The 288358-nt window shown below is 44.0% G+C and overlaps 1 protein-coding gene and 1 long non-coding RNA gene across 3 annotated transcripts; one reads left to right on the forward strand and one right to left on the reverse strand.

The window, feature by feature from the left end:
- Window positions 1-55784: 55784 nt before the first annotated feature.
- On the reverse strand, window positions 55785-90503 carry LOC141110688 (uncharacterized). The gene is made up of 3 exons (XR_012236317.1): window positions 90302-90503; window positions 86905-86967; window positions 55785-56007 (listed from the first exon to the last, which is right to left on the reverse strand). It is a non-coding gene; the product is annotated as an uncharacterized lncRNA (long non-coding RNA).
- Window positions 90504-96115: 5612 nt separating this feature from the next.
- RIC8A (RIC8 guanine nucleotide exchange factor A) lies at window positions 96116-212408 on the forward strand. Of its 2 annotated transcripts, XM_073602186.1 has the most exons (12): window positions 96116-96334; window positions 145015-145062; window positions 147597-147614; window positions 166693-166785; window positions 167260-167874; window positions 186848-186942; window positions 191602-191752; window positions 193154-193249; window positions 193380-193524; window positions 195182-195326; window positions 198950-199069; window positions 208804-212408. In XM_073602186.1, the coding sequence occupies exons 1-12, from the start codon at window positions 96251-96253 to the stop codon at window positions 208922-208924; spliced, it is 1731 nt and encodes a 576-aa protein (XP_073458287.1). In that variant the 5' UTR covers window positions 96116-96250; the 3' UTR covers window positions 208925-212408. The 2 variants fall into 2 exon arrangements, with proteins under 2 accessions (XP_073458287.1, XP_073458288.1); XM_073602187.1 differs by lacking the exons at window positions 147597-147614; window positions 166693-166785 and having other exon boundaries at window positions 96120-96334.
- Window positions 212409-288358: the final 75950 nt, after the last annotated feature.

The following is a 288358-nucleotide window of genomic DNA, read 5'->3' on the forward strand; positions in this document are numbered from 1 at the left end:
TGGCCTGTGACATGGTGTTACAAAGTTGGTAAGGTTGAATAAAGAAACTAGTCCATCCAGTTCAACCTGTGTGTATATTTTTATGTCACTACCACTTTCAAAATCCCTGTATATTTTGTTCACTAAGAAACACATCTAAAAATGTTTTGTTTTTAATCACTTCCCGACAGTGCTATAGCCAAAAGATGGCCACAGTGCGGTCTTCCAGTTCCGGGAGGGCATGTATGGAAATCCTCACAGATTCGCACCCCGCACGCCCCCTGGGTCGTGCATCCGGTACACTCTGTGATCGCGGTAAAGGCCCAATCACAGCGCCCTCTTACCATGTGATCAGCTGTGTTCAATATATTGAAGTGGTTAATTAATCTAAACTCTCTGCTGACACCACCAACTGTATAAGTGAGTTCCACATTCTTTCCGCTCTAATGCCGCGTACACAGGGTCAGATTTTCCGATGGGAAATGTTTGATGGGAGCTTGTTGTCGGAAGTTCCAACCATGTGTAGGCTCCATCAGACATTTTCCATTGGAATTTCCGACAAACAAAATTTGAGATCTGGATCTCAAATTTTCCGACAACAAAATCCGTTGTCGTAAATTCGGATCGTGTGTACACAATTCCGACGCACAAAGTTCCACGCATGCTTGGAATCAAGCAGAAGAGCCGCACTGGCTATTGAATTTCATTTTTCTGGGCTCGTCGTACGTATTGTACGTCACCGCATTCTTGACGTTCGGAATTTCCGTCAAGATTTGTGTGACCGTGTGTATGCAAGACAAGTTTGAGCCAACATCTGTCGGAAAAAAACATGGATTTTGTTGTCGGAATGTGTGATCGTGTGTACAGTAAAGAGCCCCTTATGCAGTTTAAGATTGACCCACTTCTTGTCCAACTTCATTGTGTGGCCTTGTGTCTTCTTTAAAGAGGTAAGATTAAATAGTTTCCTTCGAATAATACAATCCCTATTTAAAGATCTGAATATTGTAATCATATCACCCCTTAAGCGTCTCTTCTCCAGGCAGAATAAGTTTTTAGTCGCTCCTCATAACTGAGGTCCTCCAGCTCCCTTATTAGTTGCTTTGCCCCTCTTTGGATTATATCAAGTGCAAGGAAGTCCTTCCTAAGTATTAACTGTAAAATGGCTTACTTCACGTTGTCTTCCATATTCTAAAAACATGCAATATATTAGGTTAGACCGTTAGAAGCATACTTTTAAACTTCAGCTGACCTTTAATCCCTGATCAGGGAATCATGTTATAAAAACTGTGGTGGAAATCAAAAATACCTTTTGAAATGACAACGCATTGGGTTTTGATTGCTCTCCACTAAAATTCTGATCCTTTGATCATTCAAAACAATTGAAAGAGCATATTAGAGATTGATGCAGACTGTTCAATTCCTTGTGATATTTATTGTAAGCTGTTGGACAGCTTAAAAAGCTTTCAAAGCTTTCAAAACTTATGGAAAGCTTCCAAAACTGGCAAGTATATGGTCAGCATAATGAAGCACTAATGTGGTGAACTAGATATGAGTATGGGAAATTAGAATTAATATCAAAGTAAAATATTGAAGGGCCAAATCACTCCAGTATTAGAGGGCTGCAGAAAGATGACCTGTGCTATTATGTATACATTTAAAAGGTTAAGGTAAAGGGTTAAACTTCAGAGATTGCTGTGGAGCTGTGGAGTTCTACGTTCTACCACTGTTCCTATACCGTCGGTCGATAATGAGTCTTGCGATTATTAAAAAGAAAAAATTTAGAAACATTTTTGTCTTTACACACCATCCTGAAATTCTGCCTGACTTCTATCCCAGAAATATTAAAATAGAACTCCAGTCAATTTTTTTTTAATTTTTGAAAAGCGTAGGTAAGGCTGAAACCTCTGTCAGGTTGCCTTTAATTTCCCAAACAGGGACATACAGTAATAAATGCTTTCTTTTCTAGAGTACAGAAGAAAGGATAAATGTTGGTGGCCTCTGCATCTGCCATTTACCATCCAACATCCTTATCCATGTTGCCCACTTTGCCCAATCTTACAGAATAGGGATCAAAACGGATACCACCAAAGTGATGACTATCGATGGGTCACAGGCCTTTGTTCACCTCAAAGGAATCAAATCGAGCAAATATATTTAAGTACCTGGGAGCATTGGTGCTAGAGAAGGTGGCATCCAAAACCACAGAAGTTCACAGCAACATTGGCCAGGCAACAGTAGTGTTCACCTTGTTCAAATAGTGCCCTTGGAAGAAGTCTAACATCTCCACCAAGACCAAAATTTGCCTCTTCCAAAGACTGATCCAGTTAGTCCTTCTGTAGAGATCGGAAACATGGACTCCACTCAGACTTGACATGGATAAGCTTGAGGTCTTCTAAATATGATGCCTATTGAGGCACCATCTCTATTAAAATAATTAGATCGAAAGGAATTTTTTCTCATGCCCATGATGGAGGTGAAAAAATATGTTACGGGATATATGTGTCACAATAAAGGTCTAATACACAAAACAGATAAAATTCAAACTCTTTATTACAAAGGTTTAAAAGACAATGGTAAAATGTGTATAATTCACATCATCATAGGCCATATCAACAACTGTTATCTAAACTGTACAATCAACATGTAGTAAAGGCGTGCTGGATCAACGCATTTCACATACTTTGCTTCCTCAGGATCCACACCTATGTACAAAAAAAAGGGCTCTCTCAACATATATCGCTAAAACATACAAGGTAGAAGAAAAGGAAGACCCAAAGTTCCACAACACTTCACATATGTCTAAACGTGCCTATCCAGAAGCCAATGTACAGTGCCTTGAAAAAGTATTCATACCCCTTGAAATTTTCCACATTTTGTCATGTAACAACCAAAAGCGTAAATGTATTTTATTGGGATTTTATGTGATAGACTAGGGATATGTAATTAGTGGACCTCCAGCTGTTGCAAAACTACAAATCCCATCATGCCTCTGCCTCTGGGTGTCGTGCTTGTGGCTGTCAGAGTCTTGCTATGCCTCATGGGACTTGTAGTTCTGCAACAGCTGGAGGTCCGCTAATTGCATATCCCTGTGATAGACCAACACAAAGTGGCACATAATTGTGAAGTGAAAGGAAAATGATAAATGATTTTTAAATGTTTTCACAAATAAATATCTGAAAAGTGTGAAATCTAGTGAAACCAATTGCCTTCAGAGGTCACCTAATTAGTAAATAGAGTCCACCTGTGTGTAATTTAATCTCAGTATGAATCTGTATGAATCTGGTCCCCGTGATAAAGTCACATGTGCGGTGACGAAACGCATCAGGGGAGGGGCTTGTGACATTATTGCCTTGTCCTAGGAAGCATACAATCACCCAGGAGGGCAGCAGGGCCGAGGACTTGCCGATGATTCTGTGACCCCAGGGACTGATCTGTATATGCCTAAGTTCATCACCTGTATGCCCCAGGACTAGTGCATTCTTAAAGGGGTTGTAAGCCCTCATGTTTTTTCACCTTTATGCATCCTATGCATTAAGGTAAAAAAACTTTTGTCACTGAGCAGCCCCCCAGCCCCCCCATTTTACTCACCTGAGCCCATTTGTTCCCACGCTGGAGATGCGCACACTTTCTCTGGCCGGGGTCTTGACTCTTGATTGGATAGATTGATAGCAGAGCAGCCATTAGCTCCTGCTGCGGTTAATCAAATCCCATGACGCAGGGGGCGGGGCCAAGTCCGGCTTTCTGTGTCTATGGACGCAAAAGCTGGACTCGGAGCGCGCCCGCATGGGACACCCCAAGGAGAACGCTTCTCCTAGGTGGCTTCGCGATGCGGGGAGGAGCTACTAGCGCTGCCGGGGGGCCCCAGAAGAGGACGATCGGGGCCACTCTGTGCAAGACGAACTGCACAATGGAGGTAAGTATGACATGTCTGTTATTTAACCCCTTCTTGACCAGCTGCCACAGTTGTACTGTGGCAGGTTGGCTCCCCTGGGCGAAACGACGTTACCTTACATCGGTTCGCCTTTCGAACACTAGGGGGCGCATGCGGCTCGTCGCCGGAGCCGATGTGAGTGCACAGTAGGCACGATGACCACCGGGCACCCGTGATAGATTGTGACAGAGCGAGAACCAGGATCTGTGTGTGTAATGGGAGAGGAGAGGGGAGAGGAGACAGATCGTGTGTTCATACTAAGTATGAACACCGATCTCTCTCTCCTCCTAGTCAGTCCCATTCCCCCTACAGTTAGAACACACACTAGTGAACACAGTTAGCCCCTTGATCGCCAGCTAGTGTTAACCCCTTCTCTGCCAGTGACATTTATACAGTAATCCGTGCATTTTTATAGCACTGATCGCTGTATACTTGTCACTGGTCCCAAAAATGTGTCAAAAGTGTCCAATCTGTCTGCCGCAATATCGCAGTCCTGATAAAAATCGCTGATCACCACCATTACTAGTTAAAAAAAAATAATAATAAAAATGCCATAAATCTATCCCCTATTTTGTAGATGCTATAGCTTTTGCTGAAACCAATCAATATATGCTTATTGCGATTTTTTTTTACCAAAAATATGTAGAAGAAAAAAAAATGTTTTTTTTTTCATTTAAATTGGGATATTTATTATAGCAAAAAGTAAAAGATATTGGGGGTTATTTACGAAAGGCAAATCCACTTTGCACTGCAAGTGCACTTGGAAGTGCAGTCGCTGTAAATCTGAGGGGAAGATCTGAAATGAGGGAAAGCTCTGCTGATTTTATCATCCAAAATGCTGTTTTTTATTTTCCTTGCATGTCCCCCTCAGATCTACAGCGACTGCACTTCCAAGTGCACTTGTAGTGCAAAGTGGAGTTGCCTTTCAAAAATAACCACCATTGCGTTTTTTTCAAAATTGTCACTCTTCTTTTGTTTATAGCGCAAAAAATAAAAACCGCAGAGGTGATCAAATACCACCAAAAGAAAGCTTTATTTCTGGGGAAAAAAGGACGTGAATTTTGTTTGGGTACAGTGTCGCACGACCACGCAATTGTCAATTAAAGTGACGCAGTGCCGTATCTCAAAAAAAATGCTCTGGTCATTATGGGGGTAAAACCTTCCGGGGCTGAAGTGGTTAAATACCTTTAAAAGAAAGCTCTATTTGTGTGAAAAAAAATGATAAAAATGTTGTTTGGGTATAGTGTTGCATGACCGCGCAATTGTCATTCAAAGTGCGACAGTGCTGAAAGCTGAAAATGGGCAGGAAGAGGGTATAAGTGCCCAGTAGGCAAGTGGTTAAAGCCTAAGCCATTTATTAAAAACATTGTCTAAAATTTTGCAGGATTCTTTGCAGTTTGTCCAGTGTGAGTCCATGGATATCTCAACTGGTGGTAACCAGCTTAGGAACGGGAGGGTTTCAAAACACTCTCTATAGGAGGTTTACTGAATACAGGATTCCAAAGGATTTATATTTTTATACTTCTGCATCTATTTCATAACGCTCTTCCTGATTGAGCAATATTCTATTATCTTACCTCTGATGCAAGATCTATGACTTGCTGTTTGCTGACATCCATTTTTGCTTTCATCCTAAAGCTGAACTATACAGTCTGATTTTGTTTAGAACTTTTTTATTAGATCAGCCAAATTAAACAGGTGCTATGTTTTATGAGGACGTAGCTCACAAGATATTAATGGAATGGATTGTTTTTATAGGCTCTACATAGCTGTTAAATTGTTCTGATCTAACAGGTCAAACCTAAGTAAAATCTAATTGTGTGTGGCCACTTGTGTATTGTCTCCCAGATGGAACATCAACAGACCCATGACACCATGGTTGTAGTTTTGTCTTTATTTCTCCAGAAGCAATCTTTTGTGAGCTATTCCAGGCTGAAGAATCTTAGTTTTTTTAGGTTGAATATTTCTCCGGAATCAGCGTCTAACATCTGTACGTCTGTCACATCAATTGTCCATATACTGTATACTTGCATTTTTACTTGGCTAAAACAGTCCACTAGCAGATTCCAAATGGTAGCCCATTGAATTTGATTGTTTCCTTGGGTATAGTAAAAGTACACAGTATTGATGAATGATCTTTTATATTGGCCTGCGTGCTTCCATCTCTCTCATATGGTATAATAGTGCATTGTTTACACTCAATTTGCTTTACAGTAAAAAACGCTCTCAGATTGCCTTGTAAAAGTAAAGCTCTAGACAAAACTTCTGTTAGAACCTCTTACAGGTTTTTGTTGGTTTTTCTTCACTGTTTTCTACAACTTTATACCATAGGGACACAACAGGGAGTAGGGAAATCTCACCGAGGACAAAGACAGCAGTAAAACATGACAGTTCCAACCCTTCTGTACTCTACTTTTCTTTATCTTTAGAGCGGAGTTCCACACATTTTTTGAACTCCTCCATCTCCTTAGCTCATCCTTTTCTGTACTCTACTTTTCTTTATCTTTAATTCCTACCTACTTGGGGAGTGGATTCTCTCTGAATTGGAGATCACAAAGAGTGAGTTTGGTTCTACTTTTCTACTTTCTACTTTTTTTTGGGGGGATGTCTCTACCAGCTTTGCACATCTAAAGAGTGAAAGTTTTGCCCATTCTTCTTTGCAAAATAGCTCAAGTTCTGTCAGATTGAATGGAGAGTGTCTGTGAACAGCAATTTTCTAGTCAAAGTCTTGCCACAGATTCTCAATTGGATTTAGGTCTGGAGTGGACTTTGACTGGGCCATTCTAACAAATAAATATGCTTTGATCGAAACATTCCATTGTAGCTCTGGCTGTATATTTAGGGTTGTTGTTTTGCTGGAAGGTGAACCTCCGCCCCAGTCTCAAGTCTTTTGTAGACTCTAACAGGTTTTCTTCTAATATTGCCCTGTATTTGGCTCCATTCACTTTCCCATCAACTCTGACCAGCTTCCCTGTCCCTGCTTAAGAAAAGCATCCCCACAACATGATGCTGCCACCACCATGTTTCATGGTGGGGCACACCATCCCCACCATGAAGGGTGATGTGCAGTGTCAGTTTTCCACCACACATAGTGTTTAGCTTTTAGGTCAAAAAGTTCAATCCACATGTTTGCTGTGTCCCCCACATGACTTCTCGTAAACTGCAAACGGGACTTCTTATGGCTTTCTTTCAACAATGGTCTTCTTCCATAAAGGCCAGATTTGTGGAGTGCACGACTAATAGTTGTCCTGTGGACAGATTCTCCCACCTGAGCTGTGGATCTCGGCAGCTCCTACAGGGTTACCAAGCAGCCTCTTGGCTGCTTCTCTGATTAATGCTCTCCTTGCCCGGCCTGTCAGTTTAGGTTGACGGCCATGTCTTGGGAGGTTTGCAGTTGTACCATAGTCTTTCCATTTTCAGAAGATGGATTGAACAATGCTCCGTGAGATGTTCAAAGCTCGGGGTTTTTTTTTTATAACCTTACCCTGCTTTAAACTTCTCCACAACTTTATTCCTGACCTGTCTGGTGTGTTCCTTGGCCTTCATGATGCTGTTTGTTCACTAAGGTTCTCTAACAAACCTCCGAGGGCTTCACAGAACAGACAGCTGTTCTGTGAAGCCATCAGAGGTTTGTTAGAGAACCTTATGAATACAGATTCATGAATGGAAGGTACTTCTGCGCTACCAATATTGAATAATTGTGTGATTAAATATTTAAGGTTGCTGCTAGACACCAACTGTTATTAACAGGAAAAGTGAAAAAATGTAAAAAAAGATGAAGTGCTACCTTAATACCACACATATATAATGTTTACCTAGCAATATAAACAATAAGAGCACAACAGTGGCCCCTAGTGGAAGTAATAAATATGACACTTATAACTTTAAATAAACAAAACAACAAAAGTCCATATGATAAGTGCAATCTTCTTATGAACAGGTGCAATCCGCAAGGTATCCAACATAGAATAGATGGCAAGTAAGTGACAAACCCCAAGTGGACCCTCCACCAGTCACACTATGCTCTCACCTCCCAGAATGGCCCCCAATTTTGCCTAGTAGCACTTTCCCCTCTTGGGGTCACAATCCGAGATTACTTTTTAAACTCCCACCTATAAGACAACTTACTCCCCAATCGCCAGGTAGGAATTAAAGATAAAGAAAAGTAGAGTACAGAAGGGTTGGAACTGTCATGTTTCACTGCGTCTTTGTCCTCTGTGAGATTTCCCTACTCCCTGTTGTGTCCCTATGGTACAAATTGGTAGAAAACAGTGAAGAAAAACCAACAAAAACCTGAAAGAGGTTCTATCAGAAGTTTTGTCTAGAGCTTTACTTTTACAAGGCAATCTGAGAGAGGTTTTTACTGTAAAGCAAATTGAGTGTAAACAATGCACTATTATACCATATGAGAGAGATGGAAGCACGCAGGCCAATATAAAAGATCATTCATCAATACTGTGTACTTTTACTATACCCAAGGAAAGAATCAAGTTCAATGAGCTACCATTTGGAATCTGCTGGTGGACTGTTTTAGCCAAATAAAAATGCAGGTATACACTCCCAATTTTGCGAACTTATCTGGAAAAAAGGTAGAGCCTGCATCGGCCTAACAACACTACAATTTGGCAAGGACGGGGGGGCCTGGTGGTACCACACTCTAAGATGTACTTTTTAGCATCACAGCTACAACAGCTTGCAGGATGGGATCTACATGATTCAGATGACCCTATTGTGCAGCTGGTGTCTCGCACCAATCCCATATTAACAGCTGGCTCCCATTTGGAGATGGGTCTGCCGGGTATCCCTTCGTCCTCCCCAACAGCAATACTACTCCAGAAGGTTTGGAAGGCAGTTAAAAGTGCACTAACCATAGATGGTCCAATGGAGTTTACTCCCATCTGGAACAATCCCAACTACACTAAGCTATCCAAACTACAGGGCTTCTCCCTCTGATCAAAAATAGGGATATGGTTCTTCACACAATTATATGATGGTAATGTACTCAAATCATTTGAAAACGTATGCAGGGAATTCTCTCTAACACGGAAACAATTCTACCAATACCTCCAACTCAGGCATGCGTTACAAACCCAGACACGGACTGTCAGTTTAAATATCACTAAATCTTTTCTGATACAGGAGGTCCTACAAACTAACTGTCAGGAAAGTCCTGTCAGTATCAGACGCCCTGTACGGGCAGTCACACGCATGCGCGCGCGCACCAGGCGGGCTATTTAAACTGATCTGTCACATGAGAATCTTGCTGTCTGCTTTACAGCGTTACGTGTGCACTTCCTGAGAACACTTCCTGTTTCCTGTACCAGACCCGGCTTGTTCCTGATTATCCTAGCTGTCTGCCTGCATCCGACCCCGGCTTGTCTGACCACTCTTCTGCCTGACCCTTTGGCTCATCTACAGTCCGCTGGCTATCGATCCAGCTTGTCTGACCTTCCAGTCTGCTGCACCAGTGTTCCAGTCTGCTGTCCTGTGTGTTCCAGCCTGCTATCCAGTTCCAGTCTGCTGTGTGGTTCCAGTCTGCTGCACCAGTGTTCCAGTCTGCTGTCCTGTGTGTTCCAGCCTGCTATCCAGTTCCAGTCTGCTGTGTGGTTCCAGTCTGCTGCACCAGTGTTCCAGTCTGCTGTCCTGTGTGTTCCAGCCTGCTATCCAGTTCCAGTCTGCTGTGTGGTTCCAGTCTGCTGCACCAGTGTTCCAGTCTGCTGTCCTGTGTGTCCCAGCCTGCTATCCAGTTCCAGTCTGCTGCACCAGTGTTCCAGTCTACCTACCAGATCAGCTTAATCTCCACTGCACAGTGTTTCCAGAGTTCCAGACCTACCTCCTGCTGTTGATCCTGCCAGGCACTCGTGCCACTCCTGACTCTTGTGCTTCCTGTATACCCTACCAGGGTCCTAGAGTCGGAGCCGCAAGAGAGGCCATCCCCTGCAAGTCGGGCTCGTCCACAAGGTACGTGACAGTAGCAGACAGCCATGACCGAGCCCGAGCAGGGAGCCTCTCCTATGGAAGAACTTTGTATGCACCTGGCCGGCCTTACACAGGCTGTTAAGAGTCTCCAGGAAGGATATACACGTCTGGAAGTACGGGTCCAAGTACTGTCTGGTCCCACTGAGACCCAGAGATCTTCTCTGCCATCTACCTCTGCTAGCAGTACTACTTCCCCTACAGTAGTGATGCTGCCCCCTGAACCAAGGGTTCCCACTCCTGAAAAGTTTTCTGGAGAACGAAGTAAATTCAGGGCATTCCGGAATGCATGCGAACTGTACTTCGCCCTTCAACCTCGCACCTTCTCGCTTGAAGCCACAAAAGTAGGTTTTGTGATCTCACTACTCCTGGGTGACCCCCAAACATGGGCTCACCGCCTTCTGGAACTGAAAGCCGAGGTGTTGACCAATTTAACCACCTTCTTTGATGCAATGGCCCAGCTATATGAGGACTCACAGCTTTCTGCAACCGCAGAAGCCGCCCTGCACACCCTTCAACAAGGGCATAGGGCAGTAGAGGACTACGTTGCGGAATTCCGCCGATGGAGTGCAGACACGGACTGGAATGACGCTGCCCTCCGCTACCAGTTCCGTATGGGACTTTCCGACCCTCTAAAAGATGAACTGGCCTGAGTGGGAATTCCTCTGACTCTGGATGCCTTGATTAATCTTGCCATACAGATCGACCGACGGTTGAGGGAGCGAAGAGCAGAAAGAGGTGCTGGGCCTACTCGCCCAACCTGGATGTTGCCTAGGGTCCCCAGCTATACCCATCCTGCATCCACCTCTGGTCCTGCTGTTTCACCTGATACCTCTGAGCCCATGCAACTTGGAGTCCTCCGCCCATCTCTCACGACGGAGGAACGCCAACGTCGCCGAGCTAACAACCTGTGCCTGTACTGCGGGGAACCCGGACACTATGTCAGGAACTGTCCTAACAAACTCCGTAAGTGCCTGTCTGTCTCCTCTGGTAATGTGACTGCTTGGCCTAAGACTTCCGCTCACTTGACTCTTTCTATATCTTTGCAGCTCCCAGGAAAGACTTTACAGGTTCCCGCTATCATTGATTCCGGGGCTTGCAGCTGCTTCTTGGACTCATCCTTTGCAGCTAAACACCAGATCCCACTGCGTTACAAGGCCCATGGACTCTCTATTCATCTGGCCGACGGGTCTGCAATAAAATCTGGGCCGGTTATACAAGAATCCGCTCCCCTTCCAGTCACCATCTTCAACTTGCACCAAGAACTGCTTCACCTGGACATCATCACTTCTCCTTTATTTCCTATTATTCTTGGCATGCCGTGGCTACAAGCCCATAACCCTGCTATCAACTGGGTCACAGGAGAAATTACGTTTTCCTCTCAGTACTGTCAACAGTTCTGCACTTTGAAGGACTCTGGTGAATCCCCTGCTCTGTTATGTCTCAACACTGATTCTGAGTTATTCCAGGCGGTCCCCAAGGTCTATCATGACTTTTTAGATGTCTTTAGTAAAAAAGGGGCTGAAACCCTTCCTCCTCATCGGGCTTACGATTGTCCCATCGAGCTCCTTCCCGGAGCCGAAGTTCCCTTTGGCAGGATATTTCCTTTGACCGAGCTGGAGCAAGGAGCACTAAAAGCATACATCGGCGAGAACCTAGAAAAGGGTTTCATCCGGCCCTCTACATCCCAGCAGGTGCAGGCATCTTTTTTGTTGAAAAAAAGGATCACTCTCTTCGTCCTTGTATAGACTACCGCGAACTCAATAAAATAACTGTTAAAAATCGGTACCCTCTCCCCTTGGTACCAGAATTATTCCAGAGACTGGGGACTGCTACTATTTTCACCAAATTAGATCTCCGAGGGGCTTACAACCTAGTTCGCATCAGAAAAGGGGATGAGTGGAAGACAGCTTTCCGCACTCGCTTCGGGCACTTTGAATACATGGTGATGCCCTTTGGACTATGTAACGCCCCTGCAACTTTTCAGTACTTCATAAATGATGTTTTCCGGGACTATTTGGATCTATTCGTCATAGTCTACTTAGATGACATTCTCATCTTTTCTTCTTCCCTGGAATCCCATCGCAGACATGTTAAATGTGTTTTAGCTCGACTCCGGCTACATGGCTTGTACGCTAAGGCTGAAAAGTGCGAGTTCGAGCAAGAGAGTATTCCATTCTTGGGGCTAATTATCTCCGTGGAAGGGATCAAGATGGATCCCCATAAGGTTGCTGCAATTCTTGACTGGCCAGCCCCTACTGACAAGAAAGGAGTCCAACGTTTCATTGGCTTTGCCAACTTCTATAGAAAATTAATTAAGGGGTTCTCAGCCATCATTGAGCCCATCACTCAATTGACCAAACAAGGGGTGCGTTTTCATTGGTCGCCCGAAGCTCAATCCGCCTTTGAATCTCTCAAAAGACTGTTCACCTCTGCTGCTGTTTTGAAACATCCCGATTCCTCTTTACCATTTGTCCTGGAAGTGGACGCTTCTGAGAGTGCTGTTGGTGCGATTCTTTCCCAGCGACAAGGGACCAAAGCTCTGTTATACCCTGTAGCCTTCTTTTCTCGCAAACTATCATCCGCAAAAAGGAATTATGATGTAGGAGATCGGGAACTACTGGCCATAAAATCCGCTCTGGAAGAGTGGCGGTATCTTTTGGAAGGAGCTGCTCATCCTATTCTGATCTACACAGATCACAAAAACCTGGAATATCTTAAATCCGCAAAGAGGTTGAGACCGCGACAAGCCAGGTGGGCCTTGTTCTTTTCCAGGTTCTCCTTCCACGTGACCTATCGGCCAGGCTCCAAGAATATAAAACCTGACGCTTTGTCTAGGATGTTCCACAAGCCTCAAGAAACCTCACCTCCAGATACGATCCTTTCTCCTGGAAATTTTTTCCTGTTGCAAGAAGACCTACTTTCCCGGATTAAGCAAGCTTCAGTAGGGTTGGTACCTGCTATGAGAACAAAACTACAAGAAAAGGATGGTCTGCTCTGGTTCGGGAGTAAGATCTTTGTACCTGAAGGCCTACGGGTCACAATTTTAGAACTTTGTCATGATCACGCACTAGCAGGACATTTTGGTGTTACCAAGATGGCTGATCTTGTCCTGCGCACCTTCTGGTGGCCCCAAGTGCCTAAGGACTGTAAGAAGTATGTGGAATCCAGTACCATCTGTGCTCGGAATAAAGTCAGTAGAACCAGGGCCTGGGGATTACTGAAACCTCTACCTGTCCCAGGCAGGCCATGGAAGATGCTGTCTATTGACTTCATTGTCGAGTTGCCTCCGGCTGAAGGGCACACTGCCATCTTTGTGGTGGTAGATCGGTTATCTAAAATGGCTCATTTCATTCCAATGAAGGGTACCCCCTCTGCTCCTGAAACCGCACAAACGTTCATTAGAGAAGTGATTAAACTCCATGGAATTCCGGCTAATATCATTTCTGACCGAGGAGTACAATTCACTTCCCGATTCTGGAGAGCCTTGTGTAAAGCCCTAGGAATTGCACTATCATTTTCCACCGCCTATCACCCCCAGACGAATGGCCAAACGGAGAGGACCAACCAGACTCTCGAGCAATATCTTCGTTGTTTCTCTTCCTTTTCTCAAGATGATTGGTTCTCGTTGCTCCCCTTGGCTGAATTCGCCTATAATAATGCTGTCCATTCTGCCACAAAGCAAAGTCCGTTTTTTGCCAATTACGGGTTTCACCCTACCTTTTTGCCCAGCTCCATTCCTGAAAGTTCCGTACCAGCAGTCCAGGAAACAATACATTTTTTCTCTGTCAATAACCAAATATTACAGGAAACCATGACGAAGTCCCAAGAACGTAACAAGGTAACTTTCGACAGGAAAAGACGTGGGGAATTGCTACTCGAACCAGGTGATCTTGTATGGTTATCCACTGTAAACCTGAAACTGACTTGTCCCTCCAAGAAGTTGGGTCCTTTTCCTGTAAAAAGGAAAATAAATGAAGTAGCTTTTGAATTGGAACTCCCGGACTCACTCAGAATTCATCCTGTTTTTCACGTTTCCCTTTTGAAATCTTTTGTCTCCAATCCTTTTCCTGAACGAAATCTGAATCCTCCAGATCCTGTAATAGTGGACGGTGAGGAGGAATTTGAAATTGAAGCCATCCTTGACTGCAGGAAAAGGAACAATCAAGCCCAATTCCTGATCAAGTGGAAAGGGTATGGCCCGGAAGAGAACTCGTGGGAGCCTGAGGAGAACATCCATGCTAAAAGCTTAGTTCAATCCTTTAAGAGAACCCATCCTGAGAAATGGGCCCGGTTGGGCATCCGGAGGCTGCCCCTTGGGGGGGGGGGCAATGTCAGGAAAGTCCTGTCAGTATCAGACGCCCTGTGCGGGCAGTCGCACGCATGTGCGCGTGCACCAGGCGGGCTATTTAAACTGATCTGTCACATGAGAATCTTGCTGTCTGCTCTACAGCGTTACGTGTGCACTTCCTGAGAACACTTCCTGTTTCCTGTACCAGACCCGGCTTGTTCCTGATTATCCTAGCTGTCTGCCTGCATCTGATCCCGGCTTGTCTCCGACCATCCCTGCTTTCTGCCTGCATCCGACCCCGGCTTGTCTGACCACTCTTCTGCCTGACCCTTTGGCTCATCTACAGTCCGCCTGGCTATCGATCCGGCTTGTCTGACCTTCCAGTCTGCTGCACCAGTGTTCCAGTCTGCTGTCCTGTGTGTTCCAGCCTGCTATCCAGTTCCAGTCTGCTGTGTAGTTCCAGTCTGCTGCACCAGTGTTCCAGTCTGCTGTCCTGTGTGTTCCAGCCTCCTATCCAGTTCCAGTCTGCTGTGTGGTTCCAGTCTGCTGCACCAGTGTTCCAGTCTGCTGTCCTGTGTGTTCCAGCCTGCTATCCAGTTCCAGTCTGCTGTGTGGTTCCAGTCTGCTGCACCAGTGTTCCAGTCTGCTGTCCTGTGTGTCCTAGCCTGCTATCCAGTTCCAGTCTGCTGTGTGGTTCCAGTCTGCTGCACCAGTGTTCCAGTCTGCTGTCCTGTGTGTCCCAGCCTGCTATCCAGTTCCAGTCTGCTGCACCAGTGTTCCAGTCTACCTACCAGATCAGCTTAATCTCCACTGCACAGTGTTTCCAGAGTTCCAGACCTACCTCCTGCTGTTGATCCTGCCAGGCACTCGTGCCACTCCTGACTCTTGTGCTTCCTGTATACCCTACCAGGGCCCTAGAGACGGAGCCGCAAGAGAGGCCATCCCCTGCAAGTCGGGCTCGTCCACAAGGTACGTGACACTAACAACTGCAAGGGTGTTAGATCACGAGCCTATTCTACTTTAGTATCCGTAATTCAAAATCCTGCCCTACTTAAATGTAGAACGCACTGGTCCATGGACGTGGGAGACATAGACGGTGACCAGTGGGACATGGCCCTGGAATCAATAACGGTGGTGTCAGTCTCGGCATCTCATAAACTCTCACAATTGTTTATACTTCATAGGTCATATCTTACACCCATACAACTATATGAATGGGGCAGAAGAGATACCCCCCTATGCCCTAAATGTACCATTCACAGGAGAGATTTTATACACATGATATGGCGCTGCCCGAAGCTTACTAGATATTGGACAGAGGTCACACAGACTGTATACGCTGTAGCACGAACACCCATACCATGCACGTCACTGGTGTGCCTCCTGGGATCAGTTGATGCTGAAATGTATCCAAAAGGCATCTATATAATGGTAACTAGACTATTATACCTGGCCAGGAAACTCATAGCACGTTACTGGCTTGCGACTAATGTGCCTACAAAGGCCCAGTGGATCGCATATGTCAATTCCCTCCTCCTTAGGGAACAGTTGGCATACCGACACCGAAATGCTCCAAAATATTTGACCTTATATGGCAGAACTGGTTGGACAACCCCAACCTTGCTCCACCCCAGCTAATAATGGATAGACTGTTACGGTTATAGACCCTAATGTTGTTGATAGGACCTCCTTCTGAGCTGGAGGCCTCTCCTATAACGCATACGCTGTGCAGATGGTAACTCGTAGTAAAAAGGCCTATAGACAAGCCTGGAGGAAGGAGCCTATTCCTTATAATATTCTGTTTTACTTTATTTTATTTTTCTATTGTTTTAAGGTTTTTTTTTTTGTTTTTTTAGTTTTGTTTGTTTTAAGTTCTACGAAAAACAAGATTATATGTGCCTAATACTAGGTAACTGCATCATATGTACGTACATGTTGATTTTGTGTACAATTCAACTGTGGGGGAATATGTTTACCCCCTTATTGTAACTCACTTACCCATTATTCTTGTCAATAAAAAAAGTTTTGATTACAAAAAAAAAAAATGCAGGTAAACAGTATATGGACAATTGATGTGACAGGCGTACAGATGTTAGACTTGCTTAGATGCTAATACGGAGAAATATTCAACCTAAAACAACAAAGATTCTTCAACCTGGAATAGCTCACAAAAGATTACAAAAGCTTCTGGAGAAATAAAGACAAAACTACAACCACGGTGTCATGGGTCTGTTGATGTTCCATCTGGGAGACAAAATACAAGTGGCCACACACAATTAGATTTTACTTAGGTTTGACCTGTTAGATCAGAAAAAAATTAACAGCTATGTAGAGCCTATAAAAACAATTCATTCCATTAATATCTTGTGAGCTACATCCTCATAAAACATAGCACCTGTTTAATTTGGCTGATCTAATAAATAAAGTTCTAAACAAAACCAGACTGTATAGTTCAGCTTTAGGATGAAAGCAAAAATGGATGTCAGCAAACAGCAAGTCATAGATCTTGCATCAGAGGTAAGATAATAGAATATTGCTCAATCAAGAGCGTTATGAAATAGATGCAGAAGTATATAAATAAAATTATAAATCCTTTGGAATCCTGTATTCAGTAAACCTCCTATAGAGAGTGTTCTGAAACCCTCCCATTCCTAAGCTGGTTACCACCAGTTGAGATATCCATGGACTCACACTGGACAAACTGCAAAGAATCCTGCAAAATTTTAGACAATATTTTTAATAGATGGCTTAGGCTTTAACCACTTGCCTACTGGGCACTTATACCCCCTTCCTGCCCATTTCCAGCTTTCAGCACTGTCGCACTTTGAATGACAATTGCGCGCTTATGCAACACTATACCCAAACAACATTTTTATCATTTTTTTTTCACATAAATAGAGCTTTCTTTTAAAGTTATTTAACCACTTCAGCTCCCTTAATGACCAGAGCATTTTTGCGTCGCTTTAACTGACAATTGCGTGGTCATGCACTTTACCCAAACAAAATTGACGTCCTTTTTTTCCCATAAATAGAGCTTTTTTTTGGTGGTATTTGATCACCTCTGCGGTTTTTGTTTTTTGCACTATAAACAAAAAAAGAGTGACAATTTTGAAAAAAAAAAAACGATTTTGTTTACTTTCTGCTATAATACATATCCCAAAAAAAGATATTAAAAAAATAATTTATTCATCAGTTTAGGCCGATATATATATTCTTCTACGTACTTTTGGTTAAAAAAAAAAATTGCAATAGACGTATATTGATTGGTTTGCGCAAAAGTTATCGCGTCTATAAACTATGGGATCGATTTAGGGACTTTTATTTTTATTTATTGTTTTTACTGGTAATGGCAGCGATCTGCGACATTGCGGCGGACAAATCTGACCCCAAATTACACTTTTTTGGGGACCAGTGACATTATTACATCGATCAGTGCTATAAAAATGCACTGATCAATGTAAAAATGACACTGGCAGGGAAGGGGCTAACACTAGGAGGCGATCAAGGGGTTAAGTGTGTTCCCTCAGTGTATTCTACCTGTAGGGGGGATGAGCTTACTAAAACATGACAGAGATCACTGCTCCCGATCACAGGGAGCAGTAGATCCCTGTCATGTCACCAGGCAGAATGGGGAAATTCCTTGTTTACATAGGCAGTTCCCCATTCTGCCTCTCCTCGCCCCAATTGCGAGCCGCTGGCGGACATCGGGGCTGCGGGACCCGCGGGCACGCTCCCGCAGCACGTCAGTTTGCGAAGGAGAGCCATTCTGCTGACGTATATCGGCGGGAGCCATTCGGCAAGTGGTTAATCACCACAGGGTTTTTTTTTTTTTTTGCTAAATAAATGAATAAAGGCTGAAAATTTTGAAAAGAAAAAAATGTTTTCATAGTTTGTTATAAAATTTCGGTAACGTTTCTCCTTCATTGATGTGCGCTGATGAGGCTGCACTGATGGGCACTGATGAGGCAGCACTGATATGCTGCACTGATAGGCAGTGATGAGGCAGCATTGGTGGGCACTAATGAGGAGGCACTAATGAGGCTGCACTGATAGGTGCCACTAATCGGCACTGATAGACGGCACTGGTAGGCGACACTGATGGGCACTGAAGTGGACAGCAAAGAAAAATTGCCGATCCAGGTGAGAGAATGAATAGTGTCTCCTTACACGGGTGCAAGCCCTGGCTAGCCTGCCATAGAAGACTGAATGAAGTAAGAAATTGGCTGCACACCGACGTGATTGAAGTCCATTTATTGAATATTCCATGCAAACAATGACACACACCACGGTTGCAGAGGCCAGAACAGAGGTGGACTAGTTTCACACAGCTACACTGTGCTTACTCATCACCATGGGCACTGATAGGTGACACTGATTGGCAGCATTGATGGGCACTGATTGTCAGCACTGGTGTGCACACATTGACTATACAAAGAAAAAGGTGAGAATCACCAAATTGAGGGGTAAGCAACTCACTGACTCTCTAGTATGGTGCGGTATATGCCTAAGAGGCTACAGAAAAAGAAAAAAAAGACAGGTGTATAGTTCAGACTGTTAAAAAGTAGGCAGTGATTTACCAAGCAGTGTAGTGTACACAGATGGGTAGCACTGGTGGGCACTGTTGGGACTGCACTGATAATCAGGACACTGATTTTTTTTTTTTTGGGGGGGGGGGGGCAGCATTTCATTCTTGGACCCAGGCAGCACAATGTCTTGGGCCAGCCCTGTTCCTCTCCATGCTGTGAGGCCGCTCCGATCGGGCACCATCTACAGTGGAGGAACCAGACTGCACCTGCCTACAAGCTCTACTTTAAAAGTGCAGTTTAGTTATGGCAATACCTGTAGGGTCCCGTGGAAGCTGGAAATCACTGTAGTAGGCACTGCTACTACAGTGATCTCAACTAGATTTTGGGTCCTGTGCTGGGCTTACGTGCTGCTTACTGAATTCCAGGGGGTTGGCATGGGCACCACAGGTGCCTATCAGAGAATACTTAGCATTTTCTCAATGAATGCATAGTGTTCTCTGATTGGACGAGGTGAATATGGTAATTCCACCACCCCACTTCTCCATCTCAGAGAACACTTTACATCAATTGAGTGTTCCCTGAATTGTACCCGTTCCCAGCGAGTGACCTTCTGTGTTCACAATACAGCAAGGCAGCCGCTTGGCATGGGACTCGGAAGCTAGCGGAGGTCACTGTAGTAGTGATCCTTAAATTTTTTTGTTTTACTAAAGCAGACAAAAAAATTGATAGTCTACAGCAGCCTTTTTGAACCAGGGTGCCCTGAGGTTTCTTCAGGGGTGCCTTGGCAAAATGCCTAACAATTGCCCAAAAATTGTATACAGCTGGCGTGTGTATGAAGCCTGCCTTTTCACTTACCTTTTCACTAAGTTTCAGGTTTTCATTATGCACCATTACAACCTTCTAGCTGCCGACATTCTTACAACCAATAGCATCATCAGTTGATAAGGAGGATGTCAGTCCCCTGCATAGCATCCTTGTTTGACCCTCCTCTGCCCCTCTCCACCAGCATTGGGGTCACATTAGCTGAGTGATAAAGAAAAACTGAGGGAGAAGAGAAAATTCGGAATACTAGTCAGTACCAGTTTGCAAAAATGTATTTGCTTTGGAAGAATAAATCACCTCTAACGTTGGATGTCCTACTTGGACTTGTGGATGTTGCTGCATTATGTTAAACTATTGGAATAGTTTTTACACTTTAGAATGGGGTGCCTTGAGACTGTCCATGATTTCTGGGTGCATTGACTGAAAAAAGGTTAAGAAACACTGGTCTACAGTGATATACAGTATGAGCCTTAACACAGCTGCTGCTCAAATCTAGGGCTGTGGCTTCCTGTATTCCAGATAATAATCATTAATAATGAGAGTCATAATTGAATAACAAATAGTTGTCATCACATTCCCACTCATTTATCTCCTGGTAATTCTATTTGCAAAGGGTGACAAACTCAAGAGAATCAACAGGTGGACATACAGACATTAGGGTATCGATCCACTTTACCTTATCTACAAAGCCATGCTTCATTAGCAAGCGACCGCCATAACGTAATGGCACAGTCACGGCATTTATGACTAATATAGAAGCAATGGACCACTAAGCAACGCAAATTAAAGAATTGGCCTTTATCTTGTAGGAACCATAGGGAGCTGAAGGTATAAATAGTGAGATGTAGAATGCCTCCCTGACACTACCACCATCCTCTTTTCAGACATCACTGGAGTCTCAGGATAGAACTACAGCACTTAAAGAGTAAGTACAAATGCACTAAGTCTACTATGGTCAGGATACAAGTTCTAATTATTAGGAAAGAGTATTATTAGAATTTTGAGTTATTATTGTGGAGTTTACCTTAGTTTTTCATATGGCTATGACATTGCTAAAAGCTCAGTCTTCTATATATTTGTTATTGTTTTAAATGTACGGGATTGGTCAATAGAAGGAGCACTCTGTGGCTCAGTTACCCTTGTATCAGCAATATTGGGAGTTGTATTACCACAATCCATCTCAGTTGGAAGAGAAGGGATCACAATGTAAAGAGTAGTGTGTATATTTGTGATTGCTGAGATTGAATATCATAGCACTGACTAGGTACAGGGCCAGTCAGATTGGCTCTGTACACAGTACATAGTACAATGTACACAGGGCTGTCCGATAAGAGCATTGTACTCAGCTATTAATGGGTATACTGGCTACCAGTGGGTTATTTCTGCATTGGGGGTTTATAATGGGCACTGCAGAAATAACCATCCACCGATCCACCAAAAGGGATTAATCTATTTTACATACAATATACAGTATCTAAGAAACAATGAAAAGACTGGATATTTATTAGATTGTTCAGGAGCCATTTAATATTAGGTATAGAAATATCCCCCAAAGTATTTGCAATTTCAGTTCAGGCACTCTTGGGAGCCAGGCTTTTCTGCCAGCCAGTATGGCTAAGCCAGTGACCCCGCTTCTATATTTCTGTAAAATCTTTCATCAGGGCATTTAGAGCAAATAATTGAGACAACTAATTTTGCCTGAAATTGTCCAGACCTGCTATTTGAATGAAATCCTGGACATAATAATCAGGTTTCTTTTATTATATGATCAAGGGAAAAATAATGCAAAGCAAAGTTTAATAAACCGTAGAAAAATATTGCATATTTGGAAGTATTATTATATGTACTGTACATACATTATATATTTATAAGCACAAGAGTTGTGGTAGCTATACAATATATATATATTTATTTATTTATTTATAGATACAAATTTTCCTAATTAAGACCACTGTCACGCTCACAGCGCGGCCGCGTCAGTGGTAAAACGTCCCTAGTTTTAGCGGCGCTTTACCATTGTTTTAGCGGCGCTTTTCGGATGCTAGCGGGGCATTTTTGACCCTCGCTAGTGGCTAAAGAAAGGGTTAAATGCACCCGCAAAGTGCCACTGCCGAATCGCTTTGCGATTCATTTCAATGGACAGGGGCGGTGGAGCCCAAGGGCTTTCACACTGGAGCGGTGTGCTGGCAGGGCGGTAATAAAAGTCCTGCTAGCAGCATCTTTGGAGCGGTGAAGGAGCGGTGTGTATACCGCTCCTCCACCGCTCCTGCCCATTGAAATCAATGGGCAGCGCGGCTATACCGCCGGCAAAGCTCTGCTGCAGAGGTGCTTTTTCGGGTGGTTTTAAATCTTTTTCAGCCGCTAGCGGGGGTTAAAAGCTCCCCGCTAGCAGCCGAATACCTCCGCGAATACGGCGATAAAGTGCCGCTAAAAACAGCGGTGCTTTACCGCCGACGCCGCCCCCGCCCCAGTGTGAGAGGGGTCTTACGGATCTGAATGCAGTGCATGTTTACGCACGTGTGTGAATGGCTCCATTGAAAACAATGCAACTGTGTTCAGATCCATAATTTAAAAAACACTTGTATATGTGTTTTTTATGCCCATGTGACTGAAGCCTAACAGTATGAATTTCGCTTGCTCAGAAAAGAAATGAGAAAAATTTCATCCTTCCCCTTCATTTTTTTGTCACTACGGTCAAAAAAGATTAAAGACTTGTCTATACTAAACAATGGAAAATTGAATGACCATTCTGAAAACTAACATTTCTGAACACAATTTTAACAATGTATGACCAGCTTTAACATTTATGATAAAATATAAGCTGCACACACATTGAGTGATACAATGCCAAATCTTTTAGTCTAGGTATACACATGGAAAAATGTCCACTGATATCTGTGAAAAGTAGCTTTCTTAGATAAAGGAGACTTGTATTTTAATGCTCAAATGTATTTCTCCTTTTATGTGGAACATTGGTGATGAGGTTGATATGTTGCTTTATGTCTCCTCAGAATTATGTTTTTGACAGTGGTTTTCAGAGCTTTGGCCATCCTTGTCATCTTCCTTCAGCTGTCATGTTCTTCTTCTCTTCCTGTCCGGTAAGTTGATGCCTAGAAAACGGTCTAATTTTAAGTTAGGTGCACATGGGCCTGGAGGTCCTCCTACATCTGTGTAGACATTCTGGCATCTCTAACAGAAGTGTTAACCCTTCTTCCCCTTTTCTCCATCCAAATCTAGAAAAGTTTTGGCTGGAGATCCATTTTACAATATCTTTGGGGGGGGGGGGGGGGGTTTAGTGAATGGGCCTGCAGCACTAGGTGCTGATTTAAAAATCAGTGTGGTGATCCAGATGGATCTTTTTGCTAAGTTTTGTATGCAGTGAAAAAACATAAGCATTTGTGTATGTTCATCATATTCCTGTTGAGAACATCTGTCCTTAAAGTAGAACTATAGGCAAAACTTTTTTTTTTTTTCATTTTGGATAGAGTGGGGGGGGGGGGGGGGGGTTATAACCCCTGTCAATTTTTTATTCGTCATCTCATTGCAGGGATTTCCCTTCACTTGCTGTCCCATAGCCAAACAGGAAGTGAGAGGAAATCTCTGCAAATTAAGGGAATTTATTGGGGATCCCCAGGTTACCAGAACTAGTGTCCCCATTGGAGGATTTCCCATTTATTCATTTTCTGGGGACAACCCAAAATTTGGGATTTTCTTTTACTTTCACTTTCAATGATTTCACTTTCAATGGTTTTCTCCTTTGACAGACAGCACACTTGTCCAATGCCAGGGCATGTGTGCTGTCTATCATAGGTAGGAACCGTCCAGGAGGTGGGACTTGTTTGATGGTCCGGCAAATCAAATTAAAGTTGGCACAGCGGGAGACGCCAGCCTGACACCCCCCCCCCCAGTTTGTGGCACCTGGGGCAGACTGCCCCCCCCCCCGCCTCAGCACCCGCCCAGGATCTGTGTGAAGATCTGGCCATTTTTGGCAGAACACTGGCTCTTTTCTCCTCTCTGATCCCCTGCACACATGAGGCTGCATTCCTGGGCACAGGTGAGGCTGCATTGCTGGGCACAGTTGAAGCTGCATTCCTAGGCACTGGTGAAGCTGCATTCCTAGGCACTGGTGAAGCTGCATAGATGGGCACTGGTCAGGCTGCATAGATGGGCACTGGTCAGGCTGCATAGATGGACACACCTGAGCCTTGCATTCTTTATGTAACGCACTCCTGAACTCTGCACTCTGTTTTTCTCTGTCTTATCTTCATAACATTTGGCAGCCATATCAAAAAATTCTAAGCAGTATCTTTTTTTTAATCTTTATTTATGGACGAAATGTTAGAAATAACCTTTACAGTATATGATACAATCATTCCATAAACACATACCACATGCACTGCATATCATTTGAGGAGAATATGCTTATAAAATAGTTTACCATTTGCCAATAAAAAAAATGTCCCCGGATTTCATTTTAAAAATCTGGTCACCTTATCTTAATCCTCTTGTATTTTATTGTACTGTAACTGTATTGTCTCCCTTTTATATTGTAAAGCGCTGCGTAAACTGTTGGCGCTATATAAATCCTGTATAATAGAAATAATAATAAAGCCTGTGTTTTAAAATAAAACCAGCACAAGGGACAATACTTACATTCAATGAGAAGTGTCCCTTGTGCTGGTGGCTGCTGTTTTGGTTAAAATCCAAAGTTCTTGGCTCCCTTCCCCATACCCCCACAGCTGTGATCTTCCAGTGCTGCAGGAGTTAATAGAGACGAAAGACCTGTTATGAGCACTCATTAGTGCTGGCTATACTTACCTTTTCCATCCCCTCCCCTATTCACAGAGGCTGTACTATAGCTTCCATTAATAAAAAGCAATCCATGAATGGAGGAGAAGGACCTTCCCTTCATTTGCCCGTCCTCCATTCATAGAGTGCTTTTCATTGATGGAAGCATTAGTACAGTTTCTATGAATGGGGAGGGCGGAGGCAGGCATAGTCAAGGGGATTTATTAACCCCCTGCAGCACAGCTGAGGGTGTAGGGGGCTGGAGAGCAGAGGACTTTGAATTTCAACTAAAACAGCAGCCACCAGCACCAGGGACACATCTCATTGAAGGTAAGTATTGACCCTTGTGCTGGTTTGAAAAAAAATATTTTTATTAAACTTTAGGCTTTATGTTAGGTTCACATTATTGCAAACTGCATTCTGCATGTGGGAAGCAGTGGCGGGTGGTGTTTTTTTTGGGTGGGGGGCAAACAACCACCCTCCCAGCCGGTGTTACACCCCGCTTCGTCGGGTCACCCGCACATCCCCCCCCCCCCCCCGTCTCCTTCTCCCGTGCGTCTTCTCCCTCCTCCTAGGAGTCCAATAGGACTCCTCTAGAGATGAACACATGGAGACAGGCCTGTGAGACGTTAATTTGGGGCCCTTGCCATATCCTTCGAGCCATGTTGTAAGCAGTCTAAGTACGCCAGCTGGATTTCTCATATCAGGACGGAATACAGGCTGTTTTTGCTTGCCTTGCGATGGAAGTCTGGAGTCCTTACTACATCCTTCTAGCCATGCTGCATGCAGTCTAAGCACACCATCTGGATTTTCCATACCAGGACGAGATACAGACTGTTTTTTGCTTGCCTTGTGGTAAGCGCAATATTTGTGTGGTGGCAGATCACTGTATGCGGTGTCTCTTTCATCCTTACCACTGAGTTTGGTTGTGTTTACTCAAGGGTCTCTTTCGGACTGATTTTGGATAATCACTTCACATAATGATTTCCATCCATTACATATGGACACTAATTTTTTATTCATAGATATATGTATGGACTTATGCATTTTTTATTTTTCAATGTTTTGCACACACATATGTATTTTCTAACGGAAGTTTTCAAGATTACTTCACGTGTTTCATCAATATTTAGCGCGGTTATTTCTTTTTTCTGTTTGATATTTTGGTGCACATCTCACTGTTTAACTGCTGCTTTTGGGGGGTTCAATATTTAGTGGTAGCGCAGTATATATCTTTTTGTTTTTATGTTTCTTCCAATAGGATCGCCTGTACTTTCAGCCAATCGTGTGACGGGTCTCACGACCCGCTTCTGATTTGCTGGGAGGAGGATCAGTGTGAGAATAGGGAATATTCATTCGCTATTTTCACACAACTGGGTGGGCTCAGAGCGCAGTGCTCTGCTCCCTGAGTCCACCCTTTTTGTGAAGCTTACTAGAGCCTCTGGCTCTAATCACGTGCTTAAAAAAAACAAACCCCCATTGGAATCCATGCATCCGACACCCTGAATGTAGATTAGGAGGCTGGATGCATAAATAGGGAGAGGGTGGCGCCCGTGCGCCCCCTATGGACCGGTCGCCACTGGTGGGAAGCCAATTCATTTCAATGGGCTGCCCTACCTACAGAAACGCAGGGAAAGAAATCCCTGACCATTTTTATTAAATTGTGTGGCACCTGTCAGTTTGGCATGGGAAAGCGTTACGTGGGGGGCGCCAGTAAGAATTATCATGAAACTAGCCGTAATGTCACCGCAATAATACTCAGGTTGCCCCAACTATTCTGCTACTGCAGGGATCTGGCTCCGGCTGAGGATCTGGCTGTGCTGGCTGGCAGGAATTTCTAGGTGACAAAAGTGGATGTGCAAAATTTCAAATCCTAGAGCAATTAATATTGTCCTAGGATTTGAAATCCTTACTGTAAGTTTAACTGTAAATACATTTGTTTGCTGCTTTGAGTGAGGCAAAATAAAATATTTACAACCTGACTCCAAATTGCTCAATCGTGTTATCATCTCTTACAAGTTTATTCATTAAAACAGTACAAAGGGCAACAATGACATGCAGATGTATTCATATTACCATTAATTATACAGTACAACACCTGCACTTTACAGCTACATCAGTGCCTGTTTCCAAAATTGAATGCCCTATTGCACTCAAATATATTACATATACTTATATGTAATTTGCTTTTCTATATATATATACTTGGGAGGACACCAGCCAATATGTTTTCAGGAGTGTGGAGGAAGCCCTTTACAAAGAGGAACATACAGACTCCAAGCGGATAGTTTCCCAGGTAGGGTTTAGAGATAAATATATTTTATTATTATTTTTACATCCAAAAGTAAAGTAAACAGTACCAGGTATACCCTCGAAGTTCAGAGTTATGACATGGGTATGTTACCTCAAAACACATTTTAGCTATAATATTCAAATGAGCAATAAAAAATATAAACGAGAATATTCCGTAGCACTTCGGTAGGTAGGCATGTCATATAAGAAGGCCAAAAGAGAATAAAAAAAGAATAGTAGTCATATGTTAAGAGAACAGTAGGGAGCGAAAAAGAAAAAACAGGAAAAGGAAAGAAAATGAAGGAGGAAAGAAGCATCCCCAAAGAAGTCCGGGGAAGAAGGAGAGAAAGAGAGGGAGGAGTCTTGAGCGTTCCACGTGACCATGCAGGTATATAGTCATTATAGGGGACAAAATGAGAAAAAATATTATTTTTTAAAACAGGGCTTCAAGGGCATTGAAAGTGGAGAAATCTTTCCAGATACACCATAACATTTTAGAGAGCTCCACATAAAGGAGGAAGGATTCTGTTTATGTGTATCTTCAAGTGAGGCGATCGTAGAGAGCAGGCGAGCAATATCCACAGCACGGGCTTTCTTTAACCGAGAAACATGTTTTATAAAAACACAGCGGATAACACACTTCAAGGCCTCCCACTGCGTCAGGGGGGTGGTGACGTCAGATTTATGATCCAGAACAAAGTTCCAAATAGCGAGTTTGACCTCAGCGACACATGGGGAGTCCCTGAGTAGGTTATCATTTAAGCGCCAGGAGAAGCCCCCAAGTGATTTGGGCATATGGTCTAGTGTAAGGTGTACCGGGGCATGGTCCGACCAAAGGAAGGTACCAATGGATAACTGAATGAGGACATCTAGGAGGGATTGGGACACAAAAAAATAATCAAGACGGCTGTAGGAATTATGAACGACTGAATAATAACTGTAGTCCCTTTCCAGGGGATGTTGTGTGCGCCAGACATCTAATACTCGTGCAGAGTGTAGAAGGGATTTAATATGCGTCAAGGCTGAATGAGCAGTAGAAGACTTACCGGAGGATGTGTCCACAGATGGGGAAAGGGCCACGTTGAAGTCACCACCCAGGATGACGCAGGGACCTCCAAAGGAGATCAATCTGTCAAGGACCGCAGACAGGAAACGACCCTGTTCTTGGTTAGGACTGAAGACATTAGCCATTGTGAAAATAGGAGATTGATATTTTAATTTGAGGAAAATATATTGTCCTTTGGGGTCTATGAGGGAGTCTAGAACTCCTGGGTGGAAGGACTTATGGAAGGCTATAGACGCCCCCCTTGATTTAGCCTGTGGGTTGATGCTATGATGCCAGGAGTGATAGAAGCGATTATTTATAGTTGGAGTGCTATCAGTGCAGAAATGGGTCTCTTGGAGCAGCAACATTTTGGACTGGGTTTTATGGAAGTGATACAAAATTTGACTCCTCTTCTCAGGTGTATTAAAGCCTTGACAGTTAAAGGAGGAGAAAGTAATAAAATCAAAGACCGCCGTGGCACATGGAAGAGGGGTAAGCAGTTATCCTAAAGTGGGGTCCCATAGCAGAATAGATAGTTGGGTCACAAGAAAGCTCAAGAAAATCTGGAAGCAGGAGGAAGGTAGTGGTAAAGGAGAAAAAAGGGAAAAAGAACAGAGACTCGAGAGGAGGTGGCCCTCATCCACAGCATAAGGAAAAATAGCCTGTGAGCATGGTAGAAAAGTAGCCCACCGGGCACGCAAACGGGATAGGCCACTAGTTGGCATTATAACACTTAAATGGAAAAAACAAAATAACAAAAATCACATAACTGTAGAAACATAGTCCAGTGCAGATTCCTGCACCTGAAGGGCCTGGGGCGGGTAACAGGGAAGGCACACGATCCATCCCTGGGCCCATCACTCTACGGGACAATAATTGAAAAACTAGAAACATTAAGGATTACCTCAAGGATAAAAAAAAATCAAAAAAGAACAAAAAAGAAAACCAACTCAGGACGGTTATAGTATACAATCATATTGCAAGCGACCAGGTAAACCCAGTCGATGTGGTAGTATAGCATGTCAGGGCACTTTAGGGGTATCATAATCAGTTCCAGGTAGGTTTTAAACCCAGCACCCAGAGCGGCAAGGCAAGGGGGCAACCACTTAGTGACCACACTATTCTATATACCCAGTTGGATTTCGGATGTGACTATACGGTCAGTTTTTACCCTATGATAACTGCGCAGTACTTGTCGTGCTTTTCCTTTAAAAAAAAGTTAATTTCTATTACATTTTTAAAATTACATTTAAATTTTCGTAGTTAAACCTTATTGTATACTTTACATTTTCATTACCCTTATATTTATATGCATTCTGCATTCTATAAACAGGAATAAAAGACATGTGGATGGCATGTTTACCAGTGAGTTCAGCCGGGCTAGAGGGTCAGCAGCCATCCGAAAGATCATAAACTCTGCCCTGCAAGGAAAAAGGTAAGAACAAATCCAGTAAGATCTTCATTAACAGTAAGACATCTGACTATATTACCATACACCTAGGGACCATAGGGACACCTATCAGCAAAAGTATGCAGGCATAGGGCACACCCCTTGCCACGCCCCCTTAAAGGAGAATTGTACAAAAAAAAGATTGGTTAAACCCACAAGTGCTTTTTTTACCACTAATATTCCTTTATATTGGCTTTTGGAATTTACAAATGCAGCAATTTAGGAATCAGATGAAAGTTTTAGCGCTGGAAAAACATTTTTTGATAGAAAAAAAAGTGCATTTTATATAAGTCTATATAGATCAGACCAAAATGAGGGACAAATAAGGAGGAATAAGGGACAGAGGGACATTGCTCCAAATCAGGGACAGTCCCTCGAAATCAGGGACAGTTGGGAGCTATGTATTAAAAGGCTACCATTATTGACTTCCCTCTGAAAATACTAAAGGTTTCCTTTAGGGCTGGTTCACACCAGCAGCTACATTCACAAGACATTTCATTCATCCTAATTCACAGCAGTGAGTTGTGATACGCTCTGCTGCATCACATCGCATTCATCAGAAAAAAAGTAGTGCCTGTCCTTTTGTTTTGTTTCAAATGCCGCTTTAAGCACTGACATACCTGACAGGCCATACAGGAGACAAGGAATTTTGTCTTTTTTTACAGTGGAAAAGCTGCCCAACACAGTCCTACTGCACTTGGTGTGATCAGGCCCTCACATAGGCGATGGGGGGGGGGGGGGGGGGGGGGGGCGGTGTTTAGTTATCTGTAATCAAAGGTGGCTAAACGCCTCTTCTGGGCACAGCTGCACTCTGTTATGGCCGCATGCAAACTGGCTGATTAGCCATGACCAGTTTGTGTGTGGCCAGAAACCCAGCAGAAAGGCCGAGCCTGAATGCACAGTGTTTGTGGTCAGGGTTGGTCGGAGGACTTAATTGCATGAGCAGTTACATGCAAATGTAAATACAAATAATCTGATTGTTGCTGGTGGCGCCCACTGGCCACCCATGTGAATGTAACCTTAATGCCTCCAACACTGCAGAACAAGCTTAGTAGAATATGACTGACTACCGTATTCAGAGAGTAGTGGGTAATGATTCATACTCTGGTCTAAGGTTATCAGTGGTGTAACCCAAGGTTCAGTATTGGGACCCTTACTTTTTAATACCTTTATAAATGATATAGGGTCTGGGTCTGGGATTAAAAGTACCATTTCAGTCTCTGCAGATGACTCCAAGGTATGCAGTGGAATAACGTCCTTACAGGATGTCTCCAACTTACAAGCCAACCTCAATGCACTGTTTATTTGGGCGACTATGTGGCAGATGAGGTTTAATGTTGAGAAATGTAAAGTTATGCACTTGGGGGTGAAGAATATACATGCATCATACATACTAGGGGGAGTACAACTGGGGGAATCCATAGTGGAGAAGGATCTGGGGGTTTTGGTAGATCATAAGCTTAATAATAGCATGCAATGCCAAGCAGCGGATTTCAAAGCAAGCAAAGTCCTTTCTTGTATTGTAGGTATGGACTCCAGAGAGAGAGATGTCATCTTGCCCCTAAACAAATCATTAGTAAGACCTCATCTGGAATATGCAGTTCAGTTTTGGGCACCGGTTCTCAAAAAGGAACTGGAGAACGTGCAGAGAAGGGCAACCAAACTGATAAGAGGCATGGAGGAGCTCAGCTATAAGGAAAGATTAGAGAAACTGAATTTGTTCTCTCTTGAGAAGAGGAGATTAAGCGGGGATATGATCAACATATGATTAACATGTACAAATACATAAGGGGTCCATACAGTGAACTTGGTGTTGAGTTATTCAATTTAAGGTCATCACAGAGGACAAGGGGGCACTCTTTATGTCTGGAGGAAAAGAGATTTAATCTCCAAATACCAAAAGGTTTCTTCACAGTAAGAGCTGTGAAAATATGGAATGGACTCCCTTAAGAGGTGGTTCTGGCTAGCTCAGTAGATTTAAAAAGGCCTGGATTCTTTCCTTAACCACTTCAGCCCCGGAAGGATTTACCCCCTTCCTGACCAGAGCACTTTTTACAATTCGGCACTGCGTCGCTTTAACTGCTAATTGCGCGGTCATGCAATGCTCTACCCAAACGAAATTTGCGTCCTTTTCTTCCCACAAATAGAGCTTTCTTTTGATGGTATTTGATCACCTCTGCCGTTTTTATTTTTTGCGCTATAAACGAAAAAAGACTGAAAATTTTGAAAAAAAATGATATTTTCTACTTTTTGTTATAAAAAAAATCCAATAAACTAAATTTTAGTCATACATTTAGGCCAAAATGTATTCGGCCACATGTCTTTGGTAAAAAAAATGTCAATAAGCGTATATTTATTGGTTTGCGCAAAAGTTATAGCGTCTACAAACTAGGGTACATTTTCTGGAATTTACACAGCTTTTAGTTTATGACTGCCTATGTCATTTCTTGAGGTGCTAAAATGGCAGGGCAGTACAAACCCCCCCCAAATGACCCCATTTTGGAAAGTAGACACCCCAAGGAAATTGCTGAGAGGCATGTTGAACCCATTGAATATTTATTTTTTTTGTCCCAAGTGATTGAATAATGACAAAAAAAAAAAAAAAAAAAAAAATTTACAAAAAGTTGTCACTAAATGATATATTGCTCACATAGGCCATGGGCATATGTGGAATTGCACCCCAAAATACATTCAGCTGCTTCTCCTGAGTACGGGGATACCACATGTGTGGCACTTTTTGGGAGCCTAGCCGCGTACGGGGCCCCGAAAACCCAGCACCACCTTCAGGATTTCTAAGGGCATACATTTTTGATTTCACTCCTCACTACCTATCACAGTTTTGAAGGCCATAAAATGCCAAGATGGCACAACCCCCCCCAAATGACCCCATTTTGGAAAGTAGACACCCCAAGCTATTTGCTGAGAGGCATGGTGAGTATTTTGCAGCTCTCATTTGTTTTTGAAAATGAAGAAAGACCAGAAAAAAAATTTTTTTTTTTTCTTTTTTCAATTTTCAAAACCTTGTGACAAAAAGTGAGGTCTGCAAAATACTCACTATACCTCTCAGCAAATAGCTTGGGGTGTCTACTTTCCAAAATGGGGTCATTTGGGGGGGTTTTGTGCCACCTGGGCTTTCCATGGCCTCCGAAACTGTGATAGGCAGTGAAGAGTGAAATCAAAAATTTACGGCCTTAGAAAGCCTGAAGGCGGTGCTTGGTTTTCGGGGTCCCGTACGCGGCTAGGCTCCCAAAAAGTCTCACACATGTGGTATCCCCGTACTCAGGAGAAGCAACAGAATTTATTTTGGGGTGTAATTTCACAAATCCCCATGGCGTGTTTGAGCAATATAACATTTAGTGACAACTTTGTGCAAAAAAAAAAAAAAATTTGTCTCTTTCCCGCAACTTGTGTCACAATATAAAATATTCCATGGACTCGACATGCCTCTCAGCAAATAGCTTGGGGTGTCTACTTTCCAAAATGGGGTCATTTGGGGGGGTTTGAACTGTCCTGGCATTTTATGCACAACATTTAGAAGCTTACGTCACACATCACCCACTCTTCTAACCACTTGAAGACAAAGCCCTTTCTGACACTTTTTGATTACATGAAAAAATTATTTTTTTTTGCAAGAAAATTACTTTGAACCCCCAAACATTATATATTATTTTAAAGCAAATGCCCTACAGATTAAAATGGTGGGTGTTTCATTTTTTTTTTTCACACAGTAATTGCGCAGCGATTTTTCAAACGCATTTTTTGTGGAAAAAACACACTTTTTTAAATTTTAATGCACTAAAACACACTATATTGCCCAAATGTTTGATGAAATAAAAAAGATGATCTTAGGCCGAGTACAAGGATACCAAACATGACATGCTTTACAATTGCGCACAAACGTGCAGTGGCAACAAAATTAATACATTTTTAAAAGCCTTTAAAAGCCTTTACAGGTTACCACTTTAGATTTACAGAGGAGGTCTACTGCTAAAATTACTGCCCTCGATCTGACCTTCGCGGTGATACCTCACATGCATGGTGCAATTGCTGTTTACATTTGACGCCAGACCGACGCTTGCGTTCGCCTTAGCGCGAGAGCAGGGGGGACAGGGGTGCTTTTTTTTTTTTTTTTTTTTTTTCTTTATTATTTTTTTGCTTTTTTATCTTATTTTTAAACTGTTCCTTTCATATTTTTTTTTAAATCATTTTTATTGTTATCTCAGGGAATGTAAATATCCCCTATGATAGCAATAGGTAGTGACAGGTACTCTTTTTTGAAAAAATTGGGGTCTATTAGACCCTAGATTTCTCCTCTGCCCTCAAAGCATCTGACCACACCAAGATCGGTGTGATAAAATGCTTTCCCAATTTCCCAATGGCGCTGTTTACATCCGGCGAAATCTAAGTCCTAAAATGCTCGTAGCTTCCGGTTTCTTAGGCCATAGAGATGTTTGGAGCCACTCTGGTCTCTGATCAGCTCTATGGTCAGCTGGCTGAATCACCGGCTGCATTCTCAGGTTCCCTGTTGAGACAGGAGAGCCAGAGAAAAACACGGAAGACGGTGGGGGGGGGGGGGGCATTCCCTCCCACTGCTTGTAAAAGCAGTCTAGAGGCTAATTAGCCACGAGGATTGCTTTTACATGAAAGCCGACCGCTGGCTGAAAAGAATGATACCAAGATGATACCTAAACCTGCAGGCATCATTCTGGTATAACCACTCAAAGTCGTGAATGGCGTACCTGAAGACAAAAAAATGGTTAACAATAAAGCACAGTAAACGGTAAAGTATAAAAAATTGCATACCTGAAAAGCAAACATGATAAAACATAATAACAATAAAACATTGCAGAATAGAATACAGTAAAAAAGAGCAGAACACCAGAGAGAGAATAGAGAGAGAGAGAACAATAAAACGACAACTATTTTTTTTTATTTTTGTTTGTGTTTTTTTTTTTTTTTTTACACTTTTTTTTTGTAACTGTAACTTTTATAACTGTAACCGGTTCCAGGTTCGGGTCTCTCAAAATGCGATGGCATCTTGGGAGACCCTGTGAAAGTGTGTCCTAGTCTGTGCAATGCTGTACCCTACGCTAATACTCAACTAGTGAATGGTAGCGTTCAAAACATTCACCAATGCAAAGACCAGGATTATCAGGACAGGAGGGACAATAATAGCGGGTGTCACGTCTATATACGCGCTTGCTGCAGACACATCTTTTTTGGGGGGGTTCATTGGGTAGGGGTACTCGGGAGGACATATAAATGCCTCTCATGCAGCCGACTGCATTTGGTTGGGGATGTGAATGGGGGAAATACGGGCGCTGCAGAAGTGGTGGGTTCCCAATTAGGATTGGCGAATGCAGCAGGAAGGGCATTATGGGCACGACGGGCCTGTGTTTGTCTTTTTGGTGGCAGCGGGACACTACTTGTGCTTGCCACCTCACCAGCTTGAACTGCACTTATGGGACTCGCCACGTCACCAAGTGTTACTGCAGTGCTGGTATGACTACGACTGGGGTGTACTAGGCCGCTGGCGCTTGCCAGTTCACCAAAACGCTACAAAAAAAAGTGACAGTGATCGATCGATACTGCACTTGGGTGGGCTGGGCTGGGCCGGGCGGAGGGGCAAAACGCAGGTGCTAGCAGGTATCTGGGCTGATCCCACTAACACTGCGTTTTTGGGAACCCTAAACTGCTGGGGATGCTAGTATAGATCTGATCGGATCAGATATTGATCCGATCAGATACTATACCACTAAGGGAGGTGTACGGTGCGTGCGTGGGTGTTAGTGGTACTGGCGCTAATCTGACGCTGCTTGGGGCTGGTGCTTGCCAGTTCACCAAAATGCTACCAAAAAAACTGTTAGCGATCGCAGGGATCAGGCCTGACTCTGCGAACGCTGCAGTTATGCGTTTAGTGTTTTGTAAGTGACAGTGATCGATCGATACTGCACTTGGGTGGGCTGGGCGGAGGGGCAAAACGCAGGTGCTAGCAGGTATCTGGGCTGATCCCGCTAACACTGCGTTTTTGGGAACCCTAAACTGCTGGGGACGCTAGTATAGATCTGATCGGATCAGATATTGATGTGTTCAGATACTATACCACTAAGGGAGGTGTACGGTGCGTGTACGGTGCGTGCGTAGGTGTTCGCGGTACTGGCGCTAATCTGACGCTGCCTGGGGCGACGCATATCACCGCCGGGCGATCAGGGGGCTAAACCTTTATTCAGTAATAAACGGCGGGTGCCCTGACACTAAAAAAAATAAACAAACTAACCAGCGTCACCCGTAACAGTTATACGGTGATCAGTGGTGAAAGGGTTAACTAGGGGGCAATCAAGGGGTTAAAACATTTATTAGGTAGTATATGGGGGTCCCTGTCGCTATAAAACGCTGACAGCGAACCTAAATATTTACGTTCCTAACTAGCGTCACCAGCGACACTAATACAGCGATCAGAAAAATGATCGCTTAGCGACACTGGTGACAGGGGGTGATCAAGGGGTTAAAACTTTATTAGGGGGGGTTAGGGGGGTACCCTAGACCTACAGGGGGGTAATACTAACTGTCCTACCACTGCTAACTGTCACAAACTGACACCATGCAGTAATCAGGAAAAAAACAAAACAAAACAAAAAAACCTGCTTGCTGTCAGTTTGTGACAGGGGGGGGGGGTGATTGGGGGGGGATCGGGGGGCGATCGGGGGGGGATCGGGGGTGTTTAGTGTGCCTGGCATGTTCTACTGTGTTGTGTGTGTGTTGGTGCACTTACATGTCTTCTCTCCTCGGTGCTGGAACGGAAACTGGCCAGCCGAGGAGAGATGACATCACATCCTCTGCCTCTGTGTACTATACAGAGGCAGGGGATGTTTCTCATTGGCTGGGAGCGATCGCGAGGGGGGGGCCACGATCGGATGGTCTCCCCCTCGTCTCTCAACTCTCCCAGCCAAACGCCGACCGCCGATGGCACCGGGGGGGGGTCCGATCGGACCCCCCGCCCGCGGGAAGGCAATCACGTACCAGGTACGTGATTTTGCCTGCCCGTGCCGCTCTGCTCACGTATATATGCGTGAGGCGGTCGGCAAGTGGTTAATATACATAATATACCTGGATACTAACATTTAGAGGTAAAGTTGATCCAGGAAAAATCTGACTGCCTCTCGGAGGATCAGGAAGGAATCATTTCCCCTGCTGTAGCAAATTGGATCATGCTTTGCTGGGGTTTTTCGCCTTCCTCTGGATCAACTGTGGGTATAGGATTGTGTATATGTGATTATATGTGTAGCCATGCCAATGTAGGGGTTGCTGAATGTAGTGGTTCACCTGTCACCCTGCCCAGGCAGACATCCATCTCTCAGTCACTCATAGACCAGTCCATAGCTTTGTGTTTTTTTTTGTTTTTATATGAGGGGATTAAACTTGGATGGGAAATTGGGAAATATGGGATGCCCAGGAATATTCAGTGCAAACTTGCTTGGGACTTCTATATACACTCCAGTATATACACTCCAACTCTCTCTCCAGCACAAACACTTGCTGTAGACTGTTACTCCTCCAGACTGGCTAGCACCACATGGGTAGGCCTGACAGTGGCGGCTCCTACTGGCGGCGGCAGCGGCCGGGTTGCGGGCTCCTACGGGCGGGTTGCGGGCTCCTATGGGCGGTGGCTCCTGTGTCCTCTCTCCATCACTGCAGCCAAGTGGCTCCTCCCTCCTCCTCCTCCTAGGTGTCCAATAGGATCGCCTGTCCTTTCAGCCAATCGGATGACCGGTGTCAAAACCCGCTTCCCGATTTGCCGGGAGGAGGATCAGTGTTACAACAGTGAATATTAATTCGCTGTTGTAACACATCTGGGTGGGCTTGGAGCTCACACTCTTTGTGACCCGAGCTCACCCTATATTGAAGCCTATTAGAGCCTCTGGCTCTAATTGGTGCTTCAAAAAAACATCCCCTCTGCATTGGAATCCATGCACCTGACCGTGTCCTGAAAGAGGCCGGATGCATGGATAGGGGAGGTGGCGATGGACGGGGGGCGGCGCTGGGTGCTCTTGGATGCTGAGGCCTGACACTACTTCAACCAGGCTTCAATGAACTGCCTTTTGCAGGCATGGACCTCGGGCCCCTGTGGTGTAGAAATAGTTCAGGTGCTAGTTGTCCTCTATTCAGCTACTACTCCCAGATAGCTCTCTTCAGGCCCTGCCAATCAGCCTGGCTGCAGAGACCTCTTTTCACTGCCCTTCCCACAGTCCTCTCTTATGGTTCTGCACCCATCTCAAGCTGCAATCTCCCAGTTCTCTCAGGCGTGCCTCCCCATTCCTTCAGACTGTGCTTACTCACCAGCCCTCCCGGCTGCGACCAATAGTCCTCCCTGGAGACTATTAGAAGTGTTCTCTCCCACTGTCCTCTATTTGCTCTTTCATGTGCCTCTCCTTCCAGGATCTTGTCACTCCTCCTGGATGCACCCAAGCCCAGCCCAGGGTCACTCCACCGGACTGGGGAGCCCCCCGTGGGCCCCGACAGCCTCCACACACTCTCACTCCAGCTCTTCCACACGAAAACTGCTCCCCAGCTGGGCTGACCCCAGGTATTTAAGGAGGCCTGCCCCCTGCCAATCCAAATTTGGGACTGGTCAAGGCTTCTTAGAATACCACAGGCAGCTCCACCTCTGCCTGTGAGTAACCAGCTGCTGCCCAGAGCCACTCCCAGCCAAGAATTAAAACAAACAGGCCTAGCCACCATCTAGGCCTGCCTAAATTTTCCTACGCTGTCAGAAAATCCTCACTCTAGCACCTCCCTAACTAGAGGGTGCTACAAATGATTTTTTTTTTTTTTAATTGTTTGAACGAGATGGACTTGTGTCTTTTTCAAGCTGACTAACTATGCAACTATATCTACTATTAGCTATCCCTATAGAGATGGTTGCAGTGTAGATGTGGCAAGTGATGTAACCTTGGCCCATGCTACCTTAGAACAGGGTCAAGCAATTTGAGCAGGGATTGTAAAGGGTTAGTTACCAAAGGGGCATCTGTAGATAAAAACAAACTGTGTAGCTTTGACCAAAGTTGAATTGCTATAGGTGTAGGCCATTTTTATACCTTATGAAGCCTGACCTAAAAACTTAAAGGACATTGTTAGGATGTTGCTAAGTGAGGCCCAGTCATTACTGCCCAGCTCCTCCATCACAGGAGTGAACTTTATCTCTGATTCAAACTTCTTCAATGTGTGCTCTCCCTGAGGTAGTAGCTCTGAGCTTAGAGTTTGAGAGTTCACTCCTGTGATGGTGGGTGTGAGCAGTAATGACTAGGCCTCACTTAGCAACATCCTGGGAGTTTTCAGGTCAGGCTTCATGAGATATGTAAATGGCCTACACCTATAGCAAGGGCATTATTCAACTTTAGCCAGAGTGGCACATTTTGTTTTTTTTCTACAGACACTCCTTATCTGCATATGAAGTTTTTTTGGTAAAGGTGGACTAACCCTTTAACAATTTGCCAGGACTCAGGAGCATACCTCTTACTCCATAAAACAGGAAAATAATATTTGGAATAAAAACCTTCCCTTGTTACCCATCTGTTAGTTTTAAAGAGAATAAAACAGGTGAGAGAAGCCCAGCTGAGGCACCCAAGGAGCAGCCATTTTGTCTCCACCAAGGCAGCTTGTGACCTTCTGAGAAGTTATTATTTATTTATATCATTTCATTATGTGCTTCCTGTAGTCTGGGATTAATGCTCTCCACAGATGGAAGGGGTACGTCTGACGTACTTACTGAATTCAAATGAGTGATTCTGTGCAAAAGCAAAAGGAAAAAATCTCAGTACTGTATGTATTGCTATGTTCTATTAGGTACATATGAATAGACTGCAGGATGGCTCCAGATTCTGGAATTTCCTATTGTTGCCCTGAGCTTCCTGGCAGAGGTCAAGACAGTGAGAGTGTGTGTGTGTGGGCTGTTCTTCCCCACAAATGTGAAATAAAAAAAAAACAGAACAACATAGGCTAGTGTATACTAGTAGAATTTTGAATAAAAATTGGTTTGAAATTTCTTAGTCATATTTTAATATGAATTTTCCTGTTGTTTGAATGTAGTTCACAATTTTGTTTGCTTTTAACATTCGATTTTGAAATCAAAGGACTTTACCGAACAAAACCGCATATGCTGTTAGAAATTTGTACATATGAGAAAAATGCTCCATCCTGCTGCTTTGCAGTTTCTCGTCACTATGGTTGCAAACGAATGTCAATTTGACTCCACTAATGATTAGAAAAACTAACGAACATTCTTACAACGAAAAATGTTGAACAAAATTCTACTAGTGTATACCCAGCTGAATAATTTTTGAATATTTTTTTCTCCTGACCAACGCATCACAGTTTCAAATATCTATTGTATGTGTAGCAAAGGTACAATTGAATCCTCATATAAATGAATTGTGTACATATATGGGGCGGCACAGTGGTGTATTGGGTAGCACTTTCACCTAGCAGTAAAAAGGGTCGCTGGTTCGAATCCCAACCAGGACACTACCTGCCTGGAGTTTGCATGCTCTCCCTGTGCCTGCGTGGGTTTCCTCTGGGTACTCCGGTTTCCTCCCACACTCCAAAGACATGCTGGAAGGTTAACTGGATCCTGTCTAAAAATTGTCCCTAGTATGTATGAATGTGAGTTAGGGACCTTAGATTGTAAGCTCCTTTAGGGTAGGGACTGATGTGAATGTACAATGTATATGTAAAGCGCTGCGTAAATTGATGGCGCTATATAAGTAACTGAAATAAATAAAATAAAATAAAATGCTATAGTATATGTCTGAATTAGGGGTAAGGGATGAGCTTGGTTCAAACCCATCGTGCGCATCCTTATTCACAATGAAACACAGTGTTTGAATACCTGAATTCAATATTTTAGTTGAACTCCAGTAACAAAATCTTTCCTTTAAATACATTCCTTAATAGCCATGAAGGGTATCAATCCATTTTGTGTTCACCAAATCCATTTGCAAACCCAGATATTACTTTATAAATTAAGCAGTGACATCATCACTTTGCTGTACATAGTCTGTGCAGTGAGCAGAGCTGTGGGAGAGACCCAGCAGGTCCTCTCACTACAGGATGCCTGCAGAAAACTACAGGAGGGGGCGGAGACTGGACCAGTCACCCTGCACAAGGAGAGAGAGCAGCAGGGACTGGTCTTTATTACAGGTAGCTCTTGTAAAGTCTTACATTGGATTACAGCACAGATCTGTAAGAAATACACAACGCTAGCCAAGCTTCCAATAAGAATATGCATTTTATATTTATATATCTATATTGTTTATAGATGTAGCTCCTAGTGGAGTATGCTAGGCAAATTTAGTTGTTGACTCTTTCTGTAGTCAAGGGAGCAGTGATTGTTTGTTCTGGCCTGTTCAGGGTTTCACAGGCTGAGAGTTTGATTCCTTCCCCCTGCCTCTGGAAGAAGTTTCCAAATCATAGGGAGGGTGATTCAAATGACCAGCCTCAATATTTATCATGGCCTGGCCAATCCCTGGAGAGGAATGCCCAAAAGGTGGCTGAGGAGGTAATAAATAGACCAAATCCCTGGAGAGATTATTCTCTCTCTTCAGGAAGGTTCTAAGTCTTGGGGGGTGGAGGGGGGGGCTGCTGCACCTCTGAGGTAGCCTGTGGACTGTGTAGCTGTTAATGAGGCCTCAGTGGTGTCAGGGCTGGGGGCCTGGAGTGATCTTCTGAGGAGCTGGCTGTGGGACTTCCTAATAAGTGATGTGGTCTGGAGGAGGATTGTCTCCTTCACTGGACCGTGTTTGGAGGAAGCTAGAAGGTGTGCAGCTGTCCTGGGTACTTGTGAGTACTGACCCTGAATTGTAATCCCTGGGTGACTGTGTGCTTTTGGGATGTAAGTGCCAGCGGTAGCTGTGGATTGAGATAGCTCCCATAGAGTCTTATGCAGCGTACACACGGGCGGACTTTTCAACCAGACTGGTCCAACGGTCTATCCGACGGACTTTCGGCGGACTTCCGACGGACTTTCCCAACTAACAGACTTGCCTATACACGATCACAGCAAAGTCCGACGGATTCATACGCGATGACGTACGACCGGACTAAAATAAGGAAGTTCATAGCCAGTAGCCAATAGCTGCCCTAGCGTCGGTTTTTGTCCTTTGGACTAGCATACAGACGAGCGGACTTTTCGACCGGACTCGAGTCTGTCGGAAAGATTTGAAACATGTTTCAAATCTAAAGTCCGTCAGATTTTTGACCGAAAAAGTCAGCTGCAGATCCGATGGAGCCCACACACGGTCGGATTGTCCGCCGGATTCGGTCTATCAGACCAGTCCGGTCGAAAGTACTGGCCAGTCCCCTGTCCTCAGCAGAAGGTTAGTTATGTCTGTAGGCTGGCATCACTGGTGACTTGGCTCTGTTGAGCTTCCAAATTAACATGCCAAAAAGCATGTGTCCAACTTCCGTATAAAAAAATCTAGAGTCTGTTCCCATCTCTGCACTGCAGCACAGTGCATTTTGAAAAATCTGACATTTTTTTCTGCATTTTATTACATTGAGAGGCCCATAAAAGTCAATGGCAATGCATACAATATGCGCTTTGATGCTTGACAAAATGCTTGGCATGCCTTGGTCAATGGCTGTTGCCTCTTTTCACTCCAAATCCTGTATTCAAAAATGCATTAGCAATATGCATCCTTGTGCACCAAAATGCATGTCAATACACAAAGAAAAGGCATGTTGACACCTGTCAATGGACTTGCCAAAGGTTTAGTGAACATGGATGGTGAGACACTGAAAATTTGCTGGGCATAAAATTCCAGGTGTTTTCCTGCACCTTGGCAGCTGCAGGCACCATATACAACCTGCCATTTAAGTGAATGGCTGTACATGGCCATACTTTTGTGAAATGCTGACGCTCTAGAGCATAAGCGTTTAACTGTGTATGTGCGTATGACATATTTTCCAAACTAGAAAATGTCCATGTTCTGGAAATACTTCCTACAAGAATGTGTGGGTAAACCCCAATACTTATGTGCATTGGCATTTACCTGGGTATGGCTGTAAACAGCCATTCACTTGGTGGGCTGTAAGCAGCACCTGTGGCTCCCCAGGCTGGTATTTTACACTCACCATATTTTCAGCCTCTCTTTGTCCATGTGCATGAGGTTTAGAGCTATGAAATACCACATTTTTAGGCCCGTTCATAGATTCAAATGGTTTAGAAGCCTTGTAGCTAGCGCAGGTGAAGATATAAGGGGCAATGCTATTGCTATTAACCAGCAATGATATCCAGGATCAGTGCCTGCTGTGTAGACAGAAATGTCTTTCTCCTCAATTTATATCACCGTAACAAAAATAAACTATTGTTCCTCAGAGATGTGGAAGAGAGCAGTTATCGACCTGGCCCACAAATGGACTTTTCAAGAAGAGAATTGTCTGGATTAGAAGATAACACCTTCTCAGAACCAAGGTATTAGACTGACAACTTCTTTTATATTAGCCAAACAAGCAATCTGTGTTCATTCATTAAATTACTTACTCAGAGTCATAAGCGTGCGCACAGGGTGTGCCCGGACACACTCTAATCACCCTGTGCAGTGCAGCTTTGTGTTTACTATGCTTCAGTTTGTGAATGAACAGGAATCTGCTCAGCACAGAGCACTTCCCATTCACTCACTGTGCAGGAGAAAGGAATTGGGGAATCTATGTCCTCAGTCCCTTTCTCTGTCTCAAAAGTGAGACATCAGGGGTCTGTTAAGACCCCTATTATTTCACCAAAGACCCCCCTCCCAACATAGTTCCTTAAAAAAAAATAGTTAAAAAAAAAAAGATAAAAAATATTGTAAAAATAATAATGAAAAAAAACTGCTGAAATGGTCTTTTGCCCTACTGACACCATCTACTATCCTACTCACACCAACCTCTGCCCTACTGACATGTCCACTGTTCTACTGGCACCGTCCATGTTTTAATACATTTTAGATTAAAGGGGTTATAAAGGTTTGTGTTTTTCACCTTAATGCATCCTATACATTAAGGTGTAAAAACACCTGTCAGTGACATGCCTCCCAGCTCCCCCCGTTTTACTTTGACCTACCCTCGAACTTGTCCCACGGGGAGGCACTCTCTCTCTGCCCGGGGTTCTCAGCTCTTGATTAGATAGATTGATAGCAGCACAGTCATTGGCTCCCGCTGCTGTCAATCAAATCCAATGATGCGGGCGCCGCGGCGCGGGGCAGAGTCCTGCATTCCGCCTCTATGGACGCCCAATGCTGAACTTGGAAGCGCACCCACAAGGTAACCCCCCGGGAGAGCGCTTCTCCTAGGGGGTTATCTGATGTGGGGAGACGCTGAGAGAGCCGCCGAGGGACCCCAGAAGACGAGGTTCGGGGCCACTCTGTGCAAAACAAGCTGCACAGTGGAGGTAAGTATAACATGTTTGTTATTTAAAAAAAAAAAAAGGAACCTTTAGTGTCACTTTAATGCCCTGTACACACGGTCGGACATTGATCGGACATTCCGACAACAAAATCCATGGATTTTTTCCGACGGATGTTGGCTTAAACTTGTCTTGCATACACACGGTCACACAAAGTTGTCGGAAAATCCGATCGTTCTGAACGTGGTGACATAAAACACGTACGTCGGGACTATAAACGGGGCAGTAGCCAATAGCTTTTGTTTCTTAATTTATTCTGAGCATGCGTGGCACTTTGTGTGTCGGATTTGTGTACACACGATCAGAATTTCCGACAACGGATTTTGTTGTCGGAAAATTTTATAGCAAGCTCACAAAGTTCAGAATGATTGGATTTTCCAACAACTTTGTGTGACCGTCCTAGGATTTTGTTGTTGGAATGTCGGATCAATGTCCGACCGTGTGTACAGGGCATTAGAGTGTGCATATTTATATTACACACGCATTTGTATTTGAGCTTTGGGGCGCACACCCTAAAGCTGGCCATACATTGTACAATTTTCTTATTTAATGTCCTCTAGATATACCTTTAACTATGTAGTGCAAGGGCCTGCCTGATTGTATACAAATTGAAAGTGTTTAGGTTTGACTTAATATTATATGGTTTTGGCAAATCTAAAGAAAAGTTGTATAAGAAAATTGTATAATGTATGGCCAGCCTTATGCACGCATCTATGTTCAGAGCAGTGTGTCATTAGTAACATGGCCATCTTTGAGGAGCCCTACGCTTTGGTGCCAAATGAACTGCATAAACATAAAGGATGTTATCTAACAAGAAACATATAGACTCCAGTAATATGGTGACAATACTACACAGCTTATGAAAGCTGGCTGTATGAGTATGTGCCGGGGCAATGTTATCCTTCCCTTTATTTCCAGAGCTCCTGAGTCAAAGCACCATACATCAAGCACTCCGCATGCTAGTGTGGGGTTTGAGGTGTTAAAGCAGGTGGTTGCTGGATGCTATCAAAAGAGCGATTCAAGCGCAAATCGCTCTTCTGAGAAGAAAACTAGTTTTAGCAAGCCCTTAGGGCCAAATGATGCCATACGTTCTGTGTTGTGTAAGCTCTGTGCTGTACACATTCCATACTGTGTATGTTGTGTGCTGTATACAGTCTATGCTGTGTTCTGTACACATTTTCTGCTGTAAATGCTCTGTGCTGTACATTCTCTGTGCTTTGTATGCTCTGTGCTGTACACATTCTCTGTGCTGTGTATGCTCTGTTCTGTACACATTCTCTGTGCTTTGTATGCTCTGTGCTGTACACATTCTCTGTGCTGTGTATGCTCTGTGCTATACACATTCTCTGTGCTTTGTATGCACTGTGCTGTATATGCTCTGTGCTGTACACATGCCATGCTGTGCATGTTGTGTTCTGTATACAGTGGAACCTCGGTAACGAGTAACGCGGTTAATAAGCATTTTGAAAGACTAGCAACTTTTTTTTTTTAATTCTTGATTCGGTTTGCGAGAGTTGTCTTCCAAAACTAGCAGAATTCAAGCTAATGTGGTGTGCAGTACCGCATTTGGCCAGAGGTGCGGGGGTGCCGGTGACACTTGGAACGGTTTGGAGCCGTTTGGAAATACTCGGAACCACTCAGAAATACTCCATTCCCGAGTGTTTCCAAGTTCAGCCGAGCTGTCCCCAAGTATTTGAGGCTCTCCAGCGCCCCCCCCACCTCTGGCCACATGCGATATTGCATGCAATAGATCAATGCAGAACAAATTATCTTCATTTCCATTGACATCTATGGGGAAACTTGCTTTGATATGCGAGTGCTTTGGATTACAAGCATTCTCCTGGAACGGATTATGCTCCTAATCCAAGGTTCCACTGTACATTCTATGCTGTGTGCTGTACACATTTTGTGCTGTGTATGCTCTGTGCTGTGTCAGAGGAGAAAGAAGCCCCGATGGCTGCACTCCCAAGATGAGATCCAAAAAATGCCTTTATTAAATTAAAAACATAGGGAGCACACCATGTTCAAGTAGAGGAGGAAAGTCTGACGCGTTTCACACAAACTGTGCTTTATCAAAACAGAGCTGTCATCTCAATGAACCAATCTTTATAGCTGTCCAAACCACCCAGATGTTGCTGATCAGCTGGGTAACCAGTTCATCCCCATGTTCTTGTCGCTGTTCCAAGTGCTATGTGTAAACACACTTGCAGCATATGAAGATTAACAAACAAGATAAAATGTTGCAAGTTGGTAACAAAATACACCAACATCAATAAACACATGTAAATTAGTACAGCCAACTCATAAGTAGCTAGTGAAGTATAGCAATACAGGTCTGGAGAAATACCACTAAAATAACAACTAGAACAAGGGGCCGTGTGAGTACATGAATAGGTGCACCACAGGCGTGTTAATAAATAAATAGATACATATTGTATTTAAATATAATGTAATGTAAGCCAACACAAATGATTACATCAAACCACATATGTAAAAACCTACATCCCCTCATTCATAATAGTGTGTGAGGTCCCATTCAAAGTGCAACCCTGCTGGGATTCTAGCTTGAACATGAAAAATCCAGAACACTTTGAGTTTGCAAAGAATTCTGAATAAATCTCCCCCCTCCTAAGGACGGTGACTCTTTCAACACCCTGTATCTGCAATGCAGAGGTATCGCCTCTATGGACATCATTAAAATGTCTTGCTACAGTATATTCGTTTCTTGTTCTTTTCTCAATGTTGTATACATGGTCATGGAGACAATCTCTTAACCTTCTGGTGGCTCTGCCAACATATTGAATGGCGCATATTTTGCAAGTAATGAGATATATAACATTTCTGGTGTTACAATTAATAAATGTTTTGATATTAAACTCTCAATTGTTAGTGGTAGATCTAAATTTCTCTCCCTTTAAAATACACGGACAACAGGGACAATTACTAGCTCGACATTTATAATTACCTAACTATGCTCTCCTATGTGTACTAGAGTTGAAATCACTGGGTGACAAATACATTCTATGCTGTGTGCTGTACACATTCTGTGCTTTGTATGCTCTGTACTGTACACATTCTATGCTGTGTATGCTGTGTGCTGTACATGCTGTGTGCTGTACACATTGCATTCTATGTTGTGTACTGTACTTATTCTGTGTTGTGTATGCTGTGTGCTGTACACATTACATTCTATGTTGTGTACTGTACATATTCTATGCTGTGTATGCTGTGTGCTGTACATATTCTGTGCTGTGTGCTGTACACATTGCATTCTATGTTGTGTACTGTACTTATTCTGTGCTGTGTATGCTGTGTGCTGTACACATTCTGTGCTATATATATGCTGTGTACTGTACACATTCTATGCCGTGTTCTGTACACATTCTGTGCTATATATATGCTGTGTACTGTACACATTCTATGCCGTGTTCTGTACACATTCTGTGCTATATATGCTGTGTACTGTACACATTCTGCGCTGTACACATTCTGTGCTGTATGTGCTCCGTACTGTACACATTCTGTACTGTGTATGCTCTGTACACATTCTGCACTGTACACATTCTGTGCTGTGTATGCTCTGTACTGTACACATTCTGTGCTGTGTGTGCTCCATACTGTACACATTCTGTACTGTGTATGCTCTGTACACATTCTGTACTGTACACATTCTGTGCTGTGTATGCTCTGTACTGTACACATTTTGTACTGTGTGCTGTATACATTGTGTGCTGTGTATGCTTTGTGCTCTCTCTGACATGTTGTGCTTCTACTTTTCACATTGGGACAAGGCATTCCATAAATATCTAAAATTGATAGACATATTTGTAATTACCTGATCTCTAACCACAAGATCAAACCTGACAAGGCGTAAAAAGGTTCCGGGTACTATTTTGGGAGAAAGCGTTCAATAAATGACCTCCTGGGAAGTGCTAATTGAAATATGTGAACTTGTTTTAATGGGCAAAAAGACTAGGAGACCAATTTCCATGGTTGCTAAATATGTGAAAACTATTTTCAGTAGTACAGTATTTTGCGGCTCCAATATCCCACTCTAGACTGGAGGACCGTGACCTTCATTTATAAACAAATAATTGAGAACGGGAACAATTCATTGAACTGCAATACTACATGTTTCAGTCACTGGGGTCTGAGAATGGGTCACTCAGCAGCTTTTTAAATCCTTTATTGATCCCAGTGAATGATCCTTTGATGTTCCAGGATATGTCCCCCTGAAACCATTACATGACTGAGGAATGGTCACACAATACAAATTACAAACTGAACCTACAATCTTTGTACAATTAACTTTAGATCTGGCAAAACTATGTAATATAAGGACCTGTGTAACTTATCTAATCAACTTTCCTACAAAAAACAATGAGTATAATTTTACATAATCACCTTTTTCAACAACAAAACTTTATATCTTTTGTGTGCTGAATTAGAAGGCTGCCATTGCTGACCTTCCCTTTTGAAAATACAAGTTGCCTGGCTTTCACACTTATCTAATTGTCTTAATTCTTCCTAAGTTACTGATGTGGAACATTAATTTGCTCCAGTAACTGAGAAAACACTGAAGTGATTGGATCAGCTTTAGTTTAGCATTAGCCAGGCAAATTTCAGAAGGAAATAAGCACATGGCAATGGTTTCCTTAAATGCAAGCAATTAATACATATACAGTATACTGTATACACTAAACGTAATGTAATAATTATTTTGTTAGTAGCTATAACCTGTACAAGGAATATGGACACTTATTAATCAATGCTTATAATTTTATTATCAGGTGGGACGATCAGGGTCTGAATAATGACGCACAAAACCAGCTTTCCTTTGCCATCTTAAATCTGCTCAGTAAGATGCCCCTTCAGTCACCGAAGCTGCGCAATACACAGGTACCTGAATAGAAAAAAAACACATATTCTGCCCCTCTGAGCCTCCTCCAGCCAGCAATGACATAACTAGATCACCATTTACAATATGACAGTTCTGGTGTTATTTGCCCACATGTTGGCACATTCCACAGAAAGCGCTCCCCTAAATCTCAACAACTAATGACTTACTAACTGGTAAAACCAATTTTTACTACTCTGTAGCCCATACTCCTAGACCTCTCTGCTGCCTTTGATACAGTTGACCACCCGCTCCTCCTCAAGAAATTCCACTCCCTTGTCCTTTGTGATTCTGCTCTTTGCTGGTTCTCCTCCTACCTATCTCACCACACCTTACTGACAACTCTACCTTCTCCTCTTCTCTTTCTATAGGGGTTCCCCATGGTGCTGTACTAATCCTCTCTATCTACACCTCCTCCCTGGGTCAGCTGATGGCCTCCCACAGCTTCCAATACAATTTCTGGGGTGACAACACCCAAATCTATCTCTCTACCCATTTGCTCAGTTTCCTCACACATCACTAAGTGACATATCAATATGGATGTCATACCATCTCCTCAAACTCAGGCTTATCAAACTGAGTCCATAATATTTCCTCCCCCACTGTGGAAGGGTGCTATCGAGATCAATGGCACAATTATGAGACCCTCACCACATGCCAGGGTGATAGGTGAAATCCTGGACTCTGACTTGACCCCACATCCAATTACGGTGAAATCTTGCCACCTTAACCTCCATTACATTCTCCACAATATGCCCTTTCTTAACAAACAACACCACAAAGCTACTAATTCACCCCTTGGTTATTGCTCTCTCTCTCTTTGACTATTACGACTAGGTCCTCGTGGCTTATTTAGACTATCCCCCCTTCAGTCCATCATTAATGCTGCTGCCAGACTCATCCACCATTCAGTGTCCTCTACCCCTCTCTGCCAATCCCTCCACTGGCTCCTGCTCATCCAACTAATAAAATTCAAACTACTAATAACAATCTACAAAGCCATCCTCAACTCTACCCTGAGCTACTTCACCTTCCTTGTCTCAAAGTACCAATCACACCATGCTCTTTGCTCCTCCCGAGACCTCCTGTTCTCTAGCTCTCTTGTCACCTCCTTCCAGTGCCTCTCTCCAATGCTCTGGAACTCCTTAACACAATCTGTCTGGCTCTCTTCTACTTTGTCCACCTTTAGGCAATCTCTGACAACCCATCTTATAAGAGAGATCTATCCTGCCTCTAACTAATAAACTGTACTTTTACTTTCTCCATTAGCTCATCCCTAACAGTTATTACCTGTTGTATCACTTGACCCTCCCTTTTAGACCCCTTTTAGATCTTTTACCTTTTTAAGCTCTCATGAGCTGGGCCTGGATCCCTCTCATATTGTAACTGTACCGTCTCCCTCCAGTTTGTAAAGCGCTGGGCAAATTGTTGGGGCTATTTAAATCTTAAATGAGAATAACAACATTGTAAAAGCAGATAATGCAACGCTCAAAATCAGTGTAAGTCCTTTGCAAGCCTGTGATAAAGTCCACAATGGGTGCTCTGGCTCTTATGCTCTCTCACACACTGGTACAGACATAAATACAAAGTATAGAGCCGGCAACTTCAAACGTCCTTGTTGCTTCTTTATTGGTGAATAAAATAATAATAACGTTGGCTCTCTGTCTGTGTCTTGACATAATATTTCTCGATGGGAGCGCTAAGTGGCACCAAGCTCAAAACTAATGTAAAGGGAAAACAAAAGCAGTTGGCCAAGAAGGACAATCTCACCAAGGAACTTGGGCAAAAGATGTCTACCACCATGGTCAGATAGGGCCTAAAGACATACATTATATTACCAAAAGTATTGGGACATCTGCCTTTACACGCACATGAATTTTAATGGCATCCTAGTCTTAGTCCGTAAGGTTCAATATTAAGTTGGCCCACCCTTTGCAGCTATATCAGCTTCAATTCTTCTGGGAAGGTTGTCCACAAGGTTTAAAAATGTGTGTCTATGGGAATGTTTGACCATTCTTCCGGAAGCGCATTTGGGAGGTCAGGCACTGATGTGGATGAGAAGGCCTGGCTCGCAGTCTCTGCTCTAATTCATCTCAAAGGTGTTCTATCAGGTTGAGGTCAGGACTCTGTGCAGGCTAGTCAAATTCCTCCACCCCAAACTCACTTATCCTTGTCTTTATGAACCTTGCTCTGCGCACTGGTCCAAATCGTTTAGTGGAGGGGGATTATGGTGTGGGGTTGTTTTTTAAGGGTTGGGCTTGGCCCCTTAGTTTCAGTGAAGGGAACTCTTAAGACGTCAGCATACCAAGACATTTTGGACAATTTCATTCTCCCAACTTTGTGGCAACAGTTTGAGGATGGCCCCTTCCTGTGCCAAAATGACTGCGCAGCAGTGCACAAAGCAAGGTCCATAAAGACATGGATGAGCAAGTTTGGGGTGGAGGAACTTGACTGGCCTGCAAAGAGTCCTGACCTCAACCCGATAGAATACCTTTGGGATGAATTAGGGTGGAGACTGTGAGCCAGGCGATCTTGTCCAACATCAGTGCCTGACCTCACAAATGCGCTTCTGGTCAAACATTCCCATTGACACATTCCTAAACCTTGTGGACAGCCTTCCCAGAAGAGTTGAAGCTGTTATAGCTGCAAAGGGTGGGCCAACTCAATACTGAACCCTACGGACTAAGACTGGGATGCATTAAAGTTTATGTGCATGTAAAGGCAGGCCTCCCAATACTTTTGGTAATATATTGTATAAAATGTGACTATAAACATCCAGGTGGGATGAACATTCTCTGATACCTACAGAGGTACCTTTACTCTCCAAAGACATGCTGTTAGGTTAGTTGGTTCCGGTTTAAATTGGCCGTGATATGTGTATGTGAGATAGGAGCCTTAGATCGAAAGCTCCTTGAGGGCAGGGACTGATTCGAAGTTACGGTGCTGCTTAAATTGTCGGCATTCTATAAATACCTGAAATGAATAAGATAATAGGGTAACAGCCTCCCTACTTAGTAAATTAAAACCTACACTTCATCAGTCTCCCCTACCGGGTTAATGGAAACCTACACTTTATCATTCAGCCTCACTTTAGCATATCTGCTGAGGCATACAGTGACATGTTACATCAAATAATATGAAAATCCTTGTTAAATTTCGAAATCAATACAGCGGCAGACAATTTCCGTGAACAAAAGCCTATTGTCTGCATACGTCTAAGCATGCATCTCTATGCAGCTGTCCACCCTGCCATGGAAAAATACCCCTGTACACAGCAAATAATGAGATTATATTGTAGCGAGTACGTCCAGGAAGCAGATAATGAAATAAGACAATAATCTGTCAGGCAACTACATCCCCTCCACCCTCCCCGACACGTGCCTTCTGCAGCCTGTTATTGCAAGGCAGAAGAATTAATGAGAAGCCAAGCAGAGCAGAGGATTCTGGGAGGGCATGCATGTGTGCCATTGCCAGCCGAGTGTATGAATGATAAATTTATATTTGTTATACGAGGTCAGTACATGTGACAGACACATGTTTATATTCCAGCTGATTCTGAATGGCAGTATACAGAACGTTGGAGAAGGTTGTCAGCTGCACACAGGGCACAGCAGGATTAGCTTAAAGGAAAGTCATATTTATAGCAGGGATAATAGACAGAAGATTTAATGGCGTGCAGAGATGCCTATGTTAGATGGGAGACATACAAATAACGGTCTTCCCTCTAAGATGGGAAAGAAAAGCACTTATTGACCAAAATATTTAAAGGAAAGCTCCACTTTTCCTGAAAAGTTGATAGAGCATAAGTATTAGCTACCCCAAGCCATTTTAGAATAGTCTTTTATTACCTTTCTATTTCGATCAGCAGACATGTATGAATTTCTACAACTGACAAAAAAATCAAATATTGCTACCTAGAAGTGTTCTCTACCTAGTTTGTGTACAGACCATCCCCAGAAATCTAATTTCCTACTATTGTGATTGACTCAATGTACTTTGAAAGTTCCTTGCCCTGTCTTTAGTTTTTTTTTCCTGATGTGAGCTTTTTGACTTTGGTGATATACTGGCCAAGGGTATTGCCCATCTTCTGGGATGCTGAGATGCAAGTTTTTAATTTTCCAACACTGGGACTGATCCTGTGATTAAGCCTAGGACTACACTGGGATTTAGATCTTTCTGCTACTGAGACTTAACTGCTTGCTGACAGTTAGCTAGTTACACGCATACATTGATTACAGTGTGCTGCATCTGAGGTGACTGACAAAAAGTGGTTAAAGTAGAACTTTACCCATAACTTAAAAAAATATGTTCTTTAGCAAGGAGTATACATTCTACATTAATAATTATGATACCAAAATTAGCGTGCGCTGTAAATTGCCTCCAGAATTGCTCCTGTTTCATCTTGCTGGAGGCTGCCATTTTGCTGAAGCCCAGAGCCCCTAAATATCAGTAAATCATAAAGTGGAACTAAACCCATCGATTTAACGGTTTCAAAAAACCGTTACATTCCTGGAATGCTGGGATTGCTAACTGTCACATTTGCTTGTGTCCTCAACCAAAGTGTCAAACCATCAAATGGCTGAAGTCATAACTGATCACATGTGCAGCACCATGACGGTTGCAGATCAAACAGAAGAAACTTCTTTGGCTGTAAGGCCCCTTTCACACTTGTGCGACTTTTCCTGCAACTTTGGACAGTGGAGTCGCATGACAAGTCGTATCCCATGATTCTCAATGATAACCATCCATGTCTGTGCAACTTCAAGTTGCACGGAATTCAAAGGAGTCCCTGCACTACTTTGGTCCGACTTCGATGCGAGTTGAGGTCCAAAGACCTCAAGTTTACACAAGCATTCCCTGAAATCGCTGCAAAATCGCTGCAAAATCGTGACAGCCAATCACAGCCTCTGATGTTATGAATATTTGAAGGGCAGCCTCCCACCAGCTAGAGAAGGATAGTAGTATTATTAAATATTACATTTTCCTTTTTCTGTAAAAGTAGTCCTTGTCCCTATCCCTTTTTTCTCATGCCTCCCTATTGGTCAGCCTAAGGGTAGGTGGCCTCTTTGAGCAGTGGAGAGGACTTGGAAAGGGCAAGGCCAAGCTCAAATCTTACAGGAAATCTGCATGAATTTTCAAGTACCCATATCTCTAGGTCTACTGGTCATTCTGATATGCCATTTTCACTGAAGGCAACCTCTGCCTAAGTCATTTCTCATCATTATGTGATTGTTCTATAATGTCCAGGTTTGGGACAGATTGACTTTAAAGGGGTTGTAAAGGTAATTTTTTTTTTAAATAACAAACATGTTATACTTACCTTCACTGTGCAGCTCGTTCTGCACAGAGTGGCCCCGAACCTGGTCTTCTGGGGTCCCTCGGCGGCTGTTTTGGCTCCTCCCCGCAAGGACTCACCACCTTAATGCGAGCTCCCTCGCATGGTGGTTAGTTCTTGCGGGCGCGCTCCCGTGATACAGCCGGCGGCTGTATCACTCGGCCCCGCCCCCCGGGCGTGCCGCATCATTGGATGTGATTGACAGCAGCGCGAGCCAATGGCTGCGCTGCTTTCAATCCATCCACTGTAGCCAATCAGCGGCCAGGCTGAGCAGCGAAAGGGGACTTTCGAGGAGTCAGGTATGTAAAACGGGGGGGGGGCTTGTCGGAAGTTTTTTCACCTTAATGCATAGAATGCATTAAGGTGAAAAAATGTTTACCTTTACAACCCCTTTAAGTAGCTCTTTGCCCACAACGCAACTTTTTGGCTTAATGACTTTAATTGCATATTCCTATGATGTACACTTAATTCATGTTTTTGTCCTGTGTAGGATTACTAATGGATCACACACACAAGCCTGGAAGACGTCTGCTACAAGCAAAACCTAGGAATACTCACCCCCAACTACATTGTCTGCACTGATGTACAGGATGGATTTATCTGTCAATGGAGTACCCACCAGAAGACAGAATACATATTTATTTAATTTGCTTTAAATACCCCATAGGCCTGGAGTGGACATGTGCAATATATATATTATTAGAATTTGTTCATGGACTTTGTGGATATAAGTAATGGTACAGTACATATATATTACAGTAATAAAACCTATCTATGCTACAAACCAAAAAATAGGCCGTGTTCTCAATCTTTTCTATGTATTCCAAAGGCTTTCCTTGGCAACATGATAGAACAATTTTATATGTGACCTTCAGTCAGGTCTCCATAAACTCTTCTATGTTACTAGCTCAGGGGACTGGTGGTCATAACTGGAACTGGTGGAAAGGAAGACTGCTGGACTGTGGCTTGAGGTAAGTATTGAATGATACGCCAAAAAAAAAAAATCAATATATTTTACATATGCTTGGTGGAAGGACACAAAAAGCTGCTACTTTGCCTAGGGCCATATTCTCCCTTAAGCCGGCCATAGACAGTTCAAATCTCGGCTGCCTGAGATTTGAACCATGTATGGGCAGGCTGATTGTGCTGGATTTTTCATGTGATTATTGACAGTGCCTATAGTTGCTGGCAATAATCACTATGGGGGGTTATTTATGAAAGGCAAATCCACTTTGCACTACAAGTGCACTTAGAAGTGCAGTCGCTGTAGATCTGAGGGGAAGATCTGAAATGAGGGAAGCTCTGCTGATTTTATCATCCAATCACGTGCAAGAAAAAAATGCTGATTTTCCTGGCATGTCCCCCTTAGATCTACAGCGACTGCACTTCCAAGTGCACTTGTAATGCAAAGTGGATTTGCCTTTCGTAAATAACCCCCTATGTGTTCTCCCGGCAGGGACAGCTCTCCCCGCCAGGAGAACACAATAGCTCCGTGGGAGGGATTCACAAACAGTGTTGATGGGGGAATCGAGCGATTTTCTTTCCTGCAACCTGTGGTCCATCTATGGTCCATCTATGGCCAGCTTTAGAGTACATTCAGACTTGTGAATGCACCCTGCCTGCGATCAGCTGCGAGAACCTCAGCAGGGTTGAAAGCAAGGGGAGGCTGCCAGCTCTCGCAGCTAGTTTAGCCCACTTGCATGCAATCACTCATACAGCAATCACATGAGAGTGATTGGTCCTGGACCCTTTCCAGTTATATTTTCTGGAGCTCTCTTTTTTGGTTGAGTAATTTTTAGGTCACATGTGCAGTGGGTGTTTGGCTCTGGTGCATAGGGCTCAGGCACTTAGCTGTGGGTGAAGGGCACAGCTCGCACTATAAGAGGCTGACAGCTGATGTGGCTGGATGGTGCACTTAGCAGTATGAACGTTTAGGGCAGTATGCGCCCAGGGATGAGTGCCCAGAATTCAGATTGCTTGCATTTCAGGGATTCCCCAGTCAGACCATACCTTAAGGCCCAGTAGGCCAGCATCCGTTCCAGAAAGGAGGAAATGTGTGAACCAAGGGTACCAAGTAGCAGAGTACTTCTCCATCGTGTATGCCAGAGCTCTCCTTCAAGGAAGGAAACCAATGCAACACAATTTCCATGAATATGATGTTCCAAGTTGATGTTAGATCCCAAGCTCCAGAGCTGCCAGACAAGTATGATACCCATGTCACTTTGCTGCCCATACCCACTGCAAAAAGAGAAGACAAACATGTTAATTGGTAGCAGTGGTGCCCAAAAATCTCTGTAACATAATGGGGTTGATTTACTAAAGGCAAATCCACTTTGCACTACAAGTGCACTGAAAGTGTACTTGGAAGTGCACTTGTAAGTGCAGTCGTTGTAGATCTGAGGGGAGGTTCTGAAATGAGGGGAAGCTCTGCTGATTTTATCATCCAATCATGTGCAAGCTAAAATGCTGGTTTTTATTTTCCTTGCATGTCCTCCTCAAATCTACAGCGACTGCGCTTCCAAGTGCACTTGTAGTGCAAAGTGGATTTGCCTTTAGTAAATAACCCCCAATATCTTGCTTTTTCATTACAATGAAGTTCTTCTAGTCCACATTTTGCATTCAAACATCTATAAAATATCTATGCAAAAGCTATTAACTTAACAGTAAGTAAAGACATTTAAAACACATATTGATTTCTGTGTAATTGACTTTTCAGTAAAAAATGTTAATTGTCCTAACAGCAGAATTTGTGACCATGATAGCAGTAATTATAAGCTCATTAACAGCACCTAGGCAAGCCTGTAAGAGCATGTGGCCATAAAATGAGATGAGGGCTTAATAAAAAGCATGTGCTGAACAAGGACAAACAATGTTGTTGATCAGCAGCAGTAGTTGACAGCACTGCAGTTTAGAACCTGGCATCTATCCACTGACCACCTAAAAAATAAGGACAATTAAAGTGCAACTTTTGAAACGTTAGGGCCTCCCTCACATGGCGTTTAGTTGCATGCACATACCTCCCAACATTTTGAGATGGGAATGAGGGACACCTACTTACAAACGTATGTAGGCATAGGACACTCCCCCCTGACACACCCCCTTAAAGGAGAATTAACCCAAATAAAGGTTAATTAAATCCACAAGGACTTTTTGCCACTCCTATTCCTTTATATTGGCTTTTAACATTTACAAATGCAGCAATTTAGAATTTGGATGAAAGGTTTAGCACTGGGGAACACTTTTTGAAAGATAAAAAGTGCATTTTATATACAACTATATAGATCAGACCAAAATGAGGGACAAATGAGGAGGAAAGAGGGATAGAGGGACATTGCTCCAAATCAGGGCCAGTCCCTCGAAATCAGGGCCAGTTGGGAGCTATGGCATACACCGGATTCCAGTGGCAAGAATCAGCAGATTCTTGCCGCTGGAATGACAGGTGTATGCAAATAGCAAAGTATTGACATGCTGACAGCAGCCATCGCTGTTTGAATGTAGCAGCACACCAAGCAGTTATCTGCGCTTAGGGATGGTTGTCTGAACCTAACTACAGTGACAGTCAGATGCATCCAGGACATCCAGGGGACAGTAACAGGTGGTTGAGCTGTGGTTTTTCCACCTCTCGGCCGCCCAATCATAGCAGGACATCATGCAGCCCTATAGGACTGTTTACATGCCATGCGTATGATCCTTTGGAAAAAAAAATTAAAGGGTACGTCGCATTTGGCTGCCCTCGTGTGCAATGCGGAAGGTCAGCATTTTCAGGGTTAAAACAGTGACGAGGTGAGATATTGCCTTCTCACTTACTGTCAAACACATGTTACACGTGTTCACGAAATGCCAAAGTGTGAATGCAGCCTTATGCTGTGTACACACGGGCGGACTTTTCGACTGGACTGGTCCAACGGAACGAATCCAGCGGACAATCTGACCGAGTGTGGGCTCCATTGGACCTTCAGCGGACTTTTTCTGTTGAAAATCAGACGGACTTTAGATTTGGAACATGTTTCAAATCTTTCTGCCGCAACTCAGCCAGACCCAATTCTTATCGAGAAATCCCCTCATCTGTATGCTAGTCTGACGGACAAAAACAGACGCTAGGGCAGATATTGGCTACTGGCTATGAACTGCCTTATTTTAGTCCGGTGTATGTCATTATGTACGAATCCGTCGGACTTTGGTGTGATCGTGTGTGGGCAAGTCCGTTCATTAGAGAGTCCGTCATAACTCCGTCGAAAGTCCGTCGGACCTTTGATGCGGAAAAGTGTGTACATGGCATTAGTGCACAGTAAAACGCTGTATTTTACCATTTAGGAAACATAGAGAGATGGATCTTGGGGGTGAGCTGTGGTGCAGGATGGAGAAACGTTTCAGATTTCTGCACTGCTCCACAGCCCTCCAATAGGCTGTGTCTAAGTGTGAACAGAGCACGCTTATTTTCTATGCACCCTTGTGTTAACCACTTCAGCCCCGGAAGATTTGGCTGCTCAATGACCAGGCCATTTTTTGCGATACAGTACTGCGCCGCTTTAACTGACAATTGCGCGGTCGTGCGACGCTGCACCCAAACAAAATTGACGTCCTTTTTTTCCCACAAATAGAGTTTTCTCTTGGTGGTATTTGATCATCTCTGCGGTCTTTATTTTTAGTGCTATAAACAAAAAAAGAGCGACAATTTTGAAAAAAAAAAACACAATATTTTGTCCTTTTTGCTATAATAAATATCCCCAATTTTTTTGAAAAAAAAGCTAATTTTTTCCTCAGTTTAGGTCGATATGTATTCTTCTACATATTTTTGGTAATAAAAATCGCAATAAGCGTATATTGATTGGTTTGCGCAAAAGTTATGACGTCTACAAAATAGGGGAAAGATTTATGCCATTTTTATTATTATTATTTTTTATGTACTAGTAATAGCGGTGATCAGCGATTTTTATCAGGACTGCGACATTGTGGTGGACAGATCAGACACTTTTGACACATTTTTAGGACCATTGACAATTATACAGCGATCAGTGCTATAAAAATGCTTACTGTGTAAATGTCACTGGCAGGGAAGGGGTTAACACTAGGGGGGGGCAATCAAGGGGTTAACTGTGTTCCCTCGTGTGTGTTCTAACTGTAGGGGGAGGGGACTGACTAGGGGAGATGACACATCATTGTTCCTAGCTAGTAGGAACACACGATCTGCCTCTCCTCTTCTCATAGAACAGGGATTTACACACACACACACGTCCCTGTTTTGTGTGGTCGGTGGCCATCACGACCGCCGGCCAGGCGCATCGGCACCCCTCGCAGTGCAGCGCGCCTGCTATACCCGCTTAAAGGGCCGACGTACAGCTATGATGGTTCGTGGGAACGTGCCGACCTGCCGCAGTATAATGACGACGGCTGGGCGGCAAGCTGTTAAATTGCTTGTAAACCTCAGATATGAAATATGAACAAAGCATATTCCTCTAATAGTGCTCTGGATTGAGACAAGTAGACACTAATGCCGCGTACACACGATCGCACATTCCGACAACAAAATCCATGTTTTTTTTCCGGCAGATGCTGGCTCAAACTTGTCTTGCATACACATTCTCACTCAAATCTAGTCGGAAATTCCGATCGCCTAGGTGACGTACAACACGTACGACGAGCCGAGAAAAGTTAAGTTCAATAGCCAGTGCGGCTCTTCTGCTTGATTCCGAGCATGCGTGGAACTTTCAAAGAAGGGATTTATTTAAAAAAAAGATGGGTACTTACAAAACATAGGTTAAAAACCAGCATCAAGCAAGTACCCGTCTTTTGTTTAAATAAATCCCTTTTTTGATGGTACTTCACAATCAGTTCGTTTTTTTTACTTCTGGGTACGTGTTTTGTCTGGCTGAAACCCTTCACCAAGCAACCCTGGATCTGATGACCTGATCTCCTATCCATCATCCTAAAGACATCCATATTAAGCCTTAAGTGACCCACCAGACTGAAAAGCTGGGGGTCATGTGGATCTGGTGAGTGGGGAACATAAGGGGGTGTTGTGCACCTGAATTTTTTGAAGCACCTTTCTTCTCTTCATTTTTGGATTGGAGCACCTTGAGTCATTTGTTTTGGACTTTGTGTAGTTTTATTATTTTTCATTTAAAAATGTATTTATTGTTTGCAATCGCTATATTTATATCTATTTTTTCATGTTTTCCAAGTGATTAGCACTTTGTATATAGCGGCTGCAATACTATCTCACTGATTTTGGTTCACCATTAGCGCGAGTTTATATATTTAGCAAATATTAGCAGCTTCAACTGCCCACAGTTAAAATGGTTGCAGCCAGACTCAGTGGAGGGAGATTTCTGCAGCATATTTGACAAGTACAGAAACACAGTATATATAATATAATATGCAAAGTGGTTGGAGGGAAGCTTCAGAATGGCAAAGATGTTTTTATTTCAAATTATGTGAGAAGACTGCAGTTCCTCTTTAAGTCCCAGATGGGGCTGGCATGGGAGTAGGACATATTCCTCAGATATACGTCGGTCATATGGATATGGACTAAGGACTGAGGACTCAAGGGGAATGGTAAAGTATTATGCAGATACGGATGCACCAATTTCTGATTTACCTGAGGTGTCTTCTTTCCAATAGTCCCCACACCCAGTCCCCCCGCCTCCTACACCCTCTTCCTTCCCTCTCCCCTTGGGGTTGATTCGCAGCACTTCCACTTACTTATGATTGATTTAAGTGCATGATATACTTAGCAGCCGCAGCCCTAGAGACTCTTTTGATCTATGGGTGCCACCCTCTGAAGAGCGACAGACAGCTACTCACAGGTTTTTCATCTCCACCAGAGAGGACGTCTTATACCCAGTACCTGAGTAAATCCGATAGAACACATTTGGGATGAATTAGAGTGGAGACTGCGAGCCAGGCCTTCTCGTCCACATCAGTGCCTGACCTCACAAATGCGCTTCTAGAAGAATGGTCAAACATTCCCATAGACACACTCCTAAACCTTGTGGACAGCCTTCCCAGAAGAGTTGAAACTGTTATAGCTGCAAAGGGTGGGCCAACTCAATACTGAACCCTACGGACTAACACTGGGATGCTATTAGACCCCTTTCACAATGGGGCCGCAGCCATGTTAGCGCTAAAGCGCAGCTTGTTTTAGCGGTGCTTTAGCGCTGTTTAAAGAGGAGTTCCACCCAGTGGGTCGGGTAAAAAAAAAAAAATTAAAAGTCAGCAGCTACAAATACTGCAGCTGCTGACTTTTAATTGGACACTTACCTGTCCCTGGGTCCAGCGATGCTGGGGATCGAAGCCCCGCTCGTCTCCCCCTCCGTTCAGCGGCGCCGGCATTGCAACTGTGGGCGCCGGGCTGTGGCTTCACAGCCTGGCACCGCTGCGCGCCGTGATTGGCCGCTCAGTCACCTGGGACCTGTAATGGGTCCCAGATGATTGACAGCGGCGAGGGAGCAGAGCGGAGCCCTTCCTGTGCCGAGGGGGAAGTGATGTCACCAGCCCAGGCACTGGAAGGGGCAGACTACGAGGGACCCCCTAGCAACAGGCATTTAGAGGTAAGTTTAAAAAAAAAATATCCAAATGTTTTTTTTTTTAGGATTTTTAATGTATTTTTGTTTTTTTGGGTGGAACCCCACTTTAAGCAGAGCTTTTCGCCCACTAGCGGGGTGCTTTTAACCTCAAACTAGGGGTTTAAAATGCCAGTGTTGCGGCGCTTCCGAAGTGCTTTTCAGGTGTTTTAGAAGTGCTGACCATTCATTTCAATAGGCAGGGCGTTTTGGGAGCACTGTATACAACGCTCCCAAACTGGCCCAAGGTGCTGTTTGCAGGACTTTTCCTAACGTCCCGCAAGCGCACTGCCCCAGTGTGAAAAGCCACACTGAAATGAATGGGAGGTGGTTTTCAGGCGCTATTTCTAGCGCTAAAACGCCTGAAGACTGACTCAGTGTGAAAGGGGTCTTTAAGTTCATGTGCGCATAAAGGCAGGCGTGTAGGCTGGTGTATGTACGGCTGCGGTTCACAGTATGGGGTCCGGTGCTCTTCTGTACACCGGTTCACGTGCGATTCAGGTCCTAATTTTTGCCTGAATTTGCGCCTGAACCAGACCCAAAGATGCACAGGACTCTTATGCAATGCGGACCGCGGCCGCCCCGGACCTGTGTGAACCGGCTTCATTGACAGCCAGTCACACTCGCCTTTCATGCAAATTGGATGTGGGGAAACCCCGGATTCGCATATATATGAACCCAGCCTACAATACATTTTCTAGCAAAACTTTCTGTTGCAATTCATATAAAACTATCTTAAATGCGTATTATAAATATACAAATCCAGCTCAATTTGCAGACCAGAGAAAATGATTTTCATGACGCAAAGAGCATACGGACATGCCAGGAACATGTGTGCAATTTCTGTACAGCACAAAGATCATCAGACCCAGCATCTTATCGTCTCCAGAACTATTTCCAGCTGTTCTGTTGCTATAGCAACAGAACTGCGTTTCCCTGGGAACAGAGCCAGGGGCAGCCAAAAAAGGGAGCACTATGCTTATCAAGTAGATGAAATATACCCTGCTAGAAAAACTGTGCCTTTTTTTTCCAACAGGTATTATCTGACTGATTACTATTGAGGGCTGAAGCTTATCTGTACACCTTAAAGGGTTAGTTCACCTTTACCAAAAAACTCCCTATGCAGATAAGGGGTGTCTGATAAAAACAAACTGTGCAGTTCTGACTAAAGTTGAATAATGCCCTTGCTATAGGTGTAGGCCATTTACATATAGGGTTGCCACCTCATGACTTTAAACCCAAACACATATGAATGACACAGGTTCTGTGGCTGATTAAGGTGGTAATTAAACTCATGTAGTGCCTTATCTGCATTAAATTATCCTCAGAACCTGTGTAAGTCATATGTGTTCGGGTTTAAAGGGATGAGGTGGCAACCCTATTTACATACCTCAATAGGGTGACCACATGTCCCGGATTGACCGGGACAGTCCCGCATTTTGTAGGTCTGTCCCAGATCCCGGGTTCCTTCATTCCAGGACAATACAGTGTCCCGGGAATAAAACTGACACAGAAATCCCCCCCCCCCCCCCCGGGCCAATCTGATGCCCCCAAAAAAGGCCGCCACCTCTCCGCTTTACTCACTGACAGTACTTGTCTGGATCGGGAATGTCTGGAGAGGCACAATCCCCGCCCCCTGCTTGTGATTGTAGAAATTATAAATCCCACCTCTTGTGTTTACTCACAGCATTAGAACAAGGTATAACGGGTCTCGGCCAGCCAGGACAATTAATGTCAGTGAGTAAAGTGGTGATGCGGTGGCCTTTTTTGGGGGCGCGAACAGTGCTTTTGGGTAGAGCACGCACCCGGGGCCCCGGCTGTGCTTTGATTTGTTACAGGAAGTTATTAGGAAGGTGGGGGTGTCCCTGAATGGAAGTTTGGAAATGTGGTCACCCTGTTTATGAAGCCTGACTGGAATACTCCCAGGATGTTGCTAGGACATTGCAAAGTGAGGCCTAGTCATTACTGCTCACCCCCACCATGGCAGGGAGTGAGCTTTCAAAAGCTGAGCTAAGGCTACTGCATCAGAGGAGAGGAAGAGCATGTGACGGAGTTTGAAACAGCAAAAAAGCTCACTCCTGTGATGGTAGAGGTGAACAGTAATGACTAGGCCTCTCTTAGCAACCTCCTGGGAGTATTCCAATTTAGGCTTCTTGAGATACTTAAGCATAGCTCTCAACTGTCCCTGATTTCGATGGACTGTCCCTGATTTGGAACAATGTCCCTCTGTCCCTCATTTCTTCTCATTTGTCCCTCATTTTGGTCTGATCTATATAGTTGTATATAAAATGCGCTTTTTATCTATCAAAAAGTGTTTCCCGGTGCTAAATATTTCATCTGATTTCTAAATTGCTGCATTTGTAAATTTCAAAAGCCAATATAAAGGAATAGTAGAGGGCAAAAAAGCACTTGTAGGTTTAACCAATCTTTTTTTTGTACAATTCTCCTTTAAGGGGGTGTGGCAAGGGGTGTTTCCTATGCCAGCATACTTTTGTTGATAGGTGTCCCTCATTCCCATCTCAAAAAGTTGGGAGGTATGACTTAAGTGTCCTACACCTATAAGAAGGTTATTATTTAGTCAGATCCAGACAGTTTGTTTTTATCTGTTTTTATCCCTTTTTATTTACAGACACCCTTTATCTGCATAGGCAGTTTTTTTTATTGTAAAGGTGAACTAACCCTTTAACCACTTGCCGACCAACCGCTGTACTTTTACTGCGGCAGGTCGGCTCTCCTGCATGAACCAATGTACCTGTAGGCAGCGTGCCGCAGGTCCGGCGGACTCGATGTCCGCCAGCCGCCCCCAATCATTGTGCACAGAGGCAGGACGGGGATCTGTCTTTGTAAACAAGGCGATTCCCCATTCTGCCAGATGACATGACAGAGATCTTCTGTTCCCAGTGATCGGGAACAGCTATCTCTGTCATATCCCAGTGAGCCCATCCCCCCTACAGTTAGAACACACCCAGGGAACACACTTAACCTCTTGATCGCCCCCTAGTGTTAACCCCTTCTCTGCCAGTGTCATTTATACATTGATCAGTGCATTTTTATAGCACTGATCAATGTAATAATATCACTGGTCCCCAAAAAGTCAGATTTGTCCGCCGCAATGTCGCAATCCCGCTAAAAATTGGAGATCTCTGCCATTATCAGTAAAAAAATAAATACAAGTCCATAAATCTATCTCGTAGTTTGTAGACGTGATAACTTTTGTGCAAACCAATCAATATGCGCTTATTGCGATTTTTTTTTTTAACCAAAAATATGTAAAAGACTACATATTGGCCTACATTTATGAAGAAATTTAACTTTTTACATTTTTTTTGGATATGTAATATAGCAAAAAGTAAAAAATTGTTTGTTTGTTTTTTTTTTCAAAATCGTTGCTCTTTTTTTGTTTATAGCGCAAAAAATAAAAAACGCAGAGGTGATCAAGTACCACCAAAAGAAAGCTCTATTTGTGGGAAAAAAGGACATAAATTTTGTTTGGGTCCAACCTTGCAATTGTCACGCAGAGCAGTATCGCAAAAAATGGCCTGGTCATTAGGGGGCAAATCCTTCTGGGGCTGAAGTGCTTAATCTGTATATTCTGAGATGATCCTGAGCTGAAATGCCCGAGGACACACCTCCTCATTAGGATCTCTTCTCTTTTTAGCGATGCAATGCAGGGTTAGTAGCCCTGTATATTATGTGGTGATGCCGCAAGGGATTGCCCACAACCTGTTCCTCTAACCCTAGACCAGGGGCCTCCAAGCTATGGCCCTTTAGTCCACATCTGACCCGCTACAAGATTTTACCTGGCCTGCAGCAAAAGTACTGAAAAGTTTGAGATTCCTGCCCTAGACATAACTCATCTTTTAAGGGGCTTTTTCTTACAATCCCTGAGTTGAACTTTAAAGTGTATCTAACACCAATTAATATATTGCAGCTTAGCAGTCCTTAGATGTGGTGGCTGAGTTGCTGTTTTCAGGCCATTTTCACCTAATTCTGCAAATAACACACATCCTATCCCTTTGCGTCTCTACTGTTTTCTCCATTGTATGGGGGGAAACCATGGTTGTCACACTGCCTGGACTTCAAAGATGTCTGCCTTTGTTCAACTCCATTGCATGATAAACTAGTAGCTTATGCAAGAATGATAAGGATGTTTGCCCTTACGTTTCAGCTCACAGGAAGTGAAAAGGACACGGCATTTCTAGCAAAATCAATAAGCGGTTTATGAACTTGCTAAAACTGTTCTAATGCCGCGTACACACGGTCGAACTTTACGGCAGACTTTGCCCGGCGGACTTTTCAACGTACTTTACGACGGACTTTCTGAATGAACGGACTTGCCTACACATAATCCACCAAAGTCTGTCGAATTCGTACGTGATGACGTACGACCGGACTAAAATAAGGAAGTTCATAGCCAGTAGCCAATAGCTGCCCTAGCGTGGCTTTTTGTCCGTCGAACTAGCATACAGACCGAAATTCCGATGGAAAATGTCCGATGGAGCCTACACACGGTCGGAATTTCCGACAACAAGCTCCCATCGAACATTTTTCGTCGGAAAATCTGACCGTGTGTACGGGGCATAAGTGTTGATGGGGGAAGAAAACAATGATCAGGCGGAAAAAAAAAACAGACAGGCAGGTTGTAATGAAGTCAATCGATGGATCAACTTCAGTACAACCAGCCTGCCCATAGACAGATCAAAATTCCTGCTGAACCGACCAAATTTCGATCCATCTATGGCTGGCTTAAGAATTTGTAAGCTAAAATATAATACATTTTTTGTTTTCGGTACTCTTTAAAACCCCTGTCTGGATTTTTTTTTGCCCCCCTGTGTCCTATTGGGGAAATTTTCCTTCACATCCTATCCTGTACATACAACAGGAAATGATAACAAAGTAATTACAAAGCAAGGCAAACTCTTGACAGTTGACAGTTGTCAACGGTACAGGTGTCCCCAATGGAAGATTCTGTGAGAACTTTTGAATGTTCCCTCACTTCTATGCCAGAAACAATGGTCACCAAGACAAATGGAGAGAGTGGATCCCCCTTATGGGGACAAAGGCAGCACTAAAAGCTTGATAGAAGTTCTAACCCTTCACCACTTTATCCAAAAAAAAAAAAAGTTTGAGCTGTTTACCCCATCCGACCTGGAGGATGGGGTAAACAGTTCAATCTCTATATTTGCGGACGATACTAAGCAAAGCAGGGCAATAACTTCTCCACAGGATGTGGAAACATTGAAAAAAGATCTGAACAAATTAATAGGGTGGGCAACTACATGGCAAATGAGGTTTAATGTAGAAAAATGTAAAATAATGTATTTGGGTGGCAAAAATATGAATGCAATCTATACACTGGGGGGAGAACCTCTGGGGGAATCTAGGATGGAAAAGGACCTGGGGGTCCTAGTAGACAATAGGCTCAGCAATGACATGCAATGCCCAGCTGCTGCTAACAAAGCAAACAGAATATTGGCATGCATTAAAAAGGGGATCAACTCCAGAGATAAAATGATAATTCTCCCACTCTACAAGACTCTGGTCCAGCCGCACCTGTCCAGTTCTGAGCTGTCCAGTTCTGCGCACCAGTTCTCAGGAAGAATGTACTGGAAATGGAGCGAGTACAAAGAAGGGCAACTAAGCTAATAAAGGGTCTGGTATTAGTTATGAGGAAAGGTTGCGAGCACTGAACTTATTCTCTCTGGAGAAGAGACGCTTGAGAGCGGATATGATTTAAATTTACAAATACCGTACCGGTGACCCCACAATAGGCATAAAACTTTTTCACGGAAGAGAGTTTAACAAGACACGTGGCCACTCATTAAAATTAGAAGAAAAGAGGTTTAACCTTAAACTACATAGAGGGTTCTTTACTGTAATGCCCCGTACACACGATCGGACATTCCGACAACAAAATCCATGGGTTTTTTCCAACGGATGTTGGCTCAAACTTGTCTTGCATACACACGGTTACACAAATCTTGTCGGAAATTCCGATCGCCAAGAACACGGTGACGTACAACAAGTACGACGAGCCGAGAAAATTGAAGTTCAATAGCCAGTGCGGCTCATCTGCTTGATTCCGAGCATGCGTGGAACTTTGCGTCGGAATTGTGTACACATGATCGGAATTTACGACAACGGATTTTGTTGTTGGAAAATTTGAGATCCAGAAAAAATTTTGTGTGACGGAAATTCCAATGGAAAATGTCCAATGAAGCCTCCACACGGTTGGAATTTCTGACAACAAGCTCCCCTCGAACATTTTCTGTCAGAAAATCTGACCGTGTGTAAAGGGTATTAGAGTGGCAAGGATGTGGAATTCCCTTCCACAGGCGGTGGTCTCAGCGGGGGGTATCGATAGTTTAAAAAAACTATTAGATAAGCACCCGAGCAACCGCAACATACAGGGATAACAGTGTAATACTGACATACAATCACACACATATAGGTTGGACTTGATGGACTTGTGTCTTTTTTCAACCTCACCTACTATGTAACTATGTAAGATATACCTTAGGAGTTTAGATACACATTATTATTCTCTATTAGCGGAGAAAGGGACCAAATCTTATCCTGTTTTCCTGTCGCATCATGGCAGCATACACTTTGGGTTGTGACTCCTCCCCCACAACCTGATAGGACTACATAGCTATAAATTGTAGAGGTGGGCCCTGCCCAGTATTCTCTTATTTTTCCTCACCCGAAGGACTGAACATATCAGAAGCACCCCCTTACCGAATTCGCCCCAGCCAGGTTCTAGCCTCTCCTGGGTGGAAGTCCTTACCTGTACAGCCTCTAAACGAGCTAGATGGAAGGAACCCCGCTCTGGTGATCTCGGGGGTATGTTGCGGCTCCAGTATAAGCCTTAAACAGGCTTAGTTGTTGTGCAGCGGTCTCCATGTCACTTTGTTTCACTTTCGTTTGTTTCTCCTCCTTGCTGGGCTCTGTGGTCCCTCTGTGCCTCCCTTCAGGCTTCCCGGGCGTCTCGGCGCTTCCGCGCATGCGCAGTGCGCACCCTCAGGGCGTCCTTTCGATTTTGCCAGTTTCCAAGATGGCGCCGGGCGCCTCGCGCCGCTACTGCGCATGCGCGAGCGGGTCGTGACCTCGGCGGCCATGGCGGCAATTTTAAAAGCCCTGTTTGTCTTTTCTGAGCTCTCCTTGCTTCCTGGAAGACTTCTGACTGCTGTATTTTGACTTGCTGCATCCCTAAAGTATCCCCTCTCTGGGTAAGTGTCTAATACTTATGCACTGTCTTTTTGGGGCCTGTTTGCATGCTCTTACCTTCCTATACCCTTCTCAGGTACTCACCTTCCTCTCCTATGGAGGCCGCTGCCCCAGCAGATCATCACCAGCCTAATAGGTAAGGGGGGGGGATTCCAGTGGTAAGTAGAGAAGATTGAAAAAGAGAGCAGGACCGTATTAACGCTACCTAATTGGTCAGCCCTGTCAGGTCCGCAAGATCATCCAAGTCAGGACGAAGAGAGTCTTCGCACAGGAGAAGCCGCTCCGGCCATAGACGCAGCCGCTCACGCGGAAGAAGTCGCTCAGGCCACAAGGGGAGTCGTAGACGGAGTCGATCCCATTCAAGACATAGCCGTTCTTACCACAGAAGATCCCCTGCACGAGGACACCAATCCTCTGCGCACCCTTCCCGCCCAGCCGGGAACGCTTGCTGGGTATGCGGGGCCACGGCCCTCCCAGACAAACTAGCCTGCCGCAAGTGCATGGATGAAGCCACCAGGGAGAAAGAGCCGGATTCCATAGAACCCACTGGAGTCTCTACTCCCCAGGTCTCAACTCCTGATGTAGAGTTTACGGCCTATAGCACCTCACCCACCATTCCCAGTGCATCAAGGGATCAAGAACTCCCGTCGGATGGTGAGGAGCTGGAAGCTTCAGCTGGCTTTGATTTTGCGCTCATAGAACCGTTCATCAGATCGGTTAAGAAAGCGATTAACTGGGAGGAGCTTGAGGAGACACAGCCAAAACAGAGAAAGTATTTCCCAAACCTCAAGAAGGTCCCGGAGGCCTTCCCATTCATCGACGAATTAGATGAACTGATTAAGGAGGAGTGGCAGTATCCCGAAAAGAAGTTTAGTCTGTTCAACAGGCTTACCAAACTGTACCCACTCAAGGAACCCAAAGTATCCCCTTTACTTTCTCCTCCAGTAGTGGATGCATCTTTGATGCGTCTAGCCAGGCACATGACGCTCCCCATTGAAGATGCAGTAATGTTTAGGGACGTGCTTGACAGGAAGGTGGATACAGACCTTAAGAGAGCTTACCTGTTCGCAGGAGGTGCCTGCAGGCCAGCGGTGGCATTAGCGGCGGTTGGGAAAGCTATCTCCAGCTGGTCCTCAGCTACAGCGAGACTCGTCACTGAGGGCGCAGATCAAGAGCAGATCACTAAGGCCTTACAAGAACTGAGCCTTGCGGGAGAATTCGTGGCGGAAGCTTCCGTAGATACTATCAGATCCACATCAAGGTCCATGTTAGCTTCTGTAATGGCCAGAAGGGCACTATGGCTCAAACCTTGGTCGGCTGACCCCGCCTCGAAATCTAACTGGTGCAGGATTCCGTATGACGGGGTGAACCTCTTTGGGACGAAGCTGGATACCGCAATTTCTAAAGTGACAGGCGGGAAGTCGGGTCTCATACCATCAGACAGAAGGCCGAAACAACAAAGGCCACCTCCCTTTAAACGTAATCTTCCAGAGAGATACAGGGATGCAAAATCCTATAGACCCGGGAAGGAATACAGAAGGAGCTGGAAGAAACCCCAGACGTCCTTCCTCAAATTCCAGAAACCCAAGACCCCTGCCTCCAATGACCAGAAGTCCTTTTGAAGGTTCACCCGCCCAACCAGCGGTAGTGGGTGCCAGACTCACAAAGTTCAAGTTGGTCTGGGCGGGAATGATAAAGGACCCATGGACGGTGTCCACCATTCATTTCGGACACAGGTGGGCATTCAGAGGTCGTCCTCCAAGAGACCAATTTTGCTCAACCAGACTTCCTCCTTCTCAACAGAAAAGACTATCCTTAGTCCAGTATATTCAGGAGTTGCTCCAAAAACAAGCAATAGTGGAGGTACCGCTATCTCAAAGAGGCAAGGGTTTCTATTCCCCACTCTTCTTAGTGAAAAAGAAATCAGGGGACCTTCGTCCAGTCTTGGATCTAAAAAACCTCAACCGGTCGATACAGATAGAAACATTCAAGATGGAAAGCCTTCAATCAATCCTCCAAGCAATAAACTTGGGAGATTGGATGCTGTCAATCGACCTCCAGGACGCATATTTGCATATCCCTATCCATTCCGAGTTCCAAAAGTTTCTCCGGTTTACCCTAAGCCATCGGCACTTCCAATTCCGAAGCCTCCCGTTCGGGATCTCTACCGCACCCAGGACGTTTACAAAGGTCCTATTACCTGTAATAGCCCACCTGAGAGAAAGGGGGCTGAGGGTCCATCATTATCTGGACGACATCCTACTTCTCTCAGACAGCCAGGATTCTCTCGTCCTTCACAGGGAAATCCTCGTCTCCACGTTACAGTCCCTAGGGTGGCTGATAAATTGGAAGAAGAGCAACATCCATCCCACACAGAGAATGGTCTTTCTGGGAGCCGAACTGGACACGAGGGAGAACACAGTGGAACTTCCGGGGGAAAAAATCCCTCCTCTAATTCAAAAGGTGAAAAGGGCAATCTCTGCTACAATGCTCCCGGCCAGGACATGTCTCAGTATCCTGGGCTCCCTAGCTTCCACCATTCCAATGGTCCAATGGGCACAATGGAATTCGAGACCTCTCCAGATCTCCTTCCTGCGTCAGTGGAAGGGCACATCAATGTCCCAACCAATCTTCATCTCTCAGGAGGTAAAGCAATCATTGAAGTGGTGGGTACGACCTCACAACTTGGGAAGATGCAGGCATATAATCACTCCCTATCAAGAAATCGTGACCTCAGATGCCAGTCTACAGGGATGGGGAGCTTACTATCAGGACCTTGCGGCTCAGGGTCGTTGGCCTTTCAGGGCACAGGATACAGTGTCGAATGTTCTGGAGATGAGACCAGCATTCCAGGCTCTCCTGGCCTTCAGTTTTCACTTGAGGGGGAAGCACGTCCTCCTGAGGATGGACAACAAGGTGGCTGTTGCCTACGTCAACAGGCAGGGGGGCACCAGAAGCAGGTCCATGTTGCAGGAGGTCCGTCCTGTTCTGGAATGGGCGCAGCTGAATCTACTGGACCTGAGGGCGGTTTATGTTCCGGGAGTCCAGAACACCTTAGCCGACTCGCTGAGCAGGAATTTCTCCTCCAACAATGAATGTTCTCTGAGTCCACAAGCCTATGCTCTCATATCCCGGACCTGGGGCTCTCCAGAGATAGACCTAGCAGCAACTCCGGAGAACACAAAATGCCAGAGATTCCTATCAAGGGTACCATTTCCTTCGGCAGAGGGGACGGACTGCCTCCAACACCCCTGGAACTTTCACCTGGGGTACATTTTTCCCCCGACGCCTCTCATAGCGAGATTCCTCCTGAGGCTCAAGAAGTCAACAGCATTGGTGGTAGCAGTGATCCCTTTCTGGCCGAGGAGGCCATGGTTTACTACCCTCATGCAGCTGAACACGGCAGAGCCTCTGCCTCTCCCATTGACGACAGACCTACTCTCCCAGGGACATCTTCTTCACCCGAACCCGGGGAAGCTACACTTGATGGCCTGGAGGCTGAAAGGGCTAGGTACTTAGAGCAGGGCTGTTCCCAGAAGGTGGTGGATACCTTACTCCAGGCCAGAAGGTCTACTACCAACATCACGTACAGAAAAGTTTGGGAAAAATTTGTCTCCTTCTCTCAGCAGCAAGGTTGGGACTCGTCCTCCCCGTCGGTGTCTCAGATCTTGGAATTCCTTCAGCTAGGCCTAGAAAAAGGCCTTAGGTCAAGCACCCTGAAGGTCCAGGTATCGGCCCTGTCCGCCTTGACAGGAGTTAAATGGGCGCAAGAGCCTCTGGTGATTCAGTTTCAGAGGGCCTGTCTAAAGCTGAGGCCCCCTAGGAAACCGTCATTCCCGGTCTGGGATCTCTCAATCGTTCTGGAGGCATTATCCAAGGAACCCTTTTTTCCAACACAGAGCATATCCCTCTGGGATCTAACGCTGAAAGTTTCATTTTTAATAGCCATAACATCGGCGAAGCGAGTGTCAGAGATGCAAGCTCTAATGGTTAGCGAACCATATTTGGTTGTTCTTCCAGACAGGCTAGTCCTAAGACCTTCGGATCGATTCATCCCCAAGGTATCCTCATCTTTCCATTTTAACCAGGAGATTAATCTTCCAGCACTCAGCACGGATCAGGGAGATCCCCATCCATTAGATGTTAAAGGTACCGTCATGGAGTATCTCTCGGCAACGAAATCTATCAGAAAGTCGGAGAGCCTCCTAATTATCCCACATGGTTTCAGGAGAGGTCAAGCGGCATCCTCACGCACCATTGCTTCATGGCTAGTAAAGAACATCAAGAGATCTTACTCACTGAGTAACCATCAAGTACCTGAGGGCTTAAGGGCACATTCCACCAGGGCAGTGGCAACCTCCTGGGCGGCATATTGTAGAGTCTCGGCGGAGACGATTTGCAGAGCGGCTACCTGGTCCTCCAGGAACACCTTTATGTCTCATTACAAGGTGGATTCCGCCTGCTTATCCACGGTGGATTTCGGAAGATCCGTTATCCAGGCCAATTCCTCTATTCTTTGTTAAATAAACTTAGTTTGAATTCCCACCCAGTCTTTGCGAGTTACTCCCCAAAGTGTATGCTGCCATGATGCGACAGGAAAACGGAAAATTGTATACTCACCTTTCCGTAATTTTCCTTTCCTGTCGTATCTTCATGGCAGCATACAATCTCCCACCCGTCTAAGGTGATATATATACGGAGAATACTGGGCAGGGGCCACCTCTACAATTTATAGCTATGTAGTCCTATCAGGTTGTGGGGGCGGAGTCACAACCCAAAGTGTATGCTGCCATGAAGATACGACAGGAAAGGAAAATTACGGAAAGGTGAGTATACAATTTTCCGTTTTTTGGTTGCAAAAATTCCGGCAGCATGCGCTCCCTTTTATTCTCTGTTATTCGCTGTTAGTGAATGACAGGTTTGTAATAACACCTGCGATTTATCTACTTTTCCATGCTAGATACGACTTACACTGCCGTTGCTTGAGGTTACAAAAAAATGGTCTGGAACACAGGTAATTCCCAAACAATGTTTATTTTTTTCCATATTTGTATATTTTGTTTGAAGACAATATTGCTACTAAAGCACAACTGGGTACTTTATTTGCCTAAGGCCCCTTTGACTTGTCCTGTGACTTGGAACAAGTCAAGTCCTACCCCATGATTTCTAATGAGTACCATTCATATCTGTGCAACTTCAAAATAGTCCCTGCAATACTTTTCTCTGACTTTAATGCCACTTGAGGTCCATAGACCTCAAGATTACACAGGCATTGCTTCAAGTCATGCGACTTTCAGGTCGCACAAGTGTGAAACGGGCCTAAAGGGGCTATATAGTGGTACACGTTTTTTAATTAAATAAGGTGAAGACTAAAAAATAAAATGTTTTAAAAATAAAAAATGGAAATATAACCTATTGGATTTTAATATTATGAAGCCTTTTATCCAACTAGCAGGTGGAGCTGTAAGTTTGTTTTCAAATGTTTTCCTCTGTCTCCTTTACTTCTTTTGTAAAAAGGTGCAATTGACACACACAAGTGAATGGATCAGAAGAGTGACTCAACCCTTACTGCTCATCCAGGGGTTTATGTCCAGCAAAATGAACTCTAAAGCAAATCTGTAGATGTTCTAAAATTACTGAATGGCACTCTGTAAAAGAAAAATATTTAGTTACCTTACTTGAGGGAGTTAAGGGAAATCTTTTCTGGATGTGCTGTATGGCGTGCCTTCCCACTGTGTGCTGTGGTTCTTCCCGCTGAGTAGTGGCATACTGTATGGTCAGATTTAAAGTGATTGTAATGGAATTTTTTTTTAAATACCAAACATGTCATATTTACCTGCTCTGTGTAATGGTTTTGCACAGAGCAGCCCCGATCCTCCTCTTCTCGTGTTCCCCGCCGGCGCTTTGGGTCTCTTCCCCTTACCGAGTGCTCCCATAGCAAGCCACTGGTAATGGGGGCACTTGTGTGTGCTCCCTCCCGAGCCAACTCTCTGTGTCCATAAGACACAGAGAGCACGGCTCAGCCCCGCTCCTGCCTCACTGCTCACTGGCTGTGATTGACAGCAGCCGGAGCCAATGGCTCATGCTGCTGCATCTCAGTCACTCAGGAGGGAGAGACCTGGGAGAGCCTCAGCTGTCGTGCACATTGCTGGATCGGGATCAGGCTTAGGTAAGTATTAGGGGAGGCTGAAGGGGCAGCTGGACACTGAAGATTTTTATAAACAAAAAAGTCAGTGCTACTACCCATACATCACATAGAAAGCAGAGATCCCAGGTGCTCGATCCACAGTCGCTGGCTGAGTAGGGAAATGAGGAAAGATGATCCGCACTCTGGTGATTGCTCTTAAGAAGTATAATATTTATTGACAAGCCACAGTGACCAAACGCAAATAAGAACAGTTGACGCGTTTCAGCCTATAAGGCCTTAGTCATAACCACATTACAGACATGAAACTTTGAAAAGAAATAGTAGCTCCAAGGATCACTGGCTCCACCATTAATTGTCTTAATTGACTACAGGCAATTATCCAAAAAAGGGGAATCAGCTATACTGCATATTGAGTGATCCATATGTATGCCACTATTTGTCACACACCTTAGAGTGATAAGTACATGTGTGCACACACTCATGCATGAACTCATGCACATATACATGATTAAAACACACCATGAAATATAAAAAACATTAGATACAAAAAGTAAAAAATAAAATAAAAATAATAATTCAGGTATGTGAAAAAGACACCAGAGGAGGAAACGAGAGAAAGAGAGAGGAGGCTCTGGGGAGAGGCATGCTTACTGTAAGTGCAAATCCAGATCCCACCTCAGGTTTAACCCCTGAGGCGATCTAGTTTTTAATCTAAAAATCCACCATTCTTCTCTCCCCAGTAGACTTCTCTCCCTGTCACCTCCTCTGGGCGAGTGAGACAACCGTTCTATTCCTCTAAAGCGGAAAGAGGAGACATGGTGACATTCCCTAAAGTGACGTGTTGCATTCAAAATATTTCTAGCATTTGGGTTAATTGTGTCACAGTAATGTTCCCCTATATGGGCTCTCAGAGGACCTGTGGTACAGCCTACATATTAGAGGCTGCATGAAATACAGGTGATCAGGTAAATTACATAGTTTGTGCCACAGTTGATGTATTGCTGTATAGTAAACTCTTCACCTGTAGCTGTGGCAACAAATGTTTTACCCAGATCACACAAGTTACAGTACCTACAGGTTTTTATATTACAAGGGTAACTGCCAGGATAGGAGAGCCAGGTGGGTTGGCATTGTTTGGATGAAAATAGACTAGGTGATAGTGCAGTCCCCAGTGTGGGCGCACGTCGGCTAAAAAAAAAGGCAACCTGCTTGCAGAATTTCATTAAAATCTTTATCTGTATGTAATATTGGCAGATTCTTTTTTATTATTCTGACTATTTGATTATATTCTTGGGAAAATGTGGTTACAAATGTGACAGGTTTACCCATTTTTCTATTCCTAGAATTGTAAGGTTGATGAGGTTTGTTATTATTTTTATTTTTATGCTCTCTGTCAGTTTTAGGCTTATCTGACAGTAATTCCTCTCTGTTCATCATCAAAACCCTTTCTAGTCCTTGGTGTATAACAGATTCTTTATAACCTCGGTCCAATAAGCGCTGATGGATGACCTTACATTCTAGTTCAAAGGTTGAGTTTGTTGAACAGTTACGTTTAGCTCGAATAAACTCCCCATAAGGTATGGCATTGATGGTGTGGGATGGATGACAACTGGTTGCAAAAAGCGTAGCGTTACCAGAGCAAGGTTTCCTATAGGTGCATGTTGAAACATCACCTGTGGTTGGATCACCCTTTAGGGTGATGTCTAAAAAGTTGATACTGGAAACATCATGCTCAATTGAAAAATGTAGATTTAACTGATTATCATTCAGAAATTTCAGAAAATTCATGCAATCCCATAATGTCACCATCCCACACCATCACGAGGTCATCGATGAAACGACCATACCAAACAATCTGCCTAGCAAAAGGGTTGCTGGGAGAGAACAAAACTTGTTCCTCCCACCAACCCATATAGAGGTTCGCCATGGACGGTGAGAATCTAGCACCCATCGACGCCCCGCAGCGCTGGACATAATATGCGCCATCAAATAAAAAATAATTATGCTTTAATAAAAGCTCAACACTTAACAGAATAAACTCCTGTAGCTCCTGAGAGTAGGAGCTGTAGCGTTGAAGATATTGGATGGCCTGAAATCCAGCGCTGTGGGGGATCGACGAATAGAGTGCCCTCACGTCTAGTGTGGCCCACACATAGGTGGATATCCATTTAATAGATGTGATATGGGATAGGACTGTGCTCGTATCTCTGATGTAGCCGGGCAATCTGTATACCAAAGGCTGTAGGTGCCGGTCTACCCATTCTCCCAAACGCTCAAATAAAGAGCCAATTCCAGCCACGATTGGTCATCCCTGGATGAGACGATCAAGTTTATGAACCTTAGGGAGATGATGGAATACCGGCACCACAGGTTTATCCACATAGAGATACTCAGCAGTTTTGGATGACAGAACTCTCATACTAAAGCCCAACTGTAAATGTTTCAAAAGAGTTGATTGAAAAACTAGTGGGGTTGTTAGACAGGGGTCGATATGTGTCACTGTCACTGAGCTGTCTAATGGCTTCAGATCTATACTGTTCCCTAGTCATCACCACCACTGCTCCTCCTTTATCTGCTTCCTTTATCACTAACCCTTTATTGTCTTTTAATTGCTATAGAGCCTCTTTCTCTTGCTTTGAGATATTAGTCTTTCTAGATGTTGAGCTATGTTGTTTCAGTTGTATCAATTCCCCCTCTATTACAGCCTGAAAAGTGTCTATAGTAGAGTTTCTTGCATTTACAGGGTAAAAAAACTTATCCTCATATTGTGATGTACTGCATGAAGCTCCATAGGAAGATTTTTACCTTTATGCATAGAATGTATAAAAGTATAAAACCATCAACCTTTACAACCACTTTAAGGCAGGCACTTCTGCTAAGGAGTCTTTTAAAATAATCCATACTGCTCTGGAATTTTTTTTAATGTATAAGTTTTTTTTGTTAAACAAAAAAATCTCTCTATGTCTCTCTCCATATACATATACAATATAATGCGTGGCACAGTGACTAAATGGTTAGCACTTCCGCCTAGCGGCACTAGGGTCATCTGTTTGAATCATAACCACGGCACTACCAGCCTGGAGTATGCATGTTCTCCCTGTGCCTGCGTTAGTTTCCTCCGGGTCCGACATGCGTTCGACTTCAATGAACAGGGATCAGATTTTGATCCCCGACAATACATGGCACTGTGTCTGCTATGAATCTTTAGGGGAAACTCCACGCCAATTTTTTTTTTTAAAACGGCATGGGTTCCCCCTCCAAGAGCATACCAGGCCCTTCGGTCTGGTATGGATTTTAAGGGGAACCCCCATGCCGAAAAAACGGCGTGGGCCCCCCCCAAAATCCATACCAGACCCTTATCCGAGCTACAGCCTGGCAGGTCAGGAAAGGGACGGGGACGAGTGAGCCCCCCCCCTCCTGAACCGTACCAGGCCGCATGCCCTCAACACGGGGGTGTGGGTGCTTTGGGGCAGGGGGGTCCGTTGTCAGGGTCTGTGGGCAGTGAGCTTATCGGAATCTGGAAGCCCCATTTAACAAGGGGGCCCCGAGATCCCGGCCCCCCATCCTATGGGAATGAGTATGGGGTACTTTGTATCCCTACCCGTTCACCGAAAAAAAGGTCAAAAATAAAACACATTACACAGGTTTTTAAAGTAATTTATTAAGGCAGCTCTGTCGTCTCTTCCGATCTCTTCTCCCCTCTCCAGCTCTTCTGTGTCCTCCGCTGACGTCTTCTGCCTTTGTCGGTTCTTCTCCTCTCTCTGGTTCTTCTCCGCTCTCTCTCTGGTTCTTCTCCCTCTGTCCACAGCCTCAGAGGCTGCAACACCTAAGCAAGAGGCACCACTAACCAAACACTGCCATGAAGACCAAGGAACTCTCCAAACAAGTAAGGGACAATGTTGTTGAGAAGTTCAAGTCAGGGTTAGGTTATAAAAAAATATCCAAATCTTTGATGATCCCTAGGAGCACCATCACATCTCTCATAACCAAATGGAAAAAAAACATGGCACAACAGTAAACCTGCCAAGAAAAGGCCGCACACCAAGGAGGGCATTAATCAGAGAGGCAGCGCAGAGACCTAAGGTAACCCTGGAGGAGCTGCAGAGTTCCACTGCAGAGACTGGAGTATCTGTTATACATAGGACGACAATAAGTCATATGCTCCATAGAGTTGGACTTTATGGCAGAGTGGCCAGAAGAAAGTCATTACTTTCAGCAAAAAACAAAATGGCACGTTTTAAGTTTGCCAAAAGGCACGTGGAAGACTCCCAAAATGTATGGAGGAAGGTGCTCTGGTCTGATGAGACTAAAATTGAACTTTTTGGCCATCAAAGAAAACGCTATGTCTGGCGCAAACCCAACACATCACATCACCCAAAGAACACCATCCCCACAGTGAAACATGGTGGTGGCAGCATCATGCTGTGGGGGTGTTTTTCAGCAGTTGGGACTGGGAAACTGGTCAGAGTTGGGGGAAAGATGGATGGTGCTAAATACAGGGATATTCTTGAACAAAACCTGCACCAATCTGTGTGTGATTTGAGGCTAGAACGGAGGTTCACCTTCCAGCAGGACAATGACCCCAAACACACTGCTAAAGCAACACTTGAGTGGTTTAAGGGGAAACATGTAAATATGTTGGAATAGCCTAGTCAAAGCCCAGACCTCAATCCAATAGAAAATCTGTGGTCAGACTTAAAGATTGCTGTTCACAAGGGCAAACCATCCAACCTGAAGGAGCTGGAGCAGTTTTGCAAGGAGGAATGGGCAAAAATCCCAGTGGTAAGATGTGGAAAGCTCATAGAGACTTATCCAAAGCGACTTGGAACTGTGATAGCCGCAAAAGGTGGCTCTACAAAGTATTGACTTTAGGGGGGTGAATAGTTATGCACATTGACTTTTTCTGTTATTTCGTCCTATTTATAAAAAAAACATCTTCAAAGTTGTGGGCATGTTCTGTAAATTAAATGATGCAAATCCTCAAACAATCCATGTTAATTGAAGGTTGTGAGGCAACAAAACACGAAAAATGTCAATGGGGGGTGAATACTTTTGCAAGGCACTGTAGGTATTCAGCAGCATAGGCTTGATGAGGCCGAAGGGTCTTATGCATTACCCGTTGAAATGTGGCCGGAGAATTCTGTAACCCAAAAGGCACCCTCCAATACTGGAAAGATCCCTCTGGAGTTACAAATGCCGTTTTTTCCTTGACCGATTCCGAGAGAGGAATTTGCCAACACCCTTTGGTCAGGTCTAACGTTGTCATATAACGGGCTGTCCCTAGGCGATCAATCAGTCTATGTGGGGCATGAATATGTCAAACTTAGTGATTTTATTCAAGTGGCAAATGTCATTACAAAACCGCCAACTTCCATCTGGTTTGGGAACTAACACAATAGGACTGGACCAATCACTATTTGACTCTTCTATAACCCCCAGCTCACGCATTTTTTTTTACTTCTTTGCAAATTGCCTCTCGTCGGGCTTTGGGAATTTGATAAAGTTTCAACTTGACCCTTTCCCCTGGTGTTGTGACAATGTCATGTTCAACCCCAGACACCCAACCTGGCAATTCTGAAAATTTCTCTTTATTTCGGAGCACAAACTTTCTAACTTCCTGTTGCTGAATTTTGGACAGCATCTCTGCTATCCCGACTTCGGAGATAAACAGGTTAGATGGAGCAGAAAGTGGGGTAGTCTCAGAGACCAAGGATTCCCTATTCTTCCATGGTTTTAGCAAATTCACATGCTATATCTGCCCGGGCTTTCGTCTTCCTGGTTGGCTAATTTCATAATTCACATCACCCATTTTTTTCAACACTTCATAGGGACCCTGCCATTTGTCTAGGAATTTTGTAAATCCTCTGCTGAGCCAACTGGGCTTGTGCCAAATGTTCCTTCACAATAGGCATCACTTGTGCAATTCTGTCTTGCATTTGTACCACATGTTCAATCACACTTCTATGAGGGGAACTCTCACTCTCCCATGTTTCCCTGGCAATGTCCAGTAGTCCCTGTGTGTGCCTCCCATACAGTAGCTCAAAAGGAGAGAACCTTGTGGATGATTGGGGAACCTCTCTGATAGCAAACAACAAATAAGGTAGTAGACAATCCCAATTCTTTCCGTCTTTATCAACCACCTTCCTCAGCATTTGTTTTAACGTTCTGTTAAATCTTTCAACCAACCTATCTGTTTGAAGGTGATACACTGAAGTACGTAATTGGGTCACTTTCAGATGTTTGCAAAGCTCTTTGGTTACTCTAGACATAAACGGGGTGCCCTGGTCAATTACTACTTCTTTAGGAAGGCCCACACGGCTGAAAACCTGAAATAGCTCTTTGGCAATGGTTTTGGCAGAGGTGCTTCGGAGAGGAATCGCTTCTGGGTAGCAGGTGGCATAGTCCATTATCACCAAGATGTGCTGGTGCACTCTAGTGGACTTCAGCAAGGGGCCAACCAAATCCATGGCGATCCTCTCAATTGGGACCTCAATAATGGGCAGGGGTACCAAAAGACTGCAGGAAATGTGGCATGGGTACAGAAATCTGACACACCGGACAGGAGGAACAGTACATTTCCATTTCTTTAGTGATCACAGGCCAGTAGAACCTCTGGGTGATTCTTTCCTGGGTCTTTGCAGCTCCTAAATGTCCCCCAAGAATGTGCCCATGGGCCAATTCTAAGACCAACTTGCGGTAAGGTTTGGGCACCACCAGTTGCTCAATGGTTTCCTCTACCCTCTGTGACACCCGATATAACAGGTCCCTTTCCATGATGAAGTAAGGGAGGGCAATCCACTCGTCAGGGTTAACTAATTCCCCATCTATTTTCACTACATTCTCCCAGGCACTTAGTAATGTGGGGTCCTTCAATTGTTCCGTGGCAAAATTTTCTCTGTTTACCTCTAGATAATCAAACACTAGAGGTCGTTGTTCCTCTTCTGAGGTTGCAGGCTCTTCTCTAGGCCCTGTTTCCCTTGCTAAGACTGACAAGGGAAACTCAGGAGAATCCACACACTTAGAGGATTCCTTAGTAGAACCTTCAGGCTTTGAAGAACCACTTAATGGTGAAGCTGGGCAATCCCAGAGCTCCCAGAATTTTGGGAAATCCCTTCCCACAATGGCGTCATGTGGTAGTTGGGGAGCCAAATCCACCTGGTGACACAGGTTACCGAGGGAGGTTTCAAAGGATACTGTAGTCACCGGATACTCTTGAGTGTCCCTATGTACACAAATGACTGCCATTTTCCAAGGGTGCAAGGTTTTTCCCACCACCAGTTCAGGTTTTACCAAGGTAACCAGGCTTCCTGATTCCAACAATACAACATTTTTACCATCTAAACACATTTTGCATAAAGGTTTATCATTTCCCTTCACTGCAGTGCATGTAGTTGCAAATAGGGACTGCTGTCTCTCTGTAAGAAAGTCACATTGCATTGGTTCATCAATAGCTAAGCAAACCGCCGCTACATGTCCCTCTTCCTGGCAACGGTAACAAATTAACTTTCTAGTCACCTCCTGTGGGATCTTCCAGGCCGCTCTTGCCAGACATTAGAAGCAGTGCTAAAAATACCTTTAGTTCCCCCTTTTTCACTCTCTCCACCCCCATCCCTTGATGCAGTCTTACCCATATCTGGGGATGGTCTGGTCTTAGGGTGGAAAGTCTGTGAGTCTCTGAGGGAAGATGTCAGATCCTCAGTCATTAGGTACCTTTCCACAAGGTCTACAAGTTTGTCTGCTGTTTCCGGATCTCCATGGCTCAACCATTTCTGCAAGGTGGTAAGGAGAGACCTCAGAAATTTGTCCATAACTACCTGCTCCACAAGATTTGGTCCGGACAGAGTTTCTGGCTGCAGCCATTTCCTGGTCAAGTGGATAAGGTCATACATTTGTGACCTGGGTGGCTTTCTCAGCCAATAACTCCAATTGTGGACAGGCTGAGCACGGACAGCCAGGGTTACACCCAGTTGTACCAATCTTTTCCATTTTCAAATGATCATAGTTTTTTGCATCCGCAGTCTCCAAGTCGAAAATAAGCCTTTTGGGATTCTCCAGATAGTATGGGGGCATTAGTCCAGCCCACTGTTCTTTAGGCCAACTTTCTTTTTCCACTGTCCTTTCAAAGGTGGTCAGAAACATCTCAGGGTCATCATCTACAGTCATTTTTGGCAACAGGTGGCTTACCCGAAAAGTCGGTATGTTACCGGCATGACTCCCAGCCTCGGTCTACTGCCTCTGCTGAAGCTGTTTCATAATGGCCTCAATTTGCTGCTGGTGTCTTTGTTCCTGCTGTGTCCGCAATTCCCTATGGCTAGCCTCCGCCTGTTCTAGGGCTTGTTGCTGGCCTGCTGCGCTCTGTTGCAAACCTGCATTTGCCTGCTGTTGATTTGCATTTGCTAGATCCAGCTGTCTCAGTATCTCTTCCATGCCCGCATCCTCCACCATGTGTAAGGGATTAACTCAGTAGCAGGTAGGGTTGCCACATCATCCCTTTAATCAAGGACACACATTACCTGGGAGTTTTATAGAGCCCTGAGTGCTTCATCTGTTACACCTGAGCTCGTCAACCCTCATTGAGCCCCAAACAGGCTCACTACCCAGCAGAAACCCAAAAGCAATCAGTGTACAGCAGAAACCTGGGACAAATATACATCCAATCTTGGATATAACCCATAGATTTTCCTGGCTTCTTGTCACAATAAGTACATGTAATAAATAATTAAACTATATCATGTAACACATATGTATAAAAAATATATACTGTATATATATTTTTATAAACATTGATAGATGTTTTACATTATATTATCTATTCTTTGATTATATATGTTATACTTTTTTTGGGTTCCTTTGCTTCTCTATTCAATGCAGGCAGATCATGACTGGTGGGAAGGACCAGCAGGGAGCTGTGAATTGCTTCCTGAAAATATTGCAGCCCCTTTCCTCACTGATGCAACCCACGGGATGGCTCTTGGGAGGAGTTATGCAAATATCAAAATGTCTTGATGTCAGACGCCAATCCTAGGCAGGCTGCATTTGCAATGCATCATTGAAAGAAATCCAATGAATGAAAGGGATAGGTCAGGAACAGTAAGGCTGGGGGAAAATGCTAGATGATTCTGCATGTCCTTCAGAAAATTAGGCAGGCCCAGAAAAACTTCAGCCTGGCCAGTGGCGACACTAAGGTTGGCGTCACCCCCCCCCAAAGAAAAAAAATTTCTGTTTTCCGAAAGTGTGCCATAGATGCAGCATGCAGGACTTTTGGTGCGCTTTCAGAAAATGGTGAAAAAATGCGCAACCTAATAGAAATCTATAAAAACGCAGCTATAACTGCAAGTAAAATGTAGGAAGACCCTCTTTATATTACACAACCCCCATACATGTGGATCCCTTTAAATTACACAGCCCCCACACCTCTGGTCCCCTTACCTTACACAGCCCTCCCCCCACACCTCTGGACCCCTTTACATTACACAGCCCTCCCCCCACACCTCTGGACCCCTTTACATTACACAGCCCCTTCCACACCTCTGGACCCCTTTACATTACACAGACCTCCCCCACACCTCTGGACCCCTTTAAATTACACAGACCCCCCCACACCTCTGGACCTCTTTACATTACACAGCCCCCACACCTCTGGAATTCTTTACATTGCACAGCCCCCCAACCTCTTGACCCCTTTACATTATACGGCCCCCCTCACACCTCTGGACCCCTTTACATTACACAGCCCCCACACCTCTGGAACCATTTATATTACACAGTCCCCCACACCTCTCAACCCCTTTATATTACACAGCCCCCCACCTCTGGGCCCCTTTATATTACACAGCCCTCCCCCCACACCTCTGGACCCCTTTACATTACACAGCCCCCACGCCTCTGGACCCCTTTACATTACACAGCCTCCCCCCACACCTCTGGGCACCTTTACATTACACAGCCCTCCCCCATACACACCCGTGGACCCCTTTACATTACACAGACCCCCAACACACCTGGACCCCTTTACATTACACAGCCCCCCACCTCTGGAACTCTTTATATTACACAGTCCCCCACACCTCTGGACCCCTTTACATTACACAGCCCCCCACACCTCTGGGCCCCTTTACATTACACAGCCCCCTATACCTCTGCCCCCCTTTACATTACACAACCCCCTACACCCCTGGACCCCTTTTTTCATTACAGCCTCCCCCCACACCTCTGGACCCCTTTACATTACACAGCCCCTACTCCCTGCAGCTCTGCCCCTTCCTACCTTATTTGGGCATGCAGAGCAGGAGACACAGGAGAGCAGAGCAGGGAGCAGGAGGCAGAACGGGAGAGAGAAACAACAGCGCTGAATAGACAGCGGGAGCTGCCGGAGTTAACTTTCTAGGACCTAGCAACCAATCATCTGCTGGTAAACTTGGAAAGTTAACCCTGGCAGCTCCCGCTGTCTATTCAGCACTGTTGTTTCTCTCTCCTGTTCTGCCTCCTGCTCCCTGCTCCGCTCTCCTGTGTTAGTGAGCTACGGAAGAAACTTGGTGCCCGGCCCTGGGTGTCACCCCTCTGGTTTGTGTCACCCAGGTGCTACCCGCACCTCCCGCACCCCCATAGAGACACCACTGAGTCTGGCTCCACTTTATACAACACACATTTGACACTGCCCAGTTCATTCCTATGGGACGGCCCTAGTCACGGTTTCCATCAGCAGTCATGCATAGTATGACTGTTCATTAAAAATGAATGGGGTTGTGGCGCACAAGTGCAGTATGAAGAATAACCAACTGTAGGTTTTATTTGCAGGGGTTGTGTGGAACTAGGCAGGGCCATACAGCCAGCATGAGATTGCAAGTTTCTTACTGAGTGGGATTCACTTGGGAGGTGGGTGGGAGGAATTAATTAAATGACAATTTCAAAGGTGAAAATATCCTTTAAGCCAGGGGTGCCCAACCTTTTGAAGAGCGAGGGCCACTTAAGTGACTTGGTTACTGTTCGCGGGCCACAATGAGTTGAGCGGGCGGATGACAGGTAATCCACTCTACTCTATGGGCCCTCCGATACGATCTGCCCAGATGGAAGGGGACGGATTTTTGATTTTTTTTTTAGCGGATCGGATTGGAGGTAGGTGAGGGTGGCTGAACAGAGCTGTGGGGGAACAAGAAAAGGCAGGCACAGACTGCTTAGGAAGAGAGCAGGGTTAATTGATCCTTATACTTTCCCCTGCACTGATAAAAGAAAGGTCACTTTAAATAGGTCCGTGAACATTTACCAAACACTTACCCATGTGGACTCACCCTAAAGGCAACTGTAATAAACAGTATAATGCATAGTATATGTACAGTAGATGATATTTTGAAAAAAAAGGTAAAAATTAGGTCTAGCCTCTTTCTCACGGGGCGGATCAGTGATGATCCGCCCCGTGAACATCCGCTGGCTCAGCGGGGATCGCTCCGCCGATCCCCGCTGAGCAGGAAGATGACAGGTGCATCGCTGCACACTGTGCAGCGATGCACCTGTCAGAGCGCCGCTCTCCCCTATGGGGGGATCGGATGACGACGGACCGTAGTGTCCGTCGTCACCCGATCCGATCCGAAAACGGATGGAAAAGTAGGTTTTTCCTCCGTTACACTTTTCGGATCGGAGCGGGGTCGGATGTCAGCGGACATGTCACCGCTGACATCCGACGCTCCATAGGGATGAATGTATGTCCGTTTTATCATCCGAAAACGGAAGGATGAAAAACGGACATACGGATCGTCCATAGTGGAGGAAGGAGAGTTGGACTGAAGATGAGTTCAGGAAAAGCTTTCATATGTGGTTGTGTCAAGGAAAAAGTCCACATGAAATAACCATGATTGAAATAAGTTTTGTGGGGAAAAAAATCTGAAAGAATAAAATATTTCTATTACCAAGGTTTCATGATACATGATAAATGAAGCAAAGAACATGTTCTAGGTAATAAAAGCAAAATTAGTGTTTGAATAGATATTATTTATTAAAGACAGCTATGAGATCAAGGATTTAGTCTTATGCTGGCCTTATACCTGTAGAATTTTGTTGGGAAATGTTTGTTTTCACATTTTGGATCTGAAACTTAATTAACCAAATCACCCAACATTTATTGCCAGATAATTGCCTTACCTATATGATTCCATACTACCCATACTTTGGTTAAAAAAAATAGATCATTGATGCCATACTTACTGAATGCAGCAAAAAGCCTTGAAATGGAAATTCTTTTGCCTTTCTCCAGTCAAGAAATGGATACTGAAAGTACAGGAAATACAAGATACAGAGGAATGCAATAAAATAATAAATGTGGCCAATTTGATAGTATTTGGGTGCTATGGATAGAATTCACATCTGACATCATGACAATTGTTTCTGTAATGGGTACAAAATGACATACAACTATGTTTGACTTTTGTCTGGTAATGCAGTGAGTGGCGCAACTAGGGACAATGAGAGTTGCTATATACTCTGTTAATTGTGTTTCCTTTCTACGTGTTCTTTTTTTCCATTTTTACCGCCTCTTCTTCCTCGTTATTTTCTAAGCTTCCGTTACCATTTCTTCAGTCAAGCAACTGAATAGAGCTTATATTCCACTTAAGAGCTGAGTCACACCTGAGGTGTCTGGGAGATGTACACTTTTTTATTTATGTAGATGAACAAAATAAAGATTTATGAAAAAAGAAACTTGTCATTTTCAGGACATTTGTTTAACTAATGCCGCGTACACACGATCGGACTTTCCGACAACAAAACCGTGGATTTTTGTTCGAAGGTTATTGGCTCCAACTTGTCTTGCATACACACGTTCACACAAATGTTGGCCAACAATTACGAACGTGGGAACGCGGTGACGTACAAGACGTACGAGGATCCGATAAAAAGGAAGTTCAATAGTCATGTGATATCTCCATTATGAACGCTAGTTTTACAAGTCTGAGCGATTTCGGCTCGTACTTGATTCCGAGCATGCGTGAACTTTTGTACGACGGACTTGTGTACACACAATCGGAAAGTCCGACAACAAATTTGAGAACCTGCTAGCCAACATTTGTTGGCGGAAAGTCCGACAACAAGTGTTCGATGGAGCATACACATGGTCGGACTTTCAGCCAACAAGCTCACATCCAACATTTACCATCGGAAAATCCAAACGTGTGTACGCGGCATAAGAGTTGAAGTGGTAGAAAAACTCACGTGGGTGATTTTTACCTATAGTTAAGCCTATAATAAGGCTTACCTATAGGTACAGTAAATACCTCCTAAACTGGCACTGTTCAGGAGATATTTACTTTAGCAGAAGCTGGTGACGTCACCGGCGCATGTGCACTGAGTTCTGAATGGACTGTGCCATCCATTTAGAACCCCGTGCCACGGCTGTGACTCCTGCATACATGCGCGGGAGTTGATGTCATCAGACCTCGGCCATTCACATGGCTAAAGCCCACGAACCCAGAAGGAAGACCGGGTGAAGATGGAAGCACCTACAGAGATGGCAGTGCTCCGCTGGAGCGCTTCGTTTTCAGGTAAGTCTGTTATAATGTGCTAGTATGTGGTTCACACTAGCACATTATGACCTAAACTATCCAGGGCCAAATTTTTTTTTTTTTTTTGGTGCGGTTTACTACCGCCTTAAAGATGACAATTCGACAACCAGTTTCGACCAAACTTGAAGGACAAGGTTGCAAATTTCTTGCATTATCTATTGGAAACAAACACATTTCCTACTATTGAATTAGCTCCCAGTTGAGAAAAATCATAACTGGCCTTATGTGCATACACTTTCAAGGTTAATCTAGAAGTTGAGCATTTAGTCTGTGAAAATTAAGACATTGACATGGTGCTCGAACAAAAAGTCATTCAAAATCAGTTGAGTCCATGAAGGTACTGTCAAATGGTTGGACGAGTAATTTTTATACTTTCTTGTCAGAATGTTTAAATGAAATTCTACAAGTGTAAGGCCAGCATTAGAAATCTGAAATTGGATAGTGGGTTTCTCCAATCCACTAGGTAAGGCTATCTATACCAGCTTTCCCCAGGGGAACTTTCACTTGATGTCATGCTCCTAATTGTACTAAGATTATACCCAAGGGGAGTAGAATTGACTTCAATAGTGTATGTAACCCACTGCCGGTAACCAGTTCTCACAAAAAATTTCCATGCACAATTTTCTCTCTTTAGCTTGACCTTGTCAATGAGCAAGAGCCTGAAAGTTCTTGGGAACATTGAGAAGAGCAGACAAGAGCTAAACACAGCACAGACAAAACATGTGCCACCCACTCAGTTGCTGTGCTTTTGGCACCAAAACCTGTCCAGCCATTCTCAAAACAGGAAGTTTACACTTACAGTGGACTAAATGTACTGAACTGCTGCGGTTCAAACTGTCTCGGAAAAATTCTGCAACTAAATGATAGTGGGGGAGTTTTATGAAAGAAGTAGAAAACAATGCAAGTTCTGATTTTAGTAATTAAATTATTATAGGTAGTTTTATATCACCAACAATTTACGTAAGGCTTTACTTATTGTACATTTACATTTGTCCTAGCCCTCAAGGAGCAAACTCTGAGGTCCCTTGCTCACATGTATATAGGGACAATTTACATGGAAGTTAATTAAAGTTGAAGCCTAGGTATGGCAATGCTATTATAGTTACACTGGTCCAGCTTGGACCAATGTAAGTATCTATGTATGGAAATCGGAAATCACTGTAGTAGGCACTGCTACTACAGTGATATCTACTCCAACCTGGACCAATGTAACTATGTATAAAAATATCCAAAATATCCATACCTGGAATTCTTCTTTAAAGTATAACCACACTTTCAGGGTAGGCTCACGGTAAACCTCCAGTACTAGCATTAGTTTATACTACTTGCCATGGAAACAGATGTTTCTGAAATAGCTCCTTACTTGATTTATTCCAATTTTCTAATGCTCTTCCTATGAGGTGGTCATGTAAATAGGCCCACAGAAGTTGATTTACTAAAGCTGGAAAGTGCTAAATCTGATGCAACTCTGCAGAGAAACCAATCAGCTTCCAGGTTTTATTCTCCAAGCTTAATTGAACAAGCTGAAGTTGGAAGCTGATTGGCTACCATGCACAGCCGCACCAGATTTTGCACTCTCTAGGTTTTTTTTGTAAATCAACCCTGCAGTGTCAATGTATTCAATATTTCACACAATGTTGATTTGCATGCACTGGGAATGCTTCATGCAAATCCCACCTCTAGACCATACCTTAGACCCAAGGTGCCATTTATGCCTGGGACAGCCATTTTTTTTGTAGGGGCTGCACAGCCTCATTGGTTAGTAGGATGCTGGAGGCCAGGCAACACAGTGTCATTGGTTACTAAGACACAGGCAGCCTAGTTGCAGAGTGTCTTTGGTTATTATGGTGCAGGCGGAGTTTGAAGTCTATAAAGCTACACCTATAACTAAAATATCACCTTTGGGTTGACTAACTGTTTAAAAGAAAAATTAACTTTCAAGTGTCAAACACATGGTTGCGAAAAAATGCAGCATTTGCACTTTCACTTTTTGCCCACCCCAGAGCTAACCAGTCCACCCTCCTCTTCCCTAGATGAACACTTACCTCTAAATCATGTCCTCCACTGTTTGTTACATCCAAATGTATGCCTTGTTAGTGTCTGCACAGAAGATTCCTATTGATTTTTAGGGGCTATGTCTTGAGGCTAGAGATGGTCCCATAGAAGACAACATGAAGCTAATGCACAGGAAGAGCCAGTGCAATGAAAATTTGCTGTTATGATGTAACCAAACAGTGAAGACCACAGCCATGATTTTACATAAGTTTGCATCTGGGAAGGGCAAAATGGATAAGTGGACTTATCCTGAAAGCTGCTTACAAACATTAGATGACTGCCAGTAATGCATGTACAACTCAGTCACTGAATGATCTTCTAAAAAAAATCTTTCTATAAACATGAACGTTTTCATCACATGACATAGCATGCTTATATCTATGAAGATGGTATTGCTGTACCAGCCTGTCTGAAGAGAAAAAATTGTGACTAACTTGAAAACTCCATCCCAGCTTATCAATTTTCCCAATTTTACCTTAAAAATGTCAGTACCCTATATTTTCCATAGGCGATGTTTTAAAAGCCCCCTATAAGTAATCAGTTTAGCGTTACAAAGGAGGTCTGGTGCCAGAATTATTGCTATCATACCGGCGTGTGCGGAAAAATTGAACTTGTATCGCAATCAATGTTTTCAGGCCACGTGCATTTGACTTGTATTTGCATATATGTGGGGGTGGGGGGGGGCTACAAATTTATTTTGAGGGAGGGGGATTTTATGTGCTTGGGTGTAACTTTAATTTTTTACAATTAAAAAAAAAAAAGAAAACTTCCATCACATATGGGACAAAATGATGATTTTTTTAGGGTGACAGGTTATCTTTAATGACACATCCAGGGTCTAAAAGACCCTGCATATCTCCCCTGTGCTTCACTGAATGTAATGTAATGCAATCACACTAAATGCATTACATTTTTTGTCAGCCATCATGGCTGGGAAAACTGTCAAAGGGGACCAGGAAGTGACGTCACACGTCACGTCCGGGTAAGAACTAGTTTAAGGGAGCGGATGTGTGTTCACTCTCCTCCTTTCCCCCACCTCCTCTTCATGGCGGCACCCCATATGCCGGTCCCGGGCCCGCAGATGGACAAGTGGAGCCGTGATACGTAGCGGGGGGGGGGGGGGCACACACAGGATGACCTGACTCCTGGGGTTTGTCGAACCCTGATAATAATACGATTAATTAAACAATAATAATAATAACCAGAATAGAAACGCAAACAGTAAAAACTGTAATGTCCCCTAATTGGATTAGACTCGGGGGGCGGATTGATATGCGTTGGAGGCATGGCCTGGCTGGAGCCCGGGCTGAGGCTTTCATACACCTCCTTATAGGATTTTGCTGTGATGTGTGACTTTTAGAACTTCCTTTCGATACCACTGCGACAGCCAATTACATTGTTCACGCAGACCCTAGTAAAGGAATTCTGGAGCTGGGCAGGAAGGAGTTAACCTAGGCTACAGCCTGAAGAAGGAGCATGCATGCTCCAAACACGCACCTGCTGGCCCTGTGCCCCACATCCAGTGACGTCATAGCTGACGGGGAGACGACTGCCAGCTTGACTTGGAGCCTTGGAAACCCCTGCAGCTAGCGAGACAGCAGCAGCACCCCACACTGCTGGTTATCTGGATCAGGTCTACACAGCGAGCCTCCCCTTGTGACGAGCCATTTTAACCCTTACCCTGTGAACTCATTCTTATTTTAATTTTTTATCTTAATAAATTCATCATTAATCATTTTAATACACTGCACTTAGATGAGCGCTGCTGTTCTCCACATTAGATATCTACAGAGCTGCTTCCTCTTCTTCCACAGCTGGCTGCACCTCTTTAGGAACATCGAACTTGCTCCTAACCCATTCAAGCCTGAACTGAACTTTCCAGGGTCCAAGCTACCCCCAACCACTGGATTGTATTTCCCACCCATCCCTCTCTCTCCAAGCGCCACTATACTCCCCCCCTTCTCTTATCGTTGTATAAATGTCAATGGTCCCAAAAAAGTGTAAAAAGTGTCCGATCTTTCCGCTGCAATGTCGCAGTCTCACTAAAAATCACTGATCACCGCCATTACTAGTAAAAAATAAAATAAAAATGCCAAAAATCTATTCCCTATTTTTTTGTTTATAGCACAAAAAATAAAAAACGCAGAGGTGATCAAATACCACCAAAAGAAAGCTCTATTTGTGGGGAAAAAAAGGACATCAATTTTGTTTGTGTACAGTATCGCGCAATTGTCAGTTAAACGATGCAGTGCCGTATGGCAAAAAAATGGCCTGGTTATTAAAGGGAAAATCTTCCGGTCTGTAATCAGGGACAGTCCCTTGAAATCAGAGACAGTTGGGAGCTATGCTTCTCGCACCCACTTAGATGTGAACCTAGCCAAAAGAAAAGTCAGTGTATTTAAGGCTGGTAATTTTTCTGTTGATTGTTTTATTTTTTATACTGTGATTAATTGAAAATGACGCTAATGTGAACACAGTGAGTGTGCTGCCTTTCACAAGATGGTGCCCTTTGTACTTGCCCTGTAAGATTGGCTATAACAGGGCACCATCCTGTGGTAGGCAGTGCATTCATTAAAACATTCATTAAAACTTAAAAAAGTCAGTGAGTGCTCTGCCTGACACAACATGGTGCACTTTGCACCATAATAGCCAACCTTACTGAGGAGGTGCAAAGGGCACCATCTTCTTGTAGGTAGGCAGCACTCACTTTGCACCTATTCAGTTTGGACATTAATACTGGACAATAGCCAACAGCGTTCATAAAAACTGGAAGAAGGAAAAAACTGAAATCAGGTTCGATTTTCTAAAGGACCTGATAAAATACAATTAGGGATGTGATTGCTTACTAGGGGCAACACATATCGTTTTACCTTTTTCCAGTCTTTATAATTTTAGCGCAATTTATTTTATTTAAAAAGACTTTTGGCAACCCCACACTGTCACACCTCTATAAGCTGCCAGACCCCCAGTTGTGGACATCTAGGGGGATAATCACCATTAAACACATCTATACAAATGGATCCTTCCCCTCCTTCGCGACACTAAAGGCTAAATATGCTGTCCCCGCCTCTATGACATTTACATATTACCAACTCAGACATGCGACGCAGGCCCAGTTCCCCGACCCCCTAACCTTCCAGACTGATTCTGTGGAACAGTCAATTGGATAGTCCAATCGCACACGTTCCCGGAAAAATGGCGCAAAAATACAATTTTTTCCATTCTCTCATTCTGCACTTGTTTTTCCTAATTGGTGGCCACTGTATATATTGTGTTTTGCACTATGCACCCCATCACTTGCCTGACGAAGGGGTCCTGCACGGCCCCGAAACGTTGCACCTTTCTTGTGATGTAACTTTTTTCATTAAAAGAACCTTTTTTGGACAACTTTCCTTGCTGATCCATGGTGTGCTGGCGAAGATGTACGTTTGCGTGACTCTGTGGAACGACTGCTCATCTCTAAAATCCTGGATAAGCCCCTCTCCTCCCTCTACTTTTATCTCTCCCTCGCGTACATGACATCTCTGACCAAAGTCTACAATAAATAGAAGACTGACATCCCGGACTTGACTGAGGAGGGTCGGAGAAAATGGTGACTGACTATATTACTAAGATGATCTCAGCAAAGGATCGCTTCATCCAACTTAAAAAAGAGCTCCACCTTAAAAAAAAATATTAAAAGCCAGCAGCTACAAATACTGCAGCTGCTGACTTTTAATAAATGGACACTTACCTGTCCAGGGTGCCGCGATGTCGGCAGCATATGACGAGCAATCGCTCGGTTCTCGGCTGCCCCTGCCGCCATTCTCGGTCAGGGAATCAGGAAGTGAAGTGTTGCGGCTTCACTGCCCGGTTCCCTACTGTGCATGCGCGAGTCGCGCTGCACGTCTACACTGGTCCCTGTTGTGTTGTGGGAACTGTGTGTTTCCCAGAACACAACGGGGGGGGGGGGCTGGCATCTGCAGCTATCTGTGGCTATCTATGCCCGGAAGTGGGTGCAAATACCTGTATTATACAGGTATCTGCACCCCCCTCCCCCACGAAAAGGTGCCAATTGTGGCACCAGAGGGGGGAGGAATCTGATGAGCGGAAGTTCCACTTTAGGGTGGAGCTCTGCTTTAAATTCCTACACCGGGCATACTACACCCCAGTGAGACTGGCCAGTATATACCCTGGGGTGAGTGCCCTTTGCTCCAGATGTAGCTCCTGCCCGGGCACGTTCTTTCACATGGTATGGTCATGTCCTCTAATATGTCCCTTCTGGGAGAAGTTACTGGATGTTCTAGGGTCCTTTGGAAATTGATCTCTCAGTTTAGATCCTGCCATGGCATTGCTTGGCAACATGGAGAGTATTGAGGCCTCTAGGCATGAAAAACTCTTTTTATTTTATGCTCTATACTATGCTAGATGAGGGATTCTCCTCAAGTGGAAACAACCCACCCCTCCTACACACCATATGTGGGCGGCCACAATCAACTCTGTCCTACCATTATATAAACTGACATATGAGAGTAGAATTTGCCCCAGAAAATTTGATAAGGTTTGGTCACAATGGATCGACGCAAATAATCCGGAGCCCTAGGGCTCACTGGGAAGTCCTAGGCAATACTACTGTGTCCTACACAGGGCTGGTGCTACCACTAGGCAAACTAGGTAGCCGCCTAGGGCGCACTGCTGCCTAGGGCGCCTGGCCACTGGTGTTCCTACTCTCTTTTCTCCGCAGCAAGCAACTAAGTCTCAGCATCAGCAGGCAGCTGCCGCTCCGTTCGCACCTAGTGTCAGAGGCGCAGCAGCAGCGGAGGACTAAGTCTGTGTCCCAACTGCTGAATGAATGTAAGCAAGCAAACATTCATTGATGAGCACTGGTAGGCTGCATTGATGGGCACTGGTGAGGCGGCATTTAATGGGCGCTGGTGAAACGGCATTTGATGGGAGCTGGTAGGCTGCATTGATGGGCACTGGCGAGGCTGCATTTGGTGGGTGCTGGTGAGGCTGAATTTAATGGGCGCTGGTGAGGCAGCATTGATGGGCGCTGGTAGACAGCATTGATGGGCGCTGGTAGGCAGTATTGATGGGAGCTGGTAGGCAGCATTGATGGGCGCTGGTGAGGGTGAGGCTGCATTTGATGGGCGCTGGTGAGGTTGCATTTGATGGGCGCTGGTGAGGTTGCATTTGATGGGCGCTGGTGAGGCAGCATTCATTAAAAAGGTGGGGTATGCATGGGCAGAGAAAAGGGGATGGAGTCAGGGGTGGAGCCAAGGCGGGGAGGCAAAACAAGGTTTTGCCTAGGGTATCAAAAATCCTTGCACCAGCCATCACTACATTTTTGGTGATGTTGAAATGCTGATTCTATAAAGTGCTTCTTCTCCCCCCTCCCAGCTTACCCGGGGATAGCATGTTGGACACGATTGTCATATTGCTCAATTTGAATATGATTGTACTATATTTGAGACACTCAGTACCAGCTGTACTCGGTCTGTTGTTCTTCATCTTTTCGACCTTCTGTATATATCCAATGTCCATGTACTGTGTCATTATTAACTTCAATACTTTTAAATAAAAACCTATTTACTGTTAAAAAGACTTTTACTTTGTACCTGCTGCCCCCCCCCAGAACAAAAATGATGTACAGCCCTGAGCTCCCCCTGCATAGGTCAGTCCACACACATTCAGACCACACTGATTCCCCAGCAGGTTGCTGCTGATGGCTGTTTTGTGGATTTGCATCATCCAGATAAAGCCCTTATAGGAATCAGTGCGCTCTGTCCGCTCTCATTCTAGACACGTTGCCTGCGATGTGATCTCCAGCCCTGGAGTCCCGGACAGGCCCCGCCCACCCCTGGTGATGTCACCGTGTCAGTGGAGAGCAGAAGGAAGAGCAGCCTGGCTGGGTCCACTTCCTGCTGAAGCAGACAGAGTGCCGCTCACCCTGTGCCAGTATGGAGCTGGATGGCATCCTAGAGCAGCTGGAGAGCGGGGAGCAGGAGCTGGTGCAGAAGGCTCTGACCCAATATAACAAGGAGGTAAGGATGGACATGACAGCTCTGCTCACTAACCCTGGAAGAGGGGGGGAGGGGGATGGCATGCATGAGTAGATATGAAGCCTCTGCTGATGAGTGACACTCTGTATGGATGGATGTGGGTGTTGGGATTTGCATTTGCTCTGTATTGCTGTTCTTCAGTTGTCTCACTGACATTGCCGCTGCTGTGCATCATGGTAGAGGGAGCAATCCTTCCAAAACACAGGAAATAAAGAGGATCCAACCCCAGGAAGAAAACATTCTAGTGGTTCTGAGATGTGGTGGAAGCACTAGTTTTCTTTTTTTACACCTTTATTTGAGCCCTATAATCGTGCCTGGAATAATTGCTCTTGATCTGGTGTCCGTGGCGATCACATGTGTGGTGCGCTCAATGCGTATACATGTGCACTTGCTGCATGCATTTATGTTCTCATGTACTTATTTTCTTTTTTGTTACTTTTTTTATTGTATATAATTATTATTAGCATCATTGTGTGTGTGTGTGTGTGTGTGTATATATATATATATATATATATATATATATATATATATATATATATTATAGTTTAAATTGGCACTAAACCATACCCTTACACACCTTAGAATCTGGCTATACAATCTCCTTTAAATCGACCAAAAACTACATAGTACAGGGGAATGCGTACTTGGATGGTTTAGATACTTATATTACATACCTTTTGGTAAATAAAAAGTTGATTGTACAAAACAGATTGTAACGTGTTTAGTGAGCTTTAAGTGATTGTTATGTTTTTATTTTTTTTTAAACAAGACTTTACAAACATGTTATACTTGCCTCCTCTGTGCAGTTTGTTTTTGCATAGAGCAGCCCAGATCCTCCTCTTCTCAGGCCCCTCTCTGGTGCTTCTGGCCCCTCCCTCCTGCTGAGTGCCCCCACAGTAAGCAGCTTCCTATGGGGGCACCCCTGCCGAGTCACACCCCCCTGTGTCCAGTCAGACACGGAGGCCTGGCCCCACCCCCTCTCTCTTCTGATAGGTTAAATGACTTTGACTACTGCGGGAGCCAATGGCGCCCCTGCCGTGTCTCAGCAGGAGAGTCCCGGATGACTAAGATGCTCATGGACATCGCTGGAAAGAGATGGGGCTCAGATAAGTAATTAGGGGTTGCTGGGGAGGCTGCTGCACGCAGAAGGTTCTGGATCTTAATGCATTAAGATCCAAAACCTTCTGCCTTTACAACTCCTTTTAAGTCTCCAAAAAAAAAATCCAAATGCATCCAATACTTAACCACTTGATGACCAGCTGCCATCATTAGACCCCTTTCACACCGAGAGCGTTTTGCAGGCACTATAGCGTTAAAAATAGCGCCTGCAATCCACCCGTCAGGACGTCAGGAAAAGTCAGGAAAAGTCCTGCCAGCAGCTTCTTTGGAGCGGTGAAGGAGCGGTGTGTTTACCGCTCCTCCACCACTGCTCCCCATTGAAATCAATGGGGCAGCGCTGGGATACCGCCGGCAAAACGCTGCTATTGCGGCGCATTGCGGGCGGTTTTAACCCTTTCTCTGCCGGTAGCAGGGGGTAAAAGCGCCTCGCTAGCGGCCGAAATGTGCCGCTAATCCGACAGTAAAACGCCGCAAAAAATAGCGGCGTTTTACCGCCGACACTATGGGCGGCTTGGTGTGAAAGGGCTCTTATACTGCGGCAGGTTGGCTTGTTCCCGCGAATCGCTGTAGCCGTACATCGGCACTTTTAAGAGCTATAGCAGGTGCACTTGCATACCCACTGCACGGTGGGGGAGCTGATTCACATGGCCGGCATCCGTGATCGCTCCACAGAGAGCCAGAACAGGGATCTGTCAATGTAAACAAACAGATCCCCATTTTGACAGGGGAGTAGAGAGTGATCGTCTGTTTATAGTGATCAGGAACAGCGATCTCTCTCCTCCTCCAGTCAGTACACTCTCCCCACAGTTAGAAACACCTCCCAGGGAACACATTTAACCCCTTGATCACCACTAGTGTTAATCCCTTCCCTGCCTGTGTCCTTTTTACAGTAATCCGTGCATTTTTATAGCACTGATCGCTGTATAAATGTCAGTGGTCCCAAAAAAGTGTCCGATCTGTCCGCCGCAATTCGCAGTCCCGCTAAAAATCGCTGATCACCGCCATTACTAGTAAACAAAAAAAAAAAAAAAAGAATAATAAAAATGTCAAATCTATTCCCTATTTTGTAGACGCTATAACTTTTGTGCAAACCAATCAATATATGCTTAAGTAGAAGAATACATATTGGCCTAAACTGAAGAAGAAACTTGTTTATTTTTTTATTTATTTTTTTGGATATTTATTATAGCAAAAAGTAAAAAATATTCTTTTTTTTTGTCAAAATTGTCGGTCTTTTTTTGTTTATAGCGCAAAAAATAAAAATCGCAGAGGTTATTAAATACCACCAAAAGAAAGCTCCATTTTTGGGGAAAAAAGGGACGTCAATTTTATTTGGGTACAGCGTTGCATGAATTGTCAGTTAAAACAACACAGTGCTGTATCACAAAAAAAAAAAAATGGCCTGGTGATTAAAGCGGAGTTCCGCCTAAATTAAAAATCAGCAGCTACAAATACTGCAGCTGCTGACTTTTAAAATAAGGACACTTACCTGTCCAGGGCGCCCGTGATGTCCTCACCCAAAGCTGACCCATCCCTTGGCTCTGGGTGGAGGCGCAGGCATTGTTAGTAAGGAATTCAGGAAGAGAAGCCTTGTGGGTTCACAGCCTGGTTTCCTACTGCGCATGCGTGAGTTGCACTGCGCGTTCCGAGTGGTCCCTGCTGTCTTCTCCCAGAAGACAGCGGGGGGGGGGGGACAGAGGAGGGGTCGGCCATGGCATAGATCGCCGCGGATACTGCACCGATCTTTCACCAGAAGTGGGAGGAACTACCTGTATCAGACAGGTATCTGCTCCCCCCTGAAAGGTGCCAAATGTGACACCGGAGGGGTGGGGGAGGAATCCAGACAGCGGAAGTTCCGTTTTTGGGTGGAACTCCGCTTTAAGGGGGAAAATCTTCCGGTGGTTAAAGTGGTTGTAAAGGCAGAAGGTTTTTTATCTTTATGCATAAAGATAAAAAACCTTCTGTGTGCAGCAGGCCCCCTAACACTTACCTGAGCCCATCTTGATCCAGCAACGTTGCAGGAGAGACTTGGCTGTCTGGGACACCCTCTTCATTGGCTGAGAAAGCAGCGAAGCACCATTGGCTGCCGCTGCTGTCAATCAAGGTCAGTGAGCCAATGAGAGAGAGTGGGTGAGGCCAGGCCACGGCTCTGTCTGAATGAACACATGTAGCTGCGATTCAGGCTTGCCGTGGGGGCAGGAGGGAGGAGCCAGGAGCACTAAAGAGGGACCCGAGAAGAGGAGAATCCGGGCTGCTCTGTGCAAAACCATTTCACAGAGCAGGTAAGTATAACATGTTTGTATAGTATTACTTTAATGGCCCTGCAATATATTTTTCATGAAATTGTTCCTCCCTATAACGTCCTCTGTGAGCTCCCGAACCACCCCTTTTCATTTTTTTTTTTTTGGACTTAGCAGTGAGCGTATAGTTGCATTCATGTGCACTGCTCTATGCAGAATACAAATCCCAAAGACCATTGCAGGAGTGAGCGGCTACATTCCTACATACAGTGGGACCATGGAGAATGCATGTAGACACCCTCAACAGGGGATCAGATCACAGAATTAGAAAAGAAGGAATTTGCAGACTTGCTGAGAGCAATAGAAGGTACTTTTTGAAAATGCATACTTGAATAGAATTTATTTAAAACCAAAGTATAGTGTCACTTTAAATTTTTACGGGGCAAATAACCCCCAATGTGACAGTGCAATGTAAAGACAGGTTCTCCCCTTTTTTCTTTTTTTTTTTTTTTTATATGCATGATTTTGACATTGGGGTCTACTACACGGCTGCTGTATCCCTTGCCATCCATTGCATCTAGCACAGATCTTGTTCCATTAGCTTCTCTTCTGGCCACAGCAGCCAGGGAATTACTGTGAACCCAATAGTGACATAATACATGTTGCTTCCGTATTTATTTACCAGGAGCGAGATCAGCGAATGGCAGTTTGCAGGTCTCCTTCCTTTTCACCCGCTGACACCTGCCATGCTGGTACATGGAGCCTGGAATAGATGGCAAGGGCAGTCAGGTTGGGGGGGAGGGGCAGTGTTGCCACCTTCAGTGGGTTGTGGAAGTGATCGGGTGGCTTTACAGCTTCACCTGACAGCTTTGCAGACAACTTAACAAATGTACACACCTCAGAAGTGTGTTTAACATGTTACTAAACTCACAACAGTAAAATCTGTCTTGTATGCAGTAAAGCATGCGTGTTATACTCGCTGTGGAACCTAAGGGGTTAATCCTCTGCATTGTATAAAAGGGGTGTTTGATCCTGTCTTCTTCTCTGATCCTCCCCTTCTTTCACAGTTCCCAAACCATCTCTTGATAGAACAGAGCCTTGGGGACACTCTGCGCATGCTCAGTTTGGTGTGTATTGCTAGATAGTGTTTTTTTTTCTCTTGGGAAAGTGCATGTGATCAGCACAGGGCCAATTGGCACCGTCCAGACAGAGGGTCAGGGGTTGTGCAGCCTCATAGGACAGTCAAATGAGAAAGAAAGCTCCTCCTACAAGCTTTAACCAGTGCTCTGCTGGACACTGATAGAAGTAACAAGACTGCTATATACTGCTGATGAGAAAAGGTATTTATTAGAGATTCACCAAAATTTGAGCCGCTGAAACATATCGGTTGAAAAAGGTGTTCTTGGCATTTTGCGGATTGAGGACGAAGTCGTAAGTCCGGATTCTAAGTTCCGCAGTCGCTGTGCCGTCTGTTGTCTCAACAGCTTAGTATTTTTCTTCCAGGCTGTAGAGACCGCTATACATTGGCCACGTATGACTGTTTTGTGTGCCTCCCAGAGGGTTCCCACAGAGATTTCCAGAGTATTGTTCTCTACAAAGTACAGTTTTAAGGTGTTTTCCAACTCTGACCTATGTGCGAGATCCTTCAGGAGAAAGTCATTAAGTCGCCAGTGGCAGCGTCTGACCTTGGAAGGATCCATTTTAAGTTTCTAGAGAATTGGAGCATGGTCCGACCACGATATAGGCAGGATTCCCACGTCAGCGATCGCCCGCAGGGAAGGGGCATTAACGAAAAAGTAATCTAGCCGCGTGTGTGTGTGCGAAATGGGTGGGATTAATGGGAGTATTGACATTCCATTGGGTGCGCCATGCGTCAAAAAAGCAAACTTGCAGGTGACCTGTCGGAATTGTTGGGGTTGCCTGGAGAGGCGCGGGGGAGGGATTTTTTTTGTTAAGGGATGTTCTATCCAGAGTAGGGGAAAATGGAAGGTTGAAGTCCCCTTCCATGACTAAAAAGGAATGTGTGGTTCTAAATAGGCGGTTATACACCTTAGATACAAAGGGCATCTGGTTCACATTTGGTGTGTAGATGTTGCAGAAAGTTATGTCAGATTGTTGCCATCTGCCACTAAGGATCAAAAACCGGCCATGGGGGTCAGAGTAGGAAGAAGTGGGCGTGAATGGAGATCCCTTCTTTATCAGAATGGCCACCCCTGCTTTCTTTTTGGTACTAGAGGCTAGGAATCCTGTAGGAAAGAACCGTGACGTGAACGCCAGAGTGCCCGTCTTATTAAAGTGTGTTTCCTGTACAAAAATAACCTGTGCTCCAGAGTCTCTGAAGCTCCTTAGTGCCAATTTCCGCCTAAAATTTGAGTTAAGACCATTAACATTATGTGAGCAAACCTGTGCCATGTTGGGATTGAGGTATGGGCAGGAGATAGTGGGAAAACGTGTGTAGGGGTGTTATATACTTATGGAACCCAGGGATCCGGGGAGACCAGACTTGAGACCAGGGATGGTGACTCTCACATGTGGATAAACGCAGGAGCCCAGGAGAGAAGAGCCAGAAAGGGGAGAAGGAGAGAGAAACAAAGATATGTTAACAAAACAAACAGAATTCACAATTCGCATAACAAACCATGAGGGTCCAACATTAGGCCGAGAGTTCCAGGTTACCCCCATCGTCCAACAGGGGCGAGGGGTGTAAGTGATGATTAGGAAGGAACTTTTAAATCACTAATCAATTGGGGGGGCTAGTGTCAGATACCGAAGTCCAACTGGTACCCATAATCTGGGACCTGCTAAAAAAAGGAAGCCGTTACAGATTAAATAAAAGCTAGGGGACAAGTAATACTAGTCACTTCAAGGAATAACTTGAACATGTGGGCAGAAACACGTGAGCTGTGAGTCAGTCACAGGGTCGTCCGCACCCAGGCCAGGCGTAGGTCCCTATCTTGCATACATGCACACATACTAAGGCCATTATAGAGAGAAGCCAATTAACCTACCAGCATGTCTTTGGAGTGTGGGAGGTAACTGGGGTACCCCAGGAGAGTACCGCGCAAGCACAGGGAGAATATGCAAACTCCATGCAGGCCGTGTCCTGGTTGATATTCGAACTGAGGATTCTGAACACTTTGGACTGCTAGCTGATTGTATACATTTGCAAAGATTAGATCTTTACTGGATGAATACTAGACTGCACTGGTTGGAAAAGTTTGTTGGGTAATCATCCAACTAGGACAGTGTATTGCGATAAATACATGTTACGTCCAATTGTTTGTTATGATGCTGGTAGATAATGCAGCAGTGACAGCTAGTTTTGTAACTTTTTCGACAATATGAAATTTTACCTGCCCTCCAATTAGCTGTTCTTACAGTGTTTTTTAATAAACAGCGAATTGACTGCATTCAGTGATGTCTCCAACCCAAAACCAACATCCCTTGACACGTTTCACCGCTCCAGGGAACCCGTTAGGATAAAAAAAAGAAAGGGGGACTGCCATTGTTGACTTAGTATATAAAGTTGCAGGTTCCATTCAGGCTTTCATCCAATGTTGAAGGTAGCTATTGTTCAACCTCTTAAACTGATGCCAAGCCTGAGGTATATACATCATTATGTTTAATGCTACGTAGGTGCTCTCTGCTCCAAAACTAGCACCGCTTCTAGGAGTAGAGCAATGGCAGCCTCCGGTAGTATTTGAGCTTTGTTTGTGACATTGTATCTATCTTGACAGTTAATCTATAACGTTGAACCACTTTTTGTTTACAAGTTTAAAGCGGAGTTCCGCCAAAATAAAAGTCGACGGCTACAAAAAGTGTTGCTGCTGACTTTTAATAATTGGACACTCACCTGTCCCACGGTCCAGCGATGCTGGCGTACGAAGCCCCGCTCCTTACCCCCTCCTCTCCACGGTTCTGCCATTCTTATTGTGGGCGCCCGGCTGTGGCTTCACAGCCAGGCACGCACTGCGCATGCACGGGCCACGCTGCGCGCTGTTAATGGCCAAGCAATCTTCTGGGACCTGTGACGTGTCCCAGAAGATTGGAGGGAGGGGGAAGAGATGAACTTCCCTCCGGTTTACGCAGAGCCCTGGGAGGAAGTGGGAGCTGGATGCCTCTAAAAAGAGGGTATCCGCCCCCCCCCCCAAAAAAAAAAAAATTACATGCCAAATGTGGCATGTCAGGGGGTCACCATCACTTAAAGTGAAAGTTTTTATATATATATATATATATATATATATATATATATATATATATATATATATATATATATATATATATATATATATATATATATATATATATATATATATATATATATATATATATATATATATTATTATATTATAATTTTTTTTTTTTTTTTCTTGCAGTAGGGACCCTCTGGAATAAAATGGAGATCATTGCAGTTTTTTTTATGTCACACAGTATTTGAGCAGCGTTTTTGCAAACGCATTTTTTTGGGGAAAAAATACACTTTAATGAATAAAAAAACAAACAAAAAACACACAATTAAAAAACAAGTTACCACAATTTTTTTGCATAATGTGAAATAAGATGTTACGCCGAGTAAATAGATCACTAACATGTCGCGCATTAAAATTGCGCACGCTCTTGGAATGGCGACAGACTACGTTACTCAAAAATCTCCATAGGCGATGCTTTAATCGTCTTTACAGGTTACCTGTTTAGAGGTAGTCTAGCAATAGAATTATTACTCTCACTCTAACATTTGCGGCGATACCTCATATGAGTGGTTCGAATATCATTTACATATGCTTGAGCACGGAGGGCTGGGGGGCTCTTTAAATTTTTTTTATTTGTTATTTACAGTGGGGACGGAAAGTATTCAGACCCTCTTACATTTTTTACTCTTTGTTATATTGCAGCCATTTGCTAAAATCATTTTAAGTTCATTTTTTTTTTCCTCATTAATGTACACACAGCACCCCATATTGACAGAAAATCACAGAATTGTTGACATTTTTGCAGATTTATTAAAAAAGAAAAACTGAAATATCACATGGTCCTAAGTATTCAGACCCTTTGCTCAGTATTTAGTAGAAGCACCCTTTTGATCTAGTACAGCCATGAGTCTTTTTGGGAAAGGTGCAACAAGTTTTTCACACCCCGATTTGGGGATCCTCTGCCATTCCTCCTTGCAGATCCTCTCCAGTTCTGTCAGGTTGGATGGTAAACGTTGGTGGACAGCCATTTTTAGGTCTCCAGAGATGCTCAATTGGGTTTAAGTCAGGGCTCTGGCTGGGCCATTCAAGAACAGTCATGAAGTTGTTGTGAAGCCACTCCTTCATAATTTTAGCTGTGTGCTTAGGGTCATTGTCTTGTTGGAAGGAAAACCTTCGGCCTAGTCTGAGGTCTGGAGCACTCTGGAGAAGGTTTTCGTGTCCGGGATATCCATGTACTTGGCCGCATTCATCTTTCCCTTGATTGCAACCAGTCGTCCTGTCCTTGCAGCTGAAAAACACCCCCCACAGCATGATGCTGCCACCACCATGCTTCACTGTTGGGACTATATTGGACAGATGATGAGCAGTGCCTGGTTTTCTCCACACATACCGCTTAGAATTAAGGCCAAAAAGTTCTATCTTGGTCAGACCAGAGAATCTAATTTCTCACCATCTTGGAGTCCTTCAGGTGTTTTTTAGCAAAATCCATGCGGCTTTCATGTGTCTTGCACTGAGGAGAGGCTTCAGTCGGGCCACTCTGCCATAAAGCCCCGACTGGTGGACTGCAGTGATGGTTGACTTTCTACAACTTCCTCCCATCTCCCGACTGCATCTCTGGAGCTCAGCCACAGTGATCTTTGGGTTCTTCTTTACCTCTCTCACCAAGGCTCTTCTCCCCTGATAGCTCAGTTTGGCCAGAGGGCCAGCTCTAGGAATGGTTCTGGTCGTCCCAAATGTCTTCCATTTAAGGATTATGGCGGCCACTGTGCTTTTAGGAACCTTAAGTGCAGCAGAAATTTTTTTGTAACCTTAGCTATATCTGTGCCTTGCCACAATTCTGTCTCTGAGCTCTTCAGGCAGTTCCTTTGACCTCATGATTCTCATTTGCTCTGACATGCACTGTGAGCTGTAAGGTCTTATATAGACAGGTGTGCGGCTTTCCTAATTAAGTCCAATCAGTATAATCAAACACAGCTGGACTCAAATTAAGGTGTAGAACCATCTCAAGGATGATCAGAAGAAATGGACAGCACCTGAGTTAAATATATGAGTGTCACAGCAGAGGGTCTGAATACTTAGGACCATGTGATATTTCAGTTTTTCTTTTTAATAAATCTGCAAAAATTTCAACAATTCTGTGTTTTTCTGTCAATATGGGGTGCTGTGTGTACATTAATGAGGAAAAAAAATGAACTTGAATGATTTTAGCAAATGGCTGCAATATAACAAAGAGTGAAAAATGTAAGGGGGTCTGAATACTTTCCGTCCCCACTGTATATTACTTTTTTTCCCTTCCTTCCTTCCTTCCTTCCTTCCTTCCTTCCTTCCTTCCTTCCTTCCTTCCTTCCTTCCTTCCTTCCTTCCTTCCTTCCTTCCTTCCTTCCTTCCTTCCCATACCTTGTAATAGAAATAAGGATGACAGGTCCTCCTCTATGGAGAGATCTGGGGTCAAAAAGACTCTGAATCTCTTCTTTACCTTTTTTAAGAGCAAAAAAAAAGTTTTTATCTTTCGCTTTAAAAGGAAACAAATAAAAAGATTTTCTTCCCGCCTGAACCAGAAGTGACGTCATGACGTCGATCCAGTCCTCCAAGGCCATAGAGTCGATTTAAAGAGTGTTAACTGTTTCATAGCCTATCGGAGCAACCAGCCACACCGTCAGATCGTTACTGGTAAGCCTGAGAAACACCGGCGAGGGGGCGTCCCCTCCAGTGGCTCATAAGCTGCTCGGACTGGTTTCATGGGAAAGCTGGCCGCCTCCCAAAAAAAACAAAAAAAAAAAAACAGTACGAGGTTATGGCTGATATATTCAGCCATAACCCCGATAAACCACTTGCAGACCGCAATGTGTATGTATACGTATTGTTGTTGGCAAGTGGTTAGACTCTGTCACCTTGCCCATTCATTTACTAAAGACAAACAGGCTGTACACTTTGCCAGGGAATTTTCCCTTACCGTAGTGAATGTGAAGAAAATTAACTTTGCAAAATATTACCCAATCATGTGCAAGGAAAAAAAAAAACAGTATTTTTGCTTGCACAAATAGTCAGCAATGCTTCACTTCATTCACTAAGCTAAGGAAAAATTCTCTTGCCAACTGAACAGCCGATTTTTCTTCAGTAAATCAACCCCAGTGTCTTTTTAAAAGCACCCCTTCCCTCAGGCCTCTGATACTTACCTTGCTTGTTTTGGCTCCCTGCTCCTGCCTCCGGTACAGCTGGACTCCAGAATCCCTAGTGTCAGCTGCTAAAGGGAGTGATATAGCAAGTCACGCGACAATGCTCAGTCCTAGTGATTGGCTGCTAGACGAGCACAGAGGGAGGATGTCACATACTCAACACCCAGAATCATAGGGTATGGTCACTGATGGTGAGGGAGTGATGGCAATGTAGCTATTGAGTTTGAGGGGGGTGTTTACAAAAATACTGTCTCGTATTAAGTGAAACCGAGGGGGTGGGGGGGGGGGATGTAGATAGGGGGAAGGCTGCAGGACCACTTGCTGTAGTATCCAAGTATAAATTGGCATACCTGTGCAGTATGGCAGACTTTACTTTAGTTCTTCCCCCGCCATCCTCCCCACTCTACATCACCACTACTGCCATCTTCTCCAATTCATCCTCTGCACCTGGGGTCTTCATTATTTACTGGGTTGCAACTACTGCTTATGTGTTAGAGTTATGGAACATTATCTTGGCGCTTGGCTTCACTTTTTAGCCCCGATGACGTAAATGGGAGAGATCCAGTGTGCGGTGGTTCCAATATTCTTTTTACACAAGCGTTGTATGACTTTCTCCTGCTAGGAGTTGCATACCATCTGGTAAGCCTGATAAGTTGGTATCTGTGTAAAGCGCTGGGTGTCTTTTTCTTTTTGATCATCTGACACAGCCAGGGGAACATCTAAAGAGTGAAAGAACCTTCATGGTGTTGGACTTTTTTTCTTTTACTTTGTTTTACTTTTGGTGCATTGGACTTTATGTTCAACTTTATATCTATTTTATGTGTATAATATTTACACTGTGGATGTTGATAGCATTGGTTTATTTTACAATGTTTCTTTTGACTTGCATTACTGGTTGTACACTTATTGATATTGGGGATGCTAATTGTGTTATCCATACTTACCGTAATTTTTTCCTTTCCTGGATCCTTCCCATGTCAGCCTACTATGGGTCAGCTCTGACCCCTCCAGGACCACCTCTTTTCTAGCCCATAAAAGGGCGGTTGTCTGCCCACACCAGTGTTAAAAAGTGGGCGTGCTCCAGCTTGCTGCTCTGCAAACTACCTCAGGGGCGACCTTCACGTATGCCCAGGATACTGCCATAACCCTCGTCGAATGTGCTTTGATCTCTGAAGGAGGAGGAAGGCCCAGAGTTTTGTATGCAACATGCATGGTCTTGACAAACCAGGAAGACACAACTCTGGATGTTGCTGGCATACCCTTTTTAGGCCCCATTGGGAAAACCTACAGCTGATCTTGTTTTCCAAAGCTTTTAGTCCATTTCAGGTAGGTTGAAACCGCAGAGACCAGGTCTAACCTACTCCGCTCATCAGCTGTATCCGCCAGAAAGGCTGGGAGAATGACCTCCCAGTTCATACGAAATTATGTGGCCACCTTAGGTAGAAAGCTCGGTATCGGCCTAAGGACTATCTTGTCTGGGAGCATCAAACAATATGGTTCTTTAGATGAGAAGGCGCACAACTCGGAGACTCTTCTGGCCGAGGCCACGGCTAGTAAAACAAAAACAAAAAAACTGTTAAAAGAAATAATGAACAAGAGAAAGCTTGATCAAACTGAGGAGCCAGCAATGTTCCCAAGACTTGTGTTAAGTCCTCTTTTGGAAAAAACGATTTCAATGGAGGTCTGATTTCTATGGCAGCCCCTAAAAATCAGATCACCAACGGATGTAGAGCATATCTTGTACACGACATAGCCGACAAGGCAGGGATTTGACCCTTCAGGGAATTATAAGCTAAACTTTGGAGACCACTCTGCAGAAACTCCAAAATGTTAGATACTGAAGGAGGTCCAAGGTCCCAACCCCTTTCCGTAGTATTCCAGATCCGGTGATAGGTTACATTCGTTCTTACAAGCCTGTAATAATGTCATTAACTTTATCCTCCTGCGGTTCGGGTGTCAGGCCCCACTCTGCAGAAGGAGATTTTGACAAGGAGGCAGAGGGATTGGTGAGCCCAACTTTATCCTCCAAGCCAGAGGGAACCACAGCTCCCTGAGCCAGTAAGGTAGGACTACTATTGCTGTGACCCTTTCTAGCTGAATCTTCAACAGGATTTTGAGAGCCAATGGAAGCGGCCGGAACACATACACCAAGGGGAAGTTCGAAGACCTGGACAGAGCACCCTGACCCAATGCCTGTGGATGCTAGGTCTGGGAGAAGAAGCAAGGCAGTTGACAATTCTCCAATGCCATAAGATCTATCGAAGGCGTCCCCCAGACCCTGAAGATCTTGCGTAGGTACTTGGGGTTGAGGCCCCATTTGTTGTGATCCCCAGAGCCTCTACTCAAGCGATCTGCTAAAACATTGCTAGGCCCTGGGAGATAAGATGCTGTAAGAGAGCAAAGATTCTTTTCTGTGCATAGGAAGATTGACATGCCACCTGAAGGAGAGGGTCACTTCTTGTGCCCCCTTTATGAGACACATAAGCCACCGTAGTTTTGTTGTCCAAAAGAATTTTGACAGCTCGACCTCGCAACATAGGTTGGAATGCTAAGAGCGCGTCTGACAGCATCCAATCCCAGGAAATTTGAACTCTTCGCTCCACAAAGGTTCCATTGGCCTTGAACCTGCTGTCCCAGCAGTGTTCCCCGCAGCCTGCCAGACTGGCATTGGTCAACACCACTATTGGTTCTGAGGCCTTCAACGGAACTCCGTAAACTCCGCAACAACCACCATTTTATTCTCTAGGATCTCTGCTAAAAAAAAAAAAAAAAAAAAATATCATGTTTGGGTGCTTCAGGTAATTTTCTAGCAGAAAATAATGATTTGTAAGCAACAAATGTCAGAAAAGGTTTTGTCTTTAAATGGTTAAACTTCCCTCAGATAAACCTTGTTTCTACTTATGCTGTACTGTAATAGAACTTGGCAGGCTTCCCAGATTTTTTTTTTTCCAGCTGTGAGAACTCTCTGCACTTGTTAGAAACATCATGACATGCTGTTTTTAAGATCGGGAAGGGAAAAAGATTGCGATTTCGATTCGTAACGATTAATCATGATGCCTTTAAAAGTTTGCATTCACTGGAACTAAGTGGCCAAGATCAACCCCACACCATAATCCACCCTCCACCAAATGATTTGGACCAGTGCGCAAAGCAAAGTCCATAAAGACATGGATGAGCGAGTTTGGGGTGGAGGAACTTTACTGGCCTGCACAGAGTCCTGACCTCAACCTGATAGAACAACTTTGGGGTGAATTAGAGCGGAGACTGTGAGCCAGGCCTTCTCATCCACATCAGTGCCTGACCTCACAAATGCGCTTCTGGAAGAATGGTCAAACATTTCCCATAGACACACTCCTAAACCTTTTACAAATGCCAAGAGTGTACAATGCACTGCAAATGTTCTATAAAAAAAATTGAGGAATACAGGTAAAGGAGTTTTTTTTTTTTTTTGATGAAATAGCTATATTAAATCTTTAATAAGAAACTTTTACCTATTGGCTTTCTTCCAGTCCAATTCTGCTTCAAATGCACCTGTCAGGATAAAAATATGCTTTTTTTGATTTCCTTTTTCTGACTTGCGTTTTAAAGTTCAACTGTAAGTTCAAACAGTGGAATTAATTTGCTAAAACTGGAGAGTGCAAAATCTGGTGCAGCTGTGCATATCAGCTTGTTCAATTAAGCTTTGCAACATAACCTGGAAACTGGTACAAGAAAAAAGGGCAGAGAGGGGTGGGACTTTAAATGAAACACGTAGCAGCAACTGAGTAATGAGGTGGACATGTAAGAAGATATTTATTGGTACAAAACACTGATATACACACATAATATACATAAGGGGAAATGAATCCCACATAATAACCATGATAATAATATGGATATCAATTGCATGACATAATCACCAGAATTAATGTGTATATACACAATTCAAGATTCTGCCTGCATGGCCCATGGCCTTGCTATTCCCAGTCAGAGTTGATATGAATAAGCATGATTGTGAAAAGTTCAATTGACCACATGATGGTACAATACATGGCATATATTGGCTCTGCGCGTTTTGTGGTGTATAACCACTAGTCAGGAGCAGGCATGTGAGGGATCTATAATAGGAAAAATGAAAAAATGGGTCTAAATAGTCTGTCATATAGCATAATGGGAGAGGGGAGACACCCCCTACCACATGTTACTTACAGAAAAAGCTGGTACTGGTGGTATAATGCTAGGAATCGCAGGTCACCCAGGGGCATTGTGGTCGGAAGCTGTGGTGGGGGCCTGTCCAACGAAAGCGCCCAACAACACACAGCCCCCCAGGGAACTGTGGGTCCAGACATATCCATGGTGCAGTGGGGATGGTATGTGAACCAACCAGATGGGTTTCTGTAAGGGAAAGGTGCAGGTGGTTAGGAAGGGGCCCTAACTGTGGGACAGAAGAAAAGTGCAAGGATAAAACCAAAACCAAAGATCAGCCGGTGGAAAAGGAAGGGAATTAGTGGAGAAAAAAATGCCAAGAAACCAAAAACCAAACTAGGGATCCAAGAGAGGGCCATGAGGAGACGAGGGAAGGTGACTGTTAGGAACCAGAGTACCTGGTAATGGGAAAAGAGGAGGAACAGAGTCCAAGGTGATTCAGGGAGAGCAGGATGTGAGATCATGGAAGCCTAGGCCACCCAGGGAGGCCATATATGTAGGTGCCAACACCGGACAACCCACCAACGCCACGTGGGCGTACACAGTGAGGGAGGAACTGAGGCGCCATCACCTGGGCGTTGACTCGCCTGGCAATTATCATCACAGTCTCATAAATGGCCGCGTGACTGCATACTCACCCCAGGCGCCCGACAAAGGAGCGTGGCAAAATCTGCCGCATGTCTGGAGTGGAAGACGTGACGACGCTGCGCAGTGTCCCCCCCCCCCCCACCAGACCCTCCGAGCACACAACCCGGCAGGTCAGGAAAAGGGGTGGGGATGAGCGAGCGTTCCCAGCCCCCCCCTCCTGAAACGTACCAAGCCACATACCCTCAACATGGGTGGGTCTTTTGGGCGGAGAAGACCCAGCAAAAGAGCGAGAAGATAGCGGAGAAGACCCCGCAGAGGCAGAAGACGGAGAGGGAGAAGAACCGGAGAGGGCTAGAAGACATCAGTGGAGAGCGGAGAAGCCGGGGGAGGGGCAAAGAACCAGCAGAGGCAGAAGACGTCAGCAGAGGAGGCAGAATAATTACTTTAAAAACATGTGTACTGTGTTTTTATATTTGACGACATATTATTTTTTTTTTTTTTGTAGTTGAATGGGTAGGGGTACAATGTATTCCATACTCATTCACATAGGGTGGGGGCCCCCCTTGTTAAAGGGAGATTCCAGATTCCGATAAGCCACACGCCCGCAGACCCCAACAACCAAAGGCCAGGGTTGTTGGGAAGAGACCCTTGTCCTCATCAACATGGGGACAAGGTGCTTTGGGGTGGGGGGTCAGGGGCCTCCCTGCCCTAAATCACCCACCTCCCCCAATGTTGAGGGCATGCGGCCTGGTACAGTTTGGGGGGGCTTGCTCGTGCCCACCCCCTTTCTGACCTGCCAGGCTGTGTGCTCAGATAAGGGTCTGGTATGGATTTTGGGGGGGCCCCTGAAAATCCATACCAGACTGAAGGTCCTGGTATGCTCTTAGAGGGGAACCCATGCTGTGTTTTTTTTTTTTTTTTTTAACATTGTGCGTGGAGTTCCCCCCCTAAGGAATCAAACCAGACTGGGCGGTGACGTCATAAGGTGTGGGATCACTGGATGACATCACCCGGTGACCACGCTCCATGCCTATATAAGTCGTTGCGCACACGGCATTACATCGAGAGAGAGCGTTGTGTCAACATCGGAAGAAGACCGGAGGGAAGAACATGACAGAGAAGACCGGGCTAACGCTAGCAAAAGAGCAGAAGATAGCGGAGGAGCCCGGCAGAAGACACTGACCGGGAGAAGAGGCCGGAGACAGCGGAGAAGTCGGAAGAGACCCCCCCCCAAGTCAGAGGAGACCCCCGGAGCTGCCTAATAAATTACTTACAAAACCGGTCTAGTGTGTTTTTTATTTTTATTTTTTTGACACTTTTTGTCCCCCAGGTGAATGGGTAGAGGTACGATGTACCCCTACTCATTCACATAGGGCGGGGGCCGGGATCTGGGGCCCCTTATTAAAGGGGGCTCCCTGATTCCGATAATCAGGGAGCCCGCAGACCCCAACAACCAATGGTATAGGGTTGTCCTCATCAACATGGATATAAGGTGCTTTGGGGTGGGGGGCCGCAGGGCGCCCCCCCTGCCCCAAAGCACCCACCCCCCCATGTTGAGGGCATGCGGCCTGGTATGGTTCAGGAGGGGGGGCGCTCGGATAAGGGTCTGGTATGGATTGTGGGGGGACCCCCACGCCGTTTTTTTCGGCATAGGGGGTTCCCCTTAAAATCCATATCAGACCGAAGGGCCTGGTGTGCTCTTGGAGGGGGAACCCACGTAGTTTTTTTATTTAAAATTTGGCATGGAGTTCCCCCTCAAGATTCATACCAAACACAGTGCCTGATATTGGCGGGGATCCAAGTTGGATCCCTGTTCATTGTAGTCGGACGCATCTCTGACTTCAAGTCGCAGGACAAAGTCGGATCCAAAGTAGGACGAGTGTCGTGTCGCACCAGTGTGAACCCGGCCTCAAAATGCTCCCTGCACTTCTTTGGTTCGACTTTGATCCTACTTCAGCCCATTGAATATCATTGACGTCGCATCAAAGTAGGATCCTTGACCTAACCATCTGACTTGTGACATCCGACGTGGTGATTACAGCAGCAGTAAAAGGAATTTGTTACACTGGGATTGTTTTAATTGGTCAAAGGACAAGTTAGACAATCACAAAGTCAGATCAAAGTACAGTGGAACTTCGGTTTGCGAGTAACGCGGTTAACGAGCGTTTTGCAAACCGAGCACTGTATTTCTAAAATTCCTAACTCGGTTTGCGAGTGTTGTCTCGCAAACCGAGCAGGACTCAGGCCAAAAACGTTGTGCAGTACCGCTTTTGGCCTGAGGTGGGGGGCGCCAGAGCCGAGCACAGCCCTGGAAGCTGGAAATCACTGGAATAGACACCACTACTCTGTCCTCCACTCGTTTCTGGGTCCTGTGCCAAGTGGCTGCCCTGCTGTGTTATGAATACAGGAGGTTGGCCGCTCGGCATGGTTGACTTTCAGAGAATGCTTTGCCTTTTCTGAATGAAAGCAAAGCGTTGTCTGGTTTGAAAAGGTGGAGAGTGTGATGTCACCTCTCCACCTTGTCCAATTGGAGAATGCTTTGCTTTTCCTAAATAAATGCAAAGCATTCTCTGGCGCCTGTACAGGGTGGCAGACCTCCTGTATTCTGAAAGCAGCAGTGCAGCTGCTCGGGGTAAGACCTAAAAACAAGTGGAGGTCAGTAGGGTAGTGGTATCTACTTTAGTAATCTCTTGCAGCCAGGGGCATCGGCCAGGTATGGTATGGCCAAGCTGGACCAATGTAACGAAGTGCAAAATACCCATACCTGGAATTCATCTTTAAAGTTGGAAGGTGTCATCCATCCTATGCTCTTCCTTACATATGGGGCACTAGTCTGGTAGGTGTGTGACCAATATCAGCTTAATAAAGTACTGAAGCTTATATCATAATCATTATCATAACAGCAGGCTATTGCATTTTCAAAAGGAGAGCAGTAGTCGCCTATGTTTTCTTTTTATATAGGTTTCCCTTTATACCAGGGGTCTCAAACTGGTGGCCATCCAGCTGTTGCAAAACTACAAGTCCCATGAGGCATTGCAAGGCTGACAGCCCACGAAACATTACAAGCATGACTCCCACAGGCAGGGGCATGATGGGACTTGTAGTTTCCCAACAGCTGGAGGGCCGCCGGTTTATACAATTTATACAATCACATTTTGCAGCAGCTTTTTCCTCAAGGATTTGATGGTATTTTCCCCCATCCATTTTTCTTCTATCCTGACAAGTCCTCCAGTCCCTGCTGCAGAGAAACATCCCCGTAACAGGAGATTACCACCTCCATGCTTTAGAGGTTGTTTTATTTGGTTGGTGTGTTGTATTGAATTTCCGCCAGACATATGGTTTGGTGTTGAGGCCAAATGATACAATTTTCTCATCTGACCATAACACCTTTTTCCATGTGGCCTCAGAATCTTTAAGGTGCATTTTGGCAAAGCTCAATCATGACTGCATGTGGCTTTTTTTCTTGCAACCCTCCCATACATGCCACATTTTGTGGAGAATTTGTGATATTGTCGCATGCACACAATGACCACTCTTTGTCAAAAAATTCCTGCAACTGCTTCAGAGTTTCTGTAGGCCTCTTGGTAGCCTCTCTGATCAGTTTCCTGCTGGCTCTTTCATCCAGTTTGGAGTGACATTCTGATCCAGGGAAGGTCTGTGTTGTAGTAAATACTTTCCACTTCTAATAATAGACTTTACTGTGCTTCTTGGCATTGATAAAACCTATTTTACATTTTTTTTTTTTTTTTTTTTTTTTTGCGTCCATCTCCTGTCTTGTGCCTGTCCACAACTTTATTCCGGAAATCTTTTGACAGTGCCTTGACACCCATAGTTGATTATTTGCTTTTAGTTGCACTACCAGGGACTGAAATGCTCCAGGGAAGCTATTTTCCTCCTGAGCTAATCAAAATGACCACAGCTTATCACAGTTAAATAGTCAAATGAATTTGTGTGCCATTTGAGAAGGTGATTAACTACACCTAATTGAGTTTACAAAGATTTATTTAGGAGGGAGGTGATCCTTTTTCCAACTAAGTGGTTCTGTTTTTTATTTATTTCTGACATGTTGATGTTTACATCTTTCACTTGGATGTTATAAGTTGCACTGTGTAAATACGGCCGGCTAAAACAAAAAATGTGTTTTGTCTTCATTTCAGACTGCAAAGCAACAACATGTAATTATTTTTAAAAGGGGTGATTCTTTGCTATACCGATTGTATATTTAAAATAAAAGGCAGGTTCACTTTGGAAGAGCCAAGGTCCTCCTAATATGTATGTTCTTTAATGCCTTGGAGGCAATTGTGAATCTATAAATGTTGATCTGTTGCATAGATACTACCTAAAATTGTAGGGAACTCCAAATATGAGCTTAGTTGTCCTATTTAATAAACCATTTTTTTTTCAATAGAAGTCATCATTTTCCATTTCTTTGTCAGGAGGTTCCTACTAATTTAAAAGCAGACGAAACTGGCTAGGCTGACACATGAATTGGAGTTTTCCTATATGATTAATTGCCTTCCTATAACAAGGATGTCCTAGATAAGTGGGGTAGGAGCACAGGAGCTGCTCATTAGAGGATACGAGGAGCCTTTAATACAATTTCAGCTTGGGGGGTTAAGTTCCCATCTGTCTTGTGTTGCCCACCTAATTTTAGAATTTTCTCAGCCTTTATTAAAAGAACAATTAGGAATTGTGCTTTTGAGATAATATTATAGCTTTGTCTGCTTAGCTCCCCATTTTATGTATTTTTAGACATTGGCTTTTCCCTGCAAACAGAAAAAGCTAAGATGAAATGAAACAAATACTTTTAGTGTTAAAGAGAAACTGCAAAAATATTTGCTACATTTGTTTTTGAATGTACTTTTTGGCAGCAAAGCTAACAATTAAGAACTAGAGGTTCGGTCTACAATATTCGCAAAGATCTTTTTTGTGGAAGAAAATGTTCCACAATTTTATTCATTGCATGCTGTTTGATGTAGCGCTGGGCATACCCAATGGGTTGATATGCAGTCACAAGAGAAACATGGAAGCTGCCACTGGTGACCTCTCCTAAAAACAAAATGCTAGATGCCCGGCATTCTTGCTGACCTTCTTTATTCGGTGCTCTGAGTCGCTCTTCCAGGTTCAGAACAGTTTTGTGGATAAAGGCTCCTGACTATTCTCTGATTTTCCTTATTTGCATACTTGGTCAACTAAAGCTGGCCATACATGGTTCTAATCTCGGCTGGTTCAGCAGGAACCGGCAGAGATTCGAATAGTTAATGGGCTGGCTGAATGTTCCAAGTTGTTCGATCTGTCAACTTGGGTACAACCAGCCTGATGGATTCTCTTGCGATTATCGTTAGCGGCGATAGTGATGATCACTGTCTTCTCCCAGTGAGGGCAGCTCCCCCCTACCCCACTGCCAGGAAAAGACAATGGCCTGGCAGTAGGAATTCCCCCATCAACACTGTGTTGATGGGGGGAATTCAATTTCTTTCCTGCAATCTGTGGTTGCAGAAACGTAATTTGCGCCGTGTATGGCCGGCCTAACAAGAATTCAACAATGAGATCAGATAGTAACAGTCACATGCCAAAATATAATGGCCACTGGCATGGCAATAATTTATCCAATATAATGTAGTGAAATTAGCCCTCTTTCACATGAACGACCCGTTCAGGTCCGCCTGTCAGTTTTTTAGGCGGACCTGAATGGACCCTCCATAGACCTCTATGGAGCGTCGGATGTCAGCGGTGACATGTCCGCTGACATCCGACCTGCTCCGATCCGAAAAAAGGAGGAAAAACCTACTTTTCCATCCGTTTTTTGGATTGGGTGATGACGGACTCTGCGGTCCGTCATCATCCGATCCCCCATAGGGGAGAGCGGCGCTCTGACAGTGTGCAGAGACAGACCTGTCATCTTTCTGCTCAGCGGGGATCGGCGGAGCGAGCGGATGTTCACAGGGCGGGTCATCATGGATCCGTCCCGTGTGAAAGAGCCCTAAATTTGTATGTCAGGACAAAATATAAATTAAAAATGTGCAGTACTTCTCTGCAACACCATTTTCCCAAGTTTTATCCCTTTAACCACTTCATCTCTCACACCTGTATACGTCTTTGTATCTCTATATCCCGTACATGAACAATGTCTATAAATCGTGTCAGAAGGTCTGCTTGTTGTGTTTTTTTTTTTTTTTTTACAGCAGTGCCTGCAATAGCTGCTATAGTCATACAATTTAAACAGCAACTCCTGGCTGTTATTTTGACAGCTGGAAAATAGGGGGACGCAGCATCAAGGGAGGAGAGCAGGCTGTGCTACATATACCCTGTGCACTCCAGTGAATTTTTTTAATTTTTTCTTTTTTTGTCTAACACACTCAATGTCCATGTAAACAATAAAGGAGGGTGCCAGATCAGTATATGACTATGTCAAACATAAACCACAATTTATTCTGAAAACACTTCCATCTAAAAATGCTGTATACTGCACACAGGGCTGGTAGAATGGAGCAGCAGTCTCGATGGACTGGAAAGTAGCCGCAATAGCACGCGCCAGAACCTGCCGCAGAAATGGCCGCGGCATCCTGGACCTCCGGAGCATCTGGAGCTCTAACACACGCCGCTGGTAGAACAGGTGGGGGGCGGGCCGCAACGTGTTTCTGAGGCCCCGCTTCCTTCATCAGGCTAACCCACCCCACACAAAGAGAAGGATTTATACATTCAGGAAAAAAACATTTGGGATTGAGCAGGTCGAAGCCAACTCTATTGGCTAGTTAACAGGAAAAGGGGAAGGGAGGCGGCTGTCTCACAATAGAAGTAATATATCAGCAGTTGGAAGCTTACGGTGGGCAGGAACAGAAAAGTTCAAAGGGATAGACCAATTGGTAACGGGTAAGTGGCATCAGAACTAGCTGTCACAGAATGAAGCAACAATGAACGTATGTGACTTGATATACTGTACATGCTGCGATCTATACTTCGCAATATGTAGCTATCGCTATATGTTATGGGTCGCAGCATGTATATCGAGTCACATCCGTTCATTGTTGCTTCATTCTGTGACAGCTAGTTCTGCTGCCACTTACCCGTTACCACTTGGTCCATCCCTTTTGATTTTTTATGCTCTTGCCCCCTGTAGGATTTGAGCTGCTGTTCCATTACTGCTAGGATGAGACGGCTGCCTCTCTACCCCTTTTACTGTTAACTAGCCAATAGTAGAATTGACTTCGCCCCCGCTCACTCCTAATTGTTTTTTTTTCTTTCCTGTGTGTGTGTGTTATATATATATATATATATATATATATATATATATATATGTTATATAATGTGTGTATGTATATGATTGGTGTTGGGATTGCACACTGTGCATAGCACAACCATAAAACTCTGTACATTGTACACTCCTAAATTATGTTCTTTGTAACGCACCCCTGAACTCTGTATGTAATGCACTCCTGAACCCTTTGCACGTAGTGCACCCCAGATACAACCGGCCCTTTGAGGGCAACCATACTGCTGATGTGGCCCGTGATGAAATTGAGTTTGACACCCCTGCTCTACAAGGATTGCAAGCTAAAATAAATATAGAATTCAGGTACTTATGCAAGCTCAGTATATCTTTTTAAAAGTTATGATTGCATTTATTATTCAACATATCTTTTTGGTTTTTATTGACCTGTTAGGAGGACATTTTGTATCAGTCTTTGCAAGTGTCAATGTACGTGATGGCATGATGCCCATAAGATTTACTAAAGCCTCCAAACCGCTTTAAAGAGATCATTGCTAAGGAAAATCTAATTTGTTACAAGGAGACCTCAGTTGCCTGGAATAATCAAACCTGCGCATGAGACCATGGTTTTTTTTGAGGCATCTGGGAACCTTAGACAAGTCTGTGCATTTTTCCGTCAACAGATCTTTTAATTAAGCAGAGCTCAATCACATTGTTATTGTCCTGTCATTGGTCTTAAAGAGCCTTTTCATTTCTAGGTTGAGGTAGGACTAAATGGATCCTAAATTGGGTGGCAGTAAAGTGCCAGTACATTTCCAGCAGGTGGAGTTTTTTTGGTTAGAGAGACATTGGGGGTTACCGTATTTACTAAAGACACATCCACTTTGCACTACAAGTGCACTTGGAGGTGTAGTCGCTGTAGATCTGAGGGGAAGATCTGAAATTAGGGGAAGCTCTGCTGATTTCTATCATCCAATCATGTACAAGCAAAAAAGTCCTAATTTAGGAGCTGCCTCTGCCTGGGGGGCAGCGCCGGCCAAGGCAAAAGACTTATTTACCTCGTGGTAGATACGCCCCTGCCTATGACAAAATCTACATTAACTTCAATGATACTTACATGCATCAGTCAAGTACAGTGTTCAGGTTACCTGTTCCTACAACCCTTGTTGGACAGTGTGTTTTTGGCATTTAATTATTGCTAGCTGGACAGTGGTGGTCCATGCCCAGCTTACTCGTAGACTAGCATAGATGAGTTTGTGTTGATGGATTATTTTTTGTGAGCTACGTGCTAAAAAAAATAAATACATTTCATTTGGTGCTTATAGACTAAAACATTGTTTTTACAAGGGAGAAAATGCAGCCATATCTAAGAAAACATGTCTATATTTTTTGGGTTTGTGCATATCTCACAATCTCCTGGGACATCTGAATTTCATTAGCCAGTTTTTGCTATTTTCTTTGGCTTGCTATCTAGACACATAATTGCATTCTTGGAACAGGTACACTCAGTACAGTAGTCTTCTGGGTCATCATTAAACTCTCCAACTACCGAAAACCGCCTGCAGATACCAAAAACTCCATCTGTCATAAGTAACCTAGTTTGGAATGTTTCATGGCACTTCATCATTCATTTGGATGGTAGTGACCCTTCTATTTAAAGTAGAGATCCAGCTGTTTATTCAAAATTTGAAGAATGAGAAAGGGTTAAAACTCCATGTATTTCTTTTTTTTCCTTTTCTGTCTAATCACTGGGGAGGTTCACCTTCACCATTTGTAATGTTCACCATGGACAGAAAGTGAGGGGGATTCCATAATGCCCTAGTTTTATCTAGAATAGGGGGGATATCTTGGGGACACCTGTTCCTGTAACCGCTTTCATAGGTGGAATTTCCCTTTTTATTTTTGAGATTTTTCTCTTTCACGTTATGTCTCTAGGACTAGAAGTAAAAATGAATCTCACTGATGGGGGAAATAGCAAAAAAAAAACTTGACAGATGTTCTTACCTTTTTTAGTTAGGTTCAAATAACATAAATAAAGTGAATCTGGCTGGACTATGGAATGGATAGTATTTACATATTTGTAGCAAGCAGTTAACAATGCAGTTTCCCAGTTCTTTGATATGATGTCTGCATTAGTTTTTTTCTTTTTTAGCTTTTCTCTCTTTTTTCATTTGGCGAGCCAGCCAGTAAGACTGTTTGTTTTTTTCAAAAGAACAAGCTCTCTTGCAGATTTATCAGTTGTTATAGGGACAGACAATCCAACGCTGTCAGGGGTGCTTATAATGATCAGATTTATTTATGTATGTAAATATTTTATCTCAAAAGAAAAAAAAAAACACTTTGCTTTATCTCTTTAAAAAGTGCTAGCTGGAACCTGGAGTTTGGTTTTAATAGCTAACCTTTACCCAGACTAACAATGCTGCTGTTCAAGGGCACCTCCTGTGCTCCTTCATTTAGAGTGGGGGCACTCTAATACAGGAGGTGTGTTACTGTCCTGCTCACTGGTGAAAAAAGCCTTAAAGAGAACTAATGCAACCATCACATCTCATAATTAGTAGGTTGCTATATATTACATTTTTGGTTTAGTACCACTTTAACCCCTTGTCACTACCTCCCAGTGGCAGTGTAAGCCGTTTTGAATGTCTGGAGGCTGAGCTTCTGATTGGAGCCTGAGACCATTGTGATTAGCTGTCGCAACAGTCACATGTTAAAGCGGGGTTCCACCCAAATTTTGAACAATATCTGTATGTATTCTCTTCCTTGCCTAGATGCTGACATGCCGTTTTTAAAAAAAATTAAAATCGCCGTAATTACCTTTTTATTTTTCTATTCTTCTTTGCACTTCCTGGTTCTCCTCCCGTGGGAGTAGGCATGTTTCTAGCCTCTCCCAGACTCCTGGGAGCTAGTCTCAGGCTTCCCAGGATGTCACTGAGCATGTGCGGGAACGAGCGGTGAATGCTGGGACCACAGCATTCACCGCATCCAGGAAATAAATGCTTGTGGGCTTCAAATGCCCACAATGAAGATGGAAACCGCCTGCAGTGAATAATATAAGTTATTCTTTCCGACAAAATCTGACACAGGCGGACATATTACACACAATATGTCAGTATGTAATGCTGAGATTAAAAGTTTGTGAATGAACTAAAAAAAAAAAAAACGATAGGTGGACCCCCGCTTTAAGGTTTAATGTTTTGGGGCCATGAAGGACCCCTTCGTTGGGCATGTGATGATCTGTAACTCGGGAGCTTTCCAATCTCTAAGGTAAATACAGAGCATGTAATCTGGGAGGGAGGAGCAGGGTGAGCTGTGCTTGGACAACTTCAGTAGCTCTGCTGTGAACTTTGAGGATGAATTGCTCCACAGTGCCTGCAGCTACAGTGATCGGTGAGGGCATGTGTGTTTTTTTTTTTTTTTTTTTTTTTTTAAATTCTCTTTTATTGATTTTTAATAGATTTACGAAAACAGAACCTTGGGGCATTCCCCGGCTCAAAAGGTACTATGTAAATCGGTACCTAACAACAGGTTATCTGCCTAAAACAGTGCTGTTATCGACAGAAAAACAGATAAAATACAAAACAAAAACTAAAAGACAAAACAAAAACTAGATATCACTGCTCAACCACTCCAATTGGAGAGATTATGAAAGGAGAATGTGCAACTCGTCTTCGATGAAGGTGAGGTTTCCCAAGAGGGGATTCTGGTACTAGGCCTAGGACATTAAAGGTTCAACTATAGGGGTGTCACAAGGGACTTAGCAAGTGTTAGCACAGAGGAGGGAGTTAATGGGTGTCAGATATACCGTCTATTCTTGAGCGGCATTAGTGGAGATAGAGTCAAGCCATAGTTTCCGTATTTTGTCAAACTTAGCAGTACACCCACGAGAATGGTATGTGGCTTTATATAATGGTATTGTAGAATTGACCAGGGCTTTCCAAGAGGTCAGAGAGGGCGCATCAGGTTTTTTCCATTTTAGTAATATTTCTTTACGGGCGTAAAAGAGTAGAAGTCCTATGAGGGTCTTAGTTGCTGTGCGGTGCGCTAAAGAGCCCACCAGGCCAAGCAAGCAGACCGGTACAGTCAGTGGGATTGGGATTGTTGACAGTGAGGTTATAAATTGCGTCACCTCTACCCAGAAAGAGTGCACTTTGGGACAGGACCACAACATATGACAGAAACCGGCCTCTAGGCTACCACATTTCCAACAGCTAGGATAGGCCCCAGGATAAATTTTGTTCAGCCGTTGCGGCGTTAAATACACCCGGTGTAGAATCCGGAATTGAATTAAACGGTCCTTCACTGCCACTAATTGAAGAAAAGGGTATTCCCACATATCCTCCCAGTCCTCTGTATCTAGTTCAGGGAAGTCAGCCCTCCATTTTTCTTGGAGAGTTTCAAGCCCAAAATGCATTGATGGTAATAGTGCCTTATATATGGTGGATAGGGGTTTTACCAGCTCATCATTCCGGAGGAGGGATTCTAAAGTGGAGTGAAAGAGTAATGGTGGTTGAGATTCGAATTGGGAAGAAAAGGCATGTCTAAGCTGTAGATATCTAAAGAAGTAACAATTGGGTAAGTCATGGTTTTGTTTGAGAGTGTCAAAGGGAAGGATAGCCCCGTCTTTACATATATGGTCGAGTATCCTAATGCCCCTTGTTGCCCATAAGCTCGGGTCAGGTATAGTGTGAAACTCAGCGAGGAGCGGGTTGAGCCACAAGGGGGTATCCGGGGACCATCTGTTTGGTTCTGTTTTATGTTTACAAACTTGCAATTGCCACACCTTTTATCACTGAAGTCATAGAGTGTGTGAGAGTCGCTGGCGCTCTGGGACCTCTGTATAGTGCATTTCTCAGTGATTCAAAGGACCCCAGCGATGCTGCCTCCAGCACCACCGAGGCATTTGTATCATCAGAGATTACCCAATTATGTGCGTGGACACGTAGGGCTGCAAAGAAATATTTTTGGAGGTCTGGACAGGCCAGGCCCCCCTCCGTCCAGGGTCTACGGAGGATAGACCTGTTAAACCTGGGGGATCCAGACCTCCATAGGAAGGAAGAGAGGATGGCATCTAATTGTGTAAAGAATTTTTTGGGTATCCATACTGGAGTGTGTCTGATGATGTATAGAAAAATAGGGAGGCACTTCATTTTGAATAGGTTTATTCTACCTATAAGAGATAGGGGCAAATTATCCCAAGCTCTTAGTTTGGATTTGAGGTTTGATAAAAGGGGAGTAAGGTTCAAGGCAATAAAATCCGTCACCTTGGGGGTGATGTTGATCCCCAGGTAACGGATCTTCGAGGCCCAGGACAGGGGTAATGAGGGGTCCGCCGCCTGCTCTGCCGCTGAGTCGATAGGCAGGAGTTGGGATTTTTCCCAGTTGACTTTCAGTCCCGATAAAATTGTAAAACGAGAAAAAATATTAAGAGCTTCTCGAAGGGAGGGCCCAGGGTCGTTAAGAAAAAGCACCAAGTCATCGGCGTATAAAGCTAATTTTTCAACTATGGAGCCCACTCGTATGCCTACCACAGCATTAGAGTTACGGATGGCAGTGGCTAGTGGTTCCATCACCAGGGCGAACAAGAAAGGGGAAAGTGGGCACCCCTGCCTAGTTCCCCCGTTGTATCTGGAACTGTTCTGAGAGCATGCCCCCTAGTTCAATTTGTGCTGTCGGGGATTTGTATAGAATGGTGATCCATTTACAGAAGGTGGGGCCGAATCCGAAGGCTTGTAGTACTATATGCATGTAATCCCAAATGACTGTGTCAAAAGCCTTCTCCACATCCAAGGCCACCAAGACCCTAGTCTGGGAGGAGGTTGGAGGAAGCTGCAAATGTGTCAACACTCGTCTCAAATTTATGTCTGTGGATTTTCCAGGCATAAACCCCGTCTGATCTATGTTGATAAGGGAGGGTAATACTTTAACCAATCTAGCAGCGAGAATCTTGGCCAGGATTTTTAAGTCATAATTTAGGAGTGAGATAGGCCTATATGAGGCACAAAGTCTCGGGTCCTTCCCAGGCTTGGGGAGGAGAACTATGTGGGCCTGATACAGGGTAGGTGGAAGAGATCCATTCTCTAGACAGTGAGTGTGAGGGCATGTTTTTTAAAGCTCATTTACTGCTTGTTAGAGCTGAGGCAGTTTTTAGGCATTTTAGTGCTAGAAATGGCGCTTGAAAACTGCCTCCCATGCCACCGGAGTGTGAAAGCCTGAGTGCTTTCACACTGGGGCGGTGTGCTTGTGGGACATTATAAAAAGTCCTGCAAGCAGAATCTTTTAGGGCAGTTTGGGAGCGGTGTATAAACTAAACCGCCCCTACCTATTGAAATGAATGGGCAGCGTTTCTGAAGCATTGAAAAGTGCTTTTGGAAGTGCCGTAACACGGGCGATTTTAACTCCTTCTTTGGGGTTAAATGCGCCCCGCTAGCGCTAGCTGCTAAAACGAGCGGCGCTTTACCGCTAATGCACGGGCGGCCCCAGTGTGAAAGGGGTCTTAAGAATATGTAAATACTGCCAATAGCCCAAGCATGGGTTCACTTTATTTGAATCTAACAAGAATTCAAGAGGAGCTCCAGGGAGCAATGTGTATGTCTATAAAGTTCCCTCAACAAAATCCCTCTGCAGCTGTACAGAAAGAACCATTGTACATAAAGTACAAAAAACCCTGGTGCAGTTTTGAAATAATGAGAGGTGACTGAGAAAGGCCATGTTAAACCTGAAGCTGTGTGCTTTGTATTAATTCTTGAAAAAAAAATGGGTTACTGGAATTTAGTGGGTTATCTATGACAGATGATGGAGGAACTGATACATGCTGGTCATCCATATTTTAATATGGATTTAAAGGCGTGAGATTGCTAAGCCTAAGTGACTATGCTGTGGCCATTGCAATTGACTCTCATGCTCTTTGCTGTGTTTTTGCCATTTTGGTTTTATTTTACGGAGAATGAAGTAGGTGGAGTGAGTCTCTTAGCTGGCCTATATTTGATCTTGTCATTTGATAAGCCCCCTTTTACTGAGGTACCAGTTTTGAATATACTGATACTTAAAGTGATTGTAAAGTCTATTTTTTTTTCCCCTATAAAAATAATAAATATGTTATGTTATACTTGCCTGCTCTGTTGTAGTGGTTTTGCACAGAGCAGCCCAGATTCTCCTCTTCTTGGGTCCCTCTTTGGCGTTCCTGGCCCCTCCCTCTCGTTCAGTGCCCCCACAGCAAGCAGCTTGCTATGGGGGCACCCAAGCCCAGTCACAGCTCCCTGTGTCTATTCAGGCACGGAGCCATGGCCCCGCCCTGCCCCCGCCCTGCCCCCTCTTTCCCCTGATTGGCTTTGACAGCAGGGGCAGCCAGTGGCGCTGCCACTGTGTCTCAGCCAATCAGGAGGGGGAATCTTGGATGGCTAAGACACTCGTGGACATTGCTGGACAGACAGGGACCTCAGGTAAGTATTGGGGGGGTGATGCACACAGAAGGCTTTTTATCTTAATGCATAGAATGCATTAAGATACAAGAACCTTCTGCCTTTACAATTCCCTTAAAGCATTGTACATACAGTGCCTTGAAAAAGTATTTATACCCCTTTTGAAATTTTCCACATTTTGTCATGTTACAACCAAAAGAGGAAATTGATTTTATGTGATAGACCAACACAAAATGGCACATAATTGTGAAGTGGAATGAAAATGATAAATGGTTTTCAAAATTTGTTTTCAAATAAATATGTGAAAGTGGTGGCGTACATTTGTATTTAGCCCCCTAGTCAATACTTTGTAGAACCTCCTTTCGCTGCAATTACAGCTGCAAGTCTTTTTGGGGGATGTCTCTACCAGCTTTGCACATCTAGAGTGACATTTTTGCCCATTCTTTGTGAAATTAGCCCAAGCTCTGTCAGATTGGATGGAGAGCGTCTGTGAACAGCATTTTTCTAGTCTTGCCACAGATTCTCAATTGGACTTGACTGGACCATGCTAACGCATGAATATGCTTTGATCTACCATTTCATTGTAGCTCTGGCTGTATGTTTAGGGTTATTGTCCTGCTGGAAGGTGAACCTGTGCCCCAGTCTCAAGTCTTTTGCAGACTCTAATGCCGTGTACACACGAGCGGGCTTTCGACGGACTGAACTCCGAAGGACTTTTCGACGGAGTTCCAACGAAACAGACTTGCCTACACACGATCGCACCAAAGTCCGACGGGTTTGAATGTGATGACGTACGACCGGACTAGAATAAGGAAGTTCATAGCCAGTAGCTGCCCTTGCGTCCCTTTTTGTCTGTCGGACTAGCATACAGATGAACGGATTTTTCGACCGGACTCAAGTCCGTCGGAAAGATTTGAAACATGTTCTATTTCTTGTACAAAGGTTTTTATTGAACATCGTCAAGAAAAATACAAAAAAACAATGGTGGGCACACCATGTAAACACATCTGCAATAAGATTGCGGATATATAACAAATGTAACAATATTGGACATAACAAATCTTACACGGTCTTGAGATTCAGGAGAGTTTGCATGAGGTCTGCGGATTTTATGAATATAGCAACCTGTTGAATTATTGCAAGGGGTGGTTAAGATTAAAAAAATACCTATTACAGATTGGGTAGACTTTGGATGTTTAGTGACTTAATGTGAAAGAGACCATGTGGAGCTGAGTAACAATTTTTCATGTCTTTAGAACGGTTGCTCATCATTTGTCCAACCTGACAGAGGTTGGTCTGTAAATCAGAGAAATTGCGAGAAAGAATATAAGAAGGAAGATTTAAAAGGGGAAAGGCCAAGAAGATAGGAAAGAAAATAGTGTAGCAGAGGAGAGAGAAGAAAAAGAGGGTGGAGCGTGGGGGGGGGGGGGGGGGGGGGGGGTCCCCGGGGCTGGAGGACGGAGGCATCTCAGAGTGAGAGTAGCACAGGATCAAATCTAGAAGGGTGGACATGGGACACCCAAGGCTGCCATGTCCGAAGGAATTTATCATGTGTGTCTGATAGGACAGCTGTCAATTTTTCGTTAATCATAATATCATCTACACGGTTTTTAACTGCTTCGAAGCTGAGAACTGGGGTTTTCCAAGCCTTTGCTATGGTCAATTTAGTTGCAGTAAAAATATGCGACGCCAGTTGGCGTTCCGGTCCTAACAGTTCTATGATTGGTTTCCCTAAGAGAGCTTCATAGGGATCCCTTCTTATGTTTGTATTGAAGAGGTTACGGAAAAGAGCATAGATTCTGATCCACAGTCTGCAAACCTTGGGGCATTTCCACCAAATATGTGCCCTTGTTCCCTCCTGGGTACACCCACGGAAGCATAAGGGGGAGTAGGATAGAATAAAGCTCGCAAGTCTAGCTGGAGTATAATACCACCGATAGAGTATTTTGTAAGCGTTTTCTAGATATAATACATTCTTGGAGCATTTGGATAGAGTAGCAGTCATGGCCTGCCAGTCCTCTGGATCTAGTTTTTTCCCCAATTCTGCCTCCCACTGGAGATGATATGGTCTCAGGGGTGGTTTCTTGGAGCCTATTATGGCTGCGTATATTAAAGAGATCAAACCTGAGGATTGGGGTCGTGATCTGCATAAGCTTTCGAAAGGGGTCAATGTATAAGGGGTTGGTTGAGATTTAATGAGTTGTTGTAGGAAATGTTGAATCTGCATGTAGCTGTAGTGCTCCCTAAGGGGAATATCGTGGGAGGATTGCAATGCTGCGAATGGGATAATCTTGGTAGGGGTAAACATAGAGTGGAAATCTACAAAACCATTCTCGGACCACCACGTGAATTGCATCGGATTATCACGACCAGGTGGAATTAGCGGGCAATGAAGGAGGTGGAGTAGAGGGAGATGCGGGGAGATCAGGTTCGCTGAGTATTTAATTGAGTCCCACAACTTAAGTGAGTGAGCTAAACATGGGCCTATATTGGTTGGGCGGTGGGCCTTGGGGAGCCAGGGGAGAGAGGCCAGTGGTATCGGGTGGGCGTCCACCAGATCGATGACGGCCCACAACATCTGCTGTTTTTCATGGAGATGTGATAGCGGGGCAATAGCCGCCGCCCTGTAGTAAGCTTGCAGATTAGGAACCGAGAGGCCGCCATCGACTCTGCGGGCATACAGCACCCGTTTATTGATTCTGGGTCTGGTGGAACCCCATATAAATTGCATAATTTTCCGTTGCTGAATGCGTATAATATGGGGTGGGACGTGGACCGGTAGGACCCTGAAATAATAGAGTAGTTTTGGAAGATAGGTCATTCGAATAGTTGCAATCCTTCCGAACCAGGATAGTGGGAGGGCAGACCAAGAGTTGAGCATAGCTGTCAATTTACCAAAGAGCGAGAGGAAGTTAGGCTGGTAGAGGCTTGAGTAACTCGTTGTGAGTTTAATCCCCAGGTAGGGTAGGGAGGCCAGCCAATGAAAGGAAAAAGTAGATTTTAAGTGTTCTAGTTCAAGGGGCGCTAGGTTAATCGACATCGCTTTGGACTTAGAGGGATTGACAACTAGGCCCGAGATCGAGGCAAAGGTGTTTAAAAGGGACAGCAGGTTAGGTAAAGTGATTCTAGGCTTGGTAATAGTCAGCAGGATATCGTCCGCAAACAGGGATAGTTTATGAGGGGAGCTCGCAATTTCTACCACCTCTATGTCCGGGTGAGATCGAATCGCCTCAGCCAGAGGTTCCAGTGCCAATATAAATAGAAGTAGATAGAAGGGGCAGCCCTGATGGGTCCCTCTTTGGATAGGAAAGGTAGGTGACTCAAATCCATAATATTTCACTTTAGCTTGGGGGGTGTCATAAATAGCTAAAACCCATTTCATAAAGGACGCACCAAACCCATAGCGGTTTAATACCTGTATAAGATAGGGCCAGAACAGGGTATCAAAAGCTTTAGTAATGTCCAGAGACAAAAACATTGTCTCCAGAGATCTATTGTGTACAATGTGTTGTATTTGTAGGAGGCGTCGGATGGCGTCACCAGCCTGTCTCCTTGGGACAAAGCCCACCTGGTCTTTTTTTATTAGCCGTGGAAGGAAGGAGTTAAGGCGTTTGGCCAGAATTTTTGTCAAAACCTTCATGTCTATGTTGATCAGGGAGATTGGCTTAAAGTTGGCCCAGGAGGAGTGATCTTTGTGAGGCTTGGGGATCATCACTATGTTGGCAGTTAATAGATTTGGTGTGAAAGAACGACCATCTTTAACCGAGTTATACATATTTGTGAGGTGGGGAGCGATGACATCAGCTAGCTTCCGATAGTAAAGAGCCGAGAAACCATCAGGGCCCGGTCTTTTACCTACTTTCAGTTCTTTAATACATTGAAGGACTTCTGAGACTTGAATGTCTCGGTCCATGAGTGATTTGTGGGTCTCAGATAGAGAAGGTAAAGAAAGATTTGTCAGAAAGTCATTGGGGGGTTGGGGGGAAGGATGGTCGGGAGATGAGTAAAGTTTTGTGAGACGGTATCTGAATTCATCTAGAACACGTTGTTGGTTTCCTGTTAGAATGTTGTGGCGGGTGCGCAGAGTAATAGGAGTGAATTTCGGGGTGAAGGTATGTAATCTGTTAGACAACATTGCATTGGGTTTATTGGCCTTGGCATACCATTTTTGTCTGGCCCAGCGTAGTGTGCGCTCTGCTTCATCTGTTAAGCATAAGTCTAAATCTGTACGAGCCTTATCAAGGAGCCTGCGATTTATCCGGAGTGGGAGATTGTTTAAAGGTCTCGGAAAAGGTCTCCAGCTGATGCTCTAACGCTCGGCGGACTTGCGCCCTTTCCCGTTTACGTCGGGATGCGATCCTAATAACATGGCCTCGAAGGACTGCTTTATAAGCTTCCCAAAGTGTGACCGGGGATGAGACCGACCCTACATTAAGTTTGAAATATTCCTCGGAAGTGTCGTGGATATCTTTAAAAATTTCTTTGAAGGAGAGGAGAGAATCATTCATGATCCAGGGGGAGTGTTGGGGTTTGCTTAAAATAGAGTTGGGCACTGTTACAATAGGGTCATGGTCTGTCCATGGAGCGGCAAGCACAGAGCATGAATCTACCAGTGAGAGGTGTTTTCATAGTACAAACATGTGATCTATTTTAGAGTGAGAATTATGGGGATGTGAGTAGTGAGTGAAGTCCCTACCCAGGGGGTGCAGTTCCCTCCACACGTCTACCAGGTCGTGAGACTGTAGGGAGTATTTAAATATTTTGGCGGCAGGGGAAGGAGGCTTATGATCCGGTGGGTAGTTGTCAATAGAGGGATTCAATGACACATTAGAATCCCCTGCTAGCAGGAGGGTACCCTTCTGGTGTGACTTCAAGAGAGAACAGATGTGGGTCAAGGAGGGTCCTGGGTTTCTATTTGGGGCATAGTAAGACATTATGGTTACATCATTGTCTTGAACTGTGCCTTGTACTATTAGGTACCTGCCATCTGGGTCAGCGATCTGTTTACTGCAAATAAATGGAACAGATTTGCGTATAGCAATCAGGACTCCTCTTTGCTTGGTAGGGCCGTTAGCTAAATAGACCTGGGGGTAGTCTGCCGCAAAGTATTTAGGGCAGGATGTGGAAGAGAAATGCATTTCCTGTAGGCACGCAATGTCTATCTTTTGTTGTTTGAGGTATTTGAATATCTTGACCCTTTTTTGAGGAGAGTTCATGCCCTGAACATTCAGGGATAACCAGTGGAGGGTCATGGAATCAAGGGTGTGCTGCTATGTAAGATTCCGTTCGCGAACCCCGGGGACCAAAAGGGGAGAGTGGGAGAGGAGAGGAGAAAGAAAGTAGCAAGAGACCAGAGAGAAAAGAGGAGAGCATGTGGTTTAAATTTACCTAAATACATTTGAAGTAGGGTGTGTAATGTAAACCAATTTGCATCGATTTGTGAACTCTGAGGTTCACTGTGAAGTGGGTCTTTGGCCAAGACTTTCGTCACAGCCAAGTACCTACTCATGGGGGGAGCAGTGGTCCTCTGGAACCACCGGCCGGTTCATATAAAAGTAATTGCAAGTTAAACAGTATGTTAGCACAGAGCCTAAACAAAAAAGAAAATAAAAGAAAATCTGATGATAATTCAATCTTTAAGAACCATGTTAAGCCCTTCTGTTAACAATGTATGAGAGAAGGAGAATAAAAAAAAACAACCAAGAAGAATATAAAAATAATTCTAACCAAACAACCAGGTTTCATCACCTGAAACTTCAGGACCCCAGGCGACAGCGGCCAAAGACACGCCGCCGCCGGGTGGGCCAAAAGACCCACTCAGACAGTACCCACCCACGGGTCCCCCGCGCCACCAGGCGTGGACGAGGGACCCGTGGGCAGGAACAAAGACCATAGCCGCCCCGCCCAACCAATCAAAAGATACGTCTTACAGGGGTATGTTACCCCCTAACGATATATTAGTCCCGGAAAAATTGGTGCAAGGGAATAAAAAGGAGGATAAATAAAAAGTAAATAAATAAAATTGGGGAGAGGATAGTTCAGCAAGCCAGTTCCTGTCTTCTTAGAGAACAGCCGTATGGTAAAAGGGGTAGAGGCTTTCCAAAACCCGTGCTGCTAAGTATTGCCTGAAGGGGGGGGGTCAACATCCCTGACTGCCATCGCACAACTGGGGCAGTCTATAGCGGGACGCATCACCTTAACCGAAAAGCCAGGCTTAATAGATAATACAGGAAGAGCAGGGAGTTCCTTTCAGGGTAGCACGTTTTTTCCGGGAGCAAGTGGTTGTGGGCAGGTCAAGTTCATCGGTCATAATTAGGGTCCGGGTTGCATAGAAACAGGTTACTCAAAGAGGTGTTGTAGAAGCGATTTCAGCCATTGTTGGACTTGTGGAACCTTTGGGCCTGAAGATCCCTCAACGCCTGCGATCCAGGCATAGATCGCTGGGAGACCTGTGAGAGCTGGCGAGAAGGCCTGGCAGTTCCAGGTTTAGAGGAAGAGGACGGGGCTTTTGTGGAGGATGAGGGCAAATCCAGGTGTAACTCCTGGAAGTGGCGTCTCAGCTCAGACGGGGAGGTAGCATGGAACTGGCGGCCCAGATGGGAAAATGATAGCTTAAAGGGGAACCCCCATCTCTACCTGATTCCCTGGGTTTGCAGAATTTGCAGGTAGGGTTTGAGGCCCCGTCTTCTGGCATTTGTAACTGGCGAGAGGTCAGCAAACAGTTGTAGGGGGTTTCCTTGAAAGGAGATATCTTGTTGTTCTCTGGCAGCTTGCAAGAGTTTCTCCTTAGTACGATAATAATGGAATTTAATGATGACGTCTCTCGGTGGGCCGTCAGAGGGTTTAGGGGCTAGGGAGCGGTGTATGCAATCAAATTCCAACCTGTCTACCGGGATCCCGGGGGCCAATTCCTGAAAAAAGGCAGTTGCTGTACCTTGTAAATCAGTGATGTTCTCAGGGATGCCGCGGATGTGGAGATTGTCCCTGCGAGCTCTGTTTTCTGCCTCCTCCAGCTTATCCTTTAAAAGTTCAATCTCAGCACTCATTTTGTCTACTTCTTCCTCATGTCCCTCTAGTACTGTAGTGGCCAGGTCCATACGCTGTTCTAGCTGGTTAGTGCGGTGGCCTATCTCTTTAAGCCCCCTCACCATGTCAGAAGAAAGCTTGCGGGAGGCCACGGTGATCTCATCCCTGACTATGCTGCGGAATTTAGCTAGCGTGTTATCAGTGTCTATAGGGAGAGGACTCACCAGGTCTGAGGGGAACTGCTGCAGGCTGTCAGCAGGCGATGCAGGATCCTCTGCAGAGTGCTGCGTGGCATCGTCTGGCTCTGGAGGGTCGGGCGCCATCTTGCCTCTCACCTTCCCTGAGGCCAGAGCAGGCCTGTGAGCTTGCCGGTTCCTGGGCTTTGTTTTAGCCGCCTTATACATCACCAGAAGCGGCCCGAGGTGATCCGGGAGCCGCCGCGGTGTGTGTTGGGCGGTGACGTGTGCTCTGTGCTATGTTCGTCCGGTTTGTGTGCGCCAGCGGCGCGGAGCGGAGATCTCAGGCGGCCATCTCCTTCACTCGCGTGCATGCGCCCCCCGAAACATGTTCTGTTTCTAAAGTCCATCTGATTTTTCAACAGCAAAGGTCCAATGAAGCCCACACACGATCGAATTGTCCAGCGGATTCGTTCCGTCAGACCTTTGCTCTCAAAGTCTGCTCGTGTGTACACGGCATTACAGGTTTTCTTTTAAGATTGCCCAGTATTTGGCTACATCCATTTTCCCATCAACTCTGACCAGCTTCCCTGTCCTTGCTGACGAAAAGCATCCCCACAACATGATTCTGCCACCACCATGTTTCACAGTGGGGATGTTGTGTTCAGGGTGATGTGCAGTGTTAGTTTTCTGCCACACATAGCGTTTTGCTTTTAGGCCAAAAAGTTCAATTTTGGTCTCATCTGACCAGAGCACCTTTATCCACGCGTTTGCTATGTCCCCCACATGGCTTCTCACAAACTGCAAATGGGACTTCTTATGGGTTTCTTCTCGCCACTCTTCCATAAAGGCCAGATTTGTGGAGTGCGCAACTAAAAGTTGTCCTGTGGACAGATTCTCCCACCTGAACTGTGGATCTCTGTGCGCCTCTGGGGACATGCAAGCACAGTGAGAGTGGGGCGACCTCCTATAACGTTGTCCCAAAACAAGAGGGCACCCTACCCCCCCCCCCCAAAAGTGCCAAATGAGGTAGTGGAGGGTGTGAACAAGCAGATCTTCCCCTTTTGGGTGGAGCTCCGCTTTACTGACATTGGACAAAAGCAAATATAACTGCCTGGTGTGTTTTGGATAGTAGTCACTGATGTGTCTCTGCCACAAGCAAGCAGAAGTCCCTGGCCAGGACTATTATAACCTGTAAGCTATGCTTCTGCTCCTCATCTTCTTCAAAAACGGCTATGAGCATTGCTAAGAGGTTCTTATAGCAGTATGAATACTCATAAATGTTGATGTTTCTTCTAAAAGCCATTGAGTAAATCTTTAGTGATGTTGTTAGTTTCAGCATAGGCATAAGCTTCCGAAAACTGGGTCATGTTTAAACCCAGTGCACATCCGTTTTTTTTTTTTCTGCATGAAAAAAATTCCAAGCTTCTAAAGAAGTAAGCACAGTTTATAACGAAACTTTTTAATTAATGGTAGCTTAGAAGTATATTTCTATTACTGTACATCTTTATCAGTGGTGCATCTTGCTTCTTTGTATATTCTTTAATGTTCTTTTCAAAGTAGTGTTTTCTAGTATGCAATGCTTCTTCTTTTTTTCTTTTTTCTTTTAAGTGGGCCTTTCACTAAAGTCATAATTTGCATGAGTCAACGGGACTCATGTAAGCATTGCCAATGCAAAAATATTTTGCATAAAAAAAGTACCTTTTGCTCTTCGTGAATGGCTGGTGGAATTTAAGTCAAGTAAGACGTTAGAAGTGACACTGTCACCTTACCCTGCATGGTAGGGGTGCAACGGATCAAAAATCTCACGGATCGGATCGATCATCGGATCATTTTCGGATCAGCAAAAAAAAAAAAAAACACACAAATCTTGTTACACCCACCGGAGTTTTAGATTTAAAAGCTATTTTCAACACAAAACCGAGCTTATATGCATAAATACAGTATTTGTGCATATAAGCTCAGTTTTGTGTTTGAAAATGGCTTTTAAATCTAAAACTCCGGTGGGTGTAACAAGATGTCCGCTTGCCCCCTTCTCACTCTATCATTATTGTACTGTGCAGGAGTGTGGGGTGTAGCAAGATGGCGGCGACGAAATGTCACTTCCTGTCGAGACAGCGGCCGCTTCCGGGTGTACTAAGATGGTCGCCGGCTCCGGAGCTAGGCCGAAGCCGTGGCCTTTCCTATGGCTGAGGCCGAAAAGTGCTCCGCGGAGGGTGATCCGTACGGATCACGGATCGGCAACGATCCGTTGCACCCCTACTGCATGGCAAATTGACAGTGTTTTGGCAAAGGGCACCCCCTGACCCCCTTATACTTGTCATGTGCAATCTCGCCGCTCCTTCCTTCCTCAGCAGCTGCTAGAATACCAGGCGTCTTTGCAGCCAACCTGCAAAACAACCAAATTGGCCCTGTCTAACAGATTGCGCTAAAAACAGAGGCTTTTGTTTGCACACGTTTGCAAATACATGCATAAGCTGCAGTGCCCACGTCAAGGGACCTCTGTCCCAACTCTAAAGTTTGGCAGGCTGGCTGGTAAGTGTGCTGGGAAATCTGCGAAGTGCATTGCCCTCAAATGTGTACCTTGCTGCAAAGGCCAGTTATATGTTAGGGGGGTTGCCATTTTTTTTTTTTTTTTTTTTTTTTTTTGTGCAGTTGGTCAAATTAGGTGTAGGGACATACTGGATGCTTTCACTGCCATTGTGCCATTGCAGGGTGTCAGCCTGTGCCTTTTTAAAGTGCAATGGGCTCCCTCCAGGCAAACCTGTCCGTAATGTATCATTTATGTATGTGCTCCTTACGATGGAGACTCTGGAAACTTTAGAGTTAGGTCCACAGTATATACAGAGGTTTCATGATGGGGCACTGCGGCTTACACATGTATTTGCAGATGTGTGCAAACAAAACCCTCTGTCTTTAGCGCAAACTATTAGGGCCAATTTGGTTGTTTTGCAGGTTGCCTGGTAAGTATGCTGGGAAATCTTTTGTTTGCAAGCATACCAGGCATCTATGGATATAGGAAAGCATGTAACCTGTGCTCCTGTGATGGTGCCCAAGCCCAGAGGCCGGTTGCCAAGCCCAAGCATTGTCCCATGACCTAGGGAGTGACGTTGCTCTAACCATGATTGCCAACACAGCTTATTTCAGTGCCAGCCTGAGAGGAGGAAGGATTGGCGAGGTAGCATTGGTAAGGTGACTATAAGGAGGTTGGGAGATGCCCTTTGAACCTTAAGCACATACCTCTTTGCACTGAATAGGAAAAAAATGTCAGGCTTTCTCTTAAGTGACCCCTCTGAGGAAATTTTTCTCACACTCTGGTCCATAGATGCCCATACAAGAAATAGAAGGTGGCCTTTTTTAAATTTGTTGCTGGAGTTGGTCATTAACTTGCAAACTTGTGTGGCTTGGAAGAGAGTACTGGAGAACACCTAGGAGTCCTGGGCTTATTTCAGAATTGGCTAGCTTTTGCAGCAGTCCTTTTGGTGTCAGTGGGTCCCTTGGAGGTTGATGGCCCTGGAGCTGTTTATCTCTGTTGGTCTGTTCTATATTGTGGAGTCATTCACTGTGATTAGATCTGTTTGTCAGTTTGTAATTGCTCCCGAGTGAGTGCTCAGGATAAATTACTACATTGTGCTTATGGCGGTGCTTTGCCGTCTGTGTACAAAAATGAAAATCCTTTTTCTCAAATCACATTGTCCTTACCAAAAAACATAACTATTCTCGACAAGGGTTCCTCCACAGGTTAACAGGGGTTCCTTAAAGGGATAGTTCCCCTTTTACCACAAAACTACCTATACAGATAAGGGGCATCTATAGAAAAAAAACAAGGTATGCAGCTCTAACTAAAGTTGAATAAAACCCTTGCTATAGGTGTAGGCCATTTGCATACCCTATGAAACCTGACTGGAATACTCCCAGGACGTTGCTAAGTGAGGCCTAGTCATCCTCCACCATTACAGCAGTGAGTTCTCAAATGCTGAGCTCAGAGCTACTGCATCAGGGGAGAGCGTGTATTTTGAGGGGTTTGAATCAGAGAAAGAACTCACTACTGTGATGGTGGAGGTGAGCAGTGATGACTAGGCCTCACTTATCAACGTCCTGGGAGTATTCTATTCAGGCTTCATAAGGTATGTAAATGGCCTACAACTATAGCAAGGGTATTATTCATCTTTAGTCAGCACTGAACAGTTTGTTTTAATCTACAAACATCTGCATAGGGAGTTTTTTTTGTAAAGGTGTACTATCCTTTTAAGCTGTTGCTCATTGGCTTGTCATCTGATGGTGCCTTCAGGTACATCCCTACGTGGCAGAGCCAGTAGCATGGCACCAATGATCTTTTTAGCTGACTGTAAGGATGGCATCTTCACCACCACTGAGGGGCATTTTTTCCTCTGATCACCATTTTACTAATAACTCATGATAGAGTGCCTTTTCTCTTCCCCCAAGGCCTAAAAATAATTTCGAGGATGACTCTGGGGTAAAAAGATTGATAAAAAAATGAAAGTAACCAGTGGCAGCTGCACTTTAATTGAATAACATCTGCTTAATGGGTTAACCACTATGGCTTATCCATTTGTAAAATGCTCTAAGCTCGAGAAATAACATTTCCAGCTTGCTAGAGAATGTTTTTGACTGTAACTGCCTTTATACCCAGTTCACACTGGTGCGACATGCACTCCGACTTTGAGAGCACATGTCGCATGACAAGTCGAGCCCCATTAAATGCAGTGGAACCTAATACTAATAGGAGTGACTTGAGTCGCTTTGACTTAGAAAAAGGTTCCTGCACTACTTTTGGTGTGACTTCGGCACGACTTGCTTGGACTTCTGTTAAAGAAGTCATATGCAAGTTGTGCTGAAGTCACGGTAGGATGTCGGCTTCAAAGTCGCGGCAGTGTGAACCCGGCCTTAGGAGCTCAGAAAGTACTTTTAATTAGCTCCTCACTCATGTAATGCAGTTTATCGCAGAAACTGCACTGTTCAGTTTAAATCGGCTAAATTTATTCCATGTACAGTACACCAAAGCTAGATGTTCACTTGAGCATGAGCCTTTTCAGCTGATTTTGAAGGTTTCTTTTCTTTTTGTTTTCTTACACACACACACACACACACACACACACACACACACACACACACACACACACACACACGCGCTTTTTATGTGTTTTTCAAGCTTCAGTCTCGTGCTATCTGCGCTCCTGAGCCATGTCCGTTAATGGAACATTCTTCTTAGGCCATCTGTCTGCTGCTTGGCAAGTGTAATGGGCATCACTTGGATGGTAGAGGTTTCAGGGCTGGTGCAAGGATTTTTGACACCCTAGGCGAAACCTCATTTTGCCGCTCCGCCCCTGACTGCACCCCCTTTTCCCTGCCCATGCATACCCCACCTTTTTAACGAAGCACCCTTAAAATGCAGCCCACCAGCGCCCATCAAATGCAGCCTACCAGTGCACATCAATTAATGTTTGCTTGCTTCCATTTAGTCGGGACACAGACACAGTCCTCCGCTGCTGCTGTGCCTATGACACTATTTGCGAATGGAGCGGCGGCTGCTTGCTGATGCTGAGACTTCGTTTCTTGCTGCAGAGAGAAGAGAGTAGGAACACCAGTGGCCAGGAGCCCTAGGCAGCAATGCGCCCTGGGTGGCTGCCTAGTTTGCCTAGTGGTAGCACCAGCTCTGAGAGGTTCTTGTGGGCTCTCGCCAGACAAATCAAAGTCTCCTTATCCAGCATAGACACTCCTGAATGCTCTATTTTGTTCAGAGGCCTGAGGTTGCTAGGTGGAGGGGACCAGGTTGTTGGGCACTAAAACACGTGTTTCAGGTGCTCCTATTGAAGTCTATTAGGCCGAAAATTGGTCAATTCCTCCCAAAGAAGCTCATGCACTTCCTTGTGTGTCAAACGGCAACCCAATACTCTGACACTATAAACATAATGTAAATCTTCATGTTGAGTGTTGTGGCGCTTCAGAAAATGCCCAACAAATTGCTCCTATGTGAATGGGGGCTTAGAGTTGTGTTTTTGTTTTTCGTGTGCCATACCTATAGCCAGGGCTCGACAAATCTCAGGCACCAGGTCGCCATGCCAACAAATTCTGTCCTGGCGCCTGTGCTGCCGCCCGAATGCTTCTACACACTAAGCACGCCCTCCACTATGTATCCGCTTGCCCATCTGCAGGCCCGGGACTAGCATAGTGGGTGCTGCCGGGTAGAGGGGAGGAAAGAGGACACACGTTGCCCCCCCCCCCACCTTCTTGTTGCTGATCCAGAAGTGATGTTTATGACGTCACTTCCAGGTACCTGTTGGTAGTTTCTCCAGCCAGGAAAGAATGTAATGTAATGCAGTGCGAAGTGCATTTTATTACATTCAGTGGAGCACAGGGGAGACATGCAGGGTCTTTAAGACCCTGCATGTCTCATTAAAGAGAACCTGTCACCAAAAAGACTTTTTGTCCCCTATGTGCTGGGAAAAAAAGTTACCGTATATAGTTGAGTATAACCCGACCCGAATATAAGCCGAGGCACCTAATTTTACCACAAACTACTGGGAAAAATTATTGACTCGAGTATAAGCCTAGGGTGAGAAATGCGCAGCTACTGTAAGTGGAAAAGAGGGTCAACAATGCCCATTTACAGCCTCAGTGTGCCCATTTGCAGCCATAGGTGCTCCGAACTTCAAACTCGGTAGTTAAGGGTTCCTAGATGCCCCCTAGCTGCAGTCAAAATTTGGGGTCTCTGGACCCAAAGGGTCCCGAAATGATATTGCTGCAGATGGACACAGTTGACCGACTTTGGGGCCCCGTATCTTGGGGCCATTCAGTGCTAGGAACCCCAAGTTTGGTGTGCAAACCCAGTGGAACTAGCACTACAACATATCCTAAGCTGGGGTTCCTAGCACCAAGTGGCCCCGAGATACAGGGCCCCAATGTCGGTTTGGAAAATGTCAAGCACTTTTCTGCAGCAGAGAATGACAATTTCCGAACCGACTTTGGGGCCTTGTATCTCGGGGCCACTTGGTGCTAGGAGTCCCAGCTTTGGATATATTATAGTTATATGTTAAATTTGTGGTTCCTAGCACCAAGTGGCCTCGAGGTACAGGGCAGCAAAATCGATTCGGAAAATGTCATTCTCTGCTGCAGAAAAGTGCTTGACTCGAGTATAAGCCAAGGGGGGCATTTTCAGCACAAAAAAAGGTGCTGAAAAACTCGGCTTATACTCGAGTATATACGGTAAGTAAAAAAAATGTTTGTTTTTTAATTGTAAAAAAGTTACACCCAAGTACATAAAATTGCCCCCAAAGCAATTAAGCCCCCCTCGCATAAACACATGTACAAAGTAATACTTCATAACTAGTATTATTTTAAGGATCAATATGCTGTGCAATAATGTTCATAAATTGACATTCACTTTGATTAGCGTTTACACAAAGGGATGAATGGTAACGAGTATAAAACATACTCTATTGCAACTATAGCAGGAAGTTCCATTCACAGATCTACATTTGTATGAATTTGGCCTCATTCACACAGGCGCTGTGGCTCGTACAGTGTGAATGAGTGCTTGTTTATGCAGTTGGAGCATGTATCCCATGTTTTTTATGGGAATGGACACAGCCACTAATCCTATGGCCTCAAGTTCAGTTTAACCTCCTAATGTTGGGCAGAAAGTGTTCCAGCAGATATACTATACATATACTGTACATATATAGCAAAACGCATTATACTAGGAAAGGCCTCATGCACACTTGATGATTTTTGAGCTACTCCTAGGGGCGTCTGGCTTTTTTTTTCTTCCTACCTCTAGCCCCTGCTTGTTAAGCCTAGTACACACAATCAGAAAATCATACGAAAAATACCACTTTCGAAGCAATCCTACAATAATCTGATCGTTAGTACACAGCTTTTGAGCCAATTGGGAGACGGGACGTGCGAAATTATCCGATGGTACAAACACGGATATTTTTCTTGTACGATACCAGATCGTATGATTTTTGTTTTAATCAGTGCAGTTTTCATAAGAAAATACAATACAAAACATTACATCACTTCCGAATTTCTGTTCTGTAGTATGAAAATGAGACTAGCATGTAAAAAAACCCAAAAACTGACAATTATTTATCCAATAATCTCATCGTGTGTATCAGGCTTTAGCCTGTGTCTATGCATACATAGACTTTTTACGCTGGTAAAAGCGGCTGTTCATGTGTTATTTTGTGTATGATTATAGTATTTTAAGCATTAAATTGAATTTGAGCATGGATGAGCTGCTTTATTCGTTGTTTTATTTCATTATTATTATTATTATTATACAGATTTTATATAGCGCTAACAGTTTACGCAGCACTTTACAATATAAAAAGGAGACAATACAATTATAATACAATAAAATACAAGAGGATTAAGAAGAGCTTACAATCTAATAGGGTGGGGCAGGTGGTACAAAAGGTTGTAACTGTGGGGAATGAGCTGATGGAAGTGGTAAAAGAGATTAGTTGGAGACATAGGCTTCCCTGAAGAGTTGAGTTTTCAGGGATCGCCTGAAGGTAGCAAGTGTAGGGGATAGCCGGACAGGTGGAGGTAGCGAGTTCCAGAGGATAGGCGAGGCTCTGGAGAAATCCTGGAGACGAGCATGGGAGGAGGAGACGAGAGAGCTTGAGAGTAGGAGGTCTTGAGAAGAGCGGAGGGGACGATTTGGGTGATATTTGGAGATAAGATTGGTGATGTAGCTCGGGGCAGAGCTTTGTATGTTGTGGTTAGTATTTTGAATTTAATTCGCTGGGTGATTGGGAGCCAGTGTAGGGATTGGAGGAGAGGGTTGGCAGACACTAAGCGGTTGGTAAGGTGACAGCAGTATTCATGATAGCCTGGAGAGGGGATAGCCTATGGAGAGGTAGGCCAATGAGAAGGGAGCTGCAGTAGTCAAGGCAAGAGATAACAAGGGAGTTAATGAGGAGCTTGGTGGTTTCATTTGTTAAAAAGGGGTGAGTTTTAGATGTTACGGAGGTGAATTCTACAAACTTTTGACAACGATTGGACTTGAGGCTGAAATCAGAGTCTAGGATTACACTTAGTACCTTGGCGTGAGAGGAGGGCCTGATGGTTGCATAGTTGATTTTGATGGAAAAGTCATGGAGGGGGGCACGGGCGGGGGGAATATTAATAGCTCAGTTTTAGAGAGATTTAGTTTAAGGAAGTGGTGCGACCTTCATGCTGATATGTCAGTTATATGTCAATGATAATTTTTATTTATTTATTTTATTTTTTTCAAAAAATTGCACTTTTGTTGCCTGGAATGGGCATATGACTGTTGAAAGCTTTAATATTATATCTTGTAAAATGAATTTCATCACATCAAGTCTTTTCATCTTCATTTCCTACTTTCCTCAGTTGACTGCCAATTGAAATCTGCAATTATCATCAGCCTGAAGCTAGTGATATTTTAAAGAGTGATTAATTGTAATCTTCTTAAATTGACCCTCTTGTATTCTGTTTGACGTTGATATGCTATCTAAATGGTGTATTGCTTTTCTTATCCTGTATGTGTTCTGTAATTGTAAAAAAAAAGAAAAAAAAAAAACGATAAGCGGAAACCTGTTCCCAGACCATGCACGTTAAAGCATTTACATATTCTGGACAAGCAATAAAAGCACTTGAAAATCCAGCCCTGATTCACCTTTGTCGCTGTAGGCATTATGGAGAAATTCATCTGAAGCACTGAAATTGCAGATGAGGAGTCAAAAGCATGAAAATACACTTTTGTAGTGTAATTTCAAGCAAAACCTAACTACTCTTAAAAATGCTCCCTTCCCCCTTCTAACACCTTATGTGACTAACTGGTCACGTGATCTCCTGCACCGGCTGCAAGAGAGATTGGGAGATTGCTCGACAACAGCTGGTAAATGCCTGGGAGTGGTGACATTACCCATTGGCTTTTATGGCCTAGCCGATATCAGCATTCCCTCCTCTCCCCTGCAGCTGGCTGACAGGGGGGTCCATCATGTGAGGTTACTGGACCGGAGCGGGCTGAAAACGGATACGGACACGTTTACAGATATTCCTTACACAGGTAAAGCCCCTTTCACATGGGGCAAATGCTGTTCTGGGGGATCAGCTCACAGATCTCCCTGTTGATAGGAGCAGAGTAGGCAGATCATACATCTGCGTCAGGTCAGTATCTGCAGAGCAGATCTGGACAGAGCCTGCTCTGCTCTATGGGCGGTCCAAGAGTAAACTGGTCTGTTTGTTTACACCCAACTACCCTCTGATCTGATCCATCTAAATGGGAGAGGATGGGTCCCCTTCCGTGTGTTTGTTTGTTTTTTTTTTTTTTTTTTTTTTGCAGTCAAGAGGTAGGTGGGTGTAAAGGGACATAAGTCTGTTTACACTTGCTTGTCCATAGGGATGAATGGATTATTGAAAAGGAAAAAGGGGTTTTGGGACTTTGTATGAAGCAAGAACCAAAGGGGTATCTGCCTTGATCCCGGTGATTGATTTTTAAGAAGGAAGAGAGCGAGAAGTGGGACTTTATATGAAGCACACAGCAGAAAACAAAGCAGTCAAGTGACTGGGAAGTTGTTTATTTATATTGTGTGATCTCTTAACCACTTGCCGACCAGCCGCCATCATTATACTGCATCAGGTCGGCACGATCCCATGAACCGTAGTAGCTGTATGTCGGCTCCTTTAATCGGGATAGAAGGCGGTGCACGCCACCGCACTGCGGGGTGCCAAAGCTCGTAACCGGCGGTCACGATGACTGCCGGCCATGCAAGATGGCGGGCATGAGAGGCAGAGCAGGGACGTGTGTGTAAACGCACAAATCCCTGTTCTGTGAGGAGAGGAGATGCAGATCGTGAGTTCCTAATAGCTAGGAACAACAATCTGTCATCTCCTATAGTCAGTCCCCCCCCCCTACAGTTAGAACACACACAAGGGAACACAGTTAACCCCTTGATCGCCCCCTAGTGTTAACCCCTTCCCTGCCATTTTAAAGAGTACATTTTGTGACTGGAATTCTAATTTATCAAATACTACTTTTGTATTGCCAGCATGTTCTGTAGCATTGTCCCAGCCCCTGTTTCTGAATGATCACACAGTTCTGCATCATTTAATGCACACTGGTTCACACACTAGGGTCAGATTGAGGGAAAGACACTTGGCCTGTTTTTGGATCGTGGAAGGGAAGGGAAAAGCTTGAGGAAAGCAACCTAAATGTGTTTTAGAAGCGAGTGATATGTGTCCCTGCACATGTATATTTACTTCAGAGGATTTTTACAATTCTAGACAGCTTAATCCCAAATAAATCTTGGATTAATACTGAATTATGTTCTCTTGCAGAATTCCCAGTGTTTCTTCTTCAATGCAGAGCAAAGAGAGCAACGTAAAGTGAGTATAGTGTGTATATGTTATATATTGATCACTTCATCAGGATTCAAAACATCACGTTCGACTTCCTGAGTTAATGTGGATTTGTACACAAAACTCTGTCAAGTTTTTATTGTTGTCTGGGTCCCCATTGGGGACATTTACCCCCTCTATGTAACGGTGACCTTTGTCACTGAGAGGGACAGTGAGGGAAATTCAACATTTTAAGTGCACATTACTGTAGAATGCCAGAAATTGCAGCAATTTTAAAAAGCTCATGGGGGTACAAGGGGTAAAATCCAACTAGGTGTATGCCACCTCATGGACTTATCTATTTTATTTACCATTTACATTTTCAGACCTCTCGACCTGCACAAACTCATTTCAGGGTGGTGGCGCTCCCTCCACAGGGGAGAGCAGTATACGAGGGAGATCAGTATACAGTGGGGGGAGAGCAGTGTACGGGGGGAGAGCAGTATACAGGGGGGAGCAGAGCAGTGGGCAGTATACAGGGGAGAACAGTGAGCAGTATATGGGGATGGCAGTGGGCAGTGTACAGTGGGGGGGGGGGGGGAGCAGTGGGCAGTATACAGTGGGGGGGGGAGCAGTGAGCAGTATATGCGGATGGCAGTATACAGTGGGGCGGAGCAGTATACGGGGGGGAGCAGTGAGCAGTATGCGGGGAAAGAGCAGTATACGGGGAAAGAGCAGTGAGCAGTATACAGTGGGGGGGTGGAGCAGTGAGCAGTATACAGGGGGGAGCAGAGCAGTGGGCAGAATACAGGGGCGAATAGTGGGCAGTATACAGTGGGGGGGGAGCAGTGAGCAGTATATGCGGATGGCAGTATACAGTGGGGGGGGGGGAGCAGTGAGCAGTATATGGAGGTGGCAGTATACAGTGGGGGGGAGGGAGCAGTATATGGGGATGGCGGTATACAGTGGGGGGGGGAGCAGTATATGGGGATGGTGGTATACAGTGGGGGGAGCAGTGAGCAGTATATGGGGATGGTGGTATACAGTGGGGGGAGCAGTGAGCAGTATATGGGGATGGCAGTATACAGTGGGGGGGGAGCAGTGAGCAGTATACAGTGGGGGGGAGCAGTGAGCAGTATATGGGGATGGCAGTGTGCAGGGGGGGAGGAGTGAGGAGTATATGGGGATGGCAGTGTACAGGGGGGGAGCAGTGAGCAGTATATGGGGATGTCAGTATACAGTGGGGGGGGGCAGTGAGCAGTATATGGGGGTGGCAGTATACAGTGGGGGGGGGGAGCAGTGAGCAGTATATGGGGGTGGCAGTATACAGTGGGGGGGAGCAGTATATGAGGATGACAGTATACAGTGGGGGGTAGCAGTGAGCAGTATATGGGGATGGCAGTATACAGTGGGGGGAGCAGTGAGCAGTATATGGGGATGGCAGTATACAGTGGGGGGAGCAGTGAGCAGTATATGGGGGGCAGTGAGCAGTATATGGGGATGGCAGTATATAGTTGGGGGGGGGGGGGGGAGTATGTGGGGACGGCAGTATACAGTGGGGGGGGGGCAGTGTTCAGTATATAGGGATGGCAGTATACAGTGGGGGGGGTGAGCAGTATATGGGGATGGCAGTATACAGTGGGGGGGGAGCAGTGTTCAGTATATGGGGATGGCAGTATACAGTGGGCAGAGAGCAGTGGAGTGGTTTGGGGGGAGCAGTGAGCACTGGCAGTATAGGGGGGCACAGTAAGGGGAGGAGCAGTGAGCAGCATGAAGTGTACTGACCACATTAGGGAGCTAAAAGATTGTAGAGAGAATTGATGCAGGAGTCACTTACGATATTGATGGAGGTGAAGCCTTCCGGGGTCACCATGGATATTCCTCCTCCCAGTCCTCCACCATGCAACTACATTCCTCAGTTAAAATGTAAATAAAGAGAAGTGGCATACATCAGGTTGGACTTGACCCGCATAAGGCTGCAAAATGTAAAATTCCTGGAGTTACCCCTGAAGCTGTTTGTGTTGCCTAATGCAAAAAGCAGTTTCACCATTTTCAAAAGGAAGCCTGAATGGCAGACCCCATGACCAGATGTTCTTAAAGACTTTATAAAGAGAGTACAAAGTGACAAAGCCCAATGCAGCTGATAAGATTTCAGTCCATCGAGGGCAAATGAGCAACAGATTCTTGTTGCTCTTGTCCACTGCGCTCTGCACATTGCTTGTTGTATTAATAGTCAATACCATAGGTACCCCAGTATGGGAAGTTAACTCTTACACTTCAATTATAATCTCATTCCTTGACCCAACTATGGGTTCTTCCAGCCATCAATCCACCATGTATGTTCATGACTGCTGTGTGATCTTTTGTATGCTTACTTTAGAATAATTTTCTTGTTCCATTTAGTCAAGTATAAGGTTTCCACTTCATCATTTGTAAGTAGAATAAGTGTAAAATACTTATACATACTGTGTGAAACTGTAGGAGTTTATGTCCCTTTCTGTCATTAAATCTTTAAAATTCCCTATTAAAACTTTCTAAACTGTCCTTTCACTGCACATGGTTTTCTACTCATTGACTTGCAGCGCCAGGAACTGGAAGAGGTAATGAAAAGCCATGAAGTCTGTAGATGTAGATTGCAACCTTCCTTAGTGCTATGCTGAGACTTTTACTGTAGCTTTAAGCTGTATAAAGCAACCAATAGTCAAGAGATGATGATTGTCAAATGTTATTTGATGGGATTGGGTGATTATATCATATCTGTGGCCACACACATGACTACCATTGACCACTTTGGGTGGATCAAATGATCATGTAGGTTTGCTTGCCTCCATCCATATTGTTCCCACCTGCACTAAAGGCTGGTGCAGCATCTTCCAGTGATATTCTTCTTCCTACACCCACTCCTCCGGTTTTACTTGAACATCAACATTCCATCTATATCGGAACTATCCTGTTTGCTACATCAGATCTTGTGAATTGATCAAACATGAATGTCTGTCCATTGTTAGAAATTCATAGAAATGATGAACTGTGACTGCTGCAAAGTGGATAAAATATGGATACCAAGAGTTGTGCACTTCGTAAGAAAAACTGGAGCAAACCTGTTACACAAACCAAGGCTTTGTCTAGGAAGCTGAACATTGTCCTGTCTTCCACCGCCCCTCCCTACTGGGTTGGTAATATTATGGAGTACCTTGTTAACCTCTAGGCAGCAGGAAATATTTAATAATTTCTGCTTGCTTTGAAATGTTAAAGGAAGCCTGTTTTGAGGACTTATGGTGGCCTCCTTTGCTGACTCCTTCTTGAAGTGCTAGTTGCCTGGCTTAAACAATGGGTTCACTGCTTTCCTGGGCACTGAGCTGAACAGATATGCAGATTAGGAGCACCAACACTGTGCTGGTCCGTATGCCTGTCCCAGCAGGGTGACTTAAAAGGGCTGATTTACTATGGCAAATGGACTGTAGTGCAGTGGCTCCAGAGATTTAGTGAATGAGGTAAAGCTTCACTTTGCAAAGCATACCCAATCACATGCAAGGAAACTGAAAAATACAGGATTTTTGCTTGCACGTGGTTGGATGATAGAAGTCAGCAGAGCTTTTGCTCATTTACTAAGCCACGGAGCAACTGCACTTTGCAAAGTGCATAGCCGATTTGCCTTTAGTAAATTAAGTATTGAAGTCTGAGACATCCAGGCAACTAGCAATTTCAGAAACCTACCGGCGATTGCAGCCTTCACCTTCCTTTCAGTACAGGTTTATTGTAACAACAGTTTTTCCGAAATCGTCTTCTGGGACAGCCCATGAGAGATGGGTACCTCCTTTAACAGGAACAGGAAACTCCTCACCAAGTACATTTTAAAAGGAAGTCCCTCTGCTGGACTGGCCAGTTTTTTGTGTTTCCTCCGGCCAGAAGAGATGCATCACCTGGATCCCGGATGAGGGAGGCCTCTGTTTTTTCTGACTATCCTTTTATTCCCCCTACACCTTTTACCTACCTGGCTCCACTGGGAGCAGCTAGTAGGACTTTTTGCAAGATTGCCCTCCAGGACCTATCCTCAATACGGAAAAGGGTAACTTGGTTCCCTTTCTCCTTCTATGCCTAGGGAAGGCCATGTCTGGAAGCTGCGTACCCCCTTGACAGGGACTGGCACAGGCAGCATGAGTTCACGGTCAAGGTGTCTGGGTACATGCACTGTTGGGCACTTTTGTGTGGGGACTCACGCAGTAGCTGTGTTGGGTTTGTGGCTTGTCTGTGTTCCTGTTTGACCAGATGATGCAGGGGCATTAATTCCAGTAGGGGAAAAGTAATTTCCAGGCACCGGAGGCTCTGGTTAAAAAGTCTGCACAGGGGAAGGGCTGACTGGTGCCTTTTTAATAGCATTTCCTTCAAGCATGGGCTGTCAGGATGCTACAGGTGGAGGAGCTAATACTGCATTTTGGATTCCTCAGTGCAGACTACAGCTTAGGCGGATACAGGCGCCCTTGACACCAGCAGGACACAGGTAAGATGGAGGTTGCTGTATCTACCTACTTTCACTTTTGTTTGCTCCTAGGTTTTCACCTAGCCTGTAATATGTCACCTGGGGCCTATGTGTGTTGGGATTAATGTGACAGGGCACTGTTGGGCTCTCCCTATTGACCACAGTGCAGGTGGGGCCTAAAGCAGTTTGGCGTAGGGACACCCCCCCTTTCTGTCCCTGGGCTAATCTGGACATGGGTGGATGCCCACTCCCCAACTGGAAGGACTTCTGATGGGAGTTGGAGGTAGATATGAGGCCCCTTCCCAACCTGACCAGTGCCAAGATCCCCTACTCCTGTGCTCTTGGCTGTAGGGATTCCTCAGAAGGTGGATCTTTGTTGATTTACTGACCCCACTACTCCTTTTCATGTAGTAGGACCAACAAAAGGGAATTTTCCTCTACTTTAAGGCGAGGATGATCCTTTCTGTGAGTATAGTTGCTAATTCCCTGGCAGTGAGGGAGCACAGTAGATTGAATCTTCAAGGGTTATTGTCACTAGAAGATGTGGATGTCCTTCTTAGGGCCTATCTAGTAGGCTGGGCATTCAGGGGAAAGTGTCTGCTCTGCATGCTAGTTATACTAGTCACCAGTCTGTTTGCATGCTAGCATGTGTTTAGAGCTTAAAGTGATTGTAAAGCTTTTTTTTTTTTTTTTTTTTTTTTTAATAGCAGACCTGTTATACTTGCCTTCTCTGTGCAAGGGTTTTTCAGAGTGGCCCTGATCCTCCTTTTTTGGGGTATCTCCACGGCGCTCCTCCTCTTCCCGAGTGCCCCCACGGAGAGCTGCTTTCCATGGGGGCACTTGTGCAGGCGCTCTCCTGAGTCCTGCTGCTGCGTCCATTGACACAGACAGCAGGACTCGGTTCAACCCGCCGACTCCTGTGTCACTGGATTTGATTGACAGCTGGGAGACAATAGCTTCTGCTTCTATCAATCTATCCAATGAGGACCAGCGACAGCGGCTGGAAGTGTTGTTCTCGTCCCCATCGCTGGAATGATCGGGCTCAGGTAAGAAGGGGGGGGGGGGGGGGGGGGTGCTGCAGTACAAAAGGTTTTTCACCTTAATGCATTAAGGTGAAAAAAACGTGAGGGTTTACAACCCCTTTAAGAGAGGAAACTTTTTTTTTCAATGCACTCTAGGCTAACAGATCACATTAATTAAACTTAATTTTTCTATTATCTGTTAACTGGGTGTGGCTGCCTCACAGGTGTTTGGCTTGCCTTCCTACACACAGTACAATCTGCAGTCTGTGTTAACACAACTCAGCTGACAGAAGTTTAATTTCCACCTGTCTCACAGAACCTTCTATTCCCATCTAACAAAGTTGTTGTGTATAGCTAGTTATTGGGCTTTGTCACATTCAAATTACAAGGCCGTAGGCGGTGGAAAATCACTAGATGTATGCTTTTGTAGCAGATCCTTATGTGCTTATATTCTACCTAAGGTGGTGTTTTTATATCTCCACCATAAGTTCAGACCTAGTCATTCCACGTAGGGTCTATCGGGGCTAGTCTTTTTCCACTTTGCCGTCAAGTCTACACCTACAGTGTTCTTCAATTGCCCTGTTTCTTTTGCCACACAGACTTTAGGGGCATTCATCTGTCCTTAATTGACCAGGGTCTCTCTATTGAGAATTTAGTATAACTAGGTCCACCATATCTATGAAGTTTATGGTAATCCCGAGGGTGGTAAAGGCCTTTGGGCTTTTAATGACCCTCACCGATCTAGTTAAGTTCTTATCTCTAGGGGCTGTCCTGGAAGACGATTTGGGAAAACCATCAGTTAGACTTACTGGTAGCTGTTTCCATGAGTCTTCCAGGACAGCCAGATTCCCTTGTTTTATGATGTTTTGTTCTTCAGTTCTTGTTTAAAATAGCAGAGGGACTTCCTTTTAAAGTGTACTTGGTGATGCATTTCCTTTTCCTGTTGAAGGAGGTGCCTATATCTCATGGGTTGCCCTGGAAGACTAATGGAAAAAGAGTTAATTGTAAGTCTAACTCCGGTTTTGTGTTTTGTTTTTTAAATCCTCCATGTATAACCCAGGATATACTTGCCCTTCTTTGGCCCCTTTCAGCACCAGGGGGCCGAAAGGGAATACAAAGTACTTGCAGGTACTGGAGAGCCCAGTGACTTGCCCATTTGACAGTTCTGGGCCAGTCAGTGACTCGTAGGGCTTTCCTTTCACTCTGGACAACTAAAGCAATGGGAGAGCAAATGCAAAAAAAGTACCGGAGTCTGTGGAGGTCTGCATTAAAAAGGAACCTGTCTCTTTGACCTGCATGGACAAATCAAAGACTCGCTTTAGGCCAGCTGATATTTGGAGTACTCGAGCCAAATGTAAAAATGATCCTTCTAACCACTTTGTGTATTCATTGGGCATACTGCTTTTAATGAAGCCAAGCCTTTTCTGGCACTTTTTGTTTACATGTAACAATCAGTATTGTTTGCTAGAAAAATCTTAGAACCCCTCCCCAATATTATATATTTTAACGATGAGGCCCTAGAGAATAAAATGGTGGGTTTTGCAATTTTTTTTTTAATGTTTTTTTCAAGCGCAATTTTTTGGGAGAAAATAACTTCTTTGAAATATATTGCAACAAACACAACACATAACCCATTTTTGGTAAAATATAAAAGATGTTACCCTAAGTAAATAGATACCAAATATGTCATGCTTAAAAAATGCGTGCACTTGTGCAACAGTGACAAACGGCGTAAATGTTACTATTCATAGGTGATGTTTTAAATGCCTTTACAGGTTACCACTTTAGATTTACACAGGAAGTCTGATGCTAGAATTACTGCTGTGATCTGACGTTCGCAGTGATACCTCACATGTGTGGGACGATCGCTGTTTGTGTGCATGCGGGATCGATTTGTGTGTTCGCCTTTACACGGGAGCACTTAAAAATGTTTTTATTTATTTTTACACTGTCGCTTTAAAAAAAAAAAAAAAATATTGCTGTCACAAGAAATGTAAACATCCCTTGTGACGTCAATAGGCATGTGACAGATATGCTTTATGGAGCTTTTGATTCCGGATAAACTGGAAGTGATTGCAGGTCATAGCCGAGTGCTGAACAAAGCCGATCTGGTCTTTGTTCAGCTCTCTGATCAGCCGGCAGTGGGATGGGAGAGCCCAAGAAAGCCACAGAAGGTGGTGGTGGTGAGAGGGAACATCCCCCTCCCGCTGCTTGTAAAGGCAATCCAGTGTCTAGTTAGCCGCTGTGATTGCGTTTACAAGAAAGAGCTGACCGCCATCTCTTTAAAAAAAAAAAAAAAAAAAAAGCATCATCCTGGTATAACCACTTGAAGTCTGGCGACGTACGGCTATGTTTGTTGTTCGGGAAGTGGTTACTGACAATTTAGCATAAATGAAAAGGAAACGCCTATGCCAAATGATAGGACAGCTCTAGACAAACGGCCAAATAAAAAGTTGAAATAGATCTATAGAAATTGTTTTACCTAATAATTCAAAAGATTTGTAAAGTATACTATACAAGAATATGCATATACTCTTGTGACCCGAAAAAGGAAGGGGGTGCCCCAAGGGGATGGTGTGGGTAAAAGGGTGGACAGGATATTGGCAATAGAATCATAGAAGATGTATATAAAAAAAAAATGTTATTGGATAAATATATACAAAATAGAATAGAATATACAATAAACATCTAAAATCATGAAATTGAAATACATGTACAATAGAAATCAGCAGCAAATTGAATGTTGAGAGCACACAACATTACTAGACTGGAAGTCGATTGAATATGGTGGTCACAACAAGTCCCAACATGTTTCGGAAACAGAGAAAAGCCCAAAGGCTAAATAGACTCTGTATTAATTTCCTTCTTCAGGGGTTAGATGGAAGCATGCTGGTAACATTAAGACATATATTCCTAGACAGTGTTGCACAGCATTATTCGGATAGATGGTCCCTCACGCCTCAGACGGAAGGCTAAAATCGCATGGCAATATTCAGCAGATGAAAGCATAAAGGCATTTTATACTTTTAGAGGATTTTGGAAGATTCCCAGAACACAAATAGTAGGTGGTTGAGGATGATGTTTTCCCAGTGGGAGCGGCAAATCGGGGTACCAAAGGACACCTTTAAATGGGCAAACCAACAAGTGCCTTAGACAACCGTTTAATAGCCAAGTGTCTGCAACTGCATGGATACCAAGGCTGTGCAGCCTTGTAACCCAACCACTAGTGCTCTTTTTATGGGTATATATCGTAGGAGGGAACCTGCAAATCTGCAGGCAAGGTTCCACCTCCATGTCCTAGGAAACATGGCTTCATGGGGATGTGAACTGTCTCCCTTCAGCAAACCCACCTACACACCTCCACTTTCCTTTCATTAGACACAGGCGCTCCCACACCAAGCCTGACTTCAATTATCAGCTGCCTAGTGCCAGCCCAGTACATATAATTGAGATAATCACAAAAGCTAAATTGAAAAATGATTTCCCGGATTCTGAAAGAAACCAAAGTAAAGTAATGTGTTCGCTTTTGTTTTGATTACACGCTGCATGATTTGGCAATTAGAAAATTAATCTGCTGGCTTTTGCCATTCATTTGGGAATGTCATTTCAGGTTAAGAAAAATTTAAGACGCTTTGGATATGATGGAACACTTTTGCACAGTTTTTGAGTGCTCCGATACATCATAGTGTTATGTAAGGACAGGGTTGTTTGTGGCAAGTCCTCAGTGATCACAAAGCAGCTCCATCACTCAAATCCCAGAGATCCAGCAGGTTGGCTTTGTAAACCTCTGGGAACATGAGGTGTGCATCAGATAAAGATTTTAACAAATTCAGAGCCAAAAGCTCAGGCTGCTGCTGCTAAGAAAGTTTCATTTTTTCATTTTCTTTTATCTTTGTCTTTTTCTCTTCTCTTTATGATCTGAGGAACGTAGGTCATAGTGATGTGAGGGTATGTGTATGTGTATGTGTGTATATATATATATATATATATATATATATATATATATATATATATATATATATATATATATATATATATATATATATATATATATATATATATATATATATATATATATCTCTATATATATATATATATATCTCTAGATATCTCTAGATATATATCTATATAGATATATATATATAATTAATAATAAAAATGAACAAATAGTGGCGTTAATATCGCAATATTACCGTGAAGCAAATGCTAAAACAATTAACGTGACACCATGTGATAGTGATAACAACATAAACTGTGAAAAATAATCCAGTAAAAATATATAAAAAAGACAAAGTGAAAAAAAGTTCTCAGTTAAAGTCCATAAAAGTGATAATCTTCAAGTGATTAACTCAGTGATAATTCTTCTATGATTAATATTCAAAACGAACTTCCTTCCGCCACACCGTATGTGACAGTGAATCCACTCCCTTAAGAAACTCACTCACCAAATATACATGCCTTGCACTCTCATGCTCGGCATCAGAACTTTTAAACCCACCAGGGTTAATAGTGCTTCCGATATCTGACCGTGCACAACAGAAGAGGATTACTCCACATGTATATGAAAAAAAGTACTTGCAACAGTGTAATAACGTAAAATCATTTATTGTGTAAAACGAAACCTTCAACCATTAAACTCACATCAATTTAGTCACAAAAAAGCATCAAAGGCAAAGGCCTGTTAAGCAATTGTAGCGGTGTATTGTGGTCACAGCGGACCCACGATGCAGTCTCTATATCTCACCAACACTCACTCATTCGTCAGTATCGATACGTCACATCCGGTAGGACGTCACGCGTCGCAGATGGTTGCCGTACAGCCACGCCCCAACATGTTTCGTCATTTCGACTTATTCATGGGAGATATATATACATACCAGTGATGGGAGTAAGTCACACATGTGCAAGTCACAAGCAAGTCTCAAGTCTTAACCTTCAAGTCACAAGCAAGTCCCAAGTTACTGTGGCGAAAAGCAAGCAAGTCAAGTCGAGTCCCTGCTAGAAGTCAAGCAAGTCAAGTCACAAATTAAGTCAAAATACTGATCTACCCCGAAGCCGGGACTTGGGGGGGAGCTTTCTTTTGTGGGGGGGGGCGGTTTTTGCCTAGGCCAAGACACAGCACTGGTGGTGCCAAGTCATTGCAAGTCAAATAGCCCAAGTCAAAGTCAAGTCGCAAGTCATTAGTGACAAGTCAAAGTCAAGTCGAGTCATTTTATTTAATTTTGTCAAGCAAGTCGCAAGTTCTCAAACAGGTGACTCGAGTCTGACTTGAGTCAAGTCATGTGACTCGAGTCCCCCACCTCTGATACATACACACACTATATTGGGACTCCTGCCTTTACACGTACATGAACTTTAATGGCATCCCAATCTTCGTCCGTAGGATTCACTATTGAGTTGGCCCACCCTTTGCAGCTATAACAGCTTCAACTCTTCTGAGAAGGCTGCCCACAAGGTTTAGGAGTGTGTCTATGAGAATGTTTGAACATTCTTCCAGAAGCACATATGTGAGGTCAGACACTGATGTAGACGAGAAGGCCTGGCTCGCAGTCTCCGCTCTAAGTCATCCCAAAGGTGTTTTATCGGGTTAAAGTCAGGACTCTGCTGACTTTGCTTCATTGAGGGGCCAATGAACAGGGACATGTATTTTTAAAATCTTTGATGAGAACCTTCTTTCCTCATCCAGAACACTGCAGATGGGTCATGGATGGGTCTTCCAGCATAACATTGACCCAATTTATCCCAAAGGTGTTCTGTCGGGTTGAGGTCAGGAATCTGTGCAGGCCAGTCAAGTTCCTCCACCCCAAACTTGCTCATCTATGTCTTTATGCTTTGCTTTGTGCAAAGTCGGGCCTGTACCTTTAGCAGAGAAAGAGTTCCAAAGCATAATGTTTCCACCTCTGTGCCTGACTGTAGGGATAGTGTTCTTAGGGTCATCATTTTTGTTTCCTCCAAACATAGCGAGTCGAGTTAATGACAAAGAGCTAAATTTTGGTCTCCTCTGACCACAGCACTTTCTCCCGATCCTTCTCTGAATCATTTAGATGTTCATTGGCAAACTTCAGACGGGCCTGTACATGTGCCTTCTTGAGAAGGGGGACCTTGCGGGCGCTGCAGGATTTCAATCCATGGTGGCCTATTGTGTTACCAATGGTTTGTTTGGGGACAGTGGTCCCAACTGCCTTGAGATCATTCACAAGCTCCTCCCATGTAGTTCTGGGCTGATCCCTCATTTTTCTCATGATCATCCTTGCACCATGAGGCGAAATCTTAACACATAAAGCGTTGTCATTAGGAGCACCTTCTTAATTTGACAGGACCAATCTGTGTACCACATGATCACATACTGTAGCTATGGGAGCCAGAATTATTGTTGGTTGGTAGGGGATCAAATACTTGCTTTACTCACTGAACTACAACTCAATTTATAACATTTTGTATCGTGTGTGTTTTTTTTTTTTTTTTTCTTTTCTGGATTTTTGGTTAATATTCTGTCTCTATCATTTAAAATACACATATGATAACAATTATAGACCCTTTTAATTTCTTTTGTAATTAGGCAAGCTTACAAAATCTGCAGGGGATTAAATAATTATTTTCGCCACTATATGTGGCCGGTGCCTAGGCACTTTCCTTTACAGTCTAGCAAGAGCCTGTTAGGACTTCAGGAAGAGCTTTCAACTAACATGACAACTTCCTCACAACCAAACAGCACTGTAGGATTAAGCTAAAGAGCAACTGCTGTGGGCCGAATTGAGTAGAATTCACATTCAAGGGCCCACTTTGTGTACAGAGGGTTGCACCTTATGTCCGTCACAATTACAGCTTACAACATTTTATTCCAGAGAAATACAATATATTAAAGCTGAGTTTTTTTTTTTTAATAAGGCAACTGTTTTGATTGAATCTCATTGTAATCCCTATTTTTAAGTCAAACAGCCGCTGTATTTCTTATTTTTTTCATAAAACTAACCTTTTTGTCTGTGTTGCGCGCTTCCATCTTGCTTGTGGGTATGTGAAGCCAACTAGGATACTTATCCGGGATATGGTGCTGCTGGCTACCCAGCATGCACCTCCTGATATTGCGCATTAAACACACGTCACAGCACAGTAATTTCCTTTTTTTAAATCTCGCGATGCTGAGAAGTGGTGATGCCCACTGACTACTGAGAATCGTGACACACATCTCCTAGGAGCCAGTGCGCCACAGGAAACTACGTACATCCCCGCAAAGGGGAGAAACTGGAAAAGAGAGAGAGAGAGCGCTTTGGAAATAAGGTAAACAAAGAAAAAAAAAACATTGCCCAATGCCGTCATTACGGTCAGTTCAGAAGCTAATGATGAGCAGATTTAAAAGTGGGTGGAACTCTGTTTTAAGGTAGAACTATGGCCTCCAGTTTAAATATGTGTGCTGCAAATCCTAATTACACGTGCTTTTGCACTTACACTTTTTGTTTAGTCCCCCCTGCAAAGTCCCATGTTAAGCCTGCCAGTGAAGTCCATCTAGTGCAGCTTCCTGTGGTGATGCTGCACTGCTCCTGAATCCTGAGCAGAGTTTCCACTCTCATGTAGGCTGTGCCTGCTTTCACTACAGTGGGAGGAGATCTGTAGGGAGCGTGGTTATCAGTGTTATCATTTCTGATTCACAGACCTCCAACTTATCAATCAGCACCTGGCCACACCTAGCCCTGCCCACTGCTTTCTGGATTGACAGCACTGCCCCTGTTGCTGAAACCCTCCCAAAGTGAGCTGCAATGTATAGTTGGGGGAGCGTGTGGGCCTCCAATGAAGGAAAATCTGGCTCAGTCAGGGAAGCTCAATGATTTTTTTTTTTTTTTACTTTACGAGGCTTGTGCATTACATAGGGGGTTATTTATGAAAGGCAAATCCACTTTGCACTACAAGTGCACCGCAAGGGCACTTGGAAGTGTAGTCGCTGTAAATCTGAGGGGTAGTTCTGAAGTGAGGGGAAGCTCTGCTGATTTTATCATCCAATCATGTGAAAGCTAAAATGCTGTTTTTTTTTTTTTTTTTTTTCCTTGCATGTTCCCTTTGGATTTACAGCGACTGCACTTCCAAGTGCACTTGTAGTGCAAAGTGGATTTGCCTTTCGTAAATAACCCCCATAGTTACTGGATTTGACACCGGTGTAGATACATACAGAAGCTTTAGTTGTACTTTAGGCTGCAAAATTATGTAAAGAAGTTTAGCAGATGAAGGAGTTGGGGCTTAAGTAGTCCAAAACCACCAGTTTGACTTGCCTGATTATAGGGGTAATGTTCTCTTTTATTATTGGGTAAATGGGAAGGTTCACGTCAACATGGGCTGCCAGAAAGGTAAATATCATCTTGCTGCTTTTATAGGCTAACTTGTGTTTTAGAAGTGACCCTTTGGTGACAAGACCACTCTAAAAAAAATCTATTGTGCTTTTTTTTTCTCCTTTTTATTTAATTTCACTATATGGCTGGGACCTGACTTGTACTTTATGACCAAGAAATGCAACATACCACCCAGTGTACCCACCATCTGCTGAGAGTTCTTTACCAGCCACTAAGGATAGGACAATGATAGTTGGCTCCCCAGAGGGTTATATAGCTCATAACAAAGCAGTCACCTTTTGGTGCCCGGTCTCCGTCAGGCTGTTGAGTTTTCAAAGTTTAAAATGGTTTGTGTTCAGGTTAAAGAAAACATGTACTAAAAGAATATGTAGGCTGCCATTACTGACCTCTCCTTCTGAAAAGCTGGTTGCCTGGCTGTTGATGAACTAACAAGTCATTACTCTGGAGGGTGGCCAACTTGTTTGTTCACTCCATGTGGGGAGTATTGACAAGCTCCAGTGGGCAGCACCTAAAACCACAGAGATGGGCACATTGCAGGCTTTGAGCAGCAGTGCACTTTGGTATTGCCAAAACCAAATATGGTTAGGATTTCTGACTTCATTTCTGTATACTTGAAGGTCACTCCCCCACCCCACATTTTTCTCTGTGCCATTATGCTTCTTTTTTTTTTCTAAGTCCAGCCAATTTTTTTTTTTTTTTGGTGGTGGGGCGGGGATGGAGAACCTCAGATTTTTACCATTAGTGTGGCTCCAATATAGAAATCATCCCCACTTAGTCCCTCATTGCCTGTCTGGTCCTTCAAGACCTTTGCCTCTGGGATACTATCTGCAACAAAGACGCACAAAAAAAAAAAAACAGAATATTAAATGAATGTATGTATGTATGTGTTAAATATTCTACACACCCCTGTTAAAATGTCAGGTTTCCGTGATGTAAAAAAATGAGACAAAGCTAAATCATTTCAGAACTTTTTCCACCTTTTTAACGTCACCTTTTTTTTTTTTTTCACAAGAAAAATTTTTTGATTCAAGGTATTTAACAGTACAAGCGATGCATAGGCACAGTTAGATATGGTAAGATTACATATGTAGTCACAAAGTAGGTGATTAATTGTTCACATAAACAATAGAAAGAAGTATGAAAGCATTATATGACATTGCAGCAAAATATTGGTGTAGAGGAAGTAGATTAAAGCAAATCAACCAAGGGGGTCTTGTGGGAGGGGATGGGGGGGGGGGGATGGATAAAGGATAGATAAAAGATGGGGGGGGGGGGGGGGGGGACAAGGAAGGAACCATAAATACCTCATTAGCTTAACTTCGCAAACACAACATGTGCTGATTAAAAAAAAAAAGCTCTGTCGTGGTGTATAATCATAGAGCTGGTACTTCAGCATCATCTTGGATATCGTCTACAGCATCAGCACCCCATGCGTCTATCCAACCCGACCATATCTTGTCAAATTTAGTGGGGCAATTACAATTAAGATGTGTGTTTGTATAATGGGAGTACAGAATTCATTGCTTGGCGCCATGAAGATACTCTAGGGGGTGATGCATCCTTCCAGTGGAGAAATATCTCTTTCCGAGCATAAAACGTAGCATAACTCAAAAATAGTTTGGTATATTTGCCCCTTACATTGGGATTGAAAATGTTCAACAGCATTGCTTTGGGGTGAGCCCCCACATCTAAGGAAGTAACCTGATCAAGAGTGTTAATTATTTCCGTCCAATAGTCTCCGAGACGGGGGCAAGACCACACCATATGAAGAAAGGAGGCGGACTCTAAACCACACCTGGAGCAGGCCACCGGGTTACTAGGTGTCATGATTGTCAGATGTTTTGGGGTGTAATAGGCCCTGTGGAGGAACTTGACCTGCATAAATCGATCTCTAGCCGAAATCACATTAATAATAAAGGAGGATACACATGTTTCCCATTCATCCTCTGACAAATCAGGAATGTCTATTTTCTTTGTAGGGGGTATGGACAAATGGAAATATATAGAGGATAATGGTTTATCTATGATCTTAGCAGTAAGTAGTCTCTCCACAGGGTCTGACTCTAACTGAAGGAGAGATGGAAACTGTTTCCTATGAGCATGTCAAAGCTAATAGTATCTAAACAGCATCCAACCTGGTAGTGAATAAGCATTTTTGAGGTCAGAGAAGGTTCTTAGTTTACCACCCACCACAATCTGTTTTAGCTTAACAATTCCCTTCCTTGCCCAGATTTGGGGTTCTGGAACCGACTCCAAGTGCGGCAGCCTAGGGTTGCCCCACAGGGGAATGTGCAGGGAGAAAATCCCTGGAGTGTTAAAGCGGTTCCTGGCCCTGTTCCAAACTGCTATTGTAGTGCTCATCAGCTCGGTAATGCCAGAGTGGGATTTCATCCCTCTGAACACCACATTGCTGAGAGAGGAGTAGGAACCCATGATAGCGGCTTCCAAGGTCACCGCCGGGTTGTCACGTGGTTGAGAGAACCACCATCTAACCGTCACCAGGACAGCTGCCCAGAAGTAGACTTGGAAGTCCGGTAAAGATAGACACCCCCTGAGTGATGCGTAGCTGGAGGGTAGCGATAGCCAGTCTTGGGGACCTTCCATTCCAGATAAAAGAGGATATTATACTTTTCAGCTTGGCAAAAAATGAGGCTGGGGGAATCAAGAATGAATTTCGAAAAAAGTACAGAAATGTAGGTAGGTATATCATTTTGATTAAGTTTACCCTCCCCACCGGAGAGAGGGGGAGAGTTTTCCATGCTGTACATTTTTGCGAGAGGTTTTTGAGTAGTGGCTGGAGATTCAGCTCAAAATATGTAGATAGTGGAGCTCCAACCCTTACTCCTAAATATTTAAATTCAGATGTCCAGTTTAGGGGAGTACCTGTCGGTGGATTTTGACTGGATGCATTTAATGAAAAAAGGATCGATTTCCCTCAGTTCACCTTAATTCCTGAGAACATGCCAAACTCATCTATTATTTGAAGTGCTGGTGAGAGGGTGGAAATGTCTTTGAGGAAGAGAAGGGTATCATCAGCATAAGTGGATATTTATATTTTATATAACGTCACCTATAAACTGTAGAACTAAGGGCAATTTCCCACTGCGGCAGTGCCAGTGTTAGCGGTAAAGCGCTGCTAGTTTTAGCGGTGTATTACCGCTGTTATAGCAGCGCTTTTCAGCCGGTAGCAGTGCACTTTTAACTTTGTACGATCCCAATGTACACCTCAGGCCCCTTTCACACGATCGGACCATTCTGGTCCACCTGTCAGTTTTGACGGCGGACCTGAATGGGCGCTCCATGTTAGCCTATGGAGCGACGGATGTCAGCGGAGACATGTCTGCTGACATCCGACCCCGTCCGATCCGCTAAAAGCAGACGGATGGCCCTACGTCTGGATCCGTCGCAGGCGGATCGGATCGGGTAAGATCTGATGACAGAAGCCTTTTCTTACAAAGAAAAACCAACCAAGCCCAGCTAAATTTTGCAAGAACGCATCTGAAGTCTCCCAAAAGCATGTGGGAAAATGTGTTATGGCATGATAAAACCAAGGTTGAACTTTTTGGCCATAATTCCAAAACAACACTGCACATCACCAAAAGAACACCATACCCACAGTGAAGCATGGTGGTGGCAGCATCATGCTTTTGGGGCTGTTTTTTTCCTTCAGCTGGAACAGCGACCTTAGTCAAGGCAGAGGGAATTATGAACAGTTCCAAATACCAGTTAATTTTGGCACAAAACCTTCAGGCTTCTGCTAGATAGCTGAAAGTGAAGAGGAACTTCATCTTTCAGCATGACAGCGACCCAAAGCATACATCCAAATCAACAAAGGAATGGCTTCACCAGAAGAAGATTAGAGTTTTGGAATGGCCCAGCAAGAGCCCAGACTTGAATCCGATTGAAAATCTGTGGAGTGATCTGAAGAGGGCTATGCACAGGCGATGCCCTTGCAATCTGACAGATTTGGGGTATTTTTGCAAAGAAGAGTGGGCAAATATTGCCAAGTCAAGATGTGCCATGCTGATAGACTTATACCCAAAAAGACTGAGAGCTTTAATAAAATCAAAAGGTGCTTCAACAAAGTACTGTATTAGTTTAGGGGGGCACACTTATGCAACCTTTATTATTATTATTTTTTTTTTTTTACTTCCCTGCACCTAAAAGATTTCAGTTTGTTGTTCAACTGAGTTTTACAGTTTATAGGTTACATTAAAGGTGGAAAAAGTTCTGAAATGATTTATTTGTCTCGTTTTTTTACATCACAGAAACCTGACCTTTTAAAGTGGTTGTAAACCCTTTACTACCACCTTTTACCTACAGGTAAGCCTATAATAAGGCTTACCTGTAGGTACTGTGACTATCTCCTAAACTTGCACTTTTAAGGCTTAATGTACACGGGACATTTTTACAACCTCTTCTGAATGATTTAACTTGACAGATAGTAAACCACGTTTAAAACGTCCATTTTGCCACGTTTGCGTTTTAGAAGTGTTTGAAAAAATATTTTATCTTTTTTTCAAAATAGCCAAAAATGAAAAACGCCTGTCAACGAAACGCTGGTTACTGTGTTTAGATGCGTTTAGAAGCGTTTAGAGGCATTTCAAATGCCAAACTCAGCATCTGAACTCATTTTTTTGCTTTCCAAAAAAGGCCTCTAAATTCAACTGCCTAAAAACAACATTAAAAAAACTTGTGTACATGTACACATAAGATAACATTGGATGAGTTCAGGGGCAGCTGAAAAAAGCAGCCAATTGCCTCTGAACGTCTGTTTACCAGCAGCAGTGTACATGAGGCCTTAGGAGATTTTCACTGTATCCGCATGTTGCATCGTCATTGACACATGCGCACTGAAGAAACGGCTCGCTCGTGCCCTTTCTTAAGTAGCTGTGCCGTGACTGGCGGCACCCACGCGAATGCACGGGAGTGACTTTATTGTGGCCAATCACAGCGCCGGAGCCCGCGAACCCGGAAATAACTCCGGGAGACGTGTCACCGGTCACTGCGGTGTACGGGGACCGCTGCAACAGCTTCGTTCTAAGGTAAATATTTCATTATGCAAACCAATACTAGCTCATTATGCCTTTTTGTCTTGCAGGTTTTTTTTATTTTTTTATTTTATTTTTTAGAGAGCTTACAACCACTTTAACAGGGGTGTGTAGACTTTTTATATCCACTGTGTGTATGTATATGTGTTTGTGTATGTATGTTTGTATCTCTCTCTCTCTCTCTCTCTCTCTCTCTCTCTCTCTCTCTCTATATATATATATATCTCTATATGTGTGTGTGTGTATGTGTGTGTGTATATATATATATATATATATATGTATATATATATATATATATAATACTATTTTTAGAATTGTTTTGAAGATTGGGGCAAGGTGAGAAGCCATGTTGCGTTGGCTAAACATACACTTTACAAAATGGATTGAATATGCACTGTTTACAAGCTGCCTGTGTACTTTTGTTATCTATAAAGTCAGAGAACAAATGAGTATCCATTAAAAATAGATGTGTTTTTTTTTTTTTTTTTTTGCTTTGGAATCTCAGCTTTTCACATATTATATGTAGCAGGCTTTATTATTTATTTGGTAGAAACATCCACACAGTGAAGGGCTCTCTGTGTTGTTCAGATTCTAGCATGTGATTCTAAACCTCTGGAGGTTTGCTGCTGCAACACATAATTACTTTGTGTATGAATGTTATCATACCTAAAATGTTAGCAGTGCAATTCTCCTATTAAATAATATACAGTACAGTCTATTCGGCCAGGCTGATATTCTTACATTAATCTGGTTGAAAAAAAGACACAAGTCCATCCAGTTCAACCCACAGGAAAAAAACAATTACCAAAGCACACACAAATCGAAATCTACACAATCCTATACCCACGGTTGATTCCGAGGAAGGCAAAAAAAAACCCCAATAAAGCATGATCCAATTTGCTAAAGTGGGGGAAAGCAATTTCTTACTGACTCACCAAGAGGCATTCCGATATTCCAACTTTACTATAAATTTACAACTTTATTATAAATATTGGTATCCAGTTATAGTTTGTGCAAACATTTTGTTCACCAGGCTAATGGTGATGTATCAGTTAAACTTGTTAGCCGCCTGTGTTTTTTTTTTTTTTGTTTCGTTTTTGGGAAGTTGCCCATAAATAAAAACATTGTGTTGGCAGTGCTTTCTAAAAAACTATCACATGGAACCTAGGCCTCAGATCTCTGCCTTGAAGGCTTCAACTATGAGCGTAGTCCTCCGATCTTTTCCTTTTGAGTCTTCCACTTTGAACTAGGCATCAAATATCTGCCTGTAGATTTTCCTTTATGGGCCTAGACACCAGATCTCTGGCTGGGATACACCCAATATAGGCCTCATATCTTTGCCTGAAAAACTTCCATTGTGGGTTTTAGTCTGGGAGACTCCCACTATAGACCTTTTGACTTTAGATCTCTGCCTGGGAGACTTCAGTTATGAGTCTAGGCACTAGATATCCACATTGGGCAATGTGAGCCTAGGCTAGACATCCGATTTCTGTCTTGGAGAATCACACCGTGCACCTAGATTTTCAGATGTCAGACTTGACAGATTCTTACTGCTGTCATAAGCATCAAATCTCTACCACTGAGGCCTCCAGTATGAGCCTAGGTTTCAGATTTCTGCCTGGGATGATTTCATGAAGGGCAAGGTTTTAGATCTACAATTCGTGCACATCATTTATTTTCCATTTTTTTCAGTTACTTTTAGGACTACAAATGTTCTTTCTGATTGAAAATATGCAAATTTTTCAAGTTTTGGGTATAGTAGGGAGGGGGGGTTGAAACCCCTGTCAGTTTCTTTTATTGCTGTCTGTATCCCCTCGGGATCCACGCTATATAATTTTAATGGTTGTCACTGGGATTCAAAGTGAAGCAAAATCAAACAAACTTGTTGGCACTGACACTTGTAGCAATAATTCTACTTGAAAGCCTGAAATGAAATCTGTTACCCCAAACCTTTTAAGTGTATATAAAACCATACCTTTTTTTTTTTTTTTTTTTTTTTTTTTTTTTACTGGGAAGAATTCTCTTAATTCTTTATCTAAAGATTCGAAAGGGAACTAGAGGAAATCTCTTCAAAGTGAACAGAATTCTCATCTTAGAGAGTCATTAGAGCAGTTGTCCCCAACTGGAGGTTTTCACTCACCTCTGCTGACAATTCAAAACCACAGGATTTCCCCTCCCTTCTCATCTCGGTGACAGTGGTCACCAGTAAATTAGAGGCAATAACATCTTGACAAAGGGTGTAACCCTTCCATGTGTTATCCAAAAAAAATGGTTTGCCTTTACATACACTTCATCTTGATCACTATATCTCACCTTACCCCTTACTGTCATCCCTTGCCTTTTCCATAGTCCTAAATCCTCAACCCAATCCCTTAAACTAAGTCTATCCTTTAATCCCTTAATGGTAGAGTAGTTATAATTCTGACATTTTGTTCCCTAAAATTAACTTGTTGCTTAACAACTAACAGCAAATCCCTAAAATTTTAGAGTCCAGTGTGCCAGCAGGTAGATGTGGAAAATCCAGATTTCAAATGTTGTGCAGAGTGATATTGTGTGCAGGAAACCCATGGATATTTGAAAGTTGACTTCTGATTATAATCTCGGCTTTCCCTGCTGCTTATAGTGCAGTGCCAATTGCTTTGCAATAACCTCCAGTTTAGGTTCCAAATATGTCACTTGCTTAGGCAGTAGGTATACTGTAGTTCTCTCAGGTATTGTATAAATATGGGGTCTACTTTGTTTTATGGTGATCCCTCTTCATTTTCTTTTCCTTTTCATACCTGTAGTTTAGGCAAATGAAATTCAGAGACTGGGTCCCCAAGTCAGACTCGGACTATGACTCCGATTGCTCTGATGATTCAGAGTTTAAACTGCGACAGGTGAGATAAGTGTGTCCTAGTGCTACATAAAGATGCAGATATCAGGATACTATTGTTTTTAATTTAAAAGCCTAAAGTCACATAAAACTAATTTCTCACCTATGCGGGTTTCGGTTACCCAGTCAGTCCCAAAATTTTTGGCAGTTTAGCTAACAAAGACACATTCGTACAGGTCTGCAGCATATTTATCACTGGAGATGGGACAAAATTTTCCTTCAAAATAGACACACAACTAATTTTGGACCCTAAAGCATTTGTTTATTCAAGAAACAGATTTTGGAAGGACTTGTGCTTTTGGGCGTATTTTGGTTTAAGAACAGACACTGCATAGAAATTGGTGCTGTCACAGGCAACCCATCAGATTGCTTAATTTTCTCACAATAGAGAAATGACTAATGAAATTAGAATTTGATGGAGGATGTATGATTTTGTTTTTATTCCTTTGTTGCTAACTTTACTTTTGCTTTTGTCTAGAAACTTGGAGAGTTGGTCATCAAGTTCCTGGAACGGGATCTTCAGCCATCTTGTCAAGTTGTCTGTCTGGAAACTATCCGAATTCTTTCACGAGACAAGTATGGATTGTCTCCCTTCACCAGCCGCTCTGCAATGCAGATCCTGGCCCAGTATGCAGGGTTGGACTACTCGGATGAGACAGAGGTGCCTCGTATGCCGGACAGTGAGAGCGTTGTGGAAGCTTTGAAGGCACTGTGTAACATTGTCTATAATAGCATTGAGGCTCAGGAAGTGGCCAAGGAGCTGCGGCTGGTGTGTGGCCTAGCTCGCCGTCTCAAGCTCTACAATGAGACCAGGTTGTCTCATGAAAGCAAATTTTTTGATCTACGCCTCCTTTTCCTCCTCACGGCACTAAGGGTAGACGTCAGAAGACAGCTGGCCCGGGAGTTGAGGGGTGTTAGTCTCCTCACTGATGCTTTAGAAAGCACCCTTGCCCTGAAGTGGTCTGATATCTATGAGGTAGTTACAGATCATCTTGCTTCACCACTTGGCAAAGAGGAGACTGAGAGGGTGATGGAAATCCTGAAGACCCTCTTCAACGTCACTTTTGATATCAGCCGCAGGGAAGTTGATGAGGTGAGTTTAGGTATATTGTGGTTCAATGCTTGTGGTTTCCAGAAAGTGTAAAAATACGGTACTGTAAAAAAAAAAACTAAATTAGTGTTGATACTTTTAGTGGCCAATCAAGTTTTTCATTTTGGTTTCCCAGTGAAATAAGAAGTCTGCTCATTTATAACAGGGTTGGAAGTCTGAAAAGTAGATTCTGATTAGTTGCTGTGAGTTCTTCCATCATTTGTTGTAGGGCAGTGGTCTCCAAACTGTTCCCCAGGGCCAGATGCAGCCCTTTGCTTGCTTTTATCCAGCTCTTGGGGCATTGTTTTCATCCACGTATGCTAACAATAGGGCAGAATTCCTCCCAGTGACCGCAAAGATGGGGTTCAATTCCTCCCAATGACACCAACAATGAGACCCACTGACACCAAAGCTGGGGCATTGCTTATTCCCACTGACATCTGGACATTTTCCGCTCCAATCTGAAGTACAGTAAACTGGCACTTCGTTTAGAAGGTTTGGAGCCCCCTTTTCTAGTGTATAATGGGTGGGAGGTTGGGTTTTTGAGTTGTGTGTAAATTTGCTGTTCCTACTAGGAATCAAAGGTTCTTGACGGTGGAGTAGCTTGATATACCAGGGTCCTGGTAAAGGATGAAGCCAGGGTCCCTGAACTTCCAGCACACCCACTGGTCCAGACTTAACTTTCCCAACCCCTTTAACTTTCCTGCAGTTAAGTTGCCCACCCCTATAGCGCCTTCTTCCTAAAATCCCCCACCTCCAAACGGGCACAGTATTTACCTTCCCCCATGCAGATAAGCAATCTATTTTCACATTTGCTCAATGTAATGGAGAGGATATTTAGGTTCTATGGGTTTCCAAGGAGCAGGGTCCAAATTTCAACCTTTACCTGTGTTAGCCACGTACCTGATTCTTAACATACAGGTTTATATATCTTTATGCTTAGTGTCAAATTGTGGAAAAAGTTTTTTTTTTTTTTTTTTTTTTTTTTTTTTTAGTATAAACAAAAAATCAAAGAGAAAAAGCAGCAATGCCCGACTGTAATAGGCTGGGGATTACCGTACCTCTTAAGAGTAATATTCATTTTATTTTAATTTCATGTTTGCTTTCTCCTCATTAATACAGGCAATTAGTAATTAATCTATAACGCTCAAACTTATTTGCAACCTAATTAAATGAGGAAGCCAGGCATTAGGAAGAGGAATAATGACAATGGTAATGATAGCAACATAAATGTAGAGTTCGGTTGGCAGGTTTTAGCTCTCTTTCTGACGTCTGTGTGTGTTAAAACAGAGCTGAAATGAAAATCCCAAATATTTGGTTGGTTATTAGACTGAAGTTAGGTGTACTAACAAGCTTTGTTTCCCCAGTCTTCGGGTTGCAGTGGTCTGTGCTGAAAAAGTATGCAGTATTTGCATACTTGCAGTATTTCAGCGCAATGCAATCCGCCACTTCACAGCAGCTGCATCTGATAGAACTCCGTAAAATGTCACTGACATTTCAGTAAAGTTCACTTAAAAAAAAAAAAAGGAAACCGTGCTGTGTTTTGCGATTTGATTGGTGTAATGGCATGGCTGATATCCTATGGCACACCAGTGGCTACATTCTAGCACAGCCAATTGTGTGAACAGGACCGAAAGTGTGGGAGCTAACTGAGGGAATGCAGCTTGTACCTAATCTGCTGTCACTGATTAGTGATCCACAGTCAAAGCCGAACTAAGCCAATCAATTTAACCTTTTCCTAAAATAGTTACATTAAAGGCATGCTGTGAATGATGGCTGTCACAGTTGCTTTGGCTCGCTTGGGCTCCTCCAGGTAGGGTGTGCGCCGCCGGCGGCTCGGTTCCACTGTGGTCACACACAGCTGGGAGCCCAGTGGCGGGTACTGAGGACTCGATGTCCACCAGCACCCACCGATTGTTTAGTGCACAGGCAGAACAGCGATCTGTCAATAGGGAAGGCATTGAACCGGTGTTCCTGCAAAGCAAGGACATGATCTGTGACTTCCCTTAGTAAAAGCACATCCCACACACTACACAAGCACTGGCTAGGAACACATTTAACCCTTTGATTGCCCCTGATGTTAACCCCTTCCCAGCCTGTGTCAGTACAGTGACAGTGTATATTTTTTAGCACTGATCACTGTAATAATGTCACTGATCCTCAAAAGGTGTCAAGTGTCAGTGTCCAAATTTTCCACCGCAATATCGCAGTCCCACTATAAGTCGATGGCGCATGACCGCACAATTGTCAGTTAACGGCACCGTATCAGCCTGGTCATGAAGGGGGTAATCCTCCGGAGGGCAAGCGGTTAAAGTGGTTGTAAACCTCTGACATAAGCAAAGCGTATCCCTCTATAGTGTGTGCTTGTTGCAATTCTGTCTGCTGCCTTGTTCATCTGGAGTAAGCATATGTCACTTCTGAGGAGTTTTCCTGACACCCAGAGAAAGAAAGTGATCGGGGAGGGAGCTTCAGCACACTGCCTGTGATTTACAGCCTCAGCTCTGTTCCTGTGTGAAGGGGGTTGTGTCCCTTCCCTCCAATCATTCTCTCAGAGCTCTCCTCACTGAGTAACTTTAGATCCCCGCCTTCTGCTTTTCCGAGCTGAGAGATCCTGTGTAAATTCTGCACTTTGGATGTAGGGGATAGACAACCGTAGATAAACATACAACCTATGTAGGATGATTTGTTACATCTCTGTTCATCACCTGAGGCCAGTCACTTCGCTGGGTATATGTAAGGATTTACAACCACTTTAGTAAGCAGACAAGCAGGACATTTCCACTAATGGAGGTATTTTAAAGCTCAACTGAACTTGCAGTTTAAATTGCCAAAATACCTTTCAGGTGCATTAAAACATGCAAAGTTTTCAGTTGGTTTTCTTTAGAAGATAGCAGCATAAATAGGAAATCTAAAGTGAAGAAATGCAGCGCTTAAATGACCATAAAAGCAAGGCAAACGTCCATCCATCCCGAGAGGCACCCGATAGGTAAATGAACCCTGACTAAAAAGATGAACAGTGATATTTTTATGTGATAGACCAATACAAAGTGGCACATACTTGTGAAGTGGAAGGAAAATAATAAATGGTTTTCAGTTTTTTTACAAATATCTGAAAAGTGCATTTAATTAGCCCCCTTTACTCTGATACCCCTAACTAAAATCCAGTGGAACCAATTGCCTTCAGAAGTCACCTACTTGGTAAATATAGTCCACCTATAATTTAATCCCAGTAAAAATACAGCTGTTTTGTTAAGCCCTCAGGTTTGTTAGAGAACTTTAGTGAACAAACAGCATCATGAAGGCCAAGAAACTCACCAGACAGGTCGGGGATAAAGTTGTGGAGAAGTTTAAAGCAGGTTTAGGTTATAAAAAAATATCCCAAGCTTTTAACATCTCACAGAGCACTATTCAATCCATCATTGGAAAATAGAGTATGGCACAACTCCAAACCTACCAAGACATGGCCGTTCACTTAACTGACAGGCAAGGAAAGCGTTAATCAGAGAAGCAGCCAAAAGGCCCATGTGTCGGGGACCTTTTCTGAGGCCAAGATGCTGAGAGAGGCTCCCCTCTGACAGTTGAATCTTGGCCACTGAAGATTTAACTGGACATGCCCAGCGTATCACAGAGCTGGAGCTCACCAGCTTACCATCAAGGCATTGGTGGCGAAGTCTGACGACGCAGATTACTGCCTCAGACGAAACAACGTCAGCGCTTGGATTGCCGGAGGGGGCAGAGGGTGACCACCCCTCTGAGTTCGCTGAAAATTTCTTCAAAGATCTCCTTGGCTTACCATCAGTCTCTCCAACTTATGTGGTTGAATGTGCATATCGCGTTCCTACAGGTCGTTGGGGCCCCGCCACGTCCATTCCTGGTTAAGTTTCTCAACTTTCGGGATAGAGAGTGCATTCTGAAGCCAGTTAATGTCCTACTCTCAAATATGAAAATACAGCTGTACACTTTTACCCCGATTTTTCCGCAGAGGAAAAAAGGAAAACCTTCCAAGATGTATGCAGGCATCTTTGTGAAAAAGCTTTGCCATATAATATGCTGTATCCAAGTCGCCTGAGGGTGGGTCACACTGGTGCGGCTAAATTCTTCGAGTCTCCAGAAGATGCCGAGTCTTGGCTCTCCACACTGCAGTGATCCCTGCGATGTAATCGCTTGAGGCAACCAAGTTGCAAAGTCATGGAGGGTTGCCGGTTTGTTTTGGTTTATCGATTATTTTTTTTCTACCTACTGTTCCTGGTTCTCAACCTGTTTTGCTCCCTGACTAGAATATCGGGCTTGAACTTTGTTATACAACCACATTGTGGGGCTCACATGCTTATCCTGGCTCACCACCCAGCCTTGGTCCTGCATTGGCCTAGATGGAATAACATCCCCTTTATGTGTATCATCCTAAACTTCAATTTTCATCCACATTTTTCCTGTGAAAGAGGAACTAGGACCACAACGAACCCTTTTAGCTCTTTCTGTCTTCTTCTCCACGGTTTGGAGGAACCCCGTGAGTCTGTCTTCGAGTGAAGGAACTGTGATTGTACTGGTCAAACACTTTTTATGCCACAAATGTAGAAGTATAGGCTCAAAGTTTTTTCTTAGTTTAGGGATGAAACTAACCAGCATTAGTTCCCCTAGATGGTAGGTAGGGTATGGTTATCTTCTTGCTGCTTATATTTTCTTGTTATCAATATGCTCATGATATGATTCTGCATTTACTCATGTCTTTTTGGTATGCTCAGTATCTTTCACTGGTGTGTTATATCTTCTGGTTGTTGAAGTATGTGGCACGGCTAGCCTGCTCTCCACCTCCCATCCTAGTCAAATATCTAAATTCATGTGGATATGGAGCTCAAAATGATATCATGGAATGTGCGGGGGCTGAACAATAGATTCAGATGAGCCTCAATGTTCAAATACCTGCAGGCCCATAAACCTCACATTCTTTTCATTCAAGAGACCCATATGACAGGCAGCAAACCATTGTCTCTACGGAGACACTGGGTTACGCAATCTTTTCATGCCGCCTACTCCAACTACGCCAGGGGAGTCTCTATTCTACTGCACAAATCCTTAGGGCCAATATGTCATCCTCATTTTGGTAATTGAAGCTCAATTGTTTGTTTTCATGAATGTGTATGTACCCCCCCCCCTTCTCCACAACACAGTTTTCTGCCTTCAGAGTCATTATAGCGTGGGATTTCAATGCCATATTAGATGAGGGGCTGGACACCTCCAATCCCACTAGGCCGCCAGACTCTGACCTTCTAAACTGGAGCCAGGCTCTTCAGCTTACAGAGGTTTGGAGGTGGAAGAACCTTCGTCTTAAGCAGTATTCACACCTCTCTGTGGCTCACCGCTCGGGCTCCAGGATTGACCTCGCCTTTTGCTCATCCACTACATTACCTCTCATTGTGGTGGCTTCGTATCTACCAGCTGGGATTTCTGACCATTCCCCGCTTGAGGTCGTCCTGCAGTTTGGGGGGGGGGGGGGGCTGCTGGAGGCTAACCCCTCACTGGATAAACAATGAACAAGTCACAGAAAACATGGAGGGAAAGATTGCCCAGTACTGGGAGTTTAATGAGAGTGGAACAGACCCACTGATTACCTGGGATGCCTTTAAAGCGATAATCTAGGGGAATATATATCGGCCATCAAATGCGCCAGGGTGGAGTATGACCTGGAGTCTCAAGAGAGGGATGCTGCAGAGGCTTTTGCAGCTAACCCATCCATTCCACATAATACACTCTGGAACAATCCCGGAGATCGCTTTCTTTACATGTTACAAGTGCAACCACTACGGAAGCTAACCTGTTAAGGGCAAGGCAGTTTGAGTCTGCGGATAAAAACGGGAGACTTCTTGCCAATCTGGTGATGAAACGCAAATACCAAACTGTTGTTCCGCTCATCTATACTGCTGCTGGTGGAACCATACCTGATCCACCTGCCATTTTAGATGAATTTAGAGAATATTATTCCTCGCTGTATCAGTCACCTGTCCCTCTTGTGTCTGTAGACATACGCGACACCCTCTGACGATTGTGTCTGCCAGTTTTGGCAGAAGAGGATGTCTAGTCCCTTGATGCACCGATTTCGGTGGAGGAAATTGAGAATGCAATTCATGCTCTCCCCGCTCAAAAAACTGGGCCCAGATGGCTTTCCAGGAGACTGGTACAAAATGTATATAGTCGACTTGGCTCCAAGACTCCAACTATTGTATGCCACTTGCCTGAAAGAGAAGCAACTCCCTGATTCTCTATCTCAGGCCCATATAGTTTTAATTCTAAAACCTGGGAAGGACACTACATACTGTTCGGCATACCGCACCATATCCCTTTTTAAATTAGGACTTGAAAATCTTAACGAAAATCCTTGCTATCAGATTGATGAAAATCCTCCCGTTTTTAGTGAATATTGACCAAACAGGGTTCATGCAGGGTAAATCTACGGAGATCAATATTCGTAGAGTCTTTACTCACTTACAGCTTCCTTTCGACAATCTGGGTACTAGGGCGTTGGTAGCATTAGATTTAGAAAAAGCATTTGACAAGTTGCCTGGACTTATATGAAGGAGGTTCTTGCGGTCTGTGGGTTCGGTCTCACCTTCAGCACGTGGAGTAAAATTGGCTTTTCTTGGGGGCACCCGATTGAAGAGAAGGGTCTTGGAGCGCCTGTATGGAACCCTGGAAAAAGAGGATCGGGGCTCCTCTGTATAAAACCATTGCACAGAGCAGGTAAGTATAGGCGTGTTTGTTACATAGTTACATAGTAGGTGAGGTTGAAAAAAGACACAAGTCCATCAAGTCCAACCTATGTGTATGATTATGTCAGTATTACATTGTATATCCCTGTATGTTGCAGTCGTTCAGGTGCTTATCTAATAGTTTTTTTGAAACTATTGATGCTCCCCACTGAGACCACCGCCTGTGGAAGGGAATTCCACATCCTTGCCGCTCTTACAGTAAGGAACCCTCTACGTAGTTTAAGGTTAAACCTCTTTTCTTTTAATTTTAATGAGTTGCCACGTGTCTTGTTAAACTCCCTTCCGTGAAAAAGTTTTATCCCTATTGTGGGGTAACTAGTACAGGATTTGTAAACTGAAATCATATCCCCTCTGGATCGTCTCTTCTCCAGATAGACTAGAGAAGAGATAGAGATAAAGTTCAGTGTTCACAACCTTTCCTGATAACTAATATCCTCCAGACCCTTTATTAGCTTTGTTGCCCTTCTTTGTACTCGCTCCATTTCCAGTACATCCTTCCTGAGGACTGGTGCCCAGAACTGGACAGCATACTCCAGGTGAGGCCGGACCAGAGTCTTGTAGAGTAGGAGAATTATTGTTTTATCTCTGGAGTTGATCCCCTTTTTAATGCATGCCAATATTCTGTTTGCTTTGTTAGCAGAAGTTTGGCATTGCATGCCATTGCTGAGCCTATCATCTACCTCTACTAGGACCCCCAGGTCCTTTTCCATCCTAGATTCCCCCAGAAGTTCTCCTCCTAGTGTATAGATTGCATTCATATTTTTTCTATTATTTTTATTTTAAAAAAGTGGAAGGTTTACAATCAATCTAACCCCTTATTAACCCTTCATTTACTCTAATCAGCCCAAATTGACTCCTTATTCTCCTCCATTAAATTATTATTTTCCTGCTGATTTTTATTCTAATTTATAAACTATCGATAATTGAAATTTAAAAAAAGTTTTTTTGCTTTGTTGATATTTTTACACCTTTCACAAAAAAAGCGCAACATTTTTAAAAAAATGAATGTATTTATATTTATTTATATTATATAATCATTCATTTCAGCTGAAGTATAAACAAAACTGTTGTGGTAAGTATCGGTAATTAGTATCAGCAAAGAAACGTAAAGTATTGGCACAAAATGGTATCAGTGCATCCCTAGTCATGTTCATGGGTTATAGAAATCTCAAGTGGTTCTTTATAGCAGCAGCTTATTTTCAGGCCGAGTAATATATGTAAAAGGGTTGTAATCTTTGACAGGGGAAATGTTTCTGATTTTTACCTGCAGTGACTGTTGGCATCCTGATTTTGGATGGGGAAAGTCACTTGGCCTATTGTGTGCGTTTTTTTTTTTTTTTTTTTTCCCCCTCTGCCATTCGCTATTGTTCCCGAGATATAGGACTGATACATAATTATGCATGATGCTCAGCCAGTACAAGCAGGTGTATTTTTAAAGTGAACCTGTGTTTGGGGAACAATGAGAAATCTGGGATTTAAATTAAAGAAGGAAGAAGCAGCAAAAATGTAAATCTATATTTGCATGAACATGCTGGAGATCAATGCAAAATCCATGTTTTCTCTGAAGGTGCCAAACTGTGACCAATCTGTTAGTATGCAAATGAGCTCCCCTGATAAACCCAACAGCCAGTATAATTGGTTGTCAGCATATTAATCAAGTGGTCTTTGGGGAGATAAAAGAAACAAGTTTGGAAAAAGAACAGCATTCCTTGCATGTTGTATTCTACTACTAGTACTGCAAGTCATTATTTTTTATATGCAGAGTGCCATCTAGTGGCTGAAGTGGAGATTAATGTCTCTGTATTGATTTAGGCCCCATGCTTACTGAGCATTTCAGCCCCTCTGAACGTCAGCTACGTAAAAAATGCAGGAAAAGCTATGTATTGCACACGTGTGTATGCACATTGATGCATTCTATTGGCCAGAGTATTAATTTATTCTGGCCATTACAATTAGGGTTGCCACCTTTTCTTCAAGCCAAACCTGAACACTTTATCGGCACAGGACAACTTTTTTTTAAAGGGAGAACACTGTGGACTGTGGTATAAAATGGAACTCTGATGTAAGGGGGTTTCTGCTCACCAAAGCCCCCACTTACATCAGAATTCCCAGCATCCCCCCTTAAATCAGGGTTCCCAAAGCTCCCCCTTAATCAGAATCCACAGAGCACCCCTTACATTTGAGTCCCCCTTACCTTGGTGTACTCACTTGCTCAGGGGCAGGGCAGGGCAGGGCAGGGCAGAGAAGGGAGGGAGGGAGGGGGCCTATGCACATGGTGGTTGTGATACTTGGTTAATGGGGAGCATAGGTGTGTGCAACCTGGGCAACAGGGGGCATCTGTGCTGCACTGGGTGAATAGGGTGTGCCCAGGCATGCCTAAGTTTGGGGGGGGGGGGGGGTTGCAGTAGAGCTGCACAATTAATCGTTAAAAAATCGTGATCTCGATTCACCTCCCCTGACGATCTCTCCTGCTGAGTTTGACGATTCTTTCATATAAACAAGTGGAGAGATTATCTGCTCACTCAGCTGTCAAAAGAAAACATCCAGGCATTCTGCCAAGTTTAGAACTTGAAACATTGTATCTAACTTCCTTCTTAGATCAAAGGGATAGAACTTCTCTGTGTAAACAAATAACCTGGGCAATCTGCCAAGCTTTAAACAACGTGTAAATGCAGGAAGTTTAACCACTTAAAGTCTAAATCTTTTTCTGACACTTCTTTCTTAAGTTAAAATCAATATTTTTTGCTAAAAAAAATTACTTGGAACCCCCAAACATTAGAGATAAAATAAATATATATATATATATATATATATATATATATATATATATATTATAATATGGAATAAAATGGCAATTGCTGCAATATTTTATGTCGCACTGTATTTGCCCAGCAGTCTTTCAAATGCAATTTTTTGGGAAAAAATACACTTCAATAAATAAAAAAAAAAAAGAAACAGTAAAGTTAGCACAATTTTTTTTTTGTTTTAATGTGAAAGATGATGTTACGCCGCGAGAATCGTGAGAGAATCGTGATCTATCCTCTAAGCAAAAAAATCGTGATTCTCATTTTAGCCAGAATCGTGCAGCTCTAGGTTGCAGCCCGGTCTGAATAATGTGTCCGGGTTTCAGACAGTCTGAAACCTGGACACATGATTCAAAACCCGGGTGAATCCCGGACAGGTGGCAACCCTAGTTAGAATCCATAAAGGCGCAAACGCGTCTAAACACCTCTAGTATTTCAGGGCATTTTATGCATGTTTGGGTGCGATTTATGTGCGTTCCATTTTTTTTTTTTTTGCATTGTTTAAAGTGGATGTAAATCCTCACATGTACCCAGTGAAGTGAACAGCCTCAGATGATTCAGAGATGAAACAAATCTCCCTACATACGTTGTACATGTATATCTGCTGTCTTTAGCTTTTTATATTCTTTAGAAAGTTCAGATTATGTTAGATTTTATCTTCCTTGTTAGCACTGCAGTGAAGCCTGGGCATACAGCCAAGACAGCTGATTGGAGGAAAGGCACACACCCCCTCTCCTCGTAGGTAGAGGCTTTAAGATCTGTTCAATAAATCATTCAGCACTCTGCTAATCTATTTATAGCACCCTCCCCAACACATAACTCAGGCTGCTTTTATCATATGTGAAGGAGAACTTGTCAGAAGTTCACATGAACGGAGCAGGAGACAGCTAGGGGACATAGTGCTTTGAAGAGAGATAACAAAACACTGCAGATATATGTTCCCAGCTCAAATTTCATGAATCGGGTTTACATCCACTCTAACCACTTGCCAACCATCCGCCACAGTTCTACTGCGGCAGAATGGCACGGCTGGGCGAAACAACGTTATGTAACGTTGCTTCGCCCTGTGGCCACTTATAGCGCAAAAAATAAAAACTGTAGAGGTGATCAAATACCACCGAAAGAAAGCTCTATTTGTGGGCAAAAAAGGACGTCAATTTTGTTTAGGAGCAACGTAGCACGACCGCGCAATTGTCAGTTAAAGCGACGCAGTGCCGAATCGCAAAAGGTGCTCTGGTCAGGAAGGGGGTAAAATCTTCTGGGGCTGAAGCGGTTAAATGCTCCTTTTCTAACGCCTGTAAACGCCGATGTGTGCATTGACACATAGGCTAACATTAAGGGGCGTTTGCAGGCTGAAATAAAAAAAAAACACCAAATGCCTGTAAAATTGAGCTTTTTGAGCCCAGTGTGCATGAGGCTTTAAAGCCCAACTCCATTAAAATGAAAAAAAAAAATCCACTCAACGCCGGGTTAATTTACACATTTATTGTAGGCACGTGGATTACGCTTTAATCTTCTGCAATAAGAAAACCACCTTCATTCAGAATGTCATACTGCAAAATGCAGCGTTTCGGAACCACTAGGAGGCCCTTCATCAGGCTGGTAAACACTAGTCACATTGCGTGATGAAGATCCGCTGAAGATACGTTTTGCTGTATGAATGTCTTATTTCAGAAGTTTATGGTGCGCTGGTGATTTAAATTTTTCGGTTCAATGGCTGTGGCACCATCCACCAGTTGCTCCAGCACCCTGCACTAGGGTGCATACTGGTTCAGTGTGCGATAGAGGTTTCTTTGGTGTGGTGGACTGGGGAAAACGGACAAGCTGCATTTAAGAATTTATCTTAATCCTATTGGTGTTTGATCATGACGACCCAAAATGAAAGCAGCAAGTGTTTTTGTCGTAGATAAAGCTGTTGTTTTTGGGGGCTAGAAGTATCTCTTCCTCCTGCCTAACTATTGGCAGCCTTGTAGTAAGTCACCAGCTAGTGACCCGGAGCTGGCTGGTCTTCTGAGGCCCTGAAAGCGGAACTTCACCCAAAAGGGGAAGTTCCATTCCTCCTCCTATCCCCCCCCCCTTTACATTTGGCATTTTTTATGGGGGGGGTGTACTGGATTTTTACAGGTACCCGCTCCCCTACTTTTGGTCAAATCAGCCCCCTCCTTCCCTCGCAGCCTTCTGGGACACATCACAGGTCCCAGAAGACTGCGGGACCAATCGCAAAGCTCAGCGCGACTTCACCATACGCAGTTGGAAGCTGGCTGTAAAAGTCGCACCGCTTTACTGCCGGTTTTCCTCAGTGAAGATGCCCACGCCTGCATCTGGTGTCGATTGAAGAATCCGCTTGGCTGAGGATGGCACTGGATCCAGGTAAGTGTCCTTATATTAAGTCAGCAGCTACAGGATTTGTACCTGCTGACTTTAAAAAAAAAAAAAAATTTGGAGGAGACTGCTGCCTCTCCCTTCATTCATTCTGCATGGTCCTACTATATGTAGGTGATGTGTTAAGGGGCTCTCTCCCTTTCTCAAAACTTGGGAAAAGAAAAAACTTCTGTTCCTGAGGCCACCCAGACAACTGAGAAGGCCACACTCTTGGCATCTCTGAGCAGGCTCCATGCTGTGGATGCTATTGGTGGCTGACACTTTCATCTCTAAGCTCCACTGCTGGTCAAGTACTGTTGGGCTTAATGCTGTTGCTGAGCCCAGTCACTGGTAAGGGACTGTTGGGCTTAATGCTGTTGCTGAGCCTAGCCACTGGTCAGGGACTGTTGGGCTTAATGCTGTTGCTGAGCCCAGCCGCTGGTCAGGGGCTTAAAGTGATTGTAAAGGCTTGTTTTTTTTGTTTATATAAAAATAACAAACCTGTTATACTTGCCTGCACTGTTGCAGTGGATTTGCACAGAGCAGCCCAGCTCTTCCTCCTCTTGGGTACCTCTCCTGTTCTCCTGGCTTCTCCCTCCTGTTGAGTGCCCCCTAGCAAGCAGCTTGCTATGGGGGGCACCCAAGCAGAGCTGCAGCTCCGTGTGTCCATTCAGACACAGAGCTGCGGGTTGCCCCGCCCCATCTCTCTCCTGATTGGCTGTCTGACTTTGACAGCAGTGGGAGCCAGTGGCACCATTGCTGTGCCTCAGCCAATCAGAAGGGAGAGTCCTGGACGGCTGAGACACTCGTGGACATCGCTGGCCAGAGATGGGGCTCAGGTAAGTATTAGGGGGGCCAGAAGAGGCTGCTGCACACAGAAAGCTTTTTATCTTAATGCATAAAGATGAAAAACCTTCTGGCTTTACAACCCCTTTAATGCTGTTTCTGAACTCAGCTACTGGTCAGGGACTTTTGGGATTAAAGTGGATGTAAACCCAATGTCATCCTTTCTAAACTACTGCCATAGGGGTTATCTATAAGGATATACACGCCTCCTGCATGTATCTTTACCTGTCAAATGTCTCCCCTCTGTCTGTTATGAGAGCCAAAAACTGCAGATTCTGTGGGTGGGTCTGTTGTCTGGAGCTCGGTGGGTGGAGTCGTGATGTCAGTAGACTCCCCGCCCACCTCTACACTCCCCTTGTCAATATGCATTTTCTCCTGTGTATTTCTAACACTGAACTTCTGCTATGATCCCTAACATCCAGTGAAAAGACAGGAAAGTGACCACATGACTTCAGCATGCTAAATCATACTGAGGTGTGGAACATCCAATCCTGGCAGAGCTGCTGAAGAAAGGAGTGGGGGGGAGGGAATTAAAAAATAATGCCTGTGTCTTAGGCTGTCACTCACAGCAAGGGGGGAGGATTTGACAAAGTTTTTCTCTGTCAAGATTTTTCTCACTGAACAATAAAAGAGGATTGCTCAGAGATGGATTAACTCTTTGTGGCATGACTGGGCTCAAATGATAGGAAATCTTATACTCTACAGTATGATATAAAAAAAAAAAAAAAATTTCGGGTTTACATCCACTTTAATGCTGAGTCCAGCCACTGGTAAGGGACTGTTGGGCTTAAAGGGGTTTAAACCCTTGCCATTTTTTACCTTAATGTGCATTAAGTTGAAAATTTCTTTTTAATGCAGCAGAGCCCCCCTTATACTTACCTGAGCCCCAAAATTTGCACAACAGGAACGAGCGCACCAGCTCTGGCCGGTGTCTCGTGTCCTGATTGGATAGACTGATAGCAGCGCAGCCATTGGCTCCCGCTGCTGTCAATCAAATCCAATGACGCGGGCGCCGCGGAGAGTCATAGATTCGGCGGCTATGGACGCTGAATGCTGGATTCGGGAGCGCGCCCGCAAGGTAACCCCCTCGGGAGAGCGCTTCTCCTAGGGGGTTATCGGGTGGGGGGGAGAGGGGGAACCATAAGAGCTGCTGGGGGACCCTAGAAGAGCAGGTTCGGGGCCACTCTGTGCAAAACGAGCTGCACAGTGGAGGTAAGTATGATATGTTTGTTATTAAAAAACACAAACAAAAAAAAGCTGAACCCTTACAATCACTTTAATGCTGTTGCTGAGCTCAGCCGCTGGTCAGGGACTGTTTGACTTAATGCTGTTGCCACATCCTCACATTGCCTCTGACGTGCTTTTGAATGATCCCTTTACTGTGTTTTAAGCTTTTTATTATTAAAATCCACTTGTAATGTACAAGGTTTGTGTCCTCTGTCCCCACTCTGGGTCTCTGTCTTCCTGGAGGCTGGAAGAAGGCACAGGCAGTTATAGGGAAATGACCTTTAACTGATATAAGATAAGAGGGAGCTGCACTTTCACTTAAAGAAACGAAACCAGAAATGTTTATGAAGAAACCAAACTACAATATATTTTAGCAGTTGCTGCATAGACTGCTGCTTTGCAAGATCGGGGGTTTGTTTGAGACCTGGGGTTAACGCAAACCAGACAAAAATAAAAACACTAAATATTCTAGAAGAGCTTAATAAAATATGTATAATGGGATAATCATCATTAATTTATATAAAGCCTCCAGGTTCCTCAGCGTCTCTCCTTTGTACTATTTCACTATTGAATTGAAAAATGCAAATAAGGTTTTGAGCTTTAAATGAAGTGTTATTCTTACAGTATGTCCAATTAGAATCGCAGATTAAAATGAAAGCGGTACTAAATCCAAAAGCAATCATTTATTAATATATTGCAGCTTACCATTTTATAGGCTTCCTTTCTTTTATTTTCACATGGAGAATCAGCCAGTAAGTCTGTTTATCCACTAAAGAAGCTGTACTGGAGTGTTGAAACAAACCATTTAACACTGACAGGGGTGCTAACAATGATCAGCTTTTATTTATGTAAAACCCAAAAGGAAAAAACGGTTTGCTGTAACTGCATGAAAAGTGTTAAGTCGGCCATAGACCATTTGAGTCTTAGCCGGTTCAGCAGATTCAAAGCATCAATGGGCAAGCTGACTGTACTCAAATTGATCGATCAACTTGGGAACAACCAGCATGTGGGACTTTTCTAAATACGTTTACTGCCAGCAGCCATAGCCTCTAGTAGCAGTAACCATTGTATTCTGCTGGCTGGGAATGCTCCCTGAACCCCCTGCTGGCTGTGTTGATGGGGAAATCTAGCAATTTTTTTTTCTTTCCTTCGAAATCTTATCTATGGCCAGCCTTAGCTGGAGTTTGGCTTCACTTTGTTTAGTGTATCTAAATCTGTTAGTACATCTAACACTCCCCCCAGACTGACAATGCTGCTGTCCAAAGGTGCCCCCTGTGCTCCTTCATCCAGAGTGGGGGGACGGTAATACAGGAGATGTACTACTGGCCTAGATGCCTAAATGCATTGAGTTGCTGCCATGTGATTGGCAATTTGTAATACCAAGCTATAGAACAGGTCTACCTAATAATAAAGTGGCCTGTGTGTGTGTGTGTGTGTGTGTGTGTGTGGATAGATACATTTATAGTGTGTGTGTGTGTATATATAATATATATATATATATATATATATATATATATATATATATATATATATATATATATATATATATATATATATATATATACAGTATCTCACAAAAGTGAGTACACCCCTCACATTTTTGTATATATTTTATTATACCTTTTCATGTGACAACACTGAAGAAATGACACTTACAATGTAAAGTAGTGAGTGTACAACTTGTAGAACAATGTAAATTTGCTGTCCCCTCAAAATAACGCGACACACAGCCATTAATATTTAAACCGCTGGCACTAAAAGTGAGTACACCCCTAAGTGAAATTGTCCAAATTGGGCCCAAAGTGTCAACAGGACATGATTACTGGAACCATGACCTGTGGTCTGATGAGACCAAGATAAACTTATTTGGTTCAGATGGTATCAAGGATGTGTGGCAGGACACCAGGTGAGGAGTTCAAAGACAAGTGTCTTGCCTACAGTCAAGCATGGTGGTGGGACTGTCATGGTCTGGGGCTGCATGAGTGGTGCCGGCACTGGGGAGCTACAGTTCATTGAAGGAACCATGAATGCCAACATGTACTGTGACATACTGAAGCAGAGCATGATGCTCTCCCTTCAGAGACTGGGTCACAGGGCAGTATTCCAACATGATAACGACCCCCAACACACCTCCCAAGATAAAGAGCTGCCTTGCTTAAGAGCCCTTGCACACTGGGGCGGTTTGCAGGCGCTATTGCGCTAATAATAGCGCCTACAAACCGTCCCGAAAGTGCCGCTACTTTCATTCCAGTGTGCAAGCCCCGAGGGCTTGCACACTGGAGCGATGCGCTGGCAGGACGGTAAAAAAAGTCCTGCTAGCAGCATCTTCGGAGCGGTGAAGGAGCGGAGTGTATACCGCTCCTGCCCATTGAAATCAATGGGACGGCGCGGCTATACCGCCGGCAAAGCGCCTCTGCAGAGGCGCTTTGCGGTGGTATTTATACCGACGGTAAAACGCCGCTAATAATAGCGGCGTTTTACCGCCGACGCCGCCCCCCGCCCCAGTGTGCAAGGGCTCTAAGAAGCTGAGGGTAAAGGTGATGGACTGGCCAAGCATGTCTCCAGACCTAAACCCTATTGGGCATCTGTGGGGCATCCTCAAATGGAAGGAGGAGGAGCGCAAGGTCTCTAACATCCACCAGCTCTGTGATGTCATCATGGAGGAGTGGAAGAGGACTCCAGTGTCAACCTGTGAAGCTCTGGTGAACTCCATGCCCAAGAGTGTTAAGGCAGTGCTGGAAAATAATGGTGGCCACACAAAATATTGACACTTTGGACCCAATTTGGACATTTTCACTTAGGGGTGTACTCACTTTTGTTTCCAGCGGTTTAGACATTAATGGCTGTGTGTTGAGTTATTTTGAGGGGACAGCAATTTTACACTGTTAGGCCCCTTTCACACGGGACGGATCCTTGTTGATCCGCCCCGTGTTTATCCGCTGCTCAGCGGGGATTGTTCCGTTTTCCCCAGCTGAGCAGGCAGATGACAGGGCGGGACCCGCACACTGTGCAGGGACCGCCCTGTCAGATCTCCGCTCTCCCCTATGGGGGATCGGAGGAACACGGACCATCTGTCCGTGTTCCTCCGATCCGCTCTGCAGACGGATAGAAAAATAGGATTTTCTTCCGTCCGCAGAATCGGACGAGAGCGGAGCCGGACAACATCGGGTGTTAGTGGATGTACATCCGCTGACACCCGCTATCCCATAGGGATGCATGTATGTCCGTATTTCATCCGAAAACGGATGGATGAAATACGGACATACTGTCCCCATGTGTGAAAGGGGCCTTATACAAGCTGTACACTCACTACTTTACATTGTAGCAAAGTGTCATTTCTTCAGTGTTGTGACATAAAAAGATATAATAAAATATTCATAAAAATGTAAGGGGCGTACTCCCTTTTGTCAGATACTGTATATACACTATATTACCAAAAGTATTGTGACACCTGCCTTTTACATGCACATTAACTTTAATGGCATCCCAGTCTTAGTCCCTAGGGTTCAATATTGAGTCAGGCTCCATGCACACTGAAGCTCATAAACAACCATTTTTGGGAGTTTGGGCATTTTTTTTTTTAACAGCCCATAAACTCCCCTCTATGTTATCCTATGTGTCCATGCACACATGGACGTTTTTGGATGTTTATCAGCAGTGGAGTTTATGGGCTGTTTTCTGAACGCCATAAAATCGCGTTCAGGAGTTGTTTTTCTGACCACAAAAAAAATGCCAAACGCTCATAAACGTCGATAAACGCTCAAAAACGTGGCTCACCAGCGTTTTTTAACATTTTTGATCCATTGAAAAAATAAATTAAATAATAATAAAAAAAGTGCCAAAAACGCTAATAAACGCTATTGCAAAAAAGTTAAGCATTGAAAGACTCACTGCAAAGCTACTGCCATTTTTATAAAGTTATTTTAACATCCAGTGTGCATGGAGTCTTACCCGTAACAAATACAGAAAATAAAATAACATTTTTATTTTAATCTTGTCTTTCATTATCCTAACCTGTCTATTAAAACACAATTGGTTGCTGTGACTTCTGGTACTCACACGTTTATCGCCCTCGGCCCTGCGTCATGAAATGCGTTTGTTTAAAGATTGCCTTACAAAATTTTTAGATGGAAAAACACACATCCTTTGCTGCAGCATTTTGTTTTTTTTTTTTTACATCAGCCGAACGTCCAGCGGAGGACAGCTTGTCTGTAATTACTTGGTGGCGTCTTGTGTCTTTCTCATAGCGTACTTTGCTGCTGCCCGCTGGCTGTCATCACAAAAGAAGACGTCATTTCATAATGATTAGTCACAATGGTTGATGCTCTTAGTCAGAGCCGATGCAAACCACAGTGACGTCAAGGGCAAACTTTTTTTTTTTTTATATGATGAATTTGTCAATATTGATTCCTTTCTGGCTCGGTGCCGTATTAAAGGGTAAGTCCACCCAAAACCAATATTTTAGATACCCGCTGCTTTTCTTTGTCCTTGACGTCAGCTGAAGGATTGAGTCTCCCTGTGTTTGGTTTGGTATTGATTTTATATAGTAATGAAATTAAAAAACGCTAATGGCGAGAAAGTGCCCATTGCATCCTCGAGAAATTAGTATGTGATTTAACCTGCTGGCCTCCGCTCAGAATGGAAATATCTGTTTTGGTAGACTTTGCTTTTTGCCCATTATCTTAAAAACAAAAAAAGTTGACAATGAGAGCCTATTACCTTTAGCAAATGTCTCCTTTTAATTAATGTAGGTACATATATCTTATTCTGACTATATAATTGTTTGTATAGAGGAGAAATGAAGTGTACATTGTTTACAGTCCTCTTTAAAAACTTTATCGGTCTTTTGTGTTTGGAGATGAGTCCCTTTTTAGCATTGTCATAAGGTATAAAAAAAATCAACGTAACATTTGCACTGTTTCCAATGCTAATTATCTATAACCTTTTACATGTCCTTTTTCTTTCTGTCTACAGGAAGATGCAGCGCTGTATCGCCATCTAGCGGCCATACTTAGGCATTGCTTACTCAGACAAAGTGATGGTGAAGATAGAACAGAAGAATTCCATGGGTAAGATTCTAGAGCTTGGTACATTAAAGTGTTTGTCACTTGTGGGTGCTCGCTCCTAAGCCGCCTCTGTGTGTCTGAGACGCGGCTCGCCCCCCCACGTTCTCTCCGCTCTGGCTTTCCCAGTCAAGGAGGGAGAGAGAGAGACCCGGGAGAGCTTCTGCTCTCATGCACTTCACTGGATCGGGCTCAGGTGAGTATAAGGGGGGACTTTATACTCACTTGAGCGTAAAATTATTTCTATGGCCAGAATAATAGTTTATTCTGCCCATTGAAATGAATTAACGCTAAAGCACTAAACCTGCCTAGCGTTCGTGTAAGTTTTTATATGCGTTAAGCAATTTTTTCTGCCAAAACGCTGCTATTCCTGGACACACTGGCAGTGCCTCTAAATGCCCCTGTCACTGATCTATAAAAGCCTATGGATACATAGGCTAACATCCTTCGCCATATCCAAAACAGGAAGTGAGAGAAAATCCCTCCAAATTGAGGGAATCCCCTGGGTGTCACTAGAACTAATGTACTTGTTGAAAGATTTCCTCTTTTCTGGGGACAACCCAAAATTTGTGATTTCCTTTTACTTTCACTTTCGATGATGATGGTAAACATGACAAATAAAGAGGATGTGGATCTCCCCAATGAGTGCACAGACAGCAATAATAATACCTGACAGGGGTTCTAACCCCTCTCCACTCTATTAAAAAAAAATACTTTATACTTTAGCTCACACCGGTACACCCCCTGCTGATCTGCACTCACACTTGGCTATATGGAAGTGTTCTCGGGCACAATTTTTGATAACCAGTCTGCAGTGATCCATGTTTCATTACATAGTCATCTATGGGGAGTTCTGTGCTCTGCGTGGTTTGCCCTCACTGGAGCATACTATACCAGACCACAAGTGAACTGTGCCCAGGGCCACCTGGTCCTGGGCATGGCTTGGAGCATTCACACTACAAAAATGAAATGGACCAAGGGGATGGACCGGTTAAAAGTGCATCTTTATGGCCCGTACACACAATCCGAATATCGTACGACAGTTCTCGCTTAATAGTCGCAAGTAGAAATTGAATAGCTTAATAAAGTCACGAAAAACAATTGTATGCCAGCAGGTGGATTGAGCCTGCCTTTTAGTTGCACAAAGCCATGAGTTTACATTATGCACCATTACAACTTTCTAGACACTGGCATCCTAACAACCAATGGCGTCATCAGTTAATAAGGAGGATGTCTGTCGTCTCCACAGCATCCTTGTTTGACCCTCCTGTGCCCCTCTCCCTCAGTACTGGGGTAACATTTGCTGACTGATGGAGAGAAATTGAGGGAGAAGAGAAACATCGGAATACTAGTCAGTACCAGTGTGCAAAATTGTATGTATTTGCTTTGGAAGAATAAATCGCCTCTAACATTTGGTGTTTTATGTGTGGGGTTGATTTACTAAAGGCAAGTCCACTTTACACTACAAGTGCACTTGGAAGTGCAGTCGCTTTAAATCTGAGGGGAAGAGCTGAAATGAGGGGAAGCTCTGCTGATTTTTTTCATCCAATCAAGTACAAGCAAAAATGCTGTTTTTTATTTTCCTTGCATGTCCCCCTCGGATTTACAGAGACTGCACTTCCAAGTGCACTTGCAGTGCATAGTGGATTTGCCTTTAGTGAATCAACCCCAGTGTAGATCAAGGCATAGTAAGTGAGTAATGTGAAAAGATCAGCTGCATTTTTGGGCACAATATTCAGAGTTCAGTTTCACTTTAATTGGCTTAGTGTTTAGCACTTGCAGCTCTGGGGTCCTTGGTTTGAAGCCTGGTCAGGTCAGGTATACTACATGCATTGAGTTTGCCTGTTATCACTTTGCTTGTGGGTTTCCTCTGGGTAATCGGATTTTCTTCCACAGTCCAAAGACATGCTGTTAGGTTAATTGGCACCTTTCTAAACTGGCCCTGGTATGTGTATGGATGCATTTGAGATAGGGAACTTAGATTGTATGCATCATGGGTGCTCATGTTGACCCGTGTCCACAGCCAAAAATGCCTACAATGGGCATGTGAGCATCAGAACTGGAGCACGAAGCAATGGAAGAAGGTGGCCTGGTCTGATTCACATATTGTTTTACATGATGTGTGTGGAAGAGATGGCACCAGGATGCACTATGGGAAGAAGACAAGGCGGTGGAGGCCGTGTGATCCTTCTGGAAATGTTCTGCTGGGAAACCTTGGGTCCTGCCATTCACCAGGATACCACCTACCTAAACATCGTTGTACATGGTAAAGCTTGCCATAAACAATCCTTCATACCACTCGCAAGAAACAGGTGCTAGCCCAGATCGTTAAGCTGTGCAGGTAGATTAATGCAGGAGATTTTATTGTATCAATGACATCTTCAATAATAAAGGCTAGACACTTTGTGGGCCTGTCATGAGTAAGTGCTGAGATGGCGTGAAATGCATTGACTTTTTTCCTCCAGCCCACAAAGTGTCTAGCTTTTATTATTGAAGATGTAATCGCTGCAGTAAAGCAGATGATTTTTTAGTGTAGCTATCCAAGTCTCCTGCATTTATCTACTTAAACATTGTTGCTGACCAAGTACACCCCTTTGTGGAAACAGTATTCCCTGATGACAGTGGCCTCTTTCAGCAGGTTCAAGAATGGTTTGAGGGACACAACAACACATTTGAGGTGTTGACTTGGCCTCCAAATTTTCTAGATCTCAATCAAATTGAACATCTGTGTGATGCACTGGAAAAACAAGTCCGATCCATGGAGGACCCACCTCACAACTTACAGGATGGATTTGCTACTGAGAGCTTGGTCCCAGATACCACAGCATACCTTCAGAGGTCTAGTGGCGCCCATTCCTTAATAGGTCAAGGCTGTTTTGGAGGCAAAAGGGGAACTACTCAATATTAGGGGGATTGTCATAACGTTATGGCTGATTAGTGTAAATCTTGCCACAGTAATTATCAGATTTTCCACTGTAAATAAGGAGAAAAAGTGCTTAAAACAGTGGGTTACAGGGTAGGCCCATGGCCTTGAAGCACTGGAGTTGTGGATTCAGCAGGGAAACAACCTGCATAGAATCATTGTCAGTAGGAGATATTGGTGCAGAAAGGGAAGGTTAAGGAAACTAAATACAACATCCGCTATAGTCCCATACAAAGTTCATGAAATGTTTGCAGGCACTAGTGGCAGCCTTTCACAGGGTTAGCCAGCTCTATAAAATCAGGAACAAAAGAAAAGAGGAGAGAAAGCGCCATCTAAGTGCAGCATTAAAATACAACTTTAAAGCAAGTTTTCCGCCAGAAAAAAAAAATTAACAGTCAGCAGCTACAAATACTGCAGCTGCTGACTCTTAAAATAAGGACACTTACCTGTCCAGGGCGCCCGCAATGTCCTCACCCAAAGCCAACCCGTCCCACGGCTCCGGGTGGAAGCGTCGGCATCTTAAGTAAGGGGAATCCAAAAGTGAAGCCTTATGGCTTCACAGCCTGGTTCCCTACTGCGCATTTGTGCGAGTTGCGCTGCGCGTTCTGCGTGGTCCCAGCTGTCTTCTGGGACCTGTGTGTCTCCCAGAAGACAGTGGGGGGGGAGAGGCCGGACATGGTGTAGATCGCCGCGGATACTGCGGTGATCTTTTGCCGGAAGTTTAGCAAATACCTGGATTATGCAGGTATCTGCTCCCCCTGAAAGGTGCCAAATGTGACACCGGAGGGGGGGAGGAATCCGGACAGCGGAAGTTTCATTTTTGGGTGGAACTGTGCTTTAATAACCATCGGTCATAAAAACTCACAGAGTCTGGATCCCGTCCTGCAGGAATGGCTGGGACAGAAGATGGAGCTGTCAGATAAGGCAAGGAGAGCCGAGGACGCTGGTTGGTATCCCATCAAGCCTCATGCTGATTTGAAGTGCATTGGGAACGCACTCACTCATGCTTGTGAGTGCATTCCGAATGCGCTCCAAATTGGTGTCACGTGGTCCCGGGATACCATCCAGGGTCCTCTGCTCTCCTTGCCTGACCTGACAGCTCCATCTTCTGTCCCAGGACGGGATCCAGATCCTGTGAGGTTTTTATGAACTTTGATTATTAACCTTGTATTTTAATGCTGCACTTAGATGGCGCTTTCTCTCCACCTTTCTTTCCTTTTTGTTCCTGCATTGAATCATCATGTTTTTTCCATGCTTATGGGATTCACGCCTGTGTGCTCAGAATTCCTACCGCATTTAAGAAAAAATTCTGGTATGTAAATTAACTTTCCCCTAAAATTGGTAGAGATATTGGACTGTAAGCTTCTTTGAGAACAGGGACCAAAGTAAATGACATTGTGTGTTACATAGTAAGTCAGATTGAAAAAAGACACAAGTCCATCTAGTTCAACCATAAAAATAAATAAAAAATAATATCAAGCAATTCCATATACCCAATCTTATACCCACAGTTGATCAAGGGGAAGGCGGAAAACCCTTCTGTAAAGTACTGCAGAAGATGTTGGCTTTATATGTAAACCTGTCATGAAAGGCCTGTATGAAAGTTGCATTTCTGACCTCCTTCTGAAAATACCAGTTCACTGGCTACAACGCAGCATGTTTTAGCAATAGAAGATCAATCCTTTGTTGCTGACTTCACATGCTGAGGGCTCATTAAACCAAGTTTTTGTATCCTTGTACAGGCACACGGTAAACTTGCTGGTGAACCTGCCCCTCATGTGTCTTGACGTTCTGCTGACACCTAAAGTTGAGCATGGTTCTGTGGAGTACATGGGAATGAACATGGACACAGTGGAGGTCCTGATACAGTTCCTGGACAGGAGGTTGGACCGGGTGAGTGTCAAAAAAATGGAGATGGCATTTAGTATATGCAATATGTTGGGGATGTAGATAAACTCCTCTACACCTGGATCACACCATCACATCTTTATTGGGCCTTATGTTCATGTGCTTTTCTTTCTTGCCTTTCATGTGCTTTTAAAATGCACATCAAACAGAAGTCAGTAAATTCCATTGACCTTTATTGAGCAGTACACAATAGTGGCATTTAACCTGCTTTGCATTGCGCTGCATTTCTGTAGGTGCAGCATGTCCTGTTCGGGTGCTTTGCACTGCAGGCAATAAGAGCTCCTTCACACAGTGCCTGCGTTTTTTTTGCACTGGATAAATGCAGGTCATTGCCGGGGTTTTCTATGTGCCTTGTTCCCACCACAATGCTAATGCGATGTGCAATGCAGTGTAGTGCACTGGATGGTGCTGCAGGTCACTGAACTGCAGCACAAAGCACCGCACTACTTTGCGGAGACCTGAATGAAGTGTCAGTATGTGAGACTTAAAGTTTAAAAAAAATAAAAGTAAGCAGTGCAATGCACCGAGACCTGTTCTGCTCCATGCCAAAGCTCAGTAGAGTGATCATATGAACCAGGCCCAATATAAAAGACATAATTTGTTTTTTTTCCATGTTTTGTCTTAACCTGGTGAAACTAGAAATTTGGGGGGGGGTTGCAATTGTTGGATGTATGAAGCTTACCTGGGGTCTTTGCAGATTTTTTTATACACCCAAGGGTCCACAAGTGGTTCATGCACACAAAAATCTACCCGTCTAAAATGTGAGACTAATGAACACACAACCATTTGGATCATTGTAAGAAAGTAGATGAGCATACTTCTTTCAGGGTCAGGGTTGGCTCTCTTAGGAAGATGGTCCATTAGTATTACCTTTGGTAAGCCAAATTTCATATATATTGCCTGTTTTAAATATCTACTTAAAGGAAATGCATAGTTTTTGTTGTTGTTTTTTTTTTTTTTTTTGGTATATACAATAATGATTTACTAGCAAAGGTGCATAGACCACCGTTTTGCAAATATTTAATAAAACAAATTGCATTTATTACATTTTTGCATTGAAGTTATGGGGCTAGAGGAACTAAACTATGGACTGAAGTGTGGTGCTATCAAAGCACTTGTGCTCCATTGAGATCTGTCAGTCTTTCTGCCATGGTGGCTGTGCAGAATTCTTCATGAATTCAAGCCAGAACTGCAGGGAGAAGATCTCTGGGATTTAGGTAAGTTGGGAATACAGGTCTGGGAATGACACCATCTTTCAAGTCACACCCTAAATATAGGTGTAACCTGGAACATGGTCTTACAGGTGGACTAAGCCTTTGAATATATTTTTGCATATGTATGGTTAAATATTATTATCTTCTTACATATCAATTTATTTTGCTGTAGGGTCATAAATTACGTGAGACTTTGACTCCAGTCTTGAATCTCCTGACTGAAAGTTCACGGGTCCATCGTGAGACACGGAAGTTCCTCCGAGCAAAAGTAAGCATTTAAGTTCCAGGCTTCTAGTTTAGCGGGTATTGATTAAAGTACTTCTAAATTTTCATACAACTTGGGCAATGTGTATAATCCTGTTTTCTACTATTTTATATATAAATCTTTATTCCTACAGGTTTTACCTCCTTTGAGGGATGTAAAGAACCGTCCAGAAGTGGGGAACACACTGCGCAACAAGTTGGTCCGTCTGATGACACACGTAGACACGGATGTAAAGCACTGTGCTGCCGAATTCCTTTTTGTCCTTTGTAAGGAAAATGGTGAGTGATCTATCAAAAGCCAAAAATCAATGCCTTTTTCAGTTGAACAGGTACAAGTGATCACAATAATTATATCTTTAAAAATTGTAATGAAGAAGTTTACCTATATGCTTGTCATCAAAATTGCTAATGTATTGCCTCTGCAGATCATCCTATGGTGGGCACCTGTCCTGCCAGATGTATGATTCTGGATCAAGATCCAAACAAGCTTTTAACCATACACGTGATTTTATTGTTACCTGCCCCTTTTTAAAGTGGAAGGCGTGGCGGAAGACAATGGAACTGCAGTGGACGGGTAGTGGTAATGCTTGTGGCAAGGATTTTAGTAGGCTGGTGATGGAAGTGTTAAGGTGAAAACTGTCAGTTTTCGTTTTTTTTTTTAAAGATACCCTGTAACCAGAAAAAAACACTTTGTTTTTATATTCATTTAAGTGTACTTCATTTATATTTTATATTGCCCCCCTCCCCAGACAATGATTTTTTTGCTTGGCTGTAAATGTACAAGCAAGGCAAAAATTAGCAGAACTTGATGCTTCTGGGTTCTTCTCTTTCCGGCTACTTTCTGCTGCTCCTCCCACAGCCGCTACATCAGATGTAATTGACAGATGAGGCTGTATGCAGGAAAACTGCTCCAAAACACAGCCTCAGCAAATGTAAACAAGGAGCTGAGATTGTGGGTGCAAACAGCTTTCTAGCACATAGCCGAATTTCGCTTGATTTCCCCCATCAGCACCGACAGTGTTGATGGGAATCCCTCTCACTGAGCCATTGTCTTCTGGTGCTAGCAACAATCACATGAAAAGTGAGTGTAAGTGGGAGGAGCAGCAGAATGCAGCTGGAAAGAGAAGACTCCGACAAAATTGCAAGTTTGAAATCCTAGTTTGTTTTTCCCCCTGCCTGTTACTCTGTTACATTAATGCATTTTTTGCATCAGCTCCCCCCCCACCCCCTTTTTTTTTTTACTTACCTGAGCCCTCATTCGATCCAGCACTGTGCATGTCAGCGGCTCTTCTCTCCCCTCACTTACGGATCTCTCTGGCTCTGCTGGGGCACCAGAAGCTATTGGCTCCCACTGCTGTCAATCAAAGCCAGTGACGAGGCAGCGGGGAGCGGGGCCACGTACCGCTGTCTGTGTCAATGGACGCAACTGTGGGGCTGGCCCCATGAGATGCGGCTTCCAACTTTCTATCTTCTGCTTTACTGGCAAGCTATCCAGAGTTCTCTGGAGTTCTTCAGACTAACTATGCAACTTTTTTAAATGATAGGCATCCCTCAGTCCCTTATATACTACGTGCCATCAATCCTTTTATCAGTTTCTGGCATTGTAGGATGATGGTGGAGGAATGCCTATAGTCTAAGTTTCATAAAGTGAGCATTTGAACTTGGCATATGGACACTGTACAAGCAACTCTGCACAAATATACCTTTACATATACAGATACTTGTGCAGGGCCCTTTTGTGACCTGAGTGTCTGTCTGTGCTGCCCATAGCAGGCAGGTGGATTCTTCCTTTCCCCCAGTGGCAAAATTATAATTGGAAACACTGAACAGGTGCAATTTTCATCACCTCACCATAAACATTTACTGTGTAATTGTATAGTAAATTGGCTTTTACATAGAGCAGTTTTGTGACTAATATTCCTGTCTTTGCACTCAGTGTCTAGATTCGTGAAATATACTGGATATGGGAATGCTGCTGGCTTGCTTGCTGCCAGGGGGCTGCTGGCAGGTGGACGTGGAGAAGGTCGATACTCTGAAGATGAAGACACAGATACAGAAGAGTACAGAGAAGCTAAAGCTAAGTAAGTGTAGCATCCCACAATTTAAAGCTGCACAATTCTGGCCAAAATGAGAATCACAATTTTTTTATGCTTAGAATAAAGAACATGATTCTCTGATGATTCTCGCAGCGTATCATCTTTCACATTATACAAAAAAATTGGGCTAACTTTCCTGTATTTTTTTTTTTATTAATTCAAGTGTATTTTTTCCCAAAAAATTGCGTTTGAAAGACTGCTGCACAAATACAGTGCGACATAAAATATTGCAACAACCGCCATTTTATTCTCTAGGGTCTCTGCTAAAAAATTATATGAGATGTTTGGGGGTTCTAAGTAAATTTCTAGCAAAAAAATGATTTTAACGTGTAAGCAACAAGTGTCAAAAAAGGTTTAGTCTTTAAGTGGTTAAACTGACCTCATTTACAGACTGAAGTTCTTCCCTGATCTATAAGGACTAAGTGTTACATTTGTTTCTTGTTATCTCAGCTTTACACCATGTTGTGAGAAACTTAGCAGGCTGCCTGTTGTGTTTTTTTTTTTTCTTTTGACAGCTGTCAGCTGAGCAGAGAACTCTGCACTGAATCGGAAAATGCTCTGTTAACCACTTTAGCCCCAGAAGATTTTACCTCCTTCCTGACCAGAGCACTTTTTACAATTTGGTACTGCGTCGCTTTAACTGACAATTGCGCGGTCCTGCAATGCTGTACCGAAACAAATTTTTTTTTTTTTTGCACAAATAGAGCTTTCTTTTGTTGGTATTTGATCATCTAGGCGGTTTTTATTTTTTTCGCTATAAACAAAAAAGAATGACAATTTTGAAAAAAAATATATATTTTTTTTTTACTTTTTTGCTATAATAAATATCCCCAAAAATGTTTTTAAAAACACATTTCTTCATCAGTTTAGGCCAATAAATATTCTTCTACATATTTTTGGTAAAAAAAAAAAAAAAAATTGCAAAAAGCGTATATTGATTGGTTTGCGCAAAAGTTACAACGTCTACATTCTATGGGAAAGATTTATGGCATTTTTATTATTTATTTTTTTACTAGTAATGGCAGTGAACTGCGATTTTTAGCGGTATTGCGACAGTCAGATCGGACACTTTTTTGACACATTTTTGGAACCAATGACATTTATACAGCGATCAGTGCTATAAATATGCACTGATTACTGTGTAAATGTCACTGGCAGGGAAGGGGTTAACACTAGGTGGCGATCAAGGGGTTAAATGTGTGTTCCCTCAGTGTGTTCTAGCTGTATGGGGATAGGACTGACTAGGGGAGGAGACAAATCGTTGTTCCTACTTAGTAGGAATAAGCGACATGTCTCCTCTCCCCTGACGGCACAGGGATTTGTGTGTTTACATCCCCATGCCTGGCTCTCGTGCACACGATCGCGACCGCCAGACATGTGCGTCAGGTCCCCCGCCATGCAGCAGGCATGCACCCTCTGGCGGCTCTTAAAGGGAACCCCATGTGGGTACGGGATTTTGCGCAGCGGTGCCATTGTGCCACCGTAAATGTGCGTGAGCCGGTGGGGAATCGGTTAAGATTGGGAGGTGGTAGGATCGCAATTTAGATTCTTTAATGATTAATCGTGCAGCTCTACCTCAATTGTAAAATTGCTTAAAAGAGAAGCTCGGGATTTAAAAAAAAAGAAACATTTTTTACTTACCTAGGTGGATGCAGCATGGATCTGATGCTGCAGCTGTCCCTGCAAGCTCTGCAGTGAGAACGGAGCCATCAAGCACCACTCAGTTCTCTCCCTCTGCTCTGAGCAGAGAGCTGTAACTGTCAGTCAGCAGTTCTCTGTTCTCCCCTCCAGTGCTTAATGGAGTGCTGGGCTGTGGAGAGGGCAGAAGGGGCTTGCTCAGGTTCTCGGTGGATTGCTGAGAGGCTGAGCCTGGTGTTCCGGTCCAGACATCTGGTTAGATCCTGAACATATGGTCAGGATCTTTCCTAAGCCTGGACTGGCTTTAAAGGGGTCACAGGAGTGCAGAAGGAACTGTACTCCTTTGATCTATTGGAGAAGTGGGGCCAAAAAAAGCTTTGGCCAGTTTTTTTTTTTTTTTTTTTTTTTTAAATAAGAACTTATTGGACTGGTCTTCTGCAACCAGATTTAAATGTTCATTCTTCAGCCACCATTTTCCCGGTCTGAGTCTGTTCAGTGGCTACACAGGCATTTATTTAAATAACATACAAATAAAAGTGTAGCGCTATAAAAAGGTGGGCTATAAGCCCAGATAGCTTCTGAGGAAAAACAGTGAATGAAAAATCTAAACCTTTCATACAAAGTGGCAAGATGAATAAATCACAAAAAGTAGTGTCAATCTATAAATAGTACACATGAGAAGTAGTGATAATGATGTCAACACCAGAAATGCTGCAACAAACACTCCGGTAAATATATAGTCCAAGTCCATAAATTTAAAGTTGTGAAGTTCAACAGCAAAGGATTCCAATCTGTGAAAACAAGTCTATCCGTGGATAAAATAATTGACTGATCAAACCACCACCGTGAGTAGAGGAGGCTTTACCAGAATGTTTGAACACGCCAGGGCATATACTCTGTGTGTCAAACAAGCTTATATTACGGTGGATGGATTCTGGTAGTGTTGATTTCTGTGGACCGGAGATACCCTGTTCACAATCCAATGAGGGCACGTGGGGAGTAACCTCTCAGAAATCCATAGATGCAAACGTGGCAAAGGAGAAAGCAAAGAGGGACCACATAGTGTAATTCCATGAATTCAAATTTTAATAAAATTAAAAACACTCACATGATGTGAGTGGATAAAAAAGTGCTCGTACAAAGTCAAAAGGCAGCAGTGGGGATTGAATTTAAATTTACGGAATTACACTATGTGGTCCCTCTTTGCTTTCTCCTTTGCCACGTTTGCATCTATGGATTTCTGAGAGGTTACTCCCCACGTGCCCTCATTGGATTGTGAACAGGGTATCTCCGGTCCACAGAAATCAACACTACCAGAATCCATCCACCGTAATATAAGCTTGTTTGACACACAGAGTATATGCCCTGGCGTGTTCAAACATTCTGGTAAAGCCTCCTCTACTCACGGTGGTGGTTTGATCAGTCAATTATTTTATCCACGGATAGACATGTTTTCACAGATTGGAATCCTTTGCTGTTGAACTTCACAACTTTAAATTTATGGACTTGGACTATATATTTACCGGAGTGTTTGTTGCAGCATTTCTGGTGTTGACATCATTATCACTACTTCTCATGTGTACTATTTATAGATTGACACTACTTTTTGTGATTTATTCATCTTGCCACTTTGTATTAAAGGTTTACATTTTTCATTCACTGTTTTTCCTCAGAAGCTATCTGGGCTTATAGCCCACCTTTTTATAGCGCTACACTTTTATTTCTATGTTTTTTTGGCCATTTAGCTAATTTGGTGTGTTAGCTGCTTGCTATTTTGGGTAGTGCGAAATTATTTGCTATATTTTCTCAATTTATTTAATTAATAAATGAGACCCAGTCTGCTTGTATGAGTCCCATACAGGAAGTACAACATAATGAACATAGCAGATTCCATGTATATATGATCATTTATCATGCTAAACCAGAAATAAAGTGTGTAAAAATCTTTGTTCTCTATTGTATTTGTACAGCATTAATCCAGTGACGGGACGTGTGGAGGAGAAGCAGCCCAACCCCATGGATGGCATGACGGAGGAGCAGAAGGAGTATGAGGCCATGAAGCTGGTCAGCATGTTTGATAAGTTATCAAGGTCAGTTGCTTTCAGATTTATTTAGAATAGGGGTCTCTAAACTTTTCAAAACAATGGCCACATCATATATTTTGCAAATATTTGCAGGCCAAAAAAAATGTGGTTTTATAAATGAATGAATAAACACACTGCAAGGAATAACTTCATAACTGAAGCCCCCTCCTTTCACATTAGAAGCCCCCCCCCCCCCATTACTTCAGAGCCCCCTTACATCTGGGTAACCATCAGAAACAGAGACCAGCTAATCTGAATCCTGAGTCTGTGTCTGACCATTAACCCGATTTGCTGGCCAGATAAAATCTTGTAGTGGACCGTAATCTGGAGAAACCTGATTTGGAAATAAACAGTAATGACAGGGCCTCTTTAGGACAGAATGGGGCCCTAGATAAGGTAGCGGCTCTGGTCTTTCAACCCTTTAGTTGACATGGTTACGTTTGCAGTAAGTGCAAAGAAGATTTCAGCATTTGTTATCTGTATTGGCATGGACATCTTGGTTTCTGCCTAGGTTGCCTATAAGGTCTTATATGGTCTTTGTTTTTTATTACTTAAAGTGAAATCAAACCTAAAAGCAAACATTTTATTTAATTGCAGCTTACAAAATCATAGTTGTGATGCTGCATTAGTATTCTTCTTCTTTTTTTTTTTTTTTTTTTTTTTTTTTTTTTTTTTTTTAAGGCTTTCCCTTATTTTTACCTGGTGATCCTGCTAGCAAGTTTGTTTTTGGAAGAACAAGCTCTCCTGCAGGTGTAGCAGTTAGAGTTGATACAAACCATTTACCACTGACAAGGGTGTTTTACAATGATCAGATTTTATTTATGTAAAACCTTTATCCCAAAAGGAAAAATAACTGTTGCAGTAACTGCTTATAAAGTGTTAACTGGAGTTTGTCTCTAATTTGTTAGATGTACTAGCAGATTTATATACACTAACACTCCCCTCGCCCCAGAGTAACAATGCTGCTGTCCAAAACTATCTCTATGGCTCCTTCCTCCAGAGTGGGGGCACTATAATGCAGGAGGTGTGTTATTGGTCAGATCACCAGGTCAAAACCGAGGGGGGAAAAAAAGCCTAAAAAAAAGAAAATGAATGCAGCCACCACATCTAATGACCGGTAAAGCTTCAATATATAACATTTTGGGGTTTAATACCGCTTTAAAGTGGCAGTAAAGCCTAACTCTTATCTATTCTTAAAACCATTCCCTTCCCTCTCCTCCTACCTATCCTACATAACCTGTGTAAAAAATATCTGTGTACTTACCTTTTTTTTAATCTCGTCACATGATCCTGCAGCTCCAGCTCCTCTGTGTAAGGGAGCGCTCAACAAAGACTGTGAATTCCGGGAGCTGTGACATCACCCATAGGCTCCTAGGTCCCAGCCATTGTCTCTTCACCCTCCTCTCACTGACACAGTGGAGGTGGATCTGCGGTATCACGTGACCAGACCAGAATAAAGATAGGCATGTATACTGATCCTTTTAATACTGAAGATAGGTAGGAGGAGGAGGGAGAGAATGTTTTTTTTAGGAATAGTTACTTTTTTTCCACTCTAAAAGGGAGAAGGGGTGAAGAGACAGGCTGTGGATGGTCTGTTATGTTGACCAAAGTTTAGAAGTAGCTGTTTTTTTTAACTACCTGCCGACCTCTAGTAAATATACCGCAAGCGGGCGTTAGGTGCAGGCTCAGCAATGTTCATGTATGTTGCTGGCTTTCTTCTAGGTTTGGGCTGCACTTGCATGCACCCCTGCCAACCCGTGCTGGAATTGGTCACTGCATGAGTTTGTCAGAAGATTTCAGACAATGATTTTGGCTGAAATCTACTGTGTCCAATCACAGGCACAGTTCTGTGTGTTTATAAACACACAGAACTCTGTGTACAGAGACTAGCGATCTGGCTGTTTCTTCTCCCTGAAAAGCAGGGGTAAAAAACAGCTAGATCAGGACGTAAAAGCAGCACATATTACACTTGTTAGACACACAGTTAACCCCTTGATTTAAACTCCTAACCAGCCAGTGTCATTAGTACAGTGTACAGTGTTATCACTGATCACTGTATTAGTGTCACTAGCGACGTCCATGTCAATCATTTAGTGGCCCTCCCAGCCAGTGTCTGTTAGCACCAGGTTGCCCGCCACACTCAGTCACTGATCACTGCTTTTAGCAGTATAGTGTCTATAGCTGTGTAAATTCTAGTAATTATATACCAGGGGTAGGCACCCCCTGGCACTGGTGCCGCATGCAGCACTCAAAGCCTCTTTTGCCAGCACTCGACTCCCTGCCCAGCAGCACAGGGAGATACTAATGCATTCCAATTTCAGAATTCCCCACGCTGCACCTGTACTGAGGGGAAGGCACTGTGCCCCCACACATTGTAAAAGATGGGAAACATTGTTTGGTTCTCTAACTTTGCTGTAGCTGCGATTGCCAGCTTTTGTGATGGGGAAGAGATTGGGTGCAGTTTTGCTGCGGTGCAGAGCGCCGCACTTTTTCTAAGCTGAGGGGGCCCAACTTATGATTCTGCACACAGGCCCACTGCTTTCAGAATATACCCCTGACCTGAGCTCATCATTGCGCATCCATTCCATATGCTTGTATGTGACATCACATACAAGAACGTGGGCTGGATGCAAGAGTTGGATCAGCAGGATGAGTGTGCCAGGACAGGTAGATGTGTCTTATCTCTGCTTCCTTTCACTATGCATATCATAGATAAGAAGAGGTTACAGCAGTGGAGCAGATGAGCAGAAGGGTACAGAGGTGGGGAAAATGAGCAGAAGGGGTTCAGAGGTGGGACAGAAGAGCAAGAAGTACAGCAGTGGGACAGAAGAGCAGTGGGGTACAGTGATGCAGCAGATGAGCAGGGGGGTTCATTGTCGGGCCAAATGAGAAGAAAGTTACAGTGATGGGGCAGATGAGAAGGGGGTTCAATGGTGGGACAAAAAAGCAGGGGGGGTAGAGCAGTAGGGCAAATGTGAAAGGAGGTGTATTGGTGGTACAGATTAGCAGGGGAAACAGAGGTGGGGCAGAATAGCAGGGGGGTACAGAGGTATGACAGATGTGCAGAAGATACTTTGGTGGGGCAGATGAGAAAGCGGGTTACAGTGGTGCGGTAGATGAGCAGATGGGTTTAGTGTTAGGACAGGTGAGAAGGTGATTCAGTAGTGAGACGGGAAAGCATGGGGATATGTTGGTGGATCAGATGTGCAGGGAGGTACAGTGGTGGGGCAGATGAGCAGCAGGGTTACAGTGGTGGGACAGAAGAGCAAGGGGGTACAGTGGTGGTAGGGAGGAGGTACAGTAGTGGGAGGGATCAAACAGGGGTTCAGCAGTGGGACAGAAAGCGAAAAGCAGGGGGGTTAAGTGTTGGACCGGATAAGAAGGGGGTTACAGTGGTGGAAAATATGAGCGGGGGGGTTCAGTGTTGGGGCAGATGAGAAGGGGGTTCAGCGGTGGGACAGAAGAGCAGGGGGTTACAGTGGTTGGTCAGAAGAGCAGGGGGTACAGAGGTGGGGCAGATGTACATGGGGTACAGTGGCAGGGCAGAGGAAAAATTAGGTACATTGGTGGAACAGATGAGCAGACGGAACAGAGGTGGGACAGATGTGCAGGAGGTACATTGGCGGGGCAGATGAGAAAGGGGGTTACACTGGTGGGGCAGATGAGCAGATAAGTTCAGTGTTAAGACAGATGAGAAGATGGTTCAGTGGTGAGACAGAAGAGCATGGGGGTATGGCGGTGGAGCAGATGTGCAGGGGGTTACAGTGGTGGGGCAGATGTGCAGGGCGGACAGTGATCTGAGGTGGGGAGTTGCAGGAATTGGGACTGATCTGAGGAGTGAGAGTGCAGGATGTTAATTTCTAACTACTACTCAAGTAGTTTACAGCATTTACTTTTATAAAAAATCCTTTTCGTGATTGAGAGTGTGAAGTTTACATTTATTTTGTTATAAAATTGGCACTCTCAATTTCTTTGAAGATATTTTCTCGAATCGTCTTCCAGGGCAGCATCCGAGAGATAGGCTCCGCCCTGAAACAGGAAAGACATTAGTCCACGATTATAAATTTGTTAGCCTTACCTGCGTGCCCCAGTTATTTTGTGTTTCCTCCGGACCCACAGGAGCTGCAAAAACGTTTATTATTTTCCAAGTCTCTGCTTGTTGCAGGAGACTCCCTGGCCAGCATCCCATCCAGCCCAGCGGGCCTTGGGAGGGCGAGCAGGGGCAGAAATTTGAGCAAATCGCTCTCCCTGAGGTTTCTGCAACCATCCCCCCAAGCTGGAACGCATACACTGGCATTCTCCCCTGGATACCGCTATCTTTGCTGGTGGAGGGACCTGTCTGCTGCTAGCATCTGGAATCGGCCATGAGCGGCAGCCGCGCTGGAAGCCTTCTAGCACAACCTCTCCCGCTGGTCTGGCTGCCCATCTGCAAACGGCGACCACTGCACTCCGCAGTCTGTCCTGGCCCATCTCCCATCATGGAGGCCCCACAGGGTGTACTAAGATGGTGCCGATGCCGGAAACGTCATTTTCCAGTCACGCGGCTCCGGTCGGCTGCCATTTTTTCAAACACTGGAAGCTTTCTAGGGAAACAATAGAGTGAGGCACTTCCGGTGACGTCATTTCCGAGTGGCGGTGCGAAATTTAAAAAAAGAAGAAAAAAGAGAAAAAGGACAAAAAAATCAGCGGAAGTCCCCCTCCCTAATGGAAAGCCGGGAAGGAGGACACCAGCAGGAGCGGCATGTGCAGGTATGTCCACCAACCTGGACGGGCTTCAGATGGGGGCGGGGCTGGAGGTCACGCATGAAGCAGTTAAAAAGGTCCCTCTAAGCAGAGGATTCGGGTGGCTGACCATGTCTGACGCCTCTCCACCCTTCCCTGCAGATCCTGCAAAACAAGACAGCTCCAAGGGAAGCCAGAGTACTCGAGTCACCTCTGTCTTTACCTCACTACAAACTTGTCAATTTACGTGCAGTTTGGAAACCGCCTACCTCACAGGGACCTTTGTGTTTGATTTCAGACGAGGACCCCAGAGGAAAGAAAAGCGAAAAACGGCAACAAAGCATGCGCTTCGCGTGGCCACCGTTTTCCGTCTGACTGGAAAAAACCTTTATGCCAAAAATGCATAGACAATATGGTGGCCAAAGAATCGCAAGGTTACCTAAAAGACCTGCTCTGCTTTTTCAAAAAAGAAATAAAGAGCACCATGGCACCCTTACGCTCAGCAATTGAGAAGTTAGAGACACTGGCAAGTGCCAATCAAACCAGTACCCCATCTACCAGCAGGACATGCGTCCCATCGGGTAGCAGGGAGCAGGCAGAGTGGCAAGAGGAAGATTCTGACGAATCTGAGGATGGCCTATGCTCAGACTCTGAGGAGGAAGATCCGGCATCAGAAGACAACTTATTTCCCTCAGAAGATACGGACGATCTCCTAAAAGCTATAGCCGACACGCTGGGCATCAAAGAGCAAAAAGCCACAGAGCTTACCCTACATGACAAGATGTATAAAGGACTGCAGCCCAGGAAACCTAGAACATTTCCTGTACACTAAACTCTTAAAGACATAGTCAAAAAATAGTGGGAAGAACCAGAGAAAAAACTCTTCATACCAGCAGCGATTAAACACAGATATCCATTCGCAGAGACAGACCCGAAAACCTGGGCTAAATGCCCCAAAGTGGATGCCTCTTTAGCAAGAGTCACAAACAAATTGGACTTAGCTTTTGACGATGTGGGTACCTTAAATGACCCCATGCATAAGAAAATAGAAGCAGGGGTGGCAAACCTGATTCCAGTGATCGCGTCCACCTGCACAGGCCGCACCTTACTAATTTGGTTGACCCAGCTACAAGAATTACTGGAAAGTGACACACCAAGAGAAGAATTAGTAATAACCATCCCCACACTGACCACAGTGGCAGCTTTTCTAGCGGATGCCTCGGCTGAAACCATGGGAATATGTTCAAGGGCCACAGCTCTAGTGAACTCAGCCCGAAGAGCCCTGTGGCTGAAGTCATGGAAAGGCGATATCCCGTCCAAGAACAGACTATGCAGAATCCCATTCACAGGAGATCTGCTATTCGGGCCTGACCTAGAAACAGTGCTAGACGGTCTTCAGGTGGTGGGCAGACTCGCAGCTTTTGCCCACCGGTGGATGAAAGCAACGGGAAACTATTTCATTCACCGCACCATAACAGAGGGCTATGCAATAGAATTTTCCGCCCATCCCCCAACAAAGTACCTAGTAACCATCCTACCAAAGGACGAAGATCGGGCAAAGGCCTTTCTAGAGTCCCTGGAAAACCTGCTAAATCAGAAAGTGATTCGCTATGTCCCTCAGAAAGAGTAGCAAATGGGGTTTTATTCGCATATCTTTGCAAAGAAAAAACCATCAGACAAGCTAAGGCTCATACTGAACCTTAAGCCACTCAACAGAAGAATAAAATACAAAAACTTCAGGATGGAGTCTATCTATTCAGTCAGAAATATCCTACCACAAGGAACATTCATGGCCACAATAGACCTACAGGATGCCTACCTACATGTCCCCATAAAGGAAAGTCATCAAAAATTCCTGAGGTTCGCAATTCAGGGACCGCCAACCACCCTACACCTGCAATATACAGCTCTCCCTTTCGGTATCTCTTCTGCACCCAGGATCTTCTCAAAGATAATGGCAGAAGCTCTAAAGGGCTAAAGACAACAAGGCATTGGCGTCATACCATACCTAGACGATCTACTGTTCTTTGCAGATTCAGCGGAGACCCTAGAGACCAACCTGCGCGCAAGTATTTCCTATCTACAAAACCTGGGGTGGATCATAAATACAGAAAAATTGCAGCTGACCCCAAGCCAGAGAGTTGTGTACTTGGGTTATGTACTGGACTCCAGACTAACCAAAACCTTCCTAACGGAGGAAAAAAATTAAAAAAAAAATCACACAGGCAATAGCCTCTCTAATGGGGACCAACTCTTATCGCAATCAGACAAGGAATGACAGTGCTAGGACCGATGACGTCTTCAATCCCAGCCATCACCTGGGCGCAAATTCACATGAGACCTTTACAGAATTATATTCTGTCTCCGTGGGATGGCAACCACTCATCCCTAGACACGTCCATTTCTGTTCTGAAATCAGTCAAACGCTCCGGTGGTGGTTCAACCCGCTCTGATACATTGAAAGGCGCAGATGGGCTCAATCCAACCCTGTCAGGATTACCACAGATGCCAGTGCCCTAGGTTGGGGAGCACACATGGAGGAGCTCTGCACACAGGGGAAATGGAACTCCAAATGGTCCCAAGCCTCCTCGAACATGAGGGAGCTAAAAGCTGTGGAGGAAGCACTAAAAGCCTTCCAAACAGTGATACAGGAGAGAGACGCGAGGGTTCAATCAGACAATGCTACGACGGTGGTATACCTAAACAGAAAAGGGGGGACAAAATCCCAAAGCTTGATGAGGCTGATGGAAACAACTCTGTTATGGGCAGAAGCAAACATAAGATCAATATCAGGCATCCAACTGAAAGGAATGGAGCCGGAAGACTATAGAGCAGACAAAGTGGTCGTTAAACCAAGCAACCTTCTCACAGATCACGCAACCGTGGGGGATACCCGTGGTACATCTGTTTGCCTCCAGGGCAAACACAAAATCACCAATGTTCTTTTCACTGGATCCCACAGATGGCAACAGCAAAGTAGATGCTTTCAGCCAAAGCTGGGGACGGCAGTTGTGTTATACATTCCCTTCAACTGGCCCAATACCAAGAGTGATTAAAAAAAATCAAGGCAGAGAAAGCAACAGCGCTACTCATAGCATCGCACTGGCCCCAAAGAGCATGGTTCAGCCACTTGAAGAACCTCAGCATCCAGCCACAACTGACACTTCCAGATCTCTTATCACAGGGACCAGTCAACCACATGAACCACAGAATCCTGAAGCTTTCGGCTTGGTTACTGAAAGGGTAAGACTACAAAACAAAGGGCTGTCAGATTGATCAACACCATCTTAGACAGCAGGAATCCCGTGACTAGAGCAAGTGAGGAAAAAAGTTTGTCTCCTGGAATAAAAACAAACAGATTCCCGACAGAGGGATAATCCCAATGATTCTGGATTTCCTACAGGAAGGAGCAGACAAGAACATCTCTCAGAGCACGCTTAAGGTACAAGTGGCAGCACTCTCCTCCTTCATAGACACCAGACTTAGAGGATCTGCTGATAAAGCGATTCCTAATGTCACTAAACAGAGCTAGTCCTACAAAAATTGGCAGAACTCCAACATGGGATATATCCACAGTACGCAGAGGGTTTTTTTTTCCCCATTCAAACCGATGGAAGACAGCTCAGACAAAAATCTTACTTTAAAAACTGCACTTCTAGTGGTCCTGGTATCGGCCAGAAAAGTGAGCGAAAACCAAGCGCTTTCCATGATGGAACCATACTGCCTGATACAAACAGACAAAATAATTCTCTTGCCAGACCCGGGGTTTCTACCCAAAGTCTCTTCCGCATTCCATAGGACCCAAAATGTCATCATCCCATTGCTCCCAAAATCTATGGGTGGCAAAAAAAGAGACACTTACAATAAGCTAGATGTAAGAAATACACTCATAACATATCTCAAGAGAACGAAGGATTGGTGAAGAACTACCTCTCTATTTGTCCTCCTATGCAGGAGTCAACAAGGGAAAACAGGCATCGAAAAACACTATCAGCAGATGGATAAGAATTTCCATACAGACGGCTTATGAGGCACAAAGCCTCACCCCTCCAAGCGGGATCAGAGAACGTGCAACCAGAGCCTGGGCAACCTCGGTCACAGAGAAAGCAGGGGCAACTTCGGAGCAGATCTGCAGGGCAGTGACACAGTTGAGCTTCAGTACCTTCGCAAGGCACTATCGTATAGACCAGCTGTCCGAACAAGATCAGGCATTTGGTCGCAAGGTGCTCCAGTCTTTATCTCCACCCAAGTAAGTATTGCTTGATACATCCTCTCGGATGCTGCCCTGGAAGATGATTCGAGAAAACAGAGTTAGGTACCTAGTAACTCTCTTCCTAAGAAGTCTTCCAGGGCAGCACTAGTTCCCACCCTAAAGCGATAATACCAGATATAGTGGGGAAGCTTTAGCTTACTGAGAGTTCCTTCTGTGCTTTAATATAACTGAAGCATGCAGGTAAGGCTAACGTTTATAATGGTGGACTAATGTGTTTCCTGTTTCAGGGAGGAGGGGCCTATCTCTCGGATGCTGCCCTGGAAGACTTCTTAGAAAAAGAGTTACCAGGTACCTAACTGTTTTTTGGCACACTGTGCTCAAAAGGTTGCCTACCCCTGATGTATACCCTAGTTTGTAGATGCTATTACTTTCACACAAACCAATTACTATACACTTATTGGGATTTTTTTTTTTTTTTTTTTACCAAAGACATGTAGCAGAATACATTTTGGCCTAAATTTAATCAAGAAATTTAGATTTAAAAAAATAAAAGATTTCATTTTCGATTTTTTTTTTTTTTTTTTTTAATTATATGATTAAAAAAAACAATGGTGATCAAATACCACCAAAAAGCTCTATTTGTGTGAAAAAAATGTCATTTGGGTACAGTGTTGCATGACTAAACAATTGCCAGTTAAAGTTGCACAGTGCTGAATAGCAAAAAATGGCCTGGTTATGAAGGGGATAAAACCTTCCACAGGTCAAGTGTTTAATCAAAACTATTGTTTTTTTATTCTTTGAGCAGGGAACAGATCATCCAACCAATGGGAGTAACGTCTGAAGGGAGGCTGGAACCTCTAGATGAGTCTGCTCAGAGGATGCTACAGCAACAGGAGTCGTCTGACCTGGAGACTGACTCGGACTAAACTACCTAAGCTGGAGGGGAGCACGGTCCAGAATCCGAGCCAAGCAGAGGTCGCATTGGAGCAAGAACAGTTATCCAGACACCATAAACCACAAGGGATATTAAACCTAGCTTACTGTAGATGTATCTCTGAGTCCTCTGCTGTAGGACGGTCACTGGGACACTTGTAGTGTAACACGTTCCTTCTAGAGACTTCTGCTGCTTAGAACAAAGATGTGAAGTTCCAGCTGCCAGAAGGCCCAGACTTGGAGTCCCAGGTGCTCTCCTTGGAGTGTCTCTTTTCAGATTGAAGGTGGTCCTACAATCTGCAGAAGTCCAAGGAAGCAAGCACAAAGCACACTCTAGCCACTGGAGGGCACTATTACAGCACACGGAGCTTCCTTTGTACACTGTCTCCCAAAGGATGGGGTGAATGTTGCCCATAGGGTTTATCTGCTCACTGTGCAGGTTGAAAGTTTTGGTTTTCTAACGGTTGTAGTACAAATTTTTAGACTGCAGCACGTTCTGATGAATAACATAATAGAAAGGGCATTATTTTCAATCTTTTAAAGCAGTTGTGTTTCCGTTTTTTACTACCGTGCCTCAAACTTGACCTCCAGTACCACTTACAGCTACAGATGAGTAAATGGATTGACAAAGCATGCAATCGCCAATACAAATCAGAAATTAAACTGCTTTTACTGCCCCCTAGACAAAAATGAGCTTTTAATTCTTGCAGTGTGAGCGTAGCCTCATTTATGTCTAGTGGACGGTAAATGCACCAATTTACTTACCTGATCCTCCACTCCCCTGAAAATGATGCTCCCCTATGGTCGGGCAATGGACTGTTCCTTGGGGATGTTTACATCCAATGCAGTGGTATGCTCCCTGCATCATAATTGATGATGTCTGAGACATCTGATCTCTGGATTGTGGGTAAGAAATGGCTGAAGAGACCACTCTAATAGTGTGGAGGAGCAGGTAAGTAAAACTGCTTTACTCAGTCCTGCTGAACATAAATGAGTAGTTAACCCTTCAACACTTTTATTTTTCAGCTTTAAAGCCTCACTCTGGGCACAAGAAAGTAAATACTCTTGCAGTAAGCCCCCCCCCACACACACACTGCAAAGGTTAAATGCTCGGGGTAAAAGAATAAGGTGTAATGCTTACCTTCTTCCTCTCAAGCAGGCTTCCTCCAGTGGTACAAACCTCTTTAAAGGATAAGTTTACCTTTTTGAATATGTTACAACCATATTTAGGGTGTAACATGTTCGGCATCTGCCTTTTCTCCCTGTGACCTCTTTGTGACAGTGGGCCGGGGATTATATACCTGCACCTGCTGTCACTGTTTAAACAAAGTGTTGCCATGTGGGGCTCTGCCTACATGGCCATGTCATTGATTCATAGATCAGTGTAAATTGATGAACTTCAACTACCATCAGCTTTTGCAGATGTCAGCTTGTAGTTCTCAATGAAGTGCCAGGGCATTGTTGAGCACTCTAGGTCGTTCATTGAGCTTCCTGTCATTCAGTAACAGCCTGCCTGTATTAGAGGTATGGGCAGACAGCTACACAGACAGTCTGCAGGAACCTGGCATTACACCCACGATCTTCTGATCACGGGTGCAATGCTTTACAGGCTGCTAAAAAAATTAAAATAAATGCACATTATTTTTGCAAAAAATTCTTTTTTTTATTTATTTTTTTTGTAAAGGTGAACTTATCCTTTTAAGGTGCTCCTTATAAAGGAGCTCCAAGCTCCCGCCACAAAATGAAATGTCAGCAGCTACAAATACTGTAGCTGCTGACTTTTAATATAAGGATACTTACCTGTCCAGGGATCCAGAACTGATTCTTTAATCGGCTTTGGGTACATGCACCGGCATTGCAAGTAAGGGAAACAGGAAGTGAAGCTTTGCAGCTTCACAGCCGGTTACCTACTGCACATCTGCGAGCCACGCTGCGCCTTGTGAATAGTCTCGTATTGTTCTGGGACCTGTGATGTGTCCCAGAACACTGTGGGGAAAAGAGTGAGGGGAGGGGGCAGAGCTGGAAATGGGAGTGGGTACCTGTCAAAACCAGGTACCTGCTCCCTCCCAAAAAAGTGGCAAATGTGGCAGTGGAGGTAGGTGGGAGCAAACAAGCAGAATTTGAGTGAGCTCAGCTTTAAAGAGACACGTTCCTGCCCCCTACACATACTATAAAGGGTTAATAGCCCTGCATTGTAAGTGATGGCACTGAGGGAGTGCCTGGTGGAGAGGAAGAAAGCGCGGGGGCGGGGATAAGGTGGGACCTCTTCATCTCCCTCTGGACGTAATGAGCATTTAACCCTTGCCGTGTGGGAGACCTAAATACAAAGTTTTTTTTCAGCCCAGAGTTGGGTATTAAAGTACTTCTTACCTGGCTACCTCTGACTTCACTACTTTTTCAAACTCTGATCTGGGAACATCGAAACTTGAAGCAGATGGATTCTGGTGTCAGTTAAGACCATGATCCTCTAATGTAAGGCCATGATACTCGCACCACCTCTAGTTCAGAGACCAAGAGGTGGGTGAATAAGAATTGGGGGGGGGAGATAATTGCTGTCAATGATACTTTGGGTTCAGTTTGGGAAACGCTGCCTTTAAAACCTCGCTATCTATTTTATCCCGATTTATTCCGGAGTGCAACCTGATTCAAGCAGTCTGCAAGAAGAACTGTCCATATGGCTCAAAGTCCTCCTTCATTTCTGATTCAATTATAGAAAAAATTCTGGTTGCAATGGATTTACACAGATTGTCTTCTTCATTGATACACATTGATAAATAAGACTGAGACTTTAGTTGTCACACAACATGGTAGCAAAGCCAAACATAGCAATGCACATTGCTACGCTAGCCATACATTGGTAGAATTTCTTAGGAAAGCTGTCATTCTTGAAACTTTCATTAGATTTTGTAATGGTTAGTGTGGACAAATCGACGACTGCTTTTGATCACATTGACCAGGAAATTTTTCTTGTTTTTTTTTATTTGATCAAATTATATTCTTCCAGTGAATCGGATTCCTGTTTGGAATCCCATTCACTTCCATCCATTGCAAAATGGAATTCCAAAATTACCAACATTTTCCTCAGTTGAATGAAAATTTTAAAGACTTGCATGAAGAATTTGTATAGTCACTGACTATATTATTTGAATGCTCTAATGAGCCATTATCGTGTGAATGCAGGAAAATCTAACAGTGTGTGGCTATCCTTGGACAGTATCTGCTATAAAAAGGCTTGGCACCCCTAGAATGTTATAATCGTGTTGGATGAACATACATGTAAGAATTTTATTTAATGTCTGTGAAGGATTAGTAAAGTTACATAGACTATTATTACACTGTTATTTTCTGTCTAGGTTAGCTCAGAAAGGAGGAAACTGTTATAAACAAAGAAAAAAACTACAATATCAAAGATAATTTAAACACTGGAGTTAAAATATGTAGTGTATTATCCATTTTATAAAATAGCCAGATATTTCACGTTGTGCTTGTGTTTTTTTCTTTTACATCTGTGAAGGCAAAGCAACTAAATGGATTTCAAAATGTTAGGAGACCAAATCGCTATATTTTAATGCAGCACCACCAATTAAATATAAGAAGATCGTCTGCCCTTCTGTTCTATATGAATGGCACTCTGTAGCTTGGTACAAAAAAAGCGTGAAGGCTATTGTAGTTCTGGCCCAGTGGTCTCCAAAGAGTTGCTCTTTGCTTGATCCAGCCCTTGGGGCATAATTCCTCTCACTGTTATCAACAATGGGGCCCTCGCCATTCCTCCCGCTGCCACCAGCGATGGGGCCCTTGCCATTCCTCCCGCTGACACCAGCGACGGGGCCCTCGCCATTCCTCCCGCTGACACCAGCGACGGGGCCCTCGCCATTCCTCCCGCTGACACCAGCGACGGGGCCCTCGCCATTCCTCCCGCTGACACCAGCGACGGGGCCCTCGCCATTCCTCCCGCTGACACCAGCGACGGGGCCTCGCCATTCCTCCCGCTGACACCAGCGACGGGGCCCTCGCCATTCCTCCCGCTGACACCAGCGACGGGGCCCTCGCCATTCCTCCCGCTGACACCAGCGACGGGGCCCTCGCCATTCCTCCCGCTGACACCAGCGACGGGGCCCTTGCCATTCCTCCCGCTGACACCAGCGACGGGGCCCTTTCCATTCCTCCCGCTGACACCAGCGACGGGGCCCTCGCCATTCCTCCCGCTGACACCAGCGACGGGGCCCTCGCCATTCCTCCCGCTGACACCAGCGACGGGGCCCTCGCCATTCCTCCCGCTGACACCAGCGACGGGGCCCTCGCCATTCCTCCCGCTGACACCAGCGACGGGGCCCTCGCCATTCCTCCCGCTGACACCAGCGACGGGGCCCTCGCCATTCCTCCCGCTGACACCAGCGACGGGGCCCTCGCCATTCCTCCCGCTGACACCAGCGACGGGGCCCTCGCCATTCCTCCCGCTGACACCAGCGACGGGGCCCTCGCCATTCCTCCCGCTGACATGCTGGGACATTTTTTAATCTCGCCACAGTCCTGCCCCTCTGAAACCCGAAGGACTTTGTTTAGAAAGTTTGGAGTCCCCTGGTTTAGAGTAAAGGTAAAGTGAGGCAGCCCTTTATGCCACATGAAGGAAAGCAGTGCATGGAGACCTTATTCCATATAAGGAAGCCAAAGTCTAGAAGCTGTCTGCCGTATCGTGATTCAACCAAAGGCTGTTGATTTAAGCAAACCGAATAGAAAAAAAAGACCTTTACTGTAAATAATAATCTATATCATCTAATTATGGAGTTTTTTTTCGTAGGGGCTTTTCTATTTTTTTAATAGTAATGCTTCATTTAGAATTGTCTGATGCAAGAAATTTGAGATGTACAGTATGATACAAAAACTATAACTAATTCATGATCTGAGGAAGAATGCCAAATCCACGGGTACCCCAAGGTCTACACAATATCCTGACTTAATCTGGTTAACCGTAAAGTGGTCCACTAAGCCAGGCATTGGAAGTTTGTGGTAGGTTCAAGTTGCCTCTAGTCCCAGAATAAAAAATTGTGTAAAAGAGAGAAACATGGCAAGAAACGAATAGAAATGCCAAAAAAAGGGTAAAGGGGGGTGGGCCAGAAGGAAAGGTGTCCAACCAGAAGGGAGGCAGTCCATGATATAAAGGGGCTTTTAACCACTTCAGCCCCGGAACATTTGGCTGCTGAATGACCAGACCATTTTTTGTGATACGGCACTGCGTCGCTTGAACTGACAATTGTGTGGTCATGCGACATTGTACCCAAACAAAATTGACGTCCTTTTTTTTTTTCCCCCACAAATAGAGCTTTCTTTTGGTGGTATTTGAATATCTCTGCGGTTATTTTTTGCGCTATAAACAAAAAAAGAGCAACAATTTTGAAAAAAACACACAATATTTTGTACTTTTTGCTATAATAAATATCCTCATTTTTTTTTTTTAAAAGCAAATTTTTTCTCAGTTTAGGCCGATATATGTATTATTCTACATATTTTTGGTAATAAAAATCGCAATAAGCATATATTGATTGGTTTGCGCAAAAGTTATAGCGTCTACAAAATAGGGGATAGATTTATAGCATTTTTATTATTTTTTTTTCTACTAGTAATAGCGGCGATCTGCGATTTTTATCGGGACTGCAACATTACGGCGGACACATCGGACAATTTTGACACATTTTTGGGACCATTGGCATTTATAAAGCGATCAGTGCTATAAACATGCATTGAGTACTGTAAAAATGGGGGTTAACTCTAGGGGGAGATCAAGGGGTTAACTGTGTTCTCTGCTACGTGTTCTAACTGAAAGGGGGATGGGACTTGCTAGGGGAAGAGATAGATCGGTGTTCATACCTTGTATGAACACACGATCTGTCTCTTCTCCCCTCAGAGAACCGGGATCTGTGTGTTTACACACACAGATCCCGGTTCTCGCCGTGTCACGAGTGACCGCCGGGCACTCGCATCTGCACCAGGGGCGAGTGGGCGCACGTGTCCCTAGTGGCCACATTTAGAAGCAAAGTAACATGGCGGCGATTCGCGCAGCCGAGCCATGTTGCTGCAGTACAACTGCAGCGGCTGGTCGGCAAGCGGTTAAAGTAAAGCTATACTCTGGACAAAAAGCAGATGTTTGGCATGGTATACTATAAGGCAATCCCTACATGTGAAAGTGCACGAGCCTGGTAATTAAAAAGGAGTCAGGATTAACACACCACAAAGTATACATGCATTTAAAGTGGATGGAGGGTAATAAGCCCTGTCAAAATTTCTTTTTTTCTTTTTTTTTGCCATCTGTGGACCCTTTGGAGAGACTTCCCTTTACTTCCTGTCCCATAACCAAAACAGGAAATGAGAAGAAATCCCTGCAAATTAAGGGAATCCCTTGGGGCCCCTCAAGTCACCCGAACTAGTGCCCCCATTGGAAGATTCCCCCTCTATTACTTTTCTGGGGACATCTCAAAATTTGGGATATTCTTGTTCTTTCAATGATGATGGTAAACAGGATAAATGGAGAGGGTAAATCTTCCTAACAGGGGCACCGACCGCAATAAGGAAAAAAATAGGTGTTCTAATCCATCTCCACTTTATCCCAAACTTAAAAAAAAGTTTTGTCTTTTGTTATGCTTTAAGTCCTGCTAGATCGCTTCATGGTGGACTCCTATTGCAGGTATAGCTCTTTAAAACATTAAAATTAAAATAAGCGCCTCCCTGCTCTGCACATGCTCAGTTGCTAGATTTTTCAGTACTGTGCCAAAAATGTAGAGGCTGATCTGCTGACAACCTAAAGATTTACTGCTGTTCAGGGGCTTTCTTGGGCTTCAGCAAAATGGCAGCATCCAGCAGGAAGAAACAGGAGCAATGCTGGGGGCAATTTACAGCATGCACTCATTTTGGTAGCATAATTATAATAGTGTAAAGTATGTTCCTTGTTTAAAGAACAATTTTGTATCACGTTGTTATGGATAAAGTTACACTTTAAAGGATAAAATGAAGAGCTGCTGCACACTGATGGCATCCCTGTAATATGAGTTTAGTCCACAACACAACAGTTCTCACCTAAAGATGGACCCCCCCCACTGTGAGGCATCCAATATTCCTTTGTCGCAGTCATGCATTTAAAGTGGTTGTAAACCCTGTTGCACCACTTGTACCTACTGGTAAGCCTATAATAAGGCTTACCTGTAGGTACTGTAAATAGATATTTACCATATGCGCTTGCGCCAACGTCATTGGCGCATGCACACCGAAGAAACGGCTCGCTCGTGCCGTTTCTTCAGCAGCGTGCCATGACCGGCGGCGCATGCGTGGGAGTGATGTCAATCACAGTGCCGGAGCCGGCGAACCCAGAAATAACTCCAGGAGACATGTCGCCAGTCACAGCAGTGTGCGGGGCTGCTGCAACAGCTTCGATCTAAGGTAAGTATTTCATAATGAGCTAGTATGCATACTAGCTCATAATGTCTTTGTCTTAAAGGGTTGTTTTTTCTTCTTCTTTTTTTTTTTTTTTTTTGTTTTTGTTTTTTATTAATCTGTGTTCCCAGTCTCCAACAACTTCTATAGAATGCCCACAGTCTCTGACCATCTCTTGTAAAATGTCCTTACTCTCTGACCATCTCCTGTATTGTATCCACAGTTTCCACCCATCTCTTGTATCATGCCCATAGTCTGACTATATTTTGTTGCATTCCTGCGGTCTCTAACAATGAATAGTTACTGAATTGTATGTGTGGCCTTTGGGTGACATCTAGGCCTATATAGTATATACACACAGTATACAGGTGATACTCGAAAAATGTGAATATCATGCAAAAGTTCATTTATTTCATTAATGCAACTTAAAAGGTGAAACTAATATATGAGATAGACTCATTACATGCAAAGCAAGATTGTTCAAGCCTTGGTTTGTCATAATTGTACTGATTATGGCTTACAGCTCATGAAAACCCTAAGTCCACAATCTCAGAAAATTAGAATATTGTGAAAAGGTGCAATATTCTAGGCTCAAAGCGTCTCACTCTAATCAGCTAATTAAGCCATAACACCTGCAAAGGGTGTCTTAGCCTTTAAATGGTCTCTGTCTGGTTCAGTAGGCAGAAAACCATCATTGACACCCTCAAAAGGTAATTGTAAACGAAGTCGGATGTTCCCAAAGTGCTGTATTAAAGCACATTAATTGAAAGTTATGTGGAAGGGAAAAGTGTGGAAGAAAAAGGTGCACAAGCAGCAGGGATGACCGCAGCCTGGAGAGGATTGTCGGGAAAAGGCCATTCAAAAGTGTTGGGGACTTTCACAAGGAGTGGACTGAGGCTCAGATATCAAGAGCCACCACACACAGACGGATCCTGGACATGGGCTTCAAATGTCGTATTCCTCTTATCAAGCCACTCCTGAACAACAAACAACGTCAGAAGCGTCTTACCTGGGCTAAAGAAAAACAGACCTAGTCTGTTGCTCAGTGGTCCAAAGTCCTCTTTTCTGGTAAGAGCAAATTTTGTATCTCATTTGGAAACCAAGGACCCAGAGTATGGAGGAAGAATGGGGAGGCACACACTGCAAGATGCTTGAAGTCCAGTGTGAAGTTTCCACAGTCTGTGTTGATTTGGGGAGCCATGTCATCTGCTGGAGTTGGTCCACTGTGCTTCATTAAGTCCAGGGTCAACGCAGCCGTCTACCAAGAGATTTTGGAGCACTTCATGCTTCCTTCCGCAGACGAGCTCTATGGGGATGCTGACTTCATTTTCCAGCAGGACTTGGCACCAGCCCACACTGCCAAAAGCACCAAAACCTGGTTCAATGACCGTTGGATTACTGTGCTTGATTGGCCAGCAAACTCGCCTGACCTGAACCCCATAGAGAATCTATGGGGCATTGCCAAGAGAAAGATGAGAGACATGAGACCGAACAATGCAGAAGAGCTAAAGGCCGCTATTGAAGCTATTGAAGCCTCCTGGTCTTCCATAACACCTCAGCAGTGCCACAGGCTGATAGCTTCCATGCCACGCCGCATTGAGGCAGTAATTGCTGCAAAAGGGGCCCAAACCAAGTACTGAGTACATATGCATGCTTATACTTTTCAGAGGTCGGATATTGTTCAATGTACAATCCTTATTTTATTGATTGCATGTAATATTCTAATTTTCTGAGATTGTGGATTTGGGGTTTTCATGAGCTGTAAGCCATAATCATCACAATTATGACAAATCACGGCTTGAACTATCTTGCTTTGCATGTAATGAGTCTATATCATATATTAGTTTCACCTTTTAAGTTGCATTAGTGAAATAAATGAACTTTTGCACTATATTCTAATTTTTTAAGTATCACCTGTGTGTATAAATACACAAAAAAGTTGACCACCGCAGCACTAAATAGTTGCTGGTGAATTGTACGAAGATTACGCAATCCAGATTGGTATGTGTGTGGTCAGTTACCCAGATCACATCAATACAGCACTGTCAAAAAGCATAGCATTTTAGATTGTTATACCTAATAAATATTGCAGCTTACCAACCAGTAGATGTGGTGGCCTAGTACCTATACTTTCGGTCAAGTACTCACCGATACCGGGTACTGATACCTTGTAGTGCAATTTGCGTCCATGCAAAATAAATTGGCGCAAATCACACTGCAAAGAATTGCATTTAACAGGAATGCAGTGCGATTCCTATCCAAATTGCATGCGATTTTCCCCACCATTCCTGTGTGTGTGAACCCAGTAAAGAAAGCGAAGTGCCATGTAGTGCAGCAATAGGAAGCTTATTAAAATATTATAACAACTCGCCAAGTATATAGCTAGCCGCATTCATATCTGCAGTGTCCCCGTCCCGCCTATGATAGAAAATCACGGTCGCTGGGGGTGCTCATAGGGCTGGAAGAGAAGTTACAGGACTCCTGTGGGTATAAGGCGGAAGTGATGTCAGCTTGGGGGTGGAGCGCCGGACGTCTCCTTCAGCCCTGTGGGCGCCACCAGTGGCCGTGGTTTGCTATCACCGGCGTGACGAGGACACTACAGAAATGGATTTGACTAGATATTTACTTTGTGAGTTCTAACATTTCAATGAACTGCCTATTGCTGCAGTACATGGCGCATCGCTTTCTTTACTGAGTTCACACACAGGAGGGGGGGGAATCGCATGAGATTTCAGACAGGAATCGTACTGCATTCCTGTTCAAATCACGTGATTAATTGCAGTGCAATTTGCGCACATTCATTTTGTATGGATGCAAATCGCACTGCAAAGTATCAGTTTTGGTATCTAGAGCATTTATCACAAGTATGAGTGCTCGTGAAATACTCGGTATTGGCATCATTGCATCCCTATTTAGAACCACTAACAAATTGAAGCTAAACTCCGGCTCACACTTTATAATCAGTTAGAGCAAACTGTTTTTTTTTTTTCCTTTTTTTGGATAAAGGTTTTTAGTTGAAAAAATAAAAAATGATCATTTTAAACACCCCTGCCAGTGTTAGGTGGTTTATCTCATCCATTTAAACCGATACATTCTGCTGGAGAGTTTATGCTGTGAAAAACAGACTGGCTGGATTACCAGATGAAAATTGGAGAAAGAGGAATCTAAGGACACAAATGCAGCCATCACATCTAAGAACTGGTAAGCTGCAATATAATAAATGTTTGCTTTGGGGTTTAATATTGCTTTAACTTGCATATTCTATCTCATAAATACCTAAAATAAAGGCAATACTGTACATGATAAAAGGATATAACAAGCATAGATTGTGCAGTATACAGTATACTGTATAAACAGTATAAACAGAGGCGTAGCTTGAAGCTTGTGGGCCCCGATGCAAAAGTTGACCTGGGCCCCCCCACTACCACCCACCACTTCCACTGTGTGTGAAGCTACACTCACCGTATGGAAAGATACTGCTTAAGAGTTTTGACTTCCTCCTTACATCAGAGGACAGGGATCACAGCTGGAGAATCAGAAGGCAGGGATCACCCCTGGCAAGTCACTTGGCAGAGTTTCTTTCCCATCCCAGCACTGTATACAGCTCTCCCCCCCCAAATTACACAGGGCTGAAATCACATTCCTTTACACAAGTCTGTCAGTCACAATCTTTACAGGGTGTATCTGGCTCTTATGTTGCCTTTCTGACCTGTGGAATTCTCTGGTCAGAACGGCAGTGTAGTTGCAGTAGGCAGATACACCCTGTGCAGATCGTGGCTAACTGGCTGTGTTATAAATGAATGTGATTTCAGCCCTGCGGAGGAGGAGCAGTATAGAGTGCTGTAATGGGAAAGGAGCTCAGCAGCGGGCATAGCATCCAGGGCGGAGGGGATGGTCAGGGGGCTTTGGGGGGGGGGGCAACTTAGATCTGGGGGGCAAAGCCATGTGACACAAAATATGGAGCCTGCAGCCTCTCATGGGCCCCTCAGGAGGTGTTAAAGGATTTGTTTTAGCAATTTCTGAAGGTTTCTCTGTCAGTGTTGGCAGGTGTTGGGGGAAGGTCACCTCCTGGAGGTGTGTGTCTTTTCCCCAGTTGTCAGGGAAGTGGACATCTCCAGGTGGGGGGGTACAGAGAAACCCAGCTGGGATGTTCCATGTTGCTAACACACAGCACAGACACTTTCTCATACTGGGCTGTTCTCACCCCATGCACCTCTCCAGTCAGATAATGGTTCACAGCTTCTCCCAAGAAAATGAGAACAGGGGTGTGAACTGTGGAAGGCAAAGTGGAAGCCCAGTAATGGAGTGTGGCTGTGGGGCCCTAGGGCAGTTTTGAGCTGGACTTTGTGGAGGACATGATAATAATATCAGAGGGGGGCTGCAGGGGCCCCCTGGAGCTAGGGGCGGGGTTGCGATTGTGACCCCTGCGACCCCTTATGCTACGCCCATGAGTATAAACAATAATATATTCAATAGGATGGCTCCCTTTAGCAGTTCAATGCAATTAGAGCAGATGAGGAGAGAAAATTATAAAAGGTGAGAAAGGGTATTCCTTGAAATCCAGATATCTTCAGCTAGCCAAAATCCAAAATGGCAAGGTGTAGCAAAGTTAGCAAAGCTTTGATTTATCCTGGTAGTAGTATAACTTCCTTCTTTTATGATTCCTAAATATGTCATCTGATATGGCTACTGAAGTCAGGATTTTGTATTGAGCATAGGCATCTGCTTGCTGTGTCCGTTTATAATAGAGGGTTTAACTTCTGTGGGACTACAAGTACCACCAGCTAAACTGTGTGGGTGTTGTTTAACAGCAGTGTCCTTAACTATACCATGGGTTATGCCCGCTCACCACTCCAAATCTCAGATGGAGTAGATAACGGTACAGATGATGAGAAGACTACAGCCGGAACTCTCTGTGTCTTTGCTCTGGAATATGGCGGCCCCTGCGCCATGCTGCAGTTCACTGGAATCTGAATTGCAAGTGCCTCTGGATGAGCTTCTGGTCCACTGCACTGAAGAAGCGATGCTTTCCGCAGAGATCCCTCTGGGTATAGCTGTCCAGCTCCCCGCTGGATAGGTCACAAATCATCAGCAAACTCTCTGTCACACAGACCTCCTGCTGGCAGAGTCAAAACGGCGTCCAGAGAGGCTGATCTAGGTCGCGCCAGCCCTTTTTATATCCTTTGCCAGCAGTCTGTTCTGTTTTTCCTATATGTTCTGTGCACTCAGCATTCTGTTCCTTGTAGTTCAGATCAGTCCTGCTGGCAGAGTCACTTCAGCATTCTGAACTACACGTCCCATGATGCTTGCTCTACATCCTCACACAGGAAGAGAGGAAATTCACACACAGAGTCCAGCAAACACCAGAGGGAGCCAGCCCCACATTAACAACACAAAAGTATCTCTAACTTATAAGCATAATAGCTGACCTTGGCTACATATACTTCTTCCAGATCGGTGCAATAATCCAGTGTGATACTTTGCTTCCTGTAATGAAGACCGGTCACTGCTGCTCTCTCTCCTTGTGCAGGGTAACTGGTCTTGTCTCTGCCCCCTCCTGTAGTTTTCTACAGGCAGCCTATAGTAGGTAGAGCCTGCTGGGCCCCTCCCACAGCTCTGCTCTCTGTACAGGCTATATAGGCAGCAGTGAGGATGTCATTACTTTTACAATGTAATATCTGGGTTTGTTACCGTCCACCTTCACCATAACAGGAGTGAGCTCTCAAACACTGAGCTAAGAGCTACTGCCTCAGGGGAGAGAACGTGCATGTGAGGGGGTTTGAACCAGAGAAGAGCTTGCCCCTGTGGCACAGTGCATTGACTCCAATGCATTTCACACAAAGGTGCTGAGGTCTTGGTAAACTAAAATCTCCCATTTTTGCAAATCCAGATTTATTAATCGATGAATTGTTTGCTCAGCAGAGTGAACTGGCAATAGCCTGCAGGCTGGTCAAGAAGAAATTTTCCAACAGGGCGGTTGAACAGAATTGGTATATTGACAACCACTGTGCCAATACATGGATCAAAATGGTCCCTGGCAGTGGAGCACTTTTCTTTTGTAACTGTATATTCTACATCGCTTCACTAAACAGTGATTAAACAGTCTGAGAAGGACTCTTCCTTTTTTCCCTTTTTTTTTTTTTTTTTTTTTTTTTTTGCAGTATATGTTTTTTTCACAAATGGGACATTGATTTACAATTTATTGCAGGAGATTGCAGAACTATTAGAGGAGAGGAGCTTTTAACCCCCGCTGGTGGCCGAAGAAAGGGTTCAAAGCGCCCGTGTTGCCACGCTGCTGCAGTGCTTGCCCATTCATTTAATTTGAAACTGCCCCAAAGATGCCCATTCTAGTGTGAAAGCACTTGGGCTTTCACACTGGGGAGGCATGAGAGGCGCTATTTTTAGCGCTAAAATGCCTGAAAAGCACCTCAGTGTGAAAGTACCCTAAGTGTTTTGAGGTCATAATCACATATGGATGTGGACACAAAGTTTTTAAGGATTATAGTAGAGGAATAGCGCCTAATTTAGCGTGGGTGGGCCGCCTTGGAAGGGGGGGTGAGCACCGCCGGCAGGCGGGGTTGAACAGGAGCAGTTCTCCCAGCCAGGGGAAGAGAGCCTCCTCACCCAGTGCATTTGATAGACCGAACACTGGTCCAATGCCGGGAAGTCCAAGGTGAGGAGGCAGGACTGTGTGATGTGAGCGGTGCCGGGTGAGGAGGCGGGGCTGTATGTGACAGTGAGCAGTACCGGGAACCCAGCAATTCAAATGAAAGCTGTTACAGCGGGTAATTCCCACTCACTGATGATCGGCCAGCTCGACTCTTCCACTGCACAGGTGAGGCTGTATTGATGGGGCACAGGTGAGGCTGTATTGACGGGCACAGGTAAGGCTGTATTATTGGGCACAGGTGAGATGCCCAGGTGAGGCTATACTGACAGGCGAGACTGTATTGACCGGCACAGGTGAGGCTATATTGATGGGCACAGGTGAGGCTGTACTGACAGGCGAGACTGTATTGATGGGCACAGGTGCGACTATTGACGGGCACGGGTGAGGCTGTACTGACAGGCGAGACTGTATTGACGGGCACAGGTGCGACTATATTGACGGGCACAGGTGAGGCTGTACTGACAGGCGAGACTGTATTGATGGGCACAGGTGCGACTGTATTGATGGGCACAGGTGAGGCTGTACTGACAGGTGAGGCTGTATTGATGGGCACAGGTGAGACTGTACTGACAGGTGAGGCTGTATTGATGGGCACAGGTGAGACTGTATTGATGGGCACAGGTGAGGCTGTGTTGATGGGCACAGGTGAGGCTGTGTTGACGGGCACTGGTCACGCTGTATTGATGGGCACTGGTGAGGCTGTGCTGAGGGGCACTGATAAAGTTGTTGATAAGGCCTCTTGCAGATACTCCTGTTTGAGTATCTACTTTTTCAGACTTTTTTTTTTTAATGTATTTGCACGTATTTTCACGCATATCACGTATTCTCATGTTCTTTTTCTGCAGATTGTAAATAATGGGCATTAGTGCATATTTGCGTATTTGCTCGCATATAGGAGTAATCTACTGAGCAAAAATGCAGATTTTTCTATTTTATTTTTTTTTACTGAAGAACACACGGCAATTGTTTATGCGCCTGTGTGCATAGGCATATTACAATGAATGGGCTGTATTTTAGCTCAGTAAAAAAAATATGCTGTACTGAGCTTATTCAAGCTGCAGTGTGCAAGAGCAAGAGGCCTAATACTTATTTTTGTAACTTAATTCTGCATAAAACATTTACGTGTCATTTTATGAGGTAATTTATGAGCTTGTCTTTGGGGGCGGGGCATGGTTGGGGTTGGGTGGGGCAACTGGTGGCGAGTAACTCTTAAAGCTGAGTTCCACCCACTTTTACAAGGTCTTAAAGTAAAGACCACCCCTTGTTTTTGTGTGTGTATGTGTATATATATATATATATATATATATATATATATATATATATATATATATATATATATATATATATATATATATATATATATATATGTGTGTATATATATATGTGTGTATATATATATATATATATATATATATATATATATAAACATTCTTCTTCTTTCCTACCTTTTATGAAGTACTAAATGTACTTCCGTCCTAGTCTCGCTGCATTCTGGGACCTGTGTGTGTCCCAGAAGACGAGCTGGCCATTCACAAAGCACCGCGCGACTAGTGCATGCGCAGTAGGAAATTGGCTGTGAAGCCTGAAGGCTCCACTGCTGGTTTCCCTTAGTTACAATGGTGGTGCCTGAAACCGGAGCCGATGGATGGACGGGGGGCCAACATCGCATGCTCCCTGGACAGGTAAGTGTCCTTATTAAAAGTCAGCAGCTACAGTATTTTTTGAGGCTGGAACTCCCGCTTTGGCTAGTAGCTCAGAACTTTTTGAGCCCTGTGTGTGTGTGTGTGTGTGTGTGTGTGTGTGTGTGTATGTGTGTGTGTGTATATATGTGTTCATCCACTCCTGGGGGAAGGCGGTAGGCTCGCAGATGGAGAGGCAGCTGATGATCCTGGCCGCTCTGGTGGCTCCCAACACTTAGAATGGCACTTCAGGATGGAGAAAGAGTGGGGAGGAGCGCGCGTTCGGAGCATGCGTGCTCCTTCATCAGTTTACTTTTTGATAAAGTAAACCTACTTCATAGTTGGCAACAGTCCTGATTTTCCTGGTTCAATCCTGATTTTCCTTGTCCCAATCGGAGGCTGTCCTGATTCGGGATTTTGCCTTTTGTCCTTGGAAAAACAGGAATGTTTGGCTCTGCAGCAATTCTGGCTCCTGGCTCCAACAAAATGGCCACCGGCGCCGCCGCAAGAGCTTTCCCCTTGTGTTCAGCTACATCTCCTCTTGTTTCTTGTGTTTGGTGGAGAGGGGAGGGGCCGATCCGTGCAGCCAATGAATTGGCGTCTCTCTTCACAATTCTCCAGGCGGGGTTAGCTGCGCGGATCGGCCCCTCCCCTCTCCACTGAACACGAGGAACGAGAGGCGATGTAGCTAGAGCTAGACTGCAGCCAACACTCCACTGGGGCACTGATTTAGGAGGCACTCCACTGGGTGCACTGATTTAGGAGGCACTCCGCTGGGGGCACTGATTTAAGAGGCACTCCGCTGGGGATACTGACCTCTGGGGACACCTGATGTAAGAGGCACTCCGCTGGGGATACCTGATGTAAGGAAAGACTGTGCTGGGGGCACCAGATGCAAGGACGGACTCTGCTGGGGGCCCTGATGGCATCTGGTGGCAGTTGACACGCTCAGGGGTCTCACTGATTCTGGATTATGGTGAGTTGAATGATTTCATTCTATATTACAATGTAATAATAGTAATAATGCGCTTCAATCATCCTGACACCACAACAACCATGGTGCTGGGATGATTGAAGCACTAACACCAGGTGTTTGGAGTATCTTTATCTGCTGATTTGTTAAACTCTGGAATACACATTCCTTTTATGATGTAGGATCTGGGCCTGCTGTCCCTCCATCCCTCTTTCCTTCCTTCCCTCTCCTTTCCTTCTTCTTCTCTCCCTCCCTTCTTCCCTCCCTTTTTTCCCCTTTCTTTCTCCATCTCTCATTCATCTCAGACTCTAAACACACCCCATTTGAACCACGCTCATATAAGCCACTATTCCATGTAACCCATGCACATTTTTCGGCGCGCATTTTTCTTTTTTTGCTATGTCACGCCTACAAACGCATGCCTCGCCCCCTAATTATAATAAGACTCCGCCTACAGCCAAACAAGTGTCCCTATAATTTTTTTTTTACAATGTTGGCAACTATGCTACCTGCCTGCTCAGTCTTCTGCTCTTCTTCTCTTGTGCATACACAGGAGTTGCATCATCCTGCGGCAGCCAAATGAATATGCCTGAGGATCGGCACCAGCGAAGAAGGTGCCAGTGCCAACGAAGGACCCCTCGCAGACTTGAGACAATTAGAGAGGAGGTAGTTATAGTGACTTCAGTTCCACTTTGAGTATACTTGTTTATCCTTTTGACAAGTATCTGGGGAAAGCTTAGTATCCAAAATCTCACAAGATGATGCCCCAACTTAGTACTGACGTCTTGTGAGATTTTGGGACCTCGTTGCCCTAGGTTTTCTCTGAAAAGATGGTGACATTGCCCTCATCTAGGTGTTGTGGGTGGAAGCCAGGGTAATGTATGTTTACCAAATATTTCCCTGCTGCTAATTACAGTCAGTGGGGGGGGGGGGGGGGGGGGCTAATGTATTATGCAGGCCCTGCTTTTAACTGGAAAGTCAGTTTTAAAGGGTTAGGTCACCTTTACCAAAAAACTGCCTATGCAGGCAAGGGGTGTCTGTAGATAAAAACAAACTGTGCAGCTTTGATCAAAGTTGAATAATGCTTTTGCTATAGGTGTAGTACTTACCTCGTGAAGCCTGACTGGAATACTTCCAGGGTGTTGCTACGACCCCTTTGACACTGGGGCGTTTTTCAGGCGCTTTAGCGTTAAAAAAAAGAAAGAAGCCTCATCTGCAATCCAAATGTGAAAGCCCGAGCCCTTTCACACTGCCAGCGTCCGAAAAACGCTGGTAAAGCACCGCTTGAGACCCCTTTCACACTGGGGCGTTTTTCGGGCGCTGGCAGTGCGTAAGGGCCCGGGCCATCGGCGCACCCAGCCCGGTGGCAAAAACAGGAAAGCGCTGCAAAGAAGCTGCTTGCAGGACTTTTTTTGATGCCCTGCCAGCGCAACGCCCCAGTGTGAAAGCTTGGGCTTTCACATTGGGATTGCAGATGAGGCTTCTTTCGGGTGCTTTACAAGCGCTTTTTTTTAACGCTAAAGCGCTTGAAAAACACCCCAGTGTGAAAGGGGTCTAAGAGAGGCCTAGCTGTTACTGCTCACCTCCATCATCACAGGAGTGAGCTGTTTCTCTGATTCAACCCCACCCCCTCCCTCACTTCCTCCCTCACTCACTCTACTCCCTTCACTCCCTCCCTCACTCACCCCCTCCCTGCCTCCCTCCCTCACATGCCCTTTCTCTCCCTCCCTCACTCCCTCCCTCACTCACTCCCTCCCTCACTCCCTCCCTCACTTCCCTCCCTCACTCACTCAGTCCCCTCCCTCCTTCACTCCCTCCCTCACTTCCTCCCTCACTTCCTCCCTCACTTCCCTCCCTCACTCACTCAGTCCCCTCCCTCCTTCACTCCCTCCCTCACTTCCTCCCTCACTTCCTCCCTCACTTCCTTCCCTCACTTCCCTCCCTCACTCCCCTCACTCCCTCCCTCCCTCACTTCCCTCCCTCACTCACTCAGTCCCCTCACTCCCTCCCTCCCTCACTTCCCTCACTTCCCTCCCTCACTCACTCAGTCCCCTCACTCACCCCCTCCCTGCCTCCCTCCCTCCCTCACATGCCCTTTCTCTCCCCTCACTCACTCCCTCCCTCACTTCCCTCACTCACTCAGTCCCCTCCCTTCCTCACTTCCCTCCCTCCCTCACTTCCCTTCCTCCCTCACTTCCCTTCCTCCCTCACTTCCCTCCCTCACTCACTCAGTCCCCTCCCTCCCTCACTTCCCTCCCTCCCTCTCCCTCCCTCTCCCTCCCTCTCCCTCCCTCTCCCTCTCTCCCTCTCTCCCTCTCTCCCTCTCTCACTCTCTTCCCTCCCTTCCTCTCTCACTTCCCTCCCTTCCTCTCTCACTTCCCTCCCTTCCTCTCTCGCTTCCCTCCCTCCCTCACTTCCCTTCCTCCCTCACTTCCCTCCCTCACTCACTCAGTCCCCTCCCTCCCTCACTTCCCTCCCTCTCCCTCCCTCTCCCTCTCTCCCTCCCCCTCTCACTTCCCTCCCTCCCTCTCTCACTTCTCTCCCTTCCTCTCTCACTTCCCTCCCTCACTCACTCTACTCCCTTCACTCCCTCCCTCACTCACCCCCTCCCTGCCTCCCTCCCTCACATGCCCTTTCTCTCCCTCCCTCCCTCACTCCCTCCCTCCCTCCCTCCCTCCCTCACTTCCTCCCTCCCTCCCTCACTTCCCTCACTCAGTCCCCTCCCTCCCTCACTCACTCAGTCCCCTCCCTCCCTCACTTCCTCCCTCACTTCCTCCCTCACTTCCTCCCTCACTTCCTTCCCTCACTTCCTTCCCTCACTTCCTTCCCTCACTTCCCTCCCTCACTCCCCTCACTCCCTCCCTCCCTCACTTCCCTCCCTCACTCACTCAGTCCCCTCACTCCCTCCCTCCCTTCCCTCACTTCCCTCCCTCACTCACTCAGTCCCCTCACTCACCCCCTCCCTGCCTCCCTCCCTCCCTCACATGCCCTTTCTCTCCCCTCACTCACTCACTCCCTCCCTCACTTCCCTCACTCACTCAGTCCCCTCCCTCCCTCCCTCACTTCCCTCCCTCACTTCCCTCCCTCACTTCCCTTCCTCCCTCACTTCCCTCCCTCACTCACTCAGTCCCCTCCCTCCCTCACTTCCCTCCCTCCCTCTCCCTCCCTCTCTCCCTCTCTCCCTCCCTCCCTTCCTCTCTCACTTCCCTCCCTCCCTCACTTCCCTCCCCCCCTCACTTCCCTCCCCCCCTCACTTCCCTCACTTCCCTCACTCAGTCCCCTCACTCACTTCCCTCCCTCACTCAGTCACCTCACTTCCCTCCCTCACTCACTTCCCTCCCTCACTCAGTCCCCTCATTCCCTCACATGCCCTTTCTCTCCCCTGATGCAGTAGTTCTGAGCTCAGTGTTTGAGAGCTCATTTCTGTGATGGTGGAGGTGAGCAGTAACGACTAGGCCTTGCTTAGCAACGTCCTGGGAGTATTCCAGTCAGTCTTCATAAGGTACATAATTGGCCTACACCTATAGAAAAGGCATGATTCAACTTTAGTCAGAGCTGCAGAGTTTGTTTTTATCTACAGACACCCCTTATCTGTATAGGGAGTTTGTTGGTAAAGGTAAACTATCCTTTAAAAACTTGTAAACCTTTTGAGGTTTTTGGAACTTCAGTCTTTGCATATTTGATGTATTTTTTTACCATTTTATTACATTTGACTGTTTAGTGTTTTGCCTGGAGTTCAAGTTACATGACATTTTAACCGGTTCCCAGATTTACTGCGGCACGATGGCTCTCCTGGGCGAAATCCTGTATATATACGACTTTCCTTTTAAGAGTCACCAGAGGGCGCACACGCTCCTGCTGCCGGCTACGTGTGCACGAGCGCCAGCACACAACACACAAACACACAATTCCCTGTGCTGTCAGGGAAGAGGAGACATGTCGTTTGTTCCTACTGAGTAGGAATAATGATATGTCTCCTCTCCTAGTAAGTCACATCCTCATACAGTTACAACACACCGAGGGAACACACATTTAACCCCTTGATCGCCCCCTAGTGTTAACCCCTTCCCTGCCAGTGACATTTACACAGTAAACAGTGCATTTTTATAGCACTGATCGCTCTATAAATGTCAATGGTCCAAAAATGTGTCAAAAGTGTCCGATCTGTCTGCCGCAATACCACTAAAAATCGCAGATCATTGCCATTACTAGTAAAAAAAAAATAATAAAAATGCCATAAATCTTTCCCATAGTTTGTAGACGCTATAACTTTTGCGCAAACCAATCAATATACGCTTATTGCGATTTTTTTTTTTTTTTTTTTATGTAGAAGAATATATATCGGCCTAAATTGATGAAGGAATTTGTTTTGTTTTTTTTCAATTTGGGGATATTTATTATAGCAAAAAGTTAAAAAAAAATATTTTTTTTCCAAAATTGTCGCTTTTTTTGTTTATAGCGCAAAAAATAAAAACCGCAGAGGTGATCAAATACCACCATAAGGGCCCTTTCACACTGGGGCGGGCTTCGGCGGTAAAGCGCCGCTATTGTAAGCGCCGCTTTACCGTCGGTATGCGGCCGCTAGCGGGGCGGTTTTACCCCCGCTAGCGGCCAAGAAATGGTTAACAACCACCGCAATGCGCCTCTGCAGAGGCGCTTTGCCGGCGGTATAGCCGCGCCGTCCCATTGATTTCAATGGGCAGGAGCGGTGAAGGAGCGGTATACACTCCGCTCCTTCACCGCTCTGTAGATGCTGCTAGCAGGACTTTTTTTACCGTCCTGCCAGCGCATCGCTCCAGTGTGAAAGCCCTCGAGGCTTTGACACTGGAATGAAAGCAGCGGCACTTTTGGGTCGGTTTGCAGGCGCTATTATTAGCGCAATAGCGCCTGCAAACCACCCCAGTGTGAAAGGACCCTAAGAAAGCTCTATTTGTGTGAAAAAAAGTATGCAGATTTTGTTTGGCTACAGCACTGCATGATCGCGCAATTGTCAGTTAAAGTGACACAGTTCCAAATTGTAAAAAGTGCTCTGGTCAGGAAGGGGGTAAAGTCTTTGGGGCTGAAGTGGTTAATAGCATTGCAAAACAACTGCAATGTCTAGATTGCCTTTTCCGTTATAAGCGAGTTATGCGTCGTCAGCTCAACGCACTGTTCATTAATTATCTTCCCTCGGGCTTGGGAGCTACCTTGTTCGACAACAATGTTTGTGATTCCAAGTGCAAGGGAAAAATAATCTGTGCCTGGCAATTATGTGTCGTCCTTATGTTTGAAAGACGTTTCACTTTGTTAATTTAAAGCTGTCATGGAGCGCTACCTGAAGGTCAATGATGCTTGGAATTGCCTGGACCTGTCTCCACAAACTGCAGCGTCACCAAAACACTGAGTGCTTCTGCTTCACCCTTCTAGTATTATTAAGGGCTGCCGGGAGAGCAGGTGGAACTGGATGTAGTCCCAGGCTCCGGTTTTTATAATATGCCTTGCGGCTGCTTCTTTGATCATACTGCAGTATAGGCAGAAAATCATTAAAGAGACCCATAACATTATATCTGCATTTTATGCATGTTAGTTACCTGTAAAAGGTTCCCTTGTGTAGACATCCGTAGGCCCTGAGACTGCTGCTGGGCACCATCAACTTGGATATCATATCAGAAGCCACAGCAGATTCAAAGCTGTCACTCAAGTGACCCTTTATATTCTTTCCCTTCACTCCTTCCCTGGCAACTACATAAAAGGTGTTGGAATACAATGTTCATTTGTATTTTATGCAACAACTACATCAACCAGTAGATGGCAGTGTTTATAAGTTTGCGTTTATGGGCGTTTATCTGTGTTTTGTGGCGTTAGCGTTTTTTTTCAGTAAAAACACTCCCTATAATGAAAAGATGCCAAATGCATTTAGCTGCATTTAGTAGCGGTTTTGGACGTTTTTCATGTTGAAAATTGTGGACATAACACCCATTTATATATATGTGATTACAGTCTGTTTCACTGTCATTTATTAGCCAAATGTGTATATACCTATGACTGTGTCATACACTGTATTTTTCACTTTTTATAAACTTTTTGAAATAAATAATTACATTTTTCGATTCTAGTTTGTTCATTCTCTATGTACCCTAAAAGTCCCCCATTTCCATTTTTTGCTTCTTTTGTACTTTAGGGATGTTGGTACTATACTATGTTAAGAGTCTTGGAACCGAATTCGGCCCATCTTCTTATCTGTGTTTTTTGGCGTTAGCGTTTTTTTCAGTAAAAACACTCCCTATAATGAAAAGATGCCAAATGCGTTTAGCTGCAGTCAGTAGCGTTTTTGGATGTTTTTCATTTTTACAGCTCAACAGTCTCTGCTCCTAGATGCACAGGCTGTCATGTTTTTTTTTTTTTTTTCCTGCCCCTAAATGCTTATGCCTCCAAACGCCTCTGAAAGTTTATGTGTGCATGGACACATAGGCTAACATGGAGGGGCGTTTAGCGGCAGTTAAAAAAAACGTCAGTAGCTGTAAAAATGTCCTGTGTGCATGAGCCCTTAAAAGGACCCTGAACCATCAACATGGAGGAAGGGAGGTACACAAGAATATGCAACCCACAACACTGCAGTCCACAGTAATTTTAGCACAGTATAGCACCATATAGCAACTAAACCTGCTTACCCAGACTGTCAGCTCTCCCTAAACTACTCCAGCACACATTGACAAATGACCACTGGGATCCCACCCTTTTATAGTGAGGAGGCTGGCACACAACAACATCCTATTATTGGCCCTCTAAGCCTGCTAACCTAAGGTCAAAGGCCAGGCAGTGTTTTATGATTACAAGGTATTTGGACTGACAAATTTCCACATTATTATTATTATTATACAGGATTTATATAGCGCCAACAGTGTGTGCAGCGCTTTACAACATGAGGGCAGACAGTACAGTTACAGTACAATTAAATACAGTAGGAATCAGAGGGCCCTGCTCGAGCTTACAATCTAGAAGTGAGGGTCAAGTAAAACAAAAAGTAATAACTGGAGAGGATGAGCAGACGGAGAAAATAAACATACAGTTGTTAGGTGTGGGTAGGAGAGGCTTCTCTGAAGAAGAGGGTTTTCAAGGATCGTCTAAAAGCTAATAGAGTAGGAGATAATCAGACAGATTGGAGTAACGAGTTCCATAGGATTGGAGAGGCTCCAGAAAAGTCCTGGAGACGAGCATGGGAGGAGATGATGAGGGATCTAGAGAGCAGGAGGTCTTGAGAGGAACGAAGAGAATGATTTGGTTGGTATTTTGAGACTAGGCTAGTGATGTAGCTGGGGGCTAAGTTGTGGATGGCTTTGTAAGTAGTTGTCAGTATTTTGAATCTGATTCGTTTGGTGAGCAGAAGCCAGTGGAGTGATTGACAGAGAGGAGTATCAGATACTGAGCGGTTGGTAAGGTGGATGAGTCTGGCAGCAGCATTCATGATGGATTAAAGTGGGGATAGACTATGTAGAGGTAAGCCAATGAGAAGGGAGTTGCAGTAGTAGAGGCGAGAGATGACCAGGGAGTGAATTAGGAGCTTTGTTGTGTCATTGGTTAGAAAGGGGCGTAATTTGGAGATGTTGCGGAGGTTGAGGCAGCAAGATTTGGACAGTGATTGGATGTGGGGCTTAAAGAGTTCAGAGTCCAGGACTATACCTAGGATCTTGGCGTGCGGGAATAGGCTTATAGTTGTGCCATCGATTTTGACAGAGAGATCAAGGGAAGGGGCATGTGGGGGAGGAAAAAATTATAAGTTCGGTTTTGGATAGATTGAGTTTGAGGAAGTGGTGTGACATCCAGACTGATATATCTGTTAGTAAATTAGTGATACGTGAGGAGATGGAGGGAGTAAGCTGAGGGGTAGAGAAATAGATTTGGGTGTCGTCAGCGTAGAGATGGTATTGGAAGCCATGGGAGGCTATCAGCTGACCCAGGGAGGAGGTGTAGATTGAAAATAGGAGAAGTTCAAGAACAGAACCTTGGGGGACCCAATAGAGAAAGGAAGAGGAGAGGAGGAAGTAGAACTGTAAGTAATGCTAAAAGTGCGGTTGGATAAGTAGGAAGAGAACCAGCGAAGAGTACAGTCACGGAGACCAAGGGCGTGGAGTTTTTTGTGGAGGGGGGGGTCAGCCGTATCACAGGCAGCAGAAAGGGTCTAGGAATAGGTGTACAGAATAGTGTCCATTGGTTTTGGCCGTTAGTAGATTGTTTGTTAGTTTTGGGAGAGCAGTTTCTGTGGAGTGTTGGGGACGAAATCCAGACTGAAGGGGATCAAGAATGCTATTCTCAGCAATGTAGTCGCTCAGTCAGTTGTAGACCAGACGTTCAAGGAGTTTCGATAAAAAGGGGAGCAAGGAGATGTGGCGTGGATTGTTAAGATTGATTGGGCCCAGTGAGGGCTTTTTAAGCATGAGGCTGACTAGTGAAAGTTTTAGAGAGTTGGGGAAGATGTCAGAAGAGAGGGAAAGTTTGAAGATGTGGGTTAGAGAGTGTAGAATAGAGCCAGAGGGTGAACGTAGCATTTGCAAGGGAACAGAATCCAGAGGGCAAGTGATTAGCTGGATGTTAGCAAGTAGTTTAGTAACCTTGTCTATAGTAGTGGAGTTGAAAGAGAGAAGTAATGATTGTACCTGTGGGCATGAATTGTAAAGCGTGGAGGGTATCTGAACAGCAGAGATCTCCTCGTGAATTGTATCAATCTTCTATTTGAAGTGATTGGCGACCTCCTGGGCAGTGAGTGAGTTAGTGGGTGGAGGCAGTGGAGGACTAAGTTGAGAGTTGAAGGTAGAGAAGAGTTTAAGGGGATGGGATGATAAGTTGTTAATGAGAGTGATAAAATAGGTCTGCTTGGCAGTGAGGAGGCTGGAATTGTATTTTTGGAGGGCAGATTTATATTGGTTGAAATCTTTCTGAGACTAATGCCGCGTACACACGATCGGAAATTCAGCCAGCAAAAGACCGATGAGAGCTTTTGGTCGGAAAATGCGACCGTGTGTATGCTCCATCGGACTTTTGCTGGCCAAATTTCTGCCAGCAAAAGATTGAGAGCATGTTCTCAATTTTTCAGACAGACAAAGTTTCTATCGGAAATTGCGTTCGTGTGTATGCAATTCCGACGCGCAAAAAAACACGCATGCTCAGAATCAAGTACGAGATAGAGCCGCTTAGTCTGGTAAAACGACCGTTCGTAATGGAGATGGCACATTCGTCACACTGCAAATTTTTAAATCTTTCAATGCAGTGCATTCTCTTCTTTATAATGCTAGAAGAATGAAGTTGTTTTGCTGCTCATATTCACACAGAGTTCTCACAAACTGATTTCTTTATTATTGCTCGTGATCTCGTGAATAATGTTTTTTGTTTTTCAAGCCATATCTCCCTAATAATGTTTAGAATTAATTATTATAGTCATATTTTTGTTTTTTTTTAATCAAGATCTCCTGTTGTTTTTTTGGATTTTTAAAAATTATTTTATAGTGATCTCGATTTTTATTTATTTATTTATTTTTTGTATGTCACGTTTCCACAACACCATTATTATCTTGTATTTGTAAATCTCAAGGAGGTTGGTTGGTGTCCCTTTTTAATTTGGCATTGTATTTTTTAAATGTATCTGCCTACTCACAAACAAACTGTCCTTTTTGAAGTAAAACACATAGGCAAGTATTTCTGAAAACAAAATATCCATTTATTCTGGGTCATAACAAAATAAAGAGGAAGGCAACGCTGGAGAAACTGGTGAAATTTGCCAAACCTTTTTACCCTAGGGCAGACATCAATAATTTTACAGTCAAAATTGGTGGCCTGAGGAGTGAGCACAATCCGGTCTAGGACTACAAGAGATCAGGAACAGCAGCAGATAACATATCTGTCCCCAGGCTGTGGTCATACAACACCCTGCATCTTTTACCAGACCAGACTGAACCCAGGCCATCACTCTCTGGTCTTAGATGCTTCCTTCCAGGCTGTGGCTGTGGTGTTGGAGGTGTGGCAGGAGGTGGAGGAGGAGAAGGAGGACCATGGTTTAACTCACAAATGTGGCTTTGACTTTTGAGTTGGCCCCTCAACCCCTTATTTAGGGCTTGTAACATTACTTCCTCACATAAGAGTCGTTAGCCCTCCTCCATTTCCAGCATTTTGCAGGCTGTAATGTACACAAAGTCCTCTTGAACACTGTGGGGGGTTCTGAGGGCCGCCGTAGCCTTCAGAAATAGGCCAATTGCTGCCTCCTTCACATTACTCCTCTTCCTGCCACTTTTTGGGGGAGGGACCTGGGATTCTGGCAGGCTACTGGGCCTGGCCACCTCCTGGCTGCCACTTTCCACGGCCTGGCTGAGGCTTTACTCTGTATAAAAAAGGGACATTGTTTTAGTTTTTGGTTCATCAATCACACACAATTTTCATCTCATGACTGTTGCAAATTTAATGTTAATAAATAGAAAAGACTATCATTCTGACCCCAGCATTTTTCATTCTTGTCCCAATCATTTGTGGCCACTACTGTCCTTTTTGAAGTAAAACACATAGGCAAGTATTTCTGAAAACAAAATATCCATTTATTCTGGGTCATAACAAAATAAAGAGGAAGGCAACGCTGGAGAAACTGGTGAAATTTGCCAAGCCTTTTTACCCTAGGGCAGACATCAATTGGCGCTTGCGCTACATCTTCCTCCGCTCACAGATCGTACGTACGATGCACGCGTGTTATGCTTTATATACACTGCGCATGTGTGAAGCTCCGACCGTGTCGTTCTTTCTATAATATGCCCCGTCTCTTTCGGCGCAGTGGGAGGGGAACATGGTGGAGACACAGCAGGTGCTTAATAGCAGTAATGAGGAGGAAAGCCGCGAGCCAGAAATGTCCTGATACCGGAGGAGGAGATTTAAGGCCTCAAATATGTCCTTTGAAGAGATGGTGGACATATTGAAGAGGGCCGACTATGACGGGAGGTATGGACCTTACCTAAACCCAAATGTGAGAAAGGCCAAGATCATGACTAAAGTGAAGAGTCTGCGCCGGAATTTTGGGGTATGACGATCCAAGGAGCAATTGAGGAAACGCTGGTCGGACCTCAAATTAAGGGAGCAGGATCAGTATAGAAGGATCAAGAAAGTGCTTCTAAAAAGTAAGTAGTTGTCGTGTGTTCCTATTCTTATTATTACTTGCATGCTGCTCCATGTGCCTTTCTTTACTGTTGTACAGTTTAAAATGGCTACTTTCATGTTTGTGGGCACAGTAATCGGTCATAGTAAACATCTTTCATTTGCCAACTAAATACGATGTTTTTTCCAGATACAGGGTTAACTATATTTGGTCATGATAAAGTGTATAAAAAGAAATGTAGGACATTGTTGTCTAGATGTGTTTGAAACTAGAATGAATTGCAAACTTGATTCAGTGGAATGTAAGGAGAGGACTCTCAGCAGCTATTTACACATCTGGACTCTGGAGCACTAGTGTGGGACACCAGAGCACATTTTTTAGGGTGACCCACACAGGTGCTCCAGTGGATACTTGGGGTGTCTTCATGTGTGAAACTTGTCCAAAAAAGGTAAGTATTCCAGCTTGGTTAAGGGAATTAATCATGTCTTCAACTTGGAACTCTGTCCAAACAGACAATTGTACACCACTTCCAAGCAATGTTTCACATTCATATTTCTGTCCACAAATATCTGTGTGCTAAGTATACCTTTTGTTTCATTCTCATAGGGGAGAAAAGTCTCGCTCCGTCGGAGGACACCAGCAACATCACACCTCATGAAGAAGGGGAGCAGAGTATTGTGGTACCTCAGGATGTGGAGGAAGGAGAGGTGGAAGAATTGCTCGAATTTGGTACCACAACAGGTCATTGTCGGACACCACAGATTCAGGTAATAGATGTATGCCTGCATTTTTTTCATACATGGTGTGTATTTTTTTGTTCAGTTTATGGTACCAAAATCGAGTCATTTTACCAGTGACAGTGCACAACGGCTTATCCAGGAAATCATGTTTTGTAGTCGTGATTTGGACCTTATCAATGAAAAAACCAAGGAGATTGAACAAAGACTGAAGAACATGATTAATGTACTAGGGAGAATCGAAATCCTAAAAAGATTCCTGGATTTAAAAAAATTTTTTTTTCTAAAAATGTTATCTAAAGTTTTAATACAGTTTGAAAGCCAAATTTGGAAGATGCACACAGTGTGTCAACAGGTGCTATCTGCTATCAGGGGATTTCAATGTACGCGTTTTGTGGGTGCAACCCCTTCCTCCCAACTCTAGTAGGTGAGAGGAAGGGGTTGCACCCCCAAAACACGTCCATTGATCCCCCATGATGGGAGATATCACATGTTGACATTAGGTATGGGACCATAAAGGAAATCCCCATTTTGACTCACAATTTGTGTGCATCTTCTAAATTTGGCTTTTACACGGGTGACTTCACCCCATCTGATGAGGGCAAGATCAAGACCTTTTTCACACTATAAAATGTCTGATATTGCCTTCTTTTTTGTTGAACTTTGTAAGTTCCAGAGTTGCATATGTTTTATGTTTGGAAACATGCCTGTTTCTGTATTTTTTCAAAAATTTAAACTTAAACTTTAAAAAGATTAAACTTTGAAAAAAAAGATGTGTTTTTTTACCGCCAAATGTTTTATAAAACGCACATGTGAATGTGCACGGAGTAAAAGGCTTTTTACTCAACAATGTGTGGCTTCTTCTTTCAATGCTCAATAAAACTTTTTGTATTAAGTTGGTGTTTATAGTGACAATGGGTGTTATTTAAATAATGTGAAAACCACTTGGTACTACAAGTGCACTAGGAGAACCCAGGAGACAGATAAAACACAAGCAGTAAATCCAAATCAAGATTTTATCATATCAATTTTTTGTTCTATTTAAAAAATATTTACAAATTAGCTGGCGTAGCAATGGCCCTCCTACCCGTACAATATTCCATATATTTTTCACGCACTTCACGGGTGCTTTGGGGGGGCAAGCCAGGGCGGACAGCTTCCAGGGCCGTCAGTGTTGGTTCTCGAAGTCCGGCACAATGTGGTTCAGTTTGTACTCCGCCAGGTTGATTGCTGTTAGAAATAGGCAGAACCGGCTGGCCATTATCCCAAAGGTATTCTCCACGACTCTTCGGGCTGTGGCCAGCCGGTAATTAAAAACCCTCTGGGGGTTTTAATTACCTCTAATTGCCTTAAAAGTCCTCTGGGGGGAATGTCCTCATCACGTGATTGGCCAGACCAAATGCTTCATCAGCAATAAAAACAAATGGAAGTCCTTCGACGTTCTCTTCCACAGGTGGCAATCCCAAGCCACCGCTCTGGAGACATCCGTAGAACTCGGCCTGGGTAAACACTCCACCATCTGACATCCGGCCATTCTTCTCCATGTCCACATAGAGAAACTCGTATGTCGCCGACACCACCGCCATCAACACGATACTATGAAACCCCTTATAGTTAAAATAGTATGACCCCGAATGGGGTGGTGGGACAATGTGGACGTGCTTCCCATATATTGCCCCTCTGCATTTGGGAAAGTCCCAACGATGGGCAAAGTGGGATGCTACAGTCTACCATTCCTGTGGCATTGAAGGAAACTGTGGAGTCCAAATCTAGGGAAAAAAATAGTAATTTTGCACATAAACATTGCAATCAGATTAGACACAAACATTATTGGCCAACATCAGTATAACATTGATTTTAATACGTATTTAAAGACAAAAAAAATAAGGTCCAGTTATCAGATTCCTCACCCCCTCTGATGGCCCATTGTCATCATTTTAGGGAGGGGGTTCTAAATGAGTTTGTGAGCCCAAAAAAAGCCTCTGACACTCTGCATGAATTTAAGGACAACAATAACATTTGTACACATTATAGGGGGTGTTTAGGGTAAAGTAGTACAATGGAGCTGACAAAATACATTGTTTAAGTGACTAGGCTAGGTGTGTATGGGCCCAGGATAGCATGCTGGGGAGGTTAGCGAAGGCAAATATGCATGTAGGCCAAAAAAGGAGCATTAAAAGATTCAAGCATGCATGACGACAAAGGGGACATTTACAGCATATTACAATCAGGGTAATTATGGAATGATGAAAGAAATACAAAATATTAGCATACATTAAATACATATAATGTGATGTTAAAGGATAAAACGTACCCTAATATATTCCTTCTGCAGGACCTGAATGATGGCAGAACAGGTCTCTGGAATAATGATCCCCAGAGCCTGGGGGGAGATGCCTGTAGGGAACTTGAGGTCCTGTAGACTTCTCCCCATCACCAAGTACCGCAAGGTGGCGACAAGCCTCTGCTCCGGAGTGATGGCTTGCCTCATGCAGTTGTCCTGCCTGCTAATATAAGGGGTGAGCAAAGCCAACAAACTGTGAAAAATGGAGTCCATCATCTGGAGAAAATTCCTGAAATCATCAGGGTCTTTCTCCTGTATCTCACGCAGCAGAGGCATATGAGAGAATTGGTCACATTTGAGTAACCAATTCTTGGTCCATGAACTCCTCCCCACCCTGTTCATGGACTGGGCTTGGGTCAAAGTAAGAACCCCAACACCAAGCAACCGCACAGCACGAACTCTACGATGAGTACGTAACCGCAACATGGCTTCAAAGCGGTCGGCTGGTCAGAACAAACTAACAGAACGCACTGAAGAACAGAAAGACCTGTGAAGAGTGAGCTGAAAATCAGAAACAAGCGGACAAGAACACATTAAAAAACAGATACGAACTGACTACACGCACTTAAAACCAGATACAAACATACAAGCACAAACTGAACAGTAGTAAAATGATCGTAAATAAGCACGAGTCTGAAAAGCACGAATCGTCTCTCACCAAACTTCTACTAACACGAGATTAGCAGAAGGAGCCCAAAGGGTGGTGCACTGGGTATTGAACTTCCTTTTTCTAGTCCTGTTGTACGCGTTGTACGTCACCGCGTTCTTGGCGGTCGGTATTTGGTGTGACTGTGTGTATGCAAGACAGCTTGAGTGAAATCCCATCGGAAATTTCGTCAGAAAAACCATCATAGCTTTTTCCGACCAAAATTCTGATCGTGTGTACACGGCATAAGTCTTAAGCCACAGACACTCATGAGCACGGCTATGTTTTTCAGACTTCTAGTGTCATCTGTTTGCCAAGGTTGTAGGGGTCGAGAGACAAAAACAGAACATTCCATAGCTCAACTCGCCAACCAGTCTGCTAACCGACCAAATTAACCTGTCCAACAGTCTGCATTAAAAACAGGGGTTTAGTTAGCACGCATTTGCAAACGCATGCGTAAGCTGCAAGGTCTCTTCCCGGCACCCTGTGTATGCTTGCAGTCCTAAACGCTACTGAATGGGAGCACATGCATTAAATGGATAGATGAGGGGCAGGTGGGCCTGGAGGCAGCCCAATCCCCCTTAAAGGAACAGGACCACACTGGACACCCAGTACGTAGCACAGGGGCAGCAAAGGTGCCCAGTGTGTCCCCGGACCATATTTACACCAGTAACAAACAAATGGCCCCTGCCCCCACCTTCAAGATTAAATCTTCAGTCAGTTACTGCTGTCCAGTGACTCTCCTGATACATCAGTTGGCTTTCCTACACAGATTTACATAGCAAAGCACTATTTTTATGTCTGTCCAAGGTTCTTAATATAACTGAAGCCCTGATGAAGGGCACATTTTTTCTGACCCCTGAAACGCATTGGCTTTTTTTTTTTTTTTTTTTTGTAGTGTAAACCACTAACTGAATTTGAATTCTTTAATCCTTTGGCCTGGCACTCCTTGCATTTTTTGCATGTTTTTCCTTTAAAGGGTAAGTTCACCTTTACAGAAAAATCTGTAAGGTGAACTTACACAGGACCCCCCGATAGTCCCGCTGACCTGGATTGCGACGATCTCCCATTCTGAGCCCCGGTATAACTGTGTCAGGGGTCCAGGGCTTAGAAATCCCAGCAGCTAAATCTCCAAAAACGTACCCCGTCAAGTGGAATGTTTTGAAGCATTCTAATTGGTCGGCGCTGTCATATGGGTGGCGCTGACCAATCAGAACCCGTGTAGCCGGTCCTGTTAGCGGGGAAGAAGACGTGTGAATGCTGAGGGGATTTCTAAGCCCTGAACCCCTGAAGCGGCTATACCGGGGCTCAGAACGGGAGATTGCCATGCAAAAGGTCAGTGTGACAGGGGGGAGGGGGGATGAGGAGGACATCCTGTGTATTTTCAACTTACAGCTTTTTCTGTAAAGTTGAACTTATACTTTAAGATTCAGGACATTCTGCAATGAAATGCAGAACATTCTGCAATCAAATGCAGAAAAGGAAAAAATGAATATTATTTTGTTTAAGGCACCTTCCACTAGGTGTCTGCTTGCTCAGTGGAGCATCTGTCAGCAGATCCCCACTGAGCAGGTGGGTGGCTGGTCCGATCCACTCCGCTTATTCAGAGCGAACAGAAGTCCACTCTTCTTTATGGACGGACGGATGTAAACAGACTGCGTGCCCATTTACCCTTGAATGCCATCCCATCTGACCTGCTAGGATCGGATTGGATGTCGACAGGTGTAAACTGACACATGTCTGTTTACACCCAGTGCACCATAGAGGAGAATGGAGAGTCTGATCAGGTTCGCCTAAAAAACTGACAGGTGGACCTAGGTTGACCACATTTCCAAAGTGGCATTCAGGGACACACCCTGTCCCCCACCCACCTGCGCCCACCCGCCCAAAAAAAAAGATAATTTTTGATACCTTTTTTTTTTTTTTTTTGCCAATTTTTGGAAAAACCAAAGCAAACAGCTATCGCCAGTTTAGGCAGGTGGTATACAATGTGCACCTGCTTTAACTAAGTCACTTTCACTTTAAGCCCTCATTCACACTGAACACAGCTTTGAAATCGTGTGAGTTCAGCTGAACTTGCACGATTTCAAAGCCGTATTTCAGTCAGATTTTGGGGGCAACTTAAACGACATCTGTGCGGGTTCATGCACAGATGTCTTTTGAAATCGTCTGCAAAGTCGCCAAAAGTAGTGCAGAAACTCATTTTGGAAGTCACAAGCCACAAAGTTGGCGTTGCACCGATTGGGACGCTCCTATTGCCGACAAAAGGCTCCGATTTGACAAGCGCAAATCCCATGACAAATCGTGCCTATGTGAACAGGGGCTAATACAGATAAAGAGGAGATGACATATCGCCTACCAGCTGCCTGTTAGGTCCACTGCAGATCATTTTTCAGAGGGGTGCCAAGGGCTGCTGCCAGTTTTAAAGAAGCCTTATAGAAATCAGCAGATTGCTTCAGCCATCAAAAGGTTTAACATGATCATGAACATGAATAAAAGTTTTGCTTTTATCATATTGCTTCCATTTTGCATGCTGGTGTTATTCTGTGCCACACGAGCCTTGCTCTGATTGTCCAAATCATAGCAAAGCATTTGTAGTTCCATGAGCCGTAAAAAAAAAAAAAAAAAAAACGTCACACGGGTGATTTTTCTAATCCTAAATTTGTTTGACACACTAAATGTGCACATTTTATCTGAGAAGTTACATCCTTGGTGTGGAATATTGCTGTGCTTTGTCTGTCTGTTCTCCTTGGAGAGACCATACAGTTCATAACCCTGATGCATGAGTTCACAGTATACCTGCATAAATGTTCAAATCCCTGTATGAGAAGCTTTTCCTTTTTCCTTTTTTAAATTGCAACTGCAGCCAAAAAGTACTCTTGACTACTGCACATACAGTATCTCACAAAAGTGAGTACACCCCTCACATTTTTGAAAAATATTTTATTATATCTTTTCATGTGACAACACTGAAGAAATTGCACTTTGCTACAATGTAAAGTAGTGAGTGTACAACTTCTATAACAGTGTACATTTGCTGTCCCCTCAAAATAACTCAACGCACAGCCATTAATGTCTAAACCGCTGGCAACAAAAGTGAGTACACCCCTAAGTGAAAATGTCCAAATTGGACCCAATTAGCCATTTTCCCTCCCCAGTGTCATGTGAGTCGTTAGTGTTACAAGGTCTCAGGTGTGAATGGGGAGCAGGTGTGTTAAATTTGGTGTTATCGCTCTCACTCTCTCATACTGGTCAGTTGAAGTTCAACATGGCACCTCATGGCAAAGAACTCTCTGAGGATCTGAAAAAAAGAATTGTTGCTCTATATAAAGATGGCCTAGGCTATAAGAAGATTGCCAAGACCCTGAAACTGAGATGCAGCATGATGGCCAAGACCATACAGCCGTTTAACAGGAGAGGTTCAACTCAGAACAGGCCTCATCATGGTCGACCAAAGAAGTTGAGTGGACCTGCTCAGCGTCATATCCAGAGGTTGTCTTTGGGAAATAGACATATGAGTGCTGCCAGCATTGCTGCAGAGGTTGAAGGGGTGGGGGGTCAGCCTGACAGAGCTCAGACCATACGCCGCACACTGCATCAATTGGTCTGCATGGCTGTCGTCCCAGAAGGAAGCCTCTTCTAAAGATGATGCACAAGAAAGCCCGCAAACAGTTTGCTGAAGACAAGCAGACTAAGGACATGGATCACTATAACCATGTCCTGTGGTCTGATGAGACCAAGATAAACTTATTTGGTTCAGATGGTGTCAAGCATGTGTGGCGGCAAACAGGTGAGGAGTACAAAGACAAGTGTGTCTTGCCTACAGTCAAGCATGGTGGTGGGAGTGTCATGGTCTGGGGCTTCATGAGTGCTGCAAGCACTGGGGAGCTACAGTTAATTGAGGGAACTATGAATGCCAACATGTACTGTGACATACTAAAGCAGAGCATGATCCCTTCCCTTTGGAGACTGGGCCGCAGGGGAGTATTCCGACATAATAACGACTCCAACACACACCTCCAAGACGACCACTGCCTTGCTAAAGAAGCTGAGGGTAAAGGTGATGGACTGGCGAAGCATGTCTCCAGACCTAAACCCTATTGAGCATTTGCGGGGCATCCTCAAAGGGAAGGTGGAGGTGGAGGAGCGCAAGGTCTCTAACATCCACCAGCTCTGTGATGTTGTCGTGGAGGAGTGAAAGAGGACTCCAGTGGCAACCTGTGAATCTCTGGTGAACTCAATGCCCAAGAGAGTTAAGGCAATGCTATAAAACAATGGTGGCAACACAAAATATTGACACTTTGGGCCCAATTTGGACATTTTCACTTAGGTGTGTACTCACTTTTGTTGTCGGCGGTTTAGACATTAATGGCTTTGTGTTGTTATTTTGAGCGGACAGCAAATTTACACTTATACAAGCTGTACACTCACTACTTTACATTGTAGCAAAGTGTCATTTCTTCAGAGTTGTCACATGAAAAGATATAATAATATTGACAAAAATGTGAGGAGTGTACTCACTTTTGTGAGATACTGTACATCTAAGCACAGGATAACGTGATCTGGGAAGCATGAATTTTTTTTTTTTACCTTTATTTCTTTATTAAAAAAAAAAAAAATGTTCTTATTATACAAGGAGCAAAAAGGTGACAGTACAGATACACATCCCGCAAATGCATATTTCCCCTTATTGATCCAAAACTCTATCCCGGAACGTGAAAACCCAAACATATATTGTCTAAGTATAGGGTGGAGCCTAGGGATACATCTAGTTTTTTTATTTACCTAAGCACAAAAAAAAAAAAAAAAAACAAGAAACACTCCCAACGCCCACTCTCACACAGATTCAAACGTCTCACTCCTTTCATTCTCTCATCGTTAAATTCTCTAGGATTCCTTCTCATTTATCCCTTATCATTTACAAAATTGTTTTAATATTTATTAAATTATTACATGTAGATCCCTCTTGCTTCCAAATCATATCATATTTCCTAGGCGCACCTTGCTTTATATATACCGCTTTCTCTTTGAGAATTGTGCCATTCATACTATTTAACCATACTTCACTGGACGGAGGTAGTGCAGACTGCCATCTTCGGGCAATCAAGATCCTTGCTTGAAGTAGACATCTCATCACTGCTACTTGGTTGTTACCTAATTTACCCTCGCCCTCCACTAATCCCAAGAGACATTTTTTCGGCTCCAACTCAGTGGAGGTTCCGAACACCCCATCAATGTTTTTCACCACCTCCATCCAGTACCGAAATAGCTTCGGACACCTCCAAAACTTACGGACCAGGTCCCCTTCTAAATCCCCGCATCTAGGGCAACTAGGATCTGTCCGACGGCCATATTGAAAAAGTCTATAGGGAGTATAGTAAGTTCTATACAATAAAAATAGACGTGACATCCACTGCGACGTGGATAAGGCGACCAAAGGGGCCACTTCAAGAATTCTATTCCACTGGGTATGTATTACCTACATCTTTTTCCCATTTTCTCTTATACCAAGGAGGATCTCGCTTGTCCAATCTCCTATTGTTAATATGTGGATATACTTTTGAGATTAAACCTTTCGTTGAATCTCCAATAATTAATTTTTGGAGTATAGGAATTGCACTCCATTCTAGAATCCTTCCTCTAAACTGTACCTCTAATGCATGCCTGACCTGTAAATATTTAAAAAAGGATTTGTTTGGTAAGGCATATTGAGCTCTTAGTTCCTGGAAGGTTTTCAAGATGCCTTCTTGGTATAGCTGTGAGAGAAATTTTATACCGCATCTCTCCAATTCCTTTATTATCCCTATCTTCTGAAGCTCTCCTAGTTTACTATTTCCCCACAGTGGAGTAAGATCCGAAAATCCTCTGTAATTCAGTATTACTTTCGCTGTATCCCAAACCTTCATCATTAGCTTCAAAGTTGGTAGTTTTGGGAAAAAGGATCCTGCCTCCAAATCTTCGGGTATAGATTCATGTGGAGTGGTTTGTAGGAGTAACTTGCTTCCTGCTTCTTTACCATCTACATTACACCCCCCCCCTAAGTATTGAAGTTGTGACGCCAAAAAGTAACTAAAGGGGTGTGGGAGCGCTACTCCTCCTTCCTGTTTCTGAAGTTGCAAAGTGCTTAACCGGATTTTAGCTGGACCTCCTTTCCAAATCATTTCCCTAAACAAAGTCTCTATCCTTTGAAACCATTTTTTGTAAAGCCAGATTGGTGAATTATGCAATACATAAAGGAGCTGGGGCATCCAGATTATTTTAATCAAGTTACACCGACCTACCACAGATAATGGCAGGCGTTTCCAGATTTTTAATTTTCCATTAAATTTAGTCAGCAAAGGATCGATATTATCTGAGGCGAACTGTTAAGGGTCTTTAGAGATATTTATGCCCAGATATTTAAATTTGTTCACCACCGGGATCTGAGTTACCTCCTCGGGTAATGGGCCTACCAGAGAATCTATTGGTAGCAAGCTAGATTTTGCCCAGTTTATTTTTAATCCAGAGATTTGACCAAATCTATTAATGATATTCATGGCTTTCCGAAGGGAATCCTGCATATCTCCTAGAAATAACAGAAGATCATCTGCATATAATGCAACTTTTTCTTCCAAATCACCTCTTCTGAAGCCCTTCACCTGGTAAGATAACCTAAGTGCCATAGCCAACGGTTCAATTGCAAGGGCAAAAAGAAGGGGCGACAGGGGACACCCCTGCCTCATCCCCCTCCCCAGTCCAAACTTGACTGATTGCTCGCTATTCACCCTTACTCTGGCCTTTGGTGCTTTATAAAGCATTTTGACCCAAACGATGAAGCTCGGACTCAGTTGGGCCAGTTCCATGGTCTTCCAGAAGTACTGCCACTCGAAGGCCTTGGCGGCATCAAAAGACAAGATAGCCCTCTCCCCATCCTCGTCCGTCGGAACCTGGAGGTTCAAATATAGGCGCCTGATATTAATGCTTGTTGTTCTCCCAGGTGTAAAGCCCGACTGGTCGGGATGGATGAGGTTCGAGATAACTTTGTTTAATCTAGCCGCCAGGACCTTCGCCAAGATCTTCATATCAGCGTCCAACAGAGCAATCGGCCTATATGAGGCTACATTGAGTGATCTTTACCCTCCTTATGTATAATAGTTATATGATCTAATGATATAATCATTGAAGAAGGAAGCTCTCCCTGTGTACTCGAGCTGTTCAGAACCCTCAACAACTCAGGGAGCAGTACCTTACCATAATGCCGATATATATTGGGTGGAAGGCCATCTGGTCCCGGAGATTTCTGCCTCGCCATCTCGTTAGCTATGCGCGTCATCTCTTCTAATGTTATGGGGCGGTTCAACTCGGCTCTATCCGTTTCGCTAAGAAAAGGCAACTTCGGTTCCCTAAAGAAAGAATCCGTCTCTTCACCCATCTCCCCCTGCTGGGATCTGTAAAGATCCTTCTAGTACTCCTTAAATGTATTCACTATCTCTAGGGTATTTGAGGACACTCTCCCATCATCCACGGCAATTATAGATACCGTGGATGTGGGAGAGTTTGTTCTAACTAGTTGTGCCAGCATCCGTCCTACACTTTCCCCTTCTCCAAAGGCGATTTGTCTTTGAAAGAAATTTTTATTCTCTACCTTCCGGAGAGTCATTAGCCGATAATTTTGTTGTTCCTTAATCCAGCTCCCAAGTGTATTGGGTGTGGGATTATTAATATATTCTTCCGCGGTTACTACCCTCTCTCCCATTGTTCTCTCCCAGTCCTTAGTCTGCTTCTTAATTTTTGTGATCTGCTGTATCATCATTCCTCGCAAAAAGGCTTTCAGAGTGTCCCATACTATTCCTGCCGGGGCGGTGTCCCGGTTTAAGTCAATAAACTCCCTCCAATATATCCTTCGGCTCTCCCATCAGTTCAATCCAAAAGGGACTCAGTTTTCACTCCCCAGGGTGATCACGTTTACCTAATTCCAGCAAGACTATCACTGGAGAGTGATCTGACAAACCCCTAGGCTTGTAACACACATTTTTTATTAGTGGCATTATCTCCTCATTTCCCAGGGCTGAATCAATCCTGGAGAGTGTAGAGTGAGTCATGGAAAAGCATGAGTACTGTCGGGCCCCTGGGTTGCGTATTCTCCAAATATCCATCAATCCTGTTTCTGTCAAAAACTCTGGTAGCCTGCTATCCACTGTTCTATTTGTGTATATCCCTGGGGGGAGTCTATCTAAACTCTGATCCATTACCATGTTAAAATCCCCTGTAACTAACACCGGCACCCCTGGTTTATCCAGAGTAAACTTAGTGAGTTCACGGGGGGGGGGATACACATTTGCCAGTATGCAGGCTCTATTTTCAAACCTACAGTATAGGAAAATGTATCATCCCTGTTCATCTATCTAAGTCTGGATACAGGTAAAGGCCACCCCACCCTGATAAGGGTACTCACCCCTCTAGAGTAAGAAGTGTGGACTGAGTGGAATTGAGTAGGGTAGTCCCGCCATCTTAATTGGGGACTTGTGATTTTTGTAAGATGTGTCTCCTGTAAGCAAAGTACACTTGCCGCATATGTTTTTGCGATCAGGAGAACTGCTGCCTTTTTCTTTGGATCTCCCATTCTCTGCACATTCTAAGAACATAAATTCAAATTAATAAAAATATTTCCAACCATAATAATCTAATTCTATGTGCCTTATAACAAAATACCATTGTCTTTTTCCTGTTACGTGATTTTCTTGTGGTAATTTTCTCAATTCTCCCATCCTGCATTGCAAACCCTCAAAACTGTAATAGATTTCAAACAGCCCTGTGTGCCAATCATACCAATCATAGCTTTTCTTCAAACTCGTGCTCTCATACATCCTATTCTTCTGCCCATTGGGCCTACTTGGGGGCATTCTAATGTGAATGTTACCTAAATCTGTCATCTTAAGTAATACTAGAGCAGTTAGTCTTATCTCCTTACCCTCTTCCCTCCCTAACCCACCCCCATCCCAACCTCTATACAACCAACATATAAAACCACAAACATACATGACGAGACAAAGACATACAACAAAAAACACACCAAAAGAGAGTTTTTCTTTCGCCAAACCTCGTGTTAACCTGGGGTAGTGTGCTCATTACTCCCTCACACATAATCCCTCCCCCCTCCTCCACTTCCTATTTATTCCAACATTGTGCTTGTGATGTGATTTAACCTAGCATATCAAGTAAAAAAAAAAAACGGAAAAAAAAGGAAAACACGGATATAAAACAGTCTCCCCTGAAGCTTTTACTCAAAGTTGAAGCTCATCCCTAGTTCTGGGTACAGCATATTTATGGCATATAATCAAGATATAGCCACCCATGGTCATTACCAATCCAGGCCAGGCTAAATACCTCCCCCATGTATATTCATTTATTCATAGCATATTCTCGCCTGACAATGTACAGAGTTTTTATAACAGTACATAGGCTATCACATCACTTTGACCCAGACGCTAGCTTGTGGTTAAGACGAGACTAAAACAAGATTTCCCCTCTCTCTATAGAGTACAGAAGCAATGATATACAAAAAGTAATATTCTAGCCTTAGGTGTAAATAATATAGCACAAAGCAGTGTAAATATTAGGGGGCTTATTACAAGATTCTTTCAGGTGGACTCTCCGGGTTCATCGGATGGCCATGCCCCATGGCTATATAAGAGGTGCCAGACAGCTGGGGACATCACAACAGAGGAAGACAGCCTCAGGAGAAGACCAGCCTTTTTTGTTTTTAGCGGGTAACCGGCGGTGAGGAAGAAGACAGCAGCGGCAAGGAGAAGGGAGAAGACGGTGCTGGGAGAAGACGGCTCGGGGCTTCTTTTTTAATAAAGGACTTGTCAAAAACTGGCTCTTGGGTTTTTTTTTAACATTTCACTGCTTTTTGGGGGGAATGGGTAGGAGGTACGATGTACCCTCTACCCGTTCACATTTAAAAAAAAAAATTGGCCTGGTATGGACCCGGTTGGGGGTAGACTCTACTTTGTTTTTTTCCCAATTTTCTATTTTTTTTACATTCAGCTGTCAACGGGAAGTCTGGCTGATGACTCACTGGTTGTTAAGGACGCGGCATTAGTTTAGATAAAAAATTGACAAAATATAAACACTGTGCAATAATTCCCATTAAGAAAAACTATGTGGCTAAGTTGTTTTATGCTGCTATGCACACTCAGAAGCTGGAAAGCAATATGTTGTTAGCATGAGGTTAGGTGCTTTCAGCTCTGACTCCCAACTCCAAGAATGATCCTTATGCCGCGTACACACGGTCGGACTTTTCGGCTACAAAAGTCCGACAGCCCGTCCGACAGACTTTCGACTGACTTTTGGCGGACTTTTGGCGGACTTGCGGTAGACTTTCTAACGAACGGACTTGCCTACATGCGATCACACAAAAGTCCGACGGATTCATACATGATGACGTGCACCGGACTAAAATAAGGAAGTTGATAGCCAGTAGCCAATAGCTGCCCTAGCGTAGGTTTTTGTCCGTCGGACTAGCATACAGACAAGCGGATTTCTGGGTCCGGCGTAGTTACGACGTAAAGATTTGAAGAATGTTTCAAATCTAAAGTCCGTCAGATTTGTGGCTGGAAAAGTCCGCTGAAAGTCCGGGGAAGCCCACACACGATCGGATTGTCAGCCGGCTTTAGTCCGTCAGCGTCCGTCGGACTTTTGTAGACGAAAAGTCCGACCGTGTGTACGCGGCATTAGACAAAGTTTGTTAAAGCAGAGTTCTGCTTAGAAAAAAAAAAAAGTCAGCAGCTACAAATACTGCAGTTGCTGACTTTTAATAATCGGACACTTAACTGCCCAGGGATCCAGCAATGTGGGGGATCGAAGCCCCGCTCGTCTCCCCTTCCTCTCTCCTGTGACATGTCCCAGATGATTGCCGAGAGGGAGGGGGAAAGATGATCTCCCTTCCGGTGCCGCGGTACCCTAAAGAGGGTCACGGCTCCCCCCCAAAGAATGACATGCCAAATGTGGCATGTCAGGGGGTCACCTCCCTTAAAGCGGAAGTTCCATTTTTGGGTGGAACTCCACTTTAAGCGAAGTAAGAGGGAAATATAAATTTCATGTAAGAAAGTTATATTAGGACAGTTTGTTCAATTTTGTTATAAACCCAATGGCTGCTGGTTCATTTTGTATTGTTTAGTAAGGAGGTGGAAAGGAGCATTTAAGGTAATGTATTTTACCTAGATGAGAAATAGGAAAACTAATTTTCTGAGTGTGAAATAAGGACAACTATGACACATGATTACACATTTGAGTCTATTTAATCCTAAAACTGCGTCTCGTGTTTATGGTGATCGCCTACAAATGGATTAGGATAATGAGAAGACTTATGTCATCCTTGACATTTCCTAAGTAGCTCTGTGATATAATTAGTCCTAGCTAAAATATAGCCATGTGGGGCTTAAATTTGTCAACCATTCCTAGTAAAAAGGCTTTCTAGTTCCCTTAACGCCTACTTTCATAGTGTCCTTGTTCAAGTTCAAGTTGTTCGTTTTGCAATAATATGTTTTTAATAAAAACTGCCATCTCTGGCAATGGGGGGGGGGGGGGGGGATTTGTCCATACACAACCTAATCAAAAATAAACTTTTACATTTGGTTTTAATGGACACTATACCTATGATAATGCTTCTTTAACTTTTTTCACAGTCCTCCAGTCTGTTGCCAGCTGTCAAAGATACAGATGGTCCATAAAAATGCAAACAAACTAAGATAAAATCTGTAAAAAAAAAGTAATGTAATTTTTTTTTATCTACATTTGTGTTTCAGCCACATCCACATCCAAACATGCGTTATGTTTACCAAAGTATTTGATAGTGGTTCAGATTCAGCACCAGAAACTTAATAAATAGTGTAACGCTACCCCCTTAGGAGCTGCTGAGTATTTTGGGTTCCCTGTCTGTTCGGAATCTGATCTGGGAGCACAGCCTCTCCTGACACCTCTGTCAAACCTTGACCAAGAGAACCACCTGGCTTTGAAATACAAAATAATCACACAGTTTAAGGTGAACAAATACTCTGTATTGAGGTCAGGGTAAAAGTCGAGCAAGCACAAATGATATAACAATAGGCATTCATAAATGTTAAAGACTGAAAAGTTTAAACAAACCCAAATGTCCTGCAGGACCAGAGTTTAAACGTTAATTCCAGCACTGAGATATTTATTTCCAAAGTGAACTAAAATAGGCTATCAAGAAATTTGGGCTAACTTTTGGGTTCTCAATGGCTGGAAGCAGGGTTTAACTCTACAAAGGTCCCTTTTGATATCACTTCCAAATGTGGGAACAAACTCTTCTGCGTGCTTGATGAGGCCCTAGTTGGCGCACATCAGGGTTGAGGTCCTTTTATGTAGGAGCAAGATTTCCCAAGGATTGTACAGCAACAAAAAAACGTCCCCTTGCCCTGATGGTGAGAAACTGGGGAAGGTCCCTTTAACACTGAAAATGAATGCAGAATGGCTAACGTTGAGAAAGGGGCAGAAGTAGACTTCAGCAGAATTGAACCCTGTAGGTGGTGAACTAGCCTGATAAAGCAAGTTCCTTTATAGACGGAAGAGGCTTGAGATGAGAAACAACAGAATCACTTGTAGCTTGTGATCTAAGGTGAACAGATTTTTAAAATGAAATCCAGGGACATATTTTTTTTTATTGGCAAATGGTAAACCATTTTAGAAGCATATTTTCCTCAAATTATATATGCAGTCTATGTGGTATGTGTTTATGTAATGATTGTATGATATATATGTTATTTCTCAGATTTCGTCCATGAGATAAAAAAAAAAAGATACTTCTTAGAATTTTTTGGGATATGACTACCAAATGTTAAGAAGATAAGGTAGAGAAGATAAGATAGAGGGATATACAATGTAATATTGACATAAAAGCGCACACACACTTGTGTATTTTTTCAACCTTACCAACTATGTAACCAACTATGTAACAGAAAAAACTTTTCAATGCATATTTTGTATTTTATTCTTACCAAAGAATTTTGGTTCACTGATGTGCACTGATGAGGCTGCACTGATAGACTGCAATGATGGGCACTGATATTTGGCTTTGATGGGCATTGATAGGTGGCAATGATGGGCACTGATAGGCGGCACAGATAGGCGGCAATGATGGGCACTGATATGTGGCATTTATGGGCACTGATAGGCGGCATTGATATGTGGCAATGATGGGCACTGATAGTCGGCACTGATATGTGGCAATGATGGGCACTGATAGGTGGCAATGATGGGCACTGAAAGGCGGCACTGATGGGCACTGATGGGCAACACTGACAGGTATTACTGATAAGGAAGGGGAGGGCACTAATATAAGGGAACTGTGAGCTAATGGGGGGGTCTCTAAGTGGGGGGGGGGGTTCTGCTGATCTAATGGTTGATGACCAACCACTAGATCAGCAGTAAGTCTGTTGTTTTTCACAGCACAAACTCTTCAGTAAATGCAGCAGTTACGGAGATGAGTACAACCATTTAACACCGACCAGCATGCTTGCAATGATCAGTTTTTATTTATTTATGTAAAACCTGTATCCCAAAAGGAACCAACACTGTTTGCTGTAACTGCTTATAAAGTGTTAGCTGGAGTTTGGCTTAAAGTGTTTGTTAACCTAAAAAAAAATAAATAAAGATCATGTTCCTTTAAAGAATTTTATACAGAACAGTGCTTGTGCTGTGTCATTTGGCCCCTTCTATCACTTGAAATACCTGGCTGATCCTGCCTGGTTCTGCCCTCCCCTTTGTAAACTGACCACGGTTCATCATGGCTGCTGAGCCCTGACACCGTGGTCAGATTATGTGCCTCTGTCCTCCTCTGTCCTCTCTTCCATCCTCTCCCACCTCCCCTCCCTGCCTGTCAGCTCTGTGTCTGTGCCTGCCCCCTCCACTCCTGCTGTTGAAATTAGGGTTACATTTCCACCATACTCTTGGTTTATTCATGTAATGTGCCCCTCTGTCTGTGCCTTATAAAAAAAAAAAATGCAGCTACTGTATATACCTACCGCCTCTCTCCTCCTCTCCTCCTGACTGATGTCAGTGGGGGATCCTCAGCCCTGCCTGTTGCAGCTGTCAGGCCGAGAGAGGAGAGAGGTGGCTGGTCACGTGAGTGCCGATTGGCACTCTGAAAACAGGTATATAGCTGCATTTTTTTTATAAGGCACATTGCATGAATAAACTGAGAGGATAGTGTAAATTTAACTTAGTGGCTTAACAACCACTTTAAATTTGTTAATGTATCCAAACCTGCTAGTACATCTACCACTCCCCCCCCCCCCCCCCGACTGACAATGCTGCTTTCCAGAATTGTCCAAAAGAGTGGGGGCACTCTAATACAGGAGGTGTAGTACTGGTGAGATCATCAGGTGAAAACAGAAGGGGGGGGGGCTAATGCAGCCACCACATCTAATGCCGCGTACACACGATCAGTAATTCTGTCAGAAAAAACTTGTTTGGTTTTTCCGACGGAATTCTATTCAAACTTGCCTTGCATACACACGGTCACACAAAAGTTCTCTGAATTTTCGACCGCCAAGAACGTGACGTACAACACTACGACGAGCCGAGAAAATGAAGTTCACTGCTTCCGAGCATGCGTCAAATTGTTTCCGGGCATGATTTTTTGCGCGTCCGAATTGCATACAAACAAACGCATTTTCGGATAGGAACTTTTTCCGACCGAAAAATAGAGAACCTTCTCTCAATCTTTTGCTGGCTGGAATTCTGCCAGCAAAGGTCCGATGGAGCATACACAGGGTCGGAGTTTCTGACCAAAAGCTCACATCCGACTTTTGCTTACCAGAATTTCTGATCGTGTGTACGGGGCATTCTGGTTGGTAAGCTGCAATATCTTTTTTATTTAACCGGTTCCCGCCCGGCCTATTGGCGACTGACACCGGGGCCAGCCTCTCGTCAATCCAGCTGGATGTCATATGATTCATTGCTATAAGAAAACATAATGTGTAAAAAAATAAATACTGATCACTTCCCCAGAGTAGTACAATGTTACTTTGGTAACATTATATTGCTCTGGTCAAAGTGTTAAAAAAATTAAAAAAATAATAAAAAAATTGAACAGTCAGTGTCCCTTGTCATCGCCACACCAGCAGGTTTGGATGACGCTGTACTGCACTAGTGACCGTAAAAAAAAAATATATATATATATATACACATACATATATTAGGTCTGTGGAAATTAAAGATTAATCCCTCAATTAATCAATTAATTTTTTTGATTGATCAAAATTCCTTTGATCGGTACCCACCTCTCCGCTGGCTTCTTCAGGGAGTTCCGTCAGAGATCCTGTGCCGTCACAGACATCAACGTCACCGGACTCCTCCCCCCTTCCCCAAGTGCCTCCGTCTGCTAACAAAGGAAAGGGGGGAGGAGTCCCATGACGTCGAAGTTCTGATTGAACGTAACGCATACGGTGGAGGAGCTACGCATGACGTCACCCGCTGCTGCCGTACGGAACTAACACGATTGTCGGCTTTACATGCTGTGTTTTTATCATCTTTATGTGAGTAGTTTGTGTTTTGAACACAAAAATTAAATCTTATACTTAGGCGTTGAGCACTTAGATCTTTTCTTTCTACCCATGACCTGTCGTCCTTGCTGAGATCTAAGGAGACGTGAGAGAAGTTTATGGTCCGTGTTACCCCTTTTGATACCCACTTGCATGACCATCTGTTTGCACAGGGGTCCATGCCATAAGGTAAGAGTGATTAGTTAGATCGTAGGTGGAGGGATTGTCACGCTACTGTGGAAAAAAAAATTACGTCAATGCTACAGTTTGAATTTAAAATGTATTTGTGTGAACTGTGAAGTTAAGTCATGGATTGTGGAAACTAACTAGTGTTGGGTGATTGTATATGGTGTATATACCACATTTACCACTGACTGATACAGAAAATGGGTGTGGCCTCTATATTTAGTAACTAAGGATAGGGATTGAGGAACTCGTACCATCATCCATGAATGTAGGGTCCCCAACCAGGCTACCATAGGGACATGGGGGCAATTGGACTATCGCAGTACAGTAGAACAGTAAAATAACCGTATATGACAAAGATTAAAAAATGATAAAAATATAAAAAGTTTTATTCATGCAAATACATAATCAATTACACGTTAACAATGATGACAATTCATATATATCACCAACATAATAAACCCCGGATAGAGGGGGAAAAAACAGTGGGACAATTTGAAGACAGATAGCACCTCGACCAGTTTTGTGGACAGTAGCCGCTTCATCAGGAAGGTATCCGTGTCCCAGTAGTTTGATCTGTATGTGCGTTATAATTAATTGAAATCAGTCGATTAAAAAAAAAATCAATTAATCGAACACGAAAATTTTAATCAGTAACAGCCCTAACATATATATAATATTATTATTTATTTTTTAATTTCCTTGTTTTCCAAAAAATCTTGACATAAAAAAAATTACAATTTCAAAAAACTTGCCATGCCTCTTACTAAGTGGACTGTCTAGAGTCCAAAAAGGGGTCATTTGGGGGGGTATTTGTACTGTCCTAACATTTCTGGGCCTCAATAAATGAGATCAGGATCAGTTTTCAGATAGATATACACCATAGTTTGTAAACTGTACAACTTTCCTACAGACTAAATAATATACACTGATTTGGGATATTTTCATCAAAGAAATGTAGCAGAATACATTTTGGTCTAAATTCATGAAGAAAGATAATTTATTTGCAAAATTTTATAACAGAAACAGAGAAAAACGTGTTTTTTAGTTTATTTAGCAAAAAAATACCCAGTGATTACCCACTTGCCGACCAGCCGCCATCATTATACTGCAGCAGGTCGGCTTGTTCCCACAAATCGCCGTAGGTGTACGTCGACACCTTTAAGGAAGATAGCAGGGAACCCGATGCGCGTGACCGTCGGCCACGATCGCGGGCACGAGAGCCAGAACGGGGATGTGTGTGTGTGTAAACACACTTATCCATATTCTGACAGGAGAGGAGAGACAGATCATCTGTTTCTAGTAATTAGGAACAGCAATCTGTCTCCTGCTCTAGTCAGTCCCATCCCCCCACACTTAGAAACACACATTAGGGAACACATTTAAGCCCTTGATCGCCCCCTAGTGTTAACCCCTTCCCTAGCAGTGACATTTACACAGTAATCAATGCATTTTTATAGAACTGATCGCTGTATAGATGTCAGTGGTCCCAAAAAAGTGTCCGATCTGTCCGCCGCAATGTCGCAGTCCCGCTAAAAATTGCAGACCGCTGCCATTACTAGTAAAAAAAAAAAAAAAAATGACATAAATCTATTACCTTTCCCTTTGTAGATACTATAACTTTTGCACAAACCAAGCAATATACGCTTATTGCGATTTTTTTTTTTTTTTTTTTATTGATTTTTTTTACCAAGAATATGTAGAAGAATATATATCAGCCTAAAGTGATGAAGAAATGTCTTTTTTGGGGGATATTTATTATAACAAAAAGTATAAAATATTGTTTTTTTTTTTCAAAATTGTTGCTCTTTTTATGTTTATAGCGCAAAAAATAAAAACCACAGAAGTGATCAAATACTACCAAAAGAAAGCTCTATTTGTGGGAAAAAAAAGGACGTCAATATTGTTTGGGTACAGCGTCGCAGAACCACGCAATTGTCAGTTAAAGCGACGCAGTGTTGCATCGCAAAAAATGGCCTGGTCATTAAGGGGGAAAATCTTCCGGGGAAGAAATGGTTAAATACCACCAAATGAAAGCTCTAGTTGTGTGAACAAAATGATAAAAAATTTGGTTTGGGTACAGTATTTCATGACCGCGCAATTATCATTTCAAGTGCAACAGCACTGAAAGCTGAAAATTGGCCTGGGCAGGAAGGGGGTAAAAGTGCCCGGTAATTAAAGTGGTTAACCTCTTCTGGACAGCCCCACGCAGATATGCTGTGACAGGGCGGCCCTCCTGCTTGAAATTGCGTACCTGTATGTGATTTAGTGCACACTGCCGGTGACCCGCTCCTGCTGTGATTGGACAATCAGCGGGTCGTCGGCACCCCGCGATCATTCTCGGAAAAGGCAGACTGCCATTCTGTGAGAGGGGTCTCACAGATCTCTGTCTTCACCCAGTCAAAGCACCTACCACACAGTTAGAAAGCATTCCCTAGGAGCACATTTAACCCTTTGATCGCCCCTGATGTTAACCCCTTCCCAGCCAGTGTCATTAGTACAGTGAGAGTGCATTTTTTTTAGCACTGATCACTGTATTAGTGTCACTGGTCCCCAAAAAGATGTGTCCGTCGCAATGTCGCAGTCCCGCTAAAAGTCACTGATCGCCGCCATTACTAGTGAAAAATTAAAAAAAAATCCATAAATATATCCCATAGTTTGCAGACACTATAACTTTTGTGCAAACCAATGAATATACACTTATTGGGATTTTTTTTTTTTTTTACAGAAATATGTAGCAGAATACATATTGACCTAAATTGATGAAGGAATTTGATTTTTTAAATTTTTTTTTTTATTGGATATGTTTTATAGCAGAAAGTAAAAAAACATTTGTTTTTTTTTTTTTTGTTTTGTTTTCTTTTTTAAAATAGTTTTTTTTTTTCTTTACAGCGCTAAAAATAAAAACCGCAGAGGTGTCAAATACTACCAAAAGAAAGCTCTATTTGTGGGGAAAAAAAGACATCAATTTTATTTGGGTATGGCATCGCACGAGCGCGCAATTTTCAGTTATAATAACGCAGTGCCATATTGCAAGAAATGACCTGGTCATGAAGGGGTGGTAAACCTCCCGGGGCTGAAGTCATTAATACTGCTTTATTCTTTAATCAGTTTTTAACTAAATTGTCTGCTTCCTTGTAAGGTCCTCTCTGAGCTCCTGATCCTCTCCTTTTCCCCCTCATTTCTGTTTGGAACAAGCAGTACACTGCTTGATGCATACTACAGTTTCCATAGTCCCTAGTCCATCTTGGGAGAGGATGGCTATGTTCCTACATACAGTGGGTGCATAGGGAACAGACATAGCCACCCTTTAACTGGAAGTCAGATCACAGCAGAATAAAAAAAAAAAATGAGATTTACAGGAAGCTCGGAGTAATAGAAGCTAGTTAAGAATACATACTTGAATAGAATTTTTCTTTTCAAACCAAAGTTTAATGTCACGCTAAAGCGGTATTAAAAATGTAATATATATTGTAGCTTATAAGTCCTTGCTGAATCAGAGTGTGTGTGTGTATATATATATATATATATATATATATATATATATATTAGGGCTCCGCTCCCTCCTCCTCCTCCTCCTCCTCCTCCTCCTCCTCCACTATATGTCATACACAGTCTGCGGACATCTCCCGCTGTGTGTCTCAGAGCTGAGTGTGAAAACTTTGGCCGCGCTATGAGAAAAGTCCCGCCCTCCTCTTAGATCAGCTCAGGTGATAGACGCAGTGTTCTGTCTATCACACGAGCTGATCTAGGAGGAGGGCGGGACTTTTCTCACAGCGCGGCCAAAGTTTTCACACTCAGCTCTGAGACACACAGCGGGAGATGTCCGCAGACTGTGTAATCCAGGCACAGGCACTGACTACAGTGAAACAGCATTATGGGCATGGTGAGACTGCATTATGGGCACGGGGAGACTGCATTATAGGCATGGTGAGACTGCATTATAGGCACGACGAGGCTGCAATTATGGGCATGGTGAGGCTGCGATTATGGGCACGGTGAGACTGCATTATGGGAATGGTGAGGCTGCGATTATGGGCGCGGTAAGTCTGAGATTATGGGCATGGTGAGACAGCATTATGGGCACGGTGAGACTGCATTATGGGCACGGTGAGACAGCATTATGGGCACGGTGAGACAGCATTATAGGCACGACGAGGCTGCGATTATGGGCATGGTGAGACAGCATTATGGGCACGGTGAGACAGCATTATGGGCACAGTGAGGCTGCGATTATGGGCACGGTGAGACAGCATTATGGGCACAGTGAGGCTGCGATTATGGGCACGGTGAGACTGCATTATGGGAACGGTGTGGCTGCGATTATGGGCACGGTAAGTCTGAGATTATGGGCACGGTGAGACTGCATTATGGGAACGGTGAGGCTGCGATTATAGGCACGGCAAGGCTGCGATTATGGGCACGGCGAGACTGCATTATGGGAACGGTGAGGCTGCGATTATGGGCGCGGTAAGTCTGAGATTATGGGCACGGTGAGACAGCATTATGGGCATGGTGAGGATGCGATTATGGGCACGGTGAGGCTGCAATTATGGGCACGGTAAGTCTGAGATTATGGGCACGGTGAGGCTGAGTTTATGACGTGTGACGTCCTAGCCATGCCCCGATATGTTTGGCTTTGGCCGTTGCCATAACAACGGTGCTAAATCAGCTAGTAGTTGGATCTGTATGTGCATTATAATCGATTAAAAAAAAATCGATTAATCAAACAGGAGAATTTTAATCAGTAACAGCCCTAATATATATATATATATATTCCCCTTTATTTTCACCCCCCCTCTTTCCGTGGCTCGTCTAGTCGGAGACCCGAAGAAAGCCGGGGTCTCCTCTATGGTAACCCAGAAGCAGAGACATGACATCACTTCCGGTTTACGTCCCGGCACCATTGTTTTAAAAATTGTTTCAAAAACACTGATCTTGGGGTTTTGAATGCTTTCAAGTGCAAAGGAGGGATTTGGGGTTTTAAAGATGCTTATGCCTATTGCTGTCACCAGGATGTTTACATTGAATACATTTTTTTTTTTAAAGCATCAGTTTTTTTTTTAAAGTGCCCCTGACCCCTGTGCAATCCCACACGCACACAAACTGCGATCGTCCCTCACATGTTAGGTATCGCCATGAACGTTAGATCACGGGCAGTAATTCTAGCACTAAACCTCCTCTATACATCTAAAGTGGTATATAAAAATGTACACTGTCGCCGTTGTGCGAGCATGTGCAATTTTAAAGTGTGACATGTTTGGTATTTATTTACTCGGCGTGACATCATCTTTTATACTTTACAAAAAAATTGGGTTATGTATTGTGTTTTTTTGCATTTAAAATTTTAAAAAGTGTGTTTTCTCCCAAAGATTTTGTTTGAAAACCGCTGCGCAAATACTGTGTGACATAAAAAATTGCAAAACCTACCAATTTATTTTCTAGGGCCTCTGCTTTAAAAAAATAATGTTTTGGTTCTAACTAATTTTCTAGCAAAAAAAAAAAAAAAAAAGCAGATTTTTACATGTAAACAAAAAGTGCCAGAAAATGCCTGGTCTTCTAGTGGTTAAAAGAAGATGAAAAATAACAGATTTACTGGCTGGATCACCAGGTAAAAATAAAGGAAAACAAGTCTAAAAATAGATCTAAGGATTGGTAAGTTGCATTATATTATATTTTATGTTATTGGAATTGTGTAGGCCAGGTTACATTTTCTTGGCTATTGGGTAAGGATAACAGGAGCACCAGGCATGTCTGCACAGTGCATAGCCACGTGACGTTGAATAATACAAGCCTTTGCTCTCAATGCTTTATTGAGTAAGCTTGCATGTGCAGTTTAAAGGACATAAAAAGAAAATTGTGTAATATGCCATTTCTCTTTATCATCTGCCTAAAGGCACTGTAGCGTGTGTGTCTCTTCTACATTATTACCCCAGTGGCAATGGATTAGAGGGAATTATTGATGAGTAATAAAGATTGAATGATGTTTCTATACGTAATACTAACAGAAACTAGAAATGTCTGAGATTCAGGTAGGATGAGGTTTATATATAAATAATTAAATTCTAATTAAATCCACAATAGTAAAAAAAAAAAAAAAACATAATGTGTCCATTGCAGGTTGTCAGAGCCAGTGGCGGCCCATGCATTGTGGGAGCATGGGTGCCACCCCCCCAATCCCTGCCGCCAATCCCCATCCATGCGCCGGCCCCTATCAGGACGCCGGGTGCATGGATTCCTATGGTGGGGGTGTTTTTTTTTTTCTTAAGCACCTGATTAGAGCCAGAGGCTCTAATAGGCTTCAAAATAGGGTGGACTCACTCGCTATGGTAACACAATTGGGTGGGATCGGGGCGCACTCTCTGCGCCCTGAGCCCACCCATTTGTGTGACCATAGCGAATTCATTTTTGCTATTTTTCACTCTAACATTCCTCCCCGCCAATCAGGAGACAGGTGGTGAAACCTATTTCCCGATTGGCCAAAGTGTCAGGCGATCCTATTGGATGCCTAGCGCTTTGGAGCAACAGAGAGGGGACGCGGGAGAAGTGGACACTGGAGCCACTGCCTACACGAACAGAGGAGAGGTCACCAAAGCCCCAGGCCTGGATTGGATAGGTTTCCAACATGCTGGCAGCACGAGGGGGGTGGGGAGTTGTTAGTAATTTGCTTCCACCAGATCATATGGTACAGTAGTACCATGTGATCCAGTTGTTGTGCATTTTCTAAAGTAGTGCATGCACTGCTTATTATTGCGGTCCAGTGGGATTTCAGCCCTTTCAAATGAATAGGCTGCAATCACACTGCACCTAGATTCCATGTGAATTGCATAGGAATGCAAAGTGTGTGTCCGTATGATTAATAGTGTGAACTGCCCCTTATCTACTAAATTTGAATCTATTAATATAAATATATTACTATGCAATATTTTGAATTAACCTAGAAAAAATTTTAAATATTTAGTAAATTGTATTTTTGTAAGCCTTTAACATTAAAGAAAGGCATTATACTGTATATTTTATCTCAGTAACAATACGATACTAGTGTCTAAATTACTAAACATCTCTGTACAGATAAATATGAAAAACATACAAGTTTTCTAAAAACAAGAAAAGAACCTGCAAGCATAAAAAGTGAGGAATTTAAAAGAGGGGGTAAGGCAGATAGGAGATTCAATGGGTGTGTCTCATCCCAGCTCGTCAGTTTTAGTGTTTTTTTTTTCTTCACACGGGCTTTCCGATCAGGTCCACCTGTCAGTTTTTCAGGCAGACCTGATCGGATGTTCCATTCACTTCTATTGAGTGGTGGATGTCAGCGGTGACATGTCCATTGACACCTGCTGTTATCCAATCCAATCCTGTCTGCCAAATTCAGATGGATGGAAACCCTATTTTCCATCCATCTGAAGGATCGGATCGGATGAAAATGGACAGGCGATCTGTTTTCATCCTATCTCCCCAAATAGGAGAGCGGGACTCTGACAGGTCCGTCTTCGCACAGTGAGCGGAGACAGACCTGTCATTTGCCTGCTCAGCGGATCGATCCCCGGCTGAGCCAGCGGAATCCGTATAAAGGACAAGCCCGTGTGAAAGGACCCTTAGTTTAGTCAGAAATCGAAAACAAAAATGAACGGCCCCTTCAGTGCATGCGCACTGAAGGGGCCATCCCTTCAGATCGCTGTCTGGTGGACGTGGCTCCCAATATCATATGCGGAAGTGACATTCAAATGGCCGGATCCCATTAACCTGGAAGGAAGACCATGAAGAGTCATGATTAAGGCCTGATGGCCTAAACGTTTTGTTTTTTTTGACTGTTGTTCACATGCAATAAAAAAAAATGTTTTAGCCGACTTCCATGGCTCCAGCCTTGCTCCCTTTTTTGCATGGAAGACCGGGTGAAGATGAAAGCCCCAGCAGTGGTGTCAGCGCACCACTGAAGGGCTTCGTTTTAAGGTAATGCACATAATGTGCTAGTATACGATGCACACTAGCACATTACAGCATTTACCTGCAGGGGGGAGGTGTCTTTTTTTGGAGACACTTTACTACTGCTTTAATTGCTCTGAATGAGTGGTCTCAGACAGCTTGATTCACAGAGCCCATCCAAGCAGCTCTGTACCATGTGATCACTGTGCTGACTATTTACTGTGATCACTAATTAAAAAAAACTTGTTTACATTGGTAAGGAAGTAAAGGGAGGAGGAACTACTGAATGATGAATGTTTGACAACAGTAGTTGTGGGTTTGTTTTAACCCTTTCATTCTCCTATATATGTAATATCCATGCTGTCTCTGCAGTGACCTGTATACTAACCTCTATATCTTCCTAATCCTGCACACCTGTACATTAACCCCTTCATCTATCTTTCCACTGTATGTGACCTGCACAATGCATGTATCTAGTGCACCATTAACAAGCTCGGTGTCTTAACCCCCTCAATACCAGCACGTTTCTTAATTTCACAAAAATTGTGGCAAAAAATTAGATCACCTTGAGGTGTCTACTTTCCGAAAAGGGGTCACTTTGGGGATTTCGTACTGTCCCGGCCTTCTTTTTTGCAATGATTTATAATAGAAAGTATAGGCGAAACTGTTTTTTTCCAATATTTTTAGGCTTTCTTTTCTTTTATTATAACAAATTAAAAACCCATTGGTTATTCAATTCCACCAAAAGAAAGCTCTAGGTGTCTTGAAAATTATATAAAACTCATTTGGATACAGTGTTGCTTGACTGAGTCATTGTCAGTCAAACTATCACAGCTGTGAATAATAAAAAATTGCCTGGTAAGGAAGGAGCATATACAGGCTGGTACTAATGTGGTAAAAGGTGTAAATCACTTGTAACTATTTGTAAATCACTTGTGTCTCTGAGAGCCACTTTCTGTATGATCACAGAACAGCACCTGTTGTACCTGGAGGCTATCCCCAGAGTGAGTGGCACCTGCTGTTATACATGCTCCAATGACTATTAACAAGGTATGTCAGAGGTCAGGAGGCTATCAGCAGCTGAGCTAGTGAAATCATAGCAGTCAGCTACCAATAGCTCAAAACTGCCAACTATATACAATTTATATGCATTTTAGAGGACTCAGATCTGCTAGCACTGACAAGGGACTAAATGATGTTCTTTTACATATTAATACTTATTCATGTATTTTCAAAATGTTAAGCCCCGTACACATGATCAGAATATCATACAAAGAATTCTGCTTTTGAATCGATCGTACGATAATCTGATTGTTAGCACTCAGCTTTCGTCTGAAATTTTCAGAAAGGAAAAAAAAACACGAAAAAATTTCTGGTATGATGCCAGATCATACGATTTTTGTTTAATCAGTACAGTTTTCATCCGAAAATACAATACAAATGCATTACATTACTTCTGAGTTTTTTATTCTGTCGGAATTTTCGTACATTAGTAACCTTTTCGTTTTCAATATGGAGACTAGCATGCAAAAAAAAAAAACGCATGATCAATTATCCAATAATCTCATCATGTGTGCTAGGTTTAAGTTTAAGGAGATATAAACCCTAAGTGGATTACGTTTAGTTTACTGAAGCACTGTGTACTACAAACTGTTGCCATTTTTTTCTTTTTTTTTATAGAATACTGATTTAGCCATTTTAATGGTGTCTCAGTGCATGTGATTAAGCGTTTGGTCTGAACTCAGGTTTGGAACCGTCCTGGAAGGAAGCCGTCACTCCTACCCAATCAACTGCTCAAACCATACAAGTACAGAAAAGAGTGGCAGACCAAAACCAGATAAGAGTCCAGGATAATTTTGGCGGAACACCCCTTCATCGGGGTTCAACACAGGATAAGCTTGGGTGAACGCAAGGAAAACAGCTTATTCTTAATCAGATCCTCCATTGCTTCTCAGCAACTGCTGTCAAATTATTACTGTAAGTGGATAGTTCAACACTAGTTCTAATATAGATCTGTGAAGTCACCATTTTCTCAAAGTCCATCCAAGTTTTATTCTGTATTTATCCCTGATGAAGGGGGGGGGGGGGGTGTTGCCCCCAAAACAGGTTGAATTTTTTTAATATGACATTTTTTTTTTCTATAGTTATGTTTGACTTTTTCATCCAGTTTTTGTCTAGCACTCCTTTCTTTATTTTTATGGTTTGAGTCACTGTCAGGTGCTTGCTGTGAGGGAGCCACCTTGCCAAAGCTATAGAGCTTATTTGAAGTTTTCCTTCATTTGATTATGCATGCAACTCCAAAAGTTCCCAACCCCTCTTTAGGTATGTTGTTCTGGAGCCTAATCAACTGCAACCAGGGCATTCCCTGCCTGAACACAAAGGGGTGGGGACTGTGACATCATTGACCTAATATGGTCACATGATTTGAACCAAACCCAAGTTCCTCCCTACTTTTGATATCCTCCAGCTTCATTCAGCCATGTCCTGTCAACATATTTGTACCAGTGTCAGCTGCACATCATTGCTCTGGACTGGCTTCCTTATAGTGACAACAGTGGACTATGAACTTGTTCATACATGCAGTTAAACTACTGTGCCTCTGAAATACAATCAATGATGCATTGCTTTTCATATGGCATTTGACAGGCAGTGAGGAGGTCTGTGCAATGTGTGTTAGCAAACCCCTGTGTAGTCAGGATGACAAAGCAGGAACTCAATTGAAAGGCAGTTGTCACCCCATAACACATAGGAAGTTCCTTAAATTAGCACTTGGTAGGCTGGTTAGGGTTGTAAGTTAGGGTTTGAGTTTATGTTAATGGTTAGATTTAGTAAGTGAGCTAAGGTTAAAGTGTAATTCCAGCCAAAACGTTTCCCTTTTTAAATTTTGCTTTGTGCCCTGCGACTTCGAGACAGAAATTTCCCTAGTGGGGAACCAGACAATAATCTAAAAAATGAACAGAGGTTCTAGCCCATCTTCATCTAAAAGAAAGTTTGGGCTGGAGTTCTACTTTATGGGGCCAATCAAAATGAAACTGATATTTTAGTTTTTGTTGGCTGGTATAGTTAAGATCTCCTCTTCCAGGCCTGTGTATGTGTGCCACACTCTTCATTCAATACTCTGGAAGAATATAAACTCTCCACAGGATTTAATGGTATGTGCGATGGAGAAGAATTTGAAAATCAGCCCTGACATGGCCCTACAGTCAATATTTTGCTGGACCAGGAACAGGTTAGTATAAGGCCCCTTTCACAGCATCCACACCACCATCGCATATGACAGGTCCGTGTCTGCTCCGCTGTGCAGAGCTAATACAGACACAGTCCTGCTCTCCTCTATAGGGAAACCGGATGGAAATGGACCGCCTGTCCATGTCCATCTGATCCGTCAGACGGATGGAAAATAGGACCACCATCTGTCTGTTTTTTGCGGGCAGGATCGTATCGGCGCGGATGGCGGCATAGGGGAGACTGGAAGGTCCGATCAGGTCCGCCTGAAAAACTGACAGGGCCCTGACAGGTGAAAGGGCCCTAGGACTGTCGGGGGAATGAGGGGTGGGGGGGTTGGTCAAATAAATGTGCCAGTAAAAGAAGTACCTGTAATTAACAAAATAGAATACCCACCTCTTCTGCTGCCTGTCCACCAAACACTGCTTAAACCAAGAGAAATCCTCTGTGTCATTTTATGCTGAAATTGACATTTAGGGTTTGGTGCTATTTGTAGAGCTATTTGCCCTTTAAACTGCAGGTACATTCATTCTGTGCAAATAAAGGCAAAAATAAATGTGATTAGTCTATTTTCTCTCCAGATCAAATGTTATTAATTCGTACAAAAAATAGTAAATAAAAAAAAATACCGCATTATGGCCACTAAATGGAGCTGATGATCATAGGAAATTAGTTACTATGACCATCATCTCCATGTAGTGCCCATAATGTGGTATTTTTCTGAATAAATGTATTCTTTATGAATGAAAATAGCCTAATAGCGTTTAAGTTTGCTCCCATTTGCACAGAATGAACTTATACAGTTTCACAGGATAATTTAGTCCTGCATTTTTTAAAAAAATATACCCCTTGATCTATTGCAGGGATATGCAATTAGCGGACCTCTAGCTGTTGCAAAACTACAAGTCCCATCATGCTCCGCCTCTGGATGTCATGCTTGTGGCTGTCAAAGTCTTGCTATGCCTCATGGGACTTATAGTTCTGCAACAGCTGGAGGTCCGCTAATTGCATATCTCACATCTATTGTATCAGTGACTACTCCTGCTGACCTCCAGGTCACTACTCTATCCTATAGTGACATCACAGCGACATGCGCAGCAGAGGAAGAGGTAAGTAATATTTTGCTTCTTTTTTTCTTTACAGGGAGGTTTTTTATTGTCACAATAATTAGGGGCCAACACAACATGTTATATTTCGCAGAGACTCTACTGGTAAGATCTCCATATTTCCGGTCTTGGCTCTGCATAACTGCCTGGGACATTATCATTGGCTCCCACTCTTTCTGATGGATCTTTTTTAATTTTTTTATTTGACAGCATCCGGAAACTAGGGGCTGACTCAACCCACCAAGCTTCATCTATATCCAAAATATCTAAAATATTACATTTGGACTGTGCCTATTTTAGGGTAATTTGATTTTCTTTGTAAGGGATATATATATATATATATATATATATATATATATATATATATATATATATATATACAATATCTTGCAAAAGTGAGTACACCCCTCACATTTTTGTAAATTTTTTATTATATCTTTTCATGTGACAACACTGAAGAAATGTCACTTTGCTACAATGTAAAGTAGTGAGTGTACAGGTTGTATAACAGTGTAAATTTGCTGTCCCCTCAAAATAACCCAACACACAGCCAATAATGTCTAAACCGCTGGCAGCAAAAGTGGGTACACCCCTAAGTAAAAATGTCCAAATTGGGCCCAATTAGCCATTTCCCCTACCTGGTGTTATGTGACACATCAGTGTTACAAGGTCTCAGGTGTGAATGGGGAGCAGGTATGTTAAATTTGGTGTTATCGCTCTCACTCTCTCCTACTGGTCACTGGAAGTTCAGCATGGCAAAGAACTCTCTGAGGATCTGAAAAAAAGAATTTTTGCTTTACATAAAGATAGCCTAAGCTATAAGAAGATTGCCAAGACCCTGAAACGAAGCTGCAGCACGATGGCCAAGACCATACAGCGGTTTAACAGGAGAGGTTCCACTCAGAACAGGCCTCGCCATGGTCGACCAAAGAAGTTGAGTGCTCGTGCTCAGCGTCGTATCCAGAGGTTGTCTTTGGGAAATAGACATACGAGTGCTGCCAGCATTGCTGCAGAGGTTGAAGGGGTGGGGGGTCAGCCTGTCAGTGCTCAGACCATATGCCACACACTGCATCAAAGTGGTATGTATGGCTGTCATCCCAGAAGGAAGCCTCTTCTAAAGATGATGCACAAGAAAGGCCGCAAACAGTTTGCTGAAGACAAGTAGACTAACGACATGGATTACTGGAACCATGTCCTGTGGTCTGATGAGACCAAGATAAACTTTATATGGTTCAGCTGGTGTCAAGCGTGTGTGGCAGAAACCAGGTGAGGAGTACAAAGTGAAGTGTGTCTTGCCTACAGTCAAGTAAGGTGGTGGGAGTGTCATGGTCTGAGGCTGCATGAGTGCTGCCGGCACTGGGGAACTACAGTTCATTGAGGGAACCATTAATGCCAGCATGTACCATGACATACTGAAGCAGAGCATGATAACCTCCCTTCGGAGACTGGGCCGCAGGGCATTATTCCAACATGATAACGACCCCAAACACACCTCCAAGACAGCCACTGCCTTGCTTAAGAAGCTGAGGGTAAAGGTGATGTACCGGCTAAGCATGTCTCCAGACCTAAACCCTATTGAGCATCTGTGGGGCATCCTCAAATGGAAGGTGGAGGAGCGCAAGGTCTCTAACATCCACCAGCTCTGTGATGTTGTCATGGAGGAGTGGAAGAGGACTCCAGTGGCAACCTGTGAAGCTCTGGTGAACTCCATGCCCAAGAGGGTTAAGGCAGTGCTGGAAAATAATGGTGGTCACACAAAATATTGACACTTTGGACATTTTCACTTCGGGGTGTACTCATTTTTGTTGCTAGTGGTTTAGACATTAATGGATGTGTGTTGCGTTATTTTGAGGGGGGACAGCAAATTTACACTGTTATACAAGCTGTACACTCACTACTTTACATTGTAGCAAAGTGTAATTTCTTCAGTGTTGTCACATGAAAAGATATAATAAAATATTTACAAAAATATGTGAGGGGTGTATTCACCTTTGTGAGATACTGTGTGTGTGTGGTTCCTAACTGTACTTAGCATAAAACAGTTTCTGTGAGTGTGCCCTAGGGCTCCAAAACAGACTGGCATAAACAGATTCTGAAAATACATTAGGCTAATAAGCACCTTAGTTCTCCCTCCTATCCCTGGGGGAAGCAATAAATAGGCATAATAGAAGAGCAAGGGGTTTCCTGAAATATTGCAATCATGCCAAGATATAGTGTAATATGTAATTATAGGAGGATTGCTCAGAGTTCCTGGGAAGTCTATCTTATTAGGAATAATTAGTGCATCTAAACCCAAGAACAAACATGTAATATATTGCAACTTATTAAAGTGGAACTTCATCCAAAAAGGGAAGTTCCGCTTTTTCTCCTCCTCCCCCCTCCTCTACCATATTTGGATTTTTTTCTGGGGGGGGTGGGGGAGCGGGTACCTAGCTTTGGCAGGTACCCGGTCCAAGTGACAATTCACAGGGCACAGCATGGCTTGGGCATGCACAGTGGGAAGCCGGCTGTGAAGTCGTAAGAAGTCACAGTCGGCTTCCCGCAGTTATCGTGCCGGCGCTGTGAACCCCCAGGTCGGTGAAGAACCGGCCCGGGTGAGGATGGTGCTGGATCTCTGGACAGGTGAGTGTCTGTTTATCAAAAGTCAGCAGCTACAGGTTTTCCCAATGACGTGTATGGGTGACCCCGCCCCCCTCTGATGCAGCGGGAATCCTGTGTTGCATCAGAGGGGGGCGGGGTCACCCATACATGTCACTGTGAAGCCCCGGTGTTTCCCCTTGTCAGAGGGGGACGGGGTCATGTGACGGGTGGCCCCGCCCTCAGCTACATAAGAACTGTCAAGCTGGCACCGCTTCATTGGCTGGGTGCCTCCGATGAAGGCAGGATCCTGTGCGTGTTCCTCGCTGGAGTCGCTGGAGATCATCCATCGCTGGAGATCGAGAATTGGATTACATCGTTGGAGTAGGAGCATGGATTTATTGGATTACATCGCTCTAATCTCTTTTTTATTTTTTATTTTTTATATTTAATAAAGGACTTGTCCCAAGCCGTCTCCTGTGGTTTTTTAACATTTTGACACTTTCGTTTTGTGAAATGATAGGGGCACAATGTACCCCTTATCAATTCACATGGGAGGGCTGGGATCTGGGTGTCCCCTTTGTTAAAGGGGGCTTCCAGATTCCAATAAGCCCCCTGCCCACAGACCCCCACAACCACCGGGCAAGGGTTGTGGGGATGAGGCCTTGTCCCCATCAACATGGGGACATCCTCTCTATGTTGTTCCTGCGGCCTGCCAGGTTACGTGCTCGGATAAGGGTCTGGTGTGGATTTTTGGGGGAACCCCACGCCATTTTTAATTTTGGCGCAGAGTTCCCCTTAATATCCATACCAGACCTGAAGGGCCTGGTAATGAAATTTTGGGGGACCCCCACGCATTTTTATTTGTATTTTTTCGAATGACTTTCAATTACTTTTATGTGTATTGTCAGGACCGACAATTTATTAATGGCCGGCACTAGCACTTTTAAATTACTTTTTTTTCCTTTAGAAATGTCATTTTGCTCTCGGACTGTTATAAACACGGGAAACATGCGCTACTTTACAGGCATACTATAGACACCCCCAGGTACGAAATTTAAAGGAATATTTCACTTTTATTGTTTCACTTTAAGCATTATTAAAATCAATGCTCCCAAAAAAACGTCCATTTTTAAAACTTTTTTTTGAATTGATACATGTCCCCTGGGGCAGGACCCGGGTCCCCAAACACTTTTTATGACAATAACTTGCATATTAACCTTTAAAATTAGCACTTTAGATTTCTCCCATAGACTTTTAAAGGATGTTCCGCGGCTTTTCGAATTTGCCGCGAACACCCCAAATTGTTCGCTGTTCAGCGAACAGCCAATGTTCGACTCAGATAGCCCATCCCTACTCAGCCATATGGGCAGCTTGGAATACATATCGAGAATCTCAGTCATACCAAAAAATAAAACAGCATAGCAAGTTCGATGTCTCGTGAGACGGGGATTTGATTGAAACTGAACTTTGTGTACCTCTTTCACTTGCCACAAGTTAAGTACTTACATGATATGGACATAGAGGGTAGTTGGTGGTTGGCCCACCCCCTCTCCTTTCTTTATCTTTTGGACTCTCCCCCCCCCCCTTTTTTTTTTTCTCCTTTTTTCATTCTCCTCTTACCCTTGATAGCATAACAGTAGTGGAATGGAACAGTGGGATTCAAGGGAAAATGTGTTTAACTGGTTTCTGCTCCCACACCCTTCCAAATATATCAAGTGGCCTAATCAATTGTGCTCCTATTTATCCTGTTCTTATTAGCTAGGTATTTCATGGTTATTTTCTACAACAAATTCACATTGGTAGAATATAATTGAGAATAGCTAATCACGTGTTTCATGCACAGGATAACTCTCTCTATTCTTAATAATAATATAGGCTTAAGGTGGAGTTGTTACTATGTACTTTTGTTTTGTATTTGTGTGTATCCGCTTACATGCAGTGATGTTTGTGGAGTAATTTACTGTAATAAAAAAAAAAAAAAAAAAAAAGTCCAACTTTATAGAAATTCCAAGTTCCTTGTAGTCCTTAGTGATAAATAAAAACAAAACAGTGCTCCAACGTGCAATAGTGCTTCCCACATCCAAGCATCTTATCAGATGGATATGATCTCATGACAAAGAGATCAGATTCACTTTATCAGTAACTTTAACAGATCTACGTCCCCACCAAGATGCAGCACTGGTGTCCCCACCTTCACACAGGCAGCTCTAGACCAGGGATGTCCAACCTGCGGCCCAAGATGGCTATGAATACGAACCAACACAAAATCGTAAACGTACTTTTTTTTTTTTACTGGGGTATTTTTTATAATTTGCATTTACACTTAGCGAACACATGCGTGCGAAGAAATATTTGACAGTCTGTTTACTGGACTTTTAGAAATTTTTTATCTTCCCAAAGAAAAATCTCTTCACAATCACGCCTTATTCATGGCATCAGTTTTCAGCAGCACCCATATTTGTTAGCAACTATTTTCAAGGATGAAGCACATGAATGGCAAAATTAGAAGCAAAATATCTGATGAGCTTCAGTTTTGAAGTTTTATTGCTCAGATATGTGCACTTTTGTACTAGGACTTTTTCTGCTTATTAGCTATCTGTATTGTTAGTGTATTTTATGTGTGACCCAAGACAATTCCTCTTCTTTCAATGTCGTCATGAAAGTCAAAAGGTTGGACACTCGTGCTCTAGACCAAATATCATTTAAAACCAAGAAAAGGGAGAAGCCTTATAGTGCAGTATTAATATTTTTTTATTTTATTTTAATGAATGGCATTTGCACTTACAATATACAAAGTGTAATGAGCGATGTACATATCCACATAGCACAGCCATGAGACCCACCAGCACGCCAGTGCGTGATGACGTCACAGAAGACAAATCAGGACAGATTTACACATAATAGACACAGTGGCTTCTTGACACTGGAAAGTAAGAAAACCTAGAATTATTTTTTGTTTAGACATTGAGTGAAAGAAATATAAGGGCTGATATTGCTAAACTTTGCTGAAAATCTACCTTTTGGGCATTCGTCCCTGGGTGCATACTACCTTAAATGTTAGTACCACTCAGTACACCATCTAGCACTGTCCATCCGCAGAACTTTTTTAGTCTGTCATAGACATTTACAGTTTGGCGGCAGCGAGGCTGGCCGGTACACCTGTGCCTTCCACCTGCACTGCAGGAATCTCATGCACAGGGGCTAAATGACCAGTGCACATGACCCTATTGTAATCTCAATGTTTAAGCCCCAGTAGGGAGCCAAAGGTGTCAAAGGGGAAGATTAGGTTAGAGTATCTCTGTCACTTGATCAAGAGAGCTTTTGAATACAGAAAACAAAACTGCAACATTACCTTATTGAGTCTGCAGCAAGTGGAAGGTAGTGAGGCCCAAAGTCTGGCCAACACCCGTGGCTGGAATGTATGGCCAAGTGGGAGTGTTTAGCAGTGTCATGGAGCTGAAGAATTTATTTAAAATTTTTTGAAAAATTTTGGTTGGTTTTCTAATGTAGAGGTCTCCAAACTGTGGCCTGGGGGCCTGATGTGGCCCTTTGCTTGCTTTAATCCGGCTCTTGGGACACTATTCATCCACTGACACCAACAATTGGTTATATGTCCTCCCACTGACACCAAAGAAAGGGCACAGTTCCTTCAAATGACACCAACAATGGGGCACAATTCTTCCTAATGACACCAAAACTGGGGCATAGTCCCTCCTATTGACACCAACAATGATGCACAATTCTTCCCAATGATGGCAACGATTGGGACAATATTCACTTTTCACTTTTATGCCTATTTCATCGTTAATGCACTATATTTATTTATCACTACACTTTTTAAGTTTGGATGAGGCACTATCCCCTACCACTGACTCCAACAACGGGTCATTGTTTACTCCCACTGACTCGAGGCCTTTTTCTACTCCCACTGGCCTCAGTCTGCCCCCCCCTCACAGTCTGAAGGACATGACTAGGGTATTAAAGATGATTTGTCTCCATTCTGCTCTAACCATCACTCCCTTCATCCCTTATAAATAACCACATGACCACAAGCTGGAGTTAAATGGCCCTAGCAGCCTTTCATTAAGAAACTGTATACATAACAGGTAAATAACACGTTAAACCCAGTTTTACTGGAGCCTCAAGGTCCTGGTAGGCATCAAAGAAGAAAGTTTCTGCGTTCAACTTAATTAGGCCTCCAGCAGCCACAGCACCGACTCAGAGACAACCAGTCGCAGATACCAACATACCAACTACTGGGAGCTGTACTTCAGATGGGTGCCTACCAAGTATATGTTTGCCCCATACTAACCTACCAGGACCTTGTACCCCACTTGCTGCCATGACAAAGAACCACATCAAAAACAAGAGAGCCTCTTTAAAAAAAGAGAGGGGGATCCCAAAACCAAAATCCAGAAACAAGAAAGGGGAGGGAGGGTGGGAAATATTCCCCAGTGCAGCTTCCTTCTGACTGAAGACCTCCTAAAGACCCCTGGCTTGCCTACTCCCTGTAGCTCCACCTGTTCCTGGCCTAGACACCAATCAAGTAAGTCCCACCACCATTTATATTTCCCATCAGACTAGGCTGAAACCCCTCCTTGACCCAAACCCCTTTAACCCCTGTCATGCTGGCCCTCCGTCCATGTCTTTTCTCTCCTTTTACTCCAGGCCTCCCTGTATACTGGCCCTTTGTATGAAAAGTTTGGACAACGCTCTTCTAATGGTTTATGATGTCAAAATGATGTTTGTTTTCGACCGTAGTGATGAGAAATTTTGGAGGATTGAAAATTTTTAACAGTGAATGTGGTTTTTGTTCAGGAAGGTCCATTTACTCCAACATCAAATGTCAAAAGCAAACCTTTTTTGAAGAACTTTCAAAGATTCATCAAGTCATCAAATGTATTAGTGAGAATTTTCATATGAATACCAATGTTCAAAAATCTGCTAGTGTATAGCCAGCTTAAATAAGTATTTCCAGAAGGAGAAGGAGAGGTCAGTAATGCACACAACCTTCAAGGTCAAGTCTAATTGGTTTGCATTTTATAGACTGTCCAGGAATGTATGGACTTTTGGAAATCCTGAGGGACTGGAAGAGCAGGGAATTGTAACAAACCCAGAGCTATTGCATACTGGAAAGGTACGTCTCCTGTTTTCCTGGCCTCAAGTGTAATCAATTCAGTTTTTGACCAAACTAAAGAAGGCCTCTTTGGGCTTCTCTTGATAAATGGTGTCATGTTCTTCTTTAGTTCCGTGTAATGCTGTCTGTGCTGTCATATCTTGCCATCAATACAATATTAGTTATGGCCGTAAGTGCCTATGGCCTGTCTATTTTTAGTGTACTTGTGAGATATGTTTATACACCTCGGGCATAATGTGGGTTAGAAGTGCATCAACACCCTCTTCTCCTGTTCCACTCTTTCTACGAGATGTTATCAAGCATTCCTTCTCATCTACTATTGCGCTGAGATCGCAGGGACAGGCATTCGGCAGAGTCTTGCCCCTGGTGCTAATAATACAGATCATAGTAATAGTTGTGGAATGTTCTGAATTTTGGCAGGCCTCGGCTTGCCTGCGTTGTAGTGGGGCACACAAAACATGCATACCGATACTGATCACTCACAGGCAAGCCTATCTTGTTCAGAGAGATGAGTGGGAGATACAGAAAACTTGTCGGTCAAGTGCATATAAATCAATCAGGAAATAACCGCCTTTAACTCCCATATTCAAATGGCACCTTTCAGCCATTTAAAAAAAATTGCCTGCATTTTATCGTGGAAAAGGTCACCTGTTTAAAAGGATTGTTATCGTTTTTCTTGAGAAGTTCACTTTACTAGGACTAATATTTAAAGCTAAACTCCAGGCAAACAGCTAAATGCAAAGGTGATCAGATTTTTTTTTAACACTTACAGGTCTCTTGCTTACCTTGTAACTAGACAGGAGGGAGGAGCAGTAGGCTAAAAAGCTTATCTCTTTGTTACTCTGCTCTCTCTTTCTATCTGCATGTTCACGGCACTGCAGCACAATGGATTAGCTTGTGGTCAGGTTGCCTACTGTATATTAAGTTAGCACCCGGCTGTCCAGATCAGGGGGGAAAGGGTTAATATTTTGCCGCCTTTCCCTAGTGTGCTTGCAGGCTTTCTCTGGAGTCCAGCCACCCTCCCGTGTTCTATAAAAGGAAAGAGGTCCAGATCCTAAGGGGTTCTGGGAAAACACTTAGAGAAACGCATGGGCAATGCACACAACCAGAGAGACTTGCTGGGACCTGTGGTACGCTTTGGAATGCGGATTCACCGGAAGAACCCAGGAACATAGACTTCTCTGTTTGAGCATTGCCAAGGATGGACTTTTCTCAGAGACGTCACCAGTGCAGGTAACCTGGAGCAGCCACAGTTAGGTTTAGTTAGGAAAAGGACGTTATTGTATGTTATACATGTTGTGCCAAGCCTACAGTAAAAATGTATTCAACTGCTCAGGGCCTGGTCTGAAGTTATTCAAAGAGGTGCATGTGAGGTATGTTCTTGGCATATTACTAAAGAATAGACATGTGCATTCGTTTTCGTCCGAATGCATTTTCGTCCGAATTTCAGCTATTTTCATTATCGTTTTAACAAACGATAACGAACGTGCAGAATCCGAAAACCGAAAGATCCGACATAAACAAATGCTTTATTTTCATTTTCGTTGCGACAACAGTTCGATATAGATAGGAGATTCGACATGACACTGACAATAGCGATCTGTGTGCATCGAAACCTGTGGTCGAATGTGCCTAACCTTAGCTCTATTAGTCCAAGATTATTCTACATAGAGAGAAAAGATTCGACATAGAGAGAAAAGATTCAACATAGAGAGAAAAGATTCAACATTATAGAGACAATAGCAAAAAAGGGCAAATGTGCCTAACCTAACTATTAGTCCAAGATTATTCGACATAGAGAGAAAAGATTCGACATAAAGATTCGGCGAAGCAGTCGCAGCGAGCGGACATTTATGGTCAAATGCTCCGCCCATAGGCTATAGAAGAATTCTAATATTGGTTGACTAGTAATAATAACTAATAAATATAATTATTACTAGTGTCATACAACATTAGAATACTACTATAGCTTGTAGGCGGAACATTCGACCGCGAATGTACGATTGCGGTGTCGTACAGTTTAGCTGCTCTGTCGAATCTTCTTAGAACATTCAACAGACACCATAAGCCTTCAATGACAGATTCGACCTTAATTATATCGGATTTTCGGACGAATGCATTTTTTTTAACGAAACGAAATAAATAAAAACGAATTTCGGGAGTAACTAAATAAATGTATTTTTCAGACAAAAACGAAATTCCGAAACGAAATATTTCAGTGTGCACATGTCTACTAAAGAACTATGAGTGGAAGATGGCGCCCAGGGAGAGAAATGGATACAGTTGCTTAGGCTGTCAACCATAACCTCCTGAATAGGGATGAGCCGAACACCCCCCGGTTCGGTTCGCACCAGAACCCGCGAACGGACCGAAAGTTCGCACGAACGTTAGAACCCCATTGACGTCTATGGGACGCGAACGTTCGAAATCAAAAGTGCTCATTTTAAAGGCTAATTTGCATGGTATTGTCCTAAAAAGGGTTTGGGGACCCGGGTCCTACCCCAGGGGACATGTATCAATGCAAAAAAAACTTTTAAAAACGGCCGTTTTTTCGGGAGCAGTGATTTTAATGATGCTTAAAGTAAAAAAAAAAAAAAGTGAAATATTCCTTTAAATATCGTACCTGGGGGGTGTCTATAGTATGCCTGTAAAGTGACGCGTGTTTCCCATGTTTAGAACAGTCCCTGCACCAAATGTCATTTTTAAAGGAAAAAATCTCATTTAAAACTGCTTGCGGGTTTAATGTCATGTCGGGTCATGGCAATATGGATGAAAATCAGTGAGACAAACGGCATGGGTACCCCCCAGTCCATTACCAGGCCCTTTGGGTCTTGTATGGATATTAAGGGGAACCCCGCACCCAAATTAAAATAAGGAAAGGTGTGGGGCCACCAGGCCCTATATACTCTGAACAGCAGTATACAGGCGGTGCAAACAAGACAGGGACTGTAGGTTTGTTGTTAAGTAGAATCTGTTTGTAATTTTGAACATTTTTAACGTGTTTAGCTCCAGCCAAAAAATCTTTTCTAAGCTTTTTGGAAAACATAGGGAAGGGTTATCACCCCTGTGACATTTGTTTTGCTGTCTTTCCTCCTCTTCAGAAGATTTCACCTCACTTTTTTGTCCCAATGAAAAATGTTTTTTGAAAATTTGGGTTTTTTTGTGGAACAAGGATTGGAAAGCATCAGTGGAAAGGAGAAATTGTTTTCCCATATTAACTCTTACAGGAGAGAATTTCCCTTCCAAGGGGTAGATTTCATCTCACTTCCTGTTGTCTCCTTCCGTTTGCAAGTAGGAGTCGTTTGTAAGTTAGATGTTTGAAAGTAGGGTCCTGCCCTATATACTCAGCAGAAATTTGGGCCTTAGGTGTTGCTGTGGCCACAACACTGTAAGCCCTCACAGGGCCCTGCTGTGAAATATTAGATCAAGAATTGTAATTACATGCCCCTGTTGAACAGGAGCTGAAAAATTAGGCCTTAGGCACTGGTGCTGGTGCCACAACACTGCAACCCCTCACAGACACTCTAGTTGGAACGCAGGAACGAGCCCTGCTGCAAAGTATTGCTTCAAAAATTGTAATTACACGCCCCTGTTAGACAGGGGCAGAAAAATTGGGCCTTAGGCACTGGTGCTGGTGCCACAACACTGCAACCCCTCACAGACACTCTAGTTGGAACGCAGGAACGAGCCCTGCTGCAAAGTATTGCATCAAAAATTGTAATTACACGCCCCTGTTAGACAGGGGCAGAAAAATTGGGCCTTAGGCACTGGTGCTGGTGCCACAACACTGCAACCCCTCACAGACACTCTAGTTGGAATGCAGGAACGAGCCCTGCTGCAAAGTATTACATCAAAAATTGTAATTACACGCCCCTGTTAAACAGGGGCTGAAAAATTGTGCCTTAGGCACTGGTGGTGGCGCCCAGAACCAAAAATGTTCTTACAAGCTATCAGCGTGATGATTGAGGAGGAAGAGGATAATTACTCAGGGATAGTCACTCAGCATCAGCATAGGCAGTCTTTGAAGGGATCTGAGATTTAAAAAAAAATTATTCGGTTACATCAGCATCAGGTGCTTGGTAGCTGGTGGTGATCCAAGACTCATTCATTTTTATGAAGGTCAGCCGATCGACCGAGTCGGTGGACAGACGCACCCTGTGATCGGTTACCACGCCTCCAGCAGCACTGAATGTGCGTTCCGAAAGAACGCTGGATGCAGGACAGGCCAGTAGCTCAATTGCATACTGTGCAAGCTCTGGCCAGTGATCCATCCTCAAGACCCAGTAACCCAGAGGATTTTCGGTGGGAAAGGTGTCCAAGTCTGATCTTGCCCCTAGGTATTCCTGCACCATGTAAAACAGACGCTGGCGATGGTTGCTGGAACCGATCATACCTTGGGGCTGCGGACCAAAAAATTGTCTGAACGCATCGGTCAGACGGCCACCTTCTCCACCGCTCCTTCTTTGACTGACCGAAGCCTCAGCAACACGTTGTCCAGAAACAGGAGTTTGTAACCTCCCAGTCTCTGGGAACGCGTTGCACAGACCTTTCTGCAAGGCCTCCCGAAGATGTTTCATCCTCTGCTCCCTCTGCGATGGCAAGATAAGGTCCGCAACCTTACCCTTGTAACGTGGATCAAGGAGGGTTGCCAGCCAGTATTGGTCCTTCTCCTTGATACCACGAATACGAGGATCCTTACGCAGGCTTTGCAGGATCAGGGAGGCCATGCAGCGTAGGTTTGCTGAGGCATTCGGTCCGGAGTCCTCTGGGTCACTAAGAACGACATGGTCCGCAGCCACCTCCTCCCAGCCACGTACAAGTCCATGTGTTTCTTGGGACTGATCCCTTAAAGACTGCTGCTGATGCTGAGTGCCAGGCTCCACCTCCATACTGATACAATCTTCCTCCTCCTCCTCCTCCTCTTCCTCCTCGTCCTCTTCCTGTGTGATCGGCGGGCACGCAGGAACACTGTCTGGATAAAGGGGGCCTTGAGAGCTAAGGAAGTCCTCCTCTTCCTGCCTCTGTTCTGCCTCAAGTGCCCTGTCCATTATTCCACGCAGCGTGTGCTCCAACAGGTGGACAAGGGGGACAGTGTCACTGATGCATGCACTGTCACTGCTCACCATCCTCGTGGCCTCCTCGAATGGTGACAGGACAGTGCATGCATCCCTGATCATGGCCCACTGGCGTGGGGAAAAAAAAACAAGCTCCCCTGACCCTGTCCTGGTGCCATAGTCGCACAGGTACTCATTGATGGCCCTCTGCTGCGTGTGCAGCCGCTGCAGCATGGCCAACGTTGAGTTCCACCTGGTGGGCATGTCACAGATTAGGCGGTTCTTGGGCAGGTTAAACTCCTTTTGGAGGTCCGTCAGCCGAGCACTGGCATTTTATGACTGGCGGAAATGCACACAGACTTTCCTGGCCTGCCTCAGGACATCCTGTAAGCCCGGGTACCTGCCCAAGAACCGCTGCACCACCAAGTTAAGGACGTGAGCCAAACAGGGCACATGGGTCATTTGTCCCTGTCGGAGGGCAGAGAGGAGGTTGGTGCCATTGTCGCAAACCACCATTCCTGCCTTAAGTTGGCGTGGCGTCAACCACCTCTGAACCTGCCCCTGCAGAGCTGACAGAACCTCTGCCCCAGTGTGGCTCCTGTCCCCCAAGCACACCAGCTCAAGCACCGCATGGCATCTTTTGGCCTGCGTACTTGCGTAGCCCCTTGAACGCCTACGGAGCACCGCTGGTTCCGAGGAAGAGGCCATGGAGGAAGAAGAAGAGGAGGGGGTGGAGGAGAGAGGTGTGTCACAATCAGCATTTTGGAGGCGTGGTGGCGGAACAACCTCCAACACTACTGCACCTTGTCCTGCATCCTTCCCAGCTGCCAGCAGAGTCACCCAATGTGCCGTGAAACTTAGGTAACGTCCCTGTCCATGCCTGCTGGACCATGAGTCAGCGGTAATATGCACTTTACCGCTGACCGCCCTGTCCAGCGAGGCATGGACATTGCCTTCCACATGCCGGTAGAGAGCCGGAATCGCCTTCCGTGAGAAAAAGTGGCGTTTGGGTACCTGCCACTGAGGAACCGCACATTCCACAAACTCACGGAAGGGGGCAGAGTCTACCAACTGAAAAGGCAGCAGTTGAAGTGCTAGCAATTTTGCCAAGCTAGCATTCAACCGCTGGGCATGTGGATGGCTGGGAGCAAACTTCTTTCGGCGGTGCAGCAGCTGGGGCAGGGAAATTTGCCTGGTACAATCTGACGTCGGTGTACCAAAAGCAGATTGCCCACAAGTACTTGGCTGTGACACACCTAATTCTACACCTTTATTCCTCTCACTGCAGGTCTCAGAGAGGACTGAAGGTCTAGTGGGGTTGGAAATCTCAGCTGATGAGGAGCAAGGAGAGATCCTCTTTGTTCTTTGGTGTGGGTCTTTTAGATACGCTTGCCAACGAACTGCATGGCAGGTCAACATATGTCTGGTCAAGCATGTGGTACCCAAGCGGGAGATGTTTTGGCCACGCGAGATACGCTTGAGACATATGTTGCAAATAGCAGCGGTGCGATCTGATGCACTCGTCTCAAAAAAGGCCCACACCAAAGAACTTTTTGAATAACGGGCAGAGACTGCAGCGCCCTGCACATGTGGAGCTTTGGGGTTTGATGCAGTCAATGTGCTGCCCTTAGGCTGGCCCCTGGAGGGCATCCTGCCTCGTTGGTGATGTGCCGCCGCCTCCTCCTCCTCCTCCTCCTCCTCCTCCTCTCTCCTATCAGGCACCCACGTTGAGTCAGTGACCTCATCATCCCCTCCCTCCTCATCACTGGAGCAAACCTGGCAGTATGCTGCAGCAGGGGGAGCATGACTGCCAGATTGCTGTCCTTCTTGGGCACCCCCTCTGTCCGTGCTCATGTTACTGCCTTCATCGAGCTCAGTATCGTCATCAGAGCCTTCCAAACGCTGGGCATCCTCCTGGAGCATGTACCCAACACTGTGGTCAAACAGTTCGAGGGAATCCTCATGAGGACATGGTGGAGCTAGGGAAGGAGTCACTGATGACATTGAGCTGAGGGAAGAGGCCGCTGCTTTGCCAGACAAAGCACCCTGGGCATGGGTGAGAGAGGATGAGGAGGATGAGGACGGCTTGGTCATCCACTCGACCAAGTCTTCCGCATGTTGCGGCTCAACACGGCCAGCTGCCGAAAAAAAGGCCAAGCGTGTCCCATGGCCACATGCTGATGAGGATGCACCGTCTCCACGACCAGCACTAGACACAGAGCCTGCTTGCCCTCTCTTATTGGCTTGTGACTGTCTGCCTCTCCTTCTTGGCCTTCCAGACATACTAATGGCCTGTAGCTGCACTAAGCTGGGATAGAACACCTGTAATTTTCTTCAGGTAGCTTTATATACTGTAACCAGACAAGCCTGCCTGTCAGTAGGAAGATAACAGGAACGGATCTAGCTGAACACTGTGAGCAGGACGCACTGTACTAAATGTAAATAGTCTAGCTGCCTGACCGTGGTACTAATAGGATCAAATAGAACACCTGTAATTTTCTTCAGGTAGCTTTATATACTGTAACCAGACAAGCCTGCCTGTCAGTAGGAAGATAACAGGAACGGATCTAGCTGTACACTGTGAGCAGGACGCACTGTACTAAATGTAAATAGTCTAGCTGCCTGACCGTGGTACTAATAGGATCAAATAGAACACCTGTAATTTTCTTCAGGTAGCTTTATATACTGTAACCAGACAAGCCTGCCTGTCAGTAGGAAGATAACAGGAACGGATCTAGCTGAACACTGTGAGCAGGACGCACTGTACTAAATGTAAATAGTCTAGCTGCCTGACCGTGGTACTAATAGGATCAAATAGAACACCTGTAATTTTCTTCAGGTAGCTTTATATACTGTAACCAGACAAGCCTGCCTGTCAGTAGGAAGATAACAGGAACGGATCTAGCTGAACACTGTGAGCAGGACGCACTGCACTAAATGTAAATAGTCTAGAAGATAACAGGAACGGATCTAGCTGAACACTGTGAGCAGGACGCACTGCACTAAATGTAAATAGTCTAGAAGATAACAGGAACGGATCTAGCTGAACACTGTGAGCAGGACGCACTGCACTAAATGTAAATAGTCTAGAAGATAACAGGAACGGATCTAGCTGAACACTGTGAGCAGGACGTACTGCACTAAATGTAAATAGCAGGAACGGATCTAGCTGAACACTGTGAGCAGGACGCACTGCACTAAATGTAAATAGTCTAGAAGATAACAGGAACGGATCTAGCTGAATACTGTGAGCAGGACGCACTGCACTAAATCTAAATAGCAGGAACGGCTTTAGCTGAGCACTGTGAGCAGGACGCACTGCACTAAATGTAAATAGCAGGAACGGATCTAGCTGAACACTGTGAGCAGGACGCACTGCACTAAATGTAAATAGCAGGAACGGATCTAGCTGAACACTGTGAGCAGGACGCACTGCACTAAATGTAAATAACAGGAACGGATCTAGCTGAACACTGTGAGCAGGACGCACTGCACTAAATGTAAATAGCAGGAACGGATCTAGCTGAACACTGTGAGCAGGACGCACTGCACTAAATGTAAATAGCAGGAACGGATCTAGCTGAACACTGTGAGCAGGACGCACTGCACTAAATGTAAATAGTCTAGAAGATAACAGGAACGGATCTAGCTGAACACTGTGAGCAGGACGCACTGCACTAAATGTAAATAGCAGGAACGGATCTAGCTGAACACTGTGAGCAGGACGCACTGCATTAAATGTAAATAGTCTAGATAGAAGATAACAGGAACGGATCTAGCTAAACTGAATACAGTGTATATATATATATATGCAACACCTGGGATGCATATATATACACAATACACTGTAAGTGCAGCTAACTGACTGACTGTTCTGCCTAATCTATCTAACTCAAATCAAATGACACTGTCTCTCTCTCTCTCTATCTCTCAGCACACCGGAACACACACTACACAGGGCCGCCGTGCAGGCGGCCTTATATAGTGTGGGGTGTGTACTAAATCCCCTGAGCCATAATTGGCCAAAGCCACCCTGGCTTTGGCCAATTACAGCTCTCTCTACTGACGGCGCTGTGATTGGCCAAGCATGCGGGTCATAGTGCATGCTTGGCCAATCATCAGCCAGCAATGCACTGCGATGCCGCAGTGAATTATGGGCCGTGACGCGCCACACGAATTTAGCGCGAACGGCCCATATCGTTCGCAATTCGGCGAACGGGCGAACAGCCGATGTTCGAGTCGAACATGGGTTCGACTCGAACACGAAGCTCATCCCTACTCCTGAAGACAATGGACTATCTCGGCACTGACCAAAATGTTAGATTTATGTTATTTATGTTAGGGAAGAGCCAGGTGTCGTCAATTCTGGTCGCGGCCGAGACCGAAAGTACCGGTACTCTGCTGTTTGCTGATTTAAACTGTAAGTTACTCTTTGTTTTAATAAAATTCTTTTGAGAAATACTACACGATGGAGCCACCCTCTTTTATTTCATGTCCTCACTGCATCGGTTAAGCCCGGAGTCAACCCAAAAAAATCCGCTATTGGGACAATTGGGACAATCATTGGAAATCGATCGTTGTGCTGGGATCTGCTGTTTTCCATACTGAAGGCTTGACTCGACCCGTAGGGGTCTCCATCTGAGGTGAGAGGCTGGGGGAATCGTGTGGCGCACTACGGATATTATATATGTGATTGGAGGAATTTGACATCGTTTGAAAGTTGTTTTTGCAAAATTTTTATTTTTTGCACACGAATTTAAGTTATGAACTTATATGTGTGAATTTATTCATATTAGTGTTTATCACTTGTTGGACTTTGTTTTTTGAATTTCACCTTTTACACTCAGTGGATTTATTCAGAAATTTTTGTTTTTCACATCTTTTTTTTTTATGTATGTCATTATATCATTAGACTAGGATTGTCATACATTTTTTCACTTGATGCACACACTGGATGTTATTTTAGATTGCTGTTTGGAATCTGTGGCATTGGTGCACTTTACCAGTGCTCTAGAGAAGATTTGTTATTTTTATTTTCACTTGCACTTATCTATTCTGTTCTACACGCTTAGTTGTCAGGTGTGAGCGGTTCTATTTAGTATTTTTATACATATTGATTCATTTCTGCACTTTAGTTAGCGCCACATACTTCACTTATTCGAATGTTAGATTTATCATAAAATGTATTTATTACATAAAAATATTAATCACAACATAGATTATAAGCACGATGGGAAGATCCATACAGCAATATGATATTTATAGACTTTCAGGCTTGATGACTGGTTAAAGAGTATATTCACAGATTTATACAGTCCTCAACAGTTTCACGATCTTAGGACCGCTTCTTCAGGAAGATAAATCTATAAAATAGATGTTATAGATAAACAATCATAAAAAATCTGAATGTAATACATCAAACAGTATAAACCATATAGATAACAACACAGCAAGAAAAGGATAAAGAGCATAAATGCTTACCAGTGACTCGATAACCCAGAAGTGGTTTCAGCCACCACAGGTTCCCCCGTGGCGAACAAGGGGGATTATGTGCAGATGAAGTGGATCTGGCCAATATTTATGTATGTATAAATATATGTGTATAAGTACATATAACGATATATGTATGTGTGTGTATATATATATATATATATATATATATATATATATATATATATATATATATACAGTATCTCACAAAAGTGAGCACACCCCTCACATTTTTGTAAATATTTTATAATATCTTTTCATGTGACAACACTGAAGAAATTACACTTTGCTACAATGTAAAGTAGTGAGTGTACAGCTTGTATAACAGTATATATTTGCTGTCCCCTCAATATAACTCAACACACAGCCATTAATGTCTGAGACCATGTAACACAAATAGTGACACCAAGTTAAACATTATCAACTTGACTCCCTGTCAATTTTCTGAGGATGAGCTTTCGGTTTTACAGTTGGGCCTGGGCTTTTGACCATTAGACCCCATTAATGTTAGTGAAACATTTAAGGATCTTTATCTTTTCGCTAGGAACCTCACATTCAAATTTATTTTTGACAAGGAACGCAAGCAAGCGAACTTTGAACGTGAACTTGTTGAGCGAACCAAACATTTTTCTATGGAAGAATTTCAGGCCTTACGTGACCTAATGTTACTTTATGATGAGGGTCCTATTGATGACAATGTGCCATCATCCCTCCCTCACAGTGAATCTCAAGCAGGGACTCTTGCCCTGCCATCTGGGCCTTTTTGCACCAATCTATTACTGACCTTAAAAAAGAAACTTGGCAAAAAATTCCTCCCGATCTTTTTTTTTTTTAAATATTAATTTATTAGATTTTAACAAAGGATAGTTGACAAACAATGTCATGAAGTAATACATACAAACTTTGTACTGAAGATTACTACCTCCCTTTATAGTATAGGAAGGGTGGGGTAGAGAGAGTTTAGAAAAAAGAGAGAGAGAAAGGGGAGCTATAGTCAAAAAGCAGAGGAAAGGATGTGAGTAAGTTGTGGGAACTGTGGGGAGGAGGGGAGAAGATGACCCCTGCCCAAACCTTGAGAAAAGGAGCAGAAATAACATCACTAATAATAAACATGTGAATCCAGTAAATGCAAATGTACCAACTCTAGTAGAACGTACTCTTGTGAGTGTTAGTGGCATCTGAACAGGAATAGATAGAAGACTCTCTTTAAGGATATCCATGAGAGGTGTGTAGGATCCATTAGCGCTATGATAAACTTGCGGTTGGATAGAGGTTCCTTCCGTTGTATGAAAAATGAGGTGCAGTTAAGATGGCTTTTTCTGAAGTTGTCAGGCAGTGATCGATGAATGATGCCCATCGTTTTTTGAGTTTGGTATTGGACCAGTTTTTGTGGAGCATAGCATCTAATTTTTCTTGGAATAGTAGAGTTTTGAGAGCTTTTACGGTTTCAGAAATGGTTGGAGGAGTGGGAGAGATCCAATGATTGAGTATAGTCCTTCGAGCTATGAGGAGAGTCAGGAGAGTCCATTGAAGGTTTTCCCGAGGTAGTGGCTTGGAGGTGGCTGGTGTTGCACTGATTTTTGGTGGGTATCCAAATAGC

This window comes from Aquarana catesbeiana, linkage group LG10, assembly GCF_042186555.1.
Source record: "Aquarana catesbeiana isolate 2022-GZ linkage group LG10, ASM4218655v1, whole genome shotgun sequence".
Lineage (NCBI taxonomy): Eukaryota > Metazoa > Chordata > Amphibia > Anura > Ranidae > Aquarana > Aquarana catesbeiana.

Excerpts from the sequence above, each read along its gene's own strand:
- RIC8A (XM_073602186.1), top strand. The coding sequence starts at position 96,251 with ATGGAGCTGGATGGCATCCTAGAGCAGCTGGAGAGCGGGGAGCAGGAG. Across the intron at positions 167,875-186,847 it reads GCCGCAGGGAAGTTGATGAG|GAAGATGCAGCGCTGTATCG; the intron begins GTGAGTTTAGGT and ends TTCTGTCTACAG. Across the intron at positions 191,753-193,153 it reads TGGACAGGAGGTTGGACCGG|GGTCATAAATTACGTGAGAC; the intron begins GTGAGTGTCAAA and ends ATTTTGCTGTAG.